General features: G+C 49.1%; 20 protein-coding genes across 32 annotated transcripts; 9 read left to right on the top strand and 11 right to left on the bottom strand.

Moving 5' to 3' along the window:
- Positions 1 to 9,724: 9,724 nt before the first annotated feature.
- Positions 9,725 to 11,142, bottom strand: NUPR1 (nuclear protein 1, transcriptional regulator). Its single transcript, XM_052635783.1, has 3 exons — positions 10,924 to 11,142; positions 10,351 to 10,500; positions 9,725 to 10,022 (listed from the first exon to the last, which is right to left on the bottom strand). The coding sequence occupies exons 1-2, from the start codon at positions 11,033 to 11,035 to the stop codon at positions 10,364 to 10,366; spliced, it is 249 nt and encodes an 82-aa protein (XP_052491743.1). The 5' UTR covers positions 11,036 to 11,142; the 3' UTR covers positions 9,725 to 10,022; positions 10,351 to 10,363.
- Positions 11,143 to 19,249: 8,107 nt separating this feature from the next.
- On the top strand, positions 19,250 to 51,611 carry SGF29 (SAGA complex associated factor 29). Of its 2 annotated transcripts, XM_052635594.1 has the most exons (11): positions 19,250 to 19,420; positions 21,611 to 21,655; positions 31,747 to 31,836; positions 33,898 to 33,973; positions 34,197 to 34,269; positions 48,750 to 48,814; positions 49,790 to 49,919; positions 49,994 to 50,140; positions 50,365 to 50,400; positions 50,495 to 50,657; positions 51,427 to 51,611. In XM_052635594.1, exons 3-11 carry the CDS (start codon positions 31,762 to 31,764, stop codon positions 51,541 to 51,543), a joined length of 882 nt encoding a protein of 293 aa, XP_052491554.1. In that variant the 5' UTR covers positions 19,250 to 19,420; positions 21,611 to 21,655; positions 31,747 to 31,761; the 3' UTR covers positions 51,544 to 51,611. The 2 variants fall into 2 exon arrangements, with proteins under 2 accessions (XP_052491554.1, XP_052491553.1); XM_052635593.1 differs by lacking the exon at positions 21,611 to 21,655.
- A 170-nt stretch (positions 51,612 to 51,781) lies between these two features.
- LOC128068505 (sulfotransferase 1A1) lies at positions 51,782 to 55,701 on the bottom strand. 3 transcript variants are annotated; one of them, XM_052661626.1, is made up of 9 exons: positions 55,577 to 55,701; positions 55,128 to 55,338; positions 54,055 to 54,275; positions 53,822 to 53,947; positions 53,636 to 53,733; positions 53,009 to 53,135; positions 52,813 to 52,907; positions 52,143 to 52,323; positions 51,782 to 52,018 (listed from the first exon to the last, which is right to left on the bottom strand). In XM_052661626.1, the coding sequence occupies exons 3-9, from the start codon at positions 54,200 to 54,202 to the stop codon at positions 51,906 to 51,908; spliced, it is 888 nt and encodes a 295-aa protein (XP_052517586.1). In that variant the 5' UTR covers positions 54,203 to 54,275; positions 55,128 to 55,338; positions 55,577 to 55,701; the 3' UTR covers positions 51,782 to 51,905. The 3 variants fall into 3 exon arrangements, with proteins under 3 accessions (XP_052517586.1, XP_052517578.1, XP_052517595.1); XM_052661618.1 differs by having other exon boundaries at positions 54,055 to 54,239; XM_052661635.1 differs by having other exon boundaries at positions 54,055 to 54,235.
- A 597-nt stretch (positions 55,702 to 56,298) lies between these two features.
- SLX1A (SLX1 homolog A, structure-specific endonuclease subunit) lies at positions 56,299 to 59,816 on the bottom strand. Its single transcript, XM_052658025.1, has 6 exons — positions 59,368 to 59,816; positions 58,803 to 58,854; positions 58,321 to 58,659; positions 56,937 to 57,064; positions 56,675 to 56,762; positions 56,299 to 56,593 (listed from the first exon to the last, which is right to left on the bottom strand). The coding sequence occupies exons 1-6, from the start codon at positions 59,532 to 59,534 to the stop codon at positions 56,564 to 56,566; spliced, it is 804 nt and encodes a 267-aa protein (XP_052513985.1). The 5' UTR covers positions 59,535 to 59,816; the 3' UTR covers positions 56,299 to 56,563.
- On the top strand, positions 59,342 to 60,668 carry BOLA2B (bolA family member 2B). Its single transcript, XM_052658036.1, is given in 4 exon segments — positions 59,342 to 59,906; positions 59,909 to 60,039; positions 60,129 to 60,226; positions 60,526 to 60,668. Coding segments are annotated over 4 exon segments (390 nt in total). The 5' UTR covers positions 59,342 to 59,845; the 3' UTR covers positions 60,626 to 60,668.
- Positions 60,669 to 63,016: 2,348 nt separating this feature from the next.
- Positions 63,017 to 68,398, bottom strand: CORO1A (coronin 1A). Its single transcript, XM_052661146.1, has 11 exons — positions 68,299 to 68,398; positions 66,560 to 66,758; positions 65,291 to 65,413; positions 65,064 to 65,193; positions 64,793 to 64,977; positions 64,515 to 64,634; positions 64,219 to 64,323; positions 63,962 to 64,107; positions 63,793 to 63,850; positions 63,485 to 63,700; positions 63,017 to 63,184 (listed from the first exon to the last, which is right to left on the bottom strand). Exons 2-11 carry the CDS (start codon positions 66,755 to 66,757, stop codon positions 63,080 to 63,082), a joined length of 1,386 nt encoding a protein of 461 aa, XP_052517106.1. The 5' UTR covers position 66,758; positions 68,299 to 68,398; the 3' UTR covers positions 63,017 to 63,079.
- Positions 68,399 to 108,522: 40,124 nt separating this feature from the next.
- On the top strand, positions 108,523 to 115,300 carry MAPK3 (mitogen-activated protein kinase 3). The gene is made up of 9 exons (XM_052636409.1): positions 108,523 to 108,701; positions 109,733 to 109,915; positions 111,751 to 111,940; positions 112,103 to 112,219; positions 112,481 to 112,595; positions 113,206 to 113,337; positions 113,519 to 113,628; positions 113,720 to 113,873; positions 114,674 to 115,300. The coding sequence occupies exons 1-8, from the start codon at positions 108,529 to 108,531 to the stop codon at positions 113,840 to 113,842; spliced, it is 1,143 nt and encodes a 380-aa protein (XP_052492369.1). The 5' UTR covers positions 108,523 to 108,528; the 3' UTR covers positions 113,843 to 113,873; positions 114,674 to 115,300.
- A 102-nt stretch (positions 115,301 to 115,402) lies between these two features.
- On the top strand, positions 115,403 to 121,356 carry GDPD3 (glycerophosphodiester phosphodiesterase domain containing 3). 2 transcript variants are annotated; one of them, XM_052636411.1, is made up of 10 exons: positions 115,403 to 116,212; positions 116,489 to 116,531; positions 116,762 to 116,897; positions 116,986 to 117,031; positions 117,191 to 117,309; positions 117,392 to 117,481; positions 117,786 to 117,919; positions 119,237 to 119,296; positions 119,403 to 119,454; positions 121,211 to 121,356. In XM_052636411.1, the coding sequence occupies exons 1-10, from the start codon at positions 116,074 to 116,076 to the stop codon at positions 121,346 to 121,348; spliced, it is 957 nt and encodes a 318-aa protein (XP_052492371.1). In that variant the 5' UTR covers positions 115,403 to 116,073; the 3' UTR covers positions 121,349 to 121,356. The 2 variants fall into 2 exon arrangements, with proteins under 2 accessions (XP_052492371.1, XP_052492370.1); XM_052636410.1 differs by having other exon boundaries at positions 116,986 to 117,309.
- Positions 121,357 to 123,448: 2,092 nt separating this feature from the next.
- On the top strand, positions 123,449 to 126,063 carry YPEL3 (yippee like 3). The gene is given in 5 exon segments (XM_052636412.1): positions 123,449 to 123,485; positions 123,488 to 123,675; positions 123,782 to 123,825; positions 124,040 to 124,148; positions 125,564 to 126,063. Coding segments are annotated over 5 exon segments (468 nt in total). The 3' UTR covers positions 125,654 to 126,063.
- A 1,072-nt stretch (positions 126,064 to 127,135) lies between these two features.
- TBX6 (T-box transcription factor 6) lies at positions 127,136 to 130,843 on the top strand. Its single transcript, XM_052636407.1, has 8 exons — positions 127,136 to 127,334; positions 127,421 to 127,658; positions 128,551 to 128,818; positions 128,899 to 129,045; positions 129,140 to 129,210; positions 130,197 to 130,270; positions 130,353 to 130,536; positions 130,630 to 130,843. The coding sequence occupies exons 1-8, from the start codon at positions 127,217 to 127,219 to the stop codon at positions 130,841 to 130,843; spliced, it is 1,314 nt and encodes a 437-aa protein (XP_052492367.1). The 5' UTR covers positions 127,136 to 127,216.
- Positions 130,844 to 131,732: 889 nt separating this feature from the next.
- PPP4C (protein phosphatase 4 catalytic subunit) lies at positions 131,733 to 139,792 on the bottom strand. The gene is made up of 9 exons (XM_052660186.1): positions 139,697 to 139,792; positions 139,305 to 139,465; positions 135,614 to 135,665; positions 134,614 to 134,664; positions 134,299 to 134,400; positions 133,545 to 133,718; positions 133,329 to 133,455; positions 132,173 to 132,362; positions 131,733 to 132,092 (listed from the first exon to the last, which is right to left on the bottom strand). Exons 2-9 carry the CDS (start codon positions 139,400 to 139,402, stop codon positions 131,963 to 131,965), a joined length of 924 nt encoding a protein of 307 aa, XP_052516146.1. The 5' UTR covers positions 139,403 to 139,465; positions 139,697 to 139,792; the 3' UTR covers positions 131,733 to 131,962.
- Positions 139,793 to 142,373: 2,581 nt separating this feature from the next.
- Positions 142,374 to 148,053, bottom strand: ALDOA (aldolase, fructose-bisphosphate A). 3 transcript variants are annotated; one of them, XM_052635920.1, is made up of 10 exons: positions 147,927 to 147,941; positions 146,847 to 146,904; positions 145,354 to 145,480; positions 145,055 to 145,266; positions 144,149 to 144,203; positions 143,836 to 143,996; positions 143,418 to 143,501; positions 143,126 to 143,300; positions 142,766 to 142,965; positions 142,374 to 142,676 (listed from the first exon to the last, which is right to left on the bottom strand). In XM_052635920.1, the coding sequence occupies exons 3-10, from the start codon at positions 145,463 to 145,465 to the stop codon at positions 142,581 to 142,583; spliced, it is 1,095 nt and encodes a 364-aa protein (XP_052491880.1). In that variant the 5' UTR covers positions 145,466 to 145,480; positions 146,847 to 146,904; positions 147,927 to 147,941; the 3' UTR covers positions 142,374 to 142,580. The 3 variants fall into 3 exon arrangements, with proteins under 3 accessions (XP_052491880.1, XP_052491879.1, XP_052491878.1); XM_052635919.1 differs by lacking the exon at positions 146,847 to 146,904 and having other exon boundaries at positions 147,927 to 148,053; XM_052635918.1 differs by lacking the exons at positions 146,847 to 146,904; positions 147,927 to 147,941 and adding an exon at positions 145,678 to 145,833.
- A 155-nt stretch (positions 148,054 to 148,208) lies between these two features.
- On the bottom strand, positions 148,209 to 155,908 carry LOC128059951 (keratin-associated protein 10-2). Its single transcript, XM_052652195.1, has 5 exons — positions 155,752 to 155,908; positions 154,157 to 154,344; positions 153,750 to 153,905; positions 148,553 to 148,962; positions 148,209 to 148,293 (listed from the first exon to the last, which is right to left on the bottom strand). Exons 1-4 carry the CDS (start codon positions 155,906 to 155,908, stop codon positions 148,849 to 148,851), a joined length of 615 nt encoding a protein of 204 aa, XP_052508155.1. The 3' UTR covers positions 148,209 to 148,293; positions 148,553 to 148,848.
- TLCD3B (TLC domain containing 3B) lies at positions 151,781 to 176,383 on the top strand. Of its 4 annotated transcripts, none has more exons than XM_052663600.1 (9): positions 151,781 to 151,937; positions 158,342 to 158,506; positions 160,098 to 160,215; positions 162,634 to 162,782; positions 165,457 to 165,583; positions 170,303 to 170,386; positions 173,315 to 173,549; positions 174,644 to 174,739; positions 175,307 to 176,383. In XM_052663600.1, exons 5-9 carry the CDS (start codon positions 165,459 to 165,461, stop codon positions 175,592 to 175,594), a joined length of 828 nt encoding a protein of 275 aa, XP_052519560.1. In that variant the 5' UTR covers positions 151,781 to 151,937; positions 158,342 to 158,506; positions 160,098 to 160,215; positions 162,634 to 162,782; positions 165,457 to 165,458; the 3' UTR covers positions 175,595 to 176,383. The 4 variants fall into 4 exon arrangements, with proteins under 4 accessions (XP_052519560.1, XP_052519553.1, XP_052519568.1 ...); XM_052663593.1 differs by having other exon boundaries at positions 165,453 to 165,583; XM_052663608.1 differs by lacking the exon at positions 151,781 to 151,937 and adding an exon at positions 155,114 to 155,188 and having other exon boundaries at positions 165,453 to 165,583.
- Positions 176,384 to 176,719: 336 nt separating this feature from the next.
- On the bottom strand, positions 176,720 to 177,487 carry C2H16orf92 (chromosome 2 C16orf92 homolog). The gene is made up of 3 exons (XM_052652187.1): positions 177,424 to 177,487; positions 176,930 to 177,088; positions 176,720 to 176,811 (listed from the first exon to the last, which is right to left on the bottom strand). The coding sequence occupies exons 1-3, from the start codon at positions 177,485 to 177,487 to the stop codon at positions 176,720 to 176,722; spliced, it is 315 nt and encodes a 104-aa protein (XP_052508147.1).
- Positions 177,488 to 183,441: 5,954 nt separating this feature from the next.
- On the top strand, positions 183,442 to 188,597 carry DOC2A (double C2 domain alpha). Its single transcript, XM_052635577.1, has 11 exons — positions 183,442 to 183,529; positions 184,628 to 184,905; positions 185,264 to 185,343; positions 185,641 to 185,715; positions 185,831 to 185,940; positions 187,450 to 187,576; positions 187,658 to 187,717; positions 187,790 to 187,953; positions 188,097 to 188,178; positions 188,265 to 188,361; positions 188,452 to 188,597. The coding sequence occupies exons 2-11, from the start codon at positions 184,641 to 184,643 to the stop codon at positions 188,595 to 188,597; spliced, it is 1,206 nt and encodes a 401-aa protein (XP_052491537.1). The 5' UTR covers positions 183,442 to 183,529; positions 184,628 to 184,640.
- Positions 188,598 to 188,985: 388 nt separating this feature from the next.
- Positions 188,986 to 197,467, bottom strand: INO80E (INO80 complex subunit E). Of its 2 annotated transcripts, XM_052663350.1 has the most exons (7): positions 196,609 to 197,467; positions 196,382 to 196,452; positions 196,149 to 196,201; positions 193,642 to 193,720; positions 193,433 to 193,544; positions 192,939 to 193,055; positions 188,986 to 189,583 (listed from the first exon to the last, which is right to left on the bottom strand). In XM_052663350.1, exons 1-7 carry the CDS (start codon positions 196,687 to 196,689, stop codon positions 189,362 to 189,364), a joined length of 735 nt encoding a protein of 244 aa, XP_052519310.1. In that variant the 5' UTR covers positions 196,690 to 197,467; the 3' UTR covers positions 188,986 to 189,361. The 2 variants fall into 2 exon arrangements, with proteins under 2 accessions (XP_052519310.1, XP_052519319.1); XM_052663359.1 differs by lacking the exon at positions 192,939 to 193,055.
- Positions 197,214 to 200,217, top strand: HIRIP3 (HIRA interacting protein 3). The gene is made up of 7 exons (XM_052663340.1): positions 197,214 to 197,473; positions 197,551 to 197,671; positions 197,790 to 197,904; positions 198,354 to 199,324; positions 199,426 to 199,594; positions 199,678 to 199,776; positions 199,863 to 200,217. The coding sequence occupies exons 1-7, from the start codon at positions 197,409 to 197,411 to the stop codon at positions 200,024 to 200,026; spliced, it is 1,704 nt and encodes a 567-aa protein (XP_052519300.1). The 5' UTR covers positions 197,214 to 197,408; the 3' UTR covers positions 200,027 to 200,217.
- Positions 200,218 to 201,002: 785 nt separating this feature from the next.
- On the bottom strand, positions 201,003 to 218,824 carry TAOK2 (TAO kinase 2). Of its 2 annotated transcripts, XM_052655569.1 has the most exons (19): positions 218,159 to 218,811; positions 215,027 to 215,193; positions 214,773 to 214,844; positions 214,574 to 214,675; positions 214,028 to 214,073; positions 213,801 to 213,897; positions 213,542 to 213,655; positions 213,344 to 213,435; positions 211,248 to 211,341; positions 211,066 to 211,147; positions 210,125 to 210,292; positions 209,689 to 209,949; positions 209,394 to 209,555; positions 207,574 to 207,939; positions 207,285 to 207,488; positions 206,723 to 206,962; positions 203,429 to 203,641; positions 202,315 to 202,497; positions 201,003 to 202,231 (listed from the first exon to the last, which is right to left on the bottom strand). In XM_052655569.1, exons 2-19 carry the CDS (start codon positions 215,156 to 215,158, stop codon positions 201,710 to 201,712), a joined length of 3,150 nt encoding a protein of 1,049 aa, XP_052511529.1. In that variant the 5' UTR covers positions 215,159 to 215,193; positions 218,159 to 218,811; the 3' UTR covers positions 201,003 to 201,709. The 2 variants fall into 2 exon arrangements, with proteins under 2 accessions (XP_052511529.1, XP_052511520.1); XM_052655560.1 differs by lacking the exons at positions 201,003 to 202,231; positions 202,315 to 202,497; positions 203,429 to 203,641 and having other exon boundaries at positions 204,804 to 206,962; positions 218,159 to 218,824.
- An 822-nt stretch (positions 218,825 to 219,646) lies between these two features.
- Positions 219,647 to 236,169, bottom strand: TMEM219 (transmembrane protein 219). Of its 2 annotated transcripts, XM_052664373.1 has the most exons (6): positions 236,066 to 236,169; positions 234,833 to 235,031; positions 234,550 to 234,739; positions 222,641 to 222,870; positions 220,763 to 220,929; positions 219,647 to 219,746 (listed from the first exon to the last, which is right to left on the bottom strand). In XM_052664373.1, exons 2-5 carry the CDS (start codon positions 234,995 to 234,997, stop codon positions 220,795 to 220,797), a joined length of 720 nt encoding a protein of 239 aa, XP_052520333.1. In that variant the 5' UTR covers positions 234,998 to 235,031; positions 236,066 to 236,169; the 3' UTR covers positions 219,647 to 219,746; positions 220,763 to 220,794. The 2 variants fall into 2 exon arrangements, with proteins under 2 accessions (XP_052520333.1, XP_052520332.1); XM_052664372.1 differs by lacking the exon at positions 236,066 to 236,169 and having other exon boundaries at positions 234,833 to 235,108.
- Positions 236,170 to 270,211: the final 34,042 nt, after the last annotated feature.

The following is a 270,211-nucleotide window of genomic DNA, read 5'->3' as shown; positions in this document are numbered from 1 at the left end:
GGTTTGGAGTGCAAATGGGGGTCCCCAGGCCAAAGGAGCCTGGTAACCAGAAACGTGCCTCTCTGGAGCACAGTCTGGGCCTGAAGCAGAGCTGTCTGGGAGACAGCCCTCCAAGCAGGCCCTGGGCCACAGTGTGGACAGCCTTGGATCTGAGCACCATTGGTTGGGACTCACTTCCTAGCTTGGGTGAGGTTTCATCAAGCCTCCCTAAGAAGAGAACTTGGAATGAAGACTGACTCTGGGCTGAGCCCTGGGCCAGGCCCTGCTAAGTGTCTGAGAGAGACAGTGGGCCCTGGGCCAGCACCAGGTCGTCCAGCAGCCCTACCCTCTGAGGCTGACCCTAGGCCCCATGCCAACCCCGGGCCCCTCAGCTGGCAGTTGCCATGAGGTCTCTCCCACCCCTGACTGCTGTGTCTGTTACTTAATCCTGAGCACTGCACTTAGAGCCCCTTGGTGAGTGGACAGTTCACTTCCCAGAAATGGGACACGCTCACAGTTTATAAATCTATAAATACATATTTAATGTATTTTGGGCTGCACTGGGTGTTTGTTGCTGCACTCAGGCTTTCTCTAGTTGTGATCAGGAGCTACTCTCTAGTTGAGATGTGAGGGCTTCTCATTGCAGTGGTTTCTCTTGTCTCGAAGCCCGGGCTCTAAGCATGTGGGCTCAGTGGTTGTGGCACACGAGCTTAGCTGCCCGACAGCATGTGGGATCTTCCCAGGCTGAGGATAGAACCCATGTTCCCTGCATTAGCAGGTGGATTCTCAATCACTGGACCACCAGGGAAGCACCTAATCAAGACTATGTCTGATGCATTGATTCGTGAATATTACAGAATATTACAGGCACCTACTTAGTGCCAGGTACTGGCTCTGAAGCAGAGGAACCAGAGGACACTGATGCTAAGGCACAGGTGTTTGAGAACCTAGAATGCCACACCCAAGCAGAGAGGGTTAACTACTGGATCACGATGGCAGTCCCACACCAGGGTTCAGTAGTTGCAGCTCCCAGGCTCTAGAGCACAGGTTCAAAAGTTGTGGCACATGGGCTTAGTTGCTCTGAGGCATGTGAGATTTTGCTGAATCAGAGATTAAACCTGTGTCTCCTGCATTGGAAGGCAGATTCTCTACTACTGAGGCACCAGGGAAGACCCAAGGCATTTTAAATTGCACAGAAATGAAAGTGTTAGTTGGTCAGTCATGTCTGACTCTTTGCAGTGACCCCTTGGACTTTAGCCCACCAGGCTCCTCTTTCCATGGAATTCTCCAGGCAGGAATATTGGAGTGGACCATTCCCTTCTCCAGGGGTCTTCCCAACCCAGGGATCAAACGTGGGTCTCCTGCATTGCAGGTGAATTCTTTACTGTCTGATCCACCAGGGACAAGCCACACTGAAATTCATGTGTTTTTTTTTTCTCTTGTTTGTCTGCCCCTCACTATAAGTTCCAAAAGGGAAGAGCTCATTGGCCACTGTATCTGTAGCTTTTTTAATATTCCCTGGCTCAGGAAATATCTGCTGAAGGAATAAATAATTCTTTCCTTAAGCAGTTAACAACTCTCCCAACTGTTCTCCGAAAGAGAGATAACAGGGCGAGGCTGCACAGAGCTGGTGCAAACATTTCACAAAGTGCTTAATTTTGTAAATCCAGTGTTTTGCTAAAGTTGGAAGGAGAATGTGTTCATTCAAGAGGACAGAACAAGATGTGAGGAGTCTTCTGATTCCTCAGCGTGGGTGTGTGCTAAGTCAGTGCTCAGCCATGTCCAACTCTTTGTGACCCCATGGACTGTAGCCCACCAGGCTCCTCGGTCCATGGGATTCTCCAGGCAAGGATACTGGAGTGGGTTGCTGTGCCCTCCTCCAGGGGATCTTCCCCACCCGGGGATCAAATCCATGTCTCCCAGTCTCCTGCACTGGCAGGCAATTTCTTTACCATAGCGCCTCCACAGTATCAGCTGCTTTTGTTCTTGGAGAAGCAAAAGGAACCTTGTTTTACAAAGAAAAGAAAGTGCTTCTGGTTGGCAGAGACTTGGATTCCAGGTCCAGCCTCTGGGGAGCAGTCTCCTCTGTCCAGGCTGGCTGCTTACACAGGGCCTCGGGGGAGTGAGGTGCTCTTGCTTCTTAGCTTGCTCCCCCTGGGCTCCCTGAAGACCACAGAACTCTCTAGAAAGCTTGGGTGTGGGTGTTAGCACAGCTGGTCTCCTCCTGGCTCAGCCCGTGAGACGAACCCATGACCCAGATCTTTTCCCTCCCACAGGACTTTGGTAAATATTCACTATGATAATAAAAGTCACTGCGATTGTAGACATTTTTTTTCCTACAAACCCAGGTGGAGTTTTCTTCCTCTTCTTTTTATGCTCATCCCATCACTGTTTAATCACTGTGGACTTCCATGGCTACAGGGAAGGGATGTCATTGAAGTTTCCTTTTTACTTCAACAGCCTTAGGGGACTCCTGGTGGAACCCTGGTGGCTCAGATGGTAAAGAATCTGCCTGCAATGCAAGGATACCCAGGTTCAATCCCAGAATCGGGAAGATCCCCTGGAGAAGAGAATGACAATCCACTCTTTTCCCCTGGAGAATCCCACAGACAGAGGAGCCTTGCGGGCTGCAGTCCATGGGATCGCAAAGAGTCAGACATGACTGAGCGACTAACACAGGGGACTCAAGGCACAGAGAATCATGAGGACACAAGAGAAGGGTGGATGGGGTGGGGAGTGGGCAAATTTTAAAATACTTCCCTGGTGGTCCAGTGATTAAGAACCCACCTTCCAATGCAGGGGATACGGGTTTGATCCCTGATCAGGGAACTGAGATCTGCTATGCCATGGGGCAACTAAGCCCACATAGCTAGAGAACCCTGTGTGCCACAGTGAAGACCCAGCACAGCCGAAAATAACATAAAATACTCCCCAAGTTAAGGAAGAAGGAGGCAATTTGGAAAGGACAGAGGGAGATCTTAGAACAGACATGTCCTTGAGAAAGGATTCCTCTGACCAGACTGTTCTGAAGAGTTCCGTGAGATCTGAGGTATGGAAAGAACTGTACCCCGTTTTCCAGGTGGACAGACCCCAGCAGTGCCCCTGCACCCCAGTGTGACACAAAGGCTGCAGGAGGTGGTCCAGAGAACACAGCAAGAGCAGGTGCTGTGTGGCTGATGGTAAAGAACAGAAAGGACAGGAAGGCAGAGGGGGGACATCTTGGCTGATTCCAATGTACCCAGGGGATGTCAACGCCAAGAGGATTCATGCCGCCTCTTAACTCTGCTCCTGGGGAGCCCTGGGAAAAGGAGTGGGAAAAATGGCAAACTGACCCCTTCAAACACCTGCTGCCAGCAGAAAAGGAACAGGAAATATCAATTCAGATCTCATTTCTTGCACACCTGAGCTATGTTGGCTGTACCCTTGTTTTAATAGCTCACTCACTTGATGTTTACTATGTATTTTACATTAACCCAGTCATAGCCATAATGCTAGGATGAATGTTCTCAGCACTCTTACTCCCCATATGGGGAAATGGAGGGATAGAAAGGTCAAATAACTGGACCAAGATCAGACAGAGATGGTGAGCGAGCTGGGACTTGGACCCACAGTCTGGGCCTGGAGCCCATGCTGTCAGCTGTCACTCTGCTGCCTTCTTAAGATCTTTTTTGGGTACCCTACGAAGTGCTTGAAAAACAGTTTCCTTGCATCCTCAAACCATTTCAGGAGGTGGGTATTCCCTGGGCGGTCCAGTGGTTAGGATTCCATGCTTTCACTGCTTTTGTTGCCAACGGCCAGGGTTCAGTCCCGGGTCAGGGAACTAAGGTCCCTCAAGCAGCAAAAGAAAAAACAACAATAAAGGCACAATTCTGGTGACTTCCTGGTAATCCAGCGGTTAAGACTCCATGCTTCCACTGCAGGGGCCACGGGTTCCATCCCTGGTCGGGGAACTAGGATCCCAAAACCCTCAAGGCTTGGCCAAAAATAAATCAAACAAACAAACAAAACACACCACACACCATTCTGGGAGGTGAATGTTTGCAGTCGAGAAAATTAAGATACAGGGTAAATAATAACTTGTCCCAGGTCACAGCCAAGTTTGCAGGCAGGATCTGGAATGGATCTGGGGAAACTCTAAGTAAGGCTGGTCTAACAACAAACCATCCCCAAACATAATGGTATCAAGCAGCTATTTGGTTATGCACCCAGATATTCTGCGGATCAGGAGCTGGAGGTGGCTTGTCTCTACTGCACTATATCTCAGGCCTCATCTGAGAAGATTCAGTTGCTGAAGATGACCCTACCCTCTGTAGGCTCCCTTCACTCACATGTCTGGAGGCCGGAGATGGCTTTCAGCTGGGACTTCCGCCGCACCAGAAGTCAGACCACTAATAACACGTGACTTTCTATGTTGACTTTCACGTGGGCTATCTTGAACTTCCTCACAACAGGGTGGCTGGGGTCCAAAAATCACCACCAACAAGGTACAAGCACTTGGTGTTTCAGGAAATACCACTTCCGCCACGGTCCATCAGTCAAGTGGTCGCATAGGTCCTCGTGTGTTTGGAAGGAAAAGAGTCCCATATCCCCCGGTTGATGGAGGAAGCATCAAGGCCGTACTGTCAGGAGAGTTTGTGGGGTGGGATCTTGCTGTGATCATCTTTGGTAAATACAGTTCTCAAACTTCACCGCACGTTTGAATCACTTTTTTTTTTTTTAATTGAGGTAGAGTTTACAATTGGAGCAGGAAATGGCAATCCACTCCAGTGTTCTTGCCTGGAGAATCCCAGGGACGGGGGAGCCTGGTGGGATGCCGTCTCTGGGGTCGCATAGAGTCGCACACGACTGAAGCGACTTAGCAGCAGCAGCAGCAGAGTTTACAATGTTCTGTTAGTTTCTGTGTACAACAAAGTGAATAGGCCCTACGTATACATATATCCCCTCCATCTTGAACCTCTCTCTCCACCTTCATCATTCCCATCTAGGTCCTCACAGCATGGAGCTGAGGTCCCTGTGCCATACAGCAGGTCCCCACTAGCTATGTTTTACACACAGCAGTGTCTTTATGTCAATTCCAGTCTCTCAGTTCTTCCCACCTCCTCTTTCCCCCGACCCGTCTCCACACATTCATTCTCTACGTCTGCATATTTATTCCTGCCCTGCTAATAGGTTCATCTGCACCATTTTTCTAGATTCCACATATATGCATTAGTAGGTCATATTTGTTTTTCTCTTTCTGACTCAGTTTTCAAAGTCCCAATGCCCAAGCTGCACTCCAGGCCAATGAAATCAGAATCTCTGGGAGAGAGAGCCAGGAATCAGTGCTTTCTTCAGTTTCCGGGTGATTACAATGAGGCCGTCTCCCATGTACGCAAAGTTCCTGGCACAGTGTCTGATTCGTGAACAACTGATATTTTTCCCCCAAGTGTGGACACTTATGACTCAACACACAAAGTTGTCAGGTGGACTTAAAATTATGGTTAGGTATTTCTTTTTACAGTTATTTTCTAACTATGACAGTGATTGTGGGCTTCCATTTTTGAAAATTACGTAGCTTCCTTTTAAATGTATTTGAGTAAAAAAGTAAGAAGGTGTAGCTTGAATGCTTATAAGGCAGAAATCACAAAACTGTGAAAGGTAAAGCTGGGAAAACCCTGAGACAGTTCATCAATAACGGTATCTAGGACTAGGACTGTTATTATTATTAATAGAACCACTTTAAAAAATTGCTACTTGAGGGACTTCCCTGGCAGTCCAGTGCTTAAGAGTCGACATTCACAATGCAGAGGGCCCGTGTTCCAGCCTTGGTCAGGAAATTAGATCTCCCATGCCTCAACTAAAAAAGATCCCACAAGCCACAACTAAGACCCAGCGTAGCCAAATAAATGTTTAAAATAATTAATTTTTTAAAAGTGGACCTTCCTTGGTGGTCTAGGGGTTAGGAATCTCCCTGTCAATGCAGCGGACACAGGTTCAACCCCTAGTCCAGGAAGATCCCTCATGCTGCGGGGCAACTAAGCATGAGTATGGCAACTACTGAAGCCTCTGCATCCTAAAGCCTGTGCTCCGCTGCAGGAGGAGACACTGCAATGAGAAGCCGCATACCACAACTAGAGCAAGGCTGCTCACAGCAACAAAGACCCAGCGCAGCCAAAAATAAAAAAAAATAAAAAAATTAGAAAAAAAACAACTTTAAAGTGCTCATTTAAAATCAACTTCGCGTGATCCTGATTTTAAAAAATATATATATCTGAGTGCTGGCCTTTTGAGAAAGGAGTGGACAGACAAGGACAAGTAAATACAGAGCCCCAGGGCATCTTTCCAGATTCTCTGCAAGGAGCTGGGAATCCTTTGAAGTGTGGCAACCTACCTGGAAATTTCCATAAGCCCCTGAGGAGGAAAGAGAGGTCAGTCAACTCTCCAGTTCTCAGAAGGAACCCAAGAAACTGGGGAAACAGGTATTATATACAAGCAGGAGAAGATGAAGAAAGGAGTGGAAGGGAAGAGGGAGGTTCTGGAGGGTTCTTGTCCTGATTGGATCCCCTGTGCGTTTAAGCTATTTCCGCCCTCCTGCACTACCCCCAGGCCTTGATTTCCCCTTCGAGAAAGGGAAAAGAGTGGGGCTCCTTAACTCTGCACGTCCTATAAGTCCAAGAATTATCTGGTTCCTGGAACCTCCCAAGCAAAGGCTATGCCAGGGAAGGGTGGGACCAGGAGTCGTGTGAGGGGTCGTGTGTGGGGCCTCCTGGCAAGCGTGGATCAAAGGATCCATTACCTGGGGAGTGACCACACCCAGCGAGACACAACCCTATTTTCTCCTTTGAAGACACAACCCTATTTTCACCCAGCCTATTTCCTCCTTTGAAGCTAAAAGAAGACAGGATAGTCTCAGCAATTGACAGAGGAAGGAAACAGGCTCAGACCCGAGTAAATTGACCAGAAATTAACTAGCATCTAGGATTCCTCATGGTCAGTTCTTCTCAGGCATGTAGTCACAAAGAGAAAACCTGGCTTTGAAAATCAGACAGACCTGATTTAAAAGTCTCAGCTTCTGCAGGTTGTGCCTGTGTGACTTTGATGAAGTTACTTCTCTTTTACAGAAACTTTGGTTTTCTGGTCTGTAAAATGGGATCAGTAATACTCTACCTGGCTCCCAGGTGGCTCGGTGATAAAGAATCTGCCTGCCAATGCAGAAGACACAGGCGATGCAGGTTTGATCTCTGGGTCAGGAAGACCCCCTGGAGGAGGAAATGGCAACCCACAACAGTAGTACTGCCTGGAAAATCCCATGGACAGAGAAGCCTGGTAGGGTACAGTCCACAGGATTGCAGAGTTGAACGTGTGTAAGCAACTGAGCACATAATACTATGCCTACTGAGTTATTGTGAGGATTAAGTGGGGCAGTACCTATAAAACAAGTGCCATGAGAATAGTATCCCAATGCATGGGAGCTGTTGCTATGCTCTTATCAAGCTGACGCATCAGATCTATCCTAGGCAGAGAGCTACTGCCTAGTGCTGCTCCTGCCATTTGACTCCTGAGTCCAAGAAATGACACCGACCGTAAGGCCTGGTTCCAATCCTACCAGGGTCCTGTTTGTCCCTCCTCCCAGGCCATACCTTCAACCAAGTCCTGGTAATATGGTAGGCATCCAATAAGTATTAAATGAATGAATAAATAATCTGTCGTGGAAAGAGGGGTTTGAAGGGAAATCTGAAGGAGCTAAATGTCAAAATGACTGAGATTCTGGGCATAGGCTTGCTTGCCTTGGAGGCAAGGAGACAGGTGGTGGAGGGCAAATAGGAGAAGACTCAGAAGAGCTGAGCCTTGCAGGATTAGTGAGAATAAAAGCATCTCAGATAGAAGGGACCAGAAAACAGAAGCTTGCTCAAGGGGCAGGTAGGAGAGTCAGATTTCAGCTCACATTAAGGAATAACTCTGGGGGCTTCCCAGGCAGGCCAGCAGTTGACTCTGTGCTTCCAAAGCAGGGGGTGCTGGCTCCATCCCTAGTTGGGGACAAGATTGGACTAGATGCCTTTTTAAAAGGAATTTATTTGGCTGCAACACATAGGATCTTCAATCTTCATTACAGCACGTGGGACCTTTAGTTGTGGCAAGTGGAATCTAGTTTCACAACCAGAGATTGAGCCTGGGTCCCCTGCACTGGGAGTGCAGAGTCTTAGCCACTGGACCACCAGGAAAGATATCTTTTAATGTTCTTCTCGGGTCAGAGATTCTAGGAGAGTTATTAGGCAACTCAAGGGAGCCTGATGGATAAAGGTTCTGAAAGGTTCAAGCTGGTCTTAATCTGCTGTGCATCTGTTTCTGCTCCAACTGCTGCCTTATTCCTTTGTTCATATTCTTGGGTCCCTGAGAGTAATTGATTCCAAGTTTTGCAACCCAGGGTTTAAATGCAGTGGACAGGAGAAAAGGAAAAAGGCTATGCTCAGGGCCAGACGGAGGGGTTTTCTCCATCCTGTACCCCTTTTTGCTTGCTAGTTTCTTCTAATATTCACTCTCTCCAGCTTCTTCTTTTTTTTTTTTTAATATTTATTTATTTGTGTCTTAGTTGCAGCACGTGGGATCTAGTTTCCTGATCAGGGATCAAACCCAAGCTGCCTGTATTGGGAACACAGAGTCTTAGCCCCTGGACCACCAGAGAAGTCCCTCTCCTACTTCTTTTAATAATAAAACTCTCCCCCAGTTTGGGCTAGCACGTGGCTAAGTAGTTATGTACTATGTGTCCCAACCTCTCCTGTAGTTGGGTGTAGTGATATGTTTAAATTCTGAGCAGATGCAATGTGTTCTGCTTTTAGGTTGCGGCCTCCTTATTATTGGTCCCTTTCCCACTCTATTTACATAAGCTGAATGAAGATCAAATGGCAGGTACTGGAGCAGCTAGGTTGGAGTGCAGAGTGGTAGCCACGTTTGAAAAGTGGCTGAAAAATGAGCCAGAAGTAACTGAAATCCCTGACATGATGGAGTTGCCACTTTAACCACAGAGTACCAATCCTTGGAACTGCTTTGTGATACAGAGAGAACTTTCTATCCTGCTTTGTTTGAGTCTTCATTACAGCAGCCTGAGTCTCTTTCTCAATCAACATACCCTACCAGCTCCCAGCATGCCTCTTACTTACTCCACATTTTTTTCTGGAAGTCTGGCTCTAAGACTGATAACACTGGATAAGAATTTTCCTGCTCACCTGACTTTCCAGAACACTGTCCTGGCGGCCCCCTTGGCAAAGGGACCTACCTCACACTTGAGGACAATAAGAATCCTTGAATTTGAGCCCTGAGTAACTTGGGGCAAGTCCCTAAATGTTTTAAATCCCACTTTTCGCCATTTTGCAGATGGCACCAATAAATAACATTCACTTCAAGAGGTGGTTTGATACAAAGACGACATAAACAACAAGTTTGTTGTTCCAAAAATGGCGAGGAGCTGAGGAGGGGGCTTGTTTCATGGGCAGCATCTCAAAGAAACAGAGGAAATTCTCATACACCTCACGAGAAACCACAGAAACAAATGCACCCAAACACACATACACCAAAAGAAAAAAAAAAAAAAGCTCACCTCTACGCCCATACAAAATTAGAAACACCCCTCTCAGACACATAGCTCAAAACAAACACTCACCAAAATGCTCTCATTGGTTCATGCCAACGCAGACACTTGCAGGCAAGAAGTGTGCACCCAAAAAGCCACACAAAGAGAGAACAAAAACACACAATGCACAAACAGTCGGCAGCTGCTACACTTTGTTTATTTTTCACCGTCACCCTGGGGAGCTCCGGCTCCTTCTTTCTTTTTGGGGGGAGGTACCTTCTTGACTCTGCCTCTGTCTATGCTCTGCCTCTTGCTCCCCATCTTGTCCTTTCTCTGGGGCCGGGGGTGCTTCCTCCGTGGCGCCCCCGGAGTCTCAGTCAGGTGGGGTTAAGTCCTGGGGTTGGGGTGGGGCAAGCAGGCCTGGATCCCGCCCCCAAGGCCTGGTTCCTCCTTGGTCCTATTTCCATTGCTGTGGGTGTCCGTCCTCTGGCCTCATCTGGGGGAAGGAAAGCAGCTGGTGAAAAATCCAGAAGCCTGGGTTCGAGTTCTGCCTCTCCTGTTCACTTGCTCCATGACTCTAGAGAAAGACCCTACCCTCTCTGGGCCTCAGTTTTCCTGTCTGTAAATCAAATGTTGCTCCACTTGCAAAGGGTCTGTTTCTCCCTTTGCTCTGGTCACTAGGCAACTCAAACGTATGTCTCATTTTAGTCTATGTTGAGGCAACAATTCTTGGCTCCCTCCTCCCCGCCCAACCTCGCACATTGAGGTCTGTCCCGCCCAGGCTGAGGGACCTGTACAGGTGCTGCGGGCCCCTGACTCCTTACCTCCAGTCCTGTCTCAGGGCCGTGCCCCTCGCTTTTTCCGCTCCGTGTTCTGAAGCTTGGTCACCAGCTTCCTCTCGTGCCCACCAGGGCTGTGGCGGTTGGTGTTGATGGCAGCTTCTCTCTTGCTGCGACCTTTCCGGCCTCCCACTCCTGGGAAACGAGGCGAGAGTCCGTGGTGAGGTGGGCAGAGGTGTGAGGCTCAGGGGGTACGGAGGGCAGGGGTGGAAAGAGCTTGGGTTAAAGTCGGGAGGCCGGGGATCATCACCACATAGATTTAGGGCAGTCTTTGTCCCCGCTTCCGCATCTGTGGATTGAGGGACTTCCCCCCTCCCTCGTGATCTCCAAAATTCTAGAAGTATGTGAGGTCCCAAGGCTGAGTAGGACAACACTCACTGGATGAGGGGTTGTGGGGAAGGCGGTGACTCCAGGGGTCAAAGAAACAGGCTGGAGAAGGGTGATGAGTGGGCAGGAGCCCAAGGAGGGATCCTAGTTTGGGGAGGTGGGGTTCAGTCCACTTGTGAGGGTGGGCATTGGAAATGGAAGGATCCAGAAGGTGGCGGGGCCAGACCTTACCCGGGTAAGAATGAGCCAGGCTGTAGAGGTCGTACTCGTCTAGGATGGCATCTTCATCTTCTGGGCCTGGGGGCTGCCTGGACGGGCTGGCTGCTCTTGGAAAGGTGGCCATAATGTCTCTCTGTCTGTCTGTCTCTCCCTCTCCCGTCTTCTAAAGCTTTGTTTGTGTCTGGTTTGCTGACACCTCCCAGTTCACTGGCCTCAACTTATAAAGCCACGTCTCCTCCTCAGCCCACAGTCTGGCTCCGGCCCCTCAGGCCCGGTCTGATGCAATCTGGCCTTTTCCCAGAACCCAGCCCAGTAAGCATCAGTCACGAGAGAGAGAGAGCGGGGTGGGGGTGGGGGTTGGGGGTGGTGGAGAAGAGCTGGTCCCGTGAGTCCCAGCCCCCTTCGCCTTCTTTCTCACTGGGGCTCGCCCAGCTGGGTAGTTTTCCACAGAGGAGATCCCCGCCCCTCAGGGGGGAGGAGGTAAGAGACAGGGTTTGGGCATAAACAGTGCTTGTGGTCAAGGCCCGAAGGGAACTGAGGGCCTCACCTGGCTGATTGCTTCCTTATCTATCTCATGCCCTCTGCCCTCTGCCACATACCCCTCCTGGGCTGGGGGTCATGGCCACACAGCTGAGCCCCACCCCACCCACTTATGGCTCAGATTCGGGACCCTGGTGGCAGAACATGGAGTGAAGAAGGATCCAGTAGAGGGTACAACCCACCATGTGTTGTCACTGATCCTCACACTGATCACACCCAACCCTCCTTTTTTTTTTTAATATAAAAAATATCCTGAAAAAAAAAATATCCTGGAAACCCCCGTTAACATCCTGAACTGGGGGTCCCTAGGTAATCTCCCTCTCCTGAGAGGGAGACTAGCAGAATGGTTAAGTCGATTCTGGAGCCAGATGTCTTGGATTTAAACCCTTGATCCACTACTTCCTCTATGACCCTGGACAAGTCAATTTACCTCTCTGAGCCTCCTTTTCCTCCTCTGTAAACTGAGGGTGATCGTAACTGTATCTACCTCATAGAGCTGGCATTTGTGCCAAGTCGCTTCAGTCGTGTCTGACTCTTTGCAACCCCATGGACTGTAGCCCACCAGGCTCCTCTGTCCAGGGGATTCTCCAGTCAAGAATACTGGAGGGAGTTGCCATGCCCTCCTCCAGGGGATCTTCCCGACCCAGGGATGGAACCCGTATCTCCTGCATTGGGAGGTGGGTTCTTTAGGACTAGCACCACCTAGAGTTGGGGAGAAGATCAAATGAGATAATCGATGGCAAAGTACTTGCTACAGTGTAAACTGCATTGCTCTCCTTGAAATGTAAAGGAGACATAAAAGGAAATCAATTTAAAATAAAGTTATACACGGGGCTTCCCTGGTGGCTCAGGGGTAAAGAGTCCACCTGCCAATGCAGGAGACACAGGTTCCATCCCTGATTCGGGAAGATTCCACATGCCACGGAGCAACTAAGCCCGATCGCTGTAACTACTGAGCCTGTGCCCTAGAGCCCGTGCTCTGCAACAAGAGAAGCCACCACCATGAGAAGCCCGTGCACCGCAACTAGAGAGTAGCCTGCACAGCAACAAAGACTCAGCATGGCCAAAAATTGAAAAAAGAACAAAACCTTTATTAAAAAATAAACAAAATAATACATATTTCAAACCATGGATATACTGAGGTAGAGACCATTGTGAAGTAAACAGATGTTTGTGCTAACTTAATATGAATTAAAGGAAGAGGATCGGATAAGAAACAGGGGAAAGTGGAAATTTCCACTCTTGCCTGAAGGGTCTGACCCTGTGGGCCCGTTGACCCAGACGGGCCACACCCTGAGTTGCTTTAGCTGAGGCTTGAGCACTTGGGACAGTGAAGGAAGCAGACTGCAACATTCCTTTTTTTTTTTTTTTCTAGCTCCGTGGTCTCAGTCCAGGATAGGTTTTAGGCGTTAATTCCCTGCTCACATTCCCACTTCGCTGTGAGCGACTGAAACACTGTTCCATTTCAATATTACCAAAACTTCCGTCTTCCCCCGAGCCTTATAATAACCCAGTATCATTCTCTGTTGAACAAGAAGGGATACTCTTGCTTGCATTTCTCCCTGGCCTGAGCCAGAATTAGATTTAGCTTCTGGTTTCCCGGGGATCATAATAACAGAGCAGATGATAAGAGAAAGAGGAATTTAACCGTAACTTAAACATGGGAGAAGGAAATGGCAACTCTCTAGTATTCTTGCCTGGAGAATCCCACGGACGGAGGAGCCCAGAGGAGTCCATGGGGTTGCAGAGAGTTGGGTGCAACTAAGTGACTAACAAACATAGTAAACAAACATGGCAAACACACCAAGGCAAATTAAGGTGGAGAAATTAGGAAATATGGAGTTCTTGCAAAATAGTGGGCTTTATCATGAAGCGTTGTAGCAAAATAATTCCCTCCAGCATGACACAAGTGGGCTTCCCTGGTAGCTCAGTGATAAAGAATCCACCTGCCAGCGCAGGAGACAAGGGTTTGATCTCTGATCTGGGAAGATCCCCTGGAGAAGGGGATGGCTACCCACTCCAGTATTCTTGCCTGGAGAACCCTATGGATGGAGGATCCTGGCAGGCTACAGTCCATGGGGTCACAAAGAATCAACACAAGAAGCATAACACAAGATGGGATAGGCTCTAGGGTAGGTTCTAGGCTCGGGTCATTAAAATAAACTTTATTTTTATTTTTTTAAAGACTCATTTATTAGGTTATTTCATGAGATCAGAAGTGTGTGTGTGTCTGTGTGTTAGTTGCTCAGTCGTGTCTGACTCTTTTTGCGACCCTATGGACTATAGCCCGCCAGGCTCGTCAGTCCATGGGATTCCTCAGGCAAGAATACTGGAGTGGGTTGCCATTTCCTTCTCCAAAGTTTTATTTTTAATACCTTCATGAATGTCTAGCAGGATAGTCAGATGTCGTGACAATTCTGGGCAGGATGAACTGTTGTGCTCCAATCCGAGGTCATCGTGACTACCAACATGCTCACAAATTCCCGAGCTGCCTCTAAGGGGCGATCTTTCACTCATTCACTTCTGCTGCCAGTCCCCGGCTAGCTGCTCGGAGATCTTGAATCCCCTCTGAGCTTCAGTCGGCTCATCTGTCAAGGGAGAAGGCAACAGGGCCTGATGTGGCAGAGGGCTTCCTCCAGACCCGAGCGTGGTGCACTGCTATTTCCCCCAGTCTTCAAAGAAGGAAGGGCTTCCCTGGTGGCTCAGTGGGTAAAGAGTCTGCCTGCAGTGTGGGAAAGCCGTGTTTGATCCCCGGCTTGGGAAGATCCCCTAGAGAAGGAAATGGCAACCCACTGCAGTATTCTTGCCTGGAGAATTCCATGGACAGAAGAGCCTGGTGGGCTACAGTCTATGGGGTCAAAAGAGTCGGGCATCACTGAGTGACTAACACTCAAAGAAGGAAAACTGAGACTCAGAGAGCGACTTGCTCAAAGTCACACGACTGATGAGTGGTGAAGGGTTCCTCCCACCGTTTGTCTGACCCTAGTTCCAGGCCTCATTCTAAGTCAGCACAGCTGACCAAACACTGGCAAAGATTTGACAGCCGTGTGTATGGAGGCAGCTGTCAGGGTTTCCTCCTTCTTCCCCTCCTCCCAAACAATGCCTACCTTGGACCAGGCCAGCTACCCAAGAAGAGAGGAATGACATACTGCGCCCTCTGGGAGAGGCGGGTCTTTAGCAAATCAGTGCACATTTCCTATCCATAATACCACACAATCTCTCAGTACATTACCTTTTCATTTTACTTTCTCCATGGCATTCAATTATTACTAATCAAAACTATCTTTGTTTACTTCTCCATGATTTGTCCCCACTAGTTCTGCTGCTGTTGTTCAGTCGCTCAGCTGTGTCTGACTTTTTGCGATCCCATGGACTGCAGCATGCCAGGCTTCACTGTCCTTCACCATCTCCCGGAGTTTGTTCAAATTCACGTCCATTGAGTCAGTGACACCATCCAACCATCTCATCCTTTGTTGCCCCCTTCTCCTCTTGCCCTCAGTCTTTCCCAGTATCAGAGTCTTTTCCAATGAGTTGGTTCTTTGCATCAGGTGGCCAAAGTATTGGAGCTTCAGCTTCAACCCCACAAGTCTAGTTAGCAGTTAAAGGAGTAGGCTCTGCAGCGAGACTGCCTGGGTTCAAAGCATGGTTCTATTGATACCAATTGTACCCTTAGACAAACTACTTAACCTCTCTATTCTTCAGTATCCTCATTTGTAAGATGAGATTGATAATAGTACAATACCTACCTGGGAGGATTATTGGGAGGATTAAAAGACCAATTTTTATAAAAACTTAGTACAATACCTAGGTGGATCAGATGGTGAAGAACATTCAGTTCAGTTCAGCTCAGTCATTCAATCATGTCCAGCTCTTTGCGACCCCTTGGACTGTAGCACACCAGGCTTCCCCGTCCATCACCAACTCCCGGAGCTTGCTCAAACTCATGCCTATCGAGTCAGTGATGCCATACAACCATCTCATTCTCTGTTGTCCCCTTCTCCTCCTGCCCTCAGTCTTTCCCAGAATCAGGGTCTTTTCCAGTGAGTCAGTTCTTCGCATCAGGTGGCCAAGTAATGGAGTTTCAACTTCAGCATCAGTCCTCCCAATGAATATTCAGGACCGATTTCCTTTAGGATGGACTGGTTGGATCTCCTTGCAGTCCAAGGGACTCTCAAGAGTCTTCTCCAACACTGCAATTCAAAAGCATCAATTCTTCTGCGCTCAGCTTTCTTTACAGTCCAACTCTCACATCCACACACGACTACTGGAAAAACCATAGCTTTGACTAGACGGACATTTGCCGGTAAAGTAATGTCTCTGCTTTTTAATATGCCGTCTAGGTTGGTCATAGCTTTTCTTCCAAGGTAAAGAACATAGTAAGTGTTCAATAAATATATATTTTGGCTTCAAACATGCAGGACCTTAGCTCCCCAATCATGGTTTGAACCCGAGCCCCCTGCACTGGAAGTGCAGAGTCCCAACCACTGGACTGCCAGGCAAGTGCCAATGGATGCAGTATTGATAAGACTGTTAAATACACATACTCCCTGAGAAATCTCCTACAGAAATACCCCCAGCTTCGTTTGTAGTTATGAAAAACTGGAAACAACTTAAGCGTTTATCAGTAGGTGATTGGTCAACATCCTTCTGTGAAATATTCTGTAACCATTAAAAAGAATAAGCTACATTGCTGGCCTTGATGAGAAAGCTGTCCATAAATCATTGTTAAATGAAAACATTAGGTTAACAGAACATCATGTATACTATAATTCAAATTTTTGCATTATACCTATTGAAATAATATAGATAATGAGTATTTCATTTCAGCATAAAACAGGTGTGACATTTCTCTTGGTAAGTAAAGAAGATACATGACCAGATAAAACAACAGTAGAAAACTCTAGAATAAGAAATTCTATTACTGGAAGTCTCCCTAGAGTCAGCAAACCGAACCTCATTTAGCAAACAAGGAAGTATGGACCAGAGTGACTAAGATTCTCTGCTCTACAGATGTGAGGGCATTAACCATATGCTAGGGACTTCCCTGGTGATATAGGCTAAGACTTCATGCTCCCAGTGCAGGGGGCCTGGGGTTTGATCCCTGGCCAGGGAACTAGATATAGATACCACATGCTGCAACTAAGAGTCCATATGCTGAAACTAAAGATCTTGCATATGGCAATGAAGACTGAAGATCCTGAGTGCAACATTTAAGACTCAGCACAGCCAAATAAATAAATATTAAAAACACAAACTGTATGCAAGTTACTTGTTTGGTGCTGGGATATAAAAGTAAGTGGAACATGGTACCCACCTTCAGTGGGTTTGTAGACTAGCTACTGTTACCAGACAGCAGGATAAGTAATGCGAGAAAAACAAATTCAAACTGCAAGGTGGACCTCATCCAGACTGGTAATTCCCAGAGTAGGTCATGTGTTAGCTGACCTGGAAAGGATGAGCAGAAGTCAGACCAGGAGGCTGTGAAACAGGGTCCCAGGAAGGTGAAAGGGGAGAAAGTGTAGTGCACTTAGCTAACCAAAGGAGTTGGAGTACAAGGAAATTCTACGCCTGGATTTAGGAAACAATAGCCTCCTGTCTTCCAGTTCAGGGCTATTTTTTTTAATACTGCCTGGCTCTCTAAGTCTACTGACAAGTACAAGATGATTCAGCATGTCTACAATTTTCTGACATAAAGAAAAGAAAACATACATGACTCATGCTCACCCAGGTGTAGACATTAAGGTTTTCTAGGAACTTCCCTGGTGGTCCAGTTGTTATCTGCCTGACAATGCAGGGGACGTGGGTTCAATGCCTGGTTGGGGAAGAGCCCACATGCTAAGGGGCACAACTAGGCCTGTGTGAAGCCTGTGCACCACAGCTAAAGAAAGGCCACAAGGAAGACTCTGTGCAGCCAAAATAAATAATTTAAAAAAAAAAAAAAAGATTTTCCAAACCCTGTTGCTTAAAGTGTCTTTTTAAACTGGATAGCTACATGTAAACAAATGAAATCAGAACACTCCCTAATACCATACAGAAAAATAAACTCAAAATAGATTAAAGAGCAAAGTGGAAGACAGGATACCATAATACTCTTAGAGGAAAAGATAAGACACTCTATGATGTAAATGGCAGTGAGATCTTTTTCGATCCACCTCCTAGAGTAATAAAAATAAAAACAAATGGGACCTAATTAAACTTAAAAGCTTAAGCACAGAAAAGAAAACTATAAACAAAATGTAAAGACAACTCTCAAAATGGGAGAAACTATTTGCAACCTAATGCCCCTCTGACCGGAGAAGACTCTTGAGAGTCCCTTGAACTGCAAAGAGATCCAACCAGTCCATCCTAAAGGAAATCAGCCCTGAATACTCATTGGAAGGACTGATGCTGAAGCTGAAGCTCCAATACTTTGGCCACCTGATGAGAAGAACTGACTCACTGGAAAAGACCCTGATGCTGGGAAAGACTGAGGGCAGGAGGAGAAGGGGACGACAGAGAATGAGATGGTTCGATGGCGTCACTAATTCCATGGACATGAGTTTGAGCAAGCTCCGGGAGTTGGTGATGGACAGGGAAGCCTGGTGTGCTGCAGTCCGTGGGGTTGCAAAGAGCTGGACACACTGAGCAACTGAACTGAACTGCCCCTTCCACCACTGGGTGCCAGCCCAGGGCTAGATACCCAAGGGGAGACCCTCCCCTCCATCCCTACCTCCCACTCTCTCACCCCAGGGAAAGCCTGGGTCCAAGGGATTGCTGCCCAAGCATGTCTATAATCCTATTTCTATAATAAAAACTATTTTAACTATTGAAAAAAAGGGGAGTGAGCAGTGGGGTCGTGTACCAAACTCTCCATAGAGGTTATATCCTCAACTGGGATTCTGGAGAACTTTTACTTCCAGATGCTAGATCCCGGCAACATTTGACTTTTTCACAGTGTATGAGGAGCCTGGTGGGCAAGAGTTCATAGCCTCGCAAAGTTACCTGTTTTAGAAGGAGGGGAGAAAAGGAAGATGTTAAGGGTCAGTTTAATTCATCCCTTTCCTTTACTCAATTCCACGCATACTATGCCACCTTCTGGTCAAGATATGGCTTTTTGTCTGTGTCAAGGAAAATCACCATTAAAAGTGAATACAATGGTTACAGTACCTCCTACCTCCCGCCTCCCAAGGTGAAGAGAAAACTTCTTGTTTTGCTCAAATGGGTGAGGAGTGGGTGTGAACAGGGTCAAGCTGAGTGACTGTAGGTTTTTTTACACAGAAAGTGCCTGAAGCCCTCATGTAAAAAAGCCAGTCCTCAAGCAGGAGAAAGCAAAGAGGAGAGACAGATGAGAGCATGGCCTTCAGGAGTGTAACTCTGTCAAGGGAGGAATTAGTAAAAGGATTAGTAAAAGGAAAGCACTCTGTGTAACTCTCTCCATGCGCCCTCAAGCGACCTTCAGTGAAGATTGCTGTGACTTTTCAAGGCTCTTTGGGAAAGCATTTCAGATGTGTTAGATGAAGAAGGATAGACAAGGAAGCCCCAGATTCCTTTGCCACATTGTAGCTTTCTCAGAAGGGCTTCCCAGGTAGTTCAGTGGTAAACAATCTGCCTACCAATCCAAGTGCCCGCGGGTTCAATCCCTGGGTGGGGAAGATCCCCTGGAGGAGGGCATGGCACACAAAGACCCTGGTTTGGTAAAATAAGGTTCGGCCGAAAAGCCGGGAGCAGTGTGTCAAAGTGAAAACTACATTTCCCAAAGGGCAGCGCGGCACGTCACAGAGGATGACGGCGCATGCGTAGAGGGGTCCTCCGCGCTGCGACTAAGCTCATAAGAGGGAAAAAAGCTGTGTGGGTCTCGTCCTGCCGCGAATCTTCGAACGTAAACGGCGTTGTCATCTGCAGACTCTGAAGAGCATTCGAGGGACCGCGCGCCTGCTCCCGCCGTCGCAGTTTCCAGCGCGACGTGCTTGTTCCACCCGTGGCTCTGTAGGTAGGTATGGATCGCGGTCTGGGACAACCCCCTTCCGCCGCACACCCCCGCCTGCAGGATGGCGGGAGCGGAGGGCCGGTGGTCTCCATGCCCCGGCCTCGGTGAGGCTGCTCTTGAGGGGCGGCGCGCATGCGCCTTGGCGGAGAAAGGCGGGGCGCCGGGAAGGAGGGCTGGTGTATCGTCTGCGCGTGCGCCTGCCTGCCCTGCGCGGGTGGGAAGCCGCCGCATGTGGAGCTTGGCGCAGTGGCCCGGGGAGGCGGGGTACCCAGGCCAGGTGCTAGAAGACAAAGGCAGAGGATGGGCCCCGAACCTTGATAGCATTTGTTATTTGCTCACGATGTGCCCATCTTAACCGAATGACCTCATTCTTCATTCATATTTCTCTTGGCGCCTTGTTTCTCTGCCCTTGTTTGCAGCCAGAATTTCGGTCTGTACTCACTAGCACTTTTTCTCCTCCAAACCCACTCCAGTCGGGCCTGGGGCCCCACCCTTCCACTGAAATAGCGCCTTGTCAAAGCCACCAGTCATCTCTAGGTCACCAAATTCAGTGTTTAGTTCTCAGACCTGTAGCAGTATTTGATGCAGTTGCAGGAGGAGAAGGGGACGACAGAGGATGAGATGGCTGGATGGCATCACTGACTCGATGGACGTGAATCTGAGTGAACTCTGGGAGTTGGTGATGGACAGGGAGGCCTGGCGTGCTGCGATTCATGGGGTCGCAAAGAGTCGGACACGACTGAGCGACTGAACTGAACTGAACTGATCTCTTTTTGCTATGGAGTGTGCTGAAGTGTGACAAAACTTGGAAGGAAGAGTATAGATTTTATAGTTTGCAGGCTTGCAGTGGCAGCTCGACTACTTTTATTTCCTGAGTTACCTAGCATAACTTCATCCAACTGAACTAAAGCTTCCCCAGCTGTAAAGAAGGCGGGCTTGTAGCATTGATGTAGGCTTAAATGAGAGTCACCTATGTAAGCTTCAGTACCAAAGCCTGGTAGGTATTGCGTTGGGGTGCAGGGTGGGATAGGTGGAAATCATCAGGTCTCCTTAATTTTAAAAAGGAAGCGAATTGAGGGACTTCCCTGGTGGTCCAGTGGTTAAGAATCTGCCTTGCAATGCAGGGGACTCAGTGTTTGATCCCTGGTCAGGGAACTATGAACCCACGTGGTGTGGGGCAATTAGGCCCAAGCACCACAACTACTGAGCCCATAGGCACAACCAGAGAGTCCATGGGTCCCACATGATGCAACGAAGATGCTGTGTGCTGCAGCTAAATGAATGAATAAATAAATATTTTCTAACAAAACTAATGTAGATTCTTACTGATGTGGCTAAATGGAGGGTATGGGATCTGAATGTAGTCTTGGATGCCTTGCTTCCCTTTGACTCATGACAAAGCTTTTATTGTCCTAAGTCCTATGTGATTATTTTTAGAGTGGTTTAAGTATAGACTTTTCATTTGTATGAGAGGGTCAGAGAGCAGTTTTAGGCTGTATGTATAGCAGTTACTATGTGCTTTTCCTCACAGCCTTGGTCCCTATGAATTACCTCTTTTTTAGTCAAACTTCTTAGTTGCATGTAGCCCAAACTAGCCTAAGCAGAAAAGGAGTATCTGTTGACTCTTAACTACAGTCCCAGGTATACCAGCTCCAGGTATGGCTGTATCCAGAAGCCTTGGTTATGTCACCAGTATTTTCTGTGTCTTTTCAGCTCTGCTTTCCTGGAGAATACAGCATTAGTCTTAAACCAAGGAGCAGTTGTGTAATCCCCATAAGGTTTCAGAATTCTTATGAATTTTGAGGCAAGGCCCAGTAATAAACCCCTCAGGCAGGCAAAAATCTCCATCAGTTCCAGGCTTCTATGCTACTCTTTTAGCCAACAGAAAGAGGTCTTTTTTTTTTTTTTTTGTAGATCGCTTTAGCAAGAGATTTGAAATTGATGTTGGCCAGATTTGGGTCACATGGTGGCTCAGAGGTTAAAGCGTCTGCCTGCAATGTGGGAGACCTGGGTTCGATCCCTGGGTCAGGAAGATTCCCCTGGAGAAGGATATGGCAACCCACTCCAGTATTCTTGCCTGGAGAATCCCATGGATGGAGGAGCCTGGTGGGCTACAGTCCACGGGGTCACAAAGAGTCAGACACGACTAAGTGACTTCACTTTCACTTTCACTTTCACTTTCATCTCTTCCAGAACCAGTTGTGCTGGACAGGAAGACTAAAACTTCTGTGGACCCAGGTGGTGTACCCAGCCTTGGAGCCAAGATGAAGGATGGTTTCCCAAAGGGAAATTAGAGTACTGTTACAAGACCTAAATGTTTACTTAGGAAAAAGGAACAGGTTTCTTTAAAAAGATTCACATGTGACTGCTCTTAGCAGTTTTATTCATAATGGCCCCAAATGGACATAGATGCTATTCAGAGAAAACAGGTTAGATAAACTGGTTTGTTCATACAATTAATGCAACTCAGCTATAGAAAGGAACAAACTGCTAATACACACAGCAACACAGATGAGTCTCAAAACACATTAAGTAAAAGAAACCAGACAGTAAAGTATACAGATGGCATGATTATATTTCTGTGAAGTTCTGGAAAAGGCATAACTGGTCTGTAGTAGAACGTAGCAGAACAGTGGTTCCCCTTGTGGGTAGAAGTAGAAAGTCAGTGGAAAGAAGAGGGTTCTAGGACCCAAAAGGTTTAGGGTTACTGGGCCTTGCCTCAAAATTCATAAGAATTCTGAAACCTTATGGGGATTACGCAACTGCTCCTTGGTTTGAGACTAATGCTGAGATCAACTGGGACCCTTGAACTTGGATAACAGGCAATTTGGGCTGAACATTCAGTTTCCTCCCAGCTGGGAGCTCCTTGGCCTTTTTGTTTAGCTGTGGTTCCAAGTCTGTGTTCCCACTTGTTTTGCACCAGCAAGTTTAGTGTTTTCAGAGTGGAGAGCTACAGGAACCTTTACTGAGAGTGTATTTTCTGGGGAAATTCAAGTTCGCAGCTGACTGGATCTGGAGATAGCAGTGTGTGCATGCTCAGGCACAGAGTTGTGTCTGACTCTGCGACCCTAGGGACTGTTGCCCACCGCTCCTCTGGCCATGGCATTCCCCAGGCATTTGCGTGGAGCGGGTTGCCATTTCATCCTCCAGGGGATCTTCCTGACCCAGGGATCAAACCACATGTCTCATGCATCTCCTGCATTGGCAGGTGGATTCTTTACCACTGAGCCACCTGGGAAGCCCAGAGATAGCAGTAGTTTATTGTAAAATCAGAAAATGAGGTGCTTCTCCCAGACAGGGTGCTACCTAGTGGGCAGAGCTCAAGCAGGGGAGGGCCCCTTAAATGATGGCGGCCATAATCACTCCCCTATGCTTGGGATGTGTCAGCATTTTCTGTTGCTTGTGCCTTTGACTGCTTTGCTCAACTTAATAATACAGTCCCCTGTCTTTTCCTGGCACTGCCTTATCTACACTTCAGAATTACTTCACATCAAATAGAAAGAAGGTGAGATGAGAGCATTTAAAAAGTTACAAGTGAGGGTTTTTTTGGTGTGTGAGTGCATCCTGACAGTTGGTGTAGGGTCTTCCTCTGCCTTAAGACTGGCCTCTCGTCTAATTTGGGGCCCTCCTTTCCCGCTGCTGCCTTCTGGTTGCAGGATGGGACCCTGCCTGGCTTGGTATTTGACCTACTCCTCCCGACCAGGTGGGTCAACTTTTTCACTTGTTTGCTGACAGTTTCAACCGCAGTTTCGTGTGTCTGTTTCTGCATCTACTCATTGCAAAAGGTTTTATGAGACAGCACTTTTTTTTTTCTTAAATATACATGGGATCTTTGTGGAGAAATACCCAAGAAACAACAGTGTTTGCTTCAAGGAGTGGGCAATTTCCTGACACTGCTTATCAGTGGGGTTATTGATGAAAGGGGCTTGTTGAAGACAGCAGAGATGACTGTTCTTGCCTGTGGAGCTTTCTAGGCTGGGTGGAGAAGAAAAGATCTACCTACATCTACCGTCTGAAAAGCTGTTATAGATCTAGGTGAAAGTGGTAGTCACTCAGTCGTGCCCAGCTCTTTGCGACCCTGTGGAATGTAGCCCTCCAGGCTGCTCTGTCCCTGGAATTCTCCAGGCAAGGATACTGGAGTGGGTTGCCGTGCTCTCCTCCAGGGGATCCTCTCAACCCAGGGACTGAACCCAGGTCTCCTGCATTGCAGGCAGATTCTTTATCTTCTGAGCCACTAGGGAAGCCTGTAGGTCTAGATAGGTTCCAGGAAAAGTCAAATAAGAGTAAGTTAGGCTTCTTTAGGGTTAGTCACACAAAGCCAGTCTTCAGCTGGTTGTTGAGGAAAATGGACCCTGACAAAGAAGGAAAGGGTAGGTCTTCCCTGGTGGCTCAGTGGTAAAGAATCCGCCTGCCAGTACAGGAGACACAGGAAACATGGGTTCGATCTCTGATCCAGGAAGATCCCACATGCTGCAGAGCAACTAAGCCCGTTTGCCAGAACTACTGAGCCTGTGCTCTAGACCCCAGGAACTGCAATTACTGAAGCCCATGCGCCCTAGATCCCGTGCTCCACAAGGAGAGAGTAGCCCCTGCTCACCACAGCTAGAGAAGAGGCCGCACAGCAGGGAAGACCCAGCACAGCCAAAAATAGGTAAAATGAAAAAGAGGGAAAGAATGTGCCTTTCAGGCTCTTTGGAGGGCAGGGTGGGATGGGACAGGACATCTGTGTTTGTGAGTCTATAGATAAGACACACTGGAAGGAATGTCAGCAGATGATGACACTAGATAGGCCTCAGGGCTGGACCCATCCTTCACCCTCCTGTCCCTTCACATGCAACCCTGTTCTCTTATCCTGGGACTTGTTCTCGGTGTGCTCCTGCCCCTCAGCCAACATGCTTCCATTTCCTCCACCTGTAATCCCTTTGTCTACTTGCCTCCCTCTCAAGCCTCCACCGCTGTCTCTGGGTCACAGCCCTGCTAGCTGGGAATTGCTGTCTTCATTGCTACCACACCCCTCCTGCCTGGTCCCTCCCATTGACAGTGTTTCCCTCTCTCCCAAGGTCATCAGTAACACCCTATTCAGTTCTGGAGACAGTCCTTTTCTGTGGCATGTGGTATTATCCATCACCCTCTTTAACTTTGAGGGAGATTAAGATTTGGAGATATCATTGCACAGACAGGGCTGGGGGAGGAGTTACCTAGGAGTGAGAGGGGACAGCAGCCCAGCTTGAGCCCTTAGGAGCGCCAGCGTTTATGACTCTCTTGATTTATGTATTTGGCTCTGCTCGATCTTTGTTGCTGTGCGGACTTCTTTGTTGCAGTGAGCGGAGGCTGCTCTGTGGTTGAGGTGTGTGGGCTTCTGTCTTTGCAGAGGCCAGGCTCTAGGACACGTGGGCTTCAGTGTGAGTGGCATGTGGCTCAGCAGCTGTGGCTCACAGGCTTAGTTGCTTAGTTGTGGTGCCATGGCCTGTGGAACCTTCCCAAATCAGGGATCGAACCTGTGTCTCCTGCGTTGGCAGGCAGATTCTTTATCCCTGAGCCACCAGGGAAGCCCAGCTCCAGCATTTAGAGAATGTTCAGGAGGGAGATCAGCCCAGGAGACCAAGGAGGAGCTGAGATGAGGTGTAGGCAGCCCACACAGCAGGGAGGCCCTGAAGCCAGAGGTGGAGGAGGGAAGGGACACCTGTGCCTGCATGCTGACACGTCAGGTTGGATAAAGCAGGAAAGGATCCAGTGCTCTGACCTGTAGGAAGTGATTCACTTTTCTCGAGAACATTTTTGTTGGACTGGTGAGGATGAAGCTAGCTGAAAGTGGGTTGAAAAGAGAAATAGGGGTGAAGAAGTAGAGAGGCACGTGCTTGGACAACTTCAATTTTGAAGTGGAACCAGGGATGGGTGGGTCTGTGAGGTGAGCATGCGGTTCAGAAGCTCTTATTTTTAAGATGGGTCCCTGCCCCAAAGTGTGCTTGTTTGCTTGTAAAGCATAGGAAAAACATGTCAGGTGGTACAAGAGGAGATGGGGTTCAGAGCACAGATGAAGGAGGATTTAGTCTTCAGTAAGTGAAAGGATAGTCTTCTATCTTGAGGGGAAGGTGGAATGGAGCTCTGCTGCACGAGGTCATGGTTTTGATGGTGGGATCGTTTCCAGAGACCTCATGATCTCTGGCTTGTCATCTGAGCAAAGTAGGAACCTTGGACATCAGTAAAGGGGACCCAAAGTCAGGTATGAGGGCAGGAGCAAAGGTACTGAGGAGAGAACAAGTTTGAAGTGTCCAAATTATCAGAGAAGGTAACTGATTGTAGTAGCAGAATGGGAGTGCTTGCTGTCAACATTTGTATAAAGTAAAACCCACCTGTCCATTTGCGGGGCTTCCCTCTGTTTTAATATGCACAGCGTAGGCATGTAGAAGGCAGGTAGTTCCAACCAGGATTCTGCTTTGTGTGGCAGGAGAGCAACATTTTTCCATGCTGATCTGGTCTTTCCCAGGATCTTCCCATGGGACTCATCCTTGGTCCACACCCTCACCTTGGTTGTGGTTCAGTGGGGGCTCTTTCCCCCCTTTTTCTTTGCTCAGCAGATCATCCGTAGCCTCCTCATTGACCTTTATGCTATTCATCCTCAAATTTATCCACTTTGAATCTCTTAAACTCTAGATCTCTGATTTCATATGGTTCTAATTAGTGCAACTAGACTTTTTTTTCTTAAGGGACATGTTATTCTTTGTATTAAAATGCATTATATAAGGCCTGCAGTGGTAAAAATAGCACTGCACATGTGAGGAAAAAAAGATGTGTGGCAGCTAAGTTGGACTTCATAAAAATTGAGGACATGTGCTTTAAAGGACACAATTCAGTAATCACTTTTATAAAACCAATAAAAATGGGCAAAGGGCAGTTCTCCCAAGAAGATACAAAAAAGGCATTTAAACACATGAAAAGATGTTCAACATCATTAGCCATCAAGGAAATGCAAAGCAAAACCACTGGTTAGCATTTCATACCCACTCAGATGGCTATAACAAAAAGGCAGAGAATATCACATGTTGATGCAGATACCAGAGATAGCAGAACCCGCCTATGTTGCTGATGGAGATATAAATGGCACATCCACATTGGAAACAGTCCAGCAATTCTCAAAAGCTTCAATATAGAGTTACTATATGACCCAGCAGTTGCACTCCTTGGTACATGCCCAGAAAATGAAAACATGTCCGCAAGTATTTATAGCAGCATTGTTCATAATGGCCAAGAAGTGAACACAGCCCAAAATGTCCATCGGTTGATGAGCTGATATACAAAATGTAGTATATGCAAATATGGAATATTATTGAACAATAAAAGAAAATAAAGTGCAGAATAGGTAAATATCTAGAGACAGAAGGTAAATTAGTGTTTGCTGAAGGCTGGCAGAGATGGAGATGGACATGTATTTAGAATGTATAATTCAGTCAGTTCAGTCGCTCAGTCATGTCCGACTCTTCGTGACCCCATGGACTGCAGCACAGCCGGCTTCCCTGTCTATCACCAACTCCTGGGGCTTGCTCAAACTCATGTCCATTGAGTCGGTGATGCCATCCAACCTCTCATCCTCTGTCTTCTTCTTCTCCTCCTGCCTTCAGTCTTTCCCAGAATCAGGGTCTTTTCAAATGAGTCAGTTCTTCACATCAGGTGGCCAAAGTATTGGAGTTTCAGCTTCAACATCAGTCCTTTCAATGAATATTCAGGACTGATTTCCTTTAGGATGGACTGGTTGGATCTCCTTGCTGTCCAAGGGACTCTCAAGAGTCTTCTCCAACACTGCAGTCAAAAGTTTCAATTCTTCAGCGCTCAGCTTTCTTTATGGTCCAACTCTCACATCCCATACATGGCTACTGGAAAAACTATGGCTTTGACTAGACAGACCTTTGCCAGTAAAGTAATGTCTTTGCTTTTTAATATGCTGTCTAGGTTTGTCATAGCTTTTCTTCCAAGGAGCAAGCACCTTTTAATTTCATGGCTGTAGTCACTATCTGCAGTGATTTTGAAGCCCAAGAAAATACAATTCAGTGGGTTTTAGTATATTCAGAGTTGTGTGGTCATCACCACAATCAATTGTATAATATTTTGATCACCTGGCCAAAAAACCTTATACTCGTTAACAGTCACTCCCCTTCCTTTTCCAACTATCTCCACCCACCCCCTGCCCTGACCAACTTTCTGTGAACTTGCCTATTCTGGCTATTTCATATAAAGGGAATCATATAATATGAGGTTTATTGTGTCTGGCTTCTTTCACTTAGCACAATGTTTTCAAGGTTTGTCCGTGTTGTCACGTGTATCACTACTTTGTCCCTTATTATTGTAATAATATAGTCTGTTGTACGAATAATACATTTTACTTAACCCAAACCCACTCATACAGTTTCTCCACGTCCTCAGCAGCGCTTGTTATTACGTCTCGTTTACATTACAGCCATCCTAGTGAGTGTGAACTGGTATCTCCTGTGGTTTTGATTTTAATTTCTGGATGGCTAATGATGCTGAGCGTTTTTTCAGGTGCTTGTTGGCCATTTGTATATCTTAGGAGAATTGTCTAATCAGATCATTTTTGTATATGGTCTGAGGTAAGGACGCACATTCACCCTTTTACACGTGGACGTCCAATTGTCCTTGCACTATTTACCAAAAAAGACTATTGTTTCCCCATTAAATTGTCTTGGCAACTTTGTGGAAAATCAGTTGACCATGGATATAGGTTTATTGGTGGTTTCTTGATTTTGTCCCATTGATCTTACGTCTACCTTTATGCCTGTACCATACCATCTTGATTACTATAACTTTGTAATATGTTTTATAATTCAAGATTATTCTGGATCCCTTGGATTTTCATGTAAATTTTCAGATGAGCTTGTTAATTTCTGCAAAGAAGCCAGCTAGGATTTTGATAGGGCTTTTGTTGAAACTATAGATCAATTTGGGGAGTAATGCTGTTTTAATAATATTCTCTTCTGATCCATGAATATGGGTGTCTGTTTATGTAGATCATCTTATTTTTTTTAAACAGTGTTTTCTAGTTTTCAGAGTAAAAATTCTGTACTTTTCTTATTAAATTTATTCCTAAGTATTTTATTCTTTTTGATGCTATTATAAATGAAATTTTTTCTTAATTTCGTTTTTTGATTGTTCATTGCAACTGAATAGAAATGCAATTGATTTTTGTCTTAGCAATCTTCTCTCCTCTAACCTTTGTTAGTTCTTATAGTTGTTTAGTGAGTTTCTCAGGATTTTCTTTAACTTTTTATATTGTATTGGAGTATAGCTGATTAACAGTGTTGTAATAGTTTCAAGTGAACAGCAAAGGGACTCAGCCATACATAAACATGTATCCAGGGTTTTCTGTGTACAAGGCCATGTCTTCTGCAGGTGGAGATAGTTTTACTTTTTTCTTTCCAATCTTCGTCCTTTTATTTCATTATATTGCCCTAACTAGAACCTCCAGAACAGTGTTGACTTGTTGCTGATCTTAGGGGGGAAAGTTTTAAGTCTTTCACCAGTAAGTATGATGTTATCTATGGGTTTTCATAGATGCCCTTGATGAAGTTGAGGCAGTTCTCCTGTATTCCTGGTTTTTATATTACTTTTTAAATAAACAAAAGCAGAAATTTTAAGATATGAATATTTACATACAAGGAATTCAGTTTACTACTAGGAGGGGTGGGGGAGATTCAGTGTGAAGCTGATCTTTGTGGATATGGAGATGTATTAATTGAACCACCTTTCCCAGAAGGTAGGGGGATCATGTAAAATTTCAACATCCTAAAAAATTTTCCTTTTTTCTTCCCATCTCCTTTTCTCTTTAAGCATGTGTCCATTTTTACCTAGTTACAAAAGCTTACTTAAAAAAAAGTTTTTATTGAGGTATAGTTGATTTACAATGTTGTGTTGATTACTGCTGTACAACAGAGTGATTCAATGTTTTATATATATATATATATATATATGAAAGTGAAAGTGAAGTCACTCAGTCTAGACCCCATGGACTATATCCTACCAGGCTCCTCTGTCCATGGAATCTTCCAGGCAAGAGTACTGGAGTGAGTTGCCATTTCCTTCTCCAGGGGATCTTCCCGACGTAGGGATTGAACCCGGGTCTCCCGCGCTAAAAGCGTCCTCAGACGCTTTACCCTCTGAGCCACCAGGGGGCTTATTTACACACACGTTATTTTTTCCTTAATTTTTAAAATCATTTTTTAATTTATTTTTACTTTCTGGCTGTACCATACAACTTGTGGGATTTTGTAGTTCCCCTGACCAGGGATTGAATTAAGGCTCTCAGCAGTGAGAGTGCAGAGTCCCAACCACTGGACCACTAGGGAATTCCTGAAATTCTTTTTTAAAATATTCTTTTCCATTATGGTTTAATCATAGGATATTGAATATAGCTCTCTGTGCTATACAGTATGACCTTGTTATTCATCCATTCTCTGTATAAAAACTTATATCCCCTAACCTCAACTGCCCACTCCATCTCTTCTCCAGTCCTCTTCCCCTTGGCAACTACCAGTCTGTTCTTTGTGTCCATGATTCTGTTTCTGTTTCATAGATAGATTTCATTTGAATCATGTTTTAAATTCCATATATAAGTGATATCATACGGTATTTTTCTCTCTTTCTGACTGATTTCACTTAGTATGCTAGTCTTCAGTTACATCCATGTTGCTGCAAATGGTATTATTTCATTCTTTTTTATGGCTGAGTAGTATTCCATTGCATACATGCCCCACATCATCTTTATCCATTCATCTGTTGATGGACATTTAGGTTGTATCTTGGCAAAACAGTAGCTTGCTTTTAAAATCGCCTGTTATTGTCTTTTATCCTGCTTATCTACTGTTGCATTTTATTTTCATCAGAATACATTTATCTTACCTGAAGTTAGAAACTTTTAGTAGTTAATTTCTCTTCCCTCTACAGTAAAAAAAAAAAAAGGTAACAGTGCTTTATGACTTGGAATGTGTCTTCATATAAGACCTTATTTGAGTCTTCATTTTACAGATTTGAAAAAAGGGCAAAGTGAAAGTCTCTCAGTCGTGTCCGATTCTTTGCAACCCCATGCATTATACAGTCCATGGAATTCTCCATGTCAGAATACTGGAGTGGGTAGCCTTTCTCTTCTCCAGGGGATCTTCCCAATCCAGGGATCAAACCCAGGTCTCCGGCATTGCAGGTGGATTCTTTACCAGTTAAGCTACAAGGGAAGCCCAAGAATACTGGAGTGGGTAGCCTATCCCTTCTCCAGCGGATCTTCCTGACCCAGGAATTGAACCAGGGTCTCCTGCATTGCAGGTGGATTCTTTACCAACTGAGCTATCAGGGAAGCAAAGTTTAAAAAAAAAAAAAGGCGGGAGGAGGGTAAACCAGAATGCTTGAATCCAAGAGCTGCTTTTGGAAGGTACTTACTAAGTACTCCTGACTTGTTTGAACATACCGAATCCAAGCATCATTGGACTGGGGAAGAATTCCAGGACCACTTGCCACTGTATTAGTTTCCTAGGGCTGCTATAAACAAATGACCATAAACTAGATGACTACAAACAAAAGAAATGTATTCTTTCACCGATCTGAAGACTAGAATTCCAAACTCAAGCAGTTCTGTTAGTTGCAGAATCAAGGGTAGGGTCCTTCTTGGGGGCTCAGAAGGAAAATATGTTCCATATCTCTCTCCCAGTTTCTAGTGGTTGCCAGCAATCGTTGGCACTCCTTAGCTTGCAGCTGCTTACCTCCAGTCTCTGCCTCTGTCAGATGGCTGTCTTCCCTCTGTATATGTCTGTCTGTCCACCTGGCATTCTCTTTGTGTATCTCTTGTTTCTTCTCTTACATGGACACAAGACATATTGGACTATGTGTGTGTGTGTGTACACAGTCGTGTCTGACTCTTTGCGACCCCATAGACCGTAGCCCACCAGGCTTCTCTGTCCATGGAATTTTCCAGGCAAGGAAATTGAGCATGTTGCCATTTCCTACTCCAGGGGATCTTCCCGACACGGGGACTGAACCCACGTCTCTTATGTCTCCTGCCTTGGCAGGCAGCTTTACCTGTGTGTCTTTACCACTGTGTCGCCTGGGAAGCTGCATGAACCACCAGGGAAGCCCTCATGTTGGACTAAGGCCCACCCTTTTCCAGTATGATCTCATCTTAACACACATCTTAATTACATCTGCAAGGACGCTATTTCTATATGAGGTCACATTCACAAGTACCAGAGGTTAGGACTGCAGCGTCCTAACCAGAAGAATGGTTAAACCCACAACAGCCACTAATAAGTTCTCTTTTCCTCCCCTCCTCGCAGGCGCCTCTGTATACCATGGCCCTCGTGTCTGCTGATTCCCGAATTGCAGAACTGCTCACGGAGCTCCATCAGCTGATCAAGCAAACCCAGGTAAAAAGCCACAGCCCTCCACTCCTAGACGGGATCATGGGCTGTGATACTGAACTGTGGAGGGGGCAGGGGCGGTTGTGTTCAAACAGATTGGACACGCTGGAACCACAATGATGTCATGAAGGTGAGAGGAGGAGCATGTAGGGTATGACCCGCCATGCCTATTGGATTTTCTGTCACGTGCAGGATTTCATGGTTCTTTTTGGTTAGTAACAGCAATATTGCAATACTGAGCTGTATTCACATACGGTTCACCCACTTAAGGTGTACAGTTCAATTTGAAGCCAATATTCAAAGTGTTGTGCAACCATCACTGTCATCAATTTCAGAACATTTTCAAAAAAGCCCCATACCCAGTAGCAGTCACTTTCCATATGCCTCCACCTCCTTGTTGCAGGTAAACAGAAACTCTTATCAGGCAAAATATTCCAGGTATATTTGGAGGTTATTTCCCAAGAGCTTGTCAAGGGCCAACCCTGTTTTGAAACGCCTAGCCTTCGAAAACCCTAGCCTGCTGAATTAATCCGTAACTGCATACCCACCTCCCTTAGCCCTTGGCCTAGGCTCTGTTACAGCAAAATAATCATTTCAACATTTACATTTAGTATAGCATTTATAGACAAGGGCATGGCAACCCACTCCAGTATTCTTTCCAGGAGAATCGCCATGGACAGAGGAGCCTGGCAGGCTACAGACCATAGGGTCACACAGAGTTGGACACAACCGAAGCAACTTTGCATGCATGCACAGCATTTATATAGCAGATACAGGTATACCTGATAGAGTAGTATCAGGATGAATATGCCTGACATTTGCAGGAATCTTTGTAGGGTCGAGATAGACTTAAAGAAACAACTAAATCTGTTCTATAGAACCATTACGTGCGCTTTCATATTTTTGTGCTAACTTGATTACCCAATTTCCTCTTTCATCTTCCACTCTCTGTGCCTTATGAGAGATTTATGTGAAACTGTTTAGCATTAAAATTAGCTGATGAGTCAAATCCAGTTCCTCCTCAGGCTAGTCATTTTTTATCAGTATTTCATTCTCAAAAGACTTTGACTCAATCTCTTAATACATTTGGTCATCACTGTCAATATTAGCTTATGATTTACTTAAAAAAAATAGTTAAATCTTACTGACAGTACCAGTGTGTTATAACATAATGAAGTGTGATCATAGTAAAATTGGTTTCATCATAGAACAGTAAGAATTACAGAGCAGTTTCTTTTACCTTTGCAACAGAATTGGCCCTGCCCATTTACCAGATTTATGAACAGGCTTTAGTACAGTTGGCCATGATTCAGTGATTTCTGAATTAGTGGGCTGTTTCAATTATGTGATATAACTGCGTTCACTCTTAACTCCATTTTGCCAGATGGCTACCCCCTCAGGTTTTTAGAAATTCTGACATAAAGGTTAAAAGGTAAAATTACAATTTCTTTCTTAGGAATCATCCTAGCTCCCAGCATCTTCACTTGCAGCCTTGGTCCTAGGATCACTGATGTGGGGAAGAATTGTACCAGCTTCCTTCCCTACCCCCGCTTCCCCAGATAAATTGATCATAGATACATGTGTTAATTTCTAGACTCTCAATTCTGTTCCATTGATTAATATGGCAGTGTCACACCATTCGACTACTGCAGCTTTGTAGAAAGTTCTGAAATTGAGAAATGTGGGTTCTCCCATGTTATTTTTGTTTTTTGAGATTGTTTTGGCTATTCTGGGTCAGATGAATTTCCATATGAATTTGAGGATGAGCTTTTCAGTTTCTGCAGAGAAGTCAGCTGGAATTTCGATGGAGGTTGCGTTGAATCTGTGGATCACTTTGTCTATTTTGATAAAGGAGTGTCATTAAATGTATAATCTGCGATTGAACTTTAATGCCTTTTGTACTGCTTTTGCATTAGGTGGGGGAAAAAATCCTGTTGCACCTAGGGATTTGGAAGTTGGATTTACAAAATGAGAGCCCTATTTATGGGGCCTCTGGCCAGGGCTGTAGGGTACTTAGCACAGCAGCATGAAGGGCCCCGTCATGTCCTGTCAACCTCGTCCTTGCAGGAAGAGCGTTCGAGGAGTGAACACAACTTAGTAAACATCCAGAAGACCCACGAGCGGATGCAGACCGAGAACAAGAGTGAGTAGCTGGGCTCAGGAGAGAAAGGTGAGGAGGGGGTGGGTGCGAGCTGAGACTGGCTGGCCTCATTTTCGAGAGCGACTTCTGTGTGTGTCTGCCTGATCCGAAATGAACTGCTGCCTAGGCCTGAAGGGCAGTTTTCACTCAGGCCAGGTGACCCAGGATGACCCAGGAGATGGATGACAGACTCCCATGCGTCTATCTCCCTGTGCTTACTCTGCAGTCTCTCCCTATTACCGGACAAAGCTGCGTGGCCTCTACACAACTGCCAAAGCTGATGCGGAGGCTGAGTGCAAGTGAGTACTGTCCCTCTGCTTTGCCGGTGCCTCCCTCCTCACCCAGGTGCTGGGCTGTAGGAGCCCACGGCCCCAGCCTGCCCACCCCCCCTTCAGGGGTAAGCAGATCCTGACTCCCAGCCTCTCCTGTAGGGCCCAGCTTCTCTAGAGCCCACTCTCGTCCCTCTTCCCCGGCCCCACTGTTGTATAAATGGCAGAAGGGTGTATATCAAATCGCAGCTCTGCCTTTTCCCTACCACTTGACCTTGGGCGGTCTCTTGAGCTGAGACTCAGTTACTCCCCCATTAAAATAGGGATAATAACTCCCTATAGAATTGTCAACATAAGATGTGGTAATGCATATAAAGTCACTAATATCTGTATTTTTCAAACCGTTTTGACCATAACCCATGGTCATGCCTGGTGCTGGGCAGTCTCCACAGAGACACACAAGGATGGTGAGGGGTCTGCCTTCAGGGGCAAGCCATCCAGAAAGGACAGATGCCCTAAAAAAGTTACAGGACAGTGTAGTTGGTGGGCTGGCAGAGAATCTGGGACCCTCTCAGGGAGGAAGAGAAACTTGAGCTAAGGATGGGTAGGCAGACAAGATGGAGTGTGCCAGGGCCGTGGAGGAGCACGTGCAGGGCACGGGCATTTGGGGAGTGAGAACTAGCCCTGTGTGGCTGGGAGAGGGGAGGGCCTTCAATACTCGGACTTTATCTTGGAGGCAATAGGAAGCCAAAGATGGTACAAGAGCAGGAGAGAAATGCCCGGGTGCCACACAAAGAACAGACTGGGTGAGATTCAAGCCTAGCTTGGAGACCAGGCATAAGATATGATGGAGTTGGGCTGAGGCAATGTCAGTGGGGCTGGAAAAACAAGAGGCAGGTTCTGAGATCAAATTGGGGACCAGATGGGAGAGGAGAAGCTTTCCAAGGTTTTTAGCTTAGACAAAGGGGTCTGATGGGGAGCAGAAACAAAAAAGGTTGGGGCTGACTGGCAGGGAGGGGACACGGTGAATTCTGGTTGGAGGTGTTGCTTTCTTGGCTTTCCAGCCTGCCCTTGCCCACACCCATCTTCTCCTGATTAGAAGGTTCACTGTGGGTCCCTTTCCCACTAGAGGGCCTGGAGTTTGGCTTGTGTAGGTCAGAGTGACTCACACTCATTTGAAAGTAAAAGGCAGACGTTCCCTTCTCAGATCGACTGCCGGCAGAGTGAGGCAGAGTGAGGCAGAGTGAGGTGACCGCTTCTGCAGCCAGATGGTGTGGGCTCTTCTCTGGCCTCGACTTTCCAGAGTTTAACACTTAAAGCTTGTTTCAGAAGTACAGGTCCCTGGCAGTTGTGCTGCCATTTGACTTTTTCAGACTCTCAGAACTTCTTACGTTCAGTCACTAAATATTAAGTAAGGAATCCTCTCCTCCAGATACCACGCTGGGAACAGAAGAGCGAGTGAGGCAGATAAGACACCAGCCGTGCCCACAGGAGCTCTGCGTCTGGGTGGGGAGAACGTGGTGGTATTCGTACCCACGTGGCCCTTACCGGGTGCTGTGGTGCCTGTCAGCCCTTCTTCCTGATATTTGTGGTAAACCTCTCGTGAAACTGCAGAGGCCCCAGGAGCACATGCTGCTTCATCACCTACTCTGCTCTTCCTTCATCTGAGCCTTCAGCTCTTCCCAGCAGTTTTCCTTCTGCTTTTGCAGAAAACATAAAACCCTCTGTCTTCATTAACAATCGTCTCTTTTGGCAGGAGTCAAAGGAGACGGATCAAAGATGTCACTTTCCATGTGCCAGTGGAGACTGGTAGCCATTCCAGGGGGGACAAGATATTTTCTTTTCCTGTTTTCAAAATGTATTTTTAAAATCTTTTTGTTTTGTATTGGAGTGTAGGCAGTTGACAGTGTTGAGATTCTTTCAAGTGCATAGCAGTAACTCAGCCATATATATACATGTATCCATTCTCCCCCAAACACCCAGACTGGTGGGAACAAGATATTTTCTGACACTGATTCAGAAGGCATTTCTCCCGATGCAGCTTCAGAAGGGCAGAGTGTCAGGGATGGTGTCCTCTATGACTCTTTGGCCACAGATACTAGCAGCCTCGCTCAGAGTTCCATTGAAGGAAGGTAGTTTGATGAGTAGTTAATCCAGTGCAGGCAGAGGTCCAGTTTAACTTTGTGAGGACCTGGGTGGTCACAGCCTTAAACATTAAGTGCCTGGAGCAGAGAATGAATGCCTTAGCGCCTGGACTGTCTGTCTGAGCCAGGCGCCAAGGTCTGGTCAGCAGGCTGCTTATGTGTGGGCACCTGAGGCGTGGACACCCTCCTGTGGTGCTGACGGTGGGGGGAGGGTTCTCATCTCTGTTGAGGTCCTTAAATGGATCGGAACCTGGTGGTCCGGAGTCGACAATAAGAAAGTAAAAGAGAGAGAGAAAGAGGCTGATGTTCCTTGGTTTACACAGAAAACCAATAAAGCCCTTGACACGGGGCTTGCACTGCTTCACGTAGGCACAGGACACCCTCTCGCGAGGGTCTTGCAAGACCGGGTAAGGAAGTGAGCTCAGCGGGCTTCTGCGCTCCAACGAATTAGCCTGAGAAAGAGAGAGAAACAGGAAGAAAGACACGGGGACCCAAGCTCTGATGGAACAAGGGTGTTTTATTCAACATAGTGTGGGTATATATACTGTCTTACAAGGTAGCTTTGTTCAGCTACCTTGTAAGATAAAGATCAAAAGTCCAGACTTACAAATTATCAAGGAAACATAAGGCAACCCATATCAAAGAGAGAGGGTTGTAAATAATGACTTTTACCGTATGGTTCATAAAAAGGAAGAGGGTCGTAATAGTTCCACCGTATGGAAAAACTAACAAAGGAAATGCATGCATTCCTCAGCCCCGAGAGTGGTTTGGAACAGAAGATTCATGACAGATCCAAAAGAGCACATAGGAAGCCTCCTGTTAAATGCTTCGTGACGATTCCCCCTATTTTATCATGTTTGTAAAAAAGGTCCTGACCAATTGAGTTTGTTTAGTATTAACCAGCCTTATAGAAAGGCAATGATGAACAACAATGACAATCACCAAAGTTACAGTTCCAGACCCGATGCTGTGGGTAATACTTTGAAACCATCCTCGTGGGTCTAGCCCAGATAATTGGTCAGCTAGTTGTTCAGCTAAAGTTTCCAAATTAGTGGAAGAGGGCAGACGTTTAGAAAAGGTTTCAAAGATTTCCTTTTGCAGTAATTGTACATTCAGAGAGGCATTATCATGTACGTTTTGTAAATGAAATTTGATTTGTTCCCAGTTGTGGGCACTATGATTGAAATGAACAGGAGTAACACAAAATTGAGTAGAATTCCAATCACATTTTAGTATCACTTGTTTTTGCAAATCTATTAATTGATCTCCGACCCATTTGATGGCTGTTTTTAGTTCCTGTATTTCCTCTTGAATATCCTCATCTACCTGAGCCTGAGTAGCCGACATATTATGAGCATCTTCAGTCCAATTTTGGATAAAATTATGTGTTTGAATCGAGGTGTGTAAAGCAGCAACAGCAGCAGTGGTGCAAATAGCTGTTAACCCCAAAATGCCAAGAATCAGCCATCCAACGAATCGTCTAGATCGTTGGAGCAGTTTAGTAAGTAGTCTGGAAGCAAGTCCAGCCATGGGACCTTCTTCTCAGGGTTGTTGGAGATTTATCGGTAACCACAAATTATGTCGAGATCGAAGAATCAAAAGGGAATCATTTCTTAAAGAAATAGAGGACTTACCTATATAGTTTGCAATTAATACAAGTTACAGAACGTAAAGTCTTATTGAATTGTAAATTTCCTATGGCTATAACAAAAGGAAGTGGGACACAGGCCTGTATAAAATATGATTGATTATAGTGAAATAAATAGTTACTTTGACTACGACTGGTCCCTGTGAAATGTCCGGTCCCAAGTCCCAAGTTCTTTGGTACTCGCAGCAAGTTTCCAAATGTCCCATTGTTCAGGCCCACTCTGTTTATCGAGGACAATCCTAGGACTAGGTGGGGCCAATCCACCGTCAAGCCACCCAAGAAGCCCTCTGTCATGGTAGTGCCCCATCGCAGTGTCATTAACCTTCCATGCCGCTTGAGCAGTGTGGTCACACACAGTGCTGTTAACATCTGAGCAGTTAGATAACCACGTACCATGGGGTCCCCAATCAACAGTTATATGATTAGCCACAAACATTAATTTTCCTGATTTGGCTTGACATTTGTCCCAACAAACAGGAGTATATGTAAAGTTCTTATAAGTAAACTCTTTGCATAATGTTCTTTGTTCTTTCCCTAACTCTTTCCCTAAAGTCTCAGTAGTATAAACATGGTTCACAGACAAAGAAAAGGCAGTAAATAATCCAAACAACATCCAAAAATCTTTTTTGGGAGGCAGGGCAAAAGCCCAAGTTTGTTAGCTAACGTTTATGCATAATTCTGCTGGGCCCAGGCACAAAGGAAGGACTTCACAACCTAGAGAAATATTAATTAGTTTTCATTCTTTGAAGGGTGTGAGGGCCCTTTAATGTTCCAGGGAGCAGGCATTGTATAGAGTCATTGGTTGAAATGATTGGTCCTCTCTCCATCCTTTCAACCACCACCTGTAGTAGAGGGGGGCTGGGTATGTAAGCCCAGTAAGTATGATTAGTTAGAGCTTGAACGGGGGAGGCACAGGCAAGCAGACTGAGCATTGCCAGGAGAATGTATTCAGGACTCCGAGGTATTCCCTGTTGAGAGACCAAATTTTCAGCTCAATTAGTAAGGGTTTTATTTGTCCCCAAGTGGGGAGATCATAAGGTTGATGCTACCAAGGGCGGTGCTTCCCAGAGAGCTTTAGAGCCGCCGTGGCTGGTATTGGAATTTCTTCCTCCTGGGGCTTTTGTTGTTTCATCTCTATTTTGAAGGCCAGAGGCCCCCTTGGGTCGAATCTTCCAAAGAGGAAGCCATGTGAGTTTGTTGGATCCATCTGGGGAAATACAAGCATACCCCTTTCCCTGTAAGATTAGTTTCCCAGATTTCTACTGTTTTGTTAACCCGTCTTCGTACCAAATGGGCAGAGGAAGAGAAGTGTCCTTCAATTCCTCGAAATGCCTTTCTGCTCTTGTTAAGATATCTCCCTGTGGTAAGTTTAAAAAATTTAAAACAAATAAAGCTGTATTAACAATAGTTATAGGTTTAGAAAATATCTTAGTTGGAATCTAGTAAAGTCTGCTTTAGATAAGAAAGACAGTAGTGTTCCTGTGTATTCCCCCTTTTTAAATTTTTTTATTTGCAACTTTAGTGTGTGATGTGCTCATTTGACTATGCCTTGTGCTTGTGGATTATACAGAATACCTGTAATATGTTTAATAGAAAAAGATTGTAAAAATTGTTTAAAGTGTCTAGAAATATAAGCAGGGCCATTGTCTGTTTTTATAGAACTAGGAGTTCCCATTACAGCAAAACAAGCTAATAAGTGAGTTGTAACGTGTTGTGTAGCCTCACCACGAAGAGGTGTGGCCCAAATAAAAGAAGAATTAGTGTCGATACAGACATGCAAGAAAGAAAATGGAGAAAGTTCAGGGCAATGAGTTACATCCATTTGCCATAGTTCATTAGGTTGCAAACCGTGAGGATTAATACCTTGTGCAATGGGTTGAAGATGTAGGGATCTACAAGTAGAGCAATTACTAATAATTTCTTTAGCCTGGTGGTATGGGATTTTCCATAGCTGGTGTAGGGAGCCAGCATTGTTATGCAACAGAGCATGCTTCTCCTCTGGAGTGTCATGAGTCATGGGGCCAGGAAGGCAAGAATGTGCTTGAATATGTGTAATATAAATGGGAGAATTGCGGTTTCTAACAACAGATTGTAGTTCGAAAAAGAGTTGTTGAATAATAGGCTGATTGGAGTTTATGGTGGAGGTTTCTGTATTTTGTAACACAAAAACTGAATATAGAGTCAGACTATATTAAGGGAGTAAGGATGTAGGCAAATAACTTGAATAAGAGCATATAATTCATTTTTGTTGAGCAGAATGAAATTTAGTCTGAAAGACTTTATATTCCTTAAGAGACCAGAATGAAGCTTTGGCATTTTTAGTCCCATCTGTATTAAAAAAAACCTCAGCTTGTGGTATAGGCTGTGAGCTGATAATGTGGGAAATAATAAATTCAGTATTTTTGAAGAAATTCCACAGCTTACCAGAAGGATAATGAAATGAAATTTCTCCAAAATATTCCAGAAAAGCTATTTGGAAATCAGTAGAAGTTTGTAATGCGTTCTCAAATTGAGATTTATTGATATGTACTACAATTTTATGAGGATCAGAGCCAGTTAGCGTTTTAGTCCTATTTCTTCCATTGATAATGATTAGAGCAATTAAATCAAGGTAGGGTGTAAGTGACTTTAACCCTAAAATGGGTATAGATCCATTCTACTGGGTGTTCTTGTTGGGTAAGAAGTCCTGTGGGAGAATGAAGAGAGGGGAGTATAAATAATTTTAGAGGTAAATCTAGTTTGACTCGAGTAAGAAATTGTTTTTGTAATTTATTTTGCACTAAATAGAGTTCGTCTCATGCCTCTTGAGAAAGTGAATGAGGTCTATTTAAATCAGGATCTCCTTTTAAAGTATTAAATTGAGTTGATAATTAGCAATGCCTAAAGAAGGTCTTGGAGAAGGAGATGGCACCCCACTCCAGTACTCTTGCCTGGACAATCCCATGGATGGAGGAGCCTGGTGGGCTGCAGTCCATGGGGTCGCAAAGAGTCGGACACAACTGAGTGACTTCACTTTTACTTTTCACTTTCATGCATTGGAGAAAGAAATGGCAACCCACTCCAGTGTTCTTGCCTGGAGAATCCCAGGGATGAGGGAGCCTGGTGGGCTGCCATCTATGGGGTTGCACAGAGTCGGACGTGACTGAAGCCACGCAGCAGCAGCAGCAGCAGTAGCAAAGAAGGTCTAATCCAATTTATATCACCTAAGAGCCTTTGAAAATCATTTAAGGTTGATAATTTATCAGTACGGATCTGAGTTAGTTGAGGAGTAATACATTGTCTATTAACAACAAACCCCAAGCAATGGTAAGGTGTAGAGGTTTGAATTTTTTCAGGGGCAATGATTAATCCAGAGTTTTTTAAGCATAGTTGAGCTATATCAAACATGTGTTGAGTTTCTGAGATAGATGGAGCCGAAAACAATATATCATCCATATAGTAAATAACAAGAAAGTTAGGAAATTGTTTTCTCACAGGCTCAAGGGCTTTAGCTACATAGGACTGACACATGGTGGGAGAATTCATCATCCCCTGTGGCAGTACAGTCCATTGGTACCGTTTATGAGGTCCGATATGATTAGGATGAGGGAGAGAGAAAGCGAATCTCTCTCAGTCTGAAGGGTGTAAAGGTATATTAAAAAAGCAATCTTGTAAATCAATAATAATAATGTGCCAGTTTTGAGGAACAGGGGTAAGTGATGGGATTCCTGGTGCACCCATAGGTTTCATAGATACATTTTTTCTAAGGTCTATTAGGAGACGCCATTTGTTAGATTTCTTTTTTATAACAAAAATAGAGTTCCAAGGAGAACAAGATTCCTCAATATGCTTTAATTCTAGTTGTGTATCTATAAGTTCCTTCAGTTCAGTCGCTCAGTCGTGTCCGACTCTGCGACCCCATGAATCGCAGCATGCCAGGCCTCCCTGTCCATCACCAGCTCCCAGAGTTCACTCAGACTCATGTCCATCGAGTCCGTGATGCCATCCAGCCATCTCATCCTCTGTTGTCCCCTTCTCCTCCTGCCCCCAATCCTTCCTATCACCAGAGTTTTTTCCAATGAGTCAACTCTTTGCATGAGGTGGCCAAAGTACTAGAGTTTCAGCTTCAGCATCATTCCTTCCAAAGAAATCCCAGGGCTGATCTTCAGAATGGACTGGTTGAATCTCCTTGCAGTCCAAGGGACTCTCAAGAGTCTTCTCCAACACCACAGTTTAAAAGCATCAATTCTTTGGCGCTCAGCCTTCTTCACAGTCCAACTTTCACATCCATACATGACCACCGGAAAAACCATAGCCTTGACTAGACGGACCTTAGTTGTGCTATATAGGTTGGTCATAACTTTTCTTCCAAGGAGTAAGTGTCTTTTAGTTTCATGGCTGCAGTCACCATCTGCAGTGATTTGGGAGCCCCCAAAAATAAAGTCTGACACTGTTTCCACTGTTTCCCCATCTATTTGCCATGAAGTGATGGGACCGGATGCCATGATCTTCGTTTTGTGAATGTTGAGCTTTAAGCCAACTTTTTCACTCTCCACTTGCACTTTCATCAAGAGGCTTTTTAGTTCCTCTTCACTTTCTGCCACAAGGGTGGTTCCTTAGCCACCTGTAATTTCTCATTCTTGAGGGGCCACTGCTCTGTCCAAATAGGCTTGTCATTCTTCCAAGTTATTTTAATAATTGTATTATTTCTTAAATGAGCAGTGGCCCCTAGGAAAAATGTGGAATGTATATCTGAGTTTGCCATTGCATAAGTAAGTCCCTTCCTATTAGATTAAGGGGTGCATCTATCACATAAGGTCTTAATGTTGCAGGTTGGCTTTCTGGTCCCTCACATGGGTAAATTTGAGTACTCTGATAAATTGGTTTGAGAAATCCCTGCAGTTAGGCAAGAAATTTTTTGTACAGGCCAGGATTTGGGCCATAAATGTTTGGAAATACTAGTAATATCAGATCCAGTGTCGAGGAGACCAGAAAATCTTTACCATTAATTTTGATATTTATAGTCGGTCGGGCAAATTCAGATACTAATGATGTCCAAAAGGACTGTTTTTGATCTGTACTGCCGAATCCGCCCGTCCGTACATCATTAGAGGAGTTAATAGAAATGTAAAAGAAGTAATTGAGCAATTTTATCCCCCTTTTTGAATTGCTGTAAAATCTGAGATGACATCATAATTTGAATTTCTCCTTTATAATCTGAATCAATGACCCCAGGGAGAACAGTAATTCCTTTAGAAGTCAAACTAGATCAGCCAAGTAAAAGACCGAAGGTTTGTGGGGGGAGATTTTTGGAGGTTTTTTAGTAGTTTTCTTAGGGCAGTCCCTTTTTAAATGGTTCTTATCTCCACATGTAAAGCATCCTTCATTTCCCTTTCTTAAGGCAGCAACCATTGTTTCAGCTAGCATTTGCATCTTTTGAGTTTCTGATCCTAGATTGCAACTTGCCTTCACATAATCCTTTTGACATTCCTGATTTGCATTTTCATAAGCAAGTAATTTCTCTAGTTGCCTTTGGCTTCTTCTCCAATTACAGTACGGGAAATAGCAGTTTCGAAGCTAGCTAAACTATCAGCATATGTTTCATCAGGTCCTTGCAATATTTTAGTGTAGCTACCTGTAGGCTCCCTTGAGGAGTAACTTGATCCCAAGCTTCAAGGGCCACTGTTTTTAATTGTTCATGTAACAAAGGAGGGCACTGTATTTGAGCTTCTGTAGTGTCAAATTGTCCTGTACCAGATAACATCTCAAATCCCATGGACGGAGGAGCCTGGTGGGCTGCAGTCCAAGGGGTCGCTAAGAGTTGGGCACGACTGAGCGACTTCACTTTCACTTTTCATTTTCATACATTGGAGAAGGAAATGGCAACCCACTCCAGTATTCTTGGCCTGGAAAATCCCAGGGACGGGGAGCCTGATGGGCTGCCGTCTATGGGGTCGCACAGAATCGGACACGACTGCAGCAACTTAGCAGCAGCAGCAGCGTCAAATTGTCCTGTACCAGTTAGCATCTCAAAAGTAATTTGATTTTGGGGAGCACCAGCTCAAGCCTTTCTGTTAGCCTGGTCTCTGGCTTTATCATGAAACCACATTATCCACTGAAGATATTCTCCTGGTTTAAGGAGAGCTTTTAATTTGTTGCATGTGATAAAAGTTAATACCCTCATATTGAGCGTCAGGATTTCTAAAAACTGGAAAGGCGGAGAAACCATCGGCTTCAGAGACTTGTAAAGCCAGCAATTCAGAAAGCCTCTGTCATGAAGGAGAGTGAGTAGGTAGCAAATTTTACAATTAAGAGTATGTGGTAAAAACTTACTATTGTTATTTAGAAAGGTCTTGTCGGTTTTAATGTCAAAAGGTGTCTTAGGGGAGTTATTGCCAGAATCATTAGGTTCTAGCACGGGAGAGACTTTGGGATTTGTGCCCGCTGGCAGGGGAGGAGTGCTTGGAGCAACCAGGGCAGGGCTTATAGGAAAACTCTGAAATATTTTATGTTCTAATTGGGCCTTTTGTAAGATTTCATCATCTAATTCATATTCATGTAATAAGTGTTCTGCCTGTTGCTGACTATCAGGAGGGCTAGAATTTACCTTGAAATGGCAGAATCACAGCTTTAATGAGAGCCCATAGGGGCCAGAAATCTATCAGAATATTTTTTCCCTGTCTGGCGGCTTGTTCAACATTCTCTTTGACCTGGTGCGAAATTTCTAAATCAAAACTACCTTCGTCAGGGAACCAAGGGCTACATTCAACCACTGTCTGAAGGCAAGCCTCTATTCGCTGGCACGAAACTGAAAGTCCCTGAACTTTTAATAAGTGATGAAGTAAAGTAGAAAAGTGATGGGGCTTTCCAGCCGTTTGTCCCATGTCTTAGTACTTACCCACCTCAATAGGTCACTCCGTCCGAATCTGCCACGTGTACCAGGTCCCTGTTCTGGGCGCCACTTGTTGAGGTCCTTTAATGGACTGGAACCTGGTGGTCTGGAGTCGACGATAAGAAAATAAAAGAGAGAGAGAAAGAGGCTGATATTGGTTTATGCAGAAAACCACTAAAGCCCTTGACACGGGGCTTGCACTGCTTCACGTAGGCACAGGGTGCCCTCTCACGAGGGTCTTGCAAGCCTGGGCAAGAAAGTGAGCTCAGCAGGCTTCTGCGCTCCAGAGAATTAGCCTGAGAGAGAGAAAGAAAGGGAGAGAAACAGAAAGACATGGGGACCCAAGCTCTCTCTGATGGAACAAAGGTGTTTTATTCAACATAGTGTGGGTATATATACTGTCTTACAAGGTAGCTTTGTTCAGCAAAGATAAAGATCAAAAGTCCAGACTTACAAATTATCAAGGAAACATAAGGCAATCCATATCAAAGAGAGAGGGTTGTAAATAATGACTTTTACCGAATGGTTCATAAAAAGGAAGAGGGTCATAACTAGTTACTTCTCACTGTATGGAAAAACTAACGAAGGAAATGCATGCATTCCTTAGCCCTGGGAGCGGTTTGCCACTCCTCTTAATTCCTGAATATTCAGGAATTAATAAGAAACAGAGGATTCACGACAGATCCAAAACAGCACACAGGAAGCCTCCTGTCAACTGCTTCCTGACAGTCTCTATCCATCATAGGATGTGTCCGCTGGGAAGCTGGAGGGAAGGTATTGTCCCTTCTCAGGCCTGGCAGGGTCATACGCAGACACAGACCAGTTACAGGGGGGCAGAGAAGCCATGTGCCTGAAAGTCTAGAGTCTATTGAGTTTATCCTCCCACTGGGCCTGGGGCTGAGGGAGACCCCGCAGCCAGCACTGCTGCTAGATTCCTTCTTCTGTATGTGGCCAGAGGGTGGGCAGCTCCCGGGCAGTTCCATCTGTGCAGCACCCCTTGGCTTATTAGCTGCTTTCTGTCTGCGTCTGCAAGCACAATTCCAACTATCTCAGCAAGAGAGAAGAAAGCCCACAAGGAATTTTAACTCATTTTCTTTTTAAAAGTTCACTCTAATCAAATAATTACTGTGAACTGGTATGCAGCATTACTGGATTGCTTTAAAGAGCCCACACTGGTTAGGCCCTTACTAATGGTTGGGGAGGGAAGTTAGGGCTCAGGGTTCTTGGCTGAGGACCCTTCAAAGGATCAGCCAGCAAGAGGCCTTTCCTCCACTATCCCAGGGGAAGCAAGCCTCTTGGGGTGGGCCTTCCCTGAGGGGTGCTGACAGGCTGGCAGGCTGCCTGCTAGAAGGTACAGACCCATGCTTTGCTGGGTGGTCATTCTGGTTGATCTTTCTGGTTGGAGAGGCAGAAATTTCAGTTCCAGAAAACTGCTCTTGAAATAGTAAAGGATCTTAAAACATTGTTTCCTCAGACCTCCCCAGTGGAATTTCAGTAATTTTGTTGTGGTTCAGTAGCTAAGTTGTATGAGACTCTTTGCAGACCCCCATGGACTGCAGTAATGTTACATTCCTTTCCTTGGAGATTCACAATGCAAATTAAAGTGGTAAAGGCTATGCCAAGTTCTGCAACAATTTCTTTAACTCAGTATTTCACAAACTTACCTGCCAGTGGAGTACATTTACACACTAGTTCTCAAGTCTGGCTGCGCCCAGAGGTTCTGATTTAACTAGGGTGGAATTCTTGCACTGGGATTAACTTTTTATATGATCTGCTGCTGCTGCTAAGTCACTTCAGTCGTGTCCGACTCTGTGCGACCCCAAAGACGGCAGCCCACCAGGCTCTGCTATCCCTGGGATTCTCCAGGCAAGAACACTGGAGTGGGTTGCCATTTCCTTCTCCAGTGCATGAAAGTGAAAAGTGAAAGTGAAGTCGCTCAGTCGTGTCCGACTCTTTGCGACCCCATGGACTGCAGCCTGCCAGGCTCCTCCATCCATGGGATTTTCCAGGCAAGAGTACTCTATCAGACTTATGTAATGATCAGACTTATGTAAATCTGTATATGATCAGACTTATGTAAATATATATTTACCACATTCGCTTTTATTGTTCTCTGTATAGTCAAAAAATTTTTTTCTGAACCTTGTATGTTGCAGACACCATGCCTGATGCCTCTTGACCTCTAAACACATTAGTCAGCATGTGGTTTACAAAAGGACATTCTTAAACAACCATAGCACATTTCTCAAAATTATGATATTGTGCTGATATAAAACTATTAACTGAGCTACAGGTCTTAGTTAAATGACCTTGATAGCAAAAGAACAGAATATTTTCCTAGCGCAGATTAGTTTTCCTGTCTCTTTAGTCTCTCTCAATGTGGAACGGTTCCCAGGCTATCTCTGCTTCTCGTGACTTTTACATTCTGAAAATGATAAGCCAGTGTAGAATCTCCCTCAATTGGATTTGTCTGCTGTTTCCTCACAATTAGATTCAGGTTTTATGCTTCTGGAAGTGATGTCCTCCGCCTTCATATTAGAAGGCAAAACTCTCACTGGTAAAGGTGGGCTCTTCCATATTTCTCCTCAAGTTAGGGCTATTTTCATTGTGTAATTGACAGGTATCTTAGATACTTTGAGACTATGTACATAGCCCATTTCACATCAGACTCCCCTACCCCCTACTAGTTTTGGCATCTGCTGAGGATTCTTAAAACAATTAGGATTCTTTTTAAAAAGCTCCCCAGAGCATTCTGCTGTCCATCAAAGGCTGAGAACCACGCCATCAGTACCTCACAGAATATAATTTGGGACCTAACTACATAAAAGGATGTCCTCCCAACAGGCCCAGAAGCAGTGATCAGACTTTCCAAGTTCCCTTTGGCCTCCTGGAGCTTACTCCTCTGCCTGGTTGCCCTGTGTCCCAGTGCTCACTCACAAGCCCATGGTGGGTCTGGCCGAGTGGTCCCTGTGTCTGACACCAGCCACACTGAGCTTCGATGCTCTGAGCCTGCGGCAAGATGTTCATCCCTCGCTGCTTCTATTTGCCCAGTTCCCTCTGCCGAGGCTGCCCCTTGCCCAGCCTTCTGGCCTTTGCCTGACAGGTCCACAAGAGTCACACCCTCTGGGACACCTTCTGTGACCCTACTATGCTGTGTTCTTGTGGGTCTCATGCTGAACCAAGGCCTTCCTTAACACGTGGGTTTTTACTAAAGGTTTGCTAGAGCAGTGGGCCGCAGAATAAATGACCTGAAGTGGATTCAGCGCTGCTCGCTGCTGTTGAACTACTCTTTGGGGGAGGTCCCCCATACTCTGGGATGAAGAAGCCTTTTTCCAGCAAGGACTGGTGTGCACTTCTGCTAAGGTGTCTTGGGTCCCAGCCACTCTGGAGCCCCCATAATTGAACTCCAGGGGTTTCCAGGGGGTGGGGACAAGTTCCCGCCACCCCCAGCCCTGCTGTGGGCCGAGACGACTCCCCATAGCCCTGCAGAGTGTCTCCTCTTACATGTGTGACTAGGGCAGACTGCGAACCCTAACTTCTGTCCTCTAAAATCTCAATTGTTAGAGGCTGCCAGCACCCCAACAGCCCTTCCGCAGCATTTGTGTGGTGCCCTCAGGCAAAGGGAGCCCTCCACTTCGCTTACCAGCCCTCTTAGGTTGTTTATCCTACTACTTCCTCCCATCTCATCCGCTCTTTTGTGCTTTTAAGAATAAAAAGTACACACTTAGGGTTGATGGTTTCCAGCAGCAGGCTTGGTCCAAGCTGGCCAGCCTGCCGTAACGAGAAACGGAAGTCCGTGCTTTGTGCTTCACGCAGACCTCTTCTCTCCCTTCTCCCCCCACCTCAGCATCCTTCGGAAAGCCCTAGATAAGATTGCAGAAATCAAGTCTCTGTTGGAAGAGAGGCGGATTGGTGAGTTAGAGACCGCCCTGTGGAGTGATGGTTCCTGAGAGCGACAGTCGGTCTCCCTGTGGGGGCGCCTGTGACTTCAGTCCAGTGGGATCGTCCAGGGGCTTCTGACGGAGCAGGAGCAGCCTGGGGCTGGGAAGGGAATGGGGATGGTCCCCAGTGCTCCCTGCGGACCACGCTGATTCCCCTGCTCTGTCTACTGTCTGGGGCACTCACTCCCCACTCCCTTCACTACTGCCACTCCCGTTTCTTTCTTTTTTAAATCCACACCCTCAGCCATGAAAGCGCAGAGTTCTAACCACTGGACTGCCAGGGAATTCTCCCCACTCCCATTTCTTGCTCTGAAGAGAACCTGGCTGTGTTTTGAGAGCTGCACCCTGGGTGTCTTGAAACCAGCCTTCTGCATGGAGTTATGAGGCACTGGCTTCCAGATCCCTCAGGCTCCCAGGGCCTTCCCAAGTCACTTGCCCCAGTGAGCCCACAGTCCACACCTCCTCATCCATCAAAAATGCTGTCACACCACCAGCTGGGTTTGTATGAGGTGGCTGGGTGTGTTGAACCATGCCCGAGGAGGTAGGGGTCTGTCCACATATGAGTTTGTTTTTAAAAACTTTTTGTTGTTGAACTACAACATATGTTAATAGGAAAGAACACAGATGTGAACACACAACTTGCTGAAACTTTTCACTAACTGAACAAAATGTTCCTGGCACCCAGATCAAGAACTAGAACGTGACCACTCCCCCACAACCCCAGCTTCTGCCCTTTCCTGTTCCTTCCCCTTAGGGTATCCACCTCTCCATCTGTCAGTCTGGGTGGTCTCGCTGCGGGCATCTAGAGGAGGGGGCAGGATGGCACGTGGGCCCTTGGTGCTCACTCAGGCCAGGGTGCTGCAGGCTGAGCTCTGACGGGCCAGTGTGGGAGGGCTGGGGTGGGCGCCCTATCTCTGATGTCTTGAGGGCTTTCTCTCTCCCACAGCGGCCAAGATCGCGGGCCTGTACAATGACTCTGAGCCTCCTCGGAAGACCATGCGCAGGGGGGTGCTCATGACCCTGCTGCAGCAGTCAGCCATGACCCTCCCCCTGTGGATCGGGAAGCCTGGTGACAAGTGAGGGCGGGCCCTGGGTATGGTAGGGGCTGGCAAGGTGGGGCTAGGACTGAACATTTTAATTCCGCCCTCAGGCCCCCGCCCCTCTGCGGGGCCATTCCGGCTTCTGGGGACTACGTGGCCAAACCTGGAGACAAGGTGGCTGCCCGGGTGAAGGCCGTGGACGGGGATGAGCAGTGGATCCTGGCCGAGGTGGTCAGTTACAGCCACGCCACCAACAAGTGAGTGGTCCCCAGCCCCATGGGCTGCTCTCCTGTCACCATAGCCGCATGGGCTACACACTCACCCATCTGCAGGCTGGGAGAAAAGTTACACTCCTGGGTGCCTGTGGGGACCAGGGGACTGCTTCCCCTCCCTGCCCTCCTCTCCCTTCCTCACGACTCCCCGACTTGGACTGTGACCCTGCCCCTTTTTGCATCCAGCCCTTTCTTTCGTCCACCCGCAGGTACGAGGTAGACGACATTGATGAAGAAGGCAAAGAGTGAGTGTGCTGGTGGGGAGGGGAGGCCATGGAAGCCTGGGGGCGGCCAACCTGCGGGGACGGGGCCCCCACCTGACCTCAGCTCCACCCCCAGGAGACATACCCTGAGCCGCCGGCGGATCATCCCACTGCCTCAGTGGAAGGCCAACCCGGAGACGGACCCCGAAGCTTTATTCCAGAAGGAGCAGCTTGTGCTGGCCCTGTATCCCCAGACCACCTGCTTCTACCGTGCCCTGATCCACACACCCCCACAACGGGTAAGGCAGCCCCCACAGGAGAGGCCGTCCCTAACATCAGGGCCAGGTGGCCAGATGGCTCCTGGAGTCACCTTCCTACCTCCTTCCCCTCTTGTCCTCATCTCACAGCTTCTCTGAGCTCAGAGGGCCCTGCAAGTTGCTCTGTCTTCAGTGTAGTCTGCCCTCCAGCCCTGCCTTCTGGGGCAGCACTGGCCCACCCTCCTCTTTCCGAGCTTCAGAGCCTTAGCGAGCCCTGAGATGAATGGACGTGATGTGTACACTAGTCTAACCTCCTCTTTGCATTGAGATGGGACGCTCCATGCCCAGGGCCTGTCTTGGAGCCCTAAACTCCAGCCCCACTGCCTTTTCCTCAGCTGAACCGCTTCCTGTCATGCTCTTGACCGCATTGCTGCTGCTGATCACCTGATGAAAGAGTTTGAAGGCTATTCTTGCCTCTTCCTCCGGGATCCTTGCTGTTGCCCTCTAGGTTGTCCTTGATCCCTTTAACCCAGGCTCCCTGGTACCACACCCTCCAGTTACAGCCCACCCATGTAGGTGGTGGTCTCCTTGCTCTTCATCCCTTACCCTTGGCCTTTTGTTACTGAGGAAGGAGTTCTGTAGTAACAGGGACTGTGTTCACACATCTCCACTTATGAGTGACTATGAGGACAGGCGCGTCTGGGGGGCCACGAGCCAGAGGTTCCTGTCACTAAGCTTAGTGGTGGTGCTGTCGGGCGGGGGGCTCACCTGGAGCTCTCTGACCAGTCCCTCCTGTCTGCCTCTGCTGCAGCCCCAGGATGACTATTCCGTCCTTTTTGAAGACACCTCCTATGCAGACGGTTACTCCCCTCCCCTCAATGTAGCCCAGCGGTACGTGGTGGCTTGTAAGGAGCCCAAGAAAAAGTGAAGTGGCCTAGTAGACTCACAATCAGCTGACACCCTCAAAGGGGGACACACAAGATTTTGTGATCAAATAAATATTCTTCCTCCTTGTCCATGTCTCCTGGGTTTTGCTTTTCCAGACCCTTCTCTCCCTCCCCACTAGGGCGAGCTAGAGGCCACTGGGGAGATGGCCTCATTGGGTCCCAGTGGGCATCTGCCCTTCTAGTTCAGGTTTGTTCTTTGCTCCCAACAGAGGCTCTCTGTTTAACACACATCAGATTTTATTTCTGAAGCCATGACTGGGCTTGTTTCACACGCCTCCAGATGCATCTGATTTTTTTCCTGAAGCCATGGCTGGGCTTGTTTCACACGCCTCCAGAGGACCACTCACAGCTCCCAGCGGAAGCGGAGCTTGCAGCCCGCCATCTTCTCAGCATAGTGGGCTTCAAAGAGCTCATTCTGGGCCACAGTGAAGGTGGATTTCCAATCGCCAGTGAGGCCTGGGGAGAGATGGCAGGAAGGAGGTCCTGGGCGCAGAGGTGGCCCCAAATGGCCAAAGGGCAGCTCCATTTGAGGCTTCCCCCCTCCCCAAATGCCCACGCCCGCCCCTGGGGCGGCTCTCACCTTTCCTCATGAAGGCAGAGATGCTGTGGTCCATGATTTCAGTGGGTATGGTGCTGTAGTTGGTCATGGGGTTCTTCTTCATCTCTTTGAAAGACGTCTGCTGGATGATGCGATCCACAGTCTCCTCCGGCAGGGAGCGCCCCACAAACTCCAGGATCTTCTGAATCTCCCTTTTGGGGTCCTGGAGCAGCAGAGAAGCTCTTCAGTGGAGGTTTGGATTACTTGCTGAGCAGAAAAGGGAGGCAGGCGCCTTTCTAACCCTGGGGGGTATCTGGCCACTTCTGCCTAGAGACCTCAGGCCCTGTTCCTTGCCTCTGGTCCTCTTTCCCAGGGGCAGGTGTGACTGCCTTCTACCCTGTGATCCTTTATCACAGAGGTCTGGCTCCTTTTGGCTGAGAGGAGGGACAGTCCCCTTTCATAACGGTGGTCCCAGAAGAAGCACTGGCAGTACAGAGCAGATCAATGTCTGCATGTGTTGCTGACCCGGGCGTTAGGAGATAAAGGGCTGCACAGGGCGCTGCCACAGAGGGGACACTCCTCCTCTTCAGTCCTGGCCAGGGGATCCAGGAGGGCTGGTCTGTGGGCCGCCATAGGGGAGGGTGCTGAGTGGGCCTCAGCAGGGCCCTGTGAGGTGTGTGGCACAGAGGGAACTGGAAGCTGGTGGTCTCACCTCCTTTATGTCCTCGTAGAAGAGGTAGAGAACAGGGTGGGTGTGGCTCAGCTCCCACCACTCCCGCACGTGCTGGTACCAGGACCCGTAGCACACTGGGGAGAGGGCAGATGGCCGGACACAGAGGTTGGCATGAATTGTAGCTGGTGCCCCTTGGCTCCAGCCCGCCCCCTCCCTCCTCCAGAGTCAGCCTCACCTTCCCCGGCCATGAACTTCTCCAGGAAGCTGTCCCAGGGGCCAGGGTCAGGGTGCACCTTGGCCATGCGATAGAAGTGGTAATAGGAGACGGCGACATCCTTGGCGTTGCGGGCGATGTAGATCATCTGGAGGGGCAGGCAACCCCCAGCCCCAGCATCGTCACCACGTGGCATGCCAGGCACTAGGTGCCCCACCCTTATGGCCTCCTTGCCAGGGAGCTTCTCTCAGTTTGGCCAAAGGAGAAGCAGGTAAAGGCTGACTCGCCTGCAGTCCTGGGGTGCAGGCAAGATCCCGCTGGGACCTGAACCCTGCTCTGATGCTGAACTCTGGGCTGGTTCCTGAAACTGTTATTTTATACTAATCTAATCCCCTCAACGCCACTCTGTCTGGATTTGGAACAAGGCATGCCAGCCCCTCCTCCACAGGCCTGTGAGCACCCAGACTCTGCACAGAGGCATCTTGTTTTCACCAGATACTTGACCCCACTAGAGCATCAGGCAGATGCCCCTCACCCAGTCCTTCTTAAGATGAGACCAGGCTGGAGGAAGTGAGACCTTCCCAGAAAGCAGGGCCAAAGCTGGGATGGCCCTAGCAGCCTCCTTCTCTGGCTCCCTCTGCCATTCACCTTGACTTTCTGATCCAGCAGGGTCTTCGGAAGCAGGGCCAGGGGCAAGTGTGTCTTGAGGAGCCGTGGGGCCGGTGTATCTTTCAGAACCTCAACACCTAAGCCGTAGGTAGGGCAAGATCCATGAGCTGGAGCCCCAGTCAAACCTCCCTCCTCTCTGCTTGCCCCCGACACCCCGCCACACACCTGTGGGAACCCCAGGGGCCTTGAACTCAAGGAAGGGCACCCGCATGAAGACAGGGGCTCTCTGACACTTCTCCAGGTCACCCTCCTGGTAGATCAGGTCCAGGATCTCGCTCACCCAGGTGGTGCCTGGTGGGTGGGAACGGACGGGGGATGAGCAGGGCTGAGGCCATGCCCCTCCCAGCCCAAGGTGGGGACTGCAGCCCAACGGAGGCCTGGGTATCCCCATCACTTACCAGACTTGGGGTAGGTGCTGATGAGCAAGTCATCAGGCCAGGCTTCAAAGCTCTGCAGTGGCCCCAGGGCCTCTGCAAAGTACTTGATGAGAGGGATGCCCTTCACATACTTTGCTGGAGGGCGGGAGGTATCCTGGATCAGTTCCATGCTGTCTCCTCAGGGGCGCCGGGAGGTGGCCTCCTTCCTTGAACAATATGTCAATGGTGCCAGCTGCTGAATTCTTGAAGTAAAGAACCCAAGGCTAAGGGAGCCTGAGCCACTTGCCCGAGCTCACAGAGCTAGCTCACAGTGTGGTGGGGCGGGGATTCAAAGCCAGATCCTGTGTTCCTGCAGTGGGTCACAACTCAGGCTGCATTTTCATTTGCCTGCAGAGCTTTTAAATCAATTAAATCACTCTCTGGAGATGGGACCCTGATAGCAGTTTTTTGGAAGCTCTCCAGGGGATTTCAATGTGCACTTGAGAAAACCTCTAGGGCCTGCCTGTCTGAACTTCCGGCCAGCCCCCAGCTTGCTTTGTCTTCTCCCTTCTGCTATATGCCTAATTCTGATGGGCTCCTCCCTCTGTTTCCCCCTTGAGCTCCCCTGGGCCCAAAACTCCCAAACGCCAGCTGGGCCTGAGATCTACCTTGCCCAACCAGCCCCTCCCAGTTGGAGAAAAACACAGCCAATTGAGCAACTGTTTAGGGGGTCAGAGTTTTGCATGTGAATGAGCAAAACTGATGACTCAGCAGAGAAAAAGAAGGGCGAGGAAAAGAGGGATTCAAGCCAGGCTGGAGACTGAGTTGAGCACTCCTAGGGAAAGGGCACCCACTCCAGTGTTCTTGCCTGGAAGTCCCAGGGACGGGGGAGCCTGGTGGGCTGCCATCTATGGGGTCACACACAGTCAGACACAACTGAAGCGACTTAGCAGCAGCAGGAGAAAGCAGCAGCAGCAGAAAGCAGCAGCAGCTGGGGAAAGGGCGGGATGTGAGAAGTGGGAGCAGAGAGATCAAATGACAGGATTGGAGCCAGAGCCAGCAGCAGCGAGAGGTGAGCGGGATCCAGCCCTGCTGCCCCCCAACCTCACTCTCACCTGATCTCTCTGGATCTTGGCCTTGTGACCCTGCCTGTGTCTGCGTGGGGCTTAGAACAGGCGCGGCGTGGTGAGTGCAGGACTGCTCTCAGAGCTGCAAGCTTTGTAGTTCTCAAGTGGGAGGGGCCTGGCGCCAACACTGGGACTTGGCTGTCCTCCAGGAAGGAGAGGGTGAAGTTCCCTCCTCAGCTGGAACCCAGCTTAGCCTGGCCTGAAAACCCAAGATGTGGGTTTAGTGTGTAGAAAACAGAGGGCTGAAACTAGACGCAAGGGTGCAATAGTTTTTCAGGTTTTTTTTTTTTTTTTTTTTTGGTGTTTTGAGCTGGAATCCTGGCTCCTGACCTGCCCTCTAGACTCCACCTCTGTCGAGAGGGCCAAGAGACAGCTTTTTCTAATGTGCCTGGTCTAGAAAGGGCAGGGGAGAGGAGGGGAAATGTGGGGGCACTCACCGTTCTGCCGGCTCCAGGCCAGGTTTGAAGATGCCAAGGATTTGGGGGAAGGGAGCCCGCAGGCCCCCAGCAGCCTGAACATTCCAGGAACTTCTGGCTCTGACCACAGGGCGAGTCTAGAGTCCAGAGGGATGTACGTGGGCAGGGTGACGGGGTTTGGGGTGGAGCCACGCAAGGCAAGCTCTTTTTGAGGCAGCATAGGATAGGAAAGAGCCAGAACACTTGCGTCAAATAACGCTGAGAGTGTGCCCCTGCTCCACGACTCCCATAGGGAGCTCCAAGGACAGCGTGGAGCCTCATTTATGGTTGGTAAAACAACAGCCCCCAGAAGGTGCTTTTCTTTCTCTGGGTTTGAACGAGGCTCTGCAGACAGAGACAAGGAGTTGGGGCTTCGAGAGTCACAGGACCCCGTTGGGGGAGAGCACCCTCCTCTCCTCCTTGGCCTTTGTTCTTACTCTTTTGATTAAAGTCCAGAGTCTTCCCTGCTGGCTCAGACAGTAAAGAACCCACCTGCAATGCAGGAGAACCAGATTCAATCCCTGGGTCGGGAAGACCCCCTGGAGAAGGAAATGGCAATCCACTCCAATATTCTTGCCTGGGAAAAGTGATGGACAGAGGAGCCTGGCGGTCTACAGTCCATGGGGTTGCAAGAGTCAGATACAACTTAGCGACTAAACCACCAGCACCACCAGAGTCAAGCTGGGCACTGGAGCTGAGTGGGCTCTGAGTGAGTCTCCTAAGCCCTCAAAGGACAGTATGACTTCAGAGGCTGGTCCATGCTGCGGCTAGCAGCCCCTCCCCGCTCCCTTATCCTCTTCAGGCCCCAGTTACCAGCAGGGTCTCTGCCTCCTACCCATGCTCCCCACCCCTGGCAAACACCAGCAGGTACCCTGAACTCAGACTTTTTATTGTATTCAAGTAAAAACTGGCCAGAGCCACAGAGGGTGGCAACGGAAAGGAGTGGGTAGAGGCTGAGGATGCTGGGAATCAGGTCTTGAGCATGTCAGTCCAGTGCTCCTGTGGAGACAAGAGGGTTGGTGAAAGGCAGCCCAGGAGACAGGGTGGGGTAGAAAGGCTGGGGTCCAAGCCACCTCTTACCTCTTCTAATTCTGAGTCCTCCTCGTCCTCCTCAGTGCCCATCCGGCACAGCCAGATCAGGTCTCCCCACAGCAGCGAGTTCTTACAGCTACCAGGGGGTACGGTTGATAGGAAACAGAGTCACGATCACAAGCCTCCTCCAGGCCAGGACCTGGGTGCCAAGAGAAGGCCTTGGCTACCCCAGGCCTGGACTTGGGCAATGGGCACCCCCTTCCCAGCTCCCTCGAGTTAAACCAGCCTGGAGCAGGGATGTGAGACTCACCCAGGGCATGCGCCCTCTAGAGGCAGAAGCTGCCCTGGTTCCTCCTGCAGGAACTCCTCTGCCAGGCAGATCACATGGGCCCTTAGGGAGCAGCCAGGGTGCGGGCAACATAGGGGGCTGTCTTCATCCTGCAGGAGGTGGCAGGCAGGTAAGAGAGAGAACGGGGAGTAATCATGTAGCTAACAACGGACCACACACTGTTCCAAGGGCTTGACATAAAAAACCTTATGAGGCATGTGCCACTATTATTTGCATTTATGCAAAAGAATCCACCTGCAATGTGGGTTTGATCCCTGGGTTGGGAAGATCCCCTGGAGGAGGGCATGGCAGCCCACTCCAGTAGTCTCGCCTGGAGAATCCCCATGGACGGAGGAGCCTGGCGGGCTACAGTCCACAGGGTCGCAAAGAGTCGGACACGCTGAGCAACTAAACACAGCACATAGATAAGGAAACTGAGGCACTGAGAGGCTAAAATACTGGTCCACAGGGACTAAGCTGGCCAGTTTTCTCTGAGTGCTAGCAGTGATTATGTAACAGCATGGCTAGGGCAGCCAGACCTAGAGTTCCTTACAGGTTGAGAGATCTCAGACAGGTCACTTAGTCCTTGAATGGCAAGAATTCAACTTACATTTACTGAGAGCTCAGTAGAAGCCAGACACATCATCTCAGTTAATATATTAAATATTTATTGGCCACTTGCTCTGCACCAGACCCTGTTCTACAGTAGTGAAAAGGAACTAAATGCCCCTGTGGAGTTTAATATGGGGGTGGGGGTGGGAAAGACTGATAATAAGGTAAATAAAATATACAATATGTCAGACAATAACAGGCGTTAAAGGAAGCCAGGGAGATGTACAAGAAAGAGAGGCAATTTTAGATGGAGAGCCAAGCAAGAGTTGACCGGAGGAGAGGTGGCATTTTCTTAAGATGGAGGGTCTAGGGAAGAATCTTCCAGTTCAAGGGGAAGGGCAAAGGCCCTGAGGAGGCCCTGGCCTTGAGGAATAGCTGCAAGCACTATTCCCATTGTAGAAACGGGAGCAGACTTCCCAGGTGGTCCAGTAGTTAAGAACCCGCCTGCTAGAGCAGGGGACACAGGTTCGATCGCTCGTCTGGAAAATCCCACACACCTGGGGAGCCCGAACTTGTGCTCTACAAGAGAAGCCATGGCAATGAGAAGCCCGGGCGGCAAGCAGAGATTAGCCCCCGCTCTGAGCAACTAGAGAAAGCCCATGGACAGAAAAGAAGACCGAGGGCAGACAAAAGCAAAAAAAAAAAAAAAAAAAAAGGATAGAGATGGGGGTAGAGTGCCCAAAAGGTGTCAGTGGACGGCCCTGTCATTTGATCCTAAGTCCTCTGAACCGTAAACTGCCCTGACCCATCTTACCTGGAGCGCGCGTGCGCACAGGGTGCAGCGCGCGTTGACGTCTTGCTGCGGCTTGCATCCCGTGTCGTCGGAAGGACCTGCTTGACTCCTCGGGGCTGGGGCCCGGGGCGGCGGAGGCCCGAAGGCCAGTGGCATGTGAGGTGGCGGCGGTGGGCAGAGGTCCTGGCGGAAGTCAGCGCGCAGCCAGCGCAGGGTGAGCGGAAGGCGCGCCCAGGGCGGCGCGCGCAGCATGTGCGCCAGGACGCGCAGGTGGAAGGCGAAGGTGGCTTCTCCGCGCAGGCGCCGACCCACGTGCGTCAAGCGGCGCGAGGCCTGTGGGTGTTGCCAGGCCCACTCGAACTGCAGGCGAGGGGGTACAGAGCTTCAGGATCAGCTGAGGAAGGGGTCCACGGGGGGGAGGGGGTCGCCTGGGGAAGGGGGCACCCCGGGGAGGGCCCTGAGCCCCAGCCCTGGTCCTCCCGCTGACCCCAACTCCTTTTTACCCTAAGGGCGGCCACTGCAGAGGGGAAGCCGTGTACGATGAGCACCATCTCCCTAGGGAAGAGAAGGAGGGCACGCGACCCGTGAGCCCCCCGCCCCACTCCGTGTCAAACCGAATCCCCTGGCCTACCGGAGAGTGGAGTCACATCGGCTTCACCCCTAGCCCACGAGGCCCTGCCCCCTTCGTGGTGATATAGCCAGCGCCTCGCACCTGCTAACCTCAGGCCCCACCTCTAGTCACAGGTGCTTAACAGCCCTCCTCAGTTCCTCTCCCTTCCAGGCTTTCTCTATTCCAACCCAGTCTTGTTCACCAAACTGCCTGTCACTGACCAAACCTAGATCAGTCCCCTTCCCACCCAACCCCGTCTTCTGAGACCCAGACCCAAACAGGGCTCCTCCTCTGCGGCGATAGGCCCGCCCCCGTTACTCCCGCCCCCGGCCCTGCCCCCTCGCGGGCCCCGCCCACTGCCACAGGCTTGGCTCCACCCCTCTCAGCCGGCCTCTCCCTCGCCGGCCCCCGCCTTCTCCTTGAAGTCCTCCTCCTCACAGTGACCCGCCTTTTCTTACCACGGCCCGCGCCCACTGGTCCGCCAGGCTCCGCCTTTTTTGCGGCCCCCGTTGTGCTGCTGCACCCGACGAGCAGGGTTGACGGTGAACCCCACGTAGACGCGGCCCCGGTGCCGAGGGTTCAGACAGTAGAGCAGGTAGACGCCGAAGAAGCATCCGGGGCCCATCGCCAATTTGGGGGTCGATTGTTGTGGCTTGTGACCCGAGGAGGGCTGGGCTGCCAGGGCCGCAAGATGCTTGTCTCAGAGAAAGCGCCTGGGAGCTATCCCGAGGTACCCTAGAAGTCACAGCAATGCAAACTCGTGCATCCTCTCCTAGTTCGAGCTAGGGTGTCCAAACCAGCGCACAGAACCCGGGTTGCTGTTCAGGCGGCGGGTACCGATTAGAGTCCGCTGGAGCCCCATGCAGACTCTGACAGGAGAGGAAACCGAAGGCAGTTGGAAAACTGGGCTTGGGATAGGGCGGAAGTGCTGAGTTTATGGACGTCTTAGTAAGGGCGGAAGTAGATGCCTCAGCGGAAGTGGTGCCAGTAAGGGCGGAAGCGGTGTGGCTGGGGTCAGAGCTGGGGTTCCATCCCCGGTGGGCTGCCGCCCTCGCTGGGCTGCCACAATGGAACTCAGTGCCGAGTACCTCCGGGAGAAGCTGCAGCGGGGCCTGGAAGCGGAGCACGTGGTGAGTTGAGCGGCCTGGGCTCGTCCAACGAGGGGAACAGGGCTTCTGGGGGGCGGACTTGGCACCATCCACGCCATTCTGCCCCGTAGGAAGTGGAGGACACGACTCCCAACCGTTGCGCGTCCAGCTTCCGAGTCCTCGTGGTGTCGGCCAAGTTCGAGGGGAAACCGCTGCTTCAGAGACACCGGTGAGATTCCGGGAACACCTTCAGCGCGGCCCCAGCTCTGGGACCACATCCCGGGCCGCTTCCTGAAACCTTAACTCTCACTCCCAATCCATGCGGCCCCACCACAGACTACCACCCCAGAGATCCCGCCTTCGTGGCCCCAGCATCAAATATTGAGACTTAAGCCCTCTACCTCTCTTGTTCCCAGGTCCCGGGGACTACAACCTGGGGGACCCCTCCAGTCTCCCGGCAGACCCTAGCTTCAGGGACTGCGACCCAGGCGCCAGCCTGCCCCATTTCTAACCCCATCTCTCTCCCAGGCTTGTGAACACTTGCCTAGCAGAAGAGCTCCTGCACATTCACGCTTTTGAGCAGAAAACCCTGACCCCAGAGCAGTGGGCCCGTGAGCAGCAGAAATAAGGGACCCGGACCTGCACACGCATTAAATTATGGATCAGGGCCAGCTCCTGTGTCAGCGTGTTGTGTGTTTGGGAGGTGTGCAGAGGCTGGGGCTAGGGCCTGGCTTCTCCCTGCCCTCCACTCTCCATTGTTTTACTTTGGGCAAGTTCCTCTCCACACATAGGCCTCTGTGTCCCCACTTATAAAGTGAAACGTCTGTCTTTAAAGTCCCTTCCGGGGTGGGCCTTCCTGGACTCCTTGGGTACTTCCAATACTCACCCAACCCCTGATTCTTTGACCATTTCTGGGCGTTCTGTTCAGTCCTCTTTCAAAATACACAGATGAGGAAGTGCTCAAGGTTTCAGGACCCTGGGCAACTTGCAAACCTCTTCTTCCCAGTATATCACCCCAATGTCAAAGCATGATAGAGGATTCCACACACCCCCTACAAGTCCTCCACAGCCTCAGGAACCTGGTCCTCCAGCAGGGGCTTCCCAGCACCTGGAATTCTGGTGTTTTCTGGCCCCTGGAGAAGGTCCAGTGACCCTTTGGTCCTGGGCTTGATGTGGCCACAGCTGTCCCCGGGGTGAGGTTTTTCTGGAATGGAGAGGTGGGCTGGGCATAGGGGTAGGGTTACAGCAGGAAAATAAGGTCACCAGAGCCACACAATTGGGGCAGGTGATGCCCTGGTGTCAACACGGGTGACAGGGTTGCCTAGGCCTTACACAGACAAGGTCTCAAGACCCAAGAGGAATAGCAAGTGTCCTAATTGGGGCCAGGGCTCTTTGGGGGAGAGAAATTGCGGGTTTCAACCATCCCACCCACCCTGTTCCTCTGTTTTCAAGGCCAGTTTCTTGGCCCCTAAATTACTGTCTCTCACACACACACACCCCACCACCTCTCTCTCTTGTTTCTCTAGCTCCTCAGAGGGAGCTAGGAGTCATGGTGAGTAGGGGCTAACCTTTCTGAGTTCCAGGGATCCTTTCCTGAGCTTTTTTTTTTTTTTCAGTTTCCCTGGACCACAAGAACTAGCAACTACTCACAAGTCTGCTTCACTGGGAGGGCCCAACATCGCATTGTGTGTGTGTGTGTGTGTGTGTTGGTAGGGTGGGGGTTGGGGGGGCTAGGCTCAGGCTCCAGCTCCAGATGGTCTGCTTCTCTCTATGCCACACCCCTGACTGGATCCACCCCCACCCCTCCATGTTCACAGAGCTGTGGCAGAACCCCTCCCCTTTATATAGATGAGCAACAGAGGCCTGGAGAAAAGGGACTTGCCCAGGGTCACATGGCTTACATAGAGATTGAGGCTCAAGTGGGCAGACAGGGGCATTTGTATGACAAGCCCAAGGGGAGTAGGGGTTCACATGGGACATTTCCTCCTTGCTGGTTCCTGCACGGATGAACGAAGCCCTGCTGTGGCCAGGACACCCATCCTCAATAGCCCTGTGTCCCAGCTCAGGGAATCACCTGCGAAGTTGGCCGTCAAAAACCTACTTCCAACCCCCCTTCCCCCAACCCCCTCCCCACTCCTTGCCAGTACAGGTCCCTCTTAAAGAGGCCAGGCCCAGGCAGAAGCCACCGACACGGCTCAAGCGGCAGCTGCACAGGGCAGGAAAGGCTCTGAACTGGATGAGAAGACTGTGTCGTGACTCAGAATCTGCCCTCTCCTGCTCTGCCCCTCAGTTTCCTCACTTGTAAACTAAGGTCGGGCCCACTATTTTGGTTCTAAGCTTCCTCCCTACAAAGAACCCCTTATTTTGATCCCTTGGGCCTCCAGCTTGACAGCTGTCATGTAAGCGCTGGTTGCTTCATTTCCCCCACAAGCAGCAGGGTCAGGACAGCTGATGTTGTGCTTGACTAGCAAAGGCAGACTAGGAAGTAAACATGAGAATGACTGAGGCTCCATCCAGGCTGGAGCCCTGAGCAGCTCAGACCTACCAGCTGGGAAACGGGGCAGGCTCCCCACCCATGTCAGCACAGGGTGGCTCCCCCCAGCCCCGCAAAGGCCTGCTCCCATCTGCCAAGGGCGAGGGTTCCCAGGCCCTGGGATCTAATGCCTGATGATCTGGGATGGAGCTGATGTAATAATAATAGAAATAAAGTGCACACTAAATGGAACGCACTTGAATCATGCCTGAACCATCCCCCAGCCCACCCTCACCTCCCTGATCTGTGGGAAAATTGTCATCCATGAAATCAGTCCCTGGTGCCAAAAAGCTCAGGGACCACTGGTCTAGGGTCATCTAGAGGCATCTCTCCAGCCCCTGCCAGGGGTCAGGCTCATCAAGGCTATGGAGAGGGAAGCATAAGGCAGGTCAGTTCAGCATACCCAGCATCCCCTTGACTAGTCATCAGAGTCTGCGACGTACCAGAAAATAAAGCCATTTTATTATTATTTTCTTATCTGCCATTGTGGCCTGAGGAGTGGGAGTGGAAGGAAGGGAGGTGAGGCCATCGGCCCCAGCTGATGGTCCTCTACTTGGCCTGGACTGTCTCCTCCAGCCTATCCAAGCGCTTCTGCAGCTCCTGCACCGTGGCCTGGAGCTTCCTCATCTCCTCCTCCAGCCGGGATATGGCATCCTGGGGGACCCCAAGCAGCATTAGCCCCAGGCCCTCCTGGGCCACTAGGCCTCCTCCCACGAGCCCCCGGAGCTTGGGCCCCTTTGCCTCTCATCCAGAGAACTGCAGGCCTATAAGCCTGGAACCTGTTTTCTGAGGCCTCAGTGTTATCCACTCCCAGCCCCCAAAGGATCCCCAGTATTGTGTATGTGGCTGCCCCCAAATGCCAGCCTCTTTCCATGGGTCAGTGACCACATCAGTAGCACTCCTGCCCTACCCCACCTTCCTGCCCTGGTTCCCGGGGTCCCATCTGCCTCTCACCGAGCTGGGAGCACCACTGGCCTCAGGTGCCGTCCTCTTGCGCCCAGTGTCCAGGCCCCGGTTGACCCTCAGTTCCCGGCTCTTGGGGGGCACGTAGCCATCTTTGAGGGAGATGAGGAGGGGCCCAGCATCCCGACCCCCCAGCCACTCCTCAGCCGTGAGGGCAGCATCAGGCCCTGCAGTGGGCGGGTACAGGTCTTCCTGGAACAGGTCCGACTGTGGGGCAAGGCCAGGACTGGTTAAGAGAGTGCTCAGGCCACACCACCACCCGACCACTCAGAGCCTGAGGAGGGACCTGGGAGCATCACCTTTCTAGGCACCGTCATGGCAATGGGTTCACACTTCCGCTCGTGCAGCTTGTAGAATCTGTGGAAACAGGAAGGTGAGCAGTGTCCACAGCAGGGCTGGGACTAAAGGTCAGCATGGGGGTCAGTGCTGCCCAAGGAGCGTACTCAGGTCAGGGGCAGGGGCAGTCACCTGGCAATCTCACACTTGTTCACTTCCAGACCACGTTTGGGCATGTAGCCCATTCCACGCTGGGACTCCTTGGAACTGAACATGGAGAGATAGTGCAGGAACGGGGCCTCAGAGGTGATCTCGAAGTACCGGATAGAGCTGTCCCCCTGCAGGCGGTAGGTCATGGGAGGGTCAATACCAGCGGATGCCTCCAGCTGTGGTCCTTTCTAAGTCCCCCTGCCCACCTCGCCCCCCCAACTCCCTGCCCGTGGGGCCACCTTGCCACAGAGGTAGACGATGTTGGTGTCAGGGTCGAAGAAGGGCAGCAGGACACCACTGCTTGTGTCCAGTTCCTGCAGGGATAGTGGCTCCTCCAGGTGCTTCTGTAGAGATGGGCAGGGGACAACCATGAGCTGGGCCATGGCAGGCCTCCACCCCTGGGGGAGTGGGGCCGGGGGCTGAGAGGCCAACCAGCAGAAACCCCCATCTCACGGTGGGCAAACAGGCCTTGCCCTTCCAGCCAGGCACATGGCAGGGCAGGGGGGACTAAACCAGGTCCCTGCCCAGCACTCACCGTGTCCCACAGTGCCACCTGCCGCTCGCTCATGCGGCTGAAGCCCGTGGTCAGGATCTTTCCATCGGATACAAACACGGCACGCACGGGCCGAGTCCCCTCATGGGGACGATCTTTCTCCTGGAAGGAAAGGGAGGGGACCGGTCAGGCATCCGCACACACCCTCTAAGGGCCAGGCCCCAGCTGGGAGCTGGAGAGGGCAACATCTAAGGGGGCCTCATTGGGGGTGGGGGGGGTGGGGGGTTATGCTCCTAGGGTTAAAGGTCAAGGCAACTCACAGCTACTATGGTGCCTTTTCGGGGCTCAATGATGCGGACTCGCTTGTCTCGGCAGGAGGTACAGATGAGGGCACCATCTCGGCTCCAGTCCACACTGTAGATGGTGTCCGGGTGCACGTCGGAGCCCAGCGTCAGCACGGCCGCCCCCGTGCCCACGTCCCACACCAGGATCACATTGTCACAACCTGGGCGATGTCCCCAGTGTCAGAAGCCAGGAGCCTCCCCCCTGACTGTCAGGCAACCAGCCCTCCCTGCGTCCCGCCCTTGGCACCTGCACTGAGCAGCACGTTCTGGGCGGTGGGGTGCCAGGCCACAATGCCCACGCGCTTGGTGTGGCCCTCCAGGGTGACGACAGGCTCCCGCAGGGGCAGCGTCAGGCCCCCGTCGGGGATCTCCCACACCTGCAGAGAAGTGGCGAGCAAGTGAGTCTTGGCGGTGCCCAACATCAGCTCCAGTGCCTGAGCCCCCTCCTGGCCCCTGGGTGCCCCCCATACTCACCATGACGGAGCAGTCCTCGGAGCCACTGGCAATGACGTTATCATTGTGCGGGCACCAGGCGATGTCCAGCACCGGGGCCGTGTGGCCACAGACCATAGGCACATTCTTGTCTACACGGCCGGTCTGGAGGACACAGCGGGGCCTCTGAGGGAGGTGCTCTGGCCCGCCAAACCCAATCCCACCTCCCCACGCCCCTTCAGAGAGGCACAGAGGGGAAAGGTGTGGGGTCCCTGGAAGGCAGAGAGGGGCCTAGGGTGGGAGGGTTTGGGGCTCTGCCCATCTCAGAGCTGTCTGGGCAACTCAGAAGGCTGGCCACAGGTAGCGCAGGATGGACATGCGGGCTTGGTCCTGCCCCTCTGTCAGACCCTGGCCAAGTTCCTGCCAGCTCCATCTCAGCCGGGGCCTGGTACCCCCACCCTCTCCCCCACCCCAGATTCTTCCATGGCACAACAGGCCAAGGACCCCGGCGTGATTCAGGCTGAGGGTGTGGTTGTATCAGGGCTGGGGTTCCCCAGGGAAGTGTGTGTGAATGATGGGGCTGTGGGGACAGGTCCCCCCAAAAGGACAAGGATGGGGAAGTCTGTTATAACGGGTTTGAAATGGCTGCTTCCGGGGACCGCTGCTACAGCACGGTTTCCTGTGTGAAGCGCGGGGCCCAGCTCTTACTCTGACAACCACTTCCTCTTCTCTATGTTTCCATCAGCCCTTTTAAGGTAACAACCGAGGGCCCATCTCCCCTTCCTGTCTCACCCCCCAAGAGCACGGGAGTGTGCTGGGGCGGGGGAGGGGGTCCGCAGACAGCAGGGAGGGCAGGATTTGAGGGAGGCCAGGGTTGGCGAGGGGAAGAGGGTCTCTTACCTCATCCCTGCCTGTGAGCTGGGAGCCACTGAGCTCGCTGGGTTCCCAGGGGCTCAGAGAGGTCCCTCCAAACCCTAAGAGCACTGCTGGGCCCACCCAGACCCCATCCCAGGCCTCTCTGCAGGAGAAAGCTCCAGGTTGAGACTTGGGAGGGCTAACCCTGGGTCTGCAGGACTTGCTATTTGACACTTCCCGTGTCACTCCCAACCCTGAGCTTCAGCTCCATCCAAGCACTGCATGGAGGCGCTGGAGGAAGTGTAAGGTTCAGGCGGCTCAACCCAGTTTTGCAGAGGGCAACACTGCGGCCCACTGTCCTGAGCCGCAGACCTCATCAGGACCCCCAGGGGGCCAACTAGATGACCTGAGGCCCCCTTAGGAGGAGGGCTTGTCCCCAGGGCTCCAGGGGCTCACCTTGCCCAGGGGCAGCACCAGGAAGGCCCCTCCCCCGCTGGCCTCACAGATCAGGGCCACGAATTTGGGGTTGACAGCACAGAAGCCACTATCCCAGGTGTTCTGTGAGACGCGCACATCCTCATAGCACTGGTCGGCCTTGGCCGGCTGTCCAAACACGTGGCGGAACTTGCTGGAACGGACCACCTGCCGGCTCATCCTGGTGAGACAGGGGTGAAAGGCTTTGCTCCCCTCAGGTCAACCCTGACCTTCCAGTGGCCCCCATCTCTCCCAGGACACCCACCCCTCAGTCTGGCAGCCATGGTCTCAGCTAACTTCCCTGTCGCTCTCCTCTGTCACTGACATCCAGCTACCCTTATACACGCCTTGCCCACCCCTCCTCATCCCTGGCTGACCTGCAAGGCCCACCGTCTCAACCCGTCCCAGGCCTGGCTTCTGTACCCTCAGCCTCCACAGCAGAGCCTGGGGTGAGGGGTAGCACCTAGTGCCAACTTGACTGTGGACTGGCTGACAGTCCCAGGGCCCATCCTCTCTGACAGGCCACCTTCCAGGGCCTCAGGGCAACAGTGTGGAGGGTGCACTCAGCCTCAGCGTCCAGACCTCACACCCTCACACCCACATGAGGAGCCATCTAAAAGGCAGGGGCCCTCCCCACCTCCAGGTCCAGGCTGGACACACGGAGGGAAGTGGCATGTGGGTTTGCCTGGGCGGCATGTCCCCCATGGCCAGAGGGCTTCCCCAGCGGGTCTCTGGGCACCAGAAGCAGGCAGATGGCTCGGGTCCCAGCATCTCCTCCTCACACCTCAGCTTCTCGTCCCCACTTAAGCAGGTGCGCTTAAGTGCCTTCTCCACCCTACTGAAGCCATCCACAGGAAGGAAGCAGCTGGTGCTCACTTCTTGGAGGAGCAGCGAGAACGGTTTTCCTCCATGGCTGGGTGGACAGCGAGCAGAGCCAAGGGACCTGCCTCTGGCTCCCCAGGCTCCAGGCCCCATGCTGGGGCCCCAGAGCATCTCCTGCCAGCTTGGCGTGGGGGCCCCACAGCCTCTCCTCCACCGCCTCCCTCGTGCCTAGCCCTTCTCCCTTGGAGCTCCCGCCACCCTCACCCACCCTGGGACTCTGGAGGAGGCTTGTGGGTCCACCTGTCCAGAAAGCGGATGAGGCGCCTGTGGGAGGAGGAGCTGGCTGGGGGCAGGGGACCCGTCCGGGAGGGAAGCTTGGGTCTGGGAACAGGGGAGCCCCAAATTGGAGGCTGTGAGACAGGAAGCCATCGCCCCACCCTGCCTCCTCCCCCACCACAGGTACCAGGCCCCGGAAACCACGGAAAGGGGAACTTGGCCTTTTCTTGTTTTGCTCTCAACCCCTTCCTGTCTCCAAGCTCAGGGCAGCTACTGGGTTCACCCCACCCTGCCCCCCACCGCCACCCCAAAGACTCCCGTTCTGGGGAGAGGCCGGCGGGTGTCCTGACCCCTGGGCTCCCCCACCTCCATCTTGGCTGCGTGGCCCCTCACCCTCGCCCGCTCACGGAGCCCTGGGACACACGGGTGGACCCTCCCACGCGCACCCACACGCTCAGGCGAGTCCCTCCACGCGGGGCGTGGACGGGCCCCGTCTCCACCTCGGAGCCAGCGGCTCTGACAGTCTGTCCACCCCCATGGCCGGCTTCTGCCAAGCTCTCGCCTACCCCACAGGTGGCCCAGGGCAGCGATGCCGAGCCCGGGTCGCCGGGCTCCAGCCTTACCTGCGGCTGAGAGATGAGCGACCCCCCAGACGGAGGAGGGCGAGGAGGAGGAGGAGGAAGGAGCCGGCGGAGCCTGAGACCGTCCGCGGAGGATGCTCTTGTCAAGACAATGAATGAGAAGCGGCGGCGCCCGCCTCCTCAGGGGTGGCAGCGCCCCTTTGGGCGGAGCTCTTAAAGGGGAGAGCCCTTCCCTCCGCCAAGGCGCCGCCTCGCCCACCAGCCTGCAGCCTCCCCTCCCTTCCCGCCTCGGCGCTCAGCGCCTCAGCTGCCAATTCCAAACCAAAACAGATGCTGCTGGCCAGTGGCTGAGAATCTAATCTGCACTTTTTTAATGTCAAAAATGCAAAAATAACCTGTTCCTTCTTCCCTTCTCCAGCCCACCCCCAGCCTACTCGCCATCCTTTCCCTGGCATCCATAAAATGGCCCATCAGTCCCTTCAAAGCGGGCCTTAGTATAGCCCCCATCCCTAGCAAAGGCTGTGTTACCATCCTTCTGCCCCACCTCCAGTCAGGAAACAAGTGGAGGCGGAGCGGCAAAGAGGAGGGGGAACCTTGTGTCCACCTGCACCCAGAAGACCTGGGGTCTACTCAGGCCCCTACACGCACAAATGGGTGGCCTTGGGAGGGTCACTTAACCTCTCTGGCTGTGTCTTCACCTAGGAGCACCCCCGCCCTGCCTGCCTCCCAGGGGCAAATAACATAATTTGGTGTTATAGAGGTGAAAGAGTCAGAGTTTCTGCCCCAAAGAGCTCTCAGCCCACTGGAAGGAGAAGCACAAATAACAGTTCCAAGAAGTAAGCAGAGGCCGGAGCCTGGGCTTGAGACTCAAGAGGAAGGGGTTCATTCCCATCCTTTGGTTCAGAGACTCTGTCACGGAGGTTGCCATGTGAAGGTCAAGAAAGGCCACTCCAGAATCAGATGCTTTATGCATTTGACTCCCGGATGTCACACCTCCTGAGTGACCTTGGATGGATTCCCTAACCTCCTTCAGCAGCCTCAGTTTCTGCATCTGAAACAATGTCTGACCCACCTCATGACGTTATGAGAACAGAAAGCCTTCTGTTCAAAGTGTAGCAAGTGTAGCCTTCTGTTCAAAGTGTAGCCTCAACCAAAGTGTAGCAAGTGCTTAATAATATTACCTGGCATGTAGGAAAAGTGAGGTCACACAGAGGACTACAGATGCAAGATATGAGCAGACATATTCTAGACGGAGAAGGCAATGGCACCTCACTCCAGTACTCTTGCCTGGAAAATCCCATGGACGGAGGAGCCTGGTGGGTCGCTAAGAGTCGGACACAACTGAGCGACTTCACTTTTACTTTTCACTTTCATGCATTGGAGAAGGAAATGGCAACCCACCCCAGTGTTCTTGCCTGGAGAATCCCAGGGACGGGGGAGCCTGTTGGGCTGCCGTCTATGGGGTTACACAGAGTCGGGCACGACTGAAGTGACTTAGCAGTAGCAGCAGCATTCTAGACATCATTTGAGTAACTGGATCAAGATGTGCCCAAATCCCTTAACCTTTTAATAGGTTCCCTTTCCCAATTAAGTCAATGCTTTTGAGTTGGATTTCTGGCATTTACACACGAAAGAGTTCTGAGTGGTACACCTGCCAGGAAGGAGACAGGACCACAGGCCCTTCCAAGGTGCAAGATACACACAGTAAAGAGGGACTGAAGTGCTGAACTCAGAATAAAGTCCAAACTCATTAGCAAGGCCCAAAAGATCTCCTCTGGTCTGTCCTGGCCTAAAGGGTCTGTAGAGCATGATGGAGTCAGCCCAGAGAACCTTTGCTCCATGGTTTTTGGGATGTCTCAGTGATGGTTTCTCACCTGTAAAAGGTGCACAGCACTGCTCACTTAGCCTAGAGTATGTGCCCATCATCCAAGTTCAATAATTATCAGCAATCAGGACTCTCTGGTGGACCAGTGGTTAAGAATCTGCCTTGTAATGCAAGGGACAATGGTTCGATCCCTGGTCTGGGAAGATTCCATATGCTGCAGGGCAACTAAGCCCGGGCACCATGACTACAGAAGTCAGAGCACCCAAGAGGCTGTGCTTCACAACAAGAGGAGCCACTGCAATGAGAAGCATGTGCACCGTGACTAGAAAGTAGCCCCAGCTCGCTGCAACTAGGGAAAGCCTTCGGGCAGCAACAAAGTCTCAGCACAGCCAAAAATAAAATAGATAATAAATAAAAATTTAACAGACCTCGTTGGTGGCCCAGTGGTTAAGGCTCTCTGCTTCCAATGCAGGGCGCACGGGTTCGATCCCTGGTCAGGGGACTAGGATCCCACATGTTGTGTGGTACAGCCAAAAAAATAAAAATTAAAAAATAATAATATTTAAAAAATAAAGGTCTTAAAAAATTTTAAACAAACAAAAAACCCAGTTACCCAGTTACCATCAACTGGGAAGCAACAGTTAGAACTGGACATGGAACAACAGACTGGTTCCAAATTGGGAAAGGAGTACGTCAAGGCTGTATATTGTCACCCTGCTTATTTAATTTATATGGAGAGTACATCATGAGAAACGCTGGGCTGGATGAAGTACAAGCTGGAATCAAGATTGCCAGGAGAAATATCAATAACCTCAGATAAGCAGATGACACCACCCTTATGGCAAAAAGCAAAGAAGAACTAAAGAGGCTCATGATGAAAGTGGAGCCTCTTGATGAAAGAGGAGAGTGAAAAAGTTGGCTTAAAGCTCAACATTCAGAAAACCAAGATTATGGCATCCGGTCCTATCACTTCATGGCAAATAGATGGGGAAACAGTGGAAATAGTGGCAGACTTTACTTTTCTTGGCTCCAAAATCCCTGCAGATGGTGACTGGAGCCAAGAAATTAAAAGACACTTACTCCTTGGAAGGAAACTTATGACCAACCTAGACAGCATAGTAAAAAGCAGAGACAATACTTTGCCAACAAAGGTCTGTCTAGTAGAGGCTATGGTTTTTCCAGTAGTCATGTATGCATGTGAGAGTTGGACTATAAAGAAAGCTGAGTGTCAAAGAATTGATGCTTTTGAACTGTGGTGTTGGAGAAGACTCTTGAGAGTCCTTTGGACAGCAAGGAGATCTAACCAGTCCATCCTAAAGGAAATCAGTCCTGAGTGTTCATTGGAAGGACTGATGTTGAAGCTGAAATTCCAATACTTTGGCCACCTGATGTGAAGAACTGACTCACTGGAAAAGACCCCGATGCTGGGAAAGATTGAAGGTGGGAGGAGAAGTGGATGACAGAGGATGAGATGGTTGGATGGCATCACCAACTCAATGGACATGAGTTTGAGTGAACTCCAGGAGTTGGTGATGGACAGGGAGGCCTGGCATGCTGCAGTCCATGGGGTCGCAAAGAGTCGGACACAACTGAGCGACTGAACTGAACTGGGACTTCCCTGGTGGTTCAGTGGTTAAGAAGTCACCTTCCAATTCAGAAGACATGGGTTAGATTCCTGGTCGGGGAACTAAGATTCCACATCATGGGGCAACTAAGCCTGCGTATCACAACTACTGAGCCCATGTGCCACAACTAGAGAGAAGCCCTTGCTCTGCAATGAAAGATCCCATGTGCTGCAACTAAGATCCCAGGCAGCCAAAAATAAGTAAATATTGAAAGGAAACAAACAACAAAGAAACAGTTACCAACATATAACCAATGCTGGTTCATTCCATCTTAAAAAATAAAATAAACTTTATTTCCATGCAATATAACACACTCAGTTTAAGTACAATACATGGATCAATTAGTTTTGACAAACGTATATACCTATGTAATTACCAGGCTTCCCCCGTTGCTCAGTAGTAAAGAATCTGCCTACAATACAGGAGATGCAGGTTTGATCCCTGGGTCAGGAAGATCCCCTGGAAGATGGCATGGCAACCCACTCCAGTATTCTTGCCTAAAGAATCCATAGACAGAGGAGCCTGGCGGGCTGCAGTCCTCTGGGTTGTAGGGACACAACTGAAACGACTTAGCAAGCACACGCATCTAACTACCACCATAATCGAGATATGATTATTTCCATCACTCCCCAAAGTTCACACCCTTCTACAATCGATTCCCACCCTCAGACCCCAGCAACCATTGATCTACTTTCTGTCAGTATAGATTAGCTTTGCCTGTTCTAGAATGTTCCATACAGATGAAATCATACAGTATGGGTCTGGCTTTTCTCATTCATTTCATGAGAAACCTGTATGTGGATCAAGAAGCAACAGTTAGAACCCTGAATGGAACAACCGATTGACTGAGGATTGAGAAAGGAATAAGACAGGACTGTCTGCTGTCACCCTGTCTGTTTAATCTATATGCTGAGAACATCATGAGAAATGATGAGGTACAAGCTGGAATCAAGATAGGCCCAACAAACATCAACAACCTCAGATATGCAGATGATACCACTCTAATGGCAGAAAGCAAAGCAGAACTAAAGAACCTCTTGAAGAGGGTGAAGGAAGAGAGTGAAAAATCCAGCTTGAAATTCAGCATTGAAAAAACTAAGATCATGGCATCCAGCCCCATTACTTCATGGCAAATAGAAGGGGAAAAGGTGGAAGTACTGACAGATTTCCTCTTCTTGGGCTCTAAAATTACTGTGGATGGTGACTGCAGCCATGAAATCAGAAAATGATTGCTTCTTGGCAGGAAAGCCATGACAAACCTAGACAGTGTGTTGAAAGCAGAGACATTACTGGTCCATATAGTCAAGGCTATGATCTTCCCAGTGGTCACATACGGTTGTGACAGCTGGACCATAAAGAAGGCAGAGCACCAAAGAATTGATGCTTTTGAACTGTGGTGCTAAAGAAGACTCCTGAGAGTCCCTTGGACAGCAAGGAGATTAAACCAGTCAATCTTAAAGGAAATCAATACTCATTGGAAGGACTGATACTAAAGGTGAAGCTCCAATATTCTGGTCACCTGATGTGAACAGCTGACTAATTGGGCAAATCCCTGATGATGGGAAAGATTGAGGGCAGAAGGAGAAGAGGGCATCAGAGGATGAGATGGCTGGATGGCTTCACCAATGCAACAGACATGATTGTCTAAAAAGTACAACCCAAAAGTGAATTTTGTTTGTTTTTAAAATATATTTATTTTTTAATTGAATGATAATTGCTTTACAGAATTTTGTTGTTTTCTGTCAAAATTGAGGGAGAGAGGTTCAAGAGGGAGGGGACATACGTATACCTATGGCTGATTCTTACTGATGTTTCACAGAAAACGACAAAATTCTGGAAAGCAAAAGTGAATCTTAACATCATCAAAAGTAGGACAACCAGACATTATATGCCTCCTATAAAATAAATTTATGTGTAGCATCACCATGGCAGTATTCTTGTCAAAATCATCATTGTCATCATTACCACCACCTGGAAACTATAATCAAGCCTCTATATTTAACTTCCCTGGTGGCTCAGCTGGTAAAGAACATGCCTGCCCAATGCAGGAGACACAAGAGACGCAGGTTCAGTCCGGGGTTGGGAAGAGCCCCTGGAGAAGGAAATGGCAACCCACTCTAGTATTCTTGACTGGGAAATCCCAGGGACAGAGAAGCCAGGTGGGCTACAGTCCATAGGGTCAAAAAGAGACAGACACAACGGAGCATGCACCTATACACGTGCATATATATATGTGTACATATATATATATATATATATAATGATCTTAGTTCCCCGACTAGGGCTTGAACCTGTGTCCCCTGTACTAGAAGGCCGATTTTTAATCACTGGACCACCAGGGAAGTCTCCCACATAAGTCTTTAAGTAAAGAGGTGCCTGGGTCTCATTTGCAAGAAATTACTCTGATAGCCTAGACCCTGCCCCTGTGACCCCCAGGCCTTCTCACAGTTGTGGTCCTCACCCACCTGCAGGCTCTGCCCTGACTCACATTCAGGAACCATTCTGGTTTTAAGTGGGTGGCCCCTAAGGATGCCTTGTGCATAGGCTCAGGCTTAAGCCAACGTTGCCAGCCACTTCTCACCAGCCATCTACTCAAGCGACCTTCCCCAGCTTTTTGAGACGATCACTGCTCCAGTTTGATGGAGAAAAGAGGTGAGAACTCCTTCAACCCCTCTGCTCCCACCAGAGACCACATCTTCATCTCCTATAAACAATCACAGACCGTCATCACAGAGGGGGTGTCCTCCTGGGGTCCAAGGTTAATTCCTCCCTCTTGCGACACATTCCTTCCCACTTCCTCAGTGACCTCACTCCATCGTTTAACCCCCTCTCCTGCATTACCACATTCTCCTCTCCACAAACCCTCTCTCTTTAGTATCTAAAAACAAGCTGAGGTCCCCTGTGCCTTTGGGGGAACCTCTCTCCACTTAGCAACCTCAAACCACTTCCCCATCTCTGTCTTACTTCACAATCAAGTTACTTGAAAGAGCTGTTTACACTTGTTGAATCCACTTCTGCATTTCCTACTTAGTCTCACGGGTCTGTCTTCTGTCCCTACCTTCCCACACAGACGTGTCTTTGCCGTGACCACCAATAATCTCCTGGTCATTACATCAAAGGAGCATGCTACTGACCACTCCCTCCCTCTGGAATCTTTTCCTTTCTTTGGTGTCTGGGCCTGTCTCCTAATCACCTGCAATGCAGGGGACACAGGAGACTTGGGTTCAATCCCTGGGTTGGGAAGATCCCCTGGAAGAGAAAAATGGCAACCGACTCCAGTATTCTTACCTGAAAAATCCCATGGACAGAGGAGACTGTCAGGGTACAGTCCGAAGGATCACAATGAGTCAGACATGAGTTAGTGACCATGCATGCATGCATGTCTCCTGATTCTCTCCTTTGCACTGCAGCTTTCTCTCAGGGCTCCGCAGGGTGTCTCTCCCTTTGCTTAACACACTGTCTGTAGGCTGCTCCCCAAGACACCACCTCTCCTCCCAAACTCCCTACACCGTCTCTTTCACATTAGCAACTTCAAATTTTATATATATATATATACATATAAAATGTAATTTGCTGTACCAGGTCTTAGTTGCAGCATGAGGGCCCCTGCATCAGGAGCGAGAAGTTTTAGCCACTGCACCACCAGGGAAATCCCTGCAGCTTCACGCTTCTACAGTCCCCAGGCTGTTTCTGTGGCCTAGTCCTGTTGCCTGTGCTCCCTAGTTCCGACCTCCAACTCCATGGCTCAACCAGTATATCCCACTAGAACCTTAAGGAGAGGTTCACAAGAGGAGGAAGTCTTGACCTTGAATCTCTCCCTTTCTCTCCATGCCCACTGTCACCTCCCGAGCTGTGCTGCTTGGACCATGGCGCTAGCTCCCTGACCGATCACCTTCCTCTGATTCATCTTTCACAGCATCACTAGAGGCAGGTGATATTGTCATAGTATGATCCCTGGTCATTCCCTGCCTACCTTACAAAATTTCACCAGGTCCTCAACACATCCTGGAAAACGCTGAGACCACCTCAGGATGGCAGACTTCCTTGGTGGCTCAGACAGTAAAGGATCTGCCTATCCCTGGGTGAGGAAGATCCCTTGGAGACGGGAAGGGCAACCCACTCCAGTATTCTTGCCTGAAGAATTCCACGGACAGAGGAGCCTGGCGGGTTGCAGTCCGTGGGATCGCAACGAGTCATACACGACTGGGCGACTAACACTTTCACTTTTCAGCATGGCATCCAAAGCCCTTCATCACCTTCCCCCATCCACTCTTCTGGCTCATCAGTTCAGTTCAGTTCAGTCGCTCAGTCGTGTCCGACTCCTTGCAACCCCACGGACTGCAGCACGCCAGACTTCCCTGTCCATCATCAACTCCCAGAGCCTACTCAAACTCATCTCCATTGCGTTGGTGATGCCATCCAACCATCTCATCCTCTGTCGTCCCCTTCTCCTCCTGTCTTCAATCTTTCCCAGCATCAGGGTCTTTTCCAATGAGTCAGTTCTTTGCATCAGGTGGCCAAAGGATTGGAGTTTCAGCTTCAGCATCAGTCTTGGCTCATCATCCAAGCTCAACATGCTCCCTCATTCCTCTGGTCCAGGGGCTGAGCCCTCAGATATCAACAAGGGGAGAAGTGGAGGTGGGTGTTCTGATTACCTCTTGCAGAGGAAACCATTCCAAAATTTTATGACTTAAAATGACAACTGCAGGAATTCCCTGGTGGCTCAGTGGCCAAGACTCCATGCTCCCAATGCAGGCGGCCCAGGTTTCATCCCTGGTGAGGGAACTAGATCCCACATGCTGCAACTAAGACTCAGCACAGTCAAATAAATATATGTTAAAACGACAACTGCTTTATTATCTCTCATTATTCTACGGTTTTGAGACAGCGTTCCGAGAGAAAGCGTTCAAGAGGCTAGGCTTGTCACTGGCACAGGGTTACTTCCACCACATTCTGTTAGCTAAGCAGCCCAGATCACAGGGGAGGGAAAATTAATGCCCCCTTCTGATGCAGAGAGTTACAAAGAATTTTCAGCCATCTTTAAGCCACCACAAAGACTAGGGAGGTCACACACCTCACTGATGCAGGCCAGGTAATTTCTAATAGGGATGGAGGAATTGTGGCTGCCCTAGCCCTTTGTCACCTGGAGGGCCCCGGGTAGCCAAACCTTCTGTTAGAAATACGGATTTTTAAGTGAGAGCTGCAAATCTCTCAGTATTGGCAACCAATTCAAAAATTTCTAAAAATATTACATGAGCAAAACTAAATATATCTTTGGTTTGGATGTGGTTTTTTCTGGCCAACAGTATTTTTGGACTCTATTTTATGCCCTCAGCACAGGGCTGAAATCTCTTACTCCTTGTTTGCTACCAAATTCTTCTGAACCCTACTTATCTTTTGACTCAGGTCAAAATTTCCTTCTCTGTGGGAACTATAGTCAATGTTTTGTAATAACCTATAATGGAAAATAATCTGAAAAATAATGTATGTGTATATGCATAATTGAACCACCTTGCTATGCAATGGAAACACTGTAAGGCAACTATACTTCAGTAAGATATATGTATTTAAAAAAAAAAAAGAAATTTCCTTCTCTGTGAAGCCGTCCCTCACACTCCCCGCCCCCACACAGCCACTCCTCAGATGATCTCTTTTCTCCTCTGTTTCAGTGGTCCCAGTGCATCCCTCTATCTCATTAATTTGTACTTTAGATAGTAACTATTTATAGGCCCAGCTTCTCCATCAGACTGCTGGGCACAGGGCCCAACACGTGATGGGCATTCAATAAACATAAACCCTTCTTTCTTTGCCAACACTGCTAATCAACCACCAAATCTTGTCCAAGCCACTGCCACCAATTTCCTTTCTGACTGATTCATCCTTTGTCCCAACTGCCATTACAGGAAGTCCTCTACGTATGAACCTTCAAGTTGCAAACTTTCAAAGATCCAAACAACAGGTCACATGTCCAGTCACGTAAGTCAGTTCACATGAAGTTGCAGCTTGCTGTCTCCTACTGGTGAGGATCCTTCAGCTCTACCATCTCCCACCCCCTCCCCCTCCTCCAGTCAGTAACTCTTCCTGCCTCAATGCCACCCCCTGGATGCCAGCTGTTGTACTGTACTATTGTGTTTTTCAAGGCACTATACTGGAAGATTAGACATGTTTTCTGGTGTTAGTATTTTTTGTATTTGTATTTTATGCTTTGTGTGAAAAGTATTATAAACCTACTGTACTGAGTACAGTACTCAGTTGTTCAATCATCAGTTGACTCTTTGCGACCCCATGGACTGTAGCCCTCCAGGCTCCTCTGTTCTTGTGATTTCCCAGGCAAGGATACTGGAGTGTGTTGCCATTTCCTTCTCCAGGGGATCTTCCTGGACCCTCATTTCTTGCTTTGGCAGGCACTTGTTTTACCACTGAGCCACCAGAGAAGCCCATAGCTGATTGTATTAGTTGAATTACCTAGGTTAACTTTGTGGTACTTATGAACAAAACTGGACTTACAAACACGCTCTCGGAATGGAATTCATTCATATGTAGGGGACTTATTGTACTCTAGTTCAAACCCTTTTCACTTCTGCCCAGAATGATTCCAAGAGTCTCTAACAAGTCTCCTCAACTTCATCTCCTCTGTTGCCCCCAATCCCTGCCCTTCACCCAGACTCCTCCCTTAATGCACAGATCGGACCATGTCAATACCTTACACAAACGTTTTAAGATTGTGCCTTTATTCTTCTGAATAAAATTCAAACTCCATGGACTGGGTTAATGGATGGTGATTTTGTGCCTGTTCAGCCCAGCTGGTTCAGGGGTGGAAGCAGGGCCATTTAAGGTCTGCCTTGGTTGGCTCTTTCTCTGGTTGCCATTTCTGTCACTATGTGGGGCAAGCTTTCCTGCAAATGAAGCCAACAGGCAGAAACCATGTGGGAGTGAGAAATGCGGGAGAGAGAGACAGAGAGAGATACAGAGGGAGAGAACAACCTCGTTAAGCCCCCTCGATCTAGTTGTGCCCTATGTACATCACAGGCTTTCCCAGTTCTGAGAGTCAAGGTGAGATCAACAGCCCACTAGTTTAGACTTGGGGGCTTGGTTTGACTGGTCTGAAAAGCAGAATTGATCCACACATAAAACAAGGACATTCATCAAAGAAGTATCACACTGTATATTTCAAGTGTTCCAACCATGCTACATTCTCAGGGAACCACAGCCACCACTGATCCACTTCCATTTTGCAGTTGGCAAACCAAGCTCACCACACATGACCTATAGGGAGAATTTTATCCCAAAGCCTGGTCAGTCCCAGGTAGGATCTCTCCACGTGATACAAGTCCTTCCTATAGCTTACCTTGGGAGCTCTGCAATTGCCACTTGGGACATTAATACTAGAAGGGATCTTTGTCCAGCTGTTCCTTTTTATGGGTAAAGAAACCAAGATCCAGAGACCACCATTAATTTAGATCGAGTCTGAACAAAATTCTGGGTATGGATTTCCACAGTACAGCATTACTGAGTTTGAGAGAAGATCCTTGTCTCTTTTTCACACCCCTTTTTTGTGTCGCAGCTTAGACACAAAACAGTCAGTCTTTAGACATTTTCAAAGACCCATAAGGTATCCTGCTTCCTTTCTTATGGTAAAGAGAACCAAATAGGGAAAGAAAAGGGGCTATACTAACTAGTGAGTAAAAGTTTTTTTTCACTTCATATGTGGCTATTTATGAACCCATTTTCTTTCATCTATGTCCAGATTTTACTCTCATATTTATACCACATCAGAACATCTAATTGAAACCATAAGCAAATAATCTGTCTTTATTATCCAAGTCTTTTGGGAAATAAGTTACAGAAACCAGCTTAAATCAATGTAAGCAAAAAAAAAAACAAAACGGGGGAATTTAGGGGTTCACACCACTGATCAAATGATGCTATCAAGATTATCAGGATTTAAAAAAAAAAAAGATCAGGCAAAGATGACCACCAGATCTCCAGGTTTAAAACCTACCAGATGAGCAACCCCAGAAAAAGAAGAGATTCTCTTTCCCAGCAAACGTCATGAACAGACTCTTACTGGACCAGCTTGGGTCGCCTGCCCATCTCTGCACCAATCTCTGTGGCCAGAGGGATGGAACAGACTGAGTGACCACTCTTCAGGCCAGGAGGGGGGAGTCAATCAGGGCCAAACCACTGGCACTGAAAATACAGGCTTAGACCAGTCATTTAAAACAGAATGGGAGGACTTCCCTGGTGGTTCAGTGTAAAGAATCCTCCTTGCAATGCAAGAAACCCAGTTGGGGAACTAAGATCCCACATGCTAGACAACTAAGCAGTTGTCTTAGTCAACTTAGTAGACAACTAAGCCTACTGCAACAAAATATCAACAACAGATTCCCACATGGCATACCAAAGATCAAGATCCCACATGATGTAATGAAGATCCTGTGTGATGTAATGAAGATCCTACATGATGTAATGGAGATCCTGCATGATGTAACAAAGATCCTGCATGATGTAACGAAGACCTTGCATGGTGTAATGAAGATCTTGCATGATGTAATGAAGAACTTGCATGATGTAATAAAGATCTTGCATGATGTAATGAAGATCCTACTTGATGTAATGAAGATCTTGCATGATATAATGAAGATCCTACCTGATGTAATGAAGATCTTGCATGATGTAATGAAGATCTTACCTGATGTAATGAAGATCTTACACGATGTAATAAAGATCTTGCATGATGTAATGAAGAACTTGCATGATGTAATAAAGATCTTGCATGATGTAATGAAGATCCTACTTGATGTAATGAAGATCTTGCATGATGAAATAAAGACCTTACCTGATGTAATGAAGATCTTACCTGACGTAATAAAGATCTTGCATGATGTAATGAAGATCCTGCATGATGTAATGAAGATTTTGCATGATGTAATGAAGATCTTACCTGATGCAATGAAGATCTTGCATGATGTAATGAAGATCTTACCTGATGTAATAAAGATCTTGCATGATGTAATGAAGATCCTGCATGATGTAATGAAGATCTTGCATGATGTAATAAAGACCTTACCTGATGTAATGAAGATCTTACCTGACGTAATAAAGATCTTGCATGATGTAATGAAGATCCTGCATGATGTAATGAAGATTTTGCATGATGTAATGAAGATCTTACCTGATGTAATGAAGATCTTGCATGATGTAATGAAGATCTTACCTGATGTAATAAAGATCTTGCATGATGTAATGAAGATCCTGCATGATGTAATGAAGATCTTGCATGATGTAATAAAGACCTTACCTGATGTAATGAAGATCTTACCTGACGTAATAAAGATCTTGCATGATGTAATGAAGATCCTGCATGATGTAATGAAGATTTTGCATGATGTAATGAAGATCTTACCTGATGTAATGAAGATCTTGCATGATGTAATGAAGATCTTACCTGATGTAATAAAGATCTTGCATGATGTAATGAAGATCCTGCATGATGTAATGAAGATCTTGCATGATGTAATAAAGACCTTACCTGATGTAATGAAGATCTTACCTGACATAATAAAGATCTTGCATGATGTAATGAAGATCCTGCATGATGTAATGAAGATCTTACCTGATGTAATAAAGATCTTGCCTGATGTAATGAAGATCTTGCATGATGTAATAAAGACCTTACCTGATGTAATGAAGATTTTACCTGACGTAATAAAGATCTTGCATGATGTAATGAAGATCCTGCATGATGTAACAAAGATCTTGCATGAGGTAATGAAGATCTTACCTGATGTAATGAAGATCTTACATGATGTAATGAAGATCTTACCTGATGTAATAAAGAACTTGCATGATGCAATGAAGATCTTACATGCTGTAGCTAAGACCCAACACAAATACATGAATAAATATTTTTAAAAATTAAATAGAAATGAATATTGGGAGGCAAATATCATGACTGCTACAGTTTCCCAAGTAAAATCAGGGCAGAAGAAAGACTAGTGTTCAGCAGGCAACATATAGACTAAACTGCAATGATATAGCTACTGTCACCAAATCACCTATGTTTCTGATGATATAGGAGCCATATGGTAAGTAAATATTAGGGTAGTAAGATTTTGAATGGTAGTTACCAAGGTTTTTATGTTCTTCTCTGAGTTGTTGAAAAACATGAGCCATTTTCCATTGCTAGAAGAGACATTACTTTGCCAACTAAGGTCCGTCTAGTCAAGGCTATCATTTTTTCTGTGGTCGTGTATGGATGTGAGAGTTGGGCTGTGAAGAAGGCTGAGCACCGAAGAACTGATGCTTTTGAACTGTGGTGTTGGAGAAGACTCTTGAGAGTCCCTTGGACTGCAGGGAGATCCAACCAGTCCATTCTGAAAGAGATCAGCCCTGAGATTTCTTTGGAAGGAATGATGCTAAAGCTGAAACTCCAGTACTTTGGCCACCTCATGCGAAGAGTTGACTCATTGGAAGAGACTCTGATGCTGGGAGGAATTGAGGGCAGGAGGAGAAGGGGACGACAGAGGATGAGATGGCTGGATGGCATCACTGACTTGATGGACGTGAGTCTGAGTGAACTCTGGGAGTTGATGATGGACAGGGAGGCCTGGCGTGCTGCGATTCATGGGGTTGCAAAGAGTTGGACACGACTGAACTGAACTGAACTGAGAAGGCAGGATATATACTAATCACAGTATTTCAAAGCTGGAAAGAACCATTTTATTTGAAGAAACTGAGGACCTAAGAGTGAAATAGTCTCTGGAATCACCCAGTAAGGTAGTGACAGAGTCCAGTATCCAGGCTGGTGATTTTTCTCACTATATTCCAGCTGTTTCTGATGGTACAGGAGATACCTATTGTTTCTTCCTGATTGTTGTCTATCCTCTCTGCTCTATAATAGGAACTAGAATTTCCTTAGTGATTTCCTTAGAAACTCTGTAGTGATGGTATGATTGTTGCCTACCAACCTCCATTTCACTCCAAATGACTAGCCTAACTCAATCAGGGAAATGCTATTCCCGTGCCAGTAACTGGTTCAAAGATGGAAGTGAAGTGAAGTGAAGTCACTCAGTCGTGCGTGTCCGACTCTTTGTGACCCCAGGACTGTAGCCTGCCAGGATCCTCTGTCCATGGAATTCTCCAAGCAAGAATGCTGGAGTGGGTTGCTATTTCCTTCTCCAGGGGATCTTCCCCACCCAGGGATCGAACCCAGGTCTCCTGCACTGCAGGCAGACTCCTTACCCTCTGAGCCACCAGGGAAGTGGCTCAAAGATGGAGATTTGCCATAAACTGGCCAATGAGACCAGAAGAAGTCATTAGCGAGTGTGTCATGTAAAGATGTCCTCGCTCATTAAAAAAAAAAAAAAAGATACACTGGTGATCACTTCCTTCTGAAACTTCTGATGATTATCTGTTTTATTATAGCCACCCTACCGGATGCAAATAAAATCTCATTGTTCTTTTTATTTGGATTTCCCGGATGATGAATGATTTATCTTTCCACATGCTCATCGGCCATTTATATATTTTCCTTGGAGGAATGTCTATTCAGGTCTTTTATCTACTTTCAGTTGAGTTGTATTTTTAATACTGAATTGTAGGAGTTCTTTATATATTTTGGATATGATTGTCTTTCTAGGACTTTGTCCATTCCATCTACATTATCTAATTTATTGGCATATAATTGTTCAAAGTTTTCCGTTATAATCCTTTTTATTTATGTTAGTAGTCATGTTCCCAAGGTATCTCATAAGAAATTGGAAATCTCTCAATTAAATGGAAGCTAACATAAATCAACAAAAATAACTTTTGGAAAGCCAGGTACTATGTTTTAAATCTCTTTCATTTTGCTGATAAGGAAAGCTATCTTTAAAAAAAAAAAAAAAAGGAATCCAGAAGTTAACTAATCAGTTTAAGCAAAAACTTAACCTGTGGCCTGTCCAGAAAAGGCAAATCCAGAGACAAAAATTGGATTAGTGGTTTCCAGGAACAGGGAGTCTCAGCAGAGGATAGGGAGTGACTGCTAATGAGTTTGGGGTTTTTTCTTTTAGATTAAAACATTCTGGTATTAGATAAGTGATGACGGATGTACAAATTTGTGACTATGCTAAGGACAAAAAACACTGAACTGTATACTTAGGTAAACTTTATATAATATGCATTTTAATATGCTGTGTTTTTAAAAAAGATTATATGTGACCAGACTCTAATTTTCCTGATTTTAAGGTATTAAATGCCATATTTTTTTACATTCAATGAAAAGAGATAAGGGCTTTCTTGCTATCAACTTATCTTATCACCCATCTAAAATATAAATTTTTTAGGAATTCCTGGCAGTCCAGTGGTTAGGACTCTGCACTTTCACAGCCAAGGGCCTGGGTTTGATCCCTGGTTGGGGAACTAAGATTCCACAAGCCCCACAGCATGGCCAATAAATAAATAACATAAACGTTTCTAAACCAGAATTATTAAATATATTTTAGTAATTATGAGAAATTATCTATCAGTGTAGGAGTTTAATATTTCATTATTTTTAAGTCCTTCATCACTCCAGGTGAACCTGATTTACAATGAAAATTGTGAGATTTCTCAAAGTTTCTCGTTTACTCCTTCAAACCGTAAAAAGCTGGTACAGCTTTTAATTTTTGAGAAAAGTAAAAGAAAGTGAAGTCACTCAGTCATGTCCAACTCTTTGCGACCCTGTGGACTATAGCCTACCAGGCTCCTCTGTCCGTGGGATTCTCCAGGCAAGAATACTGGAGTGGGTTGCTATTTCCTTCTCCAGGGGATCTTCCTGACCCAGAAATCGAACCCAGGTCTCCTGCATTGCAGGCAGACGCTTTACCCTCTGAGCCACCAAGAAGAGAACTTTTTTTTTTTTTTTGAGATCGTTACTACAATTTTCTATTTTCCTCTGCAGAATTAAAAAACACCAGCTTAAATTAAAACAACAAAGACAGTACATATGACAGTTTCTAGGCCTAAATATATCTTGGAACTTTGTTAATACAACTATTAATACTAGATAGCATTATTTTGTATTGGCCTTGTCAACATTCCTCAAACTGGTTTTCTCTTGAAGTGTCTATTTCAAAGACTCAACTAAGAAAACAGAGTATGTTCCCTGAGTCTGGACTCAACCCTCTGACAATTTGGATGTGGGCTAATACCAGTTCAACTCCCTCTCAGGGTCAGGATGATGACTGAAAGACTGTGAGAAGCAGGGCCTTGGCATCTATCTGAGTCTGAAGTGTCTTTCACAAAATATCCAGATGGTACTCCTGCTCCTTGGCATTTGAAGCATCTCTTTTAAACTTCAGCCACAGAATAGTAAATAATTACATTTTGAATGTTTTCACCATTAAGAATTTTAATCTCAAGAGTGTGTTAGTCACTCAGTTGTGTCTGACTCTTTCAGACCCCATGGACTACAAGAGCCCGCCAGGCTCCTTTGACCATGGAATTCTCCAGGCAAGAATACTAGAGTGGGTTGCCATTCCCTTCTCCAGGGCATCTTCCTGACGCAGGGATTGAACTTGGGTCTCCTGTATTGCAGATTCTTTACCATCTGAGCCACCAGAATTTTAATTTCAAGAGTAATACACACTATATTAAATTCCAAAAGATACATTAAAAAAAAAAAGTCATTTCACCACTAACCCTCCATTCCCATTGCCCTGAGGTAAACAAGGTCAAAAATTTGATGTGTTTTCAAAAGAGAAATGTTGAATGGGAAACATAATTTTCACACCTGGTAAAGAATATCTTAAATGTGGTTATTTCCCAGAGAGCCAAAGAAAGTCCTGGGCCACATAAGTATTCAAAGGAAAATGAGTCTGGAAAAGAGAATAAGATGAAACAGCCAATGGGCAGCAAATGGACCTGAGAAATCTTTCGGGGGTGATTCTAAAACCAGATTGTGGTAATAGCTGCACAACTCCAGAAATTTACTAAAGTCATTAAATGGTGCACATAAAATGGGTGAAAGTAAATTATACCTCAATAAAGTTGCGGTGATTTGTGGGCTTTCGTTTTGTTGTTGTTTTGTTTTTCAAGCAGCCAGGAAGATGGGAGGAAAATCACCAGATGGGGACACAGCATGGATGTGAGCAGAGCTCTGTGCCCTTAGCGGCTGCCTAGACAACCAGGCACTGGAGAAGGAAATGGCAACCCACTCCAGTGCTCTTGCCTGGAGAATCCCGGGGACGGGGGAGCCTGGTGGGCTGCCGTCTATGGGGTCTCACAGAGTTGGACACGACTGAAGCGACTTAGCAGCAGCAGCAGCAGCAGACAACCAGGCAGGCAGAAAAACGGCCCTTTGCGGATGTCCACACCTAATTCCTGGAATCTATGCTCCCTGACACAGATAAAAGGAGCTTATTAGTGTAATTAAATTTGTGCTGTGCTTTGTCACCTCTGACCCTTTGAGACCCTTTTGGACAGTAGCCGCCAGACTCCTCTGTCCTTGGGATTTTCCAGGCAAGAACACTGGAGCGCGTTGCCATTTCTTCCTCTAGGGGATCTTCCCACCCAAGGAAGGAACTTGCATCTCCTGTGTCTGCTGCGTTGCAGGTGGATTGTTTACGCTGAGTCACTGGGGAAACCCATAATTAAGTTTACAGACCTTAAAACAGGGAGATTAGCCTGGACTATTCAGGTGAGCCCAATCGAAACACCTGATTCTTTAAAAGCAAAGAACTTTCTCCAGCTGGAAGCAAGAGAGATATGGCAGAACACAGAAATCCCCAGCCCGTACTAGCTTTGGGATGACCCTGCCGTGCGCAAGCGCAGGAGTGAGGCCTCTAGGAGCGCGGGACATCCCCCAGGTAAAGTAGCCAGGAAATTAGTCCCATGTAAAACCTGAATGAGTGGATTCCTCACTGTGCCTCCCTGCCAGAGTTCAGCCAGCCAACACCCTGACTTCTGCTCAGAAAATTCCAGAATGGAAAAACCAACCGGGCCAACGTGGACTTGTGTACCACAAAACTGAAACCAACTGAGAACTGAGATGTGTTGTCTCAAGTCTCTACATTTGTAGTCATTTGTTGGGGTAGCAATAGAAAGCGAATACAATACCAAAATTATAAATCAGATGTCAGAGCCCACTTCAAACCTTTCACTGACTTTTTGCTGCCTAAAACTAAATAAACTCCTTAATGTAGCACGTGTACCCCTCATGACTTGACCCTGGACTCACTCTTTAACTGTAGGCTCTTCACTCACCTACAGGTACCCTGATCCTTCTCACCTCCCTCCCTCTCCTTAGTATGACTTTCTCATTCTTGTGGACTAAACTGAGGATTTAGTTTAATGGATTTCTGTTCCAGGAAGACTCTCTGGTCTGCATTCCACGCTGCTGCTGCTGCTAAGTCGCTTCAGTTGTGTCCGACTCTGTGCGACCCCAGAGACAACAGCCCACCAGGCTCCCCCGTCTGGGATTCTCCAGGCAAGAACACTGGAGTGGGTTGCCATTTCCTTCTCCATAGCACCTGCTGAATGGTTTCTTCATTATAATACAATATAATAATAATGTGTGCATGCTAAGTCGCTTCAGTTGTGTCCGACTCTTTGTGACCCTATGGACTGCAGCCTGCCAGGCTGCTCTGTCCATGGGATTCTCCAGGCAAGAATACTGGACTGGGTTGCCATGTCCTTGCCATGATCCCCCTCCAAAGGATCTTCCCCACCCAGGGGTTGAGCCCCTGTCTCCTGTGGCGCCTGCATAGCAGGTGGATTCTTTACCAATGAGTCACCAAGGAAGTCCATAATAATAATAATACAGCATATAATTCCACTTATAAAGTATTACAATGAACCATTTATGTGCATGGATCCCCATTTAGGTTATAACTTCTTTCAAGGAAGGATCAAATCTTATTCATCTTTGTTTCCCCAGTACCCTCTACACAGTGGATGCCCCATAAATATTGTTTACATGTCCCATTTGAAAGAAAAAGTTTGGGCAACAAATAAAGAAGTTTACTAATCAACAAGTAGGTTAGATCATGAGGGCTGTTCATATGTTCATTCATCTGTAAGGAAGCAAGTGGGAGTTAGGCTGTATATCCTAGATTAGATTAATTCTATGAAACAGTACTGTATCAGTCCTCAAACTTAGAATAAGCTCCTCAATCCTCCTTGCTGCTAAGCTGCTAGGTCACTTCAGTCGTGTCCGACTCTGTGCGACACCATAGACAGCAGCCCACCAGGCTCCCCCATCCCTGGGATTCTCTAGGCAAGAACACTGGAGTGGGTTGCCATTTCCTTCTCCAATGCATGAAAGTGAAAAGCCAAAGTGAAGTCGCTCAGTCCTGTCCAACTCTTAATGACCCCATGGACTTCAGCCTACCAGGCTCCTCCATCCATGGGATTTTCCAGGCAAGAGTACTGGAGTGGGGTGCCATTGCCTTCTCCAATAGCCCAGTTACTATCATTTAAAGCTTATGAAAGTTGTTAAGGCTTCGATATGGTCAATTACATCCTCCAACCCCATTGAAGTGGCACACACACAACACACAAGCTGCTAAATGGTCATGCCAGTAGAATACAGATCTTTGACCCACTGGGATCATACCAATGGTAGATTGTTTGAGGTTGCCTCTAATTTGTTAACACATATGACCTTAAATTCATGGGAATCCCAGGCTAAACCTTTGTATTCACCCCTGTAGATGTCAGGCCATATATTAGTGTCACAAATCCACTAAATTCCATACCAATCACTCTCTCTAAGAGTAATAATAGGCATAGTTCATAAAGAACCCAGCCTTGTCTCATAATTACCAGGTTGATCATTTTTAGTATGATTTAACCATTCCTAACATAGAAGAGCCTTTAAACTTAAATGACCATAGCCTGGTGTTAACCACGTAGATCCACCCTATAATTGTGAGAGTTGTCCTTTCAATAGATGAGAGGTTAATTTTTTTTATTGAGACTTAGCTTGTCACTCTGCTTGAGTTTGAATGACCCTAAGAGAAAACTTAAATCTATGGACAGCATCAGAGCAGGTATTATTAATTGGCCATGTGAGAGGATCTCATCTAATAATATCATGAATAGATAGGCAGGTAACATTTTATTGGCACTACTGTTGACATTCTCAGCAGAAGAAAATCTCCTTCCTAAATATCTTGGTGTCAGTGGGAAAACCTCACAGCTACCCACATCCACCTGGTTACTCACTTGGATGCTGGCTCTGTAGGAAGGGCCTTGATATATGAAACGCCCAGAGTCAGGTGACTAAAGTTTCCACACAGTACCTTCACTAAGTTTGTCCATAAGTTTTACTAGTGAATATCAAACTAATATGTATTGAGGCACTTGACAATCAGTTTTCCTCCTCTCTTTTTAAAAAATATCTATTTTATTATTTGGCTGTGCTGAGTCTTAGTTGCAACACATGGTATCTTCACTCTTTAGCTGTGGTATGTGGGATCTAGTTCCCTGACCAGGGATCAAACCCAGGCCCTCTGCCTTGGGAGTGCAGAGTCTTAGCCACTGGACCACCAGGGAAGTGCCCACTTTTCCTTTTCTCTCTCTCCTTTAAAAAATGGTCCCTGTCTTGGGCCGCTTTTAAAAAATAATTGTATTTATTTATTTAGGGCTGTTCTGGGTCTTTGTTGCTTTGCACAGACTTTCTCTAGTTGCAGCAAATGAGTGAAGGGCCTACTCTTCATTGCAGTGCATGGCCTCATCGCAGCGGCTTCTCTTGTTGTGGAGCATGTGCTCTAGGCACGTGGGCTTCAGTAGTTGCAGCACATGGGCTCGGAAGTTGCGGCTTGAGGACTCTAGAGCGTGGACGGGCTCAGTAGTCATGGTGCACAGGCTTAGTTACTCTGCAGCATGTGGAATCTCCCCAGACCAGGGATCGAACCTGTGTCCCCTACTTTGGCAGGCAGATTCTTTTCCACTGTGCCACCAGGGCAATCCCCCTCTTCTCTTGATGATTAATGTCAATGACACATTTTTGCAGGTTGCATAATTGGATCTTTGTTCTTTAGAATGGATTTCTTTTGGGGAAAAATTCATCCCATATTTGCAAGACCATTCATCATTTTTTATGACCTATTTAGAAAAGCACACTTTCTAACTCGGACTTTAACATTGATGAGGCATAGCAGGGTTAGCAGTGTTTGTGAAACACCTCAAAACCAAGCACAAACCCAGGAAACACACCAAAGATTAAGAGATAATGCTGATGCTGAGTAATGCTAAAATGAGTGTACATAATCACTAGTTCCATCTGTTGGTTCAGGTGGAGTTGGCACGTGCTTTTTCTTGGTTACAGCTTGGCTTTTCCTATAAAGGTTTATGAGTGGAATAACTAGAGAAAATTATGTGCTTTGACTTGAAATTAAAATTATATTATAATATTGAAGCACGTATTCAGAGGCAAATCCACAAAATGTTCACGATTCATTTCCACAGACTGTTGAGAATGGTGACCCCTGGACTAACAAGTATTGAGTTTTCTACACTTTCTCTCACTGGTCCCCTCCTGTCATAAATGAGTTCAGTCTTAAATCTATCACATAACCTAAAAGTAGCTGTGTGTGTTGGTAAATGAGCTTCATATTCATGTTTCCAGCACTGCTGTGCCCTTGACAACATCTTCCTTTTCTTTAAAATCCACTTAGGATGCTCAAAGATCAGGTATAATCCTGACATCCTGAAACTCTACTTTTCCACTCATGCTGCAATCCAATAACATCACTAACACCAACCTGGGAAACAGTACAAATTATCACATTTTATCTATATTTGTAAATGTCTTCATCAACATTGAATGTGTAAATGTTTTCTTGCAACACTCTGAAGCTGAGTGACATAATAAAATGCTTTCTTCTGGCAGAAAATCCAATCTTACTATCTTACTTCTCAGAATCTCATGTCTTATATTTAAGTCTATAAGCTATTTTGAGTTTATTTTTGTGTCTGGTGTGAGGGTATGTTGACAGTTTCCTAATTTCATTGATTTACATGTGGCTGTGGGTGTCCAGCTTTACCAACACCACTTGCTAAAGAGACTGTCTTTTCCCCATTGTATGTTCTTGCCTCATCTGTTGAATATTAATTGATCACAGATACATGGGTTTATTTCTGGGCTCTCTATTCTGTTCCATTGATCCATATGTCTGTTTTTGTGCCAATACCAAATGCTGTTTTGATCACTGAAGGTTTGTAGTATTGTCTGAAGTCTGGGAGGGTTATGCCTGCAGGTTTGTTCTTTTCCTCAGGATTGCCTTGGCAATTCTGAATCTTTTACGGTTCCATATAAATTTTAGGACTATTTGTTGTAGTTCTGTGAAAAATGTCATGGGTGATTTGATACAGACTGCCTTAAATCTGTAGACTGCTTTGGGTAGCGTGGCCATTTTAATACTGTTAATTCTTCTAATCCAAAAGCATGGCATGTCTTTCGATTTCTTTGACTCATCTTCAATTTCCTTTATCCATGTTTTTTTAAATTAATTAATTAAATAATTTATGGCTGTGCTGGGTCTTCATTGCTGCTTGCAGGCTTGCTCCTGTTGCAGAGAGTGGGGGCTACTCTCTAGTTCTCTGTGCGGGCTTCTCCTCGCAGTGGGTTCTCTTGTTGTGAAGTGCAGGCTCTAGGTCCATGGGCTTCAGTAGTTGCACTTCCTGGATTCTAGAGTGCCAGCTCAGTAGTTATAGCACCCGGGCTTAGCTGTCCCACATCATGCGGGATCTTTCTGGATTAGGGATTGAACCCCTGTCCCCTGCATTGGCAGGTGGATTCTTTACCACTGAGCTGCCAGGGAAGCCCTGCAATGTTTTATAGTTCTCAGCCTTTCTCCTTCTTGGTCAGGTTTATTCCTGAGTATTTTATATTTTTTGGATGCATTTTTTTTTATATTTATTTTTGGCTCCGCTAAGTCTTCATTGCTGCAAGCAGGCTTTCTCTAGTTGCAGAGAGTGGGGATTACTCTCTACTTGCAGTTCACGGCTTCTTGTTTTGTTGGCTTCTCCTGCTGTGGAGCACAGGCTCTAGGTGTTCAAGCTTCAGGAGTCATGGTGCATGGGCTTAGTGGCCCTGTGGCATTGTGGGATCTTCCCAGACCAGGGATTGAACTGGTGTCCCCTGCATTGCAAGGTGGATTCTTAACCACTGGACCACCAGGGAAGCCCTTGGATGCATTTTAAAAGGGACTGTTTTTTACTTTCCCTTTCTGATATTTCATTTTTTAATGTAAAATTTATTTATTTATTGGTTGTACTGCACAGCTTGTTGGGGTCTTAGTTTCCTTACCAAGGATCAAAACTGGGTACCTTGCAATGGAAGCACAGAGTTCTAACCACTGGACGATAAGGGAATTCCCGTAATATTTCATTGTTAGTGTAAAGGAATGCAACAGATTTCTGTATGTTCATCTTGTATCCTGCTACCTTGCTGAATTCATTTATCAGTTCTAGTGGGTTTTGTATGGCATTGTTATTCCTTAGAGATTTATACATTGGAGGAAAAACTATAAAGGCAAGCAAGAAGATGGTTTCATAGCACTCAAAGGGGTCATTATAATTCCAGAGGAGGGACCAGCCTGGGATTGGACTTCTGGGAATACTGTCAATATTTTATTTCTTGACTCAGGTGATATATATATTTTTTAATATACATTTCTATAATAAAAATAAAAAATACTTAGGGAATGAATTAATGGGGTCCAACACAGTTAATGGAAACAGATCCAAACCAAGAATTTTAGAACACTGGAGCCAGGGAAATCTTCATAGGTTTTCTAAGAATCATGAACCAGAATGGAACTGGATTTCTCAATGGTAACAATAGAAGCCAGAAGCCAGAGTCCTGTGTTCAAAATACTAAGAACAAATCATTTCCAATCCTGAATTCTCTATCCATGGTATTGAGTATGAAAGTAGAATAGAGACATTTTTAGACATACCAAGTCTCAAAACTGTATCCTTCTGTATCAAGGTACTAGAGAACATATCCACCAAAATAACAGATAAAGCAAGAAAGAGGGAGACACAGAATCCAGGACACTAGAAATCCAAAACAAGAGAGACGTGAAGAACCAACCACTCCAGGTTGAAACCGGTCAGAAGGCTACAGAGAGGTATCTTAGAAAACAAAACCGGAGATGTCTCTGGTGGTCTAGTGGCTAGGACTCTGTGCTCCCAATTCAGGGGCCCCAGGTTTGATCCCTGGGTAGGGAACTGGATCCCACAGGCTGCAGCTAAGAGTTTAAATGCTGCAACTAAAGATCCCGCGTGCCACAACTAAGACCCAGCATGGCCAAATCATAAATAAATATTTCTAACAGAAAAGAAAAAAAGAAAAGCTAATGGGTTTGAATGTAATGAGATATTTACACCTCAAGGTAGAGTTAAAGCAGGAGACATAAGAGACACGAGTTTGATCCCTGGGCGGGGAATATCCTCTGGAGGAGGACATGGCAACCCACTCTAGTATTCTTGCCTGGAGAATCCCCATGGACAGAGGAGCCTGGCAGGCTACAGTCCATGGGGTGGCACAGAGTCAGACACTACTGAAGTGACCGAGGACACATACAACACAAACAAAACAACAAAAAGAGGACACAATTATTAACTCAGTTGCAGGGCAGAGGGAGGAGCAAGAAGCACAGGAAAAGCAGTCATAGTAAGTACATGGTTCACCTGTGGCTAACACTTACATAGTTACAGTGATGTGAACTCTGAATACTGATGCAACCAAATTGTGTGTGATACAGTAACATGGTGAGAATGAAGGTGGGAAGTACATGAAAGATGAAAGAATTAAAACCCCAACTTCCAAAATAATAATAGAAAATGCCTAAAAGCAAAAACTCAAGTCAGTAATAGAGGCTACTTAGATTTATTCTATTTAGATACAGAGAGAAAGGAACCAGCTAACAGGGTTGAATCTAGTGCCTCTGGGGAATATAACATGATTGACAAGGGAACCCATTTTTCATAATAAGCCTCATAGAATTCCTAAACATGTGCATATGTAACTTTGGAAAACACACAAACAAAGCTAATTGAGATGGAAGAGAATTCTCCCACTTTTTGTATGTTTGCATTTGTATAAAATGTGTGTATATATATACATATACACATATATATATGTATATGTGTGTGTATATATATATATATATATATATATTTTTTTTTTTTTTTAACCAAAAGATGTTTTAAGTAATCAAAAGAAGAAATTGGTTGCAAAATATTTCCGGTCACTGATTGAGTAAGCTTCCATCCAGGGACATACATTTCACCTTTATAAATAATTCTCTGCAAAGCTGAGGCAGTTTTAAAATATGGCTCCCAAGTGTTTTTTTTGTTTTTGTTTTTTTTTTTTTCGGAGAAGGCAATGGCACCCCACTCCAGTACTCTTGCCTGGAAAATCCCATGGACGGAGGAGCCTGGAAGGCTGCAGTCCATGGGGTCACTGAGGGTCGGACACGACTGAGCAACTTCCCTTTCACTTTTCACTTTCATGCACTGGAGAAGGAAATGGCAACCCACTCTAGTGTTCTTGCCTGGAGAATCCCAGGGATGGGGGAGCCTGGTGGGCTGCCGTCTATGGGGTTGCACAGAGTTGGACACAACTGAAGCAACTTAGCAGCAAGTGTTTTTTAAATGACTTAAAACAATATATATTCTCTTGAGATTACAATTCTGTGGGTGGTGGAACAGTTCTTCTGAGCCATAAACTCTCTGACTTTCCTCCCATCAAGAGGTGGGGTCGAGAGAGGTTCCCTGTGGCCTGGTGGTTAGGATTCCAGGCTTTCACTGCCATGGCCCGTGTTCAATCCCTGGTCAGGGAACTGAGATCCCACAAGTCATGCAATGAGGGAAAAAAAAAAAGGTGGGGGTCTTGTTTCCTTCCCTTAATCAGAGCTGGCTGTGACCACTTCAACAAATAGTATGGTGGAAGTGATGCTAGGTGACTTCCAAAGATGGGCCATTACAGGTCACGCAGTTTCCACCTGCAAGTATTCAGTGGAATACTTGTTTCTGGAGTTTGGAGCTTCCAGATAAGAAGTCCAGTTACCCTGTTTCAATCATGCTGGTAAGGACACCCATAGGCACTGTGGTAGAGCCTGTCCTTCAGCCAGCCCAGCCCAGGCCACAGTCGTGCGAGTAAAGAAGCCACCGTGGGGACTTTCCTGGCAGTGCAGTCGTTAAGACTGAGCTTCCGGTTCAAGGAGCATGGGTTCCACCTCTGGTCAGGGAATCAAGATCCCATGTGTCTTGCAGTGAGGCAAAAAAATTTTTTGACAGCTCCAGTCCCAGCTGTTCCAACCCCAGTCATTAGAGTCATCCCCAGCTGTTCAGGTCATCCAAGCTGAGACTCAGCCATCATGAAACGGAGTATAGTATATGCCTTTTCCGAATTACTGACCCACAGAATCAATGAACATTTTTTAAAAAAATGTTTTATACTTTTAAATATTGGACTGGTTTGTCACAGAGTGGTTGATAAATGAAATAAAAGCTAGTGACAATAGCAGCACATAATTATGTATTAATATGCTCAACATGAAGAAGACAATGCCTACAACCATTACAAGGCATAAATTAATCACTGAGTGCTAAATTAATGAATACTTATTTCATTGCATGTACTAAATAATTTTCTCTTTATGTTCTAACACATAACTGATATGTATAATTTTAACTATCAAGAATATCCAACCAAAAACAAAAAAAAAGTCATTCCTTCATCCCCTTTGGATTCTGATGATGATGCAATGGGAGAACATTGAAAGGAACTAAACTGTAAAGGAAATTCTACCAGAGAAGATAGAAGAGCTACCTACTCAGGGATAAATACGCAAGACTGGTATAAACCTTTAAGAATATTGTCAGAATGGCTGAGATTGTGAAGCATGCTACAGACCACAAAAAGGGCTTTGAAAGCTTTATCTGGAATAAGCAGAAGGAAGAGTTAGGCCCATTGCCTAGGGTAGATGGTGTAATATTAACAGATGACCAAGAGAAAGCAGCACCTCTCGACTTTCATTCGGTATGCCTTCTATAAAGAATATGATGCTTAAGATTTTTAAATGGTTTAAGGTTGTGGTTCAGAGGAAACTGAAGCCCCCAAAGTAAAGGATAATGATAAGAGAACACTAATTAGATTAAAATGTTCAAGACTCCAGCTCGGCATGCAGGCATCCTCAGGGTGCTTAAAGATACTGGAGATACGGTTTTGGAACCATTGTAGACAAACCTTGAGAAATTTTAGGAAATAAGAAAAGTACTGGAGATAAGCAAACACTTTCAAGAAGTTTTAAAAAGTGATTTTTAAAATTATTCACCAGTGACTTTGGTACTAATCTCCTGGACCAGGTTCTAGATTCTATATTCTTCAGACCATTTGTGAGCACCGAGTAGTGGGGACAGTGAGAACTTCTCATGTTAAACAAAGCTCATTTCCCTTTTTCATAGGGTTATGATAGGGTTACCACACTGTGAGACAGGGGGACCCTTTAGCAACTGGATTGCTCTCTACCTTGATTTCAAGGAAGAACCACAGTGTTTCAGGACACCCCTGCAGATCATAGAAAGGAACCTGGGCACAAGTTCAGGAATCTGGTGAGTCTGTAGTAGATTGAATGTTAATCTAATCAAGTGTTTATTTTGGTGATGTCAGAAAAAGGACCTATGAAAATTTACTCCTACATAAAAGCAATAAAGAACCCAGCAAAAATTGTCAGAATCAACTATTTAAAAACTCTGTAAATGAACCGAAGGTTAACAGCAATTTGAAGAATGCTGAGTTAAGAAAAAATGGCAGAATCTTGGTGGAAACAGTGAGCTCTGTGACATTTTAATTTGCTCGAGTCCTGCCCCCTATCCTCCAGCTCTGTTGCTGTCTTGTAAAGTAACTCACATTTCCAGTGCAACCTGGCAGACACTGGAGGGAACAGAAAGGAGCTGGAGGTCTTGCCAAGTTTTTAATTTATTTTAATCGAAGTAACAGTTGAATTACAATATTGTTTACTGCTATACAGCAGTGACTCCATTATATATATATATTCTTTTTAATATTCTTTTCCATTATTATTTATCAAAGTTCTTTCCAAGTCTTATTTCTAAAGAATTGCCATCACTAGCATTGTCTTGTGGTTCCTTGGGAGATCCAACTTACAAGGCTATCTGTATTTGACCTCACTTGGAGCTTGCTCCAGAGAAGGCAATGGCACCCCACTCCAGTACTCTTGCCTGGAAAATCCCATGGACAGAAGAGCCTTGGTAGGCTGCAGTCCATGGGGTCTTGAAGACTCAGACACGACTGAACGACTTCACTTTCACTTTTCACTTTCATGCACTGGAGAAGGAAATGGCAACCCACGCCAGTGTTCTTGCCTGGAGAATCCCAGGGACGGGGGAGCCTGATGGGCTGCCGTCTATGGGGTCACACAGAGTTGGACACGACTGAAGTGACTTAGCAGCAGCAACAGGACCTTGCTCAGTGTGAAAAATCCTCTTCTCAGGGGACATTTGTCAAAAACACTTAAAGGCGAGTGTTTTAACTTTGCAGCCACCTAAGGTAGTAGGTAGCTGTTAGGGCAAACAACAGACTAACCAAAAAGCTTTAGAGGAAATGCTAGGGGAGATCAAACCCTCTGAGATGATGGTGTGAGGAGTTCTTATATGCCCATTCCCCAGAATAACAAGCAAAATGGATGAAAATTATTTTTTTTAAATGTAGTTTCTGGAAATTGTCCTAATGGCACATAGCCAATGAAGAAACATTTATTCAAGAAAATCTACTAAAAGTTGGTAAAACTAGGAAGAGTCTGCAGCATTTGGGCCTAACTAATTCCCTCAAACTACCGCACAATTGCACTCATCTCACACGCTAGCAAAGTAATGCTCAAAATTATACAAGTCAGGCTTCAGCAGTATGTGAACTGTGAACTTCCAGATGTACAAGGTAGATTTAGAAAATTCAGAGGAACCACAGATCAAATTGCCAATATCCACTGGATTATCAAAAAAGCGGGAGAGTTCCAGAAAAACATCTCCTTCTGCTTATTGACTATGTCAGAGCCTTTGACTGTGTGGATCACTCCAAACTGTGGGAAATTCTTAAAGAGATGGGAATACCAGACCATCTGACCTGTCTCCTGAGAAATCTGTATGCAGGTCAAGAAGCAGCAGTTAGAACTGGACATGAAACAACAGACAGGTTCCAAATCAGGAAAGGAGTATGTCGAGGCTGTATATTGTCACCCTGCTTATTTAACTTACATGCAGAGTACACCATGAGAAACGCTGGCCTGGATGAAGCACAAGGTGGAATCAAGATTGCCAGGAGATATATCAATAACCTCAGATATGCAGATGACACCACACTTATGGCAGAAAGTGGAGAACTAAAGAGCCTCTTGATGAAAGTGAAAGAGGAAAGTGAAAAAGTTGTCTTAAAACCCAACATTCAGAAAACTAAGCTCATGGCATCTGGTCCCATCCCTTCATGGCAAATAGATGGGGAAACAATGGAAACAGTGACAGACTATTTTTTTGGGGGGGGGCTCCAAAATCACTGCAGATGGTGACTGCAGCCATTATACTAAAAGATGCTTGCTCCTTGGAAGAAAAGTTATGACCAACCTAGACAGCATATTAAAAAGCAGAGACATTACTTTGCCAACGAAGGTCCGTCTAGTCAAAGCTATGGTTTTTCCACTAGTCATGTATGGATGTGAGAGTTGGACTGTGAAGAAAGCTGAGCACCAAAGAATTGATGCTTCTGAACTGTGGTGTTGCAGAAGACTCTTGAGAGTCCCCTGGCAGCAAGGAGATCCAACCAGTCCACCCTAAAGGAAATCAGTCCTGAATATTCTTTGGAAGGACTGATGCTGAAGCTGAAACTCCAATACTTTGGGCCCCTGATACGAAAAGATGACTCACCGGAAAAGACCCTGATGCTGGGAAAGACTGAAGGTAGGAGGAGCAGGGGACAATAGAGGATGAGATGGTTGGATGGCATCACTGACTCAATGGACATGAGTCTGAGTAAACTACGGGAGTTGGTGATGGACAGGGAAGCCTGGCATGCTGCAGTCCATGCGGTCACAAAGAGCCGAACGTGATTGAGCGACTGAAGTGAACTGAACTGAATTCCCTCCCTCCCACCTTCCCCCAGCTCACCTTAAGGAAATTCTGACCCAGGTTGGTGTGGCCAAAAAGACAGGGCTCCCTTTCCCCTCAGCTCCCTATCAAACCTGACAGTATCTCACCCGGAGGGACAGGGTGCCAGCACTTTTTAACCCCTCTAGCTCCAAGCTGAAGAGGCTAAGTTTCTGGTGAATGTGGCAGAGAAGTAGGGTGTTCCCTTCTCCCATGCAACCCCTACTCATAGGATGGAGGCTCTGCCCCTGGTGTGATGGTCCAAGGATGCCAGGGCCCCAATTGCCCTTATCCCAACTTGCCTGTAGAACAGAGATCCAGTACTGGGAGAAACAAGCCAAGAAGACCAGAAGCCTCAGCAGCTAGTACCCAAGGTAGTAGCTGAAAGACTTTGCCCAGGGAGAGACAGCCCATAGAAAAAAAGAGACTTGAGATTCTCCCCAAAGGAACTGACTTTATTTGAAACTTAGCACAGGAAAACTCAACTGTAAGAACACTATCAAGCAAAACAAAAAACAGCTTCTTAAGAACCACAAGGCCGCTTAATTCACAAGAGAGAACCAGGGAAAGAGACAGCTAAAAAGAGCCCTCCTGGGGTCAGAACAGACCGCAAAGGCCAGTCTTAAAACCTATCCCTGCCCAAATTTAACAGAATCAGACTGCTGAGCAATATGCCTTGAAGTGAAGTAAAAGTTACTCAGTCGTGTCCGACTTTTTGCGACCGCATGGACTATACAGCCCATGGAATTCTCCAGGCCAGAATACTGGAGTGGGTAGCCTTTCCCTTCTCCTGGGGATCTCCCCAACCCAGGGATCGAACCCAGGTCTCTAGCATTGCAGGCCGATTCTTTACCAGCTGAGCCACAAGGGAAGCCCAATATATGCCCTCAGTTTCAGTTCAGTAGCTCAGCGTGTAATATATGCCCTGGGCATTGTCGAAAACAATAGAGCAATCAGCCAGTAATCAGTGGAGGCTAACTGGCAGTGTGTATTATCAAATGAATCAGACAGCTTACCAGAGAAATAAAGAACGTGACAAAGAGAACTTGCTATAACTCTTGTCATCCCAAGATGACAAGAGCTGGAACAGAAAGGCAGAGTCCAAGGTTGTGCCCTCCAAGGAGCAGGACCAAAGCTTTCACACTGAGGGGAAACTAACTAAAATAGCCAAGTCAAGTCACAAAACAAACAGAGAACAACAACAAAAACAACCCCTGGGAGGGGCGGGGAGAAGGAATCAGTATTCAGAATTGCTATAGTACCTAAAATGTCCAGTTTTCAACAAAAATTGTGAGACATGTAAAGAAAAAGTGTGACCTACACATAGAAAAAAAAGAAGGAAAAAAAAAAGAGCAGGCAACAGAACCTGCCCATGAGAGGGACTAAATGTCAGATTTAACAGGCTTCAAGGTAGCTATTATAAATATGTTCAAAGAAGTAAACAAAGTATGCTTAAATCAAGAAGGTATGATGATGTATCATTAAATAGAGACTATCAAAAAAGGGATGGAAAATTTCTTTAAATAACCAGTTGAAATTCTGGAGTTGAAATGTACATTAACCAAAAGGAAAAACTCATTATAAGGGCTCAAATGTTGATTTGAACCGGTAGAAAAGTAGAATCAGCAACCTTGAAGATAAACGTATAGAGCTTATGGAATCGAAAGAACAGAGAGACAATGAAATGAAGAAAAGTAAACACAGCCTCAGAAAAATAGGGACACTTTTAAACACACCAACGTATATGTAATAGGGGTACCAGAGGGAAGGAGAAAGAGAGAGGAGAAAGAAAAAAAACATCTGAAGAAAACTTAAAGACTTACCCAATTCGCTGGAAAATGTAAATCTACATCTCCATAAAACTCAACAAATCCTAAGTAGGATAAACACAAAGAGATCAACACCAGACATACCACAGTTAAAGTGCTGAAAGATAAAGAGAAAATCTTGGAAACAGCAAGGAAGAAAAAAATGATTTATCACATGTAAGAGGGTTGCTGCTGCTGCTGCTAAGTCACTTCAGTCGTGTCCGACTCCGTGCGATCCCATAGATGGCAGCCCACTAGGCTCCTCTGTCCCTGGGATTCTCCAGGCAAGAACACTGGAGTAACTGAAAGCAAAGTCACTCAGTCGTGCCAGTATATACCCAAGAGACTAGAAGACAGACATTCACATAAAAACTTGCACACAAAAGTTCACAGCAGCATTATGTATAATAATCTAAAGTGGGAACAGGACTTCCCTGGTGGCACAGTGGATAGGAGTCCATCTGCCATGCCCAGGACACAAGTTCGATTCCTGGTCCAGGAGGATTCCACATGCCATGAAGCAACTAAGCCCACGTGCCACAACTACTGAGCCTGAGCTCCACAACAAGAGAAGCCACTGCAATGGGAAGCCCATGCGCTGCAACAGAGTAGGCCCTGTTCGCCACAACTAGAGAAAGCCCACGCGAAGCAACAAAGGCACAGCACAGTCATAAATAAATAAATAGATATTTTTAAAATTAAAGAGGGAACAACTCAAATGTCCACCAACTGATGAATATATAACCAGTTATATAACTATCAGTTACAGTTATATAAATGTGGCATCCCCATGCAATGAAATATCATTAAGTCATAAAATAAGAATGAAGTCTGACATAGGCTAAAGCCTGGGTGACTCTTGAGAACATGCTAAGGAAAAGAAGCCAGCTGCATAAAGGCCACATAGTATATGGTTCTGTGCATATGAAATGTTCAGAAGAGGCAAATCTATAGAAACAGACGAGATCAGTTGTTGCCAGGGGCTGTAGGGATGGGGAGACAGGCAGTGACACAACCTTGTAAACATACTGAACATCACTGCATCGTACACTTTAAAATGATGAATTTTATGGAATATGTTATATTTCAATTAAAAAGTTGAGCATTAATATGCATAAGAATGTAATTTAATCTAAAAACATACTAGGCTTAAGAAGTCAAACATAAACACTACTTTGTGATTCCATTTATGTGAAATCTAGAAAAAGCCAAACTATAGTGACATAAAGTAGATAGAACATTGCCTGGAGGAAAGAATCACTAGAAGGGGGCTTTTTAGGTTGAAGAAATTGTTATATATCCTGACGAGGTGACTGTTACGTAATTGTATTCAATTACTAGACTCCATCAAGGCCACATATTTTAAGTTTTTAAAATATTTAGTTTATTTATTTATTTATTTGGTTGCCCCCAGGTCTTAGTTGTAGCCTGTGGGATCTAGTTCCCTGAACAGGAATTGAACCTGGGCCCCCTGTATTGGGAACTCAGAATCTTAGCCACTAGACCACCAGGGAAGTCTCTGTATACTTAAAACGGGTGGACTTTATTGAATGTAATTATAATTAATTTTATAATTATAATGTATTAATATATTGATTGTAATATTAATTTTAAAAAATTTGATGTCAGATTAGGGAGTTACCTCTTATAATAAAAGACATCTAACATCTGTATTAGAGGAGTGAACGGCAACCCACTGCAGTATTACTGCCTGGAGAAGCCCATGGACAGAGGAGCCTGGTGGGCTATGGTCCCTAGGGCCACAAAGATTCAGGCACAACTGAAGCAACTTAGCACAGATGCAACATCTATATACTTTTTTTCAGTTTAAAGCCTGCAGATTAAAAAATCTCCCAGACTTTACTATATCTCACTTTGTGAAGTAAACAGAATCCATTTATGATCCCAAATTTGCATTTGATGAAAATAAAGTTTAGAAAAGTTATGCCACCCACCCAAGTTCACATATAAAAACATTTAAATCTCAACATGCCTACATAGTAAGCAGTATACCCTCTTTTGCAGATGAGAAAACTGAGGAAGAAGTTAAGCAACTGATAAGCGATAACAGGATTCACTCTCCAGTAGTTTGATTCCAGAACCTAAATTTTTGTTCTGCTTTTATTTTTTAATTAAAGGAAAGCAAAATGACACAGGTCTAGTAATATACATCTGCAGGCTGAATATGACCTTGGACCACCTGTTTTCAGCCTCCAGTGAAGAATCAGATAGACAAGGGTATCCTAGGCCTGACACTTATCACATGTGTGATCGCAAGGGTCTCACCCACGCTTTCCGCCCCAGCTTCCCAGGTGTGAAAAGATAATATTGGTGACACTGGTTTCACAAGGCTTGTGTCAAAATCAGAAAAGATCACCCAGCCTCCAAAATTTAGCACTTGGGAGGCACTCAGTTTTCCCCTTAAATTTAGCCCTTGCCTACCTAGACAGTGTATTAAAAAGCAGAGACATCACTTTGCTGACAAAGGTCCGTCTAGTCAAAGCTATGGTTTTTCCAGTAGTCATGTATGGATGTGAGAGTTGGACTATAAAGAAAGCTGAACACCAAAGAATTGATGCTTTTGAACTGTGGTGTAGAAGAAAACTCTTGAGAGTCCCTTGGACTGCAAGGAGATCCAACCAGTCCATCCTAAAGGAAATCAGTCCTGAATATTCATTGGAAGGACTGATGCTGAAGCTGAAACTCCAATACTCTGCCACCTGATGAGCTGACTCATTGGAAAAGACCCTGATGCTGGGAAAGATTGAAGGCGGGAGGAAAAGGGGATGACAGAGGATGAGATGGTTGGATGGCATCACTGACTCAATGGACATGAGTCTGAGTAAACTCTGGGAGTTGGTGATGGACAGGGAGGCCTGGCATGCTAGTCCATGGGGTCGCAAAGAGTCGGACGTGACTGAGCGACTGAGCTGAACGGAACTGATGGTTTTTCCAGTAGTCACATATGGATGTGAGAGTTGGACTATAAAGAAGGCTGAGAACCGAAAAACTGATGCTTTTGAACTGTGGTGCTGGAGAATACTCTTGAGAGTCTCTTGGGCAGCAAGTCGATCAAACCAGTCAATCCAAAGGAAATCAGTCCTGAATATTCATTGGAAGGACTGATGCTGAAGCTGAAACTCCAATACTTTGGCCCCCTGATGCAAAGAACTGACTCATTGGAAGAGACCCTGATGCTGGGCAAGATTGAGGACACGAGGAGAAGGGGGCGACAGAGGGTGAGATGGTTAGACAGCATCACCAACTCAATGGAAATGCATCTGAACAAACTCTGGGAGACAGTGGAGGACAGAGAAGCCTGGCATGCAAAGAGTCGGACACGACTTAGCGACTGAACAAAAAGCAGCCTGGCCCTAAGGTACTCAGCATGTGTTGAAATAATATAACCGAAACTTCTGCAGTTAATAGGAGTATACCGCATCTCTCCGCAGTTCTGGAAAGTGAATTCACAGAGGCAGAAAGAGAAGGGAACTTGCAGCCCCCGCACTTCTAATTACAGTGTTCTATCACTTCACAAATGAATCTCTGACAAACTGTGATAAGTCTCATGAAAGAAAAAGGACACCAGGAGGGAGGCATATGAACGGTGTGTATTTTAGATTAGAGGTTCAGGGAGAAGCTCTGTGTGGAAGAGAATAAAATATTGGACCAATACAAAGGAACCAATACTCCTTTGTACTCCCACTGGTCAGGCTACATATAGAAAATGGTATTCTATTTTAGGTGCTGCCTTTTTAACAGGAACACAGTCTACCCTGAGCTCATACAGAAAAGCACATCCCAGCTGACGAAGGGTGTGGAGGCCATTCCAGAAATACTCAGTTCTCTCTTTTAACAAATACTTATTGAATGCAAAACACCTCTTGGTACTGGAGAGGGTTGAAAAGTAAAGACACTAACATTCACAGATGTCAAGAAATTTTACCATCTAGGAGGAAGAGCAAGACGAGCCCATAAATAAATATCATACACATTTGCTCTAAGACATAAGAGCTGCAGACGCAGCATGTATAGCAGGAGCGTACCAGGAAACACTTCATAAAAGGGTGGTGTTTGAACTAATCCTGGAAATGGAAAGGAGTCCTCTGTTTTCTTTTTTTTTGGCTAGATTACCATCCACAGGGTCTCAAAGAGTCGGACACAACTGAAGTGACTTCATGCACACACGCAATTTCTAATACATGAAGAAGTGCTACAAGAAAATTAGTGTGAGGTTTCTTGGATTTAAAAAAAGAGATTAGTACTTAAATCTTAATAAATTATTCACTGTGTTGTGATGCCTATTTCTAAACATTTCCTCCCTTCTCAGTTTGTGCTGCAGAGCTGAGTTAGTTGAAATGGGACTGTTCATTTGTGTTCTTGTTACTCTGGGCAAATTACCAACTGGCCTCTCCTGTGACCTTCACATCACAGAGATGAGAGCTGGTTTAAGATTTAGTCTAGGGACTTTCCTGGCGGTCCAGTGGTTAACACTCTGTGCTTCCAATGCAGGTGGCACAGGTTTGATCCCTGGCTGGAGAACTAAGATCCCACGTGCCGCACTACCAGAAAATAAAATAAGACTTAGTCTGGCTAGATCCAGAGCTAGAGCAGCCATTAGAAAAACTTTAACAATGCGGTGAGCTGGAGGAAATGATTCTAAAGCTCCTTCCAACTCCACAGTTCAGTGAGCTGCTGCTTTTTTTTTTTTTTCCTGTTAAATGTTTATAGTATCTACTTCTAGAAGGACGGTCAGAGATAAAGTACATAATAGTGCCTGGCACAGGCTTCCCTGGTGGTCCAATGGCTAAGAATCCCCTTGCAATGCAGGGGACAGGAGTTCGATCCCTGGTCCCGGAAGATCCTACATGCTGTGGAGCAACTACGCTTGTGTGCCACAAGTACTGGGCTCTCGTGCTCTAGAGCCTGTGCTATGCAACAGGACAAGCCACCGCAATGAGAAGCCCCTGTACCCCAAGTAGAGAAAAGCCCTCAGGTAGCAGCAGAGATCCAGCGCAGCCAAAAAAAATTAATTAAAAAAACAAGTGCCTGGCACCCGGAACTTCCTGATGGTCCAATGGGTAGGACTCAGTGCTTTCACTGCAGGAGCCCAGGTTTGATCCCTAGTCAGGGAACTAACATCTTGCAAGCTGCCGAGAACAGCCCAAAAATGGGGAAAAGTACAATACTGACGTCTCCAACTATTAAAAAGTGTCTAGCACAGAATAGTGGTTCAGTCTCTATTAGTTGAGTACGAATCTATGGAATAGACTGAGAAATCCCAATACAATCTCCAAGAAAGTACCAACCTCGGCCACTAGAGGGCAATCTCAGTCACACGGCTCGAAAGGAGACTCAGATACCACTGAGGTGGCAGGCACCCCTCGGGATACACCAGCCTTTCCCATGCCGGGAAACTCACTCCTACTCAGGAAACCTGGCTCCATGCTGAACTCCATGGTGTTTTCTCTGAGTCACTATATTCTCCTGTAGTTGCAAAATGATCTGGCAAAAGTCCCTGGAAGGCTTTTTGCTGCTTACTGAGTAACATCCAAACTCCTTGCCAGAATCAGAGGCCTTTCTCAATGTGGCCCCAACCTACCTCTCCAGCCTAAACTCCCCTTAACCCTTCGTAGTGCAGACATACTGGACACTTCGTGCTCCTGCCTCCGTGCCATGGTTCACCCTGCTCCTTCTTCTTGAAGCCTTTGCTCTATCCTGACCTTCTGAAACTCTGCTTCTTTTTAGCGATGCAATGCTACCTGCTCGGTTATCCCCTCCTCACTTCTGTAGAGCAGCAGTCCCCAACCTCTTTGGGACCAGGGACCAGTTCCATGGAAGACAGTTCTTCCATGAACCAAGGGTAGGGAATGGTTTCATGATAATTCTCATAAGGAATGTGCAACCTAGATTCCTTGCATGCATAGGTCATGGTAGGGTTCACGCTCCAATCAGAATCTAATGTTACCCCTGGTGTGACAGGAGGTGGAGCTCAGGCAGTAACATGAGCCATGGGGAGTCGCTGGAAATACAAATAAAGCTTTGCTCCTTGCTAGCCTGCCACTCACTCCTGCTGCGCAACCCGATTCCTAACAGTTGCAGGAGATCCCTAGAGTGATCTTGCCCACCCCTGAGCGTACCCTACATATTACACCCATCCATTCTGGATTACAGTGATTTCTGTTTGTGCATCTTCAGTGGAAGAGAAACTCCATAAGTAGAAAAGCCAGTGGGGTAATGTGCCCAGGATAACATGACAAGTGGCCTCAATGGGATTCTAATCCAGGCAACCTGATTCCAGAGAGCTCTTGCTCTTAACTACTAATTCACACTATCCAGTAATCTTGTATCAGCCCTAGTTCCTAGCTCAGAGCTTTGCACACAGTGCCAGTCAATAGCTTATCAAATGAATAACACCACCAACAAAAAAAAACCATTGATCTAATTAGCACATCTTGAACCTTCACTGACTTGTGGGTTACTGGGAACTAGCAACTCTCAGTGTTATTAATCTGAATTAGAATGCCTGACCATAGATCTAATTATGAGCAATTTCAGAATCATAATTTCTGTTCCATTTTGTCTCGATCTTTAATGCATACAAGGACATACTCCCAGCTTCCAAGGAAGACAAAAACAACGTGATTACTTCCTGAAGCCTAGGCGATGTGTTTTGTGAAGCTCCCAGCTCACATCTTCACTGTGAAGTGGAGACGGACTGGATGGTCTCTTCAGTTTTACCAGTCTGGGAGACAGAATGCAATTAAAAAGAACCTCTGCCTGTGTGTCAGAAGATACATGTTAGTCTCAGCTCCTCAACTCTCAGATTTCCCATTCTGTAAAACTTTGATTCACCTATTCCAAAATTTTTGAGTGTCACGTTTGACTGTAGGGATGGGGGTGGGTGGGGGCTACAGCAATGAACAAGACAGACATGGCCCTCTGCTCATCCAGCTCAGAAAACCAGATGAAACCTACACTGTGGGGTGGTTCTAGTGAAGAAATTGAAGTGGACCAAATGCTGTGTAAACTATAAAGTCTAGCACAGGAGCAAAAGATGATCTCGGTTCCAATTTTTGTCAAATCCAAGAACAAAAATGTTAGCTATCCTGCTGTTTGTGAGTAAAGCCTGAGAGTGTATTTTTCACCAAACCCAGTCCACGTAGCCCTCACCTCTTCCCTACGCCTCCATGTAAAGGTAGGCTGGGATTATCTGTCCTCAGGATACACGCACTGCCAGGTTGCTGAGGTCCGGTCCCTAGCCCACTTTGACAGGTCTCCATCCGAAAACCATTAGGCAGGGAGTCAAGATGCCCGGGCTTTCCAGCAATCAAGTTACCTTGCCCAGTCACCTTCAGTTTCCACATCTGTGAAAGAGGCCCCATGTGCGAGGAAGCCACCTGTCACGGCTACTATGAAATAAGCATCATATCACTCAGCATCGGGCCTGGCTCCAGGAGGTTCCACCTCGAGCCCCGGGCCACTCCTCGGGCTGAGTGGGCACAGCGGGGCCACGTGGCCCGGTCAGGGTCCCAGCTCCAGCACTCATTTGCTAGGTGGCTCTGGGTGAGGTCACCGGGCCGCCCTACTGGTCAGTATTCGGTGGGGGGGGTTGGGGGGGGAGGGTCTGGACAGTCTCGAGACTGCCCTGGGGAGCTTCCACGTTGATTGGAGCAGACGAGGCCGACAGGTGCCAGGGACCACAGCCCCAGCAGCGGGAAAACGGCGCGCGCGCGGCGGGGAGAGTCACGTGACGCCGCGGGGGCGGGCGGGGGCGGGGCCTGGCGCGCGCGGCTCCGCGGGTGAGAGGGCGGGCGGGAAGGGGCGAGGCCTCGGGCGGGGCCGCCGGGGGGAGGCGGGCGGGCGGGGAGGAGTGGAGATGGCGGCGGCGGCGGCGGCTCAGGGGGGCGGGGGCGGGGAGCCCCGGGGAACTGATGGGGTCGGCCCGGGGGTCCCGGGGGAGGTGGAGATAGTAAAGGGGCAGCCGTTCGACGTGGGCCCGCGCTACACGCAGCTGCAGTACATCGGCGAGGGCGCGTACGGCATGGTCAGGTGAGGGGCGTTCTGGGGGAGGGGGCGTCTCTGGGGAGGGGGCGGAGAGGGGTGCTGAGAGCTCTCTGGGCCTTGCGGACTCTGAGCATCCTGAAGAAGCTGGGGCTTCAGGAGGCTGGGGAGCGTCCCAGGGAGAGGGCCTTTGAGTGCTTTCTGAGGGAGGGGGTCACTGCGTAAGGTCTCAGGAGAGGAGGTTTGGGAGCTTTGAACTGACTATTCAATAATGAAGGGTAGGGCATCTGAGTGTATGTGGGGGAGCTCTGGGGATCTTGGGGACCCCATAATCACGGGGTGAGGAGAAGAGAATTAGTCTTCTCGGGGAGGTGATATCCTTAGTGAAGAAGGAGAGAGGGTCCCCTCACTGGGGAGAGGATGCCCTGGATCATCCCCCAGTGAGGCTTGCCAAGGAGTTTGGGAAAAAAGAGCAAAGCTCAGGGCTGGGTGGGGTGGGGTGGGGCTTTGGGCCTGGGGCCAGGGACCCAGTGAGCCATGAGGGGTCCAGGAACACCTTCCTGCAACTTTTAGGAGGGGTCTGTGAGTTCTCCTATCCGCACTGGGTGCTCTGGGCCTTTGTTCATCTGGACATAGCTCTGCTGCCCAGGAACCTCCCCCTGACACCCGCCCCGGCCCTGCCTCTCCCTTCTCTCCAGTCTCTCCTCCGACTCCCTCCTTCTCACTGTATTTGCCTCATTGTCCAGTCCTCCACATCTCCCACCCCCTGGACCCGTCTTGGCTTGAGTGAGCCCATCGTGGGAAGGGGAGGATGAGGGGTCAGGGCAGCTCGAATGGAAAGGGTTGAGGAGAGGGGAAGTCAGTGAGCGGTCAGTCTCTTCCTCTGTTTGTGAAGTCACCGAAGGGCTGGCTGGCTGGCTGGTCCCCAGCTTTCTCCCTGGAGATTCCAGGCCTTCACAGCAGGAAGGAACCAGCATTGTTTATGACTGGCCAGAGCCCTCTCCTGCTCCCTCCCCGCCCTGCCAAGGCCTGGGTGGGGCCACCGGGCCTGGACACCAACATCTCTCTGGCCCTCTCAGCTCAGCTTACGACCACGTGCGCAAGACTCGAGTGGCCATCAAGAAGATCAGCCCCTTTGAGCATCAGACCTACTGCCAGCGCACGTTGCGAGAGATTCAGATTCTGCTGCGCTTCCGCCATGAGAACGTCATTGGCATCCGAGACATTCTGCGAGCACCCACCCTGGAAGCCATGAGGGATGTGTATCCTTCACCTGGGCCAGACGGCTGGCCAGGCCCAGCCTCAGAGCATGGCTGGGAGAACAGGGGCTTGTTTTCTCTTCCCTTCTTCCCAACCTCCCTCCAAACAAACCCAGTAAAGGAAACTTTCCAGCGGTCAAGAGGCCACAGTGTAAGAAGGCAGAGAGGCCTCAGATGAATCCTGGCCTGCTGCGGCCAGGCAGTGTGGCCTTGGGCAAGTCTGTTCTCTCGATCTTGGCTTCGTAGGGGGCTGGGCAAGATGAGCCCTGTGGAAGCTTTGTCCTCTGACATTGGCAATTCTGTGAGGAGATCCAGCCCCTGCCCACAGTCAGCTCTTTTGTTTAACTGATGGCAGTTCTTGTTTCTCTGGGTCCTCAGACTGGCAGGAAGGCAGGCGGGAAGAACACTGCCCTGTTTTGAGGGCCTCCTGTGAGTCTGGTGCAGCTCAAGCCGAGTGCTTTGACATTTCCTATTCTAACTCCCAACTGCCCTAGGAGATGGGTCTCAGCAGCTCCATTGCAAAGATGAGGAAACTGAGGCTTAGAAAACTGAAATAAAATCAAGTGCTTCTGTGGCTGCCTCTTCCCCTCCCCCAGACGAGAACCTGTCCCCTCTCTGGGACTTCCTGCTCAGAGTCCCACCCCAGTCACCTGTGGACTCGTACCTTGCCCAGGGAGGAACAGACCTGCCTTTGTGGCCCCCCCGACCCACACACACACATTGCTTTCCTAGTTTGTGGGTCCACTTCCTGCCTGGCTCTGTTAGGAGCTTTTACACCCATCACCTCTCCCCTGCCCCACCCACCCCCACCATCCCAGTCCTTCCCCCAAGAGTGGTGATCTGTACTGCACTGTTTGCAGCCCCCACCACAAACTGTGGGCAGGAAACTTCCACACTCACCCTCAGCTTGTCGTGTGACCTTAACCAAGTCACTGCAGCATGCCGGGCCTCTTCATCTTTAAAATAGCAGGGTTGGTCCAGGTGTTCTTGGAAGGCCCTTTTGAGGCTGACTCTGAAAGACAGCCATAACTGAGTCTTCCAGAAACAACCCACATGACGTTTATTTGTTTGTTTATGTTTAATTCTTTTTTTATCTTAGAGTATAAAAGGACATTTACTCCTCTGTCTTCGGGTGTAGGGCCAAGCCCCCGGAGTAGGAACATGCCGCTGGGAAGTTTCTCCTCATTCGTCTTGCACAAACCATCCCCATAAGGCAGGCATTTATTTTTAAGCAAACATTTATTGCCTGCCAGATGGTGTTCATACATAATCTCATTTAACCTTCTCAACAGCCATGTGGCTCAGTCTTTTATAACAGCAATACTAGTTCACATTTGCCGAACATTTACAACGTGCCAGGCACCAAGCTGGCTGCACTGCCTGGGTCATCTCTCAACTAATCTTTACCACCACTCGCTAAAAAGGATTTTTTTTCCGCTTTACAGATGAGGAAGAGAGGCGCAGACAGGGCTTGAGTTCCTAAAGTGAATGAATGAACAGTGCAGGAATGATTGACACTGGCAGGTGAACTCCAGAGTTACTGCTCTTAGCTGGGACGTTCTCCTGCTTCCCAGTTTATTATCCCCATTTTCTCAATAGGGAGACTGAGGCTACAGAACTGAGATGCTTTGCTCAGGGTCACCAGCTGAGATCCAGCAGAGGCCTTGAGTTCACCTGCTAAGTGTGGGCCTTGCCCAGCTCATGATATGAGCTGGCAGATCTGTTGAGTCCCAGGGGCATCAGCTGGAGGGATGTGAAACCTGGTCAGCAGAGTCTGTTCTTCTTAACCAACTGCCTCCCACTGCCCCCACCTGGGGGGCCTCTGGCACCCACCTCAGCTACATCGTGCAGGACCTGATGGAGACAGACCTGTACAAATTGCTCAAAAGCCAGCAGCTGAGCAACGACCATGTATGCTACTTCCTGTACCAGATCCTGCGGGGCCTGAAGTATATCCACTCCGCCAACGTGCTCCACCGGGATTTAAAGCCCTCCAACCTGCTCATCAACACCACCTGCGACCTTAAGGTCTGAGGGTTGCGTGCCTGTCTGCTTCTGCCCCTGGGGTCTCAGGCTTCAGGGTGACCAGTAGTCCCCTTCCTGCCATGGGTAGGAGAGACATGGGCGATAGGATTGGTTGGGCCCAGGAGGCCTTGAGCACTGAGCTCAGCAGCCTGGTTTGCATTCTAGATCTGTGATTTCGGTCTTGCCCGGATTGCTGATCCCGAGCATGACCACACTGGCTTCTTGACGGAATACGTGGCCACACGCTGGTACCGGGCCCCAGAGATCATGCTTAACTCCAAGGTAGGGGGCCCACCCACCCGTGAAGGGAAGAGACCGGATCCCAGAAAGCCCTGGAGCCACCTCTGAGTCCAGCACTGACCCTCATGATGCAGGAAGTGTCCCTTCTGGGCCTTGTCACATTATTCTGGTCCTTGGGCTATGGAAAGAAACTGAGGATTCACTCCCCAGGCCTCTGCCCTCTGCCTCCCTGGCTGGTGTTGACCCTAGGGTCAGGGGTGCCGGCTTGGCCCAGGAGTCCACCACTTTTCTCCTCCTCCCCAGGGCTACACCAAGTCCATCGACATCTGGTCTGTGGGCTGCATTCTGGCTGAGATGCTCTCCAACCGGCCCATCTTCCCCGGCAAGCACTACCTGGACCAGCTCAACCACATTCTGGGTAGGGGGTATTGGCCAGCTGAGTGGGAGGGAAACTTGCTTACTGGAGGTGAGATTTCTTTAGGGTCAAAGTTCCCAGGTGGCTCAGAAGGTTAAGAGTGTGCCTGCAGTGCAGGAGACCCGGGACCCATCCTTGGGTCAGGAAGATCCTCTGGAGAAGGAAATGGCAACCCAAATGGTATTCTTGCCTGGAAAATCCCATGGACGGAGGAGCCTGGCAGGCTGTATATAGTCCATGGGATCGCAAAGAGTTGGACACAACTGAGCGACTTCATTTCAGGGTCAGTGAGTCCACAGGAGTCAGGTCAAGGGGACCACCATGTGTGGTCCAGGAGCCCCTACAGCATTCACAGTGTTTCACTGAGTTACAGATACTGTCCCCATTTGATAGATGGAAAAAGCAAGGCTCCATACACCCCACACTTAGGAAGTGCTCAGGCCAGGATTTGAACCTGGGGCTGCCCGATCCAGACCCCCTGCTCTTCACCCCCATAGTATTGGCTGGGAGATAATGGTTGGCCTGGAGCAGGCTGGCGGAGGGCTCTTATTCTTGGCTCCTTCTGTTCCCGGAAGGGAGAGATTGCTCACCAAGTCACCTGCCCTACCCACAGGTATTCTGGGCTCCCCATCCCAGGAGGACCTGAATTGTATCATCAACATGAAAGCCCGAAACTACCTGCAGTCTCTGCCCTCCAAGACCAAGGTGGCCTGGGCCAAGCTTTTTCCTAAGTCAGACCCCAAAGGTGAGAGAGACTTGGGAACTTGTATAATAAAAACTGGGTGTAGAGGAAGGTACAAGAGCCCAGCGGCTTTCTGGGACACAGAGGCCTCTGGACCAACAAGCCTCTGAACACAGAGAAGCCAAGTAGTGCTTCCGAGAGCTTCTCTGACCTTCCCTTTGACCTCTGACCCCTGCACTTCTAGCTCTTGACCTGCTGGACCGGATGTTGACCTTTAACCCCAACAAACGGATCACAGTGGAAGAAGCGCTGGCTCACCCCTACCTGGAGCAGTACTATGACCCAACGGATGAGGTGGGCCAGCCACTAGTGGCAGGGCTGACAGGTGGACGGGGGTCTTCCCTCGGTCCCTGCCCTGAGCCACCCCACTTCTTTGCCACCCCAGCCAGTGGCCGAGGAACCTTTCACCTTCGACATGGAGCTGGATGATCTACCCAAGGAACGACTGAAGGAACTCATCTTCCAGGAGACAGCCCGCTTCCAGCCTGGGGTGCTGGAGGCCTCCTAACCTGGCTGGCTGCCTCTGCTCCTGGGGCCTGGTGAGTGCCTCCCCGACCCCCGCACAGATTCACCCTGCGACGAGAATGCCCAACATGCCTCCATATGGTCACAAGCCTGCTCACATCCACGAGCCACGTGTTTGGTGGCAACAGAAGGGCTAGAGCCTGCCTTGGCCACAGACCTGTGGTCCCCAGCCCCGTATGTCTCCCCCATGTCAACATCTTGCAGACTCCAGCCCCAGGTCACGAAGCGCCCCCCTCATCCACCTGAGGAAACGGAGCCAGGGTTTGGCTCCCCCAGGGCAGGCAGAGAGGCAGGGGGAGCAGTAATTGCTTTGGGAGGAGCCAGCAGCACCCAGCCTGACCCACATGCCAGGCTTTTTCTCACCTGGTGTCCAGGTCAGCAGTTCACACACCTGCGGGAACCTGGCTGGGGCTACACCCACACTATTGTGTGGCCCTCCTCTCATTTCCTGTCTGTCTTTGGCCAGCTGTAGCCTGATAACAGTAAGGCAGACACACCCGGGTTCAAAGCCCGGCTCTGCTACTTCATAAGGGCTGTGTGATATTGTGCAAGACACCTCACCTTGCCGCGCCTCAGTCTCCTGGAGACAGCCTGATAATGAGAGGAAATTCTTGCAAGACGTTTGCTTGTATCAATTCACTTAGTTCCGATAGCAGTACCTTGAAATGGGTATTAATATTACCCGCACTGACAGATAAGGAAAGCCAGCTGCATGCCACCCAGCCGCAAGGTGATAGGAGGGAAGTGAGGGTGGGGCTCAGGCAGGTCAGCCACCGGCGCTAATGGTTCCTTTCCTGCCTACCTTTTTGTCTAGGCCCTGCCTCCTGCCTGCCCCTCCCCTGCTGGACTGTTAGAAAATGGACCGTGTACCCAGCCCAGACCCCCCCGACAGCCCAGGTTGGGGTGGAGGGCGGGCCTGGCCACCTCCCTTCGCTTCGCTCAGGCGTCCTGCCTCAGGCAGGCCAACACTCCCTTCCTTTCCTCCTCCTGCCCACCTCCCCACCCCCCGCCCAGGACCTGAGGGGCTCAGGTGGCCCCAAAGCAAATTCCCCTCTGCTGCTCTGCCTCTGTCTGCCCAGCTCTCCCAGTCTCTGATAGTTCTGGAATCCAAGGGCTCTGGTTGCCCCGGACCGACTGAGGGGCGGTGGGGGAGGGGCGAGGAGGACATGAGTTGGGACTCAGGGTCAGCCCTGCCCCTCACCTCGTTAAAACCCCACCCTGTTTTCCCTGAAGGAACATTCCTAAGGCTCAAGGGCTAGTATCCCTGAGGAGCGGGGCCCCAGGTCTCAACCCCTCCCCTACAAAGCTGCCACATCTAACATCCCTGCTGCTTCCGTGTGTGGGTGAACAGAAGTGGAGGTGGGGGCCTGTGGAGCGCCCAGGGCCCCCGCCCACCCCTGTGCCTGTATCTAATATATAAATATAGAGATGTGTCTATGGATGGCCCTGGCTCTCTCTCTGTTCGCCGACGCCCTGACCCTCACCCTTGCTGCCCTGAGCGCTGACTCTCCAGCCCGATGCTTTACCCGGCATGGTGGCCTTCAGCTCCCCTGCTGGCCAGGGTTGAGGATGGGAGTGGGATCTAGACTCCTGGCCAGAGTGGGGTCTTGTTGTTCAGTCACTAATTCGTGTCCAGCTCCTTGCGACCTCATGGACTGCAGCCTGCCAGGCTCCTCTGTCTTCCACTGTCTTGCAGAGTTTGCTCCAATTCATGTCTGTTGAGTCGGGGTCAGTTCCCCCTTATTCATTGTCCTGTCCCCTCTGTGATGGCTTCCTGTCTAACTGGCTGGAGATGATTCTAGAGTGACTCAGGGACACCCTGCACACCCCCAGATTCTCTGGAAACGGCAAGGGGTGTATATATACTCTGGCAACAGGCACCAGTGGGAAGGTGGAGTGTGGTAGTGGGCCTGCCGGGGGGAGGGTTGACTTGATTTCCCTGGTGTGGCCATGGAGACAGGGAGGCTGGGCTGTGCGAAGGGCCTAGTGTGCGGGGCCCAGAGCTGCCTGGTCTCTTCTCCTGCCTCTACCCCATCCCTAGCTCAGCCCTGCACTCTGGCCTCCAGCCAGCAGCAGGCTCAGCAGGTCCCTAGGGGTGTGGTGGCGGCCGGTGGTGGAGTCAGCCTACATCAGCCAAGCAGTCAGTGAAGCAGCACAGTCCACCGGGAAAAGCTGAGCTCCACGGCTGCCGGAGCCTGGAGAGGCGGCGTGGCCATGAGCCCTCTGCTCTACTACGCCCTGCCCGCCCTGGGCAGCTATGTCATGCTGTCCTTCTTCTTCCTGCGCCGACCTCGCCTGCTGCACACACCGTGGGTTCCAGCCTTCCGTCCCCACCTGGGGGCCCACCGCGGAGGTGAGCTGGGCTGGGATAGGCACGGGGTGGCCACTCCTGAGGATGGAGTGAGGACTGCGAGGCAGGTGGGCAGCAGAGAGGGCTAGGTCCCAAGGGCAGGATGTTAAAGGGAGGGCAGAGTTCAAGGTAGGCGGAGATAAGGATGGCAGGGCAAGAGATTGAATAGGGAAAAAGGAGCCTTTCAACCTGTCCTGACTGGAAGTGATGAGGCAAGGGGCAGGGGGTGTGGGGGAGGGAGGCCAGGCCCCAGGAACCCACGCCAGCTGCCCCATACAGGGTCTGGAGAGCGCCTGGAGAACACCATGGAGGCCATGGAGAAGTGAGTCCACCTGCCCAGCCATGCTGCTGGGTAAGGTTGTGCCAGCTGTGTGAGGCATGATGCTAAGGGGTGCCATCCACTTCCTGATCTGGGTGACTGGAGCCCCTGGGAGTTGCGCAGTGCACTGCCTGCACATCTGGCCAGACCTGATGTTCCCCTCAGCCTCCCCACCACCCTGCTATCTGGCTCATCCCTGTCCCCCAGCCACTTACTGACCTTCGCTCTCGTAGCTCCATGGCCCAGCGAGCGGACCTCCTGGAGCTCGATTGCCACCTGACTCGGGATGGCGTGGTGGTGGTGTCACACGACAAAAACCTGTTCCGCCAGACAGGTGTGAACAGGGACGTGGGCAGCCTGAACTTTGAGGTGGGCTTTGCCGCAGCCCCCCACTGTGCCCAGAGAACCAACCCCCCCTCCACGCCCCTCCTGGTGACTTGCTCCCTGCTCTCCCTAGGACCTGCCCCTCTTAAAGGAAGAGCTAGAGGTCTACTTCTCACCAGGCAAGAACGTGGGCTGCGAGCGCTGGGCTGCGCCTACTGTAGTGGGGTCCCCGCCTCAACCTCCTGCCTCCTCTTCTCCTCTGGGACCCACCCCCTGCCCCTGGGCTCTCGTCCCCACCCCAGCAATTCTCCTCCCATCCTTCTCCCCACCACCCCCAGGCCACTTTGCACGCGGGGCCGACCGGCACATGGTGCGTCTGGAGGACTTGTTCCGGAGGTTCCCGCAGACGCCCATGAGTGTGGAAGTCAAAGAGCGAAATGAAGAGCTCATTCACAAGGTGGTGGTGCAGGCAGGGCTGGGCGCAGGCCCAGGGCTGGACGGAGGCCTGACTCCCCCTCCCCTCCCCGTCCTCCTCCCAGATAGCAGGCCTGGTGAGGCACTATGACCGCAATGAAATCACCATCTGGGCCTCGGAGAAGAGCTCCATCATGAAGAAATGCAAGGCTGCTGTGAGTCCCCATCCCTCTCTGCACCTCTGTGCCTCCCCAGGCAGCCTAGGCCAGGGGGGTCTGGGGGTGCTGGAGGAGCCCTGAGCAGAGTCTCCAGGGATAGGGCTGGGGGAGGCAGGGGAAGTGTGTGAGCAGAGTCATTCCAGAGGGGCAGGGCTTGGAACGCTGGGCCGAGATGTGGCTTTGCTCCTGCAGGTGGTAGGGTTTCCTGAATGTCAAAAATTGTTTCCCCCGCAGCCCAAGCCTCCTCTCTGTTCCCCCTGGAGCAGATTGATCCCCCTCCTTACTTCCTCTTGCCTCCTAGAACCCTGAGATGCCCACCTCCTTCACACTGAGCCGAGGGTTCTGGGTGCTGCTGTTTTATTACCTGGGGCTGCTGCCCTTCATCTCCATCCCCGAGAAGTTCCTCATCTGCTTCCTGCCGACCATCATCAACAGGTACCTACTAGGTCCCCATCTATCTTCCAAATCCTCCCCCAGGCTTCTGGCCCCAGAAACCTAAAATTAACACACTGCTAATCAACTCTACTGTGATATAAAATTAAGTTTCAAAAAAAGAGAAATATCCCCCACCTCAAACCTGATTGTGCAGGGCCCCATGTAAAGCAGGAGATCCCAATGTCCCCAGATCCCTGACTACCCTCAAGGATCACCCACAGGGGCTTTTGAAGATAATGGTTCTCACCAAGCATTCATGAATACCAACCCCTCCAAAAAACTTCTATGTAAATATGTGATAATGTGGATGGAGTTTTAGGACAAGGGTGCATTTCTTCATCCATTCATCCAACAAATATCTTGAATGCCTACTCTGTTTCACGTGCACTTGCACTAGTAAATAAGACGAATGTGAGTGGGGTAGGGCCCTCCACGAGCTTACAGTCTGCTTGGGGAGATAGTTATTAATTATAGCATCACTCTCTGATTCTCAAACAGAAAGGCATTTTCCTGCCTGGAGATAAGGATTAACAAAGTAACAGCTGAGCAAAGTAGCAGGAATTTGGATACTTTGCCAGCTCTCCCCTGGGACCCTTCCTTTGCCTTCTGAGCCCTCTCTGTAGCTGTCCCAGTGCTTTCTATTCTCCTCTGTTGTCTTCAGGGAAGCTCCCAGCCAACCCCCCACCCCCACCCCCCATCCCACAAAGACATCATTTTACTGCAGAACTTGGTGTATATCACGTTTTATCCAGGGTTTGCAAGGTGTTTCCACATCCTTTAGTTTATTTGAGCCTTACCTCTTACCACCCCCAGGAGATACAGGAATCATGACCCCACAGGACCCATGGAGGATCTGAGGCTCAGAGAGGTTCTGTAATTTGCCCAAGGTCACACAGCACACAGACCCTGCTCCGGAGCACTGTAACAGCCTCTAAAGTCAGAGTGGGGCAATCAGGGACCAATAGCTGACCTGCGAAGTGCTTGAAATTGGTCAGCCCTAACCATGAGGAACTCCAGACCGCCTGTCCAGTCTGGGAATCTTGCTGGGTCGTGGCCCCAGCCCCACCATGGATGGGCTGTGTGACGTCAGGCAGGTCACTTTCGTTCTCTTAAGTGTCTGTTTTGTAAAACAGTGAGGGCAGAGGCATACCCTCAAAGCCACCGAGCAGTGGGTGACTTATTCCTCTGCGCAACCACAGAGGTTCTTCCAGAAGGAGTGCGGTGAGACTGCTCGAAGGGTCACTACCACCCCACCCCACCCCACCCCTGTGACAGAGAGAGACCCCAGGGGCTGACCACACCACCACTTCTCCACAGGACCTACTTCCCGTTTTCCCGCTCAGGGCTGAATCAACTGGCGGCCGTGGTTGCCAAATGGTGAGGTGGGCGAGAAGGCTGGGTGGGGTGTCCCCACAGAGACCCGTCACCGCCCTTCCACTTAGTCCCCTCTCATCATGACCTTTGTGACCCTGCTCCCCTCCAGGCTCATCATGCGGAAGAGTCTGATCCAACACCTGCAGCAGCGAGGGGTGCAGGTGAGCGAGTGGTTGTTCATAGCGTGGGCCTGCTGGCTCTGCTTCTGACTGGCTGGGTCACTTGGCAGGTCACTGAGTCTCGGTTTCTTCAACTGTAAAATGGGGATAATGATGTTTTAAACTCCTGTGGCTATGTAGGCGATACCTAGTAAGTGCTTGGTAAAGGCTAGTCATTGTGATGGTGATGGTGTATGGAACTGTCCTGATCCCTGATGAAGGGGGCTGGGAAGAGACCAGGGGGTCCAGGGAAAGATCAGATCAGCCCACCCGATCCTGTCCCCAAGCATCAGCTCTGACCAGGTAATTTAAGTAGCAAGCCTTGGTTGAGAACTGACTGTGTTCAGACCACAGGCACTGTGGTCCTGGGGAAGGAGCAGAGAGCGTACCATCAGGGGCAGGAGAGGAAAAGTAGGCATTACAGGGGCAGCCAGTGGGCAGAAAGGGGACAGAGTGCTGTCACCTGTCGGGCCAGAGAGGAGCTTCTAGAAGAAACGAGGAGCCGGCTCGCAGGGAGAGAAAGGGGAGAGTGTCTTGGCAGGAAGCTCAGTGTGTGGGAAGGTCAGGAGAAGCAAGAGGCCCGCAGAGGAACTGAGGGGTCCCACCAGCCTGCAGTCTGGAGAAAGTGGCACCAGGGACCTGGAGAAGGTAGCCCGGGAACCTCAGCGAAGAACTCAGAATTCAACCCAAAGGGAAGGGATGTTTTTGAGGGCCGTAAGCAGGGGAGAGACCTGATTCAATGGAGCCTTGTCGAGTGAGGGTCACTCCAGCCAGCCACCACGTGGAGGAGGGATTGTGAGGGCCAATGTGGAGGCAGTCACTGGGTAGCTGATGCTGCCACTGATGGGACTGGGGCTTAGGTGGCAGCAGCGAGGATGGATGGAAGGGTTAAGTCACAGACAGGCCCAGACTCGGCCACTGATTGGATGTGGGGGTAAGTGAGGCCTGGGGATGACATAGCTCTTTCAGATTAGGCTGCCTGCTCTGCCATCTTCACTGTAAGTCCGGACAGTTGGACTGTCACTCTGATTTGTCAAAATAAGAAACTGAGAGGTCCAGCCAGTGACTTAGCCCAGGCTACAGATACCGTCTCCACCTGCTTCAGGGCCCACAGGAGAGGACTCAGGAGGCAGGGAAGATACAATCTGAGCAGCAGCAGATAGGGGCAGGTTGGGAGATATGGGCAGGCTGGTAAATGTTCCACTACTAACTTGGGGATGTGGGGGGAGGGAAGCCTTGATTTGAACATTAGGTAATTTCCTTGCTGTATACACTCCCACCTTGGCGGATTTCAGCCTACCAACATGAATTCAGTGAACGGAGTTGGGAAGAGATATATCATGTGGTAGCATGATACATTATATAGCATTTCCATCTTACACATTCGATAGAGGTAGGTGACTTCCAGAACATGGAATCAAATGTAGTAATCAGGAAGTGATGAGTTTTGAGTGTTTATTACCTTTGTTTTGAATATAATTTATTGAATCGTAAGTTTATATAATACTTAATAATGACTGAGTTTAGACTTCCCTGGTGGTCCAGTGGTTGAGACTCGGCACTTCCACTGCAGGGGTGTGGGTTCAATCCCTGGTTGAGGAACTGGAGATGCCCCCACGCCCTGCCAAAAAAAAAGGAGGCTGTGTTTAATAACCAGTTTGCAAAATTCCGGAAAATGTAAGGATCAGCTCCAGCGTCTGGATACAAGGGGGAGTGCCCGGTAGTTGTTGGGAAACTTCAAGCTCCTCCCTCCCCCCAGGTGGTATTTTGGTGCCTTAATGAAGAGTCAGACTTCGAAGCAGCCTTCAACCTGGGGGCCACTGGCGTCATAACTGATTACCCAACAGCCCTGAGGTGCTACCTGGACAGCCGTGGACCACCTGCCCTAGCCTCCTAACCTAGAGGTTCCTCACCCTCTCCTCTGTTTCTCTTCCCCAATAAATATATTCTTCTCAGTCACGTTCTTGTGCTTGAGGGGACGGGGGTGGGGGTGGGTAGATTTTAGAAGACTACAAAGATGGCAGCTTGTGACGGAAGAGGCCAGCTGAGGGCCACAATCTGAGGCCCTCAACCACCCTGAGCCACTGGTTCCACGACATTCCAGTTTGAGAGTAATGCCACACCCTGTGCCAACCTGGCCTCCACTATACTCAGGAATGTCCCTTGCAAGGCCCCCTGCACCTTCAGAGCCACAGACAATGGGCCCATTCTCCTGAGGACATTAAGAGCCCCAAGCACGCAGCAAAGGCCCTGACTTGCCCCAACGAGCCTACCTCACCTGGTTTCAGAGGATGGGCATGGCTGCCCATCTGCTACCTTAGCCATTCCAGTGTTCCATTCCCAGGTCTCCCACTCCAGAAGCTTCTCCAATTCCTCCACCCCCTGGAGCCCTACTACCCTATTCATTTAATGAATCACATATTTCACAAAGATTATCAACTATAAGCCAGACTGGGTACTGGGACCAAGGCAAGGAACAAGACAAGTCTAATATGGCAGACATGTTTAAACATTTTCATTTTAAACCCAGTTCGGAGGTGAGAAAGGGGAAGACAGCTAACCCAGCCTGATAACCCTGCAGGGCATCCGAGGAGGCTGCCTGGAAGAGGGGATGCACAACAGTAGGAATGGTCTTGTTCTGAGGCTCTGGCTCCCGGGGTTCTAACATGGATGGATACCTTTAGCTCTTCCCATCCGAGAGTCTGTCCCTAGTGCTATAGCAAGAACCATGGACCAAAGTGAGAATCTCAACTTCACCTCTTTATCAGCTGGATAAGCTTTGGAGAGCTGTTGGACCTCTGTGGACCTCAGCTCCCGGGGAAAATGGAAACAATAGCAGAAGCTACCTCCTCTGATTCCTGTGGGGTTTAAGGGAGTATGCATGAGCAGTGGGTAAACGTTTGCAGATAATTATGACTATTGTTTCCCGGGGCCGTGCGTCCACTCCAGACACCATCTTCTTCCTAATGCTAGGTCAGGTCAGGTATCTCAGATCCTCACCCCTTCGAGGACCGCGGGAGGCCAGGTGGGCGACCAGGCCAGGGCCGTGGGGCAGGCCGGCTGGGTTTCGGGCCGCAGCCGCATTTCCGGGCCGGCCTGGGCCGGGAGCAGGGGGAAGGGCAGCCCAGGCCTGCGCTGGCCACTGTGTGACGCGCCCCCTCATTTGCATACTGCACGCCGATTGGTCACGGCGGCCGCCGGGACCAGAGGCCGGCCCCCTCCCCCTCCCGCCGCAGCGGCGGCAGCAGCTGGTGTCGGTGTAAACAAGTCGCGGCGGCTGCGAACCCGGGCCGCGGGGGACGGCGCCCACCAGGAGCGCCCCCCTCTCCCAGGCCAGGCCACCTCGGCGGACCGGACCCCCGCGCGCCCAGGCGAGGTGAGGACCGCATCGTCAGGGCTGCGCGTCTCCCCGCGCCCCCGCCCCGGCGGCGAGGACTGCCCCTTCCCTCGGCGCCCGCCCCCCACCCCTGCTCCCCAGGTGAGCCCCGGGGTCTCAGGTAAGGCTCCGCGATAGAGGTAAGATCCCCTTGGCATAGGCAAGGCCTCAGCGCCCCCGGGTAAGAGCCGCTCCCCTCCTAGATGACCCTCCACCCTCAGTGAGGCCTCCTGCCTTCTCCAGGTGAGGGATCCTCTCCCCAGGTGAACTCTCTGGACTTCAAGGGAAGTCGCCCCCAACCCCTGCAGTTCAGATGAGGTCGTAAGGACCATACAATCCCCAACCCCTTGCAAGCTCCTCCTAAACGGAGAACTGACAGTCATCTATTCTGGAGCCCCTTCCTCCAGTTTCAATTGCTAGGTCAGCAGGGGTGAGGCCGAAAGCAGGTGGGTGACTCATTTGGGGCTCCTCCTAGCCTCAGTTTCCCCATTGATGCAACTTGAGGCCTCCTCCGTGAGTCAAATTGAGAGCTCTGGCCCCTGGAGAGGCTGCTGGCTCTGGGGAGAGAAGACAGCAGCCAAGTGTGACAGAGAGAGTCCCTGTGGCCCAGGGCGTGCCTGCATGTGTGTAGCCGGGGTCCTGACAGCCCACTCCATCCCCTGCAGGCACTGGGCTCCCTCTGCTCCCCGTGGGCCGCTCCCCGCGTGGGGCCACTGCCCTCGGCCCCCGCCATGGTGCGGATTTCAAAGCCCAAGACGTTTCAGGCCTACCTGGATGATTGTCACCGGAGGTATAGCTGTGCCCACTGCCGCGCTCACCTGGCCAACCACGACGACCTCATCTCCAAGGTAACCAGGTCACAGCTGGGGCTGGAATGGGAGACTAGAGGGGCTGCCTGGCAGCTTCCCACCAGTAGCCCTGACAGCCCTTCCCTCTCTCCCTCCCACTCTTTAGTCCTTCCAGGGCAGTCAGGGGCGAGCCTACCTCTTCAACTCTGTGTGAGTATCCACTCTCCCATCTTCTTTTCTCTGACCTCTGTTGTGAGTTGTGACCCCTGCCATCATACTGACACTCTCAAGAGTCTCCTGGTTTGGGTAGGAAGCTGTGCTTCCCCTTCTCTTGAGTGCTAAGGACAGATACAGTTGGATCCAAGCTAGAGGGGGGCTTTGTGATGGAGGGACCCTCCCTGGGACTGCTCCTGTGTCCCCACAGGGTGAACGTGGGCTGCGGGCCAGCCGAGGAGCGGGTGCTGCTGACAGGCCTCCATGCCGTTGCTGACATCCATTGTGAAAACTGCAAGACCACTTTGGGCTGGAAATATGTGAGTCAGTGACCTCTGACCTCAGGCTAGCCTTTGACCTGACCTCACATCACCTCCTCCTCACAAGCAGTCATCTGGTAATCTTTCAGGGTGTACAGGTCCAAATCACCCAAGTCAAACTTATCTTTTCACCCCTTGACAATGTTCTCTCCTCTCACATCCTACAAGGGCTTTTAAGGTTTTTCTCTTAACTCATCCTTCTCCTTGCAGCCACGAGCATTCCCATTTTTGAGATGAGGATATAATCAGAATGACTGTTTATTGAATACTTATGTGCCAGACACTGTTATATGCTTGGCATATCTTATCTCATTCACTCATTACAGCAATCCTGTAGGTAGTCTGTTATTATCTCCACTTTATAGAAGAAGAAAGGAAGGCCCAGAGATGTTAGGTAACTTCCCCAAGGTCACACAGCTGGTAAGTAACGGAACAGGGATCAGAATCCTCATTTTTTCTCTCTCTCTTTTTTAAACTTAAAACCCTTGACCCCCAGCTTCCTATTGCCATTCAGAGGATCAGAGAAGCTGCCCAAAACCCAACAGCAACATAGAGTTTGGGTCCATGAGCCTCCTTTTCCACTGCCCTCATTGCCACTGCGGTTGTTCAGTGTCTGATTTCACTATCCTCTCATTTCCTTATCGGTAGTGAAAGATAAAGGGACCCCCCTGACACCCAGGGTTGTTATGGGGATCAGATTAGATGCAGCAAAAGGAGATGCTCTTGGGAAATTGCAAGGGACAGGAATCCTCGGGCATCTCCTGGGGCTGTAGTGCCTCTGGGAGGTGAATGCCCTAGGCAGAGACAGAACCCTGCCCTGAGTTAGTCCCTGGCCCTGCCACAGATTTGCTCTGTGTTCCTGGACAGGTGGTTTGCCCCCTCTGGACCTCTGTAAAATAAAGAAGTGGCCTAATCCAGAGGTCAAAAATTCAAGTGCTTGCAGGGCCAAGCAGATTCTGCGGATCTGCAAAAGGGGCAATGTAGGTCTCCAGAGGGGGACATTCTGGTCAAATGGAATGAGCATGGCCTTCCCCATGTTTTAGTATTTGAAAGCTATTTTTATTAAACTCTGTTGGTTGAACAAAACATATGCATAGGCCAAAATTGGTCCTGAGGCTACCAGTTTGTATTCCCTGGAACTTTTGAGAAGCTTCCATATCCTCTCTATTGGAGCCAACATTAGTATTAATACTTGAAAAGTACCTGTCACTCAGAGAGTTCTGTCTATCCCCTATTAGTGAGATACCTGGCCCTGCCATTTACCAGCTCTGTGTCTGTGGGGAGGTGGCTTGGTTTCTTGGGTGATAGTTTCCTCATATGTAAAATGGGGCTCATCATATCCACTCCCCAACCCCTACCCTTTTGGTTAGGCCCTGCCCTACCTCCAAGCATAACAGCCTCTTCCCTCCTTTCAGGAACAGGCCTTCGAGAGCAGCCAGAAGTACAAAGAGGGGAAGTACATCATTGAACTCAACCACATGATCAAAGACAACGGCTGGGACTGACCCCCTGCTCCTGACGCATGTGGCGCCAGCCCGGCCTGGCCGCCAGGGGGCGCCACTGGCTTCCCTTCACCCAAACGGAGCTCTGGACCCTCAGGCCCCCTACAGAGGAAGGATCCAGCTCCTGTACATATATTTTATTGCATGCACTGTGACCTTGGGGGGAGATCGGAAGGTGGACAAAGTGGACGACACCCCCGCACCTCCCTGCGATCTGGCTGGCTTGGATCTCGTTTTTAAGCCCCTTCCTACCCCGCCTGCCCTCTAGATATGGCCTGTGTGCTGCTCTCTTGGCCCCAGTGCACCATCTGCCCCGTGACGTTCTCCTCCCATCGGGCCCCTCTTACCCCACGCGTGTCTGCTCCCCTTGTTCTGTAGCGTTTGTACATAATAAAACAATGGAGTGGAGACAGCCCCAGGCTCATGTGGAATCCGGGAAGGGGGTACTCAGATGCGAATTCCTGCCTCTATAGACCTGTTCCCCTTTGAGTCCCCGAGGCATGGGGTAGGCACGGCGGCAAAGCTGGGAGCCTTCGCTCCTGAGACTCAGCTGTTTTCTCTAGCACCCGCGGCAGATCTCACTGCCGGCAGAGATCCCGGAGCCCTTTCTAGCTCGTTAGGCCTTGACCTCAGCTGATCGGCATCTTCTCAGCCTAAGCGTTTTGACGCCGCCTAGGGGCAGCTCTCCTGGGAGGCAACCGCGCGGAGGGTTTCACCGCCCACCTCGTCTCAACTACAGCTTCCAGCGGCCCCAGCGGGATCCGCCTGTCCCCTTCGCGCCGAACGTCGGCGGTAGGCCTGCTGGGAAGTGTAGTTCCGAGGGTTCCCCAACGCGGGACCTTCTGGGAAACCCGGGCGTCAGCGGTCAGAGACCGTCGAGCTGTGAACGTCTCTAAACTTTTGAGACTTGGCCGAGGCTGGAGGTTTTAGAGAATGGGAGCTGGGAAGGACTCCAGCGTTCAGGCCTCGGCTGCTGACTCCTCGGGGTCCCCAGTGCCCCGCGTATCAATAAGCTTAGGCCGCTTCCCTCCAGCCCTGCTCCTTCCCTCCAGTCATGCTTCCTGCCTCCAAGTCTCGTCCTCCAAGTGAAGGGGTGGGGTGGGGTGGGGGGGGTCACCTGCCAGAAAAGTCTGGGGCGCCAAGGTCTGCCCCAGGATTCCAGGCTCCATCCCAGGGTCCAGGCCCCGCCCCTCAGTAGATTATCCCTAGCCGGGGCTCCCCCCGTGGGAACGGGGACCAGCTGGCCGGAAGCGCCAAACTGCGTCCCTGTCGAGCCCCGGGGATCAATCAGGCCGAGGAGTTAATTATGTAATGAGGGGGCAGGGGGTCGGGGCTAATGAAGCCTGGGGGGAAGGGGAGGAGGGGAGGGTACCCAGGTATCCGGCCCCCTCTTGGACCCCTTCCAGGCCCCAGGGGTCTCCACCCCAGCTTAACTCCAGGGCCCCAAAGAGGGGAGGGGCTGTGATCCTGGATCTGGAAGGGGCTGAGCTGTGAGCTATAAAGGGGGCATCTCTCAGCACTGGGGCACTGTAGGCAGCGTGTCCCGAGGCCAGACAGGACTACTCCATGTACCACCCACGAGAGTTGTACCCCTCCCTGGGGACTGGCTACCGCCTTGGGCCCCCCCAGCCTGGGGCAGATTCCAGCTTCCCGCCTGCACTGGCAGAGGGCTACCGCTACCCTGGTGAGCAGACAGAATTGAGCTCGGTGTAGGAATTGGGGTGGGGGCTGTGGCCCTCAGCTGGCCCCTCATTCTCCTCCCATCTCCAGATCTGGACACTCCCAAACTGGACTGCTTCCTCTCTGGGATTGAGGCTACTCCCCGAACTCTGGCTGCTCCCCCACCTCTACCCCCACTGCCCCCATCCCTGGGCACTGAGCCGTCACCCGCTTCAGCCCCAGAGGGCCTTCATTCACTCCCTGGAGTCAGCCTGAGCCTGGAGAACCAGGAGCTGTGGAAAGAGTTCAACTCCGTGGGAACAGAGATGATCATCACCAAAGCTGGGAGGTGAGGGCTGGGCCAGGGTCAGAGAACCCAGTGTATTCCTGTTGTGGGAAGGGCAATGTTCCTGGTGATGGGGCTGGTGTGGGGATTTCTAAGGGGGCTAGAGCTCTGCCTGAGTTAAGAGTGTGACTGTGGCCTGGATCAGGGGTCATTCTGTGGCAAGGGTCAGTCTGTAGTCTGGCTGGTTTAGGGACTAACCTATGACAAGGGTCCTAGATCTTTCTGGGCTAGGGACAGGAAGTCCAGCTGGGCTTTAAGTTAGTATGTGGCCTAGATGAGGGGTCAGTCTGCACCTAGATTCAGGATTCAGACTATAACTGGGGTCAAGGACCAGCCACTGACCAGCATCAGAGAAATCTGGCCAGGATCAGGGGGTCAGTATGTGACTAGTTCTGGGGTCACCTTGGAGGCAGGGATATGGTCAGTATGGTCAGTGGATCTTTCTCTAGCCCAGGAGCTCAGGCATTAGCATGTGAGTCCTCTTTTTATTTTATCTGAAGCAAGTTTGTCCAGCAGCTGTAGATTCTGGTGCTGAAGATGAAGCAAGGAGACCAGGGTGGGGAGCAGAAGGCTCCTGGCAAGATTTCTGGGGGGAAGGTGTGTCACTTCTGCTTCTCCAAGTGGAGTTTGAGGGGTTAGGGGTCCAGACTCTGCTCCTATCCTGCTGTGTGCCTCTGGTCACATCACCTGACCTGTCTGTCCTGTTTCTCATCTGTAAAATGGAATGAGACAGGCTTACAGCTCCAAAATCCTGCCTTCTGAGTTCTGATTCCACGTTCCTCGAGTCTCTGTGACAGACCTGGATGAGCCAGTGACTATGCCGCCTTGCTGGTGCTGTGCTCAGCCCCGACTTGTGGGTAGCTCCAGGACTCTCTGATCCCTTCCCCCATCCCAGGCGCATGTTCCCTGCTTGCCGAGTATCAGTCACTGGCCTGGACCCCGAGGCCCGCTACCTGTTTCTTCTGGACGTGGTCCCAGTGGATGGGGCTCGCTACCGCTGGCAGGGCCGGCGCTGGGAGCCCAGCGGCAAGGCAGAGCCCCGCCTGCCTGACCGTGTTTACATTCACCCGGACTCCCCTGCCACTGGAGCCCACTGGATGCGGCAGCCTGTGTCTTTCCACCGTGTCAAGCTCACCAACAGCACACTGGACCCCCATGGCCACGTGAGGCCCAGGCTGGGACCCCCCGATGAGGGTTGGGGTGGGACCAGGGTAGGGAGTCACTCCTCTTTCTTCCCTCTCAGCTGATCTTGCACTCCATGCATAAGTATCAGCCCCGCATACACTTGGTGCGGGCTGCCCAGCTCTGCAGCCAACACTGGGGGGGCGTTGCCTCCTTCCGCTTCCCGGAGACCACGTTCATCTCCGTGACAGCCTACCAGAACCCACGGGTGAGTGACCCTGCTGGAGCGGGTGGCATCACCCTGCCCTGGCTGCAGGAGTCTTGACTCTGGGTGTGTGGCGTCCCCCTCACCCTGCCCCCAGATCACGCAACTGAAGATTGCAGCCAACCCCTTTGCCAAGGGCTTCCGGGAGAATGGCCGAAACTGTAAGAGGTGGGCATCATTCACTCATTCAGTCGTTGTCATCAAATGTTTACTGACTGTGTGCCGGGCACTGTGCCAGACTCCTGGAACCCAATGTAAGTAAACACGTGTTGTCACTCACTGCTGTGACAAATACTTATTTAGCACCTGCTTATGTGCCGGGCACAGTTCTAGGCAGTGAAGGTGCAGAACAAACCAAAGCCCCTGCCCTCGTGGAACTGATTCAAGTGGGCAGAGCAGACAAGTAAACAAGAGAAGTAAATACGTTAGGGATATGTGGGATAAGTTCTATAGAGAAAAGAAAGCAAAGAAGATCAGGACTGGAGAGATGAGTCCTGGAAAGGCCTCACTAAGAGGACATTTGAGAAGACTCGGAGGAAGTATGGAAGGGAACCATGTGAGTATCTGGGAACATGGCTGGTGTGGAGTGAGAGAGGTAATAGGGAGCCAGATTATGGTGGGCTGTAAAGTTTTGGTTAGGACATTAGCTTCTTCTAACCCTCACCCCTCAGAGCTGGCCCTTGCCCTCAAGACACTTAGAATGAGGCAGAAGAGAGAGATATTAACTCGAGGATCACCCTGATGAATATGATGAATGTAACAGTATCGCTCTTGACAAGTTATCAGGGTAGCCCAGTGGAAAGAACCTGCCTGCCAATGCAGATGTGAATTTGATCCCTGGATCAGGAAGATCCCCTGGAGAAGGACATGGCAACACACTTCAGTATTCTTGCCTGGGCAATCCCATGGACAGAGGAGCCTGGCGGGCTACAATCCATGGGGTCACAAGAGAGTCCGATACGACTTAGCAACTAAACAACTACTGTTTTCCAGCCATTTAATTCTGTCCTTCTATTCCTTCTTCTGTAAAATGGGTATAATAATGGCACCTACCTGATAGGGTCCCTGGGTGAAGTGCCTGGCACCTGGTAAGTGCCTTTATTACCATCATCATCACCATTATCATCATCACCATCATCATCACTGTCCCCCAGGGAGCGAGACGCCCGTGTGAAGAGGAAACTGCGGGGCCCAGAGCCGGCAGCCACAGCAGGCTATGGGAGTGGAGGTGAGTGTCATTCCAGAGGTGATGGGACCAGGCCTGAGATGCCGATCCTCCTTAACCCGCTCTGGCCCTTCTGTCTCCCCAGATGCTCCAGGTGGTCCCTGTGATTCCACACTGGGTGGGGATGTTCGGGAGTCAGATCCAGAGCAGGCCCCAGTGCCTGGGGAAGCTGCCCCTGCCCCAGCTCCTCCCTGCAGTGGCCCCAGTGCTGAGGCCTACCTGCTGCACCCTGCCGCTTTCCACGGGGCCCCCAGTCACCTTCCAATCAGGTGAGTGGGTCAGGGGCACAGGGCTGGGCTGTTCCAGGCTGAGATGAGGGGGTGGTCCCCTCTCCCCTGTCCTGATACCTCTCCACTCTTCAGGAATCCCAGCTTCCCGGAGGCTCCAGACTCTGGGCGCCCAGCCCCCTACTCAGCCGCCTTCCTGGAGCTGCAGCCCGGGCCAGCAGGCTCAGGATACCCAGCAGCAGCACCCTCAGCATCCTTTGCCTCACACTTCCTCCAAGGGGGCCCCTTCCCACTGCCCTACCCTGGGCCTGGGGCTTACCTGGATGTGGGCTCCAAACCAATGTACTGAGCCTTTGCTAAGCCCCCTGCCTCCCTCCCCATCTTCCAGTTCCCTTCCCCCAGGCCTGTTGCCCCCTCACTTCCACTACCCCCTCCCCCACACCAAATGGCTGCCTTGGGCCTCCCCCACCCCACTTCACACTTTGATTTCACTCCCACCCCCTCTGGCTTCAAAGCTCTGGCTAAGCCGCTGGGAGTCCAGCTGGGGCCAGCTTCCCCTTCCAGGCTCTCACCTCGGTGTGAATGGAGGGGCTCTGCCTGGCCAAATGGGGCCTGGGACCAGCACTCCCACCCCCAGCCTCACCCTTGGGCTCTACAAGTCCTACCCTCTCCCCAGGGTGAGCCACACGGGTCTGTTCTCAGGTCCAGAGTATTTTTGTTAATAAAACTCGGAAGACGTCAGTGCTCTGGAAACACTATGGTCTTTGGCCCTGAGTGGGGCTGGTTGAGCAGAGGTTTTGTGAGGAGACGCAGGCCCCAATCAAGACTTGTCATTTCCAGCTGCTTGACCTTGTGAATCTAAGTCAATGCTCGGGGTCTGCTTCCTCTTCAGGAAGATGGAGGAATCTGTCTTGACATGACATTCTGAGAATTAAACGGGGCTGCCCGAGAACCCAGCCCTCTCCCTAGCACTCAGGAAACCCCCAGCAGTGATCACTGTCACTGGATGGGGACCAGGAGGCTCTGGGCAAGCTAACTGGCCTGAGCCTCACCTTGCTGGCAGGATTAGGGTTCTGGGGCATCAAAGTCCTGACATAAATCCCAGGTCCCAGGCCGGTACCACTGCTCATACCCAGTCAACACCAACCGAAAGACCATTTTTCTTCTATTAGAATTTTTTTCTTTTTTTTTTGTTTTTCTCAAAATTTTTATCTAAAAACAAACCAAAAAAAAAAAGAAGGAAAAAAAGAAAACCAAAATTATTGGAAACTTCATGGTTCAAGTGGGGAGATGGGAGGAGGAGCATGGAACTGAGGCTCCCAGCCTCTCCAGAAAAGTCCTCACCCTCGAAGTGCCCTCTGTTGCAGGGAGAGCAAAGCCGGGGACAGCCCCCCCCATGCCCAGCCTCCGTCTGAAGAGGGCAGAGTCACAGTGGTCCGGGGGCCGGAGGGGGGCAGGGCCGAAGGGGTCACAGGAAGTAGTCGGCCACAGGCTTTTTGGAGGGGATGCCCCGTGTCTCTTGGGGAGCGGCCTCGAAGATGATGAAATCTTTCTGGAGATGCTCATCCAGCTCCAAGATGGCTGCCACATTCCCACAGCTGGAAGTCGGGGGCAGCAGTGTTAACAGCGTGGCTCAGCCTGGATCCCTACCTCAACCTCCCCAGCCCAGGCAGCTCACCGGTAGCAGTAGTTGGGTGCCGACCACACAGTGAGTACAGTCTCGTTGAAGTGCCACTTGTAACCTTCCATCACCAGTTGGTGGGCACGGCAGATCATGTCAATGTCATTGGCTGCGTTGAACTGGGCCACCACATCACTGCCAAACAGGTAGCCAGCCCCACGGGGGCTCACACCCCAGCCTGTTGTGTCTGAGGCAAGCGAGGGACAGGATGGTGAGAGCACGTCCTCAGGGCTGCCCGCTGCCCTCCGCAGAATAGCCTGCCTCCCTCCCCAGTGGGGCCTGTGCGGCAAGAGCACAGGGCCCAGAGGTATTCTGAGGGAGCCTCGGGACAGGACAGCAAATGCTGAAGCGGATACGCTCCAAAGAAGAAAGAATTTCCTGATGGTTGGAGCCGCCTGATTATCAGAGCAACCATCTAATTTACTGTCCAAACAGGTACACACAAGAGTGAAAGGAGGTGCTGACAGTAAGCACCTGGGACAGCACCCGTAACTCAGGGCAGCCCAGCTGGCAGGGAGGGACAGGGCAGAGAGGGAGTGGAGGTTGGTGTCACAGCACAAGAGGCCCAGACTGGTACTGGGAGGTTTAATTCTCATCTTGGCGATGCTCCATACTAGCTAACACCCACAACATGAGGGCGCCTTGTGTGTACGTGCTAAGTGACTTCAGTTATGTCTGACTTTGTGACCCTATGGACTGTAGCCCACCAGGCTCCTGTCCTTGGGATTCTCCAGGCAAGAATACTGGAGTGGGTTGCCATGCCCTCCTCCCGGGGATCTTCCCGACCCAGGGATTAAACCCGCATCTCTTACATCTCCTGCACTGGCAGGCAGGTTCTGGGGGCAATCATTCTGGGAGCCTGATCCTTGCAGCAGCCCCTTCATATTCAGGAAGCTGATGATTCACATTCAACAAGCCCCTGAGGTATGACGTACATGCCCCCCCACCCCCTAGCTCAAAGCACCCAGCTACCCTCATCCCTGCTCCTCATAGAGGATGCCAGCCCATTGGCCATCAAGCACCAATGCCAGTGAAGACCAGCCCCGCTCTGCCCCAAACTCACCTGCCCAGGGCCACCCCTTCCAGGCACCTGCTCTAACCACAGGATCCCCTCGGTCACTCACCAAACTAAGAGCAGAGCTCTTGCCCTCACCTTCAGGGTCGGACCAGAGCAGGTCACACATGGGCCCGTCGTGGGGCACCTCTTGCTTCCGGTCAATTGTCCGGATCTGGTCCAGCGTCTGGATGGAGGGGGAGAGCCCCCCGTGCACACAGAAGATCTACGAGGAGAGCAAGACCGGCTGGGGCCCGGCGCCTCTTGCAGCCCTGCCGGCCCTCCAGTCCCCAGGGAGCTGCGCGGCGGGCCTACCTTGCCATCGATGATGGCCGACAGGCTGAGGTAGTCAAAGATCTCAGTGCAGTAGCGCCACACGGTCACCGAGCCGTACTTGCGCAGACACTCGTCGTAGAAGCCGTAGACCTGGGTGATCTGACGGCTCTCGTGGTTGCCCCGGATCAGGGTGATGCGGTCAGGATAGCGAACCTGCAGGCAGTCACCATGCAGGGCCTGTCCCTCCCTCCTCGACGTCCTCATGTCTGCCAGCCCTGCTCCACCCTCGTCACCACCGCCCCAGTCCAGATTCCGGTCATCTCTGCCCGGATCGTGCCACACTCACCTCACAGGCACCCCAACCCACCTCCAGAGGATCCAAAGCCAAATCCTCTCACACTCCCTCCCACCCCCCACTTCAACTACAAACCTAACCATCCCTCCTTCATCCACCAGGTATGGACCAAGCCCTTAGCAAGACATTTAGAGCACCTTGTTATCTGGCCTCTTACGACCTCTCTCCTACCAATGGATACTGTATCCAGCTGAACTCCACTCCGGGCCACTTTCTGAACAGGGTGAGCCTCTCTTCCCTCCCGCTATGATGCCGCCCCCACCTCGACCTCATCAGATGCCCCCAAGTCAAGGAAAGCTGCCTGACCACCCAAGCAGCAACGGTCTATCACCAGCAGCACAGCTCAAGAGTTGGGGGCAGATGGGGCAGGAAATGAGGGCAGAAAGGATGCAGGCAAGTCAGACCAGGTCTTGGCTCCAGGAGCCAGGGGGTTCCCACCTTAAGTGCCAGCAGCAGGAGAAACGTTTCGACACTGTAGAAACCACGATCCACAAAGTCCCCCATGAAGAGGTAGTTAGTCTCAGGGACATCGCCACCCACCTGAGGGAAGAAGAAGGTTCAGCTTGGTCCTAAACTCGCCCCAACCCACTGCACCGGCCCATTTCCAGTCAAGTTGAGGCCCTTCTTCCACAATGGGCCTACCTAACTAGAGGCCTCTGACCCCCAACCCCGTCACCAAAGTCTCCAACTCTCAACTAAAGGGGTCTTGCAGTCATCCCCTGGGTCACCTTTCCTGGCATTCCCCACACTCACTCTGAACAGCTCCTTGAGGTCATAGAATTGTCCATGGATGTCACCACATACCTGGAAGTGAGGAGGCAGGTCAGAACTCAGAGTCTGAAAGCCTTTCTGCCAGGGGCTGTCCTTCAAAAACACCCTACGGGTTTATTTTTTTAAAAATTCTGGCCTCATTGCATGGCACATGGGATCTTAGTTCCCACCAGGGATTAAACCCACAAGCCCACAACTCCTGCAGTGGAAGCACAGAGTCGTAACTGCTGGACCACCAGGGAAGTCCTGGCTTCATTTATTTATGGGTAAGAAATGGATTTATTTAGAGAAACACACTCCACAGACAGAATGTGGGACATCTCAGAGGGCAAAAGCCACCTGGAAGTCCCTGCTTTAGAAGATCCTTATCAGTCTCGGCTAAGCCGAGAGTGTGTGTGTGTACGTGCGTGCAGGTGTGCACACATGCTCAGGCATGCCCAACTCTTTGCAACCCCATGGACTGTAGCCCACCAGGCTCCTCTGTCTGTGGAATTTTCCAGGTAAGAATATGGAGCTGGTTACCATTTCCTCTTCCAGGGGATCTTCCCTGGATTGAAAGCTTCTACTTCCCAGAGTTGAGAATCTCCTCTCCCACCCCAATCCCCCCATCCCACTCTGAGTGCCAACTATTCTGTGGGCAAGAGCTAGAGCAAATTCTTTCCAGCTAGACTTGCAGCTCCCAAAGAACCTGGCCTCCTCCTCTCCCTACTCCCCTCCAGACACCCAGAATAAAGTCATTAGTAACACACAGGAACACGTGGAGTTCACTCACTCACCAAATTAAGAGTCCTTCTGCCCAGGCCAAGAGCATCCCTCCAGTGACTCCAAAGACCATGCCCACAACCACCATTTCTTCTAGCAAGGCTCTCTTGAAGATGGGGCTCCCAGGGATGAGGGGTAGACCCTGGAGCCCGCAAGACTAAGGAGACGCCCACAGGCCTAACAGACCGAGCTAGGCTGTGGGGGGACGGCGGGAACTCACTGTGACTGGAGAGTCCACCCTCTGCACGTTGCTCTCCTCCACCAAGATCTCTCTGGAGACAGAAGACCAAAGTTACCAGAGCCGGGCCAGCCCAACCCAATTTCTGACCTTTTCTGCAGGGGAAGAGAGGATGAGGCGTGAACCTCCATGGGGCAGGTCGGAGGTGTACAGTTCCCCCAGGCAAGGCTAATCACAGCCCCCAAGTTCGAGACCCTTCTGTGGTTCCCCACAGTTGACAGGCCAAAGCCCCAGCTCTTGTTCAGCATCCAAGGCCTTCCCAAGGAGTCTGGGACTTTCCTGGCCTTGACCCTCCTGGCTGCTCCCTTTCACACATCTGGCAACGACTCCCAGAAGACAAGAGCTCCTCCTCCTGTCCACACAGTGTCTTGGCTGGGCTCTTACAGCCCCTCTCTCCCTACCCCAGGGGCCTTCTTCCCCTGGAATGTTCTTGGGCACAAGGGTGGTGCCCTGGGCAGGCCAGCCATCAGATCCACCTTCAAGGCGATATGCTGTTGCCACTCTTCTATCATTCAGAGGAAGCGAGGACTCTGTGCTCCCTCTTTCCTTGCAGTGTGATCTACTTCTACCTGAACGAGCTTGACATGTAAATCACTGTCCATTACGGACACCCAACGTTAAGTAGCGCTGTGCTTCCAGATTTCGTCCTTGACGATCAGAGGAGCCAAGGATGCAGCAGTTCGCACCACGTGCCAGGTCAGTCGTTAAAAGAGTTCTGCATGGATGATGCGGGCACTCAAACCACCACCCTCAAAGGCAGGTGCTATAATGATTCCCACGGCTCAGATGAAGAAAGCGGCTGTGGCCACACAGACAGGAACTGAACCAAGGCAGCCTACTCTGGGGTCTGGCTCTTATTAAGCGAGTCTGATGTGGGAGGCACCTGCTCAGCCATCACTCTCTTGACCAGTCCCTTCCCACCATACCAGGAGCTTCCTGGGCTCAGGGTGCACTGCATAACTAAGGCAGCTCCAGGGAGGTGTGCCCTGGTTTCCAGGAATGGGAAGAGCCACTGGTGGTGATACAAGGGGCCAGAGAGCAACCAGGCTCTCCCGCCTGTCCTGCATCTTGTACCAAACATCCTCACACCACTGCTTACAATACTTTTCCAACTGACTTGGGAGGTTCTTCCCATCCTCATCAGACAAAGAAACTGAGGTTTAGAGAGAAAAGGGGCAGGATCCAGGTCACAAAGCTGGAGGGTGGCTGGAACTCAGAGAACAGATCTCCTGAGACTTTACACCAGCCCTTTCCACAGACTCGGTCAAAACCTGCCTCTGTGCCAGCAAGGCCTCAGCGCAATGTGGGAACCAGGCCGCGGCATCAGCCCTCTCAGGGCTCACACTTGCTCACTTTCACTGCTGACCATTGACCAAAGAATGAGATGCTGTCTCTGGATATGCAGAATCTCATCTGAGCTCTGCAAGAATTTCAGACTTGGAGACATAAGAATGACTGGACCAGGGTCATACCATTTACAGGTGACAAAGCTATACTTCATCCTGAAGACCACCTCATTCAAAACCCTCTGCTGTTCTCAACTGCTGATGTTTTTCATAGGAGCTAATGCAGCTCCCAGGCCTTTGCAGTTTCAAGGTCTTGAGTCTCGGTATCCACTGGGCAAATCAAAGTTCTTGACACCACCAGTCTCAGCCTGGGGCCCTGGTGGGTCCCCAGGAGGCCACGGCCAGATGCTTGAGATGGGCCTCTTCCAGACTGGGCCTGGGATAACTGTGGCCACTGCAGGCCCGAGCCGAGTTCATCCCAGCTCCATCTCATGAGCTGGACAGGGCCCTCCCACTCCTCAGCAGCACCCTGCTGCCATTCACAGAGCCTAAATGTCTGCCGGGCTGTCAGTGAGCGTGGGGGACAGTCAAAGACCTGGATCCAAAACCAGCTTCTCCTCCAATCAGCTGTGAGACCAGAGGTAAGAGGCTCAGTTTCCTCTTTTGTGGAATACTCACTTCTGCCCTGCCCACTGCACAGGGCTGCAAAGAACAATGAAGACTGAACACATAACTTCTGTTGTTCTGAAAATCCCACGCTATCCAAGCATTAGCTATCATCACCGCCACACTGATCCAGGCCTTGTGAGGGGCATGAAACTTACAGGAAGAAGAATAGTGCCAGGCAGCAATGGGTTTAAGTTCCTTAAAAAATGCCAATGACAACTGAGGGAGCAGGGATATCTGAAAACATCTTGGGGCTACTCTGGTCAGGGAAATCTTGAGCTGGCAAAACATGAAGGATCACAGAGGGCATTTAAAAGAGGGCTCTGTGTGTTCACCAAACCCACACAGGCCCTGCCTGGCCATGACAGGTCTTCGTGAGGCAAAACCAAACAAACAGCCCAAAGGCCACTTTATCGGTGGCCTCGGTCAAGTCACTAGGCTTCAAGGAATCACAGCTTCCTATTCTGTAAATGGGGAAAATTATTCCAACTTTGTAGGATTGCTATGGGAAGGAAATGGACATAAGGTCTTTGCCAGTATAAGGCGAGGTGAACAGAGGGTCTGTTGTTCAAAAAAAAAAGTGAGGTAATTCTGCTGACCATTTCCACACAGTTCTCCAGTGTGCAGAAGCCACAGACAGTTCCTCAGGAGGCAGGTAACTGGTCTCCTCACAGCTGCCCACACCCTGTAGGCTTCTATCCCTGTTCTCCTCCTGCTGTGAATGCCCTTCCTCAGTGGGCCTGCCCCCATCAGCCCTCCAAATTATTTTCAGCTTTCAAGGCCACCTTTTCTAGTAAGTTCTGTCCTTATCAGCACTACCCTCTTCCCACAAAGTATGAACAATAACACCTAATGTTTGTCTAACACTGACATTTAACCAAAGTCTAAGCACATTCCAAGCACCAACTTACTCTTCACAATCATCTTAGTAAGTACTATTATCTTGCTTTATTATCTCCAGAAGAAGAAACAGTCTCAGAGACCTCAAGATCACCAACATGGCTAGGAGGTGGTAAAGCTGATTCCATCCCAGTGCCGTCACCTTCCAAAGCCTGGCTCTTAACCACTACCTCATCCTACTTCCCACAGAACCCTTAGTTGGGCCTCCCTTCACACCTTGCTTATTTCTCCTCTGGCTTATTTACTACTATTTCTTAGGCTCCCACAATCAATATGAGTAATCCAATTCCACTTTCTTGCATTATGGCCCGAAAAGGGACAGGACAGGGAAAACTGGCTCTAGGACCCATCCTTCAACTGCTGAGTATGAGAGTCCTCACTGGTAAGATGGGATCAATTCCACCCACCTTTTAGAGCTGTTACTGGAATTAAAAGAATACTATAAACCACAGAGGCTTTAGCTTTCCTGCCTTGAACTCCTGTTCTTGCTGACACCTCCTTTTATCATCTTATTCTTCGAGGTCTATCCCAAAGTTCAGTTCCTCCAAGAGACATTCTCTATTGCCCCCCAGACAGGGTTGTTCCCCTGAGCTTCCTAAGTATTTTCTATACTTAACTCCACTGAAAGCACATCATTTAATACTTCAGGTACCCTTCTCCAGGCCTGTCTTCACCCAACAGGCTGGTAGCTTCTCGAGGGAAGAGGCCCTATTCTGCTCCTCTTTGGAAAGCTTCCAGGATGAGCCAGGCCCAAAGTTTTCAGCTGGGTTTACCCCAGGCCGAAACCCCAAACCTCTCTTCCCTGGAGCCACAGGGCTCACCTGGCTTTAGCGCACAGGGCTTTGACTTCACTCTCCTTGATGAGCTCGCAGCGCCGTAGCTGCTCGATCTGCCGGTCCAGGTCGCTGATCTCCGCCATGGCCCACCCCCGGCGCGGGTCAGAGCCGGGGCTGCCGCCCCCTCCGCACCGCACAGGGGTCTCCTGGTAAAAGCGAAGATGAACCCGCGGATCAGAGTGTCCCTAGGGGGCGCCGGGTCAGCGGGGGCAACTCGATTCTGGAGCTGGCCCGGCACCCCCTCGAACTCCCGCCTCCCCTCACATCGGCCCCGGGGCCCCCAGCGTCCCGCAGCCCGGGCCGCCCCCCGCTAACTCCCGTCGAACTCCGCGGGCCCGCGCTGGGGACGGTGGCCTAGAGGGTTCTCCGACGATTACCGCCGCGGCGACTCCGGCTCTGGCTCTCGGGCTCCCTCTCTTCCTCCTTCCCTTCGCTTTGGGCCGCCGCCACCACCACTTCTACTTCCGGCCCCGCCGCGGAAGCAGCGGGAGACCAGTTCCGCCCCGAGCCGGATGTGGCGTCATACACGGACTCCCACTCCCGCGCCGCGCCCTTACCCTACCCCCTCAAGCCTAAGAAGGGCAATAAGCCCGAGGAACCGGATATCGGCAACGAGCGGGCGGAAGTGGTGGTAGGCTAAGCTGATTGGCACCGGGAAGGCTGATAGGGACCTCAAACTCAGTAAGCCGGGCCACCGCCTTGTAGCTTTAGGTTACAAGTTTTTGTTTACCTGTTTTAATGGACCTCCCCTAGTACTGATCCCTAGTGGCTAAGTGATAAAGAATCTGCTTGCAATGCAGGAGACCTTGGTTGGATCCCTGGGTTGGCAAGAGCCCCTGGGGAAGGGAATGGCAACCCCACTCCAGTATTCTTGCCTGGGAAATCTTATGGAGGAGCCTGGTGGGCTACAGTGCATGGGGTCGCAGAGTTGGACACGACTGAGCTATTAACACTTTCACTTTCCATTACAATCCGTGAGAGATGGAACTTGGTCCTGTTCACACTTGCAGCCCAGTGCTTACTTTGAACAAGGCTGGACCCAGTTGGCATACAGAAGTATTTGTTCAGTGGGTGAAGGAATTCTAGTCTCTTTCCAGAGCCCCAGAGAAATCTGCCCTGGGGACCTCTGAAATTAGAAGCCAAAAGGATTCCACCTTCCCCACACCAAGCGTATACCTCAGTCAACATGACCTCCCTGATTCCAGAATGATCCCTTGAACTCAGCTGCTTATTGTCTACAGTTGTGTTGGTTTTTCTGAGCGGGAAACTGGCTAAAAGAGGTTAAGTAACTTGTTCACAGTTGCATAGTTAAGAACTTTGGATTTGAATCAAAGTTGATTTGAACCCAGGAAGCTGTGTCCTAAGTTCTAATTTCTTCTCCTTCTGCCACTTACTCTTTCTGGTGTTCATGTTGTTGTTATAAGCTTTATAAAAACACCCTAAACTGGCATTTGAAGTCCTCTGCTTCCCTAGTTTCTTGCTGCAGGCAGAGGAAGTGACTGGTCTTTAAACAAATTTCTTGGTGCCAGAGGCCTTTTGGAATGTCCATTTTGCTATCTTCTATGGACCCTCAATTTTTATTTGCTTTACTTCAGACTGTTTCACAGAGAGCTGAGTGAGGCTAGGTACAGTAGTGAGGCTGGCCGATTTGAAGGGACACTAGATACAGCTCGGTTTTGGATGTAGGCAACAGATGCAAATGTGCAGAGAAAGGGAAAGGACAAACAACTCCCAGGAGGGGCTAGGTTTCTATGCAGATGACTGTAGGACTTCAGAAGATGCAGAGATCAGAAAGATGAAAAAATTTTTTTCTTCCTCTAGAGTGGCGCTCAGACAGGAAAGAGTTCACATCAGGAAATTTGGGCAGTGGCAGGACTAATGCAGTCCCTGGCTATGACTAGAATCTTTAATACCTGAAAAGATCTGGTGTCATTAGTATACTCCACAGCCTGGGTGAATGGGGAAGGGTTCCAGGCATGACATAGGGTAAGTGCAGGACCCTCATTCTGGCTGCGTTGAGTGCAGAAGCCACAGAGGTTCAATTCTTAACCTGGAACCTGAGCGCCACAGTTCTGTTGGTACACATTTGTGTGTCTGTTGTTGATGTGGGTGTTAGGATCCCAAGTTCTTCAAGGGGTTCCACAGCTCAGAAGTCAGCCCTTCTCCTTTTAAAGATGGGAAGACTGATGAGCTCAACAGTATTAAGGATATGCATTCATAATCTTGTTTCAATCAATACGTTTCCCAGCAAGATGTCTTAAGGACGAATTGGTAATAATAGCATACTCCTATAGAATACTTCGGAGAAGGCAATGGCACCCCACTCCAGTACTCTTGTCTGGAAAATCCCATGGACCGAGGTGCCTGGTAGGCTGCAGTCCATGGGGTCGCTAAGAGTCGGATATGACTTAGCGACTTCCCTTCCACTTTTCACTTTCATGCATTGGAGAAGGAAATGGCAACCCACGCCAGTGTTCTTGCCTGGAGAATCCCAGGGACGGGGGAGCCTGGTGGGCTGCCGTCTATGGGGTCGCACAGAGTTGGACACGACTGAAGCGACTTAGCAGCAACAGCAATCGCATTCATCTCTTCAAGAAACACTCATCTTTGGGTCCTTGACTGAAGTGACTTAGCATAGCATAGCATAGAATACTTATGTTGCCCAGTTTACAGATTCAGGACAGCTTACTTTTTGTCAGTGGCTATTTTTTGTATGTATGTCACAGGGGCCTTCTATACCTGTGAGTTCTGGGCCTAAAACTGAAGCTGAGGCTGCAGCCGCCTAAGGAGGCTGCACACACACTTCCTAACTGTAAAGGCCTTATCAGATGCTGCTGGTAGAAGGAGCAGAGCACTGGCTGGTTGGAAGAAAATCCACAAGCTTTTCTCATGAAGCCCCGGGTAAGCATCAAACAGAGTACTAAAAAGGAGTCCATCTCCTTCACCTACTTTTCTGCTCCAGAAAGAACATAAAGCAAGGGCTCTTTCTTCTCTGGGCTCTGCCACCTCCCCCAGGCCTCCCCTGCCCTAGAGATCACAGACATGCACACCAGATTCCCCCTTAAATAGCTGTTTATTGGCAGTAGGCTGGAAACAGTGGAGTTAGCGTACACAGACAACACCAGGCACCAATGTCACAAGGAGGCAAGAGTGACGGGAAAGAGCAGCCTGGAGCCCCAGATGAAGCCCCTCTCTTCAAGAGTGAGTGTGGGAGGGGACGGGGCCTGGAGTGTTGAGGGGGCAGCCTTAGAACACGTTGGCTTAGTAGGCGTGGTTAGAGATGAAGAGGGACTCGCTGGCTGCAGCCCCTGCCTTACCACTTGGGGTGTACTTTCCTTGGCAGGCAAGGCTGTTGGCCTAAGAAGGGAGAGGAGCCAGAGTGAGAAGGTCCCTTCTTAGAATCCGGTCCACCCCAGCACCCTGCCCGCCTCCTGCTCCATCCTTACCAAGGCTCGCTTGACGTATTCTTCCTGGGCAGCCTTCAGGTTCTCCTTCTTTCCACCCCAGGCCTTCAGGGCAGAGGCCTGCAGGGCTCGGCCATAAGAGAAGGTCAGGGCCCATGGCTTCAGCAGGGGGCACTTGTTGATGGCGTTGAGGTTGATGGATGCCTCCTCCTCACTCTGGCCTCCGGATAGGAAGGTGATCCCTGTAGAATGAGGGGGTGACATGGGGGGAGGGGTTGTAGTCAAGCAACCCAGGGGACTGGAAGAAGGCCCTAGAAGCTGACCTGGAAATCAAGACCATATGGGCACAAGGATCACAAGTCCATCTACCTCCCAGAGGTCAAGATGAGGAATGGGTCTCACCAGGGACAGCGGGGGGCACTGTGCGGCGCAGCGCCGTGACAGTTGCCATGGCAATCTCCTCGTGAGAATATTTCTGGGTGCAGGCGTGGCCTGGGGTTACCATATTGGGCTTCAGCAAGGTGCCTTCCAGGTAGATGTGGTGGTCACTCAGAGCCTTGTAGACAGCAGCCAGCACCTACAGCAGGGTGGGACCAAAGTGGGGTGAGGTGGAGTTGGGGGGACGAGGGTCACCCCAGGGGCCCCGGCCCAGCTCCCTAGCCCACCTCACTGCCCAGGCAGGCAGGCCACCTACCTTCTCGGTTACATACTGACAGCGTTTCAAGTCATGGTCCCCATCAGGGAGGATCTCGGGCTCCACAATGGGCACAATCCCATTCTGTGGGGTGAGGAACAGGGTAGCAGTGAGGCCTCCTAACCCACAGCCCCACCTCCAGCCCTCCACAGCTATTCACCAAGATCTTATCTCCAGGACTCCGGGCTACACAGCCCTCCCCAATTCAAAACAGATTGGAGGAGATTAGCTGTCTCCTCAGATCCACCCACATAATCCCTATTCTGCCCTTCTGCCTGCAGAGCCCTTCATGGACCCAAGCCTGGAGCTTGGTGAGGATTCGGAGCCTTGGGATAAGCTGGCAGATGGGTGGTAGGCCAGCTGACACACTGGAATGGAATCAGGTGGGACATGGCCTGCTGGGGACCTACAGGCCCACCTGCTGGCAGATGCTGGCATAACGGGCCAGGACATTGGCATTTTCCATGATGGCGAGGGAAGAAGGGGTGTGTTCCCCGATCTTCAGCACGCAACGCCACTTGGCAAAGTCAGCTCCGTCCTTCTTATACTGGGCACAGCGCTCCGAAAGCCCATCCAGCCCTGAAGAGGGGACAAAGGGGTCAGAGCTGTCCAGCGGAGGGGTCAGAGCTGTCCAGCGGAGGGGGCAGGTGGCTCCCACATGGCCTGGGCACCCAGAGGGGTACCGACCAGGGTGGGCTGGTTGGTAGGGCCAGGAACTAAGCGGTTCTCACCTTGGGTGGTTGTCTCGCCATTTGTTCCTGCCAGGGGTACCACACCTTTGTCTACCTGTTGGGGTGGAGGGCAACAAGATAGGATGGGAAGTGGTCTCTGGTGCCCTTTTTTCAATCTTTGATCAGGGAACTAGATCTCACACACCGCAACTAAAGAACCCGTGTTCTGCAACGAGGATCGAAGATTCCGGGTGTTGCAACGAAGACCAAGCACAGCAGATAAATAGTATTTAAAAAACAACAAAAACTCTTGCTCTACAGCCTTTTTCTCCTCTGTAGCCCCACCCTGTCCCAGCTTTACTTCATCTCTCAAGTATCCTTCTGGTTTGCCAGTGTTTCACTTAGCCATAGTATCTGGTCCCAAGAGGCACACACAGAGAGCTTGAATTCTACCATTTACTAAATGTGAGCAAAACACTTCATGGCCTTGAGCTTCTGGTTTTTCAATGATATAAACATAACCTATGGCTTTTAAAATCACAAGGATTAAAATGCCAAGCAAGTCCCATAAGTTACTGGCTTCTTACACACAATTTGGAGGTGATCGGGGCAGACTCCACCCAAGTCTCCCCACCCAGTTCATCCCCACCCCGACCCCTGCCTGTTATCCTGGATTTCCTTGCCCCTCATCCATCTCACTGGGCTTCCCAGGTGGTGCTAGTGGTAAAGAACCCGCCTGCCAATGCAGGAGACATAAGAGACACAGCAGGTTCGATCCCTGGGTGGGAAAGATCACCTGGAGGAGGACATGATAACCCACTCCAATATTCTCGCCTGGAGAATCCCATGGACAAAGGAAGCTGTGGGCTATGGTCCATAGGACTGCAAAGAGTCAGACATGACTGAAGCGACTTAGCACACGCGCATTCGTCTCACATCTCCCACCCCAAGGCCTAGCCCCCTCACCTTGATGCCCACGACGCCGCCCTTGGCTTTGATAACTTGGGGGAAGGGACGCCCATCATCGGCCTTCTGGTAGAGCGTCTCGTGGAAGAGGATGACGCCCCCGATGCAGGGATTCACGCGGTCGTCGGCGGTCAGCAGCAGTTGGCGGTAGAAGCGCCGGTTCTCCTCAGTGTTCTCAGTGCCAATGGACTGCAGTCGCTTGGCAATGCTCCCTGGAGGAAAGCATCACATGGGAATTAAAGGGGTCAGCCGCTCAACCCCACCCCCTGGGCCCTCCTCCCCCTGTGCCCTGCCCGCACCGGTGGACTCATCTGCAGCCAGGATGCCCTTGCCCGGAGCCACAATCCGGTGAGCGATGTCACAGAGCTCCTTCTTCTGCTCCGGGGTGAGTGCTGGGTATTGGTGGGGCATGGTGCCTGTCAGTTCCTGGGCGAGGAGACACATGGGGGAGGGCTAGTTAGTGGAGTCTTCCCCTGGTCTCCCAACCAGCAGGGCCCCTTGCCTGGAGGTCAGGGGAAAGGCTTCCTACCTCCCCTGCCCCACTCCCGGCAGGTCTCGGGGCACTTCCTGCCCCAGGCTCTCCCTTACACCCAACTTCCCTATAGTAGGCCTGCCTCCTGTACCTTTCCTAACTCTGTTTGTTTCTGGGTGTTACCCAGCTGAGGGTGGGGCTGTATATTGGCATCTGGCCTAAAGGAATACGCCAGAGCCATGGACAGGCAGGTCATGTGGAAGCCGGACCCTTCTGGCTTGCGCTGTGCCATGGGGGTCACCTTGCCTGGAAGCAAAACCAAACCGGAGTATTTTGGAATTAGAAGTTGTGCCGAAGGCAGCAGGCCCAACCTTCTCATCTGAAAGAAGCCAGAGAAGGGAAAAAAGCTGTGTATCAAGCCACACAGCAACCCAAGGGCCTGATCTGAGATTAGAACTCAGATCTCTGGCTGTGATACGAGTGTTCCTTCCAATCCACCTGAGATCCCAGGGCTGGCCCAGGTTCCATTGCCTCAAGGACACCCCAAGGTCAGGCTGCTCCCCCTAAGGCGGGGGGGAGGGTGTTAGAAAAAAGGTGGCGGTGTGGGGTGGTCCTCGGAAGCCCAGAAAAGGGCGGCAGAGGAAACCTAGCCCGGGGCGGGGGGGGGGGGCGGGTGGCGCGTAGGAAAGGAGTGAGGGTTGGCCTCACTGCTCACGCAGGGTAAGAGAACGTGGAGGAGAGGCAAGCGCCCCACCCCTTCCCCTGAAAATGCTCCTGTCTGCTCCGCGGCTGCAGCTGTTCCAGGCTCAGAATCAAGGTCACCCGATAAGGAAAGATAGGGAAAGTGTTAATGGGGCTTCATGCGCTGCCAAGAGGCTTCCCCTCCTGGCCAGGGGCACCGGTCTCCCAGGATAGGGACCAACCACCCGCTTTTGGGAACCCTGAGGCAGTAAATGAGCTGGCTCCCACCTCTCGATGCCTCCTAGGATCCCTGCAGAGGCAAAGGGGCCGTCATTTTTGCACCCGGAGTCCTAACAAGAAAAGGGGAGCGGGGAACGGCCCTTCATCTCGCCTGGCTTCCTTCCTCCCCGCTGTGACTCAGCGCGCGGAGCGGTTGCTGCGTTGCGCAGCAAACCCAGGGAGCTCAGGCTGGAAGAGTCGGGGAGGCCGGGCTAGGAGCAAACGTGTGGGTGGTGGCGGAGGAGGAAGATGCTGGGGCCGGGTTGGGGGGCTCCGTGCGGACCCCCGACCCGCGTCTGCCCCCGGGATCCTTCGCCACGACCCCCTCCCTGACCTTCGCACGTGGCGGGGAGCGCTCACCTGGCACAGGAGAGGGGCAGGCTGGCGGGGCGCAGCGGTGGAGGGCTGGCGGAGTGGACTGAGGGAGGGAACGCGGCACTCGTCACCAGGACTCCGGTTCCGCGGCGCGTTCCAAGAGGAACGCAGCCTATTCTACTCCTGAGGCGGGGCGCGGGGGCGGGCGGGCAGGAGGTGGTGCCGGGCCTTATAAAGGCACCGCTCCGCCCCGCGCCGGGTTTTTCCCTTTGCAGGGGGCCGGAGGCGCTCCGGCGTCCAATGGCAGGCGAGGAAATGTGCGAAAGGCCGCCCCCGAAGGGCGAAGCCGGGAGGCGGCGCTTGGGCCGGGACTGTCCGGCGAGAACCCGAGCCCTTCCCCCTCGTTCCCCCTCGGACGTGACTCGGGCCACATCCCGCGGGTCGCCGGGGCCCTCCCCCACTCCTCTCCTCCCCCGACCCCCCTCCCCTCCGCCTGGCGTGCTTCGGGGCGCCGTGACTCAGCCGATTTTGGGGCCCCAGAGGAGATGGGAATGGGGTGGGGTCGGAGGAAAAGCGGGTGGCAGATCCCGAAAACAGCGAGGCTCAGCTTCCCTCCCGCAGGCCCATCGGGCGGCCTGGGGCAGCCCCAGCTTCCGGAGGCACTGAGGCAGCGAGTGTCACACTGTAACCGAATCTAAGGGCCCGGGGACTGCCCGGGCGCAGGAGAGGGCGGCGCGGGCAGGCTCCCGGAGCGCGAGCCGGCAGCGGTTCCGGGTATCCCGTCCGGCGGGTATCCCCGCCGCGTCCGCGCTCCATCCCGGCAGGTCCGGGACCCGGGGAGCCAACGTGGCCCGCGAGTGCGCACGCGCCCGCCGCGGGAAGCCGGACCCGGCGGGAACCCGCTCGGGCCGCCACTCGGCCCGAGCAAGTCTGGGGATATGGGGCCAGAGTGCTTGCAAAACTTCTCCCTGGCGCCGACTTCCCTCTCCAAAATCAAATCCGCCCTCTGGCTGTCTGGCTCCCAGATCCTTTCCGAGCCTCCCATCCTACCGGCCGGGTCTCCCCCTCCTAAATCTCGGAGCCTTCAGCCCAACCCCAACCCCGCTCCGTCCGACTGGCGCCCACCTGTGAGGAGGAAGCCAAAGGCGCTGGCGAGCCTGGTCAGCAGCGAGTGAGCCAGGCCCCGCCCGGACTGGGTTATAAAGCAGCTCCCGCCCTCCCCCCAACCGACCTTCTCCGGTGACCCCTGCCCTTTGCTCACCACAGATCCCCTGGCAGGGACCTATATTTAGGGAAACCTGAAGCCCCTGACATTCACGCCAGCGTGGGGCCTAAAGTGAAGGATGGGGAAGAAGCTTGTGGGCCTGCCTATTTTGGGGGTAGCGGGGAGGGCCCCCTGCCCACTCACCGGTACTTCAGAGATTTCTTCCTTGGACATCCAGACTGAGGCCCTCAACAGGCTGTCAAGAGAAATAAATCTCTGGACAGCGATCTGTGAGGAAGGAAGGACGGGTAAGGGGATGCAGACCTGTGGCCTTCCCTGCCTCCTCCTCAGACCCCTCATCCCCTGACTCTGAGCCTCACAGGGCTGTCCTGATTCTTCAGAGGCAGAGCACACAGGCAGGCACTACAGTCACACCTCAAAATAACCAAGAGTCCATGGACAGGGTGTGCCTGGGGTAACCCTACAGATAGTCAAGGGTCAAGTTTGTCCCATGCTCTGGATGGTGAGCAGTGTCCCCCAACCTCACCTTCAAATATGTTCAGTTACTTGGGGAGGAGGAGTCAAGGGCAGGGGGACCTGCTGGAGCACCAGCCCCTCTCTCTTCTGGCCCTGCCAAGGGGCTGCCGTCCTGCTGGCCAAGGGCTCTGTGAGTCCCACTCTTCAGGGAGCCAGGCTCTCCACTGCTGGTTCCCAGGTCGGTGAGCTGGGCAGGCCATTTGTGGTTCCAATGGCCTGGAGAAAGGTGTCCTGAGTCCCCTCAGGGAACAGGGCCTGTGGGCCCTGGGGGCTGGCCGCTCCCCAAAGAGCAGGGACCCTGGATCGTCATCGGAGCTTGATCTCAAAGCAGAGGCAGTTGAGGCTCTGGCAGTCAGGAAGTTGGCATGCACAGGCACAGTCGCAGAGCGGGCAGCAGCGAGGGCAGCGAGGGGCCCAGTCCTGCGGGAGAGGAGGTGGGGTGAGGGAGGTGGGCGAGGGAAGGGCACCAAAGCCTGGAGCTGTTTCCTTTTCAAGGGAGAAGGGAACAGAGAGGCCTGGAAAGTCCCACTTGCCCAGTGGATCAGAGGGTACCATCCACCACTCCTGGGAAGAAATCAGCTCCTTGTGATGTTGAGAAATCAGCCGGGAGGCAATGTTCCTAACAACTGGAAGGAGGTGGAAGAAGTCATTTGGGGGGGAGGTCATTTCTTTTAGGCTTCCCGGTTGGCACTAGTGGTAAAGAATCCGCCTCCCAGTGCAGGAGACTCCAGAGACTCGAGTTCGATCCCTGGGTTGAGAAGAGCCCCTGGAGCGGGGCATGGCAACCCACTCCAGTATTCTTGCCTGGAGAATCCCATGGACAGAGGAGCCTGGCAGGCTATAGTCCATGGGGAAGCAGAGAGTCAGACCCGACTAAAGCAACTTAGCATGCATGTACATCCTTTCTTTCTTCCCATCTTATAGATGAGGAGACTGAGGGCCAGAGATCAGTTAGCCCTGGCCCCACACTTACGCCCCAGTGTTCAGCTCAGAGATGGTTCTACTATACCCTTACGACCCCATACAATTGCAAGTCATTAAGACAGGGAAAGCACACACACTCTATGATGAAAACCACCTGCTGGTTTTGTGGATTTCTTTCTTGGCCTGAGACCAAGCTGGCTGTCATTCACCTTCCATTTCTGAGCACCTACTCTGTGCCAGGCACAGACTGTGTCCATGAATGATTTTAAAAAGTCTTTTTAGTTTTCCTTTAAAATGGTAATTTTCCTATTTAATTAATTTTTTTTTAACTATTTAAAAGGAGTCACATTTCTTTATCAGAACCTTGAGTAGAGGGCCTCCTTACAAAAGAGGAAATGAAGGTTCAGAGAGGGAGTGATCATCCAAAGGAATACAACTAGGGAAGGGGGCTGGGATGAGGCCGGGCCTGCCTGCTTCCAGCCCTGCGATCCTGCTTTGATCCCACTGCTTCCCAGGGCCGTGAATACTAACTTCTTTCAAGATTGCTAAGGCAGGGACAGTTCACCTCCTATCTCCACTGAGCTACCAGGGGACTCAGGCTCAGCAGGTGCCTGAGATACAAATGAACGTTGAATGGGTGATTCCATCAAAGCATATAAATTTTCTCTCTAGGCAAAGAAGAAGAGGGGAGGCAGAAAGTCTGCCTCTCATGGAATAGGAACAGCATGTCCTTAGAGACAGGAAGGGAGAACCGGTCTGCTCCAATCCACTCTGCTCCTGCCGTGGGACACAGATGATCCGCCACTGCTCCAGGCATGGGCTGGAGTCAGGCCAAATGGCTGGAGTGGGTCACACCCAGGATGGGTGACAGAAGATTGGCTCCTTGAGGCCTGAGGCAGAGCTAGTGACAGTCACAGTTGCACAGCTCAATCAGACTCCAGGCCAAGCCAGGAATAGGGGAATGACCTTTAGAAGAGCTGAGGTTTTGGGGTGCGGTGTCAGATGACTGGTGAGATCAGATATCACTAGGGGCTCCGGTGAGGGGAGGGTGCATTGGTCCCTGCCAAAAGAATTCTCTAGGAGGAAGCAAAAGTATATCATGGTGGAGGGGAGAGAGCGAGGCGGCTTCCTTGTGTGTGATGGGGGTGTGGGTTGGGGGTGTCTCTGGGGAGTCCTGCTCTAGGCTGAAGTCAGCTCTATGGGTTTTTGGAGGACTGCACCATCATTCTGTGTGCAGAACTGGGGGCTGAGAGAGGCCACACTGCCCTCACCTCAGAAAAGAGGGTATTAAAAGCATTTCTTGGCTCTGCCCCCCTGGCAGGGTTTGGCTCTAGTCATTAAGAACTAGCTAATGGATATTTTGACTCTCACCGGCAGCCCTGTGGCTTCTGTAAGGAACCTGCTTTTTAAGCCCTTTTTAAACAAGGGCTCTGCATGACCGTTAACCCTCGTATTTCTCTCGTTTTTCACTCTGATTTCTTTCACTCTGAGGTTGTAAAGGCCAGCCATCATTACTGTTTGGAGCTCGGGGTTTGAATCTAATTCAGCACCACGCTTGGCCGATTGGTGATTTGAGCCTCATTTTTCTCATCTCTTGGAGAAGGGAATGGCAACCCACTCCAGTATTCTTGTCTGGAGAATTCCATGGACAGAAGAACCTGGCAGGCTACAGTCCATGGGGTCACAAAGAGTCGGACACTCTGAGCAATTCACACACACACACACACACACACACTTTTCTCATCTCTAAAATGGATTTAGGAAGTAGAACACCTCCTTCACAGGGTCACTTGGGGAATCAGTGGAAGGCATGAAGCATGGTGCCTGGAACACAGTGAGTTCTCACCAAGGGGAGCTCTTTGGGTCACAGCTCTCACCCTTGAGCAGTATGATGAGTACATATGTTGCACTAACCCTGCACTCTAACCCTGGTGTATTTGTCTGCCATCTAAGAACTTGCTAAAGATGCGCAAATTCCAATCTCATTCCAAATCTACTGGGCATGGGGCCCAGATGCCTGGCTTTCTGTTTAAGCCTCACCCCTGCTTCTGATCACACCCGGCGCTTAAGAACCAGAGCTGTCCCGGATTGCATCATTTCTCACACTCGAATGTTAACTGCCTACGTATTTCTCCCTGTCCTTTGCAGGAATGTAAGCCCCATGACGTTTGGGGCACATCTACCTTGTTTCCACCACACCCCCAGGGCCCAGCACAGTTCCTCAACAGTAACTTCGAAGTCTTTGGTAGTGTGAAGTGTCAGTCTCTCAGTTATGTCCGACTCTTCGTGACCCGGTGGACTGTAGCCTGCCAGGCTCCTCTGCCTATGGAATTCTCCAGGCAAGAATACTGAAGTGGGTAGCCATTCCCTTTCTCCAGGGGATCTTCCCAACCCAGAGATTGAACCTGGATCGCCTTCATTGCAGGTGGATTCTTTATTGTCTGAGCCACTAGGAAAGCCTCAACTCTTTGGTAAGTGGATAAATAAATGAATGAATGAATTAGGCCCTCATGACACACCTGTGAAAGATGTAGCACAGGTGAGTTTCTCCCAGAGAGAGAAAGAGAAACCTGGGTTTGTGTCTCGGCCCAGGCTTGAGGCCTGTGTGTGCCCCAATATCTACAGCTGTGGAAGAGGCAAGGGCTTTGGAATATTTGCAGTTGCTTTTGTTACTATAAGGAAACTGAAGAATACAGAGGCCTTACTGTGCTTTGTGGAAAGACAGCCCAAGGATGGAATGACCCCGCCCCACCATTAACCATTCTAGAACCTGTCCTGGCTCTGGCAGAAGCTGGGTAGGATCAGGCCCTGCAGGTCTCCTGGCTTGGATGCCCTGCAACCCTGGAGGGGGCAATGGGAGGAGTCAGTCCCTCCTGACAGCACACCTCATTCTCAGGGAGGAGGAGAAGCCCCTGACCACTCCCTTCCTACAGACAGAAGGTGAAGGGAGTGGGGTCCCCAGGGCAGAGAAACAAGAAATCATTTTGAATTTCCTGTAAAATAGGAGGTTGGAGGACCTAGGGTCTTCTCCTTTTTCCCCTTAATCCCTGGAGCCCAAGCCCTGGGCCTCATCTCTGCGCTGCTCCTGAGAAATCAGCAGATTATATCTGAAAGAGGAGAACTCCTTGTCCTGCAATTGATTTTGAAACTCAAAACTTCTTGCAGGGATTTGCAACTGCAGTCTGCCCAAGTTCTGCTTGGTCTTTTCCCCTCACTCTTACCTCCCTAGGGAAGGTCCCCATTTCAAGGGCAGGAGCTTTGCTGTCTAAATCTCTGAGCCCAAAATAAGCATGGCCTAGGAAGGTGGTCAATGACACTTAACATCTTTAAAGCCACAAATGCAAAAACAGCCTGTCCGCTGTGACCCAGGCTTCTCCCTGAAGGTTCTGTTTCAACACACGATGGAGCAATTTGCTCTGCAAGACTGTCCTGTGGAACACTGGAGAAGCAACTAAATGTCCTGCGCCAAGTTATGCCCCCTGCAAAAGGAGGATAAAAGCGTGGACGGGTAGCCAAGGTGTGATGTCAGGTTAAAAAGGGAAAGTGGCAGTTGGGAGGAAATAGTAGCTGTGGCATACATTTTGTAAAAAATATTTATTTGGTTGCACCAGGTCTTTGCTGTGGCATGTGAGATCTAGTTCTCTGACCAGGGATCGAACCCGGGCCCCCTGCATTGGGAGTGCAGTCTTAGCCACTGGACCACCAAGGAAGTCCCTGTGGCATACATTTTTACCAACAGTGAAATGCAACAGTGATAACACTGTATGTGTATTACTATATCAGGGACATACACCAAACATAGTAACCTTGGTTACAGGGCTGGATTATAAAGTAACTTGTACTTTCTGTGTATTCCTACATGTATACTTTGTAATCAAAAAGCATATGTACATAGGGTTTTAAAAATACCCAGCTCTGGAGGTTGTTAATGAAGTTGCACAGTGTCTAGAACATTGTACTCACTCCAAGAACAGAAGGAGCTCTGTCTGCTTTAACTACCGTTTTCAGAGGTCGAAGTATGCCCTGCATGGTACATAGGTCACCCTTCTCCAGCTACTGCCCTGCTCTTCTTTCTCCAAGAAGCTTTCATTACCAGAAAATATCTGATATGTTGTTGATGTTGTTTTCGCCTGTCTCCACCTGACCCAGTACCTGGAACTAGGCCTGGCCTAGAATAGTTGCTCCGTAATAAATTTTGTTGAACCGAAAAAAAAGTGAAAGCATTGAGAGTACCGGGATCAGGACTCAGGGGCCAGGGGCCAGGAGCCAGGACGAGAACTCACAGCTTCGGCGGGCTGGGGGCAGCAGGCATCCAAGTAGCGGGCTGGGCTGGGCAGGGGGAAGTCACAGGCTTCGGCGCAGGTCTGGCAACAGTCTTGGGGCCTGGAGGCGCCTTGCTTCCTGCAGGGGGAGCTGCAGTCTGTGCAGCAGCCCTGGGCCTAGGAGAGGGCAGCGCTCAGGATCCGGGCCAGGTGGCAGGTTGGGAGGGACAGCTGAGTCTCGGTTTTGGAGAGAGGGGCCGGAGAAGATTCAGCTGGGGACAGGAGAAGAGGGTCTCCTGGCCCAGGTGAGGGGCCGATATGGAGAATAAACGGCAAAGGTGTCTCAGGGTAAGGGCCTGCAAATAGGGGGACAAGCTGACCTCTTCCCCTGTCAGGGCCCAAACTCCAGCCCCCACCAGGCCCCTCACCAGCAGGCAGTGCCTGGTCAGCAGCACAAGACCCAACAGCAACAGATAGATGCCCACGGAGAGCACGACGATGGCCGGGATGGGGAGCAGCAGGGAGGGGCCGCTGACGGGAGCCGGGGTTGGATTCCACAGGCTAGAGGAGGCCTGGACAGCACAGGAAGAAAGGGTGATGCGGAGATGTGGAGGGGCTGCGGGGACACAGAAACACCAGGAGGGACACAGGAGGTAGCTGGGAAGCGGGAAGGAACAGCCACCATGTGGTGGGGAGAGAATAATAGGGCTACACTGTCTGGGTCGGGAAGAGCCCCTGGAGAAGGACATAGCAACCCGCTCCAGTGTTCTTGCCTGGGAAATCCTATGGACAGAGGGGCCTGGCGGGCTACAGTTCATGGGGTCGCAAAGAGTCAGACACGATAGCAACTAACATCTTCATCTTCGTCTTGTCCCCAATCCTGCCTTTTCTCTTGTCATCCCCATTTCAGCACCATCAGAGACCTGTTGGTCATTCTAGACTTTTCCAAGACTTATCGCTCTTCCTTTCAGAATGCCTCTCCAAACAGACCTCTTGTCTCTGTTTCCTTTGGACTACTCAGCCAACAGTACTGGCCTCTGTCTTGCACTCTGAAGTTGTGCCCCTTTCCATATCAGCTGTCCTTGAGTATCCCTCCCTCCCTGACAGTCCATCAGTGGCTCCCACTGACTCCGTCCAAACTTCTTATCTCAGCGACAAAGGCTCTAGTCTAGCCTTGCCTGCCTCTCCCTCTGTCCCCCATTATACTCCAGCCATACTGAAGTCCTGACAATTCCCTGGCCTCTCTTTCACATCCACGTCTCTGCCCATGCTGTTCCTTCTTCCTGGGATGCTTTTCCTCCTTGATTTCCTAACCCCTCATCTTGCTAGAGTGCGGCGTGCCCTGCCTTGGCAAGGCCACCCCTGCACTCTCTTTCTGTCTCACAGTTCTTGTCCTGAGCTGGAAGGGTCTATGTTGGGTAAAGAGCTCCAATCCTGGCGCCAAGGAAGGCAAAGTCAAGGTAAGTTAGGGGTGCCGAGAGGGCCGCGCCAAAGAGGGGTACGGGGCCTAAGACTCACGTCCATGGGGCAGGACACCGCCGGTCAGTCCAGGAGCTGCAGAGGAGAGAAAGTCTTGGGCCTCAGTGACTGAGAGGGGCCATTGGGCTCGGGTGCCCGTTCTCCTCCTCCCATTTCCCGTTTGGGGAAACTGAGGCCCAACGATGGTCTCTGGCCCGAACAGTGAGGATCGGGGGTACGGGGCAGCGCCTTCTTCGAAGGCCCCAGCCCGACCCTCCGTTTTTCCCTAAACTCCGGGCTCCCTCCACCGACCTAACCCCATCACCTGCGCCCTTGGGGCCACAGGCAGTTCACGGATTCCGAGTCTTTCCCGCTCCAATCCGCCGCGGCGGCTGCACCGCCCAGAGGCCTCCCGCCGCTTCTCGCTGTTGCCATGGAGATGAGAACACCACTCCTACGGCGGCCGCCCAGACCCAACATTCCTTCTCCGCGCCTCGCTTCCCTCTTCCTGTCTGTGGGCACCAGTTCTTTTTAGTAGCGATCCGCTGGGCTTTCCCGCACTTACTGAGTAGAAGGGGCGAGTTCCCGCCGCTACCCGCCTGGCTCAGATCCACATCGTGTGCTGGGTCCTGCGGCGCCACAAAGGCCAGACTGAACCCCCGGGCTATGCCGCCAACTGGCTGTGTGACTTCGGCCGAGTCACCACGCCTCGCTGAGTCCATTTTCTTCTCTGTATAACGAGGAAACGCCTGCCTCCCAGGGGTATTGTTAAAATCAGAGCTACTTCTTAATGGCATAGAATTATCCTCAATATTTTTTCAACCCGACCCCCGATCTTTATTGACAGTGCCCAAATTTAAGATTCATCATCTGATCTCTTCACCCTTCATATCACCATCAGGGTGATTTCCTCCCATCCAGGTCAGATCTTGTGCCTTTTGAATTTTTAACCCCCCAAAGGGTTTCCCACTGACTCCAGGATGAAGCCCAAACGCTTTAGCCGACTGTCCACACCATCCACTCTGGGTACCGCCTATCTTCGGTTTATTTATTTATTTATTTGGTTCCACGAGGTCTTAGTTGGACAGCTGCATGTGAGATCTAGTTCCCTGACCAGGGATGGAACCTGGGCCCCCTGTATTGGGAGTACGGGAGTCTTAGCCACCAGACCACCAGAGAAGTCCCCTGTTGTTATTTCTAGTCCCTAAGTTGTAGCCAACTCTTTTGCCACCCCATGGACTGTAGCTCACCAGGCTCCTCTCCATGGGATTTTCTAGACAAGAATACTGGAGTGCGTCGCCATTTCCTTCTCTAGGGGATCTTCCTGACTCAGGGATCAAACCAGCATCTCCTGCTTGGCAGGTGGATTCTTTACCACTGAGCCACCTTGGTTTATTCATTCATGATGTATCCAACAGGGTCCCAAGCACTGCTCTAGGCTTTGGGACCCTAGCAGAGACTAAGGCAGACAAATTTCCAGCCCTGGTGTTGCTTATTTCCACTGATCAGATCATTTGTAAACAAAATTGTTTTGTGCCCCATCAGCTCATTCATGTTTCCATCATAAGGCCTGCTCGAGGTTCCTGAACCGGTGTATAGGGTTTCACAGCTGCTATTCCCTCTGCATAGAACACCCTTCCCTTGTCTCCCCTACCCCATTCCCCTACCACCAACTACTAACACCCTCATCCTTTGAACCCCTGCTCAGTTTTGCCTCAGGGTGGTCTTCCTGCCTGCCTTAGGCAAAGGTGACTGCTTTGGGTACCATATACAGACACGGCTGTTCTAGCACTAATCACAAGGTATTGAAATTCATTTTACTGCCTGGATCCTCAGTTAAGACTGCAAGTGCCTGGGTCTGATTCACCTTCATATCCCAAGCCTAGCATTTAGTTTGGCTCTAGGGGGGGCCCCCACTGAGTACTTACTGATTCTGTGAATGAATAGGATCCAACCAATCAGGTAATGTTTTCCAGATGCCCTGTTCCCTTGGCTCTTCAGGCACTTTGACCTCCCACTTTCTTGCTGACCTTTTTGATTCTCCACACATATGCTGTGCGTATGCACACACACACGCACACTCCTGTAAGCACACCTCCCTCAAAGAGGCCTCAGAGCTCACCTTTGGTTACTACATCCTGGCATGTTCCCCTGAAAGCAACACAGTATGCCTACTTCTGTGCACAGTCTCTGCCCCGATATACCTCACTGTGGCTGCTGAGGAGTTCCCTGCACCAGGAGGCAGCCACAGAAACAGCCAGGGCCAGGACTTCCCTAGTGGTCCAATGGCTAAGACTCTGAGCTCCCAATGCAGGGAGTCTGGGTTTGATCCCTGGTCAGGGAACTAGATCCCACATGCAGCAAGGAAGAGTTCATATATCACAACTAAAGATCCTGAATGATGCAACTAAGATTGAAGATCCCACATGCCACATCTGAGACCTGGTGCAGCCAAATAAATAAATATAGTTTTTAAAGGAACTTCCCTGGCAGTCCAGCGATTGGGACTTTGCCTTCCAATGCAGAGTACACAGGTTCAGTCCTTAGTTAGGGCGCTAAGATCCCACCTGCCTGTTGGTCAAAGTGCCAAAACATAAGACAGAAACAATATTGCAACAAATTCAATAATGACTTTTTAAAAAATGACCCCCCCCCTCAAAAAAAAATAAATAATGACCCACATCCAAAAATTTTGAAAAACAAAAAAAAGGAAAGGAAATTGCCAGGGTAGAGACCTCCCTGGTGGCCTAGTGGCTAAGACTCCGAGCTCCCAATGCAGGGGGCTGGGTTTGATCCCAGCTCAGGGAACTAGATTCCACATGCTATAAACTAAAGATCTCTCATGCTACAACTAAGACCCAGCAGCCAAATAAATAAATATTTTAAAAGGAGAGAGGCTTCCCTGGCAGTCCAGCGGCTGGGACTTTGCCTTCCAATACAGGGTGTGTGTGAAATCACCAGGGTCTGCATCCCTGGTTCCCAGGCCTCCCCTTACTGAGAAGGTCCCACTGGCTCTGCCACCCCAGCCCACTCAGAGGGAGCTTCAAGCCCAGAAAACCTGAGTCTAGCTGTTCCCAGTGTCATTTCTGTTGAGTCTAAGTCTGGGTCAGACTGCCTGCTTAGGGCTGTCTTCTCATCTGCCCCTATCTTTGCAGAATCCTGAGACCCAAGATGAAACCAGTTCCCACCTCAGACCAGGAAACGGCTTCAGGTGACATAGGGCCCCGCCCTCCCTTCACTCCTGCCAACAGAGAGACGTCAGCCTTGGCAAGACCTCTGGACACATCCATGGGCTGCAGTGGCCAAACTCGCCATGGATGGTATTCTGTTCCTACCACGGGGGCATACATGATGCAGGAGGGTGCACAAGGGCACCAGGTCTGCTCTTTGCAAGGCAAGCCAGGAGGAGGAGGATGAATGCACCCCTTTGCCAGGGCCCCACTTCTACCCACATCACACCATTCACTGGAGGCAGGGAGAAACTGACTTCACAATAGCCAAATAGCCATAAGACCTCCCTTTACCTAAAGCTCAAAGCTGGCAATGTCAGATAGCCTCACCTGTAGTTTTACACGGGCCCTGGGAAAGAGTAAAAGATTGTGTCCTTCCATTTACTGGAGGGTGGGTGGGGGACCTGAGATGCAGAGAAAACCCAGACGAAGAAAGACACCTCTGCAGACCTGGGCTTGGATGTGGGAAGGGAACCTGGCAGTTCCAATTTTTATCTAATACTTTCAACTCCCTCCTCTGGACATCAGATAATATTGCTTACCAGAGATGAAGAAGGGGTTCATCAACCTCCTCATTATGAAAATGAAAGATCTGTGCTTAATTACTTCTTATCACTGAGGGAATAAGAAGCTGAGCTGAGTTAGAACATCAGTAGAGGCCTCTTCACAGACTTGGTCTTCTTTCATCCTAACAGTGAAATGAAAGTGGAAGAAACTATCATTTCCAAAGTTTCTAATGTTACAGATAGAAACAAATTAGGACTCAGTTGAAAAGGAATTTTAGAACCAGGCAAGATATAGGTTTGAATTCTAGTTATGCTTCCATGTGTCTAGGTGACCTTGGGAGAGTCAAAGTTGACTTCCCCAAACCTCAGTCTTCCCCTGGCAAATAGGGATTATGTAAGAAACTGACAGGGTTCATTGTGATGATTAGAAGACGAGTATGTAGAGCAACTGGTACAGAAGAGGGCTCAAAAAAAAAAAAAAAAAACCAGAACAACAGGGGGACTCCCCTGGCGATCCAGCAGTTAAGACTCCACACTTCCACTGCTAGAGGCACAAGTTCGATACCTGGTCAGGGAACTAAGATCCTGCCTGCTGCAAGGTGCGTGCATAAATACATAAATAAGCGAACAACAGAACCATTAATGACTGTCACGGTGAATATTTACAGTGCCACATTGGACTGTGTTTACACACATCTCATTCAGTCATCCCAGAGCCCTGTGTAGAGGTCTGCTCTTGTCCTCATTTTACAGATAAGAAGCCTGAGGCTCAGAGGAGTTCAATCACTCACATAAGTTCTCCTGGTTAGTGAGTGATAGAACTAAGATTTGAGCCCAGGCAATGGGACTCTGGGTATTCAACTGAAGCTCAGAGAGGTTCTGACACTTGATGAAGGTCACACAGCCAACTCATGAGAGGGAAAAAGGGTCTGGAGGCTTGATTTTCTCACTTCAGCTCATCTGTTGTGCCCTTTTCTATTAGACAGATGAAGACTGAGACTGAACTTGCCTGAAACTAACTTGGGACAGATACCCAAAAAAAGCACTAAATAATAAATGATCTGGCATGCTGGCCAGGACGCAGCCCAGAGCACAGGAGGGGGAGTTGAACCCTTTCCTGGGTATCATGTGGGAAACAAGCCACTTCTGGCCGCTTATCGTTTACTTATTCACAGGCTTTGATGATAATCACACCTGCACACCTCCGCAGGACCGAGGCGGCACAGCACCCAGGCAAAGAAGATGTGCAAGTCAGCATCTGGACTTAAAGGAGGCTGAGAGAGCAGGCAAACGGTAAACTCCAGGTCCAGGGTGAATTGTGTGACAGGTGTGTGAGGTCCCCTTGGGGGGTGAGAGACTCACCTGAGGGGCCAGGCTGGGGCAGGAAAGCTGCGGCCGAAGTCGTCGGAGCCTTGATGGGCACGGTGGCAGTGCCACCCCTCGCTGCCCCTCTCCCTGTGGGCGCTGCCAGCTGCCCTCCAGAGGCACTGGTAGCTTGGGACTGCACCCCCAGCCTGGACTGGCTGGTGTGTCGGCCTTCCTCCTGGGTATGTTCAGACGCTCCTGAAACGCCCAGACAGGGGATCAGGGTGTGTGGAATGCATCCCATCTTGGGTTTATTTTAGATCAAGTGTCCCCAGCCCCTGGGCCACCGACTAGGTACTTCCTGTCAAATCAATGATGGCATTAGATTAGAAATATTGTGCACAAACATATAATGAGCTTGAATCATCCTGAAACCACCCCGCACCCCTCTAACCCACCCTATCCTCCCCCTGCAACCCACCCTCCCCACCCCACCCCCAACCCCCTTGTCACTGGAATAATTGTCTTCGGCCAAACCAGCCCCTGATGCCAAAAAGCTTGGGGACTGCTGTTTTAGATGGTACACCCGTCAGAAAGAAAGCGTGTGTGCACAGGCACACACACACACACACACACACACACTCACCTGAAAGCCATTCTCTTTCCAGTTCTCTTTCAACACGTCTGATTATTCCAGGACAAAGTCTCCTTTTGCTGCCAGAAGCCCTTTAACACCTCTCTATCCTTGCTTGTCTTGTCTTGTCTTTAACAAAGAGAGAGAAGGCCTCCGGCTCACAATTCTGAGCGTGGGATGATATCTAGCGAGAATGTAAGAACAAGTTTTTTCATTTTATTTTGTTGACCTTATTTACAACAAGTGATATTGGTTTTCAGTTTTTTCAGTACTGATAAAATGTTTCCTTTCAACAGACATGGTTAAAAGCAGGTATTCTGGAACCCAGACTATTGGTTCAAATCCCAGCATTGCCACTTCTGACCTGTGTGACCTTGAGCAGGACACACAACCTCTCTGTGCCTTGATTCCCTCATCTGGAAAAGGAAATTAATAATGACATCTCCCATGGGACTTCCCTGGTGGTCTAGCGGTTAAGACTTCACCTTCCAGTGCAGGGGGTGAGGGTCGGATCCCTGGTCGGGGAGCTAAGATTCCATGTCTTGTGGCCAAAAAAAAAGCAAAACAGAAGACAGAAACAACATTGTCACAAATTCAATAAACACTTAAAAATGCTCCATATAAGAAATTTAAAAAAAAATAGTATCTCCTTCTTGGGTTATTGTAAGGATTATATTAGTTAAAATATGCGAAGGGCATAGATTAGTGCCTGACATCTGGTATATACTCTGTGTGTGTGTTAGTCACTCAGTCGTGTCCAACTCTTTGCAACACCATGGACTATAGCCCACCAGGCTCCTCTGTCCATGTAATTCCCCAGGCAACAATACTGGAGTAGGTAGCCAGTATAAATGTTTGCTATCATTAGCTTATATGTGGGGGAGGACCTGAGGTTTAATGAACACTTCTTTGGAAATTCCACCATTTTCCACCTGAGGAAGTGAAGCCTTGGAGAAGATGATTAAGCAGCTGAGCAAGGATCTGGGTTGGTCTCTGGATTCCCAATCCATTTACCAGCCATCTCGATCTTCAGTAATTAATATCATCTTGCAGCCTCAGCTTATTCATGGGCAGAGTGGGACTAGTACTGTCTCACTGGATGTTGGGATGCTGTGTGTACAGTTGGTTCAGAAAATGAGTTGCTATGATATCTCCTTGAGAGTCCCTTGGACCGCAAGGAGATCAAACTAGTAAACCTTAAAGGAAATCAGTCCTGAATATTCACCAGAAGGACCGATGCTGAAGCTGAAGCTCCAATACTTTGGTCACCTGATGAGAAGAACTGACTCACTGGAAAAGACCCTGATGCTGGGAAAGATTGAAGGCAGGACAACAAAGGATGACAAAGGGATGACAAAGGATGAGATGGTTGGATGGAACAACAAATAGAGTATATCCATGTTATCAGGAGTTCATGAAAAATGGTCATTACGAAACAGAATGTCTAAAAAAGGATAGGGGAGCAATAGTGAAAAGAAGTTGAGAAATATTGCCCTTAACCAGCAACTCGGGTTGCTACTCATAAGTGGGTTGTGAAATAGGCTTAATGGGTCATGATAAGTATTTGGGGAGATAAAAAATGATAAAAAGGGAAAATAATACAATACACTGTGCCCTGCACATAATCAGAATCTGAAAGTATTGTGAGAAAGTTTGGCATGTGTGTGTATGTGCTGAGTCATGAAATGTGTCTCTCTGTAAAAAAAATGGTGAAAGCCATTGCTCTAAACTATGGTTTTTCTTTTTCTCCCCTCCTTACTTATCTCTCTCAGGCAAGCCCATGCAGCCTTGGACTGTTTTACTCTGAACAGGAAGAACCTGATAAGGAAAGAAACGTGGAAGAGAATGCCCAGATTCCAGTGAAACTAGGGCCCGACCTTTACCAGCTCATGGACTCACCCCTTCCTCAGTCTATTTCAGAGTAAGCCCATGGCTGCAGAGAGCAATGACTGGCCCTCCGCACCAGAGGGGAAAATGGCTTTCTCTTCACTGCCTCCCCTAATATTCCTCCCTCTGCCTCCCTTGCCTTCTTTCCTTTCTGCTCCCACCTTGGAGGGCAGCAGTCCTGTTGACCAGGGTCTGAGTCCCAGAGCTGCCATTTACTGTGCAATCCCAGAACAAGTCATCTAACTTCTCTGAGCCTCAGTCCTCTCAGCTATAAAATGGGGGAAATTATTCAAAAGACTGCAGTGATGCTTAAATGGGATAAAGCATATTAGTATTTTAGTGCCTTGTGTTCAGTGAGTGCCCATGTAGCTGACAGGCTCTGAACCCAGGTTATCCATGTTATCTCTATTTAATCCTTGAAATGAGCTTACACAGGAACAGGGAAGGTGACAGGACAGACTTGCGTCAGGCTATCTGGTTTCAAACCTCAGTTCGGTATCTTTTCACATAGTTCTTTCTTTGTGACTGCAGTGTGTCCCTTTTTAAAAAGGTGCTTTCCTCATAACCCCACATAATGATTTCAGTTTACATTATTACATTGGCCAGCTGGGAAATATAGTCTTTTAAATAAGCACACTTCAGTCTCCAGCAAAATAAGATGTTAAAGATGGATACCGGTTACGCAACCAGAGTCTCATCTTAAACAGTTTTATCTCGCTCTTGATTTAACCTGAAAATGTGGATGACATGTCTAAATTGTATTCAGTGATATTTTATTCCCTTTTTCTCTTAACCTTTCAGTTTCTTTAGGAAAATTAGTTTATGAGTTTTCTATATCCATTTAACATGAGAGAGACCAATACATTCAGAAAATATGGTTGGAAAAAACCATATTGCATAACCTTGGAAAAGGCACCAGTTCTCTCCATGCCTCTGTTTCCTCACCTGTAAAATGGGTACAATAATACTCCCCATCTGCAACGTTGTTTTGAAAAAAATGACTTAATATTGCTAAACACTCAGATCAGTGTCTGTATAATTAGCATTTAATGAGCTGGCATTATTATTATCCTAACTTCACAGATGAAAAAATTGAGGCCCACAGAGATTAGCCAACCATCACTCAGGGAATGGAAGAGCCTAAATTTGTTTAACGTTTTAAAAATTCTAGAAATTTCCCTGGCAGTCCAGTGGTTAAGACTCCGTTCTTCCATTGCAAGGGGTAAGGGTTCCATCCCTGGTGGGAAACTAAGATTCCACATGTCTCTGGGCACCATTAAAAAAAAAAAATCCAGTTGGCCTTAAAATGCACATAGGAGGTTTATGTGTAAATGCCTACGATCTATGTAAGGGCATTCCCAACCCCTCAGAAGGCTCCCTGAGGTCTCCTCTCAGTACCTCCCACCAAGTTAAATGCTGTTCAGATTTTTCACGGAAGTTATTTTGCCCGTTTGCAACTTCGTCCAAATGGAGCCAAACAGTATGTTTCTTTTATTATCCATTATCCGTGGACTCTGAATTTGAAATTCAGATAGTCCCACCCTAGGACCTGCCGTCTTAACTGTTATCCTATACCGCCTGTTAAAGCACTGACTGTTGGGGCTGCTCTCATTTCCCCCACCTCCTCTTCCCGTCTCCTCGTTCAGCTCTACCCCTGAATCCTAGCTGTCCTTCAAGCCATCAACGAATTCTAATTCATCTGTTCTCTGTTAGACGGCTTCCCCCCGCCCTGCCCAGCCCCCAGGCAGGCCCCTCTGCCATGAAGCATACGATAGGGCACACGTGTCAAGAAGTGGGCCAATAGGAAGATGGCATTTTCCAAACCGTCCACCAGTCCACCAATAGGAAGGTGATGTTCCCGCCCCCTCCAACTGCCTCTGTAGAACTGCCTCCACCTCGTGCCCTTGCAGTTTGACGCCTTGCTTGTATCCTGAAAGGGTCCCCTCAAAGCTGCTTAAGGGGTGCAGGATGGCAGGCCCTTAACTCTCCTCATCCCTCCTGGGCCCTTCCCACCCCTCCCTTCCCTAGAGTGGATGGGAGGAGAGGCTTTTCCAGACAAAAATAACATATATGTGAATGTTTTCAAAGGTTTTCCTATTGTTTGTTTTCTTTTTAAATGGGATAATACTTAGAGTTTTCCTTTTAAAACAACTATTTTTTTTCTAATTTCAGTTATCTTTACAGTTTAAACACTCGCCTCCTCCTTTGTTTTTTTTTCTGATTTCTGAGTGCAGATGAGAGTCACTAGTCTCCCTCTCTAGCCTCCACCTTGCCCCTCCCAGGTGAGGACCTAGGAGAGGGGAGAGGAGACACAAAGAGGTTAGGGTGGGAGGATAGAGCTTGGATGGGGTGAATTAAGAAATCGCTGGCACGCACTTAGAATTGAAAGGGAAAGAAGGAATTTTAAGGTGTGAAATGGACTGGGAGGTATAAACCAGCTTCTTTGATTACAAGGAACATAAATTAATGGAACTGGATTGATAAGACAAACTTAGGATGTCCAGTTGTTCAAGGATGAGGCATATTTAAACTGCAATAAGGATCTCAGATCAGGAAAGAGCTATGCCTGATGGAGTTTGATGGTTACAGAAAAATGCATCCTATAGACCATTGAGTTATAGGGATTGGCGGGAGCGTGGTCTGTGAGTCTGAGGGACAATGTGCTGAGGTGTCCTCCCAGTCATCTTACCTTCTCTACGCCCAGACAGGCATGCCTCTGCTCTTTGTACTGGGCTGTGTCTTCTTCCCGCTGAGCTTTGCTGTCCTCTGCTGGGGTCTGCAGAACCATTCCAACCTGCGGATGGAGAAACAAGAGGCTGTTTTGGTGGCATCCAAGTAAGAGGGCAGGGCGAGGACATCCTTCCTGGGGCCAGGGCTGAGGAAGCTGGTCTCCTGCTTCCAGGAAGAGTTAGTGATGAGAGCATTAGCAGACTGTGTGTGTATGTGAGGGTGGCTGGGCGGGGGTATAGAATCAAAAGACACTCTCTATGGGATCTCTGGTTTCCCAGGTGGTTCAGTGGTAAAGAATCCGCCTGCCAATTCAGGAGATGCAGGAGACTAGGGTTCCAACCTTGGGTCAGGAAGCCTCCTGGAGAAGGGAATAGCATCCCACTCCAGTATTCTTGCCAGGATAATCCCATGGACAGAGGAGCCTGGCGGGCTACAGTCCATGGGGTCACAAAGGAGTCTGACATAACTTATCCACTAAATAGCAACAACAATGGGATCTCTTGCAAGCCACTTAACTTCTCTGAACTTCAGAGTCCCCATTAGTAAATGGATTTAACAAGAATACTCACCTGCCATTCCTCATGGAATGTTGTGTGAGGGTAAGGTGAATTCACATCTATAGAATAGGGCTAGGGAGTCCAGTGATTAGGCTTCAGTGCTCTCATTGCCAGGGGCCTGGGTTCCATCCCCAATCAGGGAACTGGGATCTCATAAGCTGAGCCACCTGGGAAGCCCTACATGGCCAAAATAAAATAAAAATAGTTGTTGCAAACTCCTTCAAGTGACACAAGAGATATAGGCTCTGTGCAGACTGCTTGAGCCAGAGGACTACGCTTATCCCAACGGGGGCAGCAACTGCTCGGCTCCAGCCAAGCATCATGGAATTAAAGTGTGGCCCCAGTGTTGTCTGATCTTCTCATTTTTTCTTAAAAGTTGAACTTTTATGTGAAATCTTATTTTTGTAATTTTGTAATTTTATGATTATTCCTGGGTCAGGAAGATCCCCTGGAGGAGGGCATAGCAACTTACTCCACTGTTCTTCCCTGGAGAATCCCATGGACAGAGGTGCCTGGCAGGCTACAGTCCATAGGGTCCAAAGAGTTGGGCATGATTGAAGTGACCTAGCACGCATGCGCACTGCAAACTTATGGTCTATCTGACAAAGATTAGTAAGACACTGGCGAACTATCCCCAAACCTTAGGGAGGAGGAGTCATAACTTATAATACCTAGGTGTCTGAAAGACAAAAAAAAAAAAATCCCTACCTGTTTTAATCTCTGCTATCCAAAGTGAAGCCACAGCCCCTTCACCAGGTCTGTGCTCCTCGACCCAGTAGTCAGGGTGGCTTGCTGTCACCCGTCCTCGTCCCAACGCAGCACCATCCTGAAGCTTTGCCCATCCTTTGGCTCTGGCCCTATGCAAACATGGGTGTGAAAGCCAGCTTTGCCAATTCTCATAGCTGTATTATCTTGGGCAACTTTTTTGTCGTCTTCCTTTTTTTTTTCTTAAATGTCTAAACCTCAGTTTCTTGTTTATAATATAGACAAAGATGCTATAATCTGAGAAGGTTAAATAAGAATAAACATAAACCACTTCACCCCATGCCCAGTACGTAGTACACACTCAGGAAGTTGGGTCCCTTTTTCCTTTAAGTGAAGCCCTGAAGCCAGGAAGCTAGGTTCACTGTTGCCTCTGAACTCCTGCTGCCTAAGGCCAGAGACCTCCCAGGGTCTGTTTCCACGGCACGCCACTAGAGGGCAACACAAAATAGCAAATCTCCGTCCTTTGGGTAGGCTTTGGACAGTGAGAAGCAAATCGTACAGTTGCTATGGAAGCACATCTTAGGGCAGGCTTGGAAACCAAAGTATGGTTTTGGTAGCAGGACCCCACGTCATGCAGAAGTCTACGGGGAGGTTGAGTTCAGGATGAGAAGGCCGAATTCTAGGGAGGCGGCGTGAAAGTGTGAGAAGCTGCTCAGAGGCCGGTGTAGTTCTGGCTGAGTCTCTGACCTGCACTGAGATCCTGTCCAAGTCACTGGGCCTCGGTTTCCTTGCAGTGGACTGAGGGGCTCAAATCAGGGGCCTTTCCCCCATGGAGACTGGGCTGTGAAGTTGCAGAGGAAGGGGAGCTGGGACCATCATAAACCTGATGAAGAGAGTGACCAGGGCCTTGAGGAGGCCAGGCAACCTGAAGGACACAGGCAGGGGCATCCTCGGGCTTGAAGTGAGTTTTCAGAGACACTGTGCTTCCTCTTCAAAGCCTGCCACCCAGTATGAGAGGGTTCCTGTCTTCTTAGCTACCTAGTGTTAGGGAGAGTCACTGAAAGCCTCGGGACTATTGCTTGACCTGTAAAAAGGGGATACATACAGTTATCTCAGTGCTGTCACAATAGTTAGACGTGGTCATGGGACAGTCTTGCAGTGGAGTTGGGACCCAGAGGCACCTTATGTAAAAGTATGTGTTGTTTTGTTTTTAGTCGATAAGTCATGTCTAACTCTGAGACCCCATGGGCGGTAGCCCCACCAAGCTCCTCCATCCATGGAGATTCTCCAGGCAAGAATACCAGAGTGGGTTGTCACTTCCTCCTCCAGGGGATCTTCCCAACCCAGGGATCAAATCAGCGTCTCCTGCATTGGCAGGCGTGTTCTTTACCATCTGAGCCATCAGGGTCTTATACCTCAGAGTTTGGGAGGTCTCTGAATCTGATACTGTGTTAAGGTGTATTTTTATTCCCATCCATTCCCTAAACTCAACCTTCTGAGACAGTGAGCTGCACTAACTTCTGGTCCCTACCCAGGGAATCCTCTTACTGTCTGTGGGAATGGGTGCCTCTAAGCTGGGACCCCAAGGCAGCTGAGGAATAAGTATTGAGAGGCCTTGGCGGAAGAGGAGATGGCAGGCATTTGCAAACTGCTGGTGGGAAACGGGCTCAGGCCCATCTAGGGGCCCAGGGCCCCCACCCCAGCCGGCCGGGGAGCCCCAGAGGAGAGCAGTCCCGCCCTCGGCCCTTATCCTCAGCAGCCCCCTGAGCCTGCCGCAGCGTCTGTCTCTTTAAGGGCCTCCCCCTCCCTCTTTCTCTGCTCCCCCCATCTCTGTCGCAGCCACTGCTGTGGCTCAGAGCTGCATGGGGAGACGCCGCTGCAGGTCCGGTTTCTGGGTGTCTGGTCGGTGCCATCAGCTCCCTCCTCCTCCCCCCGCCCTCCCCAAGCCGGTGATTTCCCCTCCCCCCGCCCCCTCCCCGCCGAGGGGGCAGGGGGCTGGGCCCGAACTCGCCATAATGCCCTGGGGCTGCCTATGGGCCCGGCCGCGGGCACTCTGGTGGCAGCGAGAGGCGGGAGAGCGGTGCTGACCGCTGACCGCCTGCCCGGCCGCTCCTCGGTCTCCCTCCCCGCCCTCCCTCCCCTTCAGAGCTGGCACCACAGTCCCACCCCCACCCCCCACCCCGCCCCCTCGAGCCCTCCCAGCCTCTCCACGTAAGCCCCCCCACCTGCCTCGCTCCCTCCCCTCCCCCACCCGCAGCCTCCTCGTCCTGTCCCCTCTCGCTCTGTCCTCTCACCCAGTCTTGCTCCCAACCCTCTGGCTGGCTCTCTCCGGCTCCCTTGCTCGGATCCTCCCTTTCCCCCAGTCGCTCCCATCTCCCCAATCTCCATCTAACTCCCTTTCTCCGGTCCTGGGAGGGGGGGGTCGGGCTCTCCAGTCCCATCCCCTCCCCACCCTGCCTGTCCCCTTTGTGCCCCTTTCTCTTCTTCTCTCTCCTTCCCCGGCCTGGCGTCCCTTCTCCACCCCCATAACTCCCTTCAGCTCGGCCTCCCAGCCCTTTCCCGGCTGCTCTCACGCTCCCTGCCGGAGGCCTGAGCCACCATGCTGACCCCCATGGTGGCCGGGGGGGTGGTGTTCCCCGGACTCTTCCTCCTCTCCAAGAACACGCTCCAGCGGCTGCCCCAGCTGCGCTGGGAGGAGGCCGACGCGGTCATTGTCTCAGCCAGGTAAACTGCCTGCCTTCCCTCTGCCCCCTCCCCTTCCCAGGCTGCATGGGGATGGAAGGGACCCTTGGCCGGATAGGGACTAGGGGCTCCTGAAGTGGTCAGTGGGCTCTACCTCCAGCTTCCTTCTCTCCGCGCTGCCTTACTCACTGTCCCAGGAGACCTCATCCAAACCCAGCCATCTGGTCTACTAGGATTCAGTCTGCTCTGCTTCCCTTTCCCATTCAGCCTCCCACCCTCCAAAACAGGGCTGGCATGTGACCAAAACATTCCTATAGGATACTAGGGAACACGGCAAGGGGCCATGTATCATTAGGGGTGGGGGGCTGTGTCTGGGGGAATGAGGGACAGATAAGTGAATGGTAGAACTCTGCGCAGTCCTGGAATGCGGGCCAGAGTTGGGGAGGGGAGTGTGGTGGCTGGCAAGCAGAGAGCGGGAAAGTAGCTGGGAGGGGAATCAGGGGCAACCGAGGGGCCAGGGATGACCCACGATGACTAGGCAGCTGAGAGGTGTAAGAACAGGCCCAGGGCTTCCCCCTGCCATCCTGTGCTCCCACCCCCCCCCCACCCCCGACCCCGTCCCTTCCCTGGAAGGGACCTCGTTATCTGCCACTGGTTCTCCACATCAGCTCACCTCACGATGACCTCCCGGGTGTCCTCCTGAGAGGAAGGCGACTCCGTAGCAGTCCTGGAGGCTGAAGTGGTGGGGCTGAGTCCCAGGCGAGGCAGCCTGGAGAAAAGATGGGCAGGAAGCACCCGAGAAGCACAGAAGCTGGACAGTAAAGAGGAGGAACCAAGAGGCGCATCTCCCTCCTTTACAGCTACTTCCTCTTCCTCCTAGGCTAGTGTCCTCTGTGCAAGCTGTAATGGCCTCCACTGCTGGCTACATCGTCTCCACCTCCTGCAAGCACATCATAGATGACCAGTAAGTTCCATGAGACCACCGCTTCCCCCCATTCCAGCAGCCTATGTGCATGTGACCCGTGAGTGGGGAACAGATCATCCGGGGGACTCCCTCAGTGAACCCCAAGCCCTTAACTTGGGCTTGAACAAGCTAACTACAATAGCTGCAACTCAACACCCCAAGACAAATTTATCCACATCCTGTCCTTAAAAGGTCAACACCAGGAGGAGGAGAAGCGGGGAGCAAAAAGGATTCTCAAGGCAGCTCCTAGGTTTCCCAGCCTCTTGGATCATAGTAGGTTCTGAGTGTCGTTTCCTCCCCGCCCTCTGCCCACTCTTTCACCCCCTCAGACCCCATTTCCAACCAGTACCCAACTGGGGTGCTTCCCTACTCACTCGTGCCAGGCTCACCCTTCATCTCCTCCCAGAATCCAGGTGTCCAGTCCCAGCTCCATGTGTGAGAGGGACAGATGACACAAAACAAGGCCACCAATGGTTAGACAGTGGGGTGGGGAGTGAAGGGTGAAGAGGCCAAATTTTGGCAGTGGGAGCTGATGCAGTGGCTGGTGCTGCCAAAAGAGCCCAGGCCGGAGACGTGAGGCAGGAGGAGGGAGGAAAGGGGCCCTGTCCGTGGTGCTGACACGCCAGCTCAAGGGGACCCAGGCTGTCATTGCTGCTAGTTGCCTGGGAGGGTGCTGATGATGCCCCATGCTTAACTTCTGATCCTCTTCCTCCTCTCTGGTGGCTGCTGAGCCCTGGAGACATGGTCTGGATGACCCGACCTAGAGGTGTCTCCTCTTTCCCTTTAATTCCTTCATCTGCGGAGTGAGGTCCACCCCTATCTGGAAGGGCTGCTGCAAGGAGGAACTGACTTTGTGTCAGATGCCTACAGCAGTCCTGGCCATACAGAGTGGATGCTAAACTCCTTCAGACCCCACCCCAGGGACTTGGCTTCCTCCTGCCCTTTCCCCCCATTTCCCCTCCTGAGTCCAAGAGGAGCCTGGATCCTCCCCCACCCCCACGTTCCCTTCTCTCACCTTCTCACAGAGGTCACCTTCCAGCTCTTACATGTTCTCCTCCCCGTCCCCCCAGTCTGTTCTTGTCCCTCCCCCCTTAATCCTCAGGTAGGTGGGAGGATCAGGGTTAATCCAGGGGCAACAGCTGCTCCTACTCTGAGCACCTAATTGCTGAAGAGGGTGGGGATGGGTTTAACCCTTCACACCAGAGCCCAGGGTCTGGACCCCCACAAGCCAGTGGTGTCACCATGTCTGCTGTGGCTGACTCCCTAGGCCACTCTCTGCTCTGACTTTTCTCAGGCCGGTTGGACCCCTTTCCACCTTCCTGCCCTTCGTCTCTAACCTGGGCTGCCACTTCCTCTCCTCTCTCTCCCGCTCCCTCCCGGTGACACACTCCAGCATGGCTCTCTGCTTCTTTTTCCCCAAAAATCATCCCTTCCAGGCCAGCCTTCCCCAGGGTTCACCTTCTCCTTCCATGTCACCCCTGGTCCTTAGCTGGCCCACCCCCAGGTCTCATTCCACTTCTCCCTTCAGCGGCCCCTCTTATTTGGTCCTCATATTTGTGTGCCTTCCAGCTGACTTTGTTTTCATCTCTCTACCAAGCCTGGGGAGTACTACTGGGTTTGCCTCTTAGACCTCCCGCCCCCACCGCGAACCTGTCACAGGACTACGGACTTCTGAGAACGTACTCCATGTGCTGACTCAAGAGGAAAAATGCAATGTTGCATATTCATGCACTTTTCATTTTTGTTTACTCTCAAAGCACATGGAACTTTCTCTGCTCTTGGCTCCTTTTGCTCAGCGTTTTCTTCTTAATGCTTAGCTGTACCTGAAAAAACAAGAGGTGGGGCCACCTTCGGGCAGAACCAGCAGCACTGATGGCATCACCAATTCCCATCCCAAATCTTCTAGAGGACAGTAGGGCTGAGAGTGAGGGCTACGGAACCAGACTTCTCATGTTCGTCCCTTGGTCCGGTGACCTAGCCTCTCTCACCTGTAAAATGGGGTGACAATCATACTTACTTTTCATGGCTTTTTGTGGGAAGTAAATAAATTTGTGCTTGTAAAAGATTTAGAGTATTGGAATAGGGCCCTCATGGAATAAGTAGTCAATTAATGTCAGTCAAGGCTTCCCTGGTGACTCAGACAGTAAAGAATCCGCCTGCAATGTAGGAGACGCAGATTTGATCCCTGGGTCAGTAAGATCCCCTGGAGGAGGAAATGGCAACCCACTCCAGTAGAATTCCATGGACAGAGGAGCCTGGCAGACTATAGTCCATGGGGTTGCAAAGAGTCGGACACATGACTGAGCCACTAACGCTTTCGCTTTTAGTGTCAGCCAGTATGATCTCTCCCCACCACTCCTACCATGTCTGCTGTAATTTGTCCTGATCTCCGCTGTCTCTAAGAGCTGGTATGGCCTGTTTCTCACTCTGTCTCAGCTCTCAGTGCTATGACTGTCTGTTGGTCTGTCTTCCTTTTTCCTCCTAGCACATTGCCGAGAGACAGAATATGAATGACTTAATATGAAAAATGAGTGAGAGACTTCCCTGGCAGTCCAGTGGTTAAGACTGCTTGCTTCCACTGCAGGGGGCATGGGTTCAATCCCTGGTCAGGGAACTAAGGTCCCACTTGCCACATGGCGTGGCCAAAAAGAAAGAAAGGAAAATGTGTGCGTTCTGAGCTCAGTCTGGGTTTGAACCCCAGCCCTATTGCTTACCAGCTGAGTGATCCTGTGATCACTTGAGCAAGTTTCTTGCCCTCCACCTTGGGATTCCATCATGTATTTTGAGAGTCTCCTTCTGTCTCATGGTTCTTACAAGTATCACTGGAGATTTGACTCCTGTGATGCATCCAACATAGCCCTCAGTACTTGGCAGCTGCCCTGTCCATCTCCTTCCCTCACTGACCTCACCCCTCTCTCTGCCCGACAGACACTGGCTCTCCTCCGCCTACACACAGTTTGCAGTGCCCTACTTCATCTATGACATCTATGCCATGTTCCTGTGTCACTGGCACAAGCACCAGGTCAAGGGGCACGGAGGGGACGAAGGCAGCACGAGAGCCCCAGGCAGCACCTGGGCGGTGGCACGTGGTTACCTGCACAAGGAGTTCCTCATGGTGCTCCACCACGCTGTCATGGTGCTCGTGTGCTTCCCGCTGTCGGTGGTGAGTGGGGTCTGTGGGAACTAGGGCCCCGTGTCCTGCTCATGCTGGTACTGAAGGAGCCTAGGAAGCCCTGGGTCCAGGTCCCAGCAGGATGAAGTGCCCCAGGGAGGGTTTCCTGAGCTCCAGCCCAGCCTCAAATAGCAAGAGGTTGGATCACGCCCAGTTGTGATGTTTTGGAGCTGGTAGCTCAGTTGGTAAAGAATCTGCCTGCAATGCAGGAGACCCACGTTCGAATCCTGGGTCAGGAAGATCTCCTGGAGAAGGAAATGGCAACCCATTCCAGTATTCTTGCCTAGAGAATCCCATGAACAGAGGAGCCTGGCAGGCTACAGTCCATGGGGTTGCGAGAGTTGGACACGACTTAGCAACTAAACCACCAACCACCACCACCACACACCGCTGCGGGCTTCCCTGGTGGCTCAGATGGTAAAGAATCCGCCTGCAATGTGGGAGACATAGGTTCGATCCCTGGATTGGGAAGATCCCCTGGAAGAAGGGAATGGCAACTCACTCCAGTATTCTTGCCTGGAGAATTCCATGGACAGAGAAATCTCGCAGGCTTCAGTCCATGGGGTCGAAAGTGTTGAACATGACTGAGTGACTTTCACACACATGTACACACAACCACTGCCTCTGAGACTCAGGGCTTTCCAGGTGGTACAGTGATAAAGAATCTGCCTGCCAATGCAGGAGACACAAGAGATGTGCGTTCGATCCCTGGGTTGGGCAGAGCCTCTGGAGGAGAAAATGGCAACCCACTCCAGTATTCTTGCCTGGAAAATTCCATAGACAGAGAAGGCTGGTGGGCTATAGCCCATGGGGTCACAAAAAGTTGGACACAACTGAATAACTGAGCATACACACACGCCTCTGAGACTCAGTATCCTCATCTGTAGTATCATGGATATCATCTCACCTGCAGGAAGTTTGGAGGGATACGGGGGGTTAGTGCCCCCAGATTTGCTACTGTTCACCTGTGCTCAGACTTTCAGAGTGAAGCATCTCCAAAAGGGACATAGAGGAGACAGCTCGGGAGGACAGGTGCTGCCAGGAATCCAGGCTCAGGCCAGGCTGTTTCCTTCTTCCCCTCTCAGGTGTGGCGTCAAGGCAAGGGAGACTTCTTTCTAGGCTGCTTGCTGATGGCAGAGGTCAGCACCCCCTTCGTCTGCCTTGGCAAGATTCTTATCCAGGTGAGCAGGCGTTGAGGGTTTGCAAGCTTGAAGGGAGGACAAGGGAAGGGTTGGGCACTTTTAGGAACCAATCCGGGATTATCCCCTGGTGGCTCAATGATAAAGAATCCACCTGCCAATGCAGGAGACACGGGTTCGATCCCTGGGTCGGGAAGATCCCCTGGATTAGGAAAAGGCAACCCACTCCAGTATTCTTGCCTGGAGAATTCCATGGACAGAAGAGCCTGGCGGGCCACAGTCCATGAGGTCTCAAAAGAGTGGGGCACGACTTAGCAACTAAAAAACAACTGGGATTTTTTTAAAGGACAGGTGGAGTCAGGTCTGGGAGGGGCTATCAGGTAGGGTATAGGGGAGCTGTCAGGGCAGAGGGGGAGGGGGAGAGGGGGCGGGTCCTGGGGCCCCTAACCTGGCCCCTGTCCCAAGGAGGGAAGGCCGGGAGGTGGGCGGAGGGGGAGGTGGCCCAGGGGGCTGAGTCGGGGGCGTGGCCAGAGGCCCCTGCCCCGCCCCTGACTGCCCGCCCCGCCCCCGTGTGCCTTCCCCGCCCCTGTCCGCCCGCCCCGCCCGCAGTACAAACAGCAGCACACCCTGCTGCACAAGGTGAACGGGGCCCTGATGCTGCTCAGCTTCCTTTGCTGCCGGGTGCTGCTCTTCCCCTACCTGTACTGGGCCTACGGGCGGCACGCGGGCCTGCCCCTGCTCGCCGTGCCCCTCGCCCTCCCGGTCCACGTCAACCTGGGCGCCGCGCTGCTCCTCGCCCCGCAGCTCTACTGGTTCTTCCTCATCTGCCGCGGGGCCTGCCGCCTCTTCCGCCCCCGGGGCTCCCGGCCGCCCTCTCCCTGTCAGACCCAGGACTGAGGGTGGGGCCGAGGGCGGGGGACCCTCCCCACCCCACCCCCATTCCCACCGCGTGGGAACAGGGCTCTTGGGGCCGCTGGGCTAGGAGTGGGAGCCAGGGGCCTCTGGCCCTGACAGCCCCCCTGGAAACTGACAGATGGACTCCGACGGGGTGGGGTCACGTCCCTTCAGGGGCTGGGGGCTGGGACCAGGGGAGACAGAAGGCAGGAAGAGGGGACCTCTCCCCACAGTGCCTGAGCCGAGGGGTCGACCCCCTCCTGCATACCCCTTTCTCCATCATGTCCCCTGGGCCCTGGAGAAGCGAAGAGGAAGAAGGCGCACCCCTTCCCATCTGCTTAGGGCTTTTGAGGCTGTGGGGAGCCTGAGTGGACCAGGACTCAAAGAACTGTGGGGGAGGCCCTGCTGCCAAGGCCATCCCATCCCCCCTGCTGCAAACTCCTCTGGGAGGGAGGCGACACCCCCTCTAATGTCCCTGGTCTGGTCATCTCCACAGCTTCTCTCCAGGGGAGGCCAGCCTGAGGAATCTTATTTATTTTATTTATTTATTCAAATTTGTTGGGGTGGGGGGAGGGAGGTGGCTGCTACCCCCCCAGCCTTCCCAGTGCTGAGCAACCCCAGGGGGCAAATGGGGGAGCGCCCAGCCCCTTCCCTGTTAGGCTGACATCTTGCCCCTGGGCCCTGGCATGTCCCTGGTGCTACAGACTTCTTGAGGCTTCCTCCAGTCTGGGGACGGGGGGACCCTGGGAGGTGCTTTACAGACCGCTAATAAAGACATCAGCGTGAACGCCACCAAGGCCCTGTCACCCAGTTCTTTGGGGTTGGGGAGGGATCAAGTGTCTGGGGCAGACAGCGCCATAACAGGTTGACTGTGGGACAGGGCAGGCCCCCCAAGCTGAGCAGTCAGGGAGAAAGAAGCAAGGACTCTTATTCATCAGCAGGAGAGGAGAGCAGGCATGGGTGCCCAGGGCAGAATCCAGGGCTCTCCTCTGGCTTTTTAGGCCCCTTTCTCACAGCTCCTGTGGGTTGTGGAGATCAGAGGTTGGAGGTCACGCTGCCTCCCTGGGCTTTGGGTCCCTCAGCCTCTTCCCTGCAAGGTTCCGGTGGGCAGGGGGTGAGGGACAGGCCTTACATGTGAGTGCAGAACTGGAAAAGCAGGAAGAAGAAGGCCACCAGCAGAGCACCCACCAGGATGTGATGGAAGAGCCTGGAGTCAGAATCTGCTCAACAGTGACAGGGAGACAGGGGACCCTGGGCTTGACTCCAACTAAAGGGCCAAGGGCAGACGTCCTCCAGGCCCTGGCCAGGAGGACAGCCCCTTCTCAAGCTGGGTCATACCTGAGTTAGCAAAGATGACTGGTTTCTCTCCAATGAACTGGGCCACGGCCAGGAGCCTGGCTTGGTCTGAGTCTGGGTAATCAAAGAAGTCAGGTCTGTCTAGGAAGAGCGGAGATTCTGCTCCCCGGCCCGAGGCCTTGGCACTCTCCACACTGGGTGCTGGGGACACAGAGCAAAGTCTATGAAAGAGCCAAGCAGAGCCCTGAACCCCACCCAAGAGTCTGAGACAGACCCAGGGCCCTGCCAGGCCACACAGCCTTCGTGTAGCTATGGAGGGCCTTGATTTTGTTCCCAGAACTTCTTAGGGGTTGGCTGAGCCCTCCAGGAGAAGGCCTATGCTGGGCAGGGAGGATGGGAGAGAAGTGTGGAGAACAAAGAGAAGAGGCCAGTTGTGGCCTCCCAGCCTCTGGGGGCGGTGGGGGGGGGGGGGGATTGGTCGCGGCATTGACCCCAATCCCCAGCCTTCCTCCTCCCCACTCTTCCCAGCTTCCCACCTGATTCTAGGGGCCCCAGCCTGAGCAGCCACATCCACACCCACACCCACTGCCCTGGCCTCATCACCCCTCCACTCCTGTGATGAGGTGAGAGTTCTGTGATGTCACAGCCCAGAGCCATTCTGATTACACACTCTAGGGTGAGGGGAGAGAGGAAGTGCTAGGATCCAGGACCCTCCCCCACAAGCCCCTGGATTCAGAGGGGAGAGGTTGGGGCTCATAGAGCCTTTGGGTTGATGCTGTTGATAGAACAGTAAGAGTGGAAGCCCCAGGATTTACAAATGAGGAGCTTGGTGGGACAATTTGCTGAAAGCCAGAACTGAGGAAAGCAGCATTTGTATAGCAGGCACAGTGGATTGGTTGGGGGGATGGAGGACAAGGCTAAACATCTCCAGTTACCCCCTTGGATCGACCGCAGATAGCATTTATTGAGCACTTGCCACGATGCCAAGTACTTTTCATGGACTGACTCATTTAACCATCATAACATCCTCTAAGGTAGGTACTATGTCCTCATCTTACAGAGGAGGGAGCCAAGACAGAGGTGAGGTAGGCAACACACACTTCCAAAGGGCACCTATATTTTTCCCTGGGGCCCCTCTTTGCCTTGTGTCCTCAAATGCAGGGGCCCAGGGATCTCCCCCATGACCCAAACTCCATCTCTGGGTGCTCCGCTGAGGACAGCGCTGGGGTGAGCCACCTAGAGAAACAACAAGCATCTTCACTAGGTGGCAGCAGTGTCTGCCTGTTTCTCTCTCCTTACTTAAGGAAGACACGGCTCCCTCATCCCATCAAGTGGCCTCGGGAACGGCAGGAATGGGGGTGGTCAGAGGAAGTCCCCTGACCCATCTCGGGGCAGGTGTCTGGTCATGCCTAGAGGCTTCACAGACTCCCCATCTCTGGGTAGGCTCCCCCATGGTCCATTCTGTTTTCCCTTTCTGGTTTCTTCTTTTCCCTTATTTGTCACTTTCCAACAGTCACTTTCACTCTTGTGGGCTTCCCTCAGAGGACAATAGTAGGCCTGTCTGTGAAACATCTGTCCCGCCCCATCCGAGCCCAAGGAGACTTCAGGGTCTTCCTGGTTTTGCTACACAATTGCCTGTTCAACATTCTCTGACAAGTTCTGTGACATGCCCCACATCAGACACGTGTCTGTGGTGCGTGAGGTCCTCTGTCCTGTGGAAGGAGGCTCCTTCCTCCACTGGGTCCCCACTGTCATCTTTCCGACCCTCAGGGACTACCCACCTATTCTCCTCACAGCAACCCTGGGAGGTACTTGTCAGGGTCAGCTTCTACTTCCTAAACAAGGAAAAGGCCCAGAGAGAAAAAAGAGGGGAAAGGAGGAGACAGACTAACATCTATGGGGCCTTCTGGGGAACTGGCTCTGTGTGTGTGCTCAGTCATGTCCCACTCTTTGTGACCACATGGACTGCAGCCTACCAGGCTTCTCTGTCCATGGGATTTTCCAGGCAAAAGTACTGGGATTTGTGGCCATTTCCTTCTCAAGGCATCTTTGTGACCCAAGGATTGCACCCTACATGTATCTCTTCTCAGAAAAAGGAAGTGATTTGCCCAGTGTCACGTGAGGGACAGCAGGGACTCAGCCTGATTCCTAGCTCTGGCCCAGGGCTCCCTCTGCAGGCCTGTAGGCAGTTGCCCTCCAGGGCTTAGCTGGGAGAAGGGGTCCTGGGAAAAGGGGTCCAGACTCTTTATTTAGTCTTTGGAGTGGATTTGACAGTTTCATGAGTTGCCTCAAAGGAACACAGCTGTCCTCTTTGCCAGAAAAGGCCCTTTGGACACAAGCAGTGAATTATCCATTCATTTATTCATCCAACCGTTAAATAAATGTATCGAGCTCCTGTTATGTGCTGGACTCCATTTATGGCTTAGACAGAAATCACCAGGGCATGGTCTCTGCCCTGGGGGACCACAGAGGAGAGAGAACTCAGGGATGCACATTATTTGAGTGTAAACAGACTAACCCTAAGAGGCTGTCTACACTTGGCTGTCATTGCTCACTCAGCTTTAACGTATCTTTCAAACTCTTCACAACTGGCTTCGTCCCCACCACTCCACTGAAGTCACTTTCCGTGGGGTGCACCAAGGACCCCATAACTTGCCAAATCTAACCCTTACTTCTCTGTTGGTTCTGACTCTCAGCAGAGAGCGCGTATTCCTGCCTCTAGGCACTCACCGATTTTCTTGACTCCTCCCCCTCTAAGCTGCTCAGCCTTGGACCTTCTCTTTTCTATCTATACCCTCTCTCTCTAGGTGATCTCATCCAGTCGCATGGCTTTAAATACTATCTATATGCTGGTGACTCACAGATGTATATTTCCAGCCCGGCCCTCCCCTCTGAGCTCCAGACTCCCCTACCCAACTTCCTGCTTCATGGCTCTGTCCAAAAACATCTCAAACTCAGTAGATCCCAAGTACAGCTCTCAGTTCTCCTATCCCAAACCTGTGGCTTCTTCCCATTGCAGCAAACAAGCTCGCTGTTGCTCTAGATGTTTTGCTCAACATAAAAACTTAGGAATTGCCTCAAACCCCTCCCTGTTTCTCTCCTGATAAACCCATAATCAAGGCCTGTTGCTTCAGGACTTCCCTGGTGGTCTGGTGGCTAAGACTCTGCGTTGCCAGTGCAGGCAGCCTGGGTCTGATCCCTGGTCAGGGAACTAGATCTTGTGTGCTAAAACTAAGAGTTCCCATACAGCAACTGAAAAAAAAAAAAAAAAAAATCCAGCATGCCTCAGCTAAGACCCAGCACAGCCAAGTAAGTAAGTAAAATATATATATTTTAAAAAGAACTGTTGGCTCAATTTCCAATCTAAATCTCAAGTTCATCTACTTCCCTCTTCTCATTCAAGCCAACCCCATGTCTCATCTGGCTTATTGCAACGTTTTGTGGACTGTGTGATCTCTATTTGCTCTTCTCCTATTGAGAACAAACCAGAACATACAGATCCACTACTTAAAACCCTCCAGTGGCTTCCCTTGAACTGGTTACCTTGATCTGTGAGTCTCTTGTCTACCTACCCACTTCAGTTCTTTCCCAGCTTCCCTTCCTTAGCATACCCCAGCCTTTGATACACCTCTGCCTCCCACTCTCTTGCCCCCTACTTGACCCAGAAATTCTTCCTCATCTCCTAAGTCTCAGCTGAGACAACACTTCCCCTGGGAAGTGAACTCGAATTTTCTGACTACCCCCCATCACCACGTCAGTCTCACTGCACTGGAGTTGTCTGTGCATTTGTCTATTTCCCCTACAAGCCTGTGAAGCTAGAGATCATTGATCTTGGTCATAGCCGTAGCACCACAATATAGAGTAGGTATTCAATAAATATTTATTGGCTTAATGGATGATGAAAAGCCTTTCCACCTCTAGACATACCAGGGCTCAGCACTGTCTGCATGCCCCCTGCAACCAGCCAGAACTCCAGCCTCATCCTCACCTTCCTGCAACAAGGCTTTCTGGATGCCCCATGATGGGTCTGCACTAAGCCCCATGAGAAGAAAGCAGTGGAGGAAGCAGGTGTGGGCTTCTTGCCCAGCTTGCCCCTCCTCTCACTGCAGACCTAGGTCTGCCTTTCCTCAAACTCACCAGCTCTGATCATGGATAGCATCTCCCTTAGTCCTGCCTCCTTTCTTATCCTGGAGAAACTCAAAGGAAGCCTTATGGCTGCTTTTATTTTAAAAAGACATTATTTCAGGGTTTCCCTGGTGGCTCAGTAGTAATTTGCCTGCCAACGCAGGAGACACAGGTTTGATCCCCAATCTGGGAAGATCCCATATGCCGTGGAGCCACTATGCCCGTGCACCACGACTACTGAGCCTGTGCTCTAGAGCCCAGGAACCACGACTACTGAGCCCACACCTCAACTACTAAAACCCAGGCGCCCTAGAGCCTGTGTTCCACAGCAAGAGAAGCCACCGCAAGGAGAAGCCTGAGCACCACAACTAGAGAGTAGCCGCTGCTCCTTGAAACTAGAGAAAAGTCCAGGCAGCTGTGAAGACCCAGCACAGCCAAAATAAATAAATAAAATTATTTTTGAAAAGATGCTATTTTAGTGTATTCTTTTGAGTAGGTAACATATGCACATGGTACAAAATAAACATTTCCTATTCCTGCCCTCACCTGCCTCATGACAGCCTCCTCAGAGGTCACCATAGCTACCATTTTCCTGTGCAGCCTTCCATAAATGTATGCACAAATAAACAAATATATAGAAGTTCTCTCTCTTTTTTCACTCAATGGCAGTATTCCATTCATGCTCCTCTGTAGCTTACTTTTTTCAGTTACCATGAGATTTTGAAGATGATTCTGTATAAGTACATAAAAAGCCTCCTTGTTGTGGCTGCATGCTACTTCATTGTGTGAAACTGTGACAGAACTGATTGAATCAGACGGACATTTAAGTTGCTTCCAATCTTTTGCCATGGCAGATATGGTGCAGTTAATAATCTTGAACTTCTATTGTTTTGCTCATAGGCCAAATCCTAAAAGCGGAATTTCTGGATCAAAGAGTCAAACAGTGGTTACAGAGATGGTATCCATTTATCCACAGCCTCATCAACATTATGTGTTAACATTTGCTTTGATGTTTACCATGTGATTAGTGACAAGTGGTGTCTCAGTGTAGTTTGGGGTAGGGACTTCCCTGGAAGTCCAGTGGTAAGGCTCCATGGTCCCACTGCAGAGGGCACGAGTTTGGTTGGGCAACTAAGGTCCTGCATGCCACACAGTGCAGCAAAAAAAAAAAAAGAAAGGGAGGGTGGTAAAAATCCATATATGAATAGTTATACTGCGTTGGCCAAAAAGTTCATTCAAGTTTTTCCTTAAAATGTTACAGAAAAAAGATGAACTTTATGGCCAATTCAAAATCTTAGCCATTTTCAAGCACCAGATTCAGCAATACTAAATATATTCACATTGCTACACAATCTAAAATCACAATAGTTAATGTTGACAACCTAGTGCCAGGCCCAGCTTGGGACAGCCTCTGTTCCTCAGTGGTGGTGGAGACAGAAATGTAAACAGGCATGACATGCCAGCATCACCACAGCTGAGGCTGTAAGAGCTCAGGAAGCTGGGGGCTGAGCTGGGGTGTGGGGGATGTGTCTTAGGAAGAGGGGGTCCAAGGTGCCCTCTGAAAAAAGGAAAGATCTTCCAGGCTGAGGAACTTGGGTGAACAAAGTTCTGCCTGACTGAGAGACCCAGGTATATTCTAGGAACTGCAAGTAATGTTCCTGAAAGCCAGCAAGATGAGTAAGGGGGATGAGATGGGAGAAGTCACAGTCTTAGGCCGAAGAGCCTTGAAGGTCACTGTGGGGACTTTGTCATTGGGGGCCGGCAAGTTTGGGAAAGAAGAGAGCCAAGATCAAAGACTGGAGTTAGACTGACAGGTGGGTGCTGGGCTCAGGCGAGAGGAGAGGAGAAGGAAGGCCTCCAGGGCTCTGGGGCATTTAGAACGAAGCCCTGTGCTCCGTTGCACCTGAGGGTCCGACTGCAAGTGGGAAGGTGAGAGGAAGTGGATTCCCAAAGGAGATGCCAGCCCTAAGAAGCGGACATGGATCCTCGGGAGCTGGGTTGGGTCCAAGGAAAGAAGCCTGACCAGTCAAAGGATGGAAGCGTGAGGTGAGCCACAGCCTCGGGCCTCAAACTGTGAGGTTTCTCAGCCGGGGGCCGGGACGCGAGATCGCAAACCAGTGACCGCAGGCGGATCAGATCCCCTTCCCCAGCCGGCTCCTGGGTCATTGCGGTTCTCTAAGCCCCGCCCCACAGGCCCCGCCCCTACGGATATTGATAGGGGAGGCTAGACACCCTCCCCCCTCCTCCGCAGGGGAGGGGCGTGAGGACTGGAGAGGTGCGGTGGTGGGGGGGTGGGTAGGATGATCCGGCGTCGCCATGGCAACTAGGCCGGTGGTCTGCCCTGGAGACCCAGGACAGAAGCCAGCAGTGAGCGGCGGAGCGAGGCTCCGCGGGCTGGGCGCGGGGGCTCGGGTCTCCAGGGAGGAGTTGGGGAACACCGGGCTATTCTCGCTGAGGGTTCCTGGTGGCGCAGGTTGTCCGTGTGTTTGCAAGCGTGTGTCTGCTAAGTTCTCCGGGGTAAGTGTGCCAGCGCGTGTCTGGGTTTATGCACGACTGTGAGCGTGCGCACGTGGGCACAGGCGTGTGCGCGGGAGTGTCCGTGCAAGATGCGTGTGCCAGCCTGCCCGTGAATGTGTGTGCACCCGGGTGCGTTCCTTAAGTGTGCCCGGGCGGGCGCCGGCGGGAGAGTCCCGCCCCCTCCCCAGCCTCCGGCCGCCCCTCCCCGCCGCCCGCCGCCCGCGCCGGCTGCCTCCTAGCCTCCACCTCGCTCACCCCCTCCTCCCCGCACTTTCTCCGGCTCTCCCTCCCGCTCGGCTCAGACTGCCGGACTCGGCGCTCTTCTCGCCGGCCGCCCCGGGAATCGCCGGCCGCCACCGCCCAGCCCGCACCCGCTGGCCCCCCAGTGCTTGGGCACCTGTTGGAGGCGCACAGATAGGTGCTGGGGGCTGGTTTCCCGGGGACGAGAGGGTGAGGGTGAGCGTGTGTGTGTCAGCCTGTGTGCCTCCGAGGGGTGTTCGGCTCTCCGGAGGCTGCAATTCCTGGCTCCGCTGGAGATCCGATCTCAGGAGGAAGCATCTGAGGTGGGGGTCCCCACCTTGGGCCGCAGGGGGTGGAGGACCAGCCAGCCAGGCAGACCCTGAGGTTGAATGAAGGGACTGTGGGAAGTGGGAACCTAAGGGGCGGGTGACACCCAGGCCAGACCAGTGCCTGGTGCAGAAGGATGGCCAGAGCCTCAGAGAGGGAGAGGAGGGGCCCTACGAGGGCCGCTTGAGGGGTCGGCAGGGCCCAGAGCAGACAGAAGCCCAGAATGAGGGGCAGGAGCTGGGATGAGAAAGGGGACAGTCTAGAGGTAGGTGGGCAAGGCTGTGCTGGAGCCAGGACCTCTCTTCAGGGAGTGGCTGCCAGCCTGGCCCCGGGGGGAGCACAGCTCAGGGTCTGGAGGGCCCAGGCCTCCTGCCTGCCCCTCGGCTGGCACAGGCTGCCTTCTCCCTCAGCGCCCAGGAAGGGAGGCCAGTGAGGGCCCTCAGACGCCAGTGGTTGCCGCCTGGCCCTCAGCCAGCAGACGGGAGGTTTGAGGACTCATCCAGCCCAGGGCTCACGCTCTCCCTCCCCAAGCTAGGGGTGCTTCATGAGGGGCCGCAGGGGCGACCGCATGGCCATCAACATCCAGGAGCACATGGCCATCAACGTGTGCCCGGGGCCCATCCGGCCCATCCGCCAGATCTCCGACTACTTCCCCCGCCGGGGACCTGGCCTCGAAGTGGGTGGCGGGGGCTTCGGAGAGGCCCCTGCTCATCTGGCCCCCCTGGCCCTGGCCCCACCGGCGGCCCTCCTTGGGGCCACCACGCCTGAGGAGGGAGCCGAGGTGGACAGCTACGACTCAGATGATACCAGTGAGTCTGGGGGCTTGAAGGGTCCAGGGCACTCCTGGGGGCCTCAAGGCTGGTGGGAAGGGCCTGGGCTCTGCTGGGGGTGGGGAGGCGGCGGGCACTGCTGCCACAGCTGCAGTCGGAGTGGAGATTACAGCTTCAGCGAGGCTCAATATTCAATATTTCTGCTGAGACACTCAACCACCCACACAGCCCCAGTTGCAGCCCAGCCAGGGACCCAGACACGCACAGGCTCGCGGGCTGACAGCCGCAGATACGCACACACCTTCACAGCTGGCACACAGCGGGGCCGCCCGACCGTCTCACACACACCTTGTCTTTGTGCACTCACTCAGGTAAGCTCTTCCTTCTCTTCCTCCAGCTGCCCTGGGCACCCTGGAGTTTGACCTTCTCTACGACCAGGCTTCCTGCACTCTGCACTGTAGTATCCTCAGGGCTAAGGTGGGTGCTCCCTGCCTCCCCCTGCTGGCCTCCTATCCTGAGAGGGGTGGGTTTCCATTCTCCCGTCTCTCCCCGCTGGACTCTTTGCACCCCATGGACTCTAAAGTCTATGGAATTCTCCAGGTCAGAATACTGGAGTAGCCTTTCCCTTCTCCACTCCCTCCCCTTCCCCAGGCCTAGTTCCTTCTCCTTCTCTCCAGCCCCTAAGTGTCCACACTGTAGACAGACAGACAGGGAGAGGGTAGGTGGGTTGGCAGGCCTGGAGCTCACAGCTGTCTTCCCTCTGGTCCTCCCCAGGGCCTCAAGCCCATGGATTTCAATGGCCTGGCCGACCCCTATGTCAAGCTGCACCTGCTGCCTGGAGCCTGCAAGGTACTGGCTGGCCTCTCCCCTCCCCTAGTCCCCCCAGCTTGTGGATTCCCAACCTTCTCCAGCCTCTGTGGGTCTGGAGGACACATAATGTGAATCCTTCATCCCCTCACCTAAGGCCAATAAACTAAAAACTAAGACTCAGAGGAACACGCTGAATCCCGTGTGGAACGAGGACCTGACGTATAGCGGGATCACGGTTGATGACATCACGCACAAGGTGCTCAGGTGAGGGGTCCATCCTCCCCGGTCCCAAGCATTCCAGCTCAGCACCTCCTTGGGGACAGCTGTCATTGGAACCTTCTTTGGTTGGTTGACCCACCTCCCCTTAAGCCCTCAGATGCTCCAGAACCATCACTGGCTCCCCACCCTCTTCAGGAGCAGGCCAAAATGTTCCCCTGACTTTGCTGCCACCCCCTCTCCCCCAAATAGCTCCTACTGCTCCTCCAAGGACTGCTGTCTTATAAGGGTTCTTCACTCCTGACCTTTGTCTGCTGTGCTTCTTCCTGCCTCCTCTCTCTGCCGGCCTGAACCCCACTCATTATCCGAGGCTCTGCCTCCTCTTGCAGTCTTTCCCTGGACACTGGGATGCCTTCTCAGAGTCCCTGACTCAAGTCAGACCTACGCAGCCCGTTGTTGCCCATGTCTCCCTGATATCTCTAAGGAATGAGGTCTCAAGGGACAGGAATGGGAATGAGGTTCAGGGAGGTTAAGTGACTTGCTCAAGGTCATGCCGTAGCTATGTGGCAGAGCTGGGAACTGAACATCCCTACAGGACAGAGCTGCTCAAAAGCATCCCAGCTGAAGACAGGGCGGGGGTGCGGAGGGGGATGGATGGAAGTAAAAGCAGTATTTTCTTTTCTTAAGTTATTTGGTTCTGTCAGGTCTCAGGTGACCTTAGTTGCAGCATGTGGAATCCAGTTCCCTGACCAGGGATGGAACCCAGGCCCCCTGCATTGGGAGCATGGAGTCTTAGCCACCGGACTACCAGAGAAGTCCCAAAGCAGTATCTTTTAATTCCTGGGCTCATGAGTATCTCCTAGGCTGGCTCCTGCTCCACAGAGTAAAGGACAAGGGCTCTGGCGGGGGAGGGGTGGGCTCCTGGTCAACTGCGCGAGGCTCCTCCAGGCCTTTCTGGCTCTGACGTCCTGGTCTCGTGACCCATATTCACCAGTGTACACCCTGTGCGCGTTCAGTTGGTCCCCAGGCCCTGAATGGAGGCAGTTACGTGTGTGTAGAGGGGAGGGGGCAATGTTCCCAAGATTTGTGAGGGATTTCTCAGCAAGCTGAGCAGGTCCTGATGGGCAGGGACAGCCTGAGCAGCTGGAAAGGTAGGGGCTGAGGTACAGGCAAATCAAAGCATCCTCCTCAAGCTCCAGGCCTGGTGCTGGAGACAGCTGTTTTACAAGTGAGGGGTTTGGTGACTCAGACAATAAACATCTGCCTGTAATGCAGGAGACCCGGGTTCAACCCTTGGGTTGGCAAGATCCCCCCGAGGAGGAAATGGCACCCCACTCCAGTATCCTTGCCTGGGAAATCCCATGGACAGTGAAGCCTGGAGGGCTACAGTCCATGGGGTCGCGAAGAGTAGGACACAACTGAGCAACTAACAACAGAGTATTGAGGGCAGAGCTGGGACCAGTCTCGGGTGCTCAGAATTCAGTTGGGGACCTTTCTCCCACCTTGGAGTGGGGCTCAGGTACTCCAGGGGGCCTTGACCCTGCAGTTCCCCACCAGGATCTCTGTCTGTGATGAAGACAAGCTGAGCCACAACGAGTTCATCGGGGAGATCCGAGTACCCCTCCGCCGCCTCAAGCCTTCACAGAAGAAGCATTTTAACATCTGCCTGGAGCGCCAGGTTCCGGTCTGTGTGGGGCGGTGGGGTACTACGGCCAGGGGGCTCAGGGGAGACCAGGTTTCCAGAACTTTCTCTCCTCCCCCTCAGCTGGCCTCACCCTCTTCCATGTCTGCGGCGCTGAGGGGCATCTCCTGTTACCTGAAGGAGGTGAGCCACCCGTGGGGACTGCTTCTGGTGGGAGGTGGTGGGGGTGCCGCTGACCCCCGTGTCTGCCCGCAGCTGGAGCAGGTGGAGCAGGGGCCCGGGCTGCTGGAAGAGCGTGGGCGCATCCTGCTGAGCCTCAGCTACAGCTCTCGGCGCCACGGGCTGCTGGTGGGCATCGTGCGCTGCGCCCACCTGGCTGCCATGGACGTCAATGGCTACTCCGACCCCTATGTCAAGACGTGAGCTCCTGCCCTGTTCTGAGGCCTGTCCTCCCCTCCCCAGGGAACTGCCCCCAGCCCCATCTTCCTCTGGGGTCTGGCCTGTCCCTGACCTACCTGTCCCCCAACCCCCAACTCCCATTCCCCTCTCCGCTCCTTGGCAGGTACCTGAGGCCAGATGTGGATAAGAAATCCAAGCATAAAACATGCGTGAAGAAGAAGACTCTCAACCCGGAATTTAATGAGGTGAATGGGACCGAGACCGGAAATTGAGGTGGGGGGCTGGGGCTGGGGGCAGTGCCTCATGGAAGGTGTGACCTACCCTGTCCCAGGAGTTCTTCTACGACATGGAGCTCTCCACTCTGGCCACCAAGACCCTGGAAGTCACAGTCTGGGACTATGACATCGGCAAATCCAACGACTTCATCGGTGAGGGAGGAGCCTGCCGGGTGGTGCCCGATGGAGGGCAGCCTGGCAGCCAGCCGGGCCCTGATCTTGCCTGCCTCTGCTGCTCCCCAGGTGGCGTGTCCCTGGGGCCAGGCGCCCGGGGAGAGGCCCGGAAGCACTGGAGCGACTGTCTGCAGCAGCCGGACACAGCCCTGGAGCGCTGGCACACTTTGACCAGCCAGCTGCCCCCTGCGGCCGGGGCTCTGCCCTCAGCCTGAGCGGCTCCACTGGGGCCAGGTCCAGTACCCAACCTTCGCACGAGTGTGTTGCACGTTTACACAGGGTGGATGCCTCACCCTGCACTACCTGTCTTATTTCGTGAGAGTCTCCGTGACTGTGGGTCTGTCTTCTTGTGAGGGACTGTGGAGATCTATATTCACATATGCAAACTTCCTTCTGCCTGACTCGCTACAACCTGCAAATATGCAAGCCACCCATCCTAAGCACACCTGCGGGGGGGGTCCAACAGAGCCCCGGGCCCCGGCTGCTGCTTCTCTCTCCTGCCTCTCCAGGCTGCCCGTTCCCCTCCCCTATAGGAGGAGGTCGGATTAGGCGGGGTTTGGAGGAGAACGTTTCCAAAAAAAGAAAAGGACAAAAAACAAAGAGCCACTTCTTTAATACACAATCTTCATTTAAAAAACAACACACACACACACACACACACACAATACCTAGCCCTGTATAGCTGCCCTTTTAAGCGGGGGGCCACCGCAGGGTCTCTGCCTCTCTGAGAGGTGACAGATGGCCCTGGCCACTCCTTTAAATAACTGTCCTCTGGATCGGGCTGGGATGTGAGGGCAGGACCCCTGCCCTCCCTGGAGAGGGCCCACCTTCTGGGGGATGTTCGTGCATGTTTATGCCTTTTCTGATTGTGTCCGTGGCCGCAGCATGGCAACTGGGCGTCAATAAACTTCTCTGAGGAAGCTGGGGGCTCGTGTGTGCTGGCTCCGAGGGGGCTAGGCAGGGGGCTGGGCAGAGGGGCTCACTCCGGGATGTCGATCACCAGGTCATCGTCCCCGTCCAGGGCGTCGTCCCCGCTGCCCGCGTCGCTGAACATCTGCCGAGGGACGGCGCTCAGGATCGTGGGGGGGGGCATCTTGGGTGGGGGTAGGGGGGCCAAGGCTGCCCCCACCCCAGCCCCAGAGCCCCGGCCTGGGAAGGTCAGCGGCCCTCCCACAGGGCAGTCGGGGGGTCCCACCGCCATCTGCAGCAGGGGGAGAAACACAGGGAGGGCTTATCAGGGGGGCACTGGTAGCTCCAGGGGGCTGGCACTGCCCCTTAAGACAGTTCTAAGAGCCAGGGAAGAGGGCAAAGGCTCATTCAAGGGGCAGTGGACAAACCAGGCCAGCCAAGGCTGGAGTCAGGGAACCTGCCCCACCTCAGCCCCTTCAGAGCCTCAAATCAGCAAGTGCCTGGGGGTGAGGGGTGGTGATGGAGGTGGTGATGAGGGTGGTGGTGGAGGGGGTCTCACAGGAAACCAGGAAGGAAAGCCTGGGCCTGGCCCTGGCCAGTAAGGCACTGTGGCTGCCCCTGTAGTAGCAGTCAGAGCCAGACAAGAGCCTGCCTGCCCGCCTCTGGGCACCTGAGTTATTGCTGGCCTCCACTGCCTCCTCTCCCTCCTCCTCTTGAGGGGCTCTCTGGTGCGGTGCAGGGTGTCCAAGGTCTTCACCCCCCCGCCATGTGAGGCTTCTACCTCTTATGTCTGGGACGGGCCCCTCTTTGGGATCCCCGCAGCCACTGGCCAGGGCCAGGCCCTCCTCTCAGCTCACCTGGGCTATGGGACCAGCCTCCTAACTGGAATCCCTGCCTTCAGCCTCTCCCAGATCCAGCTCCTCCTCCGCACTGCAGCCAGAGTGAGCTCTCTAAAACACAGACCTGAGCGTGTCACTCCTCCACTTGAGGGCCATGGCGGACAGGCAGCGCCTGAGAACAGGCTGGTCCCTCCACCTGGAGTGTCCTTTTCTATGGGTCAGAAGTCCAGCTTTGTGCTGAGGCTGGGAAGTAGCCTCTGTCCAGTTCAACCCTCCAGCTGCCCCCCTGCCCCAGGTCCTTCTGAATCCTCCCCAGAGCTCTGGGGACCTCATGCTCTGCCCGTGGGCACAAACTGAACACCTACTATGTGCCAGGTGACTTCCACTAATGACCTCTGACCATTCTGACCACCCTGGAAGGGAGGAGAGGTCATTGGCCACAGGAAATGGAGGCTTGGAGTGGAGGTCTGAAGGCACGGGCCTCCCAGGTTCCCACCGGGCAGTGTCCAGTCTGGCCCCAGGGTGGGGGCGGGGCAGTGGTCTTCATGGTGGCCCTTCTGATTGCTTTAACTCATTCGGGCCCCAGGGGCCTACTCTCTGCTTCTCTAGGCATCTCCCCCCTACTCACTGCTGTTCCTGGGGTGGCATGGAGGGCCAGAGAGGGTTTGTACCTCAGGGGACAGGAGTCTGCCAGGACAGATGACAGGCAGGAGGCCAGCTCTGCACAGTGCCCTCGCACACAGTACCAGGCACCCATGTGCGCACCCGGGACCGAGAAAGCCAGCAGCATGGCTGGCCCCTCCTCTAGCCACAGCCTCTCGAGTCCCTACCTAAGTCCCCTCTGCTTGGATTTACTCCATGGCCTCCTCAGCGTGGCCCACAGCAGCAAATGTTTATCTGTGGCCTGCCAGGCACTGGGCTAAGTGTCTTCTCTCTGTTGACTCATTTTATCCTCACAGGGGCCCCACTGGACAGAGAAGCAAGCAGAGGTTCCCAGAGTCAAACAATCTACCCAAGTCACACAGCGCCTGTGTGGATGAGGCCCAGGCTCCTGACTGACCTCCTTCAGTCTTCATAGCATTCCCTCTCCTCCTCAGACCTGCCCCTCCTGTCTCCTCACACCACCCACCCAGAAACTTCAGTGACCCTTCACTCTCCTTGCAGAATATCCGGCTGTCTATGACCCACCCCTCCATCTTCTTTCCGATGTTCTTCCCTCTCACCACTCATGCTTCAGCCCAAACACCACTTTCACCAGGCCCCTGCCGCCTTTTCACCATTGCCTCGGCCTGAATACCCAAATCTCACTCACCCTGGACTCAGATGTTACCTGTTCTTTGAGGCCTTCCCTGATATACTCTCTCCCCCATGCACAGTGATCCATCTGGGCCCCTCTGCCCTGCATGACTAGAATGTAGCTTCCTGACACACGTCTGCTTCAGGACCCAGAACCTCAGAGCCTCAAACTGCCAAGTCTACACCACGCCTCCACCCTCTGCTCCAGGTTTCGGTGGCTTGAGCCCTCTCCACCCGCACGCCCCACATGCCAGAAGCAAAAACCCTGCTGAGGAGAGTGAAACAGAAGCTGGGCAGTCACTCATTTTCCAGGCTCAAAGGCCAAGGTCATACAGAAGTGAGTGGCAGGGCTGGGGTTCAAACTCCAGAACCCACACTCCTGACTACCACAGGCATGGCTCTCATTTCACTTCTGGCTCCAGAGCCTCGAGTCTACAGTCTACCCAATGGAGAGTCATCAGACCAGTCCCTATATCACTTTGGCTCAGAGCTGGAAGGGCCCTGTGCCTTCCGTATCCTCATCTCTCCTGGCACTCAGGGTGTCGGCCTCTTCTCTCCATCTACCTCCCTGCCCATGACTTCCAAATATGCACCCCATGTGGCCCAGGCTCACACTACCCAGTTGTCCTGTCCATTTCCAGACAACATCGCAACATGTCCAAAGTCAAACTCACCTTCCCTCCCAAACCTGCTCCTCCCACAGTCCTCCCCGACTCAGAAGGGCCACTCCACTTCTTCAGCTGCTCAGGCCAAACCGCCTGGAGTCACGTCCTTGCCCCTCAGATACTGCTCTGACTGGCACTCTGGTCACTCTTTCTCACTTTCCTCTGACCACACTGGCTTCCTTCCTAAATGAAACACTTCCCAGACAGCCAAAGGGCTGCTGCTCATTCCCTTTTAAATTTCTGACCACCCAACTGTAAGATGGATTCTTCACCTGAATCCAGTTTTCTACACTGTGACCTAAGTATCTTGCTTATTTTCCACCTATCCCTTCAAGAACGTGGGCTCTGAGAAGGTAGGGATTTTTGTTGTGTTCACTACTGTATCTGCAGCACCTAGAATAGTGCTTGGTACACAGGAGGCCCTCCACAGTTCTTGCTGATTATATGTGGTCTGATCACTCCCTTCATACACACACATTCTGACACCTAGAGGGTCAAGGTCACGTGGTTTTTAAGTGCTGCAGCCTTGACTTCATTCTAGATTCCACAACTCCATCCCTCCTCGGTGGCTCCCTGGGATAACAGAACACCTGTGAAAAGGAGCTTGGCCCCAGCAGTCTTTACTCTGCATCCCCCGAGGCTGGGCTTGACTGGACTGGTGTTGCAGGAGCCAGGACTTTTGGGACCCAACCCTCAGCACCCAGCCCTGGGCTGGACCCCTGGGAGCAGTCCCACATAAGTCCTTCATAGTTCTAGGCCAGGCCCCCAGCCTAGAGCCATCTTGAGCCTCCCTCAGATGGCTGTCCTGCCGTTCTGGCCCCTCCCTAATGTCCCCCAAACAGGGTACCTTGAGTTTCCGGGGCAGGCGGGGCCGTTTCTCCCGCTTGGGCCTCAGGGGGCTGGGCTCGGGCAGCTGCAGGGCCAGGTAGTCAGAAGGGAATGGGGGGTAGGTGGGGGAAGCCAGCTGCAGGCAGGAGTGAGGGGATGGAGATGGGAAATGGAGTGGATGGGGTGGGGGTGGAGGGAAGAAATGCAAACAGGAGGAAGAATGGAAAAACAAGAGATGGTGATGAGTGTGGCTCCTGAGAACAGACGGGAGGGGACAGCAGCAGGACTGTGTCCTGGAGTCTGCTCTCCTCAGTCACGCCTGTCCCCCATTCCTACACCACAGAGGAGCGGGCAGCCCCGACTCACACCCCTCTGAGGGACGCCTGCTGGCCACCCCCAGACAGATGTCCTTGGTGCTGGGCTGGCTTCACCCTGAGGACCAGCCCCTCTGCCCAAATGATGCCCACCTTTTCCCAGGCATCGGACCATTTCCCACCCTTGACCCCAACTCACCGAGCTCAGGTATGGGGAGGGGGCCCTCGAGGCCTGAAGGGGAAACCCTGTTGAAGGAGGCAGGGAGAGGCTGGAAGGAGAGGGAGCGCCCCCCAGCGGAGGGCTTCTCTTCCTGGAGAAAGGACAGGGAAGGGGGTCAGAGGCAGAGAGGTGGCCTGTACCCTCCCCACCTCCCACCTCTTCGAGAGAATGACGACGACTTGTCTCACCTCTTAGGGGCAGGTGTGTCTGACAACTTGGGTGTCCCCTCTGTCTCGCTGTTGTCTGAAGATGCAGTGGCATCAGAGTCTGTTGAGGGGAAGGGCTGGTCAGTAGGGAGGTTGGCGGGTTCCCTACCTACCCCAGAGGGGTGTAATCTCGACTCTACAGAAGGGCTCTGGTGAACCTGAAGGGCACACAGGTGCAATTGTGGAGGGGCCCACAGCTTCCCCAGCTTCTTAAAATGCCCTTTACACCCTAATTCCTGGCTGGGCACCTCCATGCTAAAACATGTGTCAAGCATTTCCCATGTGCCAGGTTCTGGACAGGTGCTTGACATCTGCTGCCTCTCATTGTCTTCAGAAGTATTCCAGGAGGAAGAGGAGAGCGGTACCTCTGCTTTCCAGATGCAGTCCCTGAGGCTTGGAAATGAAGGTGTGGGTCTGGAGCTTGTACCCAGGCCTCCAGCTCCTAATCATTTTATGCTCTTAGTTGCCTCTGAGCTGTCTAGCACTTACCTCTACTCCACTCCCCACACCCAGGCTCCTGGGAACGTGCACCTTAAATCTTACCTTCACCTACTGCTCCCCATTCCGACTGGCACCAGGCCAGGCCGCCACTATGTCAAGGCCGCCTGCTCAGGACTCTCACCACTCCTGCCAGTCTGTCCTCCCCAACCCCAGCGTGACCCCAAATGTAAAACTGATCACATCCTTACTGAGCTCTGCCAGCATCTGAAATGCTTCTTATGGCCTCAACCTACCTTTCTGGTCTCCCAACCACACTGTATTCACATCACACCAACCTGTTTTCTCAAAGCCAAAAGTCATTCCCCAGGTTGGGTCTCTATCAAGAAGGCCCATGGTTCACTTAACAAGTAACTACTTACAGGTGAAATATACTGTTCCCACTTGCTTTGCTCAGATATCCTTTAAGCAGCAGATTAAATGCTACCTCTCTGAGAAGTCTCCCAGAATCCCTCATGCCCAGCTGATGGCTGATTTTTCCATAACTCTCTATTCTCAACAGTCAGGCCTCTCCTTGCTGTACCAGGCAGTGTCATGTGAGGGTGCCTCCCTCATCACACTGTGGGCTTCTCTGAGGTATAAAGGTGGCTTACATCTCTGGCTCTTGCTTCTCAGATATATCCCACTCTGACCATGAACATGCTGGGTTCCCTCATGCTACCTATTCTTAAGTCTCCCTCGACAGGATGTTAACTCAAAGACCTCCAGGAAGGAACAGGAAGGCAATGAGAAACTAGAATAAAAGCTAAATGTTTTGCCATGAGGTACATGGGCTGGCCCGAGTCTACGTCTCTGACCTCATCTACTGTTCTCCTAAATTATGTAAATGAGTGCTGCATGTTTTAGCAAGATATTATTTACAAAAACAAGTAACCTGGCTGTTTGCTGATGCCTGCTCTAGACACTATGGAAAGGTGACTGCATGTGACTTGGCTAATGACAAAAACAGGGCCACAAAGGCCAATCTTAGAGCTTTTTCAAACTGTGGGTATCATACCTAATACTGGATCACAAACTTAACATTTTTGAGGGGAAAAAAAAAAATCAGTCTAAAAAGTATCAGAACTGCATATGGTAATCTTACTGTTGTTTTATTCTGTCTTTTAAGTAAGGAAGTATGTGAGGGTCCGTCATGATGTAAAACATATTACTAATTGCCAACAGTGCTCAAAAAGTTTAAGAACACAGCTTTTTAGACTTCAGCTCTTCAAACCATCTGGTACAGTCTTACCTCAGAGAATTTGCATTTGTGACTCCCTCTGCTAGGAAATCTCTCACTCATCTTCACAAGATAGGTTTCTTCCTATCTAGGTCCCAGCGCACATGACTTCCTGAAAAGACCCTCCTCTCTTGAAATGTTTCCTGCCATCTGCTTTTGTATGCTCTATAAACTAAGCATGGCTTTTACATTTTTAACTTGTTGGTTAGGGAAAAAGACAAATCCAAAGAAAGATATCTCATGATGTGAAAATTTTATGAAATTCAAATTTCAGTGCTTATAAATAAAGTTTTATTGAAACATAGCCATGTTCACTTATTTATACAACATCTACAGCTGTTTCGGAACTACCACCGCAAAGCTGAGTAGGTGCAATAAAAATGGTACGTTCTGCAAAGCCTAAAATACTTATTACTTGGCCCTTCACAGAAAAAGCTTATCAACCCCCACTCTATTCCAATGACTACCACTTAACCCTGATTTTATTTCCTCCCAATCTAAAATTCTAATTTATATCTTTGCTTATTTATTCCTGGCAACTACAATACAAACTCCAAGAGGTTTCATCTATCTTGGTTATCACTGCATCCCATGTGCAAAGCTCAGTGTCTGAAACACAGTAGATACTCAGTAATACTTCAGCGAAAGAAGAGCAAAGGAGGAGGGCCAGCAACTAGGCTGCCCTGGCCTCCAAGGCCTAAAGGGAGGGCCCAGGAAAGTTGCTTGAGTGCCAGGAGCATGTCCTCCACCAATTTTTCATGACCTTGCTCACCAGAAGAGTCTTCATCCACATTCTCGTACTGCAGAAGTCGGTCTAGGAGGAAACTGAGGGAAGAGACCAGGAGAACAAGAGTGGTTATTCCCATCTCTGCAGTGTCCTCTGGGCCCTCGCCTCATCTAGCCGGCCTCATGCATTTGTGGGCCCATTCCAGGATGGGGTCCGAATGCAGAGTAACAGGAGCCACATCACCCTCTGGCTTCCCTCCTTCCCTCAACGTGTCTCACCTCTTGTCCCGGGACACCTTCAGCAATTTCCTCTGCGCCTTCCTCAGTTCCTCCTGGAAGCACTCGTGTTCCTGTACCACGGGCAAGATGCTCGCTGAGCCAACCGCCGTCGTAAATTGGGGCTGGAAGCCGACCACAACTCACCCTGCTCCCTTTACACACAGGTAAACTGACGACCTACCGGCGCCAGGCCTCATCCCCCACCACCTTCCCATCCCGGCACTCACGTAGATGAGGAATTTGAGTTTTCGCTTCAGATTCCGGTATTTCTTCTTGTAGTCCACTTCACCGTCCGCCGGTCCGTTCATGACCCGCTCCGGGAGAAGCGCCTCAGCTGTAGTCCTAAATCCCGCTACGCCGAGCCGGTTCAGCCCGGCCTCTCGCGCCTCAACTTCCGGGGCCTCGGCAGGGCTGGGTCCGCTGGCACTACAACTCCCGGCGTGCCCCGCGCTCAGGGATCTTAACCACACGACCTGCTCTCCGTAGCAATACCGGGAAAGGAACGTTGCTTCCAGGGGATACGCGAAAAATGGCGCCGAAGAGAAGCGTGATGTCACAAAGATGGAGGACGCTGGAGGGCGCCCTTAACTGATTCGAAATGTGCTTAGCGATTTGAAGTGACAAGAAGACATTCCCCCCTGAGATTCCTAGTCTTCAGGCGAGGACGCCCCTTTCCGTCTGCCTTTCAAAGTCACAGAGGCCTAGTTGTTGCCCGCGACCACGAACGGAGGCAGCGTCGCGATTTGATTGCGTTACACTCAAAGGTGTAACCGGCTCCGAATAGGTTTCTAACCAGAACTTTAAAAAGCGATTCCTTCTAAGAAAAGGGAGGAGCCACGAGACCCTACAACTGCCCGGCAAAAACAAGTTTTGTCTGGCAAATTCGACCCAAGCGGCGCGCGACCGACCCGCAACGGTCTCCTGCCTCTCGGCGTCACGGCACTGCGCGTGCGCAACCTCCTGTCAAACGCACGGACGGAGGCCGGGAAGAAAAAAGGCGGGAGCCGCCAATATCAGGTGGAGCAAAATGGCGCGGGAGAATGAGATGCAGGAGTTCACCCGTAGCTTCTTCCAAGGCCACCCGGACCTCAGGTGCACCGGAGGTTGGAGTTGGGGTTGGAAAGGGCAGGGGCGGGACAAGGACTCCGTCTTGACACGTGTTTCCGCAGCACGCTTACGCACTCCATCGTGCGGCGGCGATTCTTGGCTCACGCGGGCCGCGACCACCTGGAACCTGAGGAGAAGCAGGCACTGAAGCGGCTGGTGGAGGAGGAGCTGCTGAAGATGCAGGTGTGGGAGTGACCCTGGGCCACCGCGGGCGGGGGTGGTGGCCAAGGAGGAGGGGCCTAAGAGGGGTGCGGCAGAACCCTTCCTTGGTATAGGTTCGGCTCTCTTGACACACACACAGGTGGATGAAGCGAGTGCGAAGGAAGAGAGGCTCCGCGTTGGTAAAAAGGCGAAGAGGTCTTCCGCCCCTTGCCGTGGCCCAGAGAGAAAAAGGTTCCGTTTCAATTCAGAGTCAGGTTAGTGCCTTTTGCATAGTTGGTTCATTCAAAAAAGTATTTATTGGACATGTTATGTTTCCTGCGTAGCTCAGTCAGTAAAAAATCCGCCTGCAATGCTGGAGACCTGGGTTCAATTCCTGGGTCGGGAAGAACCCTTGGAGAAGGAAATGGCAACCCACTCCAGTATTCTTGCTTGGAAAATCCCATGGACAGAGGAGCGTAGCAGGTTACAGTCCATAGGTCCGAAGAGTGGGACACGACTTGGCGCCTTTTTTTTTTTCCGTCCCAAGAACTTAGATGAGGGCGCGTGGCCCAGGAGTCAAGAACCAGAAACACGGTAAACCGAGAGCCTTTTCCTACTGGCCTTTCGTCCATCCATCAAAGCAGGATTCGAGGCAACTTGTCCCAAGTGGAGGGGGAAGGGACAGGAGGAACCGTCCAAACCTTCTCTTTTCTCCACTTTTCAGAGCCCAGCTCTGCAGCCCCCAGTCCAGACCGCCTCAGCCCCTCAGCAAAGAATGGGATGGCAGCAGATGTCACTCCAACCAAGGATGAGAGTCCAAATCAGGCCTCAAAGAAAGCAACTGAGAGCAGTGATGAGGAACAGCAGAGGGACCTGAATGCAAAGATCAGATTAGAGAAGGAGGTGGTGAAGGAGAGCAGTGAGGAGGAGGAAGAGGGCTCTGCCAGAAAGAGAAAGGTCTGGAAAGAAGAGAGCAGTGAGGAGGAGGAAAAGGAGTCCAAGGGCAGGACTAGGAAGAAGCCTGGGACAAAGACCAAGCAGGCACCAGGCAAGGCCTCAGGCAGTAGGAAGCAGGCTAGGGAGGAGAGTGAGGACAGCGAGGAGGAACCTGCCCAGGGGCCGGGAAAGAAAGGCGCTAAGAGCCACCAGGAAAGTGCAAAGGAGAGTGAGGAGGAGACCCTAACCAAGAAGAAAGAGAACAGAGGGGAAGAAGAGGACTGGAAACCCACAGCCCAGAGCAGTGGAGGGAAAAGATCAGTTCGGGAGGAGAGGAGCTGTAAGCAGAAAAGCAGGGCAGCACGACTGCTGGGAGACCAGGGGGACAGAGAGGAACAGAAGGAAAAAGCCGCAGCAAGCAGTGGTGATAGCAGTGAGGAAGATGAAGAGCCCCTGGTACAGAGGAAGCGCAAAGACAGGACCCAGGGAAAGGGTGGGAAAAGGCAGAGTGGAAGCAGCAAGGAGGATGGAGAAGACAGCCCGAGGAAGGTGAAACGAACTACTGGCAAGACAGCCAAAGAGGGCAGCATCAGTGGTGAGGCAAGCGACTCGGAGAAGGAAGTGAGTAATAGCGAGGCAGAGGGGAGCCCCAGGAAGGAGAGGAAGAACCGCTCTTCCAAGAAGAGCTCCAAGAAAGGCAGGACACGAAGTTCCTCCTCCTCTTCCATAGATGGCAGTCCAGAACGTAAAGGCAGGAAGGTGAGGGTTGAAGATGGAGTGGGAGGCCACTCTCAGGGAAGAGGGAGACCCTGACTCCAGCCCAGAAGGCTTGGCTTTCAGCTGCTGTCTTCCATTGCCAGGCTGGCTCTGGTCGCTCTGGTGAGGACCACCCCGCTGTGAGGAGGCTCAAGCGCTACATCCGGGCCTGTGGCGCCCATCGAAACTACAAGAAGCTGCTGGGTTCCTGCCGCTCACGCAAGGAACGCCTGAGTGTTCTCCGGGCAGAGCTGGAAGCCCTGGGCATGAAGGGTGAGGCTGGCTGTGCCCTGGGGGCTGCAGAGAGAGGGACTTGGCTGCTGGGGAGGGAGGATCATGAGCTGCTTCTGCTCCAGGTAACCCTTCCTTAGAGAAGTGTCGGGCTCTGAAGGAGCAGCGGGAAGAGGCAGCTGAGGTGGCCTCTTTGGACATTAACAACATCATCAGCAATTCAGGTAAGGGGCTTCCTTCCACTCCCCAGCAGCGGGTGGGACGCAGACTTTGTCCAACAACTCCTCTGCTGCTTTCTCCTGCCCTGTAGACAGGCCACGCAGACGCACAGCCTGGAACCCTTCAGGAGAAGCAGCCCCACCAGGGGAGCTATACTGCAGGACCCTGGACTCAGACGAAGAGCGGCCCCGCCCCCCACCCCCAGACTGGTCACATCTGCGGGGCATCATCAGCAGTGATGGCGAGAGCAACTGAGCTCCCCCAACCCCAGGAGGGACTTTCCTCTGGTAGAAAGTGTATACAGCATTCTTCTCACCACAACCCCCAACTCTGCCTACAGAGCAGAAGCATCTTTCTTTAGAGGACCCACAGCCCCCACGGACACAACCGGTTTGGGATTCTACTTCTCAGCTGCACATTCTCAATTTAAGGTGTTTACAGGGATTTATTTTTAAAAAGACTCAATAAAGGAGTGTTTGAATCACCTTGTCAAAACTGGTCCCCACTCTTAACCCCTGTCCAGGGAGCTGAGGAGCAGCCATTGTCCCCTTGGTCTGATTCCCTTTTTCTGATTTTCCGAAAGAAGTCCCAGCCTCCAGACCCTGCCATCAAGTCTTGACTCGAGGAGAGTGTGACTCCTTCCTCCAGCCTGATCAGTGGGCCCCTCTGACCACCCTGCTTTTTGGCTGTCTTGATAACCTAATGCCTTGCCGGGAGAAGGATCTAATAACTGGCCTTAAGAAGAATGTGAAACAAGAATGAAAGGACTGGGGAACAGCTGTTGTTTATGTCTTTCTTCTCCCTCCTGGAAACAGCCACTTAGTTCATGGGCTGACTCTTCCAGTCTTTAAAGGGGTGGATACAAGATCTAAACCTGACCAATTGGAGCACTCTAGGCCTCTGGCTACAGATCAAACCAATGGAGTCATTTCAGGACTGCTGGAATTCTTACTGTTGAGGTTGTTAGTAAGCTGTAAGCCTGGAGCTGCCAGGGGCTTGTGGGTGAGGTGAACTTTCTGAAAATCTGAAGCCAAAGCAAAGGGAAGCAGAGGTCCAGGGGCTGATGGGTTCCTCTGAAGATCTAGATTCAGTCATGTCCAAAGTCAATGAAGTCACTGAAATTTTTAGTTACACAGCCCAGTGAGTTCAAGTAACACTATCACCTGCCACTGAACATTCCTTCACACACATTAAGACAGAAAAGGTGAGAGTCCTGGGATCTGTCAGAATAACCAACAGTTTATTAAAAGCTTGCTGTAGGGCTCTGTGCCAGCCCCATAGCTGGGAGGGGCTCTCATGACTGCCCCCAGGCCCGGGAGCAGCCCCTTCCAAGGTTTTTATTTTGTTCACTTGCCCCAGCTCTGATCTCAATTAAAAAAAAAAAAAAAGATAAAAGGACAAGACGGCACAGGACGTCAGACAGCAACGGGGGAATGGAGAGACCCAGGCATCCTGACCCCAAGACCCCATCCTGATCTCCTTTCAGGAAGGCCTTTTCCTCCCGTTCTTCCCTCCCAGGCCCCAGACCTGCTCTGCCACATCCCAAGTCTGGGGGCCTGGCGTCCCCAGTCCATGGCCCCATTCCAGGGGGTAGTATAGTTCTCTTTATATAATATATCTAGACCCACCCTTCCCCCTCCCCCAGGGGACTAGATAAATATTTGACACGCATATCTCCCTCCTTTCCCGAGGCGGTGATGGAGAGAAACCCTGGCACCATGGTGGGGAGGCAAGGGCTCCCGGCCAGCCTTGAGGCACCTATGCCCAAGCTGGCCTTGGGCCGCTGGCCAGCCCAAGAAGCTCGAGATGAGGTCTGAGGGGAGGAGCTGGAGCCAACATCCTATCCCCCACCCTTGGGTGGACCTCAGGCTTACAGCCCTCCAGGATCAGGCTCCACCCACCCCTGCCTCATTCATCTGCTCATATCCACCTTGTACTTCAGGAATAGAAGTGGGAGGAACCATTGAGGATGTGGGAAGCGACACTGGTGCTGCGGCTCAGAGGCCCAGGCACTGCAGCAGCAGGTGGGCCCACACTGTCACTGCCACTGCCCCCTGAGGCTGCTCGCCGCAGGGGCTGGGGGCTGTTTCTTAGCAGCAGCAGGGCTCCACCACGGGGTGTGCCACTCTGTGCCGGGGGCCCCAGCCAGTTTGGGGGACCCGGGGGAGCCAAGAGAGCAGGCTGACGCCAGGCCGGGGGTGGCATGCCTGGTGGAGGAGGGCCATGGCTCCAGTGTGCCCCTGAACGAGGAACCGGCCGGGAGGGCCAGGCGGGGGCAGGGGGTGGAGCAGGATAGCCCTGGGCAGCAGCCTCAGCTGGGATGCCCCCGAGAGCCATACTGGAGAAGCCCAGCCTCATGCTCTCTGCATCGAAAGCCTCAATCTCACGGGCCTGCCGCTCAAGCAAACTCCGGATTCGCTCAGAGCGCCCTGTCTGCAGGGCCAGCAGCTCCTCTTCCACCTGGGGTACCCAGAAGAGAGGTTAAGAGGATCCAGGATGGGGGCTGCCCTCCCCAGCCCATCCTGGAAGCCCAGCCCTCTCACCCGCTGCTCCAGCAGGGCCCGCCTCAGGGCTACTCTCTGCTCCAGCTCCCGCAACTCCCGTTCATGCTGACTCTCCGTACGGATCTTGATCTTGCTCTGGTAAGCATTGAGCAGCTCCAGTTCTTGTTGCAGCTGCTGCCGAAGGGCCTGGAACTCTGCTTCCTGGGTTTCATCAAGCCGCAGCTAGAGATCAGGAAGAACAAGTTTTAAGGGCCTCCTCCCCGACCCCCACAATCCTCCCCTGCCCCAGTAGGCCTGGGCCCTGAGGTTTCAAGAAGCACCAAGTCTCAATATCTATCAGAATGAAAGGTCATCATACCCTGTGACACAGCAATTACACTTCCAGGAATTTATCCCCCACGTATACTTGCACATGTGCTCGAAGATGTTCACTGAAGCGTTGTAATAGCAAAATACTGGAAACAACCTAAACGTCCACCAATAAGGGATGGGTTAAATAAATCATGGTACATCCATACCATGGGAAATTCTATGCTCTTAAAAAATGAGACATGTACTGACATGGAAAGATGTCCAGGAAATATTCGGTGGAAAAAGAAGAGGACAGTTTGCAAAGTGATTCCATTTTGGTTTAAGTTTTTAATATAATTTCCAAATATGCATAGGAAAAAAAATCTAATACAATTCATTTTTAACAATTACCTCTGAGAGGTGGGATTAGGTGAGGGAATGGCAAATGAATAAGGACACTTTCACTTTTTATACTGTGTTACTTTAAGTGGCCCATTCCTGTGTCATGTGATCACTAACCTCAACCTTCAAAACCCTCCAACTGGCCTGAAGGCCACACTCATTTTGATTTGCTCCCTGTTCACACATTAAACTAACTCAGGCCCAGGAAAAAAGTACAGCCATTCTTTCCTTGGTGGTTCTCGGTGGAGTAGGCAGGCTGGCTTTGTCAAGACCTTAAGAAAATATTTAAAGGGAAATAAGAAAACTGTTGCAGAGAATCCCAACAGTGGGAAGAGTATCTGAGTTTCCCAAGAACAAAAAGCCCCCTCTCTCTACACTCCCCACTTCCAGTGTTCACAGCTAAGCTGGAAATATCAAGGCCAACCTCCACCACGCTCCCTCCCTGGACCCCAGGCCTCACCGCCTGTGAGCTGAGCATCTCTGAGATGGACTGGTCGTACTGCTCGGCTAGGATTGCCAGCTTGCGGGTCTGTTCTTCCTTGAGCCGCTTAAGGAGGCTCTTGTGCTGAGCTTTGGGCGTGGTCTCCAGCAAATGGGCCCGCAGAGCCTTGTACTGCCGAGTCTGGATCTTACACGTCTCCTGGAACTGCTTCTTGATCTGCAGCTCCTTAGACTATGCAGTGGACGGACCAAAGGGAGATGGGGGCAGGGGGAAGGAGGAGGAACAACCGGGGAGAGGGGGAGAAGAAAGAGAGGAGGAGAGGAGACAGCAGCAGAGACAGGGAGAGGGAGAGAAACAGAAAACATGTTAGACAGAGGGGGCGGGGGAGCTGTATACAGACAGGCACGGAGAGATGGGGTTGTGTGGAGAGATCAAGAAGATGCTCAGTGGGCAAGAGGCGCAAAGAGAACAAGACAGCTTCCAAGAGCATGCTCAGAGTTGGGTGGACAACTCACAAGAAACAGCAGGAGAGTTCATGAAAGGGAACTGAGAATCTTTCAAGTACTGAGTGCACACAAGGAAGTTTTGACCATGCAGAGGAGGAAGAAAATATGACCTAGGATAGATGCCTGTGAGCAGATACAGAATATACACGAGTGAGAAAACCAAGTCACTCAACACACCCATGGAAGACAGCAACAAAGCTGAGGAAAGACAGAGGAAGTCCTAGGTTCATCAGCTCAGGGTGGGAGGGAAGAATGATAAGCACCAAGCCAAGAAATGGGTAAGAAAGGGTAGCCCCATTTCGGGTCACACAAGGGAAAGGGGCAAAGGCGGTGGCCAGAAAGGGCCTGACAAGTTCAACAGGCCAGCAGCTGCCACCCTGACCAGACCTCCACATTCCAGCCCAGCCTTTGTGTACTCAGCTCCCACTCCAAGCCCACAACCAATCCCATTTCCATGGCCCCCACACTTTTGGGCCCCCAAACTCACCACCCCCTACTGGGGATGGTTTGCAGTCCCATCCCCCAGCCCTGATGCCAGGAGAGAAACTCAGCTCCCAGACAGAAGGGAACCACACAGGGAGTGCGTTGGGAGAAAAGGCAGTGAACGAGGACGAAAAGGACCCAGGACCTGAGCACTCTCTGGGAGGAATCCACATACAGGGGAACCGTGGAACCAAGCAGCTCAACAGGGGCCCAGCCCTGCCGAGCTGGTAGTGGTCATGGTGCAATGAAGCTATGAAGGTAGAAAAGATGAGGCTGAGGAGTGAAAGGGGTTGAGATAACGTAGACGGGGTGAAAAGGTCATGGAACTGGGGGCCAAGGGTCCAGACTGGGGGCATACCGGGGAGGCTAGGCGGCAGGACAAAGCAGACAGAGGCAGCCTGGGCCAAAAGTACAGTTCCGCTCAGATATTTTATTTGTGTTTGTCTTTTTCGTTTTTTTTTTTTTTTTGGTGGGGGAAAGGGGACAGGTTGGAAGGGAGACAGAAAAACAAAATCAAAGAGAGAGAAAAAAAAAAACATGACTCTTCCCACCCATTGCCACCCCTGGCCCCAGGCCTGAGTCGATGAGGGTGAGGATGAGCACACACACAGCGGGAGAACAGCAATAACTTAGGGTGGGGAGGAGCATCAGGAGAACACAAAGCATCGTCTCCAGACTCCATGGCAGAGGAGGCTGCCTGTCTCAAGGCTGAAGGGCTGGGGGGGTGAGGTGTGGGGAGTGGGGTGAATGGGAGGAGAGGGCAGGGAATGGAGAAACTTCACTGAGTAGTGGGAGATAAAGTGCTCAATGCTCTGGATTCGGGCTGGGGAGGAGCTGGAGTTGGTCACCTCCAGGGAGGTGGGGCCCGGGACTGGCGGGCTCGGGATCTCCGCCCAGCGAGCATCCCTGGCGGTGGCTGGTGGGAGGCAGGAGGGCCCAGCCGGCGCTGGCTGCGTGGAAGCAGCCGGGGGATACGGCTGGGCCGCTCACCCCGAAGCAGGCCCCAACTGGCCAGTGTGTGGACAGCCCAGGGGGGCAGGTGGGTGGCTAAACTTTGGCTGGCCCGGGCCAGGCGCCAGTTCCAGCCCTTGCACAGGGCCCAAAACCTGGCCAAAAGGGCTAGTGGGTGTCGGGCAGTGCGAGGATTACTCCGTCGGGGCCCAGGGACAGGAATACGGCTGCGGAAGCCATCCTTGTTGGTCTTGGGGTACAGTGCAAATAGGCCCCGGTCCCCCACGGCCCCGCAGCCCTGCAGGGCCCGGAAGACCATGGGTGACAGGCGCAGCAGAGCCCGCAACCAGAGTCGAGAAATGCCCCGGCGCATCCGGGGGCCCTGCTGTTGCACCCATTTGCCCCCTGCCGCCAGAGCTGCCAGAGGTAGAGCCAGGCCTGGCCAGGCGAGGAGCCAGGCAGCCCCAAGGCCCAGAGGGACGCCCAGGAGGCCTCGGCGCCAGCTCAAACTGAGGACGGCCCCCAGTGCAGTACCCTGAGCCAGGAGTAGGAACAGACTGGGGGGCAGGTGCAGAGCTGTACAAAGAAGTAGGTAGGAGGCCCCCAGGCCCACCAGCCCCACTTCAAGAGCCAGCAGGGCTGCCTGCAGGCCGCCCCCACCCTGGGCCGCCAGCAATGGGAGCAGCAGCAGAAGTAGTAGGGGCAAGAGGCCTGAGGAGGACCCCACTGCAAAGGACAGTCCAGCCAGGAGGCCATGGGACAGGAGTCCAGGGAGCTGGCTAGTAGTGCCTGGCCTCAAATGTGTTGGAGGGGGTTCCGGGGGGATGTCTGGTGAGGGGCAGCCATCTCCAGGATCCCTTGGGGTCCTAAATGGAGCCCCCTCCTCCTCTTCCTCTTCCTCCTCAGGGACTGGGGTCAGTGCAGGACCCTGGACCCAGTCAAGCTCAAACTCCTCACCCAAGAGGCTGCCATCCTCCTTCCCCCACAACCTCCATTCCACCGATGCCTCCTGGCCCACAATGCTCCTCTCCTGCAGTGCTGGGGATGGCACTCTGAGCTCCTCTGTCTCCTCCTCAGGTAGCCCCCAAACCTCCTCATCAACCAAACTCTCATGGTTTTGTGGACTGGGGCTAGCGGTCCCTGACTCTTCCCCCAGTATCCTCTGCTCCTCTGGCTCCACGGCAGCCCCCCTCTTCCCCAGAACCCTCCTCTCGGGAACTGCTTCCTCCTCCTCTCCCAGCATCCTTTGGTCCGGGACTGCCTCCTGGCCAGGTGAGCGGGGCTGCTCCTCTCTAGGGGCGCCTGTGTTAGGTGGTCCCACAGCCCCAGGAACGGGGAGCGGGAGGCCCGGGGGACGCTGGCCTGCACGTACTTTGAGGCTCTTGGGCTGCTGGCGAACCTGGGCCGCGTGCTTCTGCCGCAACTCCTGCTCACGCCGCTTATTGTACTCCAGCTGGTTGCCCAGCTCCGTCTGGTGCTGCAGGCGGGTGAGCTCAGCCCGAGTGCGCTGCACAGCCTGTAGCTGCCGGAGCTCCAGCTCCCGCGTGGCCTCATGCTGCCGCAGCAGCAACGCACACTCCAAGTCCTTCTGTGTCTGTTTCTTGTTCAAGTCCTGAGGCAAAAGGGAGGCAGGGGCCAGAAAGCAGTTAGGACGCCTTGTGAGTGTCAAGGAAATAAGAGCCCCAGGACTTCTTGGCAAGGGAACTGACGGTGGGGAGATGAGGGGTATGAGTGAAAGGGAAAAGGGTGCCAAACTCCTGGCAGGCTGGGAACTCAACTGTGGTCTGGTGGGCACAAGAAGTCAGAGAGATGCTAAAGAGAAGACAGCCCACAACATGAATGAGGGCAGAGAGGAAAGATGGTCCCAAGTGAGGCAGATTAAACAGGACAGGAGCCTAGGACCTGGGAGGCGACAGGGGGAGGGGGAGGCCTACCTCTCGCAGCAGGTCCTGGTCTAAGCTGTGGCGCGCCAGCAGCATCTTGCGCTTGTACTGGCGACACTGCAGCTCAAAGTACTGGCGCTGCCGCCGCAGCAGCCCAGCCTCCTCCTCTGCCTGGCACTGCTGTAGCTGCTCCTTCTGCCGCAAAAGCCACTCAGCCTTCTCCCGCTTGGGGGTGCTGGGGTTCTCCTGGAGTTCCTAGGAAAGGGCAGTAGGAGAGCCAGGGGGTCAAGGCCTGCCTCACCCCCCACCAAGCCCACCCACAGCTGCGGTCCAAACTCACCTCCTTCAGCTGCTCCTTCCGCAGTTTGTAGGTTCGCTTCTGCGCCTCCAGCAGGGCGGCCAGCTCCTTCTTCTGCTGCCCAAGGATGTGCTGCTGGAACTTCCGCTCCTCAGCCTGAGCGGCTCGCGCCTCCTTCTCCCCGATGGCCTGGTGCCGCCGGGACAGCTTTTCGGCCTCAGCGCCAAAGCCAGCCCGCTGTGCCTCGAGCTCCCGCTGCAGCCGCGCACTGTGCTCCTCGCGCTCACCCCTCAGCCGTGACTCCAACGCCAGCAGCTGTTTCTGGTGCTGTCGTCGCATCCGCTTATAGCCACTCAGCTGCTCCCGCAGGGCTGAGTCCTGCTCATGCTCCTGAATCTGGCGGCTGACCTGGGGAGGGAGAAAGGATGAGGAGTGGGGCGCACCTCTGGCCCCGTGTTATTAACACACACACCGTCTTTGTGCTGTATGGGTAGGAACGTGAGGTTTCGATGCATGGGTTTAATTCTCATTTGGTACCTTCCTCACTTGACCTTTCTGAGCCTGCCACCTCCACTGGAGAATGGAGACATCATCTCCCTCATGGGTTGGTGTGACCGCATCAGACAAGAAAAGGGATTGAACATGGGGTCTTGCCTAAAAGTAGGGACAATTCAGATTGATCCAAAAGAGTAAAAGAATCAAGACAGACCTGGGCCCAGATCCCCAGCTCTGCCACTTCCTAACCATGTGACTTCAAGAAAATTAATGCTGCTAAGCCTCAGTTCTGTTAAGGAGACAATAACACCTCCTCATAGTGGGCTGTGGAGATTAAGTTCGCTACCTATGTAATAGTGTCTAGAATACTCTGAACTAGAAAGTGATTGTTCCTTCCCCTTCAGCAAACACTGCAGACCCTTTACAGCCCAGGTATGGAGGCAGAATACAGACCATAGGATGCTGGATGACAAGAACACTGGATCTGGATGCCCTCATCTGAAGTTTGAACTCAGATCCCATTGTTCAAAGGCTATGTCAATGGCCCCAAACTAGTTCAGGTGGCCAAATCCCTAGAAGTCCCAGACCTCTCTCACAGTATCACAAAGCACCAAGCATCAGAGGGTCTTTAGAGTTATCCTAGCAGCACAACCAGTCATAAGGAGAGGCTAAAAGAATACACCAGACCAACCAATGGCCTCCAAGAGGACTGTCAACACAGCTAAACAAGAACGTAATCTAAAAGTCTACTAAAATTATAGACAAAAAGTTCTACCTTAGGGAAACAGTTTTCCTATCAACTGAGGGAAAAAAACCCCCAAACGCCATGCCTTTATTTTAGGCGAGGACCAAGGTACTGGTTACAGAATTTGAGAACTACTAAACGGAGCCCTTCTGAGTCACAACTGTGTCATCTCTTAAATGGAATCATATCCTCACCCTCCCAGAAAAGCTGGAAGGATTAAATACAGGCAGGTGTGGGGGCCGGCAAGCCAATTACTGGTATAGGCAGATACCTATATACCATCTCTGCTCTCCAGGGGCACAGAATCCAGGAGACCTGTCACAATGCTGCTCAGGAGCACCAAAGCACAGAACACAAAGCACCTGGCTGGCCAGGAGCCTGGGAAGACACACTAGGAGATGCTATTTAAGTCAAGTCACAAAGACAGGGTGAGAGTTGGGCAACATGACCAAAACAGTCTACTGAGAGAAGGGAGGTGAGGGGGGAGGATTTAGGTGAGATAGTTGAGGTAAGAAGGAAGTGACAGCAACGGAGTCTGGAATCTGGACTTAATCACACCCCACAGGGAGAAAGCCATTTCTGAACTTAAATAGTCTGGGGGACCTAGGATGGCTGTGCTTACCAGGGAGGCAGTACGGATGGTGGCAAAGTGGTCCCTGTTGCGGCAGTAGGCCCGTCGGCGGGCCGAAGAGGTGGTAGAGGAGGGAGCTGGGGCGGCAGGTGGCTGGAGAGGCCCTGGGGTCATCTCTGGCTGATAGGGGTCATCATAGAGGTTATCAGAGCCCTAGAGGAAGAGAAGGTGGAAGGAATGCCCGAGTCTCAGAGGTCAGAGGGTCCAGAGAGAGTTCCCTGAAGACCCAGTCAGACCTGGAGCAGGGCCCCGTGGCTGTCAAGCCTACTCAGGCACAGCTGCATACCGGCAGCCGGTGGATGATGGAGCTGTGGGAGGTGACTGTGTGCTCTCCCTCCTGCATCATGGCCATCTCCCGGGCTTCAGGACCTTCTTCCTCCTCCTCCTCCTCTTCCTCCTCCTCTTCTTCCTCCTCATTATCAGAGGCATCTGCCAGGCTGTTGACTGAGCTGCTCTGGCTAGAGGCGCTGATGGACATGCTGGGCACTGAATGGCTACTCTCTAGACTGGTCAGTGTCCCGGCCCGGTGCATGTAGGGCTCTGCCTCCTGTGGACAGGACATGGGCTTGTTGGGCAGGGAAGGTGAAGGGCAAGGCAAGTGCACGTGGAGGTAGCACACGGAGACAGAGGGTATGAAGAGGGGTGGGGGAGCGGGACCAAGCAGCTGCTCAGAGGCAAGTACAACATGGTGGTGAAGATGGCAGCAGGGCACCCTGGGTCACCTCCTCCTCCTCTGGGGCCTCCGCGCCAGGGCCATTGGGCGCCTCCTGGAACAGGATCTTCTTCATCTTGCGGTACTGCAGGTTGTCCAGCTCCCGAACAGCATCCTTGGTCCTCTGGATAAGGTCCATGATGACTGTGGGTGGCCGCTCACGGAGCACAAAGCGGTGCTGGGGAAGAGAACACTGAGGCCTGCTGCCCGGCACCCCCGCACCCCACCATCCCACGGATCCCGGCATTCCCTCCGGCCTGAGGCACTCCCGTGGGGCCCGTGCCCACCACAGCCTGATGCTGGCCTTGTCCCAAGCCCTCCTCCCACATTAATTTTTACCACCCAATCTCTACTCCCCAGACACTCTTGTTCCTCCAGGCATGGCTGACAGGCAAGAATAGCCAGAGATCTGGATTCTAGTCCAGGTTTTCAAAGTGTTCTGTGCCCCTGAACATGTCATGAGGCTTCTTTGGGCCTCACAAGGCATCCCACAGTTATAAAATAAGTGGATCAAACTAGACAGTTCCCAACTAGGGGTCCTAGGGCCCCCATGGATCTCTGAAGGAATGTGGGCCCCTCTACTTTTGATAACTTGAAAAACATCTAGGGAAATCCTACATTCAGCCACGACAAGGTTACATAGGCTTTTGGCTTGAATTACATTAGATCAGTGTGGTAACCCTGGTTATCGTATGCTGACCAGAAGCTCTGACTTGCAATTATATGTCTTGGATTAATGAAAGATGTGAAAACAAATTATTACTTAATAAAGGCAGTCTCCTTGACAAACTCTTGCAAAACAGAGTCCACTGGGCACCGGGGATATGTGTGGGAATTCATAAATGAAGTTCTTGGTAGAGGAAGAATCAGGAATCACTACTTTCACTGAGGGGTTTCTGTGATTCCAACAAACTTCAGTTCTAGGAGAATGCTAGGTCAGTGAGCCCTCACCTTCAGAAGAACCTCTGAGGTTGGTCTGTCTTGAGGGATTTTCTGAAGGCAGGAGTCGACAAAATTCCGGAAGTACTCAGACCTAGAAGTCACAGGAGGGTAAGAATGGGGTGGAGAGGACATGAGTCAGGCAGCCTGACCCCTATGGCCTAACCCCTGGGCCCAGAAACCCCAGTCCTCACCAGTGTCCTGACTGGAGCACGGGGGACTCGTTCTGTGCAATGTGGTATAAGGCACTCATCGCATTCATGTTAAACAGCGGTGGTTTCCGTTCCGCTACAGAGAAAGGTCAAGGGGGAGAAGGTGAGAGCTGGCAGGTGGGCAGAGGAGACTGAAATTAAAATCAGAAGACTCTGGTCCACACTCCCGCTCCCCGACCCTAAGCAATTCCCATAACCTCAATCAATTCCTTCCTCTCTTAAGATACAATATCCAGTCTTTCCGCTGCACCTGGGTAGAACAGGGATCAGAGAAAACAACACACGCAAAAGCACCAACAAAGGCAGAGGGAAGCACATTCACTTGCCAGCCCAACTAATATTTACCAGGTGCCCAATGAGAGCAAAAAACTTGCTTAGGTACTGGAAAAGATAAACAGACAGGCCTTGTCTTCAAGGAATCTCCAGTCTAACAGAGAAGGTTAAATGAGACTCAATAAATAACATCAAGTTCAAACTGCTAGTAACTGGCCTAAGAACAAAACAGTAAATGGCTGGGAAGCCAGCCCTTTAAGTTGGTCCATTTGCAGTAGTTTCAGGGAAGCTTGTTTGGAAAAAGGAATAATGGAGGTAGGCCTTAGTTCAGAAGTTGCAAGCCAGAAGCCCCTTGTGGCCCAGACAAATGTTTTGTGTTGTTTTCGTTTGGGCCTTGACAATGATCTTTAAATTTTGACACTAGCAACGAAATAACCTAAATTTCCAGTTTCTTTTTTAAAAAATTAGATCTGGTGAAATGAAGCCTACATTCCTGCATAACAATGGGCTGGAGCTAAACAATAGCTGCCTGTTCTCCTGGGAACAGCAACCTCCAGTTTGCATTAGTCTCCTCCATACTGCTTCTCTGACACCAACTGAGTATCAGTTGCCACTTACAATCAAGATTGATGGTTTTTTGCTATAATAGAGAAACAGTTTTCTGTGCACATTTCTGTACCAAAAACTAGCAATAAAATGGATAGCTCTAGATTTTTCTTATACTGGCTTGCTTCACATACTTCCATCGCCTATCTGTTCACAGCCTTAAATGGTAAGTGTGTAGACAGAGGGAAAGGCAAGTTCAAATCTCCAACCTCAGGCCAAGGACACGGTACAAAGGTAATTAACAGGAAATATTCATAGCACACTTAGGGGTGGAGCTTGTAAAGGGGAAAGCCAGCCTTTAGGGAGCAAGAGCCTTAAGCTTGGTGTAAGTAAGAACAGGGATGGCTTCAGTCTTGGAAGGCAACAGGGAGGCTCTGAGGAGAGAAAACAACAGCACATCTCTGATATAAAAGAGAATGGAAGGAAGAAGAGACCTGCAGTGGGAAAGATCACAACAGGAAGTTCTTGGTAAGAGTAACTAAAAGCATCTCTTTCTTGGGCACCTATTTTGTGCCTGGCAGAGTTGTTCCAACAGCATTGGCTGGCAGAAAAGAGAACCTCAACATGGCTTGAAGACCTCATGAACTCACGGAACCGAACTCTTTGGCCTTATCACTCACTGCTCTTTGCTACCAACTAAAGCTAGTCTCAGCTCCACAGGCCTGCTCCTCATTCTCTGTCTATAATGCTTTTCTCTACAAGCCTTCCAACAGTTACCTATTATTTGTTATGTAGTTCTGTTTAGACATCTCTGCTACAAGAAGACCTTCCTCAGCCCCTAACTAGGTCAAGTCCCTTGTTTTCTGGTTGTACTGTTCCTATATCATTTCCATTCAGCTTTTTTCACGTAGAGAAAAAATGCCTACTTACCCCACTTGAATGTAAGTTCCAAGAAAGCAAGAACCTCATTCACTGCTATACCCTCAGAACCTACTAGCACAGTGCATGGTACTTAGTGAGCACTCAAAAAAAAAGATTTAGAACTAGAGTAGTGGACAGGAAAAGATGAATGCTATGAAATCTTTTGGCCTAAGAAATGGCAGGGTTTGACAGCTATTTGTACTGGGAATCAAGGGTCCTCAAAATGGACAGGTGCCTGAAAGCCTCAGAGGATGGGACAGTATAGGGATAAAGTAAGAAAAAGAGAAAGGAGTGGAGAGAAAAGAGGATAAAGGAGCAGAGAGACGAAATGTCCTTACCCAGCTCGATGCAGGTTATGCCTAAGGACCAGACATCCACCTTGCCATCGTATTGTCCCTCATCCATCGCCAGGATCACTTCTGGAGCCATCCTGGGAGAACGGTCAGGAGAGAGAGGCTAATCACCCGCCCAGACCCTGCCAACTCTTGCTCCCAACATCCCGGGAGCTCTCTCCACTTACCACCACTCCCACTCACCAGTACGGGGTGCCCACGAAGGAGTTGGCAGGTGCCATGATGGATGCAGAGCCGAAGTCCCCCAGTTTCACCAAGCCTGGCTCTGACAGCAGGATGTTTCCAGCCTTCACATCCCTGCCGAAGGGAAAGCAAAGGGGTAAGACATGCATCTCAGGAAGGCTGGGCAGGGGCTTTGGCCAAAAAGACTACAGCCCAGCACAAGGAGGGGTGGTACGCAGAACACTAGCTCCCTCCCAGCCATCACCAGTGCTGCTTGTACCTATGAATCATGTTGTGGGAGTGCAGATAAGCCAGGCCCTGAAGGGCCCCATGGGTCACAGCTGCAATCTCCACCTCCTGAAGGGGCTTCTTGTGCACTGGGGAGTAAGGGAAAACCATCAAAGGAGGCAGTCCAGGGAGGGGCTGAAACTACTTCCCCTTTACCCATCCCCTACAGCTTCTCTGCTCTTCTCCCTTCTCCCACTTGTTGGCCAAAGAATCACTTACCTTCCAGAAGGTCAGAAGCTGAACCCAGGCAATACTCCATCACCAGCTATGGAAGGGTCAAGGGTCAGAAATCAGCAGACCTGGCCACCCCTGGCCTAGCTCGCTCGGGGAGAGATCCAAAACAGAGGGGTTCCTTGCCTAGCCACTACTCAAGCAATGCCCCTCCCCGGGGTAATAACAGGGAGAAAGGACAACTGAGAAAACAAAAAGGTGGGGGAAGTCCCTGGAGTTAGGACCTCCTTTAGAAAGAGCCCAAGAGGTCACTACCAGCAGCAGCTGAATCCCAGCATTCAATCTCCTGCTCCTCCAGCCCATGTGCCCCACTTCAACTGCTAACAGGCTACGTCACTCTTCAGCCTCTCCTTCTGGACGCACAATATGACTTATGAGTTTGTTTGAGGACTAAAAAGGTTGGGAGAAATTTCCTCCCTCCCAAGATCTGCATGACACCACCCTGAACAGGGTCCACCTCGGAGACTAGACCAGGATAAGGACAGGCCTGAGTACTGGCAAAGATGATGAGGGCAGAGTCGGGGGCTAGCTCACCCAAGCTGTGTGCTCCCTCAGGTAACAGCCCCGGTACTGAATGGTATTGGGATGCCGAAGCTTCTGTAGGAACCGCACCTCCTTGATGATGTCCTGCCATTTCTGAGAGAAGGTAAGAAAGGGGAGGAGAGGTTTACTTAGCCTGTATCTTAAGACTGGGGTCCTCGGCATCCTACCCAGTCTGTCAAGCTCAACCTACCTCATTTGACTGCTTTCCACTGTAGGACATCTTCTTGATGGCCACCACCTCACTATTCCGGACATCCCGGGCCTGAGGACCAGACCAGAAGGTAGTGAAGGTCCCCAGAAAGCACTGGGCAGCAAGAAGACTTGCTGGCCCAGTAGGAGAGGGCAGGAAAGGCTGGTGTGGTGGAGAAGAGGAGCATACAGGGCTGTCTGGAGGTCCACAGTGGGGAGACAGTCCCTACCCCACCCTCCCAAGCTTTAACTCACAAAGTACACAGCTCCAAAACTGCCATGGCCAATCTCGCGGAGGTCAGAAAAGAGCTTTTCTGGGTCATCCTTGAAGAAAAGCTCAGCCACATCGGGGTCCTTCAGGCTTCCGGCCCGGCCCCCAGCTGGCATGGTGGCCCCTGGGGGCCCTGAGAGTGGGGCTTGACCTGGTGAAGAGAAGGGACCCTTAGAACAAAGACCGGGCCCTCAGAGAGAGAAAGGAGCCAGCCCCTCAAGTTTCTGCTTTCTCCCCTAGTTCCGACAAGGGGGAGGCAGTACTAAGGAAGGGAGGGGGAGATTAGGAACAACATCAAAGCTCCAAAAAAAAAAAAAAAATAATGAAGTTGCCCTGGCAACCAGAGTACGGGGGGCTGGGTCCCTGGAGTCCCTAAAACTGAAGGAAGACTGGGAGTTCAGCATCCTCACCAACACCCTCAGCCCTCAACAAGTTTCATTTCCCCATAACTCCTAAATCTCCCCTCAAGAATAAAGATTCTGCCTCCCAGCTAGAGCCCCATGTCCCCAAGTGTCCTGTCCCACAAGTCCCATGCCCCAAATATTTCCAGGCACTTTCCCATTCCCCTTGGCGTGGAGGCCCCCTCCTCCCTCAACCTCTCACACTCTGGAAGAGAGCAGGAAACAGCCAGGCCGGAGGCAGTGGAAATCCGGCCATTGTTACAAGTGGGTACTGGCCCAGAGGGGCCAGGAGGCTTGCTCTCAAAAAGGGCCAGGGATGCTGTGGCAGGCAGGAGATCCAGAATGGGAGGACAGAGAGAAATGGCATCTGGCTCTGTGGGCTTGCAATCTAGATTGCCTTACTTGTCCAGTCCAATGGCATACCCATCACACAGGTACAGGACACTGGTGGCACAAAGAACATGTACTGAGCATGTGTAGTAAGCACCTTCTGTGCATTATGTCATTCAATCCTCACCACAACCTTATGAGGTGTTACTATTACCCCTATCTACTTTAACAGCCCTATACAACAAGAAGGGAAGGATCGTTATCACCATTTCACGGATGAGATTGCTGAGGCATAGAGAGGAAGGACTTCTCCAAGGCCAGCGAGCAGGCTCTTCTCCTCTCCAGTCAAAAACTCACCCCAAGCTCAGCTCCCTCCTGCAGGAAGCCTCCCCTGACTACCTCAGCTCTTGGGGAGAGCTTCTAGAGCCCACAGTCAGAAAAATATTGAAAACTCCAGCAATACACATCAGTCAAGACCCCCCACCCCCCAGGGGATTCCAGGCCGGGCGCCTGGATAAGCACTTGTTGGAATTTAGGGACAAAGGAGTTTTCAGTGGCACTGGGCTCCCAGGGCAGAGTCCTAGCTCCTTGAAAGCTCCTAACAATCGAACATGCAATTATATCCTGTTGAGCATTGTTTCCTGTTGTGTTGTTCATTTTGTCTCCTCAGCCCAACTGGAAGCTGGAGGGCAAGAAGTAAGCGCCTCTCTGGTGGGCCCCCAGGGTGCAGAGGGCTCAGAATAGCCTGGGAGATTGATTGACTGCCCTCAGCCCAGCCCCAAGCAGCTCCCAGGCCCTGTTCTCCATTCTCCTGCCAGCAACCCTGCCAAGCACCCCTCACCCCCACCACACACCCACACACAAAGGCAGGTGCTCACAACTTGCCAAAGGAATGTTCTTGACCTCTTTACCAGCACCCAGCCAAGAATGCCAACCGAGGACCCCAGGTCACATATAAGAAATGCCAGCAAACACCACAAGGGGCCTCTTCCTCAAATTACAAACATCTGAGTGATTACCAAGGTCTGTGCTAAATCATAACTACCTTCTAAAATGGACAATGTTACCTCCACGCTATAGACAAGGAAACCCAAGCCTGTCCACCCTAAGCTACACTACCAATGCATTTCATCCACAGTGGACAGCAACAGGGGTTTGAGTAAGTTCCTTAACACTTGGTCTTCTCTTCAGTAAAATGGATTAGTGTAGAGCTGTTGTGAAATTTTAAATGAGATCTCATACTTAGGAACATTATGCAGACACTCAGCATATGGATTTTTCCTTCCCTGCCTCCAGAGTCATCACCACAAGGCTTAAATACTTTGGGGATCATTCTGCCCCCTGGCAGCTTAGCTTTAACTGTTAAGAGACATCACTATCATTTGTCGGAAGACACAGCCCTCTTAGGAACCCAGGCCAAAGAGGGGGATCAGGGTAAAGATGAAGGTCACAGTAGAGACAGAAATCCATGAGGCAGAAGGCAGGAGCCAGAGCCTCCCATCAGGAAAGGTTCTGAGAACATCCCTCCTAAAAAGAAAGCTCTCCTCCCTCCCATTCTTCAATCTCACCCCAACCCATTCTACTCTGGACCCCTGGCTAAACCTAGGAATAGAAGAAAAGAGATGACAAGAGACAGGTATGGAACAGGGACAAGACTTGATCAAGGACCTGAGTTCAGATTCTGATTCTGCCACTGTGTGACCTTGGGCAACCTCTCTGGGCCTCAATATGCTCAACTGTAAACTGGGAAGACAGCAATAAAACAGCCCCCCACCACATGAATGGGAGGAGAGATCACATGAGAGCATGGACCTAAAGCACTTTGTAAACGATAAATCTTCTGACAAATGAGATTACTTATACCATCATAGCAAGAGGTTGGAAGGTAACAATAGGTGAGGGGAAATACTGCCAAGAAACCCCAAACACAAATGTACACATACACTTACTCGAAAGGACAAGAAACCCAACCAGACCAAGCCTGAAGAACAGATAAGCAGATCGACCACGGGGAGCGGAGGTCTGGGAATTAACACCTCAAAGGAAAGAGAGTTACAATCACGAAGGAGTAACTGTGAGGGGCAAAGTGAACGGGGAGATGACCAGAAGGGTGCAAATCCTTCTGATTAGCTCAAGGACTGTAGGGCGTGACCCCAGGTGACATGACAGACCCTGTCATCTGAGGTCCTCCATCAACTAGATATAAGGAGGAGAAGAGGAAGGGGAAGAAGGTGGCAACAGAAGGCAAGACCAGCCAGAGGCTGACCACTGGCTCAGCTGGCTTCCCCATCCTGAGCAGAGTCTATCCAGGCCCAGCTTTCCAGAAAGCAACCTTTCTTCTCAAGCTAGACACAGGGACCCGCGCCCCTGCACCCCGTGTCTCACCTGGTAGGGGTCACTGTGATGCCCCAGCGCTTCCGCTTCCTCCTGGGGTCCTCCAGCGGCTCTGCCAAGCAGGGAGAGGGGCAAGGAGACCTTTCCCCTCGCCACCTCTTCCTCGGCTTTCGCTCTTCCTGAGGGGCGGGCCCGGGAAGCCTCCCCTGGAGGGGAGGGGGTGACAACCTGGTCTGACCTCGCGGTCCAGTCCTCCTCCTCCTCGAGGGCGACAGTTGCTGAATCCCGGATTTCTGATTGTGGGGTCTGAACCCCAGATATGTGAACGAGGGGAGGCTGGATCTGATATTTGAATTCTTGGGGAATGAACCCCGGACACTGGTGCGCACGGGGTGCTGAACCCCAGATTTTTGAAATCCTATGAAACAGAGCCCCAGGTTTAGAGAGGTTGGGACCCGAGTCCCAGATATCTGGAATCTCAGGGGCTGATACCCGGATATCTGAGAAGCGTGGGGTCAAGCCCGGAAATTCGGGACCAGGGGACTGAGCCCCAGGTCTTCGGCCACCGACAGGGGGCCTAACCCGAGGACGTCCGACCGCACGGCCCCTCTCACGCCGGGGTCCGAGGGTGACAGCCCCCACTCCCGCCCCAGCCCCCTCCCTTTCCCCTTCTCTCTCCCGAGGATAGCTGAAAGATTGTAGCGAAGGGCGGTCCCCGTGCCCTCTCTCCCTCTCCTTCTCAGTCTCAGCCTCTCTCCGCACCACAGCCCTGGTCTCGTCCCGGTCTCCCTCTCCCTCTTCCTCCCAATTCCAAGATGGAGACCGGGCGGGAGCGCGCAAGCGCGGTAAGGACGCCGGGCCAAGGGGGCGGGGCCCCAAAGGAAACAGCCCCGCCCCTCTCCCCTCACTGCCGCTGCCAGAGAGCTGGGCAGCAGCCCAGCCAGAGTGCGCGCGCGCCCCGCCACGCGGACCCTGGGTGGGAGGAGGCGGGGAGAAGGGTTAGTCTTAGAGGGAGGAGCCCAGCGCGCTGTCCGACAACTGGTGGTGGAAAGGGATGCGGCGCATGCGTTCGCCCCGCCTTTGCGCGGAACCCGAGCTTGTTGCTAGGGGAAGCTTTGAGAGGGCACGGGTGGAAGGAAATGAGAAGCCGTGATCTGCGCCTGCGTGCAGGGTAGAGGTTGGGAGGGGTAAGGGAAGACTGCCGCTGGGCGCGGGAAAGGCGGGAAAACGGACTGTCCTGGTTAGTAACTATCCAGCCTGGGCGTGGGCTCCCAAGTTCGAGGAATCTTTGCTCGGAAAACTCAGTCTGTCAAATCCCATCAGAAGACTGAGGCCCTTCACAGCACCATGACCTGCACAAGGTCACACTGCATTTATGTCAATCCATTTCCACGACCACACTCAAGAACTGCAGTCATCTATACCTTAAACCTGTTCCCTAACCTAGAGTCAACAAGGAAAAATCCCCCAAACCTCCTTAGCTTTCTTACCCTAAAATTCCCACCTCAATCCAACCCCCAATCAACACCCCGGAAAACATTGAGCAAAAAAGCCTTTTATTTCCTCCCACATTCCAGCTCTCCACTTTTTGTAACATCTCTTCCAACTCAGAATCAAGGCCCAAGAAGTTGATCCACACCTGGAAAGAAAGAAAAAACACAGGGCAGGTCAGAGGGCCCTTGGAGGAAGCTCTGGGATGGTTGCAGAAATTGAGGAAGGAGCAGAGGAAGTGACAACTAGGGATAAGCACAGGCACTTATTCCAAGTGAGATGGCCTCAGTACCCCAGAACCTGCCAGGAGCCAGAAAGCCTTCCTTTTCCAGTCTTCTCAGATCTAAGAAAGGCTGAGAGGGTTTCACCTTTTCCCAACCCAAGTAGGTGGTTGCAGTAGTCAGGCCTAACCCTAAGCAAGATAAGCAAAGTTGACCGTAAAGGTCCAGATCCTCTGGTTAGTGCTCTTTCCTGGGCCTAGGCTGTTTCCTCTTCTCCCATGGGGACTTCCTAGGGCACAGCAGCCAGCCAAAGCTGAAAATAGTTTAAGAGCTGAGTACACAATAAAATGACTCTCAAATTATATACGAGACTCACCTGAAAAGATGAGTTTTGACAGAATTTTTTACCTTAATGAGCGAGCACACTAACTAGCCAGCCAGTATGTCCCACCCTCACTTTGGAGGCTGTGTCCCTCCAAAGATCCTGTTAGCAGAACTTTTTCTAAATGCAATGATGGCTAATGTAAAAGAGAAGGTGCATGTGAAGAATGCCGGCACACAGTACGTGTCTAGTAAACGGGCATCATCAATCCTTTTGAGCAGCTCAAGATGAATTTCACAAAATTTACATCATAAAACGGGCATCAGAATTTCACAAAAAAAAGCAAGACAAATAGGATTTATATCCAGGGCATATCATCAAATTTCAACACTCTTAATTCACCACTGTTGCCAAAAAGCTTGGACATGAACTACAGCTATGAATCTTAAAGTCAGATTATTAACTGAAAGAAGTCAGTCACCGAAGAATGTGTATGATTCCATCTGTATAGAGTACAGAAATAAGTAAAACCAAACCGTATTGTTTAGGAATGGCTCTGTCTCAGAACTGCCACCCCCACCTCATCCCCTATTCCTACAGGACTAAGTCAAAGAACCTTACCTGAGAACAAGACGGGAACTAGGCCAGGGCCCTCAGAGCCGGGTTCTAGACCAGTGGGACTCCCGGCGCGGATGGAAGCACGCAGCAGTGAGACAGCAGAGGCCACAGAACAGAATCAGGAAGAAGCCCAAAACCAGCAGCCGAGAGCCACACAGAGTCAGCTCCTCCTAGGGGTGGGGACAGGGAGGGGAGGAGGAATGATGGAGAGGGTCTGTGGAGGATCTTCCCTGGGGAAGAAGACATCTTAGACACCCCCAGCCCAAGGGCTATAGAGAGAGCCTTCATGGGGGAAAAGGCTCTCCATATCCAGGGAACAACTAAAGGGAAAATGTTATTTTTATTTATTTTTGGCTGTGCTAGGTCTTTGTGACTGCATGGGCTTTTCTCTAGTTGCATAGAGTGGGGACTACTCTAGTTGCAGTGTGAGGGCTTTTCATTGAGGTGGCTTCTCCTGCTGTAGAGCATGGGCTCTTGGGCTTGAGGGCTTCAACAGTTGCAGCACGTGGGCTCAGTAGTTGTGGCACAGGCGGTGAGCTGCTCCATGGCATGTGCAGTCCTCCCGGACCAGGGATCAAACCCGTGTCTCCTGCATTGGCAGGTGGATTCTTCACCAATGAGCCACCAGGAAAGCCCTCTATTTTTATACAATTTAACACTTGTCTACTTTCTTGCTCAAACGTTAAATTGAACACTGTAATGATGCCAAGAGACAGGGAAGTTCACTACTGTCTATGTGTTGAAATGTGCAAGCAGGGCCAGGTCTGGAAACCACGATCTCTGGATTCCAAGCTCCCAGGTTACGTTCCTCACCAGGGTCTTTACAAATCTGAGGGAAGTGTATGCAGCAGCCTCCTAACTGTCTCTCTCCTCCACTTAGCCAGTCTTGTCCACCCAGCACCAAGGAACCCTGTGACCTGCAGTTATCAAATCATAGCATCTTAGCCAGGCATCACGGTGCGTCATGACCTGGCCCCTCCATCTCTTTGCCTCTTCCCCTAAGTCATTCCTAAGCCCTCATCATGGAGTGCCCCCGAACACTGAACACCTTTCAATCCCTGGGCCTCTGCTCATGCTAATGCATTTGCCTGGAATGCGTCTCCCCTCTCCCGAGCCCCCTCTATGGCATTCCTGGCCCAAGTCTTCCTCATTCTCCAAGGATCACCCTGACAGGGCAGAAGACTTGGAAGTCAGACACTGCAGGTTGCAATCCTGGCTCTGCCAACTTAACCAGTTGTATGGCCTGGGGCAATTCACTCCCTCTCTGTTTCCTCATCTGTAAAATGGGATAATAACAGCTACCTCAAAAAGCTATTTTAAGATCAAATAAGATAATGAACCTGAAAACACTCTGTACATTATAAACTACTGTAAACAATCCCCTTTTTTAAATGCCAGCTTCTTGGTGAAGCACTCCCCATAAATGTGCAAGTTAAGAGTTAATTGGTCCTCATTCTGTTCGAATAACACTTTGCTCACATCTCTCCCATAGCAGTTAGTCCATTCTGCCTTTTATTACAGCTTCTGAACTCCTTTGAGGTGAAGATCATGTTTTATTGTATCTAAAGACAATTGTTACTAGTAATAGCTAACATTTATCCAATCTATTATGTACCAGGCATTGTACTAGGCACTTTACATTCATTCTCATTTATCCTTATTTGTTAGTACTAGGAGATAGTATCATGTTTTCTATTTTACAGATGAGGAAGCTGAGGTTCTCAAAGGTCCACATGCTTGTTCAAGGTCACACAGCCTCTGTGGAAAGATTATAAAGCCTGTGCTTTTCCTCCTTGGTAAAGCTACCTCCAGGGGCCTTCACGACACAGCAGTCAGCATGACAGTTTATGAAAGCCCAGCAAAGTTTACTGAGGCTCTTACCGAGGTGAGTAACTTGGTGAGCACAAGACCTTCGTGGCTCCAGACACTGACACACTCCTCAGCCATTCTACGGCTCAGGGTGGCATTTCCTGCTCCCTCCTCTGAACAGGGTATCGGTGGCTGGCTGGAGGGCAGGATTTCTGGAGTAGCACTAAAATACAGGCAGGTTCCTGGGGTCCTTTCTGTGGTCACCCTGGCCGTTATGAGGACCAGCTCTCCTGCAGAAGGTCCTATGAGAGGCACAGGGGAGGAGATGTTAAGAAAATTCTGGGAGGTATCCATCTTTAGACATCTATTCATTTCTGTAGGCTTCCTACAGTACCAGGTATTTTGGTATTGATTGTATTCAAGTAAGTCCTTTAATACCATCATTTATGTCACTGAGAAATGAAAATAACTGCATACCAATATAAACAAAACTTAAGTTAGCTCACAATCAATAAAACAGTCATACCAGTTCTCAGAAGGCTGCAGTAAAACTGAGATAGATACACACTGCTGCTATCAATGTGTCTAAACTAGTCCATTTTTCTGAAGAAAACTGTCTTCTACTAGGTACTCAAATCCATTAAAAAGTTCACATCTCATTTCAAATTAGTGGAAAAAGAATGGCCCACTCAGTCAATGGCCCTGGGACAATTTCCATTTGGAAAAAAGTTAGACTGTTACCTGACACTATAAAATCCAGATGTATTAAAGAGCTTTTGTAAATAAAACAAAACAAAAACCTAAGTATTAAAAGAAAACAGAAAACAACATTTTCTCATTTTAAAGTGGTAAACAAAGGCATTCCAAAAAAAGACACAAAACTTAAAAGCCTGACGACAAGAGCAATAAATTTCATAAGAATTAAAGGCTTCCGTACAATGAAAGGTAAGTTTTAGAAAAAGAAGTAACAGAATGACTGAAAATACCTATGGCATATTTAATTGGCAAAGTGTTTACTATCCAGAATGTATAAAGAACTTAAAAAAATCATAAGATAAATATCTTGAAAGAAAAATAACTAAAGGATATGAATAGGAAATTCAGAGAATACATGAAAATGGCCAATAAACCTGTACGAAAATTGCTCAACTTCACTAGCAATCAGAAGAAAGCAAATTAAAACAATCAGGTAATTCCAGGAACTTCCCTTCTGGTTCAGTGGTTAAGAACCTGCCTTTCCAATGCAAGGGATGTGGGTTCAGTCCCCAGTCAGGGAATTAAGAGCCCACATGCTGCAGAGCAACTAAGTCCTCACACCACTATTAGAGTCCTCATGCTGAAACCAAGACTGGAGGTGGCCAAAGAAATTAACTTTTAAAAAATCAGGTAGGCATGGGAGGGAGTTTCAAAAGGGAGGGGATTTATGTATACCTATGGCTGATTCATGTTGAGGTTTGACAGAAAACAGCAAAATTCTGTGAGCAATTTCAGTTCAGTTCAGTTCAGTTGCTCAGTTGTGTCCGACCCTTTGTGACCCCATGAATCGCAGCACACTAGGCCTCCCTGTCCATCATCAACTCCCGGAGTTCACTCAAACTCATGTCCATTGAGTCAGTGATGCCATCCAGCCATCTCATCCTCTGTCGTCCCCTTTTCCTCCTGCCCCTAATCCCTCCCAGCATCAGGGTCTTTTCCAACGAGTCAGCTCTTCGCATCAGGTGGCCAAAGTACTGAAGTTTCAGCTTTAGCATCAGTCCTTCCAATGAACACCCAGAACTGATCTCCTTTAAAATCTTCTCCAACACCACAGTTCAAAAGCATCAATTCTTCGGTGCTCAGCTTTCTTCACAGTCCAACTCTCACATCCATATATGACCACTGGAAAAACCATAGCCTTGACTAGATGGACCTTTGTTGGCAAAGTAATGTCTCTGCTTTTGAATATGATATCTAGGTTGGTCATAACTTTCCTTCCAAGGAGTAAGCCTCTTTTAATTTCATGGCTGCAGTCACCATCTGCAGTGATTTTGGAGCCCAAAAAAATAAAGTCTGACACTGTTACAACTGTTTCCCCATCTATTTTCCATGAAGTGATGGGACCAGATGCTATGATCTTAGTTTTCTGAATGTTGAGCTTTAAGCCAACTTTTTCACTCTCCTCTTTCACTTTCATCAAGAAGCTTTTTAGTTCCTCTTCACTTTCTGCCATAAGGGTGGTGTCATCTGCATATCTGAAGTGATTGATATTTCTCCCAGCAATCTTGATTCCAGCTTGTGCTTCTTCCAGCCCAGCGTTTCTCATGATGTACTCTGCATAGAAGTAAAGTAAGCAGGGTGACAATATACAGCCTTGACGCACTCCTTTTCCTATTTGGAACCAGTCTGTTGTTCCATGTCCAGTTCTAACTGTTGCTTCCTGACCTGCATATAGGTTTCTCAAGAGGCAGGTCAGGTGGTCTGGTATTCCCATCTCTCTCAGAATTTTCCACAGTTTACTGTGTTCCACACAGTCAAAGGCTTTGGCATAGTCAATAAAGCAGAAATAGATGCTTTTCTGGAACTCTCTTGCTTTTTCCATGATCCAGTGGATGTTGGCAATTTGATCTCTGGTTCCTCTGCCTTTTCTAAAACCAGCTTGTACATCTGGAAGTTCATAGTTCACGTATTGCTGAAGCCTGGCTTGGAGAATTTTGAGCATTACTTTACTAGCGTGGGAGATGAGTGCAATTGTGCGGTAGTTTGAGCATTCTTTGGCATTGAATTCTTTGGGGCTGGAAAGAAAACTGACCTTTTCCAGTCCTGTGGCCACTGCTGAGTTTTCCAAATTTGCTGGCATATTGAGGGCAGCACTTTCACAGCATCATCTTCCAGGATTTGAAACAGCTCAACTGGAATGCCATCACCTCCACTAGCTTTGTTCATAGTGATGCTTTCTAAGGCCCACTTGACTTCGCATTCCAGGATGTCTGGCTCTAGGCGAATGATCACACCATCGTGATTATCTTGGTCATGAAGATCTTTGTTGTACAGTTCTGTATATTCTTGCCACCTCTTCTTAACATCTTCTGCTTCTGTTAGGTCCGTACCATTTCTGTCCTTTATCGAGCCCATCTTTGCATGTAATGTTCCCTTGGTATCTCTAATTTTCTTGAAGAGATCTCTAGTCTTTCCCATTCTGTTGTTTTCCTCTATTTCTTTGCACTGATCACTGAGGAAGGCTTTCTTACCTCTCCTTGCTATTCTTTGCCTCTGCATTCAGACGCTTATATCTTTCCTCTTCTCCTTTGCTTTTCGCTTCTCTTCTTTTCACAGGTATTTGTAAGGCCTCCTCAGACAGCCATTTTGCTTTTTTCTATTTCTTTTCCATGGGGATGGTCTTGATCCCTGTCTCCTGTACAATATCACGAACCTCCATCCATAGTTCATCAGGCACTCTCTCTATCAGATCTAGTCCCTTAAATCTATTTCTCACTTCCACTGTATAATCATAAGGGATTTGACTTGGGTCCTACCTGAATGGTCTAGTGGTTTTCCCTACTTTCTTCCATTTCAGTCTGAATTTGGCAATAAGGAGTTCACGATCTGAGCCACAGTCAGCTCCCGGTCTTGTTTTTGCTGACTGTATAGAGCTTCTCCATCTTTGGCTGCAAAGAATATAATCAATCTGATTTTGGTGTTGACCATCTGGTGATGTCCATGTGTAGAGTCCTCTCTTGTGTTGTTGGAAGAGGGCGTTTGCTGTAACTAGTGTGTTCTCTTGGCAAAACTCTATTAGTCTTTGCCCTGCTTCATTCCGCATTCCAAGGCCAAATTTGCCTGTTACTCCAGGTGTTTCTTGACTTCTACTTTTGCATTCTAGTCCCCTATAATGAAAAGGACATCTTTTTTGGGTGTTAGTTCTAAAAGGTCTTGTAGGTCTTCATAGAACCATTCAACTTCAGCTTCTTCAGAGTTACTGGTTGGGGCATAGGCTTGGATTACTGTGATATTGAATGGTTTGTCTTGGAAACGAACATAGATCATTCCGTCGATTTTGAGATTGCATCTAAGTACTACATTTCAGACTCTTTTGTTGACCATGATGGGTACTCCATTTTTTCTAAGGGATTCCTGCCCACAATAGTAGATATAATGGGTCATCTGAGTTAAGTTCACCCATTCCAGTCCATTTTAGTTCGCTGATTCCTAGAATGTCGACGTTCACTCTTGCCATCTCCTGTTTGACCACTTCCAATTTGCCTTGATTCATGCACCTGACATTCCAGGTTCCTATGCAATATTGCTCTTTACAGCATCGGACCTTGCTTCTATCACCAGTCATACCCACAACTGGGTATTGTTTTTGCTTTGGCTCCATCCCTTCATTCTTTCTGGAGTTATTTCTCCATTGATCTCCAGTAGCATATTGGGCACCTACCAACCCCGGGGAGTTCCTCTTTTAGTATCCTATCAGTGTAAGCAATTATCCTTCAATAAAAAATAAATTAATTAATTAAAAAAATCATGTCGAAGGAAATGGCAACCCACTTCAGTATTCTTGCCTGGAAAATTCCACGAAGAGAGGAGCCTAGTGGGCTACAGTCCATGGGGGTCACAAAAACAAGAGTCACTAACACAACTTAGTGACTAAACAACAACAAAAGTCAAAGTTAAGCTCTTTCCTCTGTCTGCTACTGAGTCCAGCCAGCAAGTTTCTAATTTTGGTTGTTGTGATTTTCAATTCTAAAATTTGCATTTACATCTTTATGTTCCCTCTTTACAGACTATTTTTAGCATTTAAGAGTGTTCCTGATTGAGCATTTTTATAATGGCTGACTTAAAACCTCTGTCGAATAATTCTGTCATGTGCATTCTATTTTGACATCTATTGATCATTCTTTCCTGTGCAAGTTGAAATTTTGTGTTCCTCATATGCTGAATAATTTTGGTTGTATCATGACATTTTAAGGATTATTTTACAAGATTCTGAACATAATCTTGTTTAAATTCTATGGAGAATGTTGCTATTTTTGTTTTAGCAGGCAATGGGACTGTTGGGGTTCAGAGTAAAAAAATTTCAACCTTGGGCTCTGTTTTCAATGTCAGATTGAGGCAGGCGATAGATGTGCCCATCCCCACTGGGTGAACAATTGGGAGTTCATTCCCTGTGGTCAGAAACTCCAAAATATTAATAGCAGGACAATCAAGAGAGGCTAGGCCTTACCCAGATAAGAGACCACATATTCCTCATTCTCTTAGTCAAGGAGACCCTCCTGTCTAGAAAACTCCTTGGAGGTCAAGAAGGGAGTGATGCTAAACTACCCTCAGGCATTTTCACTGGAATCCACCTTGGCTTACAGATGCGTGAGCATACATGGGAGGATCCTGTGATATACCAAATACAGACTCAGGCAAATCAAAATGACTGGCCAGTGGCTAGCCCAGGTCGCCAGGGGCCGAGGGCGCCGGCCAGCACGCGGGGATGAGCAGGTCCCTGGGCCGGCGGCAGCAGCTCTGCTCCACTGTGGGCATGGTGCAGGCAGCGGCCTGCGGATCCTGGGCGTGGGGGGCAGAATGCTTGGGCAGCAACGGCTCTTGGGAACACCTGGACGCACTGGTGAAGAAGGACAAGGTGGTGCCCTTCCTCAAGAAGACGCTGGAGCAGCCCGGTGTGGCTTCAGCCACGTCGTGGTGCAATTTCTGCAGCTCCATGGTGTCCGTGACTACTTGGCCTACAACATGCTAGACGACCGCCAGCTCCGGCAAGGCATTCAAGACTCCTCCACTATCCCGCAAGTGCACCTCAACGGCGAGCCCGTGGCGGGCTGTGACAATGCAGCAAACAGGGACCTGATAGAACTGAGAAGCTGGGGATCTGCTCCGCCCTCTTAGACGAAACAAAACACCAGGACTCAAGTGAGGGAGGACAGCCCGGGTGAGGAGCCGCTGGTGTCAAGAGTCTCACCACCAGAGAAGCCTTACCCATTCGGGTTCCCACTCTTCAGATGACTGCTTGCACTGCTTCTTCCTGTCAGTCGGCAAAGATAATATAACCCCCCTCCCCGGTTTTCTGTAACTTGTTCTGCTAAGAAAAATGATGGACAAGGAAGAAAATAAGACAACCGGGTTTTTAGTTTTTTAAAAAACAAACTGCCAACCCAGGAAACAAAAGACTGGCCAGAGGAAACCCAAAAGAAATGCCCCACACAAGTGATTTAAACTACCACAAGGGTATGACTCTCTCTCTGAGTTTGCCCATGTGCCTTATCCACACATACTGTACTCTTTTTTCCTAATAAACACTTTACTTGTTTCACTAAAAAAATAAAATAAAAATCAGGTAGTTCCTTGGACCATTAAATTGGTAAAAATTAAAAGGAGTGACACTAACAAGAGTTGTTGAAATGTGGAGAAATGGGCACTCTTCACTGGTGACACTTTTAGAGGACAATTTGGATGTTTCTGTTGCAATTTTAAATGGAGACAGAGAAGGACTGAGAGGATGCCCAGCAAACTGTGGACTCTGCAGGGGAGGTAAGGAAGAGCTTTACATTTGCTCTGTACCTTTCTATGTAATCTGATTCCACAACAAAATGAATTTGTGTATTTAAAAAAATGTCCATACTTTGACTCAGTAATACATACCACTTGTAGAAACTAATCCTATGAAAAGGATTCAAAAGAAAAATGCCAAGTATACGAACTGTTTATTGTAATTTCATGAAAAATATAAAAAAATAGAAAACAAAAATGTTTATCAATAGAGAAAGCATTAACAAAGGTTGGTCTAACCAATTAACAGACCAATTTATATCCATTAAAATAATAGTGTTCTGGCCATTCAGTAATATAGAAAACACGATGTCATAAAGTGAAAAAAAAATACAAACCAGTATATACATCATAATTGCAACTGAGAAACGTATTTGTGAAATTTATAAGAAAATTCCCCTTTCTTCTACATTCCCCAAATCAAATCTCTCACCAAATCCTATCCATCTCACACTTCTATCAACTTTCTCAAATCAGTCCCCCTCTTTCACACCACCATCTTAGCTCAATTTTTCTTATCATCTTTTTTTGGGGGGGCTGCGCTACGCTGCAAGTGGGATCTCAATTCCCTGACCAGGGAAGGAACCCATGCTCCTGCATTAGAAGAGCACAGTCTTAACCACTGGTTTACCAGGGAAGTCCTTATCATCTTTTTATCACAATCACTTTCTAACTGGTCTTCATGCACTTTGACCCATTTCTTCCAGGCAGTCAGCCAACAGAGTATGATCTTTTAAAAAGAACAAAAGAACAATATTATACTATCTTTCTGATGAAACTCATTGAGTAAGCCAAATATACTAGTTAAAAGTCCAACTACCTTGGCTTGGCACAAGGGACTCTTCATGGAATTCTGCCTGCTGCTTCAGATCCATTTCCTGCCACTCATCAATACTCCTTTCCCTGGAAGTTCCTAAATGTGCCATCGTAATTCCCGTCTGCCTGCTTTTGCATATGCTCTTCCCTCTGGCTGGAATGGGGCTTCCCAGGTGGCTCAGCAGTAAAGAATCTGCCTGCCAATGCAGGACATGCAAGAGACACGGGTTTGATCCCTAAGTCGGGAAGATCCCCTGGAGGAGGAAATGGCAAGCCACTTCAATATTCTTGCCTGGAGAATCCCATGGACAGAGGAGCCTGGTGGACTACAGTCTACAGTGTCACAAAGAACTGGACACAACAGCAACCGTGCCCACGCACTGGCCAAAAGGGCACATTCTGAAGCCTCCCTCGACCCTCAGTTCAGTCCCTGCCTATATCCTTGGAAAGGCCTGTCTTCACCATCCCTGCTTGACAGACTTATGATACTCTCGCTGTACCCTGTGTTCCACTGCACATGCTGAAAGGTATTTACTTCTGTTCACATCTGTATCCTTGCTAGATTGTGAGTGATTTGAGGTGAGGATCCATATCTTACAGACAGTGCTCTATTCCCCATGCTTGGTACATAGTAGGTGTTCAATAATTACTGCTTAGATGATGCAATCATATGTGATTACTTTTTACTTGGTCCAAAACAATCTTGAATGTTACAACTTTGTTTCTAATCATGCAGAAGCAGAAACTGACAAGCTGATCCTAAAAATAATATGAAAATCCAAGGGATCTGCAATAGCCAAAACAATCTTTAAAAAAAAAAAAAAAGAACAAAGCTGGAGAGTTCGCATTTTCTCCCATCCAAGTATTAACCAGGCTCGACCCTGCTTAGCTTCTGAGTCAGGGTGGTACAGCCATAGATGAGAATTCACATTTTCTGATTTCAAAACTTACTACAAAGCTACAGTGATCAAAACAGTGTGGTACTAGCATAAGTAGAGACATAGATCAATGGAACAGAACTGAGAATCCAGAAATAAACCCATATGTCTGTGGTCAATTGCTTTCAGTAAGAGTGCCAAGGTTATTCAATGAGGAAAGAATAGCCTTCTCAACAAAATATGCCAGGTCAACTGAATAGTACCTGCAAATGAATGAAGTTGGACCCTATCCTCACACCATACACAAAAAAATTAACTCAAAATTGATCATAGATCTAAATGTAAGAGCTAAAAATACAAAATTCTTACAAGAAAACAATAGTAGTAACCAGCCATGAAATTAAAAGACGCTTACTCCTTGGAAGAAAAGTTATGACCAACCTAGATAGCATATTCAAAAGCAGAGACATTACTTTGCCAACAAAGGTCCATCTAGTCAAGGCTATGGTTTTTCCAGTAGTCATGCATGGATGTGAGAGTTGGACTGTGAAGAAAGCTGAGCACCGAAGAATTGATGCTTTTGAACTGTGGTGCTGGAGAAGACTCTTAAAAGTCCCTTAGACCGCAAGGAGATCCAACCAGTCCATTCTGAAGGAGATCAGCCCTGGGATTTCTTTGGAAGGAATGATGCTAAAGCTGAAACTCCAATACTTTGGCCACCTCATGCCAAGAGTTGACTCACTGGAAAAGACTCTGATGCTGGGAGGGATTGGGGGCAGCAGGAGAAGGGGACGACAGAGGATGAGATGGCTGGATGGCATCACCGACTTGATGGATTTAAGTTTCAGCGAACTCTGGGAGTTGGTGATGGACAGGGAGGCCTGGCGTGCTGTGATTCACGGGGTTGCAAGGAGTCGGACACAACTGAGCGACTGAACTGAACCGAACCGAACCTATATTTAGTGACCATGGGTTAGGCAAAGTCTTATTAGATATAATGCTAAAATCACAAGCAGTAACAACAACAAAAATAGAAAATGGACCTCATCTAAATGAAAACTTTCATGCTTCCAAGCATACCGTTAACAAGGTGAAAGACAACCCAGATGGGAGAGAAGATTTGCAAATCATACATCAGATAAGAACCCTGCATTTAGAAAACAAAAGAGACTCCTACAACTCAATAATTAAAAGAAAAGTTATCCAATTTTTAAAATGAACAGACTCTGAATATACATTTCTCTGAAGAAGATATGCAAATGGCCAATAAGCATATGAAAAAAATATTCAATATCATCAGTCATCAAGAAAATGCAAATCAAATGATGCAACTGATAAGGGCTTAATTTCCAAAACATACAAACAGCTCATACAACTCAAACAAACCAAAAAACCCAACACAATCAAAAAATGGGCAGAAGAACTAAACAGCCATTTCTCCAATGAAGACATAGATATGGCCAATAGGCACACGAAAAGATGTTCATCATTGCTAATTATTAGAAAAATGCAAATCAAAACTACGACAAGGTACCACTTCACACTGGTCAGAATGACCATCATCAAAAAGTCTAAAAATAACAAATCCTGGCAGAGGTGTGGAGAAAAGGGAACCCTCTTATGCTGCTGGTAGGAATGTAAACTAGTGCAGTCTCTACAGAAAACAGTATGAAAAATTAAAAATAGAGTTGCCATATGATCCCGCAATCCCACTCCTGGGCATATATCCAGACAAAACTACAATTCAAGAAGACACATGCACCCCACAACAGCCAAGACCTGGAAACAACCTAAATACTTACTACTCAGCCATAAAAAGAATGAAATAATGCCATTTGCAGCAACATGGATGGACCTAGAGATGATCACACCAAGTGAAGTCAAGTCAGAGAGAGAAAGACAAATGCCATACAATACCATTTAGATGCAGAATCTAAAATACAACACAAATGAACATATCTATGAAACAGACTCACAAACATAGAGAACAGACTTGTGTTTCCCAAGGGAAAGTGGGGGCGGGGGTGGGTTGAGAGTCTGGTGTTGGCCAATGCAAACTGTTATATATGGGATGTATAAACAACAAGGTCCTACTGTATAGCACAGGACACTATACTCAATATTCTGTGATAAACCATAATGGAAAAGAATATGAAAAAGAATATATATAACTGAATCACTTTGATGTACAGCATACATTGACACAACACTGTAAATCAACTGTACTTCAATAAAAAAAGAAAATGCAAAACAGAAGCGTAATTAGATATCACTTCACACTGACTAGGATGGATATAGTCAAAAAACAGGCAATAACCAGTGTTGGTGAGAATGTGAAGAAATTAGAACTCTTATACACTGCTGGAAGGAATATAAAATGGTAGTCATTTCGGAAAACAGTCTAGCAGTTCCTTAACCATAGAGTTACTATACGACCCAGAAACTCCATTTCTAGGTATATACTCAAAAGAAATGAAAACACAGAATAATGCAATAACTTGTACATTAGTGTTTATAGCAGTGTCATTCATAATAGGTAGGAAATGGAAACAATTCAAATGTCAATCAACTGATGAATGGATAAATAAAATGTGGAATATGCATATACTGAATGCCTTTCAGCAGTAAAAAGAAATGAACTACTAACGTATCATACAGTATGGATGAACCTTGAAAACATTATGCTAAGTAAAAGAAGCCAATCACAAAAGACAACATATTATATGAAATGTCCAGAAAAGGTATATCTTCAGAGATAAAAAGTATTACTGGTTGCCTAGGGCTGGAAGGTTACGAGAAAAAGGGAAGTAGATGCTAATGGGGACAGGATTTCTTCATCAGGCAATGAAAATGTTCTAGAATGGACAGTGGTGACAGTTGCACATTTTTTTAATATAAAAAAAGCCATTTACTTGTACATTTTAAATAGGTGTACTTTATGGTTATGTGAATCTTTTATATTTATATATATATATTTTACATAAAAAGAACAGGAAAAAATGTTCCAAGTCTGTATATATCATATACATTCCTTTACTCTTGCTCTCTGATCCCACACACGTACACCTGACAATATAAAGACCTACTCTCACCTGGCAATATATGTATATGTGTGCCTCCCTACACATATACATATTGACTCCATGCAGAATCTTAGAACGATAGTGTTGGAAAGGACCACAGAAGTCTAAGAATTCCACTTTTCTCTCCTCCTCCTTCATTTCCACAGTCTTTAGATAAGGAACTTGAGGCCAAATGTCCCCCAGGAATTAATGGCACCCCCAAGTCACTCTCACTCATCATTTTCCCAGAAGACTTACGCAATTTGGGAATGGAAGATGTCTAATTTTTCTGTATACTTCATAGCACACACAGCTGTATCAGGCACTAAAGACACTAGGTTAAATAAATAAAACATGCTTCTCTGATATCCCTGAGGAAAAAAGAAGGTGTCTCTAACAAAAGCCCCAAGGGGTGAAGAGGATTGAGAAAGAACTTTAGGTCAAATCTTGCCAATTTCACCATACCTCCAAGGATAGAATCAAAGAACCCTTAAAGCTGGAAGGGGACAGAGAAAACATTTATTGAGAATCTACACAGTGGGCATTGTGTTCACTGAAAATATCTAGTCCTATTATAGCAGAAGTGATTAAGGCCCAGAGATGTGGCCAGGGTCACCAGGATGGTGAGGTCAGAGGCAGGGCCCCACCCCTGAGTGTTCTGATATCCAACCCCACAATTCCTCCTTGGTCTCACCTTTCAATCCCATCCGACTACCCTGGACCTGGGCTTGGAATGTCTGGGTCTTGTTCCTGTCTGAACCATCTCCGAAGTTCAAGGTGGTCAGTAAGCCCACGATATGAGACCCACGCCCCTTCCCTGTGACTGTCCCATTCACGGGGCACAGGGTCAGCTGGCCAAAAGACCTCAAGAAGGAGACCCAGTCCTGTGTGCAAAAAGAAGGTGAGGAGAAGTGAGAGGAGATTAGCAGCAAGAAGTGGCCTGCAGGGGATGGATGAGCAGGAGAGTGAGTACTCACCTGGGGGATGTCAGGGCTGCGCAGGTCAGTTCTGTGGGTGAGGAGGAAGCCACCAAGACCCAGGCCAGAAAGGCCAAGAAGCAGCAGGATCAAAGTGGCACAGACCAGAGGTGGGTGGTGGGCCAGGCAGAAATGCAGGTAGTGCCCTGCCTGGCAGCTGCCCATGGGGAGCAGAGGGGTCTGAGCCTCCGGGAAGAGCCTGCGGGAGGAGAGGAAGGGAGAACTGCACAAGAGCCTGCCAGTAAGAAGGCACTTACCCATCTCATTCAAAGGGAAGTTAAAGCATCAGGAAGACAAGGGACTTGTCCAAGGCCACACAGCCAGTCAGTGTGGCAGAGCCAGGACAGGAATCCGAGGCTCTTAACTCTGAGTGTTCATCTCCATGCACCAATCAATAAATGTTTGCTGAGTTTCATTTCTGAAGTAATCAAGGCGGAAGCAGAGCACAGTACGCTGTGTTGGAAAAAGGAACTCAAAAAGGAGAATTGTCCAGGGGAGAAATTCAGGAAGCAGCTGTTCTAGGGCTACGGTTTGGCCAGGGTTCCAGCTGAGAGTCCAGACAAGTAAGTGCTGGACGAAAAAAACTCCACTTTGAAGCTAAACTCAACTGAAATCCTCCTCTGCCACTCACTGGCTCAAGGAGACAAATCAGCGAACCTGTATGAGTTTAAGAAATCTGTGAAATGGGAGTTCTAGGAACATCAGTGAGGACTAAATGGGGCAGATAAAAGTTGCCCTAGTACCTGGCCTTGCAAGAATTGAACAAATGTTCATTTCCTTTCTATTCCTCTGGGTCATATGGATCTTCAAAACCAGGTGGGACAAGGCAAAAATAACTACGGGGAAAACTGAGGTTCGGGCACTTTAACAAAGGAGTGGAAGGGCCAAAGTCTGAAACCCGGCTCCCCTTCCAAGTGGAGTGCTCTTTCCCTGGCGAGAAGCGACAGCCTGATGAAAAGGAACATCGGGAAGGTGAGATAAACAGATGGGCTGGGGGAGAAGGAGGGCTCCAGGGAAATGCAGGTGTCACCAAGGCTCAGCCCCGGCCCTGTTTCCCGTCCTGGCACATCTGGAAGGACGGAAAAGGCAGAAAGGGGGAGGGCAGAGCCAGAGGTCGGCGGCTGGTGGTGCCCCTAGGCCTCCCCTCCCCCGCCAAGCCCCTCCTGCAGAAACTCAACACCCGCATCCCTTCCCGCTCTAGCAGCGTCGGATCTGCCCGCCGCTCGCTCTCACCGCTCGCAGCCGGGCGGAGGCCGGCGCCCCCCGCGACGTCACGCGTGGAGTCGCGAAGGGGCGGGGTCCGTGCTCCCACCCAGCCGCCCCACCCGGCCTCGGCGGGACGCGCATGCGCATTGCTCCTGCGAGCGCGCCTCGCCCCTCCCGGTCGGGGTGGGGGCGTACCAAGACAACATCTACTGCAGGGGCAAAGGGAAAGAAAGAACGCCACGTGAGGTGAGTAAAAGGGAGAGCGGCATCGGAGGTAATCCTAGAGGCATTTTTAAATAGTAATCTCTCCATCCGGGTGGATCATGGGGGTATTTCAACGAGAATCTCGTCGCAGGCAATTTTCTTTTGCTCGTCTCCCACCCTTGCCAATAGCACAGCCCAGCCGCGCCCTAGTTCCGGGTAAAGACTTGGGGTCCGCCCGGGGGCGGGGCTCCGGTACCGGGACTCTGGTCTTCCGGGCCGGCGTTGGAGCATACTTTTTTCTGCAATTTAGTAGTGTCTAGTGGCACCCCACTCCAGTACTCTTGCCTGGAAAATCCCATGGACAGAGGAGCCTGGTGGGCTGCAGTCCATGGGGTCGCGAAGAGTCGGACGCAACTGAGCGACTTCACTTTCACTTTCATGCATTGGAGAAGGAAATGGCAAACCACTCTGGAGAATCCCAGGGACGGGGGAGCCTGGTGGGCTGCCGTATATGGGGTCGCACAGAGTCGGACACGACTGAAGCGACTTAGCAGCAGCAGTGTCTACACCTCAGGCTTGGTCCATGGCTTTTAGTGACCCCTTGATGCATTGGATCCTACAGCTGCAAGGCTGCTCAATAGAGACCATCTGCTTTCACTTCTGCTCGCATTTTAGAGATGAGAACAGGAGGTCCATCTTAACCCGACAGGACACATGGAACCAATAACTTTGGGTTCAAATCTTGACTCTGTCCCTGCCCCTACATAAAAACATAACCGTGCTCTTCTGAGGACTGAGTTTACTTCTCTGTTAAAGGGGATCATCTTATCTGTCTCACCGTTTAAATGGGAAGATTAAGAGAGAAAGTGTGGGAAAACGTGCGCCCACTGAGCACACAACAAGCACTGGACAAATACTGTATGAAACAGAATCTGAGTATTCAACTCTGCTGAAGTGAAGTGAAGTCGCTCAGTCGTGTCCGACTCTTTGCGACCCCATGGACTGTAGCCCACCAGGCTCCTCCGTCCGTGGGATTCTCCAGGCAAGAATACTGGAGTGGGTTGCCATTTCCTTCTCCAGGGGATCTTCCCGACTCAGGGATCGAACCCAGGTCTCCCACATTGCAGGCAGACGCTTTAACCTCTGAGCCACCAGCAAAGCCTCTTCCTTAAAGTAGAGACTATGTCCTTTCTGTACCACCACCCCCAAAAGTTTATAGCTCAAAATCCTCTCGTATATGTTGTTTAGTCCTTAAGCCATGTCCAACTCTTTTGCAACCCCATGGACTGTAGCCTGCTAGGTTCTTTTTGTCCATGGGATTTCCTAGGCAACCAGTACTGGGGTGGGTTGCCATTTCCTTCTCCACAGGATCCCCCTCCCCCCACTCGGATCCAACCCTCATCTCCTGCATTGGCAGGTGGATTCTTTACCCTGAGCCACCAGGGAAGCCCCTCATATATATAGTCAAGTGATGTTCAACAAGGTGCCAAGACCATTCAGTGGAGAAAAGCCTGTCTTTCCAACAAATGGTTTTAGGAAAACTGGATATCCACATGCAAAAGAAGGAAATTAAACTCATACTTCATACCCTATGCAAAAGTTAATTCAAAATGCATGAAAGAACTAAATGTAAAAGATGAAACTATACAAATGTTGAAGAAAACATAAGGGGAAAACTTCATGATACTAGGTTTGGCAATGATTTCTTCAATATGACACTAAAAGCACAGACAGCAAGAGAAAAGGACAGGAAAATGAGACTAGATCCAAGTTTAAAACTTCTGTGCATCAAAAGGCACAATCAACAGAGTGAAAAGGCAGTCCATGGAATGGGAGGAAATATTTGCAAATCATGAATCTGCCAAGGAGTTAATATCTAAAGTATATAAAGAACTCCTACAACGCAACAATAGCAAAACCAGCTTGATTTAAAAAGTGACTTAAATTCCTCCAAAGAAGATATGTAAAATGACAACACATGAAAAGATGCTTAATATCACTAAGCACTAGGGAAATGCAAATCAAAATCACAATTAGATACCACTTCATAGCTATCAGGATGGCCACTCAAAAAATATATATATATATATAACAAAGGTTGACACGGCTGAAGAAAGTGGAACGCTTATGCATTGTGGGTGAGGATGTAACATGGTACAGCTACTATGGAAAACAGACCAGTGTATCTTTCAAAATTTTTAAATGGAATTACCATATTATCAAGCAATTTCACTTTCAGGCATATATACCCCAAAACTGAAAGGTCTCAAAAAGATATATAAGTACCATCTCATAGCAGCATTACTCAAAAGAGATAAGAGGTGGAAACAACTCATTGTGTCCATCAACAGATGAATGGATAAAAAACAAATGGTATACCATAAAATAGAATATTATTCAGCCTTTAAAAAGGGCATTCTGACACATGCTACAACATGGATGAATTTTGAGGACATTATGCTAAGTGAAATAAGTGAGTCGCAAAAAGACAAATATTGTATGATTCCTCTTATATAAGATATTCAATACAATAAGTAGTCAAATTCATAGAGATAGAAAATAAAGAAACAGGAGAGAGGAGAATGGGGAGTTACTGTTTAATGGGTTCAGAGTTTGAGTTTTCCAAGATAAAAAGTGTTCTGGAGACAGATGGTGGTAATAGTTACACAACAAGGTAAATGTACTGAACACTACTGAACTATATAATTAAAAATGATTAAGATAGTAAATGATGTGAATGATTAAGTAAATGATTAAGAAACCTGGGGAGGATTTATGGCCCAGTCTCCTAGGGTATTAGTGGGTGTTTTTTAAATGCCATTGATTGTTGCAATTCCAAGTATAGGAAGTATTTTCTTCTCAAAGGAAAAAATGTGTGGCTGTCAGAATTTTAGATTCTAGGAATTGGAAGGCACTTAATAACTGAACAATGGGTTTCCCTGGTGGCTCAGATGGTAAAGAATCTTCATGCAATAAGGGAGACCAGGGTTCAATCCCTGGGTCAGGAAGATCATTTGCAGAAAGGAATGGCTACCTACTCCAGTATTGCCTAGAAAATTCCATGGACAGAGAAGCCTGGCAGGCCACATCCACGGGGTCACAAAAGAGTTGGACATGACTGAACGACTAACACTTTAATAACTGAACAGTTCAACAATACCACCACCCTCCTTTATTTTCTAAAGGGGCTAAAATTGATGTCTGGAGAAAGTAAGGGACTTACTTGTCCCAAGTCTTCCAGCCAGTTGAGCCTCAGCCAGAACCAGAGCCCACATGTCCCAACACTGAATCCAGTCCTTTCCCACTAAATCCTTTCTCAGTTCTGCCAAGAGCTCTCTCCTGAAAACCTACAGAAGTCTCTGCACATTCACTCATAGTCATGTCCAGCCCAGTGTGGGCCAACTAGGTAAACTTTCCTTAGTCTTGATCTAGTCTCCCTACCTGCACCTCAGCTCCTAGAATACCATGTTCTCACAAGCCCCAGGTCTTTTCATAGTTTGGGCACATATTATTTGCTCAGTAAATATTTTTTGATGAATTTACTAAAAACAGCTCCATACAGCCCAGTTTCCCCAAGACTCACTGATTTTCAGTCTCATTTTATGGTTGGGAGCATGTCTACCCATGTTTGTGAAATTTAGGTTAAAACGTAAAAGAAAGTTTATTCTGTCAACAATCTTTTTTTTTTTAATGCCTGCCATGGTTCAGGTCCAAAATTAATATCCACATAGCAAAAATTTTGTTAATGCTTTGACTTAATGACAAGTCTAATTTGTAGGGTAAGATGACATGAAAGCACCCAGTAGTGCTGGTATACAATGGAAAGTCAACAAGCAATTTTCCCCCATTATTCTTGTGCTTCAGAATAATTAAGCATATTTGGACAGAAGTTTCTGTCAATGACCATAATTGATACCTGCCAAACCAAGCAAATCCTATGGACCAATAGAGGCAAACTGGTTAGAGCAAGAAAATTCCTTGAGGTCTGCGAATGAGGGTAAATGGATGTGAACAAATGTCTTAAAAGTTGGAGGGGAGCAAATGAAGACACAAAATTGGTTGTGAACTGTAATGCTTCAGCATTACACCAGTATTCTGACTTAATCCACTCATCAGGCCCTCAAAGGATGTTACTGTGGAAACCTGGCCCTAGACATGTTTAATTAATTAATTTATTTATTTTTGGCCATATCATATGGCAAGTGGAATCTTAGTTCCTTGACCAAGGATCGAACCCTGCCCCTTGCACTGGAAGTGCGAAGTCTTAACCCCTGGACCACCAGACAGTAGGTGACGGAAGCTGGCTTATGATTCAGGCTTGTCTACAGCCTATCATATGAGGATCAGAAAGCTGATGGAAAAGGGAGTCAACCAGTCCCCTGAAAGGAATTTAAAGAGAGATTCTTCAATCACTCCACAGTGATAAATTCTTCTCAGAGCTCTGACTCGGATAAAGCCTCTCTCAGAGAGCTGTTTTATTTTTTTCCTTCCAAATTATTGAGTCTTAAAACTTGGGGAGACTAAAGACCCTTTTGAAAATTTGATGAAAGCTTTTCATTCAGTCAGCCAGATATTCATTCAATAAATATGAGCAGAAGGCTCTATTCTCTGAGCTAAGAATACAATGGTGAACAAAGGATTCAAGATCCCTGGCCTCCTGGAACTACATCCTGCTTCTGGACACTCTCCTTGGAAAAATGCACATTCATCTAAACATCCACATGCAGTTTAAATCAGTGGAACTTCAGTCCTCTTGGAGCTCATCCTTAGAAAGAACCCCTAGATATTAGTACTTAATAATGTTCCTTCTATACCTAGTTAAACCTCACTTTTGTGTTTAGTTTTATATCAGAACTGCTTGATAAGATTATTGCTTTCCCACTTTATGATGTGGTTTTATCCATTCCATCAACCAATTCATTCATTCAACAAACATCTGAATATTGCTAACTGCCAGGCACTTGGGTAGAAGCAATACTTTTGGCTGTGCTCTGAGGCATGTGGGATGTCTCCCCAACCTGGGCATCCCCAGTGAAAATGCCAAATCCTAACAACTAGGCCACCAAGGAACTCGCTGGGTAGAAGCCACAATGAGGGAAACCATATTTCCTATCAATGAAAAGCCTTAGTGAAAGAGGCAGATACACAAAAAAATTATGATAAGATGTTAAATACCGAGATAATCACATAATAACAATAGCTACCCACTACTGAATAACTTCTAAATGGGTCAAGCATTTGATGGCCTTTATATGTTCCCTTGTTCAACCATGTCAATATCAAAATAAAATTGGTATTATCCCTACTTTACAAATGAGAACACTAAAAGTTAGCAATGTTAGGAAACTTGCCAATGGTATCCAGATATTGGTAGCTACATGTAATACATACACATGTGATAAAAATATTGGGGAAAAAAGGAAAATATGTTTATAAGCCTGCCTGGGATAAGACATACTTTCTAAAGAAAGACACATATATGTATAGAAACCATAAATGAAAAAATTGATGCACTTTTTAAAAGTTTCTAAATGATTTAAAAAATACAAGTGAAAAGTAGGAGAAAATAACTGCAATATATATTAACAGTCAGGAGATTGTCAGTTCCTCCTTTTATGTCTGTTAGTGTTTGTCTTATGTATTGAGGTGCTCCTATGTTGGGTGCATAGATATTTATAATTGTTACGTCTTCCTCTTGGATTGATCCCTTGATCATTATGTAGTATCTTTCCTTATCTCTCATAATAGTCTTTATTATAAGGTCTGCTTTGTCTGATATAAGGATTGCTACTCCAGCTTTCTTTTGCTTCCCATTTGCATGGAATGTATTTTTCCATCCTCTCACTTTCAGTCTATATGTGTCTTTAGATCTGAAGTGGGTTTCTTGTAGACAGCATGTATATGCATCTTGTTTTGTATCCATTCAGCCAGTCTGTCTTTTGGTTGAAGCATTTAATCTGTTTACATTTAAAGTAATTATTGATATATATGTTCCTATTGCCATCTTCTTAATTGTTTGAGGTTTGTTTTTGTAGATCTTTTTCTTCTCTGTATTTCCTGACTATATAAGTCCCTTCAACATTTGTTGTAAAGCTGGTTTGGTGGTACTGAATTCTTTACTTTTGCTTGTCTGAAAAGCTTTTGATTTCTCCATCAGTTTTGACAGTAACACAATATAGTAGGAGACTTTAACACCTGACTTACACCAATGGACAGATTATCAAAACAGAAAATTAATAAGGAAACACAAGTCTTAAATGATACATTAGATGAGGTGGATCTCATTGATATCTTCAGGACATTCCATCCAAATGCAGACGAATACACCTTCTCAAGTGCATATGGAACATTCTCCAGGATAGACCACATCATGGGTCACAAATCAAACCTCAGTAAATTTAAGAAAATTGAAATCATATCAAGCATCTTTTCTGACCACAGTGCTATGAGACTAGATATCAATTATAATAAAAAACACAAACACATGGAGATTAAACAATACCTTTCTAAATAACAAACAGGTTAGTGAAGAAATCAAAAGGGAAATCAAAAAACTCCTAAAAACAAATGACAATGAAAACACAACACCTCAAAACCTAAGGGATGCAGCAAAAGCATTTCTACGAGGGAAGTTTATAGCAATACAATCCTACCTCAAGAAACAAGAAAAACATCGAATAGACAACCTAGCTTTACACCTAAAACAACTGGAAAAAGAAGAACAAAAAAACCCAAACTTAGCAGAAGGAAAGAAATCATAAGGATCAGAGCAGAAATAAATGAAAAAGGAATGAAAGAAACAATAGTAAAGATTAATAAAACTAAAAGCTGGTTCTTTGAGAAGATAAACAAAATTGACAAACCTTTAGCCAGACTCATCAAGAAAAACAGAGAGAAGAATCAAATCAACAAAATTAGAAATGAAAGAGGAGAGGTTGCAACAGACAATGCAGAAATATAAAGGATTATAAGAGACTATTATGAACAACTCTATGGCAATAAAATGGATAACCTGGAAGAAATGGACAGATTCTTAGAAAAGTTCAATCTTCCAAGACTGAACCAGAGAGAAATAGAAATTATGAACAACCCAATTAGAAGCACTGAAATCAAAGCTGTGATTAAAAAAATCTCCCAAAAAAAGAGCCCAGGACCGGATGGCTTCACAGATGAACTCTATCAAACATTTAGAGAAGAGCTAATGCCTATCCTTCTAAAACTCTTTCAAAAAATTGCAGAGGAAGGAACACTTCCAAACTCATTCTACAAGGCAACTATCACCCTGATACCAAAACCAGACAAAGACAACACACAAAAAAAGAAAACTACAGGCCAATATCACTAATGAACATAGATGCAAAAACCCTCAACAAAATTTTAGCAAACAGAATTCAACAACACATTAAAAAGCTCATACACCATGATCAAGTTGGGTTTATTCTAGGGATGCAAGGATTCTTCAATATAACAAATCAATCAATGTGATACACCATACTAACAAATTAAAAGATGAAAACCATACAATAATCTCAATAGATGCAGAAAAAGCCTTTGACAAAATTCAGTTCAGTTCAGTTCAGTCGCTCAGTCATGTCCGACTCTTTGCGACCCCATGAATTGCAGCATGCCAGGTCTCCCTATCCATCACAAACTCCCGGAGTTCACTCAAACTCATGTCCGTCAAGTCGGTGAAGGCATCCAGCCATCTCATCCTCTGTCGTCCCCTTCTTCTCCTGCCCCCAATCCCTCCCAGCATCAGAGTCTTTTCCAATGAGTCAACTCTTCGCATCAGGAGGCCAAAGTATTGGAGTTTCAGCTTCAACATCAGTCCTTCCAAAGAACACCCAGGACTGATATCCTTTAAAATGGACTGGTTGGATCTCCTTGCAGTCCAAGGGACTCTCAAGAGTCTTTTCCAACACCACAGTTCAAAAGCATCAATTCTTCAGTGCTCAGCCTTCTTCACAGTCCAACTCTCACATCCATACCTGACCACAGGAAAAACCATAGCCTTGACTGGACGGACCTTTGTTGGCAAAGTAATGTCTCTGCTTTTGAATATGCTATCTAGGTTGGTCATAACTTTTCTTCCAAGGAGTAAGCTTCTTTTAATTTCATGGCTGCAATCACCTTCTGCAGTGATTTTGGAGCCCCCAAAAATAAAGTCTGCCACTGTTTCCCCATCTATTTCCCACGAAGTGATGGGACCAGATGCCATGATCTTCGTTTTCTGAATGTTGAGCTTTAAGCCAACTTTTTCACTCTCCTCTTTCACTTTCATCAAGAGGCTTTTTAGTTCCTCTTCACTTTCTGCCATAAGGGTGGTGTCATCTGCATGTCTGAGGATATTGATATTTCTCCTGGCAATCTTGATTCCAGCTTGAGCTTCTTCCAGCCCAGTGTTTCTCATGATGTACTCTGCATATAAGTTAAATAAGCAGGGTGACAATATACAGCCTTGACGTACTCCTTTCCCTATTTGGAACCAGTCTGTTGTTCCATGTCCAGTTCTAACTGTTGCTTCCTGACCTGCATACAGGTTTCCCAAGAGGCAGGTCAGGTGGTCTGGTATTCCCATCTCTTTCAGAATTTTCCACAGTTTATTGTGATCCACACAGTCAAACCTTTGGCATAGTCAATAAAGCAGAAATAGATGCTTTTCTGGAACTCTCTTGCTTTTTCCATGATCCAGCGGATGTTGGCAATTTTATCTCTGGTTCCTCTGCCTTTGCTAAAACCAGCTTGAACATCTGGAAGTTCATGGTTCATGTACTGCTGAAGCCTGGCTTGGAGAATTTTGAGCATTACTTTACTAGCATGTGAGATGAGTGCAATTGTGAGGTAGTTTGAGCATTCTTTGACATTGCCTTTCTTTGGGATTGGAATGAAAACTGACCAGTCCTGTGGCCACTGCTGAGTTTTCCAAATTTGCTGGCATATTGAGGGCAGCACTTTCACAGCATCATCTTCCAGGATTTGAAATAGCTCAACTGGAATGCCATCACCTCCACTAGCTTTGTTCATGGTGATGCTTTCTAAGGCCCACTTGACTTCACATTCCAGGATGCCTGGCTCTAGGTGAGTGATCACACCATCGTGATTATCTTGGTTGTGACTATCTTTTTTGTACAGTTCTTTTGTGTATTATTGCCACCTCTTCTTAATATCTTCTGCTTCTGTTAGGTCCATACTATTTCTGTCCTTTATTGTGCCCATCTTTGCATGAAATGTTCCCTTGGTATCTCTAATTTCCTTGAAGAGATCTCTAGTCTTTCCCATTCTGTTGTTTTCCTCTATTTCTTTGCATTGATCGCTGAGGAAGGCTTTCTTATCTCTCCTTGCTATTCTTTGGAACTCTGCATTCAGATGCTTATATCTTTCCTTTTCTCCTTTGCTTTTCACTTCTCTTCTTTTCACAGCTATTTGTAAGGCCTCCCCAGACATTTATGATTAAAATTCTTCAAAAAATGGGCATAGAAGGAAACTACCTCAACATAGTATAGGCCATATATGATAAGCCCACAGCAAACATTATTCTCAATGGTGAAAAACTGAAAGCATTCTCTCTAAGATTAGGAATAAGACAATGGTGTCCACTTTCACCACTATTATTCAACATAGTTTTGAAGTCCTAGCTATAGCAATCAGAGAAGAAAAAGAAATAAAATGAATCCAGATCAGAAAAGAAGTAAAGCTCTCACTGTTTGCAGATGACATGATACTATATATAGAAAACCCTAAAGATACTATCAGAAAATTACTAGAGCTAATGAGTGAATTTAGCAAAGTCACAGAATATAAAATCAATACACAGAAATTACTTGCATTCCTATATTCTAACAATGGAAAATCATAAAGAGAAACTGAGGAATGAATCCTATTTACCATTGCAACAAAAAGAATAAAATATCTAGGAATAAACTTAAGGGGACAAAAGAACTGTATACAGAAAATTATAAGACACTGATGAAAGAAATCAAAGACAACATAAACATATGGAGACATATTCCATGTTCCTGGGTAGGAAGAATCAATATTGTGAAAATGACTATACTACCAATGCAATCTACAGGTTCAATGTGATCCCTATCAAATCACCAATGGCATTTTTCACAGAACTAGAACAGAAAAATTTCACAGTTCATATGGAAACACGATCAGTCAGTCAGTTCAGTCACTCAGTCATGTCTGACTTTTTGCAACTCCATGGAATGCAGCATGCCAGGCTTCCCTGTCCTATCTTTTTGCCTTTTCATACTATTCATGGGGTTCTCAAGGCAAGAATACTGAAGTGGTTTGCCATTCCCTTCTCCAGTGGACCACGTTTTGTCAGAACCCTTCACCATGACCCAACCATCTTGGGAGGCCCTAAATGGCATGGCTCATAGTTTCATTGCATTAGACAAGGCTGTGGTCCATGTGGAAACACAAAAGACCCCAAATAGTCAAAGCAGTCTTGAGAAAGAAGAATAGAGCTGGAGGAATCAACCGTCCTGACTTCAGATTATACTACAAAGCTACAGTCATCAAGACAGTATGGTACTGCCACAAAAACAGAAATCTAGACCAATGGAACAAGATAGAAAGCCCAGAAATAAACCCATACACCTATGGGTACCTTATTTTTGACAAAGGGGGCAAGACTATACAATGGGGCAAAGACAGCCTCTTCAATAAGCAGTGCTGGGAAAACTGGTCAGCTACATGTAAAGAAATGAAATTTTAAAAAAAATGAAATTAGAACACTTCCTAATACCACACACAAAGATAAACTCAAATGGATTAAAGACCTAAATGTAATACCAGAAACTATAAAACTCTTAGAGGAAAACATAGGCAGAACACTTGATGACATAAAGCAAGATCGTCTATGACCCATCTCCTAGGGTAATGGAAATAAAAGCAAAAGTTAAAAGTGGGACCTGATTAAACTTAAAAGCTTTTGCACTGCAAAGGAAACTAAAAGCAAGGTGAAAAGACAACCCTCAGGATGGGAGAAAATAATAGCAAGTGAAACAACTGACAAAGGATTATTTTCCAAAATATACAAGCAGCTCATAAAACTCAATACCAGAAAAACAAACAACCCCATCAAAAAGTGGGAAAAATACCTAAAAATACCAGGCATTTCTCCAAAGAAGACATACAGGTGGCTAACATGAAAAGATGGTCAACATTGCTCATTATTAGCAAAATGCAAATCAAAACTACAATGAGATATCACCTCACACTGGTCAGAAAGGCTATCATCAAAAAGTCTACAAACAATAAATGCTGGAAAGGGTGTAGAGAAAAGGGAACCCTCTTGCACTGCTGGTGGGAATGTAAATTGATGCAGCCACTATGGAAGATGGTATGGAGATTCCTTTAAAAACTGGGAATAAAACCACCACATGACCCAGCAATCCCACTCCTAGGCATATACCCTGAGGAAACCAAAATTGAAAAAGACACATGTATCTCATTGTTTATTGCAGCACTCTTTACAATAGTTAGAACATGGAAGTAACCTAGATGTCCATTGACAAATGAATGGATAAAGAATTTGTGGTACATATACACAATGGAATATTACTCAACCATAAAAAGGAACACATTTCAGTCAGTCCTAATGAAGTGGATGAACCTATAGCCTATTATACATAGTGAAGTAGTCAGAAAGAGAAAGAGAAATATCACATACTAATGGATATATACAATCTAGAAAGAGGGTACCAAGGAATTTATTTGCAGGGCAGCAATGGACAAACAGACGTAGAGAACAGACTTATGGACATGGGGAGAGGGGAGAAGAGGGTGAGGTGTATGGAGAGAGAGTAATGTGGAAACTTATATTACCATATGTAAAATAGATAGCCAATCGGAATTTGCGGTATGTCTCAGGAAACTCAGACAGGGGCTCTGTATCAACTTAGAGGGGTGGGATGGGAGGGAAATGGGAAGCAGGTTCAAGAGGGGGTGGATGGAATATATATATATATATATATATAGAGAGAGAGAGAGAGAGAGACCTATGGCTGATTCATGTTGAGGTTTGACAGAAAACAACAAAATTCTGTAAACTAATTATCCTTCAATTTAAAAATTAATTAATTAAAAAAAGAGATTAGTAGCAGGTGATATGTTTCCCCTTGAGGCAAAATTTATATATTGTGAAATGCACAGACCTTAAGTATAAATTTCATACATTGTAATTTATGAAAGGGAATGCCCATTAAAAATACCTCAATCTAGATATGAAATGCTTCCAGTACTCTGGGAACTTCCCTCATTCCCCTTCCAGTTACTCCCTGCCTTCTCTGTCCAAAGGCCATCACTATTCTGATTCTATCACGGAAATCTTTCTTTTTTTCCTTAAAATTTCCAAATTCTCTCACTAGATTGTAAGTTTTCTTAAAGAAGAATCTTCCTGATTCTTTTTCTCCCTTAGGGTGTGTATGTGTGTGTGTGATAAAATATATACAACATAAAATTTGCCATTTTAACAGTTTTGAAGTGTGCAATTCAGTGGAATTAGTTATATTCAGTGTTGTGCAACCATCACAATTTACTTCCAAAATTTTTTTTATCACCCCAAACAGAAATTCTGTTACCATTAAGCAATCATATCTCCCTTGACCCAGACACTAATAACCTCTTGTCTACTCCCTATCTTTATGCATTTGCCTATTCTAAGATATTTCATATAAGTGTAATCAAAATATTTGTCTTTTTGTGTCTGGCTTATTTCACTTAGCATCACGTCTTCAAGGTTCATCCATTCATAGCATGTGTCAGAATTTCTTTCCTTTTTAAGGCTGAATAATATTCCATTGCATAAACACACCACATTTTGTTTATTCATTCATATGTTGATGGAAGTTTTTTCCCACATTTTGGCTGTTATGAATAATTCTGTTATGAACATTTTCGTGTACAAGTGTCTGAGTCCTTGTTTTTTAATCTTTCTATGACTGGGAGAGGAATTGGCTTGGTCATATGGTAATCCTGTTTAACTCTTGGAGAAACTGCCAAACTGTTTCCCACAGCAGCTACACCATTTTACATTCCCACCAGCAATGCACAAAGGTTCCAATTTCTCCACATTCTTACCAACACTTGTTATTATCTTTTTGATAACAGCCATCCTAGTACATTTCACTGTGGTTTCTATTTGCATTTCCGTAATATTAAAAAGCAGAGACATTACTTTGTCAACAAAGATCCATCTAGTCAAGGCTATGGTTTTTCCAGTGGTCACGTATGGATGTGAGAGTTGGACTATAAAGAAAGCTGAGCACTGAAGAATTGATGCTTTTGAACTGTGGTGCTGCAGAAGACTCTTGAGAGTCCCTTGGACTGCAAGGCAATCCAACCAGTCCATCCTAAAGGAGACCAGTCCTGGGTGTTCATTGGAAGGACTGATGTTGAAGCTGAAACTCCAATACTTTGGCCACCTGATGTGAAGAGCTAACTCATTTGAAAAGACTCTGATGCTGGGAAAGAGTGAAGGCAGGAGGAGAAGGGGACAACAGAGGATGAGATGGTTGGATGGCATCACCGACTCAATGGACATGGGTTTGGGTGGACTCTCAGAGTTGGTGATGGACAGGGAGGCCTGGCATACTGTGGTTCATGGGGTTGCAAAGAGTCGGACACGACTGAGCGACTGAACTGAAACTGGAACTGAATGACTAATGGTGTTGAACAGTTTTCATGTGCTTGTTTCTTATTTGGTGAAAAAAAGAGAAAGACAGTAAATTGTCTAGGCAGGGACACAGGGCCAGTATAACTACTTTAGGGAGGTAGGTGGCAATAGTAATTTTGCTTTGTCCTAAAAAGCAATTTGTTACTAATGTAATTTGAAAACAACTTCTTTTTCATCTGTGGCTTCAGTTATTATCTATACACTGATGATTCGAACATCCCTACCTCTAAGCCATATGCTGAAGTTAAGTTTAATGTTCCTATTTTCATATTTTTACTATGAAGCTCCAGTCATTCAACATACATTTGTTGGGTGCTCACTGTGTGCTATGGACTGTTCTAAGTGCTGGGGATCCAATAATGAATATACCAAACAGATCTTTAGCCTAAAGAATTTATATACTGGTTTACACTTGGTGTGGTACAGAGACTTTACCTAATATGTTCAAAAACTGAACTCATGGAGTGAGTGACATCAGTGAAAAGGATGGAGTTAGTACCTCCAGTAGCCTGTACCTCCCCAGAATTACCAAAAAAACAAAAAAAAACAAAAAAAAAAGCAAAAACTGTCAGAATGAACATGACGGAGTTCCAGGAGATATTCTGGACAGGTATTTCATGTTCAGTGATGCTGAGCAGAACCTTTGTTCCATCTAAATAAATATATGAGTTTAAAGTTAGGTTCTCCAGACAGAGGACAAATATTGTATGATATTGCTTCTATGTGGAATCTAAGAAAATGGTACAAATGTAGAAGACACGCCTATGGTTACCAGGGGGGACAGGGGGAGGGATAAATTGGGAGATTGGGATTGACATATACACATAACTATATAAAAAATAGATAACTAATAAGGACCAGGTAACAATACTCTGTAATGGCCTATATGGAAAAAGAATCTAAAAAAAAGTAGATATATATATTTGTATTAGATTTACTTTGCTGTACACTTGAAACTAAAGCAACATTATAAATCAACTATACTCCAAGAATTTTTTAAACCGCTTACTACCTTTCCCTAATATATACTCCTTTTACTGCATCTTCATCTCAGGTGACAGGATCACCATCCACCCAATCTCCCAAGTAAGAAACCTCTGAGTCAGCCTTGACTCCACCCTTTTCCCTTATCCCACACACTCCATCCATCATCAGAATTATCTCTGGTACCCTTCCCCTCCTCTCCATGCCTACTACCTTTGATTGTTTCTGATTCTCATTCTCTCTCATCAGGACCAATGCAGCTATCTCCTAACCCTTTTCACTGCCTCCAGTTTCTCCTCCCGTCAATCCGTCATGCATGTCATCTACTCAGTCAGCTTTCTAAAATAGCAATCACAAGCTTCTGCTGCCCTCCTTAAGACCTCTGCTGTACTTCCTTGGTGGTTCAGTGGTTAGGACTCCGCCCTTCCAATGCAGGGGGCATGGGTTTGATCCGTGGTTGGGGAACTAAGATCCCACACACCTATACGGCTTGGCCAAGAAATAAACAACATTTAAGAAAACTAAATAAAAATAAAAATGACTTCTACTGGCTCCAGGAGAGAGTTCCAGCTCCTGGGACATCCTTCACAACTTAGTCTCAACCACGCAGCATCATCTTTCCATTTTTCACTCCAGCCACATAAATATCTTGCAATTCTAGGTATTCCACACCACCATATTTTGGGCTAGCATTATACTCATAGAACTCACTTACTTACTTCTACCTTATACATACTTTGTCTTCAAGACTAACCTCAAAGGTCACAGCCTCTGTGATGTTTTTCCTCCATGCTCAGAACTGAGCCTCCACCCACATCATGCTTCTGCAACACTCCTTATATTACAGTACAGAGCACCCTGCATTTTACCTTTTTGTGAAGAAAATCTATCTCCTTTGGAATGTGAGTTCCTGAAAGGCAGAGAATGTGTCACACTCTCGTCATCTCAATAACCTCAACACTCAGCACAGTACGTGGCACATGGGAGTCTTAAAATGTTGGTGACTTCCTTCTTCCCTTCCCCTCAGCAACTGTTCTAAATCTATGCCACTCTCCTCAAATCCTTTTCCCAACTTCTCAGTTCAGTCTATCTGAACTGTCAGCAGAGGACCTCACCAGAAAGAGGCCATCACTTTGTTGCTCTTCAGTTGCTAAGTCGTGTCCAACTCTTTGTGACCCCATTGACTGCCGCATGCCATGCTTCCCTGTCCTTCACTGTCTCCTGGAGCTTGCTCAAACTCATGTCCATTGAGTTGGTGATGCCATCCAACCATCTCATCCTCTGTCATCCCCTTCTTCTCCTGCCTGCTATCTTTCCTAGCATCAGGGTCTTTTCTAATGAGTCAGCTCTTTGCACCAGGTGGCCAAAATATTGGAGCTTCAGCTTCAGCATCAGTCCTTCCAATGAATATTCAGGACTGATTTCCTTTAGGATTGACTGATTTGATCTCCTTGCAGTCCAAGGGACTCTCAAGAGTCTTCCCCAACATCACAGTTCAAAGGCATCAATTCTTCAGTGCTCAGCCTTCTTTATGGTCCAACTCTCACATCCATACATGACTACTGGAAAAACTATAGCTTTGACTATACGGATCTTTGTTGGCAAAGTGATGTCCCTGTTTTTTAAAACACTGTCTAGGTTTGTCATAGCTTTTCTTCCAAGGAGCAAGTGTGTTTTAATTTCATGGCTGCAGTCACCGTCAGCAGTGATTTTGGAGCCCAAGAAAATCAAGTCTGTCACTGTTTCCACTTTTCCCCCATCTATGTGGCATGAAGTGTTGGGACTGGATGCCATGATCTTAGTTTTTTGAATGTTGAGTTTTAAGCCAGTTTTTTTACTCTCCTCTTTCATCCTCATCAAGAGGCTCTTTAGTTGCTCTTCACTTTGTGCCATTAGAGTGGCCATCACTTAGGAAATGTTTTACCATCTACCCTTGCCACATACCCTACATACCCTGCATACCAATCTATGCTTTCCTCCTTGCCTCAGCTCACAGAGGAAGATGTGTCCCTTGTCCACCCAAGACCAGTGCTGGCACTGTGCTCCAGACCTCCTCTCATCTCCTCAGGGCTTCCTCAATCATCCTTCCCTCCTTTTCCACCCATATTCATCCAACAAATATTTATAGAGCAACACTGTATCTGGATGCTAGGGTTATAATGGCAAATGGGTTAGATAATGCTCCAGACCTCATAAAGCTTCCACTGTAGTGAGAAAGATGGACCAAAAAAATTGAAATGGATGTAAAGGAAATGAATAGGAAGATAAGGGAATAAGAGACAGGTCACTTTATTTTTGTTTTGTTTTTTGGTATTTTTCCTAGGAAACATGATTTGTTGTTGTTGTTGTTTAGTTGCTAAGTTGTGTCCATCTCTTTTGCGACCCCATGGGCTGTAGCCCACCAAGCTTCTCTGTCTATGGGATTTCCCAGGCAAGAATACTGGAGTGGGTTGTCATTTCCTTCTCCAAGGGATCTTTCCAACCCAGGGATTGAACCCGTGTCTCTTGCTGGATTCTTTACCATTGAGTCACCAGGTCACTTTAAATAAGGAAGTCAAGGATTTCCCTGGTGGCCCAGTAGCTAAGACTCTGTGCTCCCAATGCAGGGGACTAGGGTTCGATCCCTGGTCAGGGAACTAAATCCTACATGCCCAATGAAGAGTCAGCATGTCGCAACAAAGATAAAAGATCCTGTGTACCACAACTAAGACCTTGTGTAGCCAAATAGATAAATATTAAATAAATATATAAGGAGGACAGAGGGGAAAAAAACTTTTTTTGTGGAGGTGACATTTGAGCTGATGCCTTAAGGATGTGGATGTGAATAAATTTTCTGTGTGAAGTTCTGGGGGATGAGGAGTCCAGGTAGAAGGAACAGTGGTATCCAGAGAGAAAGAGAAAAGCCAAGGTTGTCTCAGTGGCCTATAAGGCCCCCAAGCTCCAGGCCCCCCATCATCTCTCTGACCTCATTTCCTACTGCCCTTCCCCTCCCTCAGTCCAGTGACCTCCTTGCTACTTTTCAATTATGTCATGTGTATGCTCACCCTAGAGCCTTTGTTCTGGTTGTTCTCACTGCCTGCAGTTTTCCTTAGATATCTGCTTGGCTAACTTGCTCACTTCCTTCAAGTCTTTGCTCAAAAGTCACCTTCTCCACAAGGCCTACCCAACTACCCTACTTAAAATTAGTATTCACATCCCCTCTGCCACGAACACTCCTGATCCCCTTATCCTACTTTGCTTTTACTTTCTTTTTCTTTTGGCTGCACTGGGTCTTCATCGCAGCACACAGACTGTAGTTGTGGCACACAGGCTTAGTTATTTCATGGCATGTGGGCTCTTAGTTCCCCCACCAGGGATCAAACACACATCCCCTGCATTGGCAGGTGGATTCTTTTTTTTTTTTGGCAGGTGGATTCTTAATCTCTGGACCACCAGGAAAGTTCCGCTTTTTATTTTTCTATAGTGCCTATCACCTTGTAACATACTACATAATTTACTTATTCATTAAGTCTACTGTTTATTGATTACCCCCTCACTAGAACATAAACGTCATGAGGGTAGGAATCTTTTGGTCACTAGTGTGTTCTAGGGAGAAGGCAACGGCACCCCACTCCAATACTCTTGCCTGGAAACTCCCATGGACGGAGGAGCCTGGTGGGCTGCGGTCCAGGGGGTCCCGTGGAGTCAGACATGACTGAGCGACTTCACTTTCACTTTTCACTTTCATGCATTGGAGAAGGAAATGGCAACCCACTCCAGGGATGGGGAAGCCTGGTGGGCTGCTGTCTCTGGGCTCGCACAGAGTTGGACACAACTGAAGCGACTTAGCAGCAGCAGCAGCAGTGTGTTCTAAGGACTCTGAAGAGTGCCTGGCACAACGTGGGTGCTTCACACAAATTTATTAATTAAATGAATTCTTCAAAACTCATCTCAGATATCAGGTTCTTCACGAAGTATTTCCCAGCTGTGAACAAGCCCCACTTTCCCCAAAATTAATTACCCCTTCTTTGGGCTACCTTTGTATCTTGTACCATTGTTGGATTTTCCAGATAATATTGTCATTTGTATGTCTAGATTATGAGGGCAAAGTTTGGGACCGATCTGATATATTTCTACATTCTTATAGAATTATTATTCTTGCCATCTCAGAGCCAGACAATAGTATAATGTATTATTTTGATAAATAAAATAGTAAAGCCACACCAAGATCGTAAGTCTGGAAATATTCTGTTGGTGACCGTTCTGTTGGTGACCGTGTGGGAAAGAGGCCTGCCCAGTGTTGATAGGAGTGTAAACTGACTGACTTACGCTCCCTGCAGGACAAAGTGAAAATATCGATCAAGTTAAACATTTACTTTCAGAAATTCTGCTTTAAAAAATGTATCTATCAGGGCTTCTCCTCTGGTGGTCTAGTGGTTAAGAATCCACCTGCCAATGCAGGGTACACGTGTTCGATCCCTGGTCTGGAAAGATCCCACATGCCAAGGGGCGACTGAGGCCCTGTGCCACAACTACTGAAACACGCACAGTGAGAAGCCTGCACACCACAGTGAAGAGCAATCAGAGAAAGCTCGTGCACAGCAGCGAAGACCCAGTCCAGCCATAAATAAATAAGTAAAATTTTAAAAAAGAATGCATCTATCATATTTACTCATTCAAGTATTCCAATATACAGAGATATTCACTAAGACATAGTTTATGATAAATATATACATATATATAAAACTTGACTGTCCCACCAGGAGGGCCTTATACAAATTATAGCATATCCATAATAGAATACTCTGTGGCTGCTATGTAGGATGAGACTACCTGTATGTACAAACATGGAACAAGCTCTGAGATGTATCAGATAGAAAGAACATAATGCAGGGAAACATGGAGTATGCCAATATGTGTATTTCACAAAAAGGAGAACACTAGATACACATGCTTATATGTTCACAGGGTATTTTGGAAAGATAAACAAGAAACTCTGAACAGCGGCTGCCTCTAGAGAGGAGGACTGGAGTATCAGAAGTCAAGGTGAGGGGAACACTTACTTTACACTGTATACTCTTAGTTTGAATTTTTTATCATGTATATTACATTTCCAATAATAATTTTAAAAAGTTTAATGATAAAGTAAGACTCAAGATTGCATATTAGGAAAGGATGGAGAAGGATTCAACCCTCCACTGTGCCTTAGGTGATGGACAGAAAAGTGTCACATCTTTTTTAGGAGTTTCTGTCTTCAGTTTCTCTCTCGATGAGAAAGGGAAAAGGAGTGGAACTGGAGACTTGGATTAGGAACTTGATCTTGCCACTGAGCCACTCCTGGAAAGATGGTGGCCATCGCCCACTGGACAGTGTCCAAAGCATCTTGATTACGGGTTAAGATCCATATATTATGTGAGAGGCCGTGAGAGTTTCCCTGGGGTGGCTATATTCAGAATGGGGATACTAAGTAGTCAGTTTCTGCTACAACAAGGCCCAGCCTGATATTCTGAGTACAGGAAGACTGTCTTGACCTCAAGAATCAGCACTGGTCAGGGAAGTCTGGGCTGCCAAGGGGTTGGGGCTGGCTCCCTTCCTACGGAAACTGTCCTGTCATTCAGGGAAACTGAGACAGAAACCTTGGCCCATGAAGCAGAGGAAAAGGAAGAGGCAGGGGTTTGGTGGGCTTATGGTTCCCCAGAGCTCACCTCAGGCAATGAAAGGTGGGAAAGGTCCCTGGGCTTTTGGAGAACAGAGTGAAGGACATATGATGTGGGAAATGGCAGGCATACAGAAAGGGAAGTGAGTTAGCCAGGTTAAAAAAAAAATTACTCAGCTGTTCTGTTCCTTTCCATCTTCACAAGCCAAAGCAGATATCATAGAATTGAGTCCTTTGTTCCTATGATTCCAGGGCTGGAAGAGTCCTTAAAGATATTTTAGCCAACATCCTCAGTGATGCTAGAATCCTTTTACGCTCTAGGCTCCATTCATACAACTAGCAATGCCTCAGACACCACAGGACCTGGTATACAAGGCTCTTCTGCTTTCTCCTCAGGAGAAGCAGGCCTGGAAGGATCTTTCCCCACAGCCTTTCTCTGCCTGGCCCAAGTTCCAGCTCCCAGTAAGAAGCCCATACCTGACAGAGCTCCACTTTCTTCCTCTCCAGGGCCAGCTTAAAGTCAGGAGGAGAAGCCTGACAATGCTGAGAAGCCCAGAAAGTTCACCAGATCCCTCTGTGATCAGGTCAACTTCATTAAAGTGAACTATGTTCCCCGAGGATTTGATCGCGGAGGTGGTTTTGATTGCTGTATCACAGTTCCTATGGCTACAGGCTCACAGTGAAAAGGGAACAGGTATACATCAGCATCTTCCTATAAAACTGGGATCTGACCTCCTTTATAGTCAAACATGCAGCAGGCCACCGTGCAAATGACACAGCATGAATAGAATCAAGAGAATCCTGAAAGACTTAAGTGGAAAAGAACACTAAATGAAATGATGCATGTGAAAGGATGTGTTCTATCCTTGGTTCAGCTTGCATCCTGCATAACTGTTCACCATTCATCTTTCATACCCAGGAGGGAGATCATCCAACTGAAAGGGCTGCAAACTGGCAGCCCCCAGGCCAAATAAAACCCACAAACCTATCTGGTATGAGTTCAGAATGTTTAAAACATGTTTTGAATTAACTTTTAAAAAATCCATTATCTTTTCAGTAAAAAAAAAAAAAATCCACTTTCCAGTGTCAATGCCCTCCTGTCAAAGGCTCTCAAGAACAAACCTATAATTGAACAAAGCTGGGTTTATTGACTCATTGCAGAGGGAGACCACACAATATGTGAAACTGTGAAACATCTCAGTAAGAGATGCTGGAAACGACTTATTGTAGGACTTGAACTTGTATTAGGTTTCTGGGGAGGATCAAGGAAATGGGCTGACTCTGATTTAGATGCTATGAAGAAGTGAGGAATAGTTCTATGATTGGTATCTTAACACTTTAAATCTAAATGATAGGAAGACTAAAGCCATCACTGATAAAGAAGGAAAAGTAATTCATATTAGGCAGGATATGGGTATTGGGTCATTTCTGTTGTTTGGATAATATTCTTGATTTTTGTTTGTTTACTCTTTATTTATTTGGCTGTGCTGTCTTAGTTGCGGCATGCAGGATCTTTTAAGCTGCAGCATGTGAACTCTTACTTGTGGCGTGTGGGATCTAGTTCCCTGACCGGGGACTGAACCCAGGCCCCCTACATTGGAATCTCAGAGTCTTAGTGACTGGACCACCGGTGAAGTCCCTATTATTTTTGACTGTGTTCAGATATAATGACATGGTGGTCTTGTTTTTGTTTTGATCCATCACAGTTGACAGAGTGGCCCTGAATCTACGATACTGGTGTTCTGTAAAATCACTTACATTTTATCAAGAGAAAACAACATCTAGCTGTGAGTTCATACTGGCTCCTATCAAACCAAGGCTGACATGGTAGTGCCAGCCAGCTCCAGGCTATCAGAGGATGCTTTCTTTCTGTCTCCCTCTTGGCCAAAGGCAGATGGAGTCATGCTTCAGGATGTTAGCTTACCACCCAGCTTTTCACCATTGCCAAGATTTTGTTCATCAGGAAACTGTCAAGAGAAGATCTATAGTTAGACTAAGGTTAGTCTTTCCTTCTCCTTTTGTTGCCGAATGAATTCTCAAAACCTCCGATACAACAATGGTTACACAGCAGCATTTAAAACTGTGACCAGGACTTCCCATGTGGTAGAGTGGATAAGAATCAGCCTGCCAATGCAGGAGACATGGGTTCGATCCCTAGTCCGGGAAGATTCCACATGTTGAGTAACTAAGCCTGTGCACCACAACTACTGAGCCCAAGTTCCAGGGCCCATGAGCTGTAAATACTGAGCCACTGTGCTGTGATAACTGAAGTCCACCTGCCTAGAGCTTGTGCCCTGCAACAAGAGAAGCCACTGCAATGAGAAGCCTGCACCCCACAGCGAAGAACAGCCCCCGCTATTAGTAGTTCCAAAGTCCAGCTTGTCTTTTTTAGCAATTCAAGTTATTTATTTTTTTAGCATAGTCACAGGCTGCTCAACTTGACCTGTATTTATATAGGTGCTGCAAGCCGTGTTTGCCAAAACATGAATTTCCCTTTGGTTAATGAATTTAAATGTAAATTGGTTGTTGGGCTTCTAAGTAGCAGTTGCCATTTACGATGTCTGCTGAGGTTAGAGACAAGATCTGGATCCCCTTTGCCAGTAGTATGACCCCTCTCTCACAAGTGAAGCTCATACAGCATGCATGATAATGGAGTAGGTTCTCCCTCCTGGGAGTTTTCTTGAATAGCTTATTCTTAAACAGTCTGCCTCATTTTGGAGATTTCTGGAGAAGTGATAGTTTAAAATACTTTAAAGGCTCTTAACAATTACCCTGAATACACAGGATAAGTTAGTGTGCAGCAGGCAGGTAAAAACCTGTTGTCTGCATGAGAAGTTAAACCCAGGACTTCCCTGGTGGTCCAGTGGCTAAGACTCCGCCCTCCCAATGCAGGGGTCCCATGTTCAATCCTTAGTCAGGGAACTAGATCCTACATGCTGCAACTAAGAGTTTCCATGCTGCAACTAAGAGTTTCCATGCTGCAACTAAGACCTGACATATCAAAAAAGAAAAAACGCTGGACCCTACTGAGGCGTCGATTGTGGTTAGGAGTACCCAATTTGGGGACCCTTGAGGTAGACAGACTCCTTGAGTGGATTACATGGTGCTTTCAAGTTAAGTTGGAGTGTCTTATAAGAGAATAGCAAGGATAGCCCTAATCTTAGTTCCTATTCCTGATGACCTAGATTTTATAAGGGAGAATCCCTTTGACAGAGAAGCCTGGTGGGCTACAGTCCATAGGGTCAAAAAGAGTCAGACACGACTGAAGTGACTGAGCACCAGCATGAGCATAAAGACCTTAGCAAAAGCATTTCATTCAAGTCCAGGTTTTGTTAAGACCAAACTTTGGAATTAATTATGTGAGAAAAACTTAAGACCAGAAGGGACTTGTTTTGAGTATCTACATTGTGTGTTAGAAGTTACTACATTTTTGGTCAATAGGATTAGATGGGGAGGCAATAGTTCCAGGAATAAGGTCAATTCAGAGCAATACCTACGGTCTGAAAAATATGCACCAGACTATTTTTTCTCCTTAAGCAGCAGGAGGAGACCACAAGAGTCGAAAGTAACAAGATGAGAACAGGGAAGACATATTAAGAAAACTTTTAGGGGACCTCCCGAGTGATCCAGTGGTTAAGAATCTGCCTTGCAAAGCAGGGGACATGGGTTTGATCCCTGCTTGGGGAACTAAGATCCCACATGCCAAGGAACAACTAACCCCTTGAGCCACAACTAGAGAGTCCATGTGCCACAATGAAAGATCTTGCATGATAAAACTAAGACCTGATGCAGCAAATAAATTAAAATGTTTAAATTAAAAAAGAAAACAGTTAGTCAGAGGATGTTAAAGACAATAGGCGAGATTACTAGGAGAACAAAAGGTAAGGGAAAGGGTACTGAAGAATCAAAAAATTAGTCTTGTTCTGCAGAATCTGTTCATATGTGCAGTTATCATCTTCCCCTTTCATCTTGGACAGAAACTGCCCACAGTCTTCTGTAAAAGACTGTAAAAGTAGCTTCTATAAAATGTCTAAGAATGCTCAGTTTGAGGTCTCCCAGTGGACTAGAGGCTCGGTACCCTGGAGAAAGCAATGTATGTCATTTTACTTAGGAAATATGAGCTGAAAGATCAACAACATGGAGTTTTACTGTTGTGTCAGTTATCTGTTAAAGGTTCTTTGTGTAGAGACTCAAGGGCAGTTTTTTTCTGATTCTTTTCCAGAAGACCAAATCTCCAGTTTTCAGATCATGCAGAGCTACTTAGGTGGGTGTTTTGGAGATGCAGTTTATATCTGTTGGTGATAAATCTGGAAGTAATATATGAAACATAAATTTATAATGGGGTCAGTCAAAGATTGGAAGTGATTCTCAAATGCATGAGGCAGTTAACTCAGAAGGAGATAACCTGTGGGTCCTGAGAGAGAATTGATCTTATTGTCAAGGGCAATGGCAAAATTTTTGGTTTTTGCAAGTTTTTTTAAGACCTATTTGTCATTTATTTTATATTTTTTGGGCTGCACTGGGTCTTCACTGTGGCGTGTGGGCTCTTCGTGGTGGCATATGGGCTTTCTATAGTTGTGGCATGCAGGCTTCTCTTGTTATGGCACACTGGTTTGGTTGCCCCGTGGCACATGGGATCTTAGTTCCCTGATTAGGGATCAGACCCACATCCTTGCACTGGAAGGTGGATTCTTAACCACTGGACTACCAGGGAAGTCCTTTCCTGCAAGTCTTAAATTTTTATTTAAGACTTTTATTACTTTTATTTAAGACTTTTATTTTTATTTAAGTCTTTTTATTTATTTGTTTTTGACTGCCCGGGCTCTTCGTTGTTGCGTGCCAGCTTTCTCTAGTTGGAGAGAGTAGAGGGTACTGTCTAATTGCAGTGCACAGGCTTCTCACTGCAGTGGCTTCTCTTGTGGCAGAGCCAGGCTCGAGAGCATGTGGGCTCAGTAGGTGTGGTGCCCAGGCTTAGTTGCTCCACAACATGTGGAATCTTCCTGGACCAGGGATCAAACCTGTGTCCCCAACATTAACAGGTGGATTCTTAACCACTGGACAACCAGGAAAGTCCTTTTCTACGAGTTTTTTTTTTTTTTTTTCATTCTTTTAGTTCTATTTTTGCTGAAGATAGTAGATGATATGAACAGTATGCTTTCCAAGTAAAAGGTAAAGCTATACAGAATTTTTTTTTTAATGATGGTATGGAAAAAATAAATTGAAACGTCTTTGTAACTGGCGAGATAAATTGAGACTTCTTTCCTCAGTGCTGGGAATTTAAAAATCAAGTGATTTTCCTGCCACCAATATATCCATAACTCTCCAGTAGGAAAAAGTCTCAATCTACCCTAAGAATAAAGAAGAATATCTAAAATGTACTTATAGTTCATATGGAGGTATTCAAAAGGCCTCAAGGCCTTGGTTCTTGTCCATGCTCCACCTTTGTAGACTTGCCAGGAATATGTCACTGGCTGGTAAGACATACATTGAAAAACTCTCAGCAATACCCTTAAAATTACATCCACCTATATTGGTTCAATGTTGTCAACATGTCTCTGCTATTTGGGCAATATCAGGACGCATTCTTGGGACTTCCCTGATAGTCCAGTGGTTAAAAATCTGCCTTACAATGCAGGAGATGTAGATTTGATCCCTGGTCGGTAAACTAAGATCCCACATGCCACTGAACAAATATGCCAGTGTGCTGCAACTAAAGATCCCACATGCCACAACTAAGACTCAACACAGCCAAACAAATTTTAAAAAAAGAGAGAGAGAGAGAAAAGGAGCATTCTTGCTATACTCCATTTTTACTATGTCTTGTTGTTCAGTCGCTAAGTCATATTTGACTCTGAGACCCCACGGACTGCAGCACACCAGGCTTCCCTGTCCTTCACTATCTCCCAGGGTTTGGTCAAATTCAGGTCCATTGAGACTGCAGCCATGAAATTAAAAGATGCTTACTCCTTGGAAGAAAAGTTATGACCAACCTAGATAGCATATTCAAAAGCAGAGACATTACTTTGCCGACTAAGGTCCGTCTAGTCGAGGCTATGGTTTTTCCTGTAGTCATGTATGGATTTAAGAGTTGGACTGTGAAGAAGGCTGAGCGCCAAAGAATTGATGCTTTTGAACTGTGGTGTTGGAGAAGACTCTTGAGAGTCCCTTGGACTGCAAGGAGATCCAACCAGTCCATTCTGAAGGAGATTAGCCCTGGGATTTCTTTGGAAGGAATGATGCTAAAGCTGAAACTTCAGTACTTTGGCCACCTCATGCAAAGAGTTGACTCATTGGAAAAGACTCTGATGCTGGGAGGGATTAGGGGCAGGAGAAGAAGGGGACTACAGAGGATGAGATGGCTGGATGGCATCACTGACTCGATGGACATGAGTCTGAGTGAACTCAGGGAGCTGGTGATGGACAGGGAGGCCTGGCATGCTGCGATTCATGGGGTCGCAAAGAGCTGGACATGACTGAGCGACTGGACTGAACTGAACTGAACTGAGTCAGTGATGGCATCCAACCATCTCACTCCCAGTGCAAATTAAAGTCACAAATAAATGGAAAGATATTTGTGCTCCTGGATTGGAAGAATTAATATTATTAAAATGTCCATGCTATCCAAAGCAATCTAAAGATTCAATGAACCCTAATCAAAAATCCCACTGTCATTTTTCACAGCGATAGAACAATCCTAAAATTTGTATGGGGGAATTCTCTGGTGGTCCAGTGATTAGGACTCCATGCTTCCAATGCAGGGGACATGGGTTCAACCCCTGGTTGGGGAACTAAGATCACACAAGCCAAAACAGCCCAAAATAAATAAATAAATTTTGTATGATACCACAAAAGATCCCAAATAGCAAAAGCAATCTTGAGAAAGAAGAACAAAACTTGAGGCATCACACTTTCTGATTCCAAACTACATTGCAAAGCTATAGTAATCAAAACAGCATGGTACTGAGGAAAAAAGAGAGAGTATATTAAAAAAAAAGTGTATCTTAAAAGTCTTATCAAGAAAATGTTTTGTAATTATGTGTGGTTACATATATTAACTAGACTTATTATGATGAACATTTCACAATATATACAATATTGAATCACATTTTACAACATAATGAAACTAATATAATGTTATATGTCAGTTAAACTTCAATTTAAAAATTAGAGGCAGACTTCTTTAGTGGTACAGTGGATAGGAATCTACCTGCCAATGCAGGGGACATGGGTTCAGTCCCTGGTCTGAGAGGATTCCACATGTCACAGAGCAACTAAGTCCTGCACACCACAACTACTGAGCCTGCACTCTAGACCCTGAAAGTAGCAACTACTAAGCCTGTGTGCCACAGCTGCTGAGGCCTGCACGTCTAGAGCCTGTGGTCCACAACAAGAGAAGCCACCACAATGAGAAGACCACACACCACAAAGAAGAGTAGCCCCTATTTGCCACAAGTAAAGAAAGCCTGAACACAGCAACGAAGACCCCGTGCAGCCAAAAATAAATTTCGAAATATTAATAAAATAAAAATAAAGAGTAAAACTTCCACTTGCTTTTTAAAAAAATTAGGGACAAAGGAAAAACAGACACACAGATCAACAGAACAAAAAAGAGAGCTCAGAAATAAACCCATGCATATATGGTCAATTAATTTACAACAAAGGAGCCAAGAATATACAATAGGAAGAGGATAGTCTCTTCAATAAATGGTGTTGGAAAAATTAGAGACCCACATGCAAAAGAATGAAACTGAACTTCTGTCTTACACCAGAACAAAAATGAACTCAAAATGAATTAAAGTCTTGAATGTAAGCCCTAAAACAATTAAAGTTCCAGAAGAAAACATAGAGGCAAGGTAAGTTCTTTGATATTAGTCTCGCCAATGATATTTTGGGTTTGATACCAGAAACAAACGCAACAAAAGCAAAAATAAACCAGTAAAACTACATCAAACTAAAAAGCTTCTACACAGCAAAGGAAACCAACAAAAAGAAAAGGCAACCTATGAAGTAGGAGAAAATATTTGCAAATCATACATTTGATAAAGGATTAACATCCAAAATATATAAAGAACTCATACAACTCAATAGCAAAAAAAAAAAAAAAAAAAAGATCCAATTTAAAAATGGACTGAGAATCTGACTAGATAATTTTCCAGAGAAGACATACAAATGGCCAACAGGTGCATAAAAAGGCATGCAATATTACTAATCATCAGGGAAATACAAATCAAAACCACAATGAAATATCACCTTCCAACAGAACAGCTGTCATCAAAAAGACAAGAGATGTGTTGGAGAGGATGTGGAGAAAAGGGAAGCCTGTGCACTACTGGTGGGAATGTAACCAGGTATAGCCACTTTGGAAAACAGAATGGAGGGTCTTTAAAAAATTAAAAATAGAACTATCCTATGATCCAGTAATTCCACTTCTAAGGTATACAGACAAAGGAAATGAAACCACAATGTTTAGAAAAGATATTTGCACCCTTATGTTCATTGCAGCATTAGTTAAAATAGTCATGATATGGAAACATCCTAAGTATCCACTGACAGATGAATGAATAAAGAAAACGTACTATTTGTTTATTTCAGCCATAAAGAAGAAAAAAATCCTGTCATTCGTGACAACTTGAATGGACCTTGAGACTATTACGCTAACAGACATAGAAGTGAAAGTCGCTCAGTCGTGTCCTACTCTTTGCGACCCCATAGACTGAATTCTCCAGGCCAGAATACTGGAGTGGGTAGCCGTTCCCTTCTCCAGGGGATCTTCCCAATCCAGGGATCAAACACAGGTCTCCCACATTGCAGGCAGTTTCTTTACCAGCTGAGCCACCAGGGTAGACAGAGAAAGACAGATATTGTATCACTTATAGGTAGAATCTAAAAAATTCAAACAGAGAAACAGAGAACAGATTGGTGGCTGCCAGAGGCTGGAGGTAGGAGTTGGGGAAGTGGATGAAGGTGATCAAAAGATACAACTTCCAATTATAAGATAAATAAGTTCTGGTGATATAATGGACAGCATGGTGAGTATTTTTTAAAATTTCAAAAGAAATCATATATGAAAACTTAAGATAATTTACTTATAAAATATAAAATCATGAGAAAACTAACCCTTGTATAAACCAAAATATTGTGCTGGCATTATTTTTACATAGCAAATTAAAATGTAAAAACACTGGATCATGTTAAAAGCTCCTTTTATTTTGGAATTCAGCCCATTTGTATCTTATCTGTAACTATACAAAACCTATTACATAAGTATTACTTTTCAGTGCTCACAAAGGAAACATATATAGTTTAGCAGTCCTTTCAGACATTTTTGATTACTGTTGACCCTTGAACAATGTGGGAGTTAGGGAACTTAAGAAAATAACACTCCTCAAAACCCCACCCTCTAGGGCACAACTGACTCCCTCCTCAAACTTAGCTACTAAAAGCCTTACTGATTATATAAATAGTTGATTAAAACATGCTTTTTATATGTATTATATACTTACAATAAAGTAAGCTAGAGAAAATGCTATTAAGAAAGAGAAAATACACTTAAAGATACTGATTGTATTTGTCGATACTGATACCATATGTTAACATGATGAATCATCTGTCAGTATCTACGTCAATACTGTCTTATGTTACACAAAGCACTGTAGTTAGTAAATGTACTACTAATATAACATTGTGTGTATCAGTCACTCAGTCGTGTCAGACTCTTTGGAACCCCATAGAGTGTAGCCCACCAGGCTCCTCTGGCCCTGGGATTTTCCACGCAAGAATACAGGAGTGGATAGCCATTTCCTTCTCCAGGGGATCTTCCTGACCCACCCAGGGATCAAACCTGGGTCTCATACATTGGCAGGCAAGTTCTTTACCACTAGCACCACCTGGGAAGCCTGAGTACTACCAACACTGAACATCAAGAATGAAAAGATAGGGAATTCTCTAGCCATCTAGAGGTTAGGGCTCCACGCTTCCACCACAGGGGGCATAGATTCCATCCCTGGTCAGGAAACTTAAGATCCTGCATGCCATGCTACGCATGGAAAAAAAATAGTGTGAAAAAGAAATTCATGTTTATTTACAGATAAAGTGATTCATATATTGATAATGAAGCAGCAATATGATCACCTTCTGGTAACCTTGTGTAATCGATAGTGTCATGAAGAGTCTGTAAATGTTTGTGTATACAAGTTTTGATAAATTTTCACTTTTTATAATAGATCTGTGTATATTTTATGGTTAACAAATGACAAAACACACTAGCATCTATTTATATTTTATGCATTCATAATATACCTTTTTCTTAATTTTTTGATATTTTTAGGCTACACATTTTTTCAAATTTTTACAAATTTCCCCTCCAATTTTTCCAATATATTTGGAGTTCAAACCCATATTGTTTGAAGGCCAACTGTACTTAACTGAATTGTGCACACTCAACAAAATGTTCTTTTGATTAAGCTTTAAACTTTTCCAAGAGAGAAAAATGGACAGGAAAAAATGAGAGAAAGCTACTTCAGACAAACATGAAACTATTACTATGGTAATGGTAAATGAAACTATTACCAAAAAAAAAAAAAAGAAAAGAAAAAAAGCTAATCTGTATTCCCTCTGCAGGAAAAGATAAAATAGTTTTAAGTCCAAAACAGAAGCTTTAAATGCAAATCCCCTCCCCTACCCCCCAGATTTTGATATATATTAATACACACACAAAAGGAGTCACATTCCTCCTAATTTTAAAACATATTTTAGGCACTTCACAATAGAGCTATATAATTTAAAAATCAGTATTTATTAATCTCCAAAGTACAGAAATGAAATATCACCTATGTTAAACAAAACAATCTCTTTTTGACTAACATAACAATCCCCTCATGAGGGTCTCTTCTCTTTTCGTTCTACCTTTCTTTTTGTACCTTTCAAATAAAGAATCTTATCCCAAGTTCCCCAAAATGGCCACTGCAATTCTAAATGGTCCCTAATGAAATTATGTCAGAAAGATAAGGATACAAGCTAATGTAACTGTAAGAAAACATGAAGGAATCAGGAATTTGGCCCAGTTTTACTTGAGACAAGAGTTCATAAAACAGTGCTGTGCAAACTTGTATCTCCAGAACTTGGCCAAAAACCAATCGTCATTGATCAGAAGCCAGAGCAAATGACCTGATTCTGGGCAGAAGAAGTGAAATAAAGTGGTTCTCACGGACACACACAGAACTGAGGCAGAACTCCTTACAAAGGATTGGAATGGCGACCTGAGGCAAAGTTTATTCAAAGCACCCTTGTTTGAGGGTCTAAAAGCCGCAGTCCCCTGGGCTGGCTGTAGGACCAACTTATTGGGCCTCGGTTGATGAAGTGATTTGTCTGGTTAATTTGGATAACAAATGACACTCCAGCATGCTAACTGACCCCCAAGTGGTTGGCATGCCCAACTTCTTAGAGGGACAAATGGTGTTCAGCCACCAGATACTGTGCAAGAAAGTCTTTGTAATGTTCTTAGACACCCAGGGCTGTATACCCATCTTGTTCCTATATACTTTTCCTCTGACAGACAAACAATATCCAATGAGGGGACCTTTGGAGCAGACAGATGCAGAAAGTCAGAAAATAAATTCCCCAAGGAAAAATAAAACCTGATTGGATAACCCTAAAACTGAAGAGGATCTCTTTTCTTGGCTGCACCAGGTCTTAGTTGTGGCATGTGGAATCATAGTTCCCTGACCATGGATAGAACCTGTACCACCTGCATTGGCAGTGCAGAATCCTAACCACTTGGACCACCAGGGAAGTCCCTGAAGAGGATCTTATTCCAAGGAATACAAAATAATTCCCAAGCTCAAGGGTCTCAACAAAACATCAGAGCTCAGTACAGCAAGAACTTACCTCCCAGCCATGGGCGGGATGGCACCTCAAACAGTTAGAGACACCTGGTCTTAGATGTGCACATTATTACTAGAGTCAAGGATGGAATCACCATGGAACCTCCATTTCTGACCATGCCCTCCAGGCAAAGACCACCAGGAACACCCCTGTAGTTGAACAAGGGAGCCTGCATATCATGGGGAACCCATGCTGGGCATCTCAGCAAGTGCATAATAAAAATGGTTTATTACAGGATTGGGCTTCCCTGGTAGCTCAGACCATATAGAATCTGCCTGCAATGTGGGAGACCTGGGTTCGATTCCCGGGTCGGGAAGATCCCCTGGAGAAGGGAATGGCTACCCACTCCAGTATTCTTGCCTGGAGAATTCCATGGACAGAGGAGCCTGGCAGGCTACAATCCATGGGGTCACAAAGAGTTGGACACAACTGAGCAACTTTCACTCACATGGTATTTCAGGATAGGAACTTATGTTAGATGATTTTCTTGGAGGGCTTGAGAAAAAGGAAAGTTTACAAATGGCAACCCACTCCAGTACTCTTGCCTAGAAACTAGAAAATCCCATGGACGGAGGAGCCTGGTGTCCATGGGGTCGCAAAGAGATGGACACGACTGAGTGACTTCACTTCACTCTAGGTTTGGGGCTTCCCTGGTGGCTTAGAGGGTAAAGCATCCGCCTGCAATGCAGGAGACCTGGGTTCAATCCCTGAGTTGGGAAGATCCTCTGGAGAAGGAAATGGCAACCCACTCCAGTACTCTTGCCTGGAAAATCCCATAGACAGAGGAGCCTGGGAGGCTGCAGTCCACGGGGTCGCAAAGAGTCGGACACGACTGAGTAACTTTACTTTGACAGTGCAAACTTAATTCCTATATACTCTAGGCTGGATGGTGTCAGGAAGTGGGGATAGTTCTTTTTGGTTGTCTTAATCATTCTTTTCATTTTAAAAAATATTTATTTGGACACACCAGGTCTTAGCTGCAGCATGCAGAATCTTTAGTTGTGGCATACAAACTCTTCGTTGTAGCATGTGGGATCTAGCTCCCTGACTAGGGATTGCACCCAGGCCTCCTGCATTTGGAGCATGGAGTCTTAGCCACTGGGAAGTCTCATCTTAGTAATTCTTATCTAGAAATTAGGAGAAATGGATCAGGGCTAAAACTGTACTCAATGAAGGAATAGCAGTCACTCAAGCTGTGGAGAAGAGGGTTATGTTTGATCATTTTTGTGGTCTGAGCAATGTTTTGGGTTCAGATATGATCATGGAGTGGTTTTTCAACTCATAAGAGACTGGCTTTGTCTGATGTTGGTGTTCTGTAAAATTGTTTATGCTCAACAGGGCAACACCATAGCCTGGTTAATGGGGCCAGGCCCCTTCCTAGCAATATTGAGGTTTCTGAAGGAAGAGTGTAAACTAGCTCCCAGCCATACCTTTTTCTCTTCTTCATCAGCTACATTTGAAAAATCAGAATTGGCAGTCCTTTCATAAAGCATGGACTTTGCAGGTCACCACCAGCCCCAGGACTCCCTAGTACCTTGTAACTGGTCCACTCCACTCCTTTACATTCCTACCTGTTCCCTGGCATTTAAATTTGCAACCCTCATTAAGCAGAAAAGGAACCAAATAAGCCCAGAGAAAAGTGACTTGCCTAGGATCACCCAGTGAACTGGTGGAAGGGCAGGAACTATTCAACTTTCTCATTTTCCCTCCAGCAGGCCCCCAGCTAGACATTCAGGTAGACTGCTAAATCTCTGAGGTGTCAGCCCATCAGCTGAACACA

The sequence above is a fragment of the Budorcas taxicolor genome, chromosome 2 (genome assembly GCF_023091745.1).
Source record: "Budorcas taxicolor isolate Tak-1 chromosome 2, Takin1.1, whole genome shotgun sequence".
Taxonomy (NCBI): Eukaryota; Metazoa; Chordata; class Mammalia; order Artiodactyla; family Bovidae; genus Budorcas; species Budorcas taxicolor.
Note: the sequence above shows the minus strand (reverse complement) of the source record. Positions and strands in the feature narration are given on the sequence as shown.

Bases quoted from the DNA above. Each gene is read 5' to 3' on its own strand.
- NUPR1 (XM_052635783.1), bottom strand. From the start codon at position 11,035: ATGGCCACCTTTCCAAGAGCAGCCAGCCCGTCCAGGCAGCCCCCAGGC. The intron at 10,501-10,923 runs GTAAGGTCTGGC...CTCGTTTCCCAG, and splicing joins CCTGGCTCATTCTTACCCGG to GAGTGGGAGGCCGGAAAGGT.
- SGF29 (XM_052635593.1), top strand. From the start codon at position 31,762: ATGGCCCTCGTGTCTGCTGATTCCCGAATTGCAGAACTGCTCACGGAG. The intron at 49,920-49,993 runs GTGAGGGCGGGC...TTCCGCCCTCAG, and splicing joins ATCGGGAAGCCTGGTGACAA to GCCCCCGCCCCTCTGCGGGG. The intron at 50,401-50,494 runs GTGAGTGTGCTG...CTCCACCCCCAG, and splicing joins ATTGATGAAGAAGGCAAAGA to GAGACATACCCTGAGCCGCC.
- LOC128068505 (XM_052661626.1), bottom strand. From the start codon at position 54,202: ATGGAACTGATCCAGGATACCTCCCGCCCTCCAGCAAAGTATGTGAAG. The intron at 52,324-52,812 runs GTGAGACCACCA...CTGCTGCTCCAG, and splicing joins TCTACGAGGACATAAAGGAG to GACCCCAAAAGGGAGATTCA. The intron at 52,019-52,142 runs GTGAGAGCCGCC...ATCTCTCCCCAG, and splicing joins CTCTGCCTTCATGAGGAAAG to GCCTCACTGGCGATTGGAAA.
- SLX1A (XM_052658025.1), bottom strand. From the start codon at position 59,534: ATGGGCCCCGGATGCTTCTTCGGCGTCTACCTGCTCTACTGTCTGAAC. The intron at 58,660-58,802 runs GTAAAAAGGAGT...CCTCGCCTGCAG, and splicing joins CTGCAGTGGCCGCCCTTAGG to TTCGAGTGGGCCTGGCAACA. The intron at 56,594-56,674 runs GTAAGAGGTGGC...TTGTCTCCACAG, and splicing joins AGGACTCAGAATTAGAAGAG to GAGCACTGGACTGACATGCT.
- CORO1A (XM_052661146.1), bottom strand. From the start codon at position 66,757: ATGAGCCGGCAGGTGGTCCGTTCCAGCAAGTTCCGCCACGTGTTTGGA. The intron at 64,635-64,792 runs GTGAGTTGCCTT...CTTTCCTTCCAG, and splicing joins GAAAAGGCACCATAGTAGCT to GAGAAAGATCGTCCCCATGA. The intron at 63,185-63,484 runs GTGAGAGGCAGA...GGGGTCCCCCAG, and splicing joins CCAGTGGTGCTCCCAGCTCG to GATGCCATATCCCGGCTGGA.
- MAPK3 (XM_052636409.1), top strand. From the start codon at position 108,529: ATGGCGGCGGCGGCGGCGGCTCAGGGGGGCGGGGGCGGGGAGCCCCGG. The intron at 109,916-111,750 runs GTATCCTTCACC...CACCCACCTCAG, and splicing joins CTGGAAGCCATGAGGGATGT to CTACATCGTGCAGGACCTGA. The intron at 112,220-112,480 runs GTAGGGGGCCCA...CCTCCTCCCCAG, and splicing joins AGATCATGCTTAACTCCAAG to GGCTACACCAAGTCCATCGA.
- GDPD3 (XM_052636410.1), top strand. From the start codon at position 116,074: ATGAGCCCTCTGCTCTACTACGCCCTGCCCGCCCTGGGCAGCTATGTC. The intron at 117,482-117,785 runs GTGAGTCCCCAT...CTTGCCTCCTAG, and splicing joins TGAAGAAATGCAAGGCTGCT to AACCCTGAGATGCCCACCTC. The intron at 119,297-119,402 runs GTGAGGTGGGCG...GCTCCCCTCCAG, and splicing joins GCGGCCGTGGTTGCCAAATG to GCTCATCATGCGGAAGAGTC.
- TBX6 (XM_052636407.1), top strand. From the start codon at position 127,217: ATGTACCACCCACGAGAGTTGTACCCCTCCCTGGGGACTGGCTACCGC. The intron at 129,211-130,196 runs GTGGGCATCATT...ACTGTCCCCCAG, and splicing joins AATGGCCGAAACTGTAAGAG to GGAGCGAGACGCCCGTGTGA. The intron at 130,537-130,629 runs GTGAGTGGGTCA...TCCACTCTTCAG, and splicing joins CCCAGTCACCTTCCAATCAG to GAATCCCAGCTTCCCGGAGG.
- PPP4C (XM_052660186.1), bottom strand. From the start codon at position 139,402: ATGGCGGAGATCAGCGACCTGGACCGGCAGATCGAGCAGCTACGGCGC. The intron at 135,666-139,304 runs GTGAGCCCTGTG...TTCTGTCTCCAG, and splicing joins GCCCTGTGCGCTAAAGCCAG to AGAGATCTTGGTGGAGGAGA. The intron at 132,363-133,328 runs GTGAGGGCAAGA...CGCTTGCCTCAG, and splicing joins GCTCTGGTCCGACCCTGAAG to ACACAACAGGCTGGGGTGTG.
- ALDOA (XM_052635918.1), bottom strand. From the start codon at position 145,818: ATGGCACAGCGCAAGCCAGAAGGGTCCGGCTTCCACATGACCTGCCTG. The intron at 145,267-145,353 runs GTGCGGGCAGGG...GCTTTCCTCCAG, and splicing joins GGCTGCAGATGAGTCCACCG to GGAGCATTGCCAAGCGACTG. The intron at 142,966-143,125 runs GTGAGACCCATT...CTCATTCTACAG, and splicing joins AGTGCCCCCCGCTGTCCCTG to GGATCACCTTCCTATCCGGA.
- LOC128059951 (XM_052652195.1), bottom strand. From the start codon at position 155,908: ATGGACTCAGCGAGGCGTGGTGACTCGGCCGAAGTCACACAGCCAGTT. The intron at 154,345-155,751 runs GTAAGTGCGGGA...GTGTCCCCGCAG, and splicing joins GAACTCGCCCCTTCTACTCA to CCCCTCCACATCTCCGCATC. The intron at 153,906-154,156 runs GTGAGGGGCCTG...GCCCTCTCCTAG, and splicing joins TGACCAGGCACTGCCTGCTG to GCCCAGGGCTGCTGCACAGA.
- TLCD3B (XM_052663600.1), top strand. From the start codon at position 165,459: ATGCCTCTGCTCTTTGTACTGGGCTGTGTCTTCTTCCCGCTGAGCTTT. The intron at 170,387-173,314 runs GTAAGTTCCATG...TCTGCCCGACAG, and splicing joins AAGCACATCATAGATGACCA to ACACTGGCTCTCCTCCGCCT. The intron at 173,550-174,643 runs GTGAGTGGGGTC...TTCCCCTCTCAG, and splicing joins TGTGCTTCCCGCTGTCGGTG to GTGTGGCGTCAAGGCAAGGG.
- C2H16orf92 (XM_052652187.1), bottom strand. From the start codon at position 177,487: ATGAGGCCAGGGCAGTGGGTGTGGGTGTGGATGTGGCTGCTCAGGCTG. The intron at 177,089-177,423 runs GTGGGAAGCTGG...CTGTGTCCCCAG, and splicing joins GCTGGGGCCCCTAGAATCAG to CACCCAGTGTGGAGAGTGCC. The intron at 176,812-176,929 runs GTATGACCCAGC...ACTGTTGAGCAG, and splicing joins AGTCATCTTTGCTAACTCAG to ATTCTGACTCCAGGCTCTTC.
- DOC2A (XM_052635577.1), top strand. From the start codon at position 184,641: ATGAGGGGCCGCAGGGGCGACCGCATGGCCATCAACATCCAGGAGCAC. The intron at 185,716-185,830 runs GTACTGGCTGGC...CCCTCACCTAAG, and splicing joins TGCTGCCTGGAGCCTGCAAG to GCCAATAAACTAAAAACTAA. The intron at 187,577-187,657 runs GTCTGTGTGGGG...CCTCCCCCTCAG, and splicing joins GCCTGGAGCGCCAGGTTCCG to CTGGCCTCACCCTCTTCCAT.
- INO80E (XM_052663350.1), bottom strand. From the start codon at position 196,689: ATGAACGGACCGGCGGACGGTGAAGTGGACTACAAGAAGAAATACCGG. The intron at 196,453-196,608 runs GTGAGTGCCGGG...CCCGTGGTACAG, and splicing joins AACTCAAATTCCTCATCTAC to GAACACGAGTGCTTCCAGGA. The intron at 193,545-193,641 runs GTGAGACAAGTC...TCCTTTCTCCAG, and splicing joins GACACACCTGCCCCTAAGAG to GAAGAGAAGCCCTCCGCTGG.
- HIRIP3 (XM_052663340.1), top strand. From the start codon at position 197,409: ATGGCGCGGGAGAATGAGATGCAGGAGTTCACCCGTAGCTTCTTCCAA. The intron at 199,325-199,425 runs GTGAGGGTTGAA...TTCCATTGCCAG, and splicing joins CAGAACGTAAAGGCAGGAAG to GCTGGCTCTGGTCGCTCTGG. The intron at 199,595-199,677 runs GTGAGGCTGGCT...CTTCTGCTCCAG, and splicing joins GGAAGCCCTGGGCATGAAGG to GTAACCCTTCCTTAGAGAAG.
- TAOK2 (XM_052655560.1), bottom strand. From the start codon at position 215,158: ATGCCAGCTGGGGGCCGGGCCGGAAGCCTGAAGGACCCCGATGTGGCT. The intron at 209,556-209,688 runs GTATGCAGCTGT...CTCTTCCTCTAG, and splicing joins CCATCATCCACCGGCTGCCG to GGCTCTGATAACCTCTATGA. The intron at 206,963-207,284 runs GTAGGCCTCCCC...CTTTTGCCTCAG, and splicing joins ACCAGGACCTGCTGCGAGAG to GACTTGAACAAGAAACAGAC.
- TMEM219 (XM_052664372.1), bottom strand. From the start codon at position 235,093: ATGGGTAAGTGCCTTCTTACTGGCAGGCTCTTGTGCAGTTCTCCCTTC. The intron at 222,871-234,549 runs GTGAGACCAAGG...TGCCTCTCATAG, and splicing joins TAGTCGGATGGGATTGAAAG to GACCTTCTGCAGGAGAGCTG. The intron at 220,930-222,640 runs GTAAGAGCCTCA...CCCCACCCCTAG, and splicing joins TCACCAAGTTACTCACCTCG to GAGGAGCTGACTCTGTGTGG.